This window comes from Maniola hyperantus, chromosome 18 (genome assembly GCF_902806685.2).
Source record: "Maniola hyperantus chromosome 18, iAphHyp1.2, whole genome shotgun sequence".
Lineage (NCBI taxonomy): Eukaryota > Metazoa > Arthropoda > Insecta > Lepidoptera > Nymphalidae > Maniola > Maniola hyperantus.
The window spans coordinates 3,181,590-3,469,947 of NC_048553.1; the positions used below are offsets into that span (position 1 = coordinate 3,181,590).

General features: G+C 38.5%; 15 protein-coding genes and 1 long non-coding RNA gene across 25 annotated transcripts in view; 7 read left to right on the forward strand and 9 right to left on the reverse strand.

Moving 5' to 3' along the window:
* Positions 1-1,626: 1,626 nt before the first annotated feature.
* Positions 1,627-56,206, forward strand: LOC117990810 (uncharacterized). Its single transcript, XM_069504633.1, has 57 exons — positions 1,627-1,720; positions 2,423-2,506; positions 3,245-3,477; positions 4,461-4,684; positions 5,354-5,415; positions 6,498-6,727; positions 8,231-8,447; positions 10,714-10,809; positions 14,467-14,699; positions 15,749-15,962; positions 16,355-16,447; positions 16,796-17,025; positions 18,327-18,537; positions 19,939-20,034; positions 20,855-21,078; positions 21,574-21,790; positions 22,891-22,986; positions 23,099-23,331; positions 24,057-24,276; positions 25,018-25,110; positions 25,250-25,479; positions 26,210-26,423; positions 26,989-27,084; positions 27,577-27,803; positions 28,378-28,594; positions 29,286-29,381; positions 29,494-29,726; positions 30,385-30,604; positions 31,365-31,457; positions 31,658-31,887; positions 32,252-32,465; positions 33,318-33,413; positions 33,582-33,808; positions 34,337-34,553; positions 35,362-35,457; positions 35,570-35,802; positions 36,715-36,934; positions 37,716-37,808; positions 37,994-38,223; positions 38,587-38,800; positions 39,330-39,425; positions 39,838-40,064; positions 40,720-40,936; positions 41,819-41,914; positions 42,625-42,854; positions 44,307-44,520; positions 45,819-45,917; positions 47,119-47,354; positions 47,705-47,918; positions 48,995-49,090; positions 49,634-49,860; positions 50,581-50,785; positions 51,593-51,673; positions 52,043-52,269; positions 52,959-53,181; positions 54,086-54,193; positions 55,471-56,206. Exons 1-57 carry the CDS (start codon positions 1,642-1,644, stop codon positions 55,674-55,676), a joined length of 10,083 nt encoding a protein of 3,360 aa, XP_069360734.1. The 5' UTR covers positions 1,627-1,641; the 3' UTR covers positions 55,677-56,206.
* An 839-nt stretch (positions 56,207-57,045) lies between these two features.
* On the forward strand, positions 57,046-73,354 carry PpD3 (protein phosphatase D3). Its single transcript, XM_034977885.2, has 9 exons — positions 57,046-57,255; positions 57,408-57,649; positions 59,960-60,107; positions 60,891-61,012; positions 62,689-62,959; positions 63,539-63,769; positions 65,172-65,391; positions 66,794-66,875; positions 69,608-73,354. The coding sequence occupies exons 1-9, from the start codon at positions 57,162-57,164 to the stop codon at positions 69,668-69,670; spliced, it is 1,473 nt and encodes a 490-aa protein (XP_034833776.1). The 5' UTR covers positions 57,046-57,161; the 3' UTR covers positions 69,671-73,354.
* Positions 73,355-76,277: 2,923 nt separating this feature from the next.
* Positions 76,278-83,280, reverse strand: LOC117990445 (uncharacterized). The gene is made up of 5 exons (XM_034977886.2): positions 83,084-83,280; positions 82,080-82,215; positions 80,722-80,875; positions 77,710-77,896; positions 76,278-76,818 (listed from the first exon to the last, which is right to left on the reverse strand). The coding sequence occupies exons 1-5, from the start codon at positions 83,152-83,154 to the stop codon at positions 76,659-76,661; spliced, it is 708 nt and encodes a 235-aa protein (XP_034833777.1). The 5' UTR covers positions 83,155-83,280; the 3' UTR covers positions 76,278-76,658.
* Positions 83,281-87,156: 3,876 nt separating this feature from the next.
* Positions 87,157-96,294, forward strand: LOC117990811 (uncharacterized). Its single transcript, XM_034978303.2, has 5 exons — positions 87,157-87,288; positions 87,581-87,667; positions 88,407-88,536; positions 95,322-95,469; positions 96,114-96,294. The coding sequence occupies exons 1-5, from the start codon at positions 87,160-87,162 to the stop codon at positions 96,292-96,294; spliced, it is 675 nt and encodes a 224-aa protein (XP_034834194.1). The 5' UTR covers positions 87,157-87,159.
* LOC117990439 (uncharacterized) lies at positions 88,956-94,715 on the reverse strand. Of its 3 annotated transcripts, none has more exons than XM_034977881.2 (5): positions 94,559-94,715; positions 90,682-90,800; positions 90,490-90,596; positions 89,861-90,085; positions 88,956-89,485 (listed from the first exon to the last, which is right to left on the reverse strand). In XM_034977881.2, exons 2-5 carry the CDS (start codon positions 90,764-90,766, stop codon positions 88,964-88,966), a joined length of 939 nt encoding a protein of 312 aa, XP_034833772.1. In that variant the 5' UTR covers positions 90,767-90,800; positions 94,559-94,715; the 3' UTR covers positions 88,956-88,963. The 3 variants fall into 3 exon arrangements, with proteins under 3 accessions (XP_034833772.1, XP_034833771.1, XP_034833770.1); XM_034977880.2 differs by having other exon boundaries at positions 90,682-90,784; positions 94,559-94,714; XM_034977879.2 differs by lacking the exons at positions 88,956-89,485; positions 89,861-90,085; positions 90,490-90,596; positions 90,682-90,800 and adding an exon at positions 91,225-93,452.
* A 573-nt stretch (positions 96,295-96,867) lies between the features above and the next one.
* LOC117990853 (L-asparaginase 1) lies at positions 96,868-124,586 on the reverse strand. Of its 2 annotated transcripts, XM_034978349.2 has the most exons (13): positions 108,554-108,919; positions 105,485-105,610; positions 104,718-104,830; positions 103,767-103,892; positions 103,194-103,318; positions 100,863-101,092; positions 100,546-100,703; positions 99,908-100,021; positions 99,598-99,654; positions 98,670-98,814; positions 98,293-98,422; positions 97,546-97,771; positions 96,868-97,034 (listed from the first exon to the last, which is right to left on the reverse strand). In XM_034978349.2, exons 1-13 carry the CDS (start codon positions 108,822-108,824, stop codon positions 96,885-96,887), a joined length of 1,971 nt encoding a protein of 656 aa, XP_034834240.1. In that variant the 5' UTR covers positions 108,825-108,919; the 3' UTR covers positions 96,868-96,884. The 2 variants fall into 2 exon arrangements, with proteins under 2 accessions (XP_034834240.1, XP_069360524.1); XM_069504423.1 differs by lacking the exons at positions 96,868-97,034; positions 108,554-108,919 and adding an exon at positions 124,281-124,586 and having other exon boundaries at positions 97,368-97,771.
* LOC117990812 (N-acetylneuraminate lyase-like) lies at positions 111,725-133,523 on the reverse strand. 2 transcript variants are annotated; one of them, XM_069504427.1, is made up of 7 exons: positions 133,434-133,523; positions 118,828-118,957; positions 118,097-118,242; positions 116,585-116,753; positions 114,411-114,556; positions 112,740-112,911; positions 111,725-111,956 (listed from the first exon to the last, which is right to left on the reverse strand). In XM_069504427.1, the coding sequence occupies exons 1-7, from the start codon at positions 133,434-133,436 to the stop codon at positions 111,811-111,813; spliced, it is 912 nt and encodes a 303-aa protein (XP_069360528.1). In that variant the 5' UTR covers positions 133,437-133,523; the 3' UTR covers positions 111,725-111,810. The 2 variants fall into 2 exon arrangements, with proteins under 2 accessions (XP_069360528.1, XP_069360527.1); XM_069504426.1 differs by lacking the exon at positions 133,434-133,523 and adding an exon at positions 119,514-119,643.
* Positions 121,557-122,923, reverse strand: LOC138403544 (uncharacterized). The gene is made up of 2 exons (XR_011237794.1): positions 122,210-122,923; positions 121,557-121,781 (listed from the first exon to the last, which is right to left on the reverse strand). It is a non-coding gene; the product is annotated as an uncharacterized lncRNA (long non-coding RNA).
* On the reverse strand, positions 126,248-135,316 carry LOC117990852 (N-acetylneuraminate lyase-like). Its single transcript, XM_069504425.1, has 7 exons — positions 135,251-135,316; positions 132,775-132,907; positions 131,451-131,596; positions 129,417-129,585; positions 127,879-128,024; positions 127,501-127,672; positions 126,248-126,479 (listed from the first exon to the last, which is right to left on the reverse strand). The coding sequence occupies exons 1-7, from the start codon at positions 135,299-135,301 to the stop codon at positions 126,334-126,336; spliced, it is 963 nt and encodes a 320-aa protein (XP_069360526.1). The 5' UTR covers positions 135,302-135,316; the 3' UTR covers positions 126,248-126,333.
* Positions 135,317-135,346: 30 nt separating this feature from the next.
* LOC117990849 (zinc finger protein 271-like) lies at positions 135,347-143,356 on the forward strand. The gene is made up of 3 exons (XM_069504421.1): positions 135,347-135,573; positions 137,740-141,499; positions 141,860-143,356. The coding sequence occupies exons 1-2, from the start codon at positions 135,500-135,502 to the stop codon at positions 139,934-139,936; spliced, it is 2,271 nt and encodes a 756-aa protein (XP_069360522.1). The 5' UTR covers positions 135,347-135,499; the 3' UTR covers positions 139,937-141,499; positions 141,860-143,356.
* A 2,082-nt stretch (positions 143,357-145,438) lies between these two features.
* Sgf11 (SAGA associated factor 11kDa) lies at positions 145,439-149,433 on the forward strand. 3 transcript variants are annotated; one of them, XM_034978345.2, is made up of 4 exons: positions 145,439-145,853; positions 146,262-146,448; positions 147,046-147,192; positions 147,809-149,433. In XM_034978345.2, exons 1-4 carry the CDS (start codon positions 145,499-145,501, stop codon positions 148,047-148,049), a joined length of 930 nt encoding a protein of 309 aa, XP_034834236.1. In that variant the 5' UTR covers positions 145,439-145,498; the 3' UTR covers positions 148,050-149,433. The 3 variants fall into 3 exon arrangements, with proteins under 3 accessions (XP_034834236.1, XP_034834237.1, XP_034834238.1); XM_034978346.2 differs by having other exon boundaries at positions 147,055-147,192; XM_034978347.2 differs by lacking the exon at positions 147,046-147,192.
* Positions 149,434-152,610: 3,177 nt separating this feature from the next.
* On the reverse strand, positions 152,611-180,514 carry Adss (adenylosuccinate synthetase). The gene is made up of 10 exons (XM_034978344.2): positions 180,228-180,514; positions 173,308-173,410; positions 162,356-162,489; positions 161,596-161,741; positions 160,264-160,469; positions 159,060-159,214; positions 157,873-157,997; positions 156,655-156,781; positions 155,418-155,538; positions 152,611-154,684 (listed from the first exon to the last, which is right to left on the reverse strand). Exons 1-10 carry the CDS (start codon positions 180,414-180,416, stop codon positions 154,632-154,634), a joined length of 1,359 nt encoding a protein of 452 aa, XP_034834235.1. The 5' UTR covers positions 180,417-180,514; the 3' UTR covers positions 152,611-154,631.
* Positions 180,515-180,878: 364 nt separating this feature from the next.
* Positions 180,879-196,009, forward strand: LOC117990387 (post-GPI attachment to proteins factor 6). The gene is made up of 4 exons (XM_034977821.2): positions 180,879-181,372; positions 189,807-190,058; positions 192,328-193,470; positions 193,840-196,009. The coding sequence occupies exons 1-4, from the start codon at positions 181,090-181,092 to the stop codon at positions 194,565-194,567; spliced, it is 2,406 nt and encodes an 801-aa protein (XP_034833712.1). The 5' UTR covers positions 180,879-181,089; the 3' UTR covers positions 194,568-196,009.
* A 16,630-nt stretch (positions 196,010-212,639) lies between these two features.
* On the reverse strand, positions 212,640-214,369 carry Saysd1 (SAYSVFN motif domain containing 1). Its single transcript, XM_034977833.2, has 2 exons — positions 214,205-214,369; positions 212,640-213,339 (listed from the first exon to the last, which is right to left on the reverse strand). Exons 1-2 carry the CDS (start codon positions 214,367-214,369, stop codon positions 212,950-212,952), a joined length of 555 nt encoding a protein of 184 aa, XP_034833724.1. The 3' UTR covers positions 212,640-212,949.
* Positions 214,370-214,833: 464 nt separating this feature from the next.
* On the forward strand, positions 214,834-222,224 carry Bili (FERM domain-containing protein 8 Bili). 3 transcript variants are annotated; one of them, XM_034977980.2, is made up of 11 exons: positions 214,834-215,252; positions 215,616-215,833; positions 216,548-216,673; positions 217,290-217,529; positions 218,026-218,191; positions 218,790-218,951; positions 219,095-219,280; positions 219,630-219,759; positions 220,564-220,704; positions 221,453-221,570; positions 222,012-222,224. In XM_034977980.2, exons 1-11 carry the CDS (start codon positions 215,122-215,124, stop codon positions 222,194-222,196), a joined length of 1,803 nt encoding a protein of 600 aa, XP_034833871.1. In that variant the 5' UTR covers positions 214,834-215,121; the 3' UTR covers positions 222,197-222,224. The 3 variants fall into 3 exon arrangements, with proteins under 3 accessions (XP_034833871.1, XP_034833872.1, XP_069360523.1); XM_034977981.2 differs by having other exon boundaries at positions 215,004-215,252; positions 216,581-216,673; XM_069504422.1 differs by having other exon boundaries at positions 215,005-215,252; positions 221,453-221,540.
* A 1,151-nt stretch (positions 222,225-223,375) lies between these two features.
* The window catches only part of lobo (lost boys), a 219,845-nt gene continuing 154,862 nt past the window's right edge, over positions 223,376-288,358 (reverse strand). The window contains exons 1-13 of one of the 2 annotated variants that reach the window (XM_069504418.1): positions 242,277-242,332; positions 238,826-239,020; positions 238,535-238,696; positions 238,001-238,186; positions 237,147-237,357; positions 236,712-236,859; positions 235,935-236,044; positions 235,198-235,345; positions 227,776-228,052; positions 227,074-227,295; positions 225,009-225,218; positions 224,260-224,351; positions 223,376-223,605 (exon numbers count right to left, since the gene is read on the reverse strand). In XM_069504418.1, coding sequence (XP_069360519.1) covers positions 223,449-223,605; positions 224,260-224,351; positions 225,009-225,218; positions 227,074-227,295; positions 227,776-228,052; positions 235,198-235,345; positions 235,935-236,044; positions 236,712-236,859; positions 237,147-237,357; positions 238,001-238,186; positions 238,535-238,696; positions 238,826-239,008 — 2,106 coding nt within the window. In that variant the 5' untranslated portion in view covers positions 239,009-239,020; positions 242,277-242,332 and the 3' untranslated portion in view covers positions 223,376-223,448. Of the gene's footprint in view, positions 223,606-224,259; positions 224,352-225,008; positions 225,219-227,073; positions 227,296-227,775; positions 228,053-235,197; positions 235,346-235,934; positions 236,045-236,711; positions 236,860-237,146; positions 237,358-238,000; positions 238,187-238,534; positions 238,697-238,825; positions 239,021-242,276; positions 242,333-288,358 lie in introns of those variants that run through there. The other variant, XM_034977977.2, reaches the window with a different exon arrangement.

The window sequence follows — 288,358 nt, forward strand, 5'->3', positions numbered from 1 at the left end:
CAGCAGCTAGTATCATCAGCATCATCTCAATCCACCGCTGGTCCACTACTGAGCATGGGTCTCCTCTTAGAATGAGAATGGATTAGGCCGTAGTCACCATGTAGGTTTCCTCACGATATTTTCCTTAACTGTAAAGGCATGTAGGTAATATTAAAAACCGGCCAAGTGCGAGTCTGGCTCGCGCAATTAGAGTGCCGTACTACAGTCGTATTTTTTTCGACATTTTGCACGATAATTCAAAAACTATGATGCATAAAAATAAATAAAAATCTGTTTTAGAAAGTACAGGTGAAGACCTTTCATATGATACCCCACTTGATATAGTCACTCACTTCGAAAGTTGAAAATACTAATTATTAGTTCATGACCACAATTTAAATTTTTTTGTGTGACCTAACCCTAAATTCACGGTTTTCAGATTTTTCCCCAAATGTCAGCAATAAGATCTACCTACCTGCCAAATTTCATGATTCTAGATCAACGGGAAGTACCCTGTAGGTTTCTTGACAGACAGACAGACAACAAAGTGATCCTATAAGAACCCTAAAAATCAGTAATTCACATGGCCCTGAAAAGATTAGAGGTGCATGCCCGGGATTGAACCTTGGACCACCGAATATTTATAAGTAACAAAAATATAAAACAAGCCTATCGTTTATGATGCCTAAAGTCGGCTTATTTTTTGGTTGTGCAGTATTATCTTATTCATTTTATTAGGTAGGTACCTACACAAGACAATCTTATCACCTACGATAAAGAGTAAGTATTTTGTTGCCGTATTTTCTCTAATTATTTCGTGAGCGTAGGCTTTTAATGAATCAAATTATTATTACTTTATGATATGGTATATTTTAAGAATTATCGTATTATAATATGGAGAGCTCAGCTTATCTGGTTGAATTTGAATCGAATGTTAATGATATTCGCAATGATTTTATTTAATTTTATTTGCCTTGGCTTAGTGATATCTATAGCCTATTCTAGGTATATCTATATCATAACTTAGAATTTAAAAACCGGCCAAGTGCGAGTCAGACTCGCGAACCGAGGGTATTTTTTAGACATTTTGCACGGTAAATCAAAAACTATTATGCATAAAAATAAATAAAAATCTGTTTTAGCATATAAAACCCTTTCAAATGATACTCCACTTGGTATAATTAATTCTTACTTTGAAAATACTAATTATTTGTTCATGAACACATTTTAATTTTTTTTGTGTGATGTAACCACAATTTTCGGATTTATTCCTTTACTTCTGCTATAAGACCTTAGGTACCTACCTCTCAAATTTCATAATTCTAGAATATAGGTCAACAGGAAGTAGGTACCCTATTTGTTTCCTTGACAGACACGACAGACAGACAGGCGGGCAGACAGACAACGAAGTGAAAAAACTATGAACTATGAGCTATGGGTTTGAAAATTAAGCGAAATCCTCGGCCGAAAGCAGCCATCTTTATGTGGACAAACTGAAATGATTATTCAATGATTTTTCTTTTGTATTCGTAGTTTCTCGGAAAATGGCACGTGGTCCGTCGCACAGAGAAGCCGGGTCATCCCACAGAATGTTCACATCTGGAAATCGTGAAGGAAAACGACCAGATACATTTACATGAGAGAGTTATCAACCAGAACTTCATGGAAGAAGTGAAAAGCCCCGCAACTCACCACGCTGGCACAGCAAAGCTCAGTATTAATAGAGCGAACTCTAATGAACGTAAGTAGTGCCTTCTTTAGCGGTCATAAGTAGATGCATGTAAAGAATCTATCTATCTAAGTTCCGCAAATTGCTAATGCGCGTGGTCGCCGTTTTAGTGACGTCAGCACTAGAATGAAGTTTCGAGCTTAGTATATTTTTACTTAAATATACGTTAGATGACGTTTCGATGTTAATGAGACATGGTTCCAGCGCAATAGCAATTTGCGGGACTTAAAGTTCCTTCTTCTTAAAGCTCATTTCACACTACGGGATACAAATTATATCCCGTTAATGTTCGATGTAGGAATTCGATGTCTGTAATGCGATCAGAATTTAACACCCATTTGCGAATTATACTTTGCAAGATATATAAATCGAATACTACTCAATTATTATAGCGGTTTAAGTAATTAATATTAAATCCAGAGATAAGCTGTTCTTATCTAGGTATTGTATTGCACAACATTTTGTATTAATTTTAAAGAATGTTACGCCTGATAAAAAATAGTGTTTCCCTAATCGAATTTCGGCCGACTATTATCCCAGTACCATCAGATAGTATGAAGCTCGCTACGCCGATGCTGCAGTTTACACTGCGTCACGCACTAAGAACTTGCGCAGTGAGTGATTTTTTCGTCAATTTATTTGGTAGTGCGAAGTGAAGACTCTGCGGCTCGTCTGATGTCGGTATATAAAATAACAAAAAACATTTATTTACAGCCACCGACTTTTGGATCCTGTTAACGGATTACGACAATTTCACCCTTGCATACTCATGTGAAGATGATGGTCCAACAAGAAAAGGTATGTACCTATAGTAAGAAAAGAAAGAAAGAAAAGATCTTATAACTAAGAGCTGGTTATTGCGGCGCTTCTTCCACCTGAGCATAAGCCCAACGCGCTTCAAGCAAAAGAAGAGCCGGAACAAACTGTCATGTATGGCACAACCCGATAAAGGGTCCCAGCTCAGCATTATGAGCGAGACCAATAATTAATCTATGGCTGTATGTCTGACGCACAAGAACATATACAGCGCTGATTTTCAGCTAGTACCTACCCTGAACCGGGTGACGCCATAAACTATCAACTACTAACAATAATACTAAGTAGGTACAATACCAATAATTATATTTACATTCGTTGTATATTATATCCTATTTGTCCAATTACTAATTAAGTAAGTACCTCGCGCCATTTTTTATTATTTAGTTTTGGCAGGGTTGTCGTGATTTTAGGATTCCGTACCCCAAAGGGTGCCAACGGGACCCTATTACTAAGCCTCCGCTGTCCATCCGTCCATCTGTCGGTTAGCGGACTGTATCTCGTGAACCGCAATAGGTAGAGAGCTGAAATTTTCACAGAATGTGTATTTCTATTGCCGCTATAACAACAAATAATAATTAATAGATATATCATAATGGCCATCACAAAAATTAAAAAAAAATTAAAAGTGTTATTTCTTGTAGGGAAAGCTTCGTATGCTAGCTAGTCCGATTCGTACTTGACTGGGTTTTTTTTAATTATAGCTTGTTTTGTCTGCAGTAACCATATGGCAGTTGGGAAGAGAAACATCTTTCTCCGCTTCGATGCTGGAAGCCTTGATGAACCGAACATTGTCCACATTGCTTGACATCACCACAGCCGATCTTATTCCTGTGGACCACTCGGAAACAGCTTGCAAAATGCTGCCCGAGATCCCCGCGGGACAAAATGTCATATTACCTGGACAATGTGACCCGAATATGCCTGTGGTACAGAACTTCAACGTTACTGCGGTAAGTCTCTTCCTACATAACTTTAGTTTTAGTTAACGGATAAACCGAAACATGTATCGAATATTTTTACATAAAGAATATATTATATATAAAATTTCAGAAATATTTAATGAAAATTTACGAAATTATAAGCTTGTTGTGTTGAATCATTGTCCCGCAAAAACATGGTCACCCCAAGCAAGCGGCTCTGTGCGAACGGGACGTTACTGGTTCTGAACAAACTATTTTCAGGTTTACCTAGTACTAAAACTAACGTTGTATAAATAGCAAGCAAACGAGCAAGCGGGTAACTTGATGTTGTGATTATCGCTTACTAGATGACGCTCGCGACTACGTCCGCGAGGATTTAGGTTTTTAAAAATCCCGCGGGAACTCTTTGATTTCCCGGGATAAAAAGTAGCCTATGTCCTTCCCCGGGATGCAAGCTATCGCTGTACCAAATTTCGTCAAAATCGGTTGAACGAATGGGCCGTGAAAGGCTAGCAGACAGACAGACAGACGGATAGGCAGACACACTTTCGCATTTATAATATTAGTATGGAAGTATGGATGAACATTTGCAACACAAGAGGAACCGCCAATGCATTGCCGGCTTTTCAGGAATTTGTTGATCTGCTTCTTGAATAACATTATTGATTAGCAGACATTAGGGGAAAAATCTGAAAACCGTGAATTTGCAGTTACATCACACAAAAATTGTGGTCATAAATTAAAAATTAGTAATTTCAATTTTCGAAGTAAGATAACTAAATCAAGTGGGGTATCATAACCTGTGGATTCTAAAACGGATTTTTATTTATTTTTATGCAACATGGTTTTTGAGTTATCGTGCAAAATGTCGAAAAAATACGACTGCAGTACGGAACCCTCAGTGCGCGAGTCTGACTCGCACTTCGCCGGTTTCTTATTAACAAAGTTTTGCCATACACCTTGATCGAAGTGCCGTCGACATTCTAGTGATTCTATGTATTTCTTGCTTGCAGTTCTTGGGAGAATGGATCGGCATATCAAGTTACTTCTCCGCAAACCAACTTGGCTCATGTGGCCGAGCAAAATATACACTCTCTGACAGCGCAGTCGCCGTCGAAAACAGTATGGTATTCAATGAAACCCTGGAAGTTATCCGAGGCAGAGCCGTCGTTAACACCCCCGACGGCAGCGCTAGGCTTCTAGTGACATTGGAGATAAGACCTGGAAGTAAGTACATATAATTCTTAGGGATAATGTTTCTATTAGAACTTGGGTGGACACACTGGCATATTATCTCTATATATTTTTTCATTTGTCTTCTATCTATATATATAAAAGGAAAAGGTGACTGACTGACTGACTGACTGAATGACTGACTGACTGACTGACTGATCTATCAACGCACAGCTCAAACTACTGGACGGATCGGGCTGAAATTTGGCATGCAGATAGCTATTATGACGTAGGCATCCGCTAAGAAAGGATTTTTGAAAATTCAACTCCTAAGGGGGTGAAATAGGGTTTTGAAATTTTGAAGTCCACGCGGACGAAGTCGCGAGCATAAGCTAGTCTTATATATTATGCCAACACTTGCATTATTTATGATAATTATATACTGGTAACGACTTTTATGTCCATTTAAAATAATAATAATTTTATTAGTCAAAACAAAATATAACCTGCCTACAAGCTATAATTTGTACAGATTTGGTCTCTCTGAGTCGTATCTTGGTAGGTACCTAATATGAAAAGGCTTCTCCCGTCAATTTTCACATGCTATCTGTTAAAATATGGTCCATCTCTACTATGAATCCTATATGAAAATAATTATTTAAGCAAGGAGTTTTTATTTTGCCAATTATTGTTTTACAGTTTTTGTCGACTCTCCGTTGTGGGTCCTGGCAACAGACTACACAAATTACGCAGTTTCGTATACTTGCGTGGACCTACCTAACAATCAAAAACAAGGTAGGTTCTGTTATCTGTATTATTTTCTAAATATTTACTTCTTCTCGGCTTCTTCTTGCAGTAGCATTTCCTACCGGAGGTCGGCAATCATTGCCGCTAATACATGTTTTCTTATCGTACATGCTAACTGGATTTTGTTCTCCGCTGCCCTAAACAGTGAACTTGTGCTCATGTTAAACCACTGGCGAAGGTTCTTAAGCCAGGAGGTCCGTCTACGACCAGCCCCCCAATTGTGTAAGAATAACCATTTCATCGCTATGGCAATCGTCAAGAAATTCTGTCCTTTGATTGGTTGATTCGTTGTTTACATTTTTTCAAAGCCAATCAGAGGGCAGAATGTCTTGACGATTGCGATAGCCATTAAATGGTTATTCTTACACAATTGGGGGGCTGGTCTACGTTTGCCTTTTATATTGTCGCGTCGGTTACGCGCTTCTGCGAGAAACGACAAGCTTTTCTTTTAAATCAGTACCTAAGTATACAGGGTGAAACCAGAACGCTAGCAAAACTTAGCGTTATTGTTATGCTATCTATACACAATCTAAACCAATAACCATTTGCCTCATTTGGTAGTTTTAGTGATTTAGTATTTTTCAAACTCGCAATGTATAGCGTGCAAAATTGGGGTCAATGCTCCGCCTACGACGCGGCATTGACTCCTAGTAGCCTACTTATGCAACGTTCGTTTACGTATAGCGTCAGTCAGATGTTTTATTTGCAATGTAATATCGTGAACTTATACAAAATATAGGATATTTTTTTCACGTTTTTTGTGTGGTATGATATCAGTAATCATCAGTTTATTCACCTGTCTTTGTTTTTGCTAGCGTTCCGGTTACACCATCGATATAAATGACAAGATATGTCCAAGCGAACAAAATTTTTCACGGTTTTGGAACCAAATAAATCAGCGCCACCAATTAGATAGTAATGAACTACCCGATTGAAATCCAGACGTCACTGAGGTTGCATTGGTGCTAAATAAACATTTTAGAACCAATGAGTCGATGCCATTTTGCTTGTTCAATGGCCCTGTCCTTACGAAGTCAATGGGTTACACCCAGTATTTATAACATTTTTAGTAAACGCCTGGATCCTGAGCAGAACACGCGAACTGACAATCGACGCTCAAAACGACGTTGACAGAGTGATAAGCAGCGAAGTAGATCTTAACCAGCGTTACTTCATCGAGGATGACCAGAGCGACCAGAGCTGCTTCTACTATCCCGAACCCGTGCCGAAGCAACCAGTGGTCTTCCGTGGACAATGTGACCTCAATATTGCAGCCATGGCTAATTTTGATGCGGTGGCGGTAAGAAAAAACCAGCCAAGTGCGAGTCAGGCTCACGCAACGAGGGTTCCGTACGCAATCGTATTTTTTCGACATTTTGCACGATAATTAAAAAACTATGATGCATAAAAATAAATAAAAATCTGTTTTAGAATGCACAGATGAAGACCTTTCTTATGATACCCCACTTGATATAGTTATCTTACTTCACCATCATCATCGCGTGCCTTCTTCAAAACGAAGTTTGGAGGTCATCATGCGAAAAGCTTCTCTATTTAAAGCCGCCTCTTTCAACTTTGGGTAACTAAGCCCTGTCCACCCTCTTATATCGTCCAACCATTTGCGTCTTTGGCGGCCTGGAGCCCTTTTGCCCTCAATCCTTCCTTCCAAAACTAATCTCGGAAATGAGAATTGGGCTCCTCTTTGTAAATGTCCAAAGAAAGCGAGCTTCTTCGCGAAAGCTATCTTACTTCGAAAATTTAAAATACCAATTATTAATGACCACAATTCAATTTTTTTGTGTAATATTCCAAACAAATTCCTGGTTTTCAGATTTTCTCCCCGAATGTCAGCTATACGACCTACCTACCTGCCAAATTTCATGATTCTAGGTCAACGGGAAGTACCCTGTAGGTTTCTTGACAGACAGACAGACAGACAGACAACAAAGTGATCCTATAAGGGTTTCGTTTTTCCTTTTGAGGTACGGAACCCTAAAAATAACAAGTTCTAAAGCTTTTCATTCATGATCAACCTATCGCTGGCTCAATACAAATCGTGGGTCTCCTCTCAGTATGAGAAGGGTTTTGCCACAGTCCACCACTCTGGCCAAGTGCGGATTGGCAGACTTCACACACCTCTGAGAACAATTAAGGAGGTTTCTTCACGATGTTGTCCTTCGCCGTTAAAGCGAGTGATATTAATTAATTCCTTAAAACGCACATAACTCTAAAAAGTTAGAGGTGCATGCCTGGAATGTAATTATTTTCTTCGATAAACTTTATAATATATCATATCATTCATATTATTTATCATCATTAAATAACAAAACTAATGAGGTATGTAATTAGTTTCAAAGTTAATATTAAACAATATCTAATTTAACCTAATTTTTTTAATCGAAATCATAATAAACAAAATAGTACCTAGTTTTATTGGACTACTTTTCTAAGTATTATTTCATTTTGTTATTGAAATGAAATCTTTTGACCTTTCGTATGATTTTACATACCTAGGCATATTATTTTATCTTCCTTACCTACATCACAGATTCATCTTTTTTTATGTTAGGTAGGTATTATACTTATTATTTACATAATCACTGTCAAAGATCGGACTGAAATTTGGCATGCAAATAGCTATTATGACGTAGGCATCCGATAAGAAAGGATTTTTGAAAATTCAACCCCTAAGGGGGTGTAATAGGGGTTTGAAATTTGTGTAATCCACGCGGACGAAGTATAATATAAGCTAGTGTTAGATATTGGATTAATGGTCAGGTTTAAGATCTTTTTTTTTTTTCAGTATATGGGTTTGTGGCACAACATCGAATCCTACCCTTCGATATCGTCAGCTGGGGCTTGTAACAACGCCCTCTATACCCTTAAGGATGGTTTTGTTGATGTTTTCAACACCCAAGTCATAGACGAAGAACTCCTGAGCATCAACGGTGTTGCCAGAGTGGCCTCAGATGATGGAACCGCGAAGCTCACTGTCAACTTCCCCATAGCTGGCACGGATTGTAAGTAATGTTGTAACTTAATTATTTACCTACTTGATATTTCTGGAAAAAGTAGTTGGTACCTATAGTCGATCTGGACATCACAACTTGATGTCCTGGTTGGGGGTTTTCAGTACTAAGCAATAAAGATTTTTAAATAAATAAATAGGAAACAACAGCTGTGATAGCCTAGTGGTTAGAACGTCCACCTCCTGATCCGAGGTCGGGGGTTCGATCCCGGGCACACACCTCCAACTTTTCGGAGTTACGCGCGTTTTAAGAAATTAAACATCACTTGGTTTAACGGCGAAGGAAAACATCGTGAGGAAACCTGCATGCCTGGGAGTTCTCCATAATGTTCTCAAAGGTGTGTGAAGTCTGCCAATACCCTTCTCACTCTGAGAGGAGACCCGTGATCTGTAGTGAGCCGGCGATGGGTTGATCATGAAATAGGCACCATCCCAATTATGTCATTTTTTTTACAAATTCGCTTAGCAACGTATTCGCACCTAAGAGTAAAAAATTACAAATATTTTGCTGCTATACCATGACCTTCCTAACGATAATATAGAGTGCTAATAAAGATAATAATTTATCCACTAACATAGGTAATACTATCGAAAGAGCTGTTCCTAAGACAGGTTTTATTACTTTGCTGTTATTTAATACGAAAAAAATAGCTTTTGAACTTGCGATTACAATATTTTGATCAGAAAGAAATAGGTACCTGTATTAAGTGCTTAGTAAGAATCCAATTAAGTAAATTTTTCCTACATCATTAATTTGTGTATAAATGATTGTTGACTGACAAACATTGAGCCTAAAATTCAACGCGTCTTACATAATAATTAATAATATTTTAATCTCTTCCCTTATTCCTATCTTATTCTTATTCTTATTTCTTATTTTAATTCTTATTTCTTATTTCTTATCTCTTATCTAAATATATAAAAGAGATATACCACTCACTCACTGACTGACTGACTGACTGACTGACTGACTGACTGACTGACTAATCACGAAATCTCAGAAACTACAAACTTGAAATTTGGAAGGTAGGTTCTTTCTAGGACGTAGGTGTCAGCTAAGAAATGGTTTTGAAAAATTCAAAACCAAAAGGTTGTATGAAAGTCCTATGTTTTTGGAGTTAGAGACGTGAAAATCGACATTTAAGTTATTAGCTTTAAATAATAAAAATCTGTATAATTCAATTTGGGAAATTCCCCCCTTAAGGGTGGTAAAATAGGGGGGCAATGTTTTTATATAAAAGTTTTAACAATTGTTATTTTTACTTGAAATTTGAAATGTAGGCTATTTCTAGGGGGTAGGTATCAGATAAGAAAGGATTTAACTAAATTCCCCCCCCCTAAGGGAGTAAAATGGGGGTGGAAGGGTTATATGAAAATCCTATGTTTTTTAAGTTAGAGATATGAAAATTGGCATTTAGGTATTCTGGTGTTAAGGTGAGACTGAGTGAGTAGGTAAGTGAGGCCTTTTGCAGCGGGAAAATTTCAGATCTCATGAGAAACCAGGACGCGGACGAAGTCGCGGGCATCTGCTAGTCTTTATATAAAAGGAAAAAGTGACTGACTGACTGATCTATCAACGCACAGCTCAAACTGCTAGACGAATTGGGCTGAAATTTGGCATGCAGATAGCTATTATGACGTAGACATTTGCTAAGAAAGGATTTTTGAAAATTCAACCCCTAAGGGGGTGAAATAGGGGTTTGAGATTTTTGTAGTCCACGCGGATGAAGTCAGAGTAGTCAGTCAGATCAGTCAGTCAGTCAGTCAGTCAGTCAGTCTGTCACCTTTTCCTTTTATATATTTAGATTATATTGTCTGTATCGCTGTTGATTACTAATAAACGAATAAAATAAAATAAATTTTCTGACTGACTGACTACCTATAGTTTTCTTTACTATTTAAGTTGTGGTATTCTAATTAAACATAAAAATAATTTAAAAAAATGAGTAGCTAACTGATGATGTAGGTACCTTATGGGCAGATTACACCTACCGAGTACAGTGGCGAGTCAGTGTCCTCGGCCGAGTACTCGGTTGGTAAAAACACTTTAACGAGTGCAATTTCGCCGCAATTTCTCAGCCACAGCACTGTCTCGGCCGAGTGACATTTTACTGTCTCGCTTTACTACCCGGTGGGTGTAATCTGCCCATAGTAATGAGATTTTGCATGCGGTTTTCTCTACAATTTCCTGATAGCTAACGCTAGATAAGAACTATTCGACCGAAAGTTTTTTTTAATGCAGCAATTTTTTTCCCCAGCATTTTCAACAGCCGACTACTGGGTGTTGGATACGGATTACGTTTCGTACGCCTTGGTGTACAGCTGCCTTAATATTAACGACGAACAACAACAAGGTAAGTCTTATAAAATATTTCTAAACACTGGCTAATCAGTAATCACAGACAGACACTAAATTTTTAGGGTTTCGTATCTTATAAGGAAAAAGGAACCCTTATATAATCACTTTGTTGTCTGTCTGTCTGTCTGTCAAGAAACCCATAGGGTACTGCCCGTTGACCTAGAATCATGAAATTAGGCAGGTAGGTAGGCCTTATAGCAGACATTAAGGGAAAAATCTGAAAACCGTCAATTTGTAGTTACATCACACAAAAAAAATTAAATTGTGTTCATGAACAAATATTGCTATTTTCAACTTTCAAAGTAAGATTACTATACCAAGTGAGGTATCTTATGAAAGGACTTTACTTGCACATTCTAAAACAGATTTTTATTTATTTTTAGGCATAATAGTTTTTGATTTATCATGCAAAATGTCGATAAAATACGATTGTAGTACGGAACCCTGTAGTGCGCGAGTCTGACTCGCACTTGGTCGGTTTTTTTTTTGTGGTGACTCCTAAACGATTTATTTTACGGCCTATCACAATTATTTATCTTAGCATTTATGGACTTTGAATATTTTATATTATATTCACCTATAAAATAATATATACAGGTGCTATTATTAATAATATTAATGTAAAGCATAGAAATAGGCTAGATTTAAGAAAAAATTACTCACCGAGTGAATCTGTTTATCACATATCTTTAATTGCTTAGATACAAGCAAAAAATATATTTTTTTCACTAAGAGCCGGATTTATTGATTTAAATAAATAAGAAACGAAGGCCAGGTATAAAAAGATAAGTAATCGTTATTAATATACCGTCGTCTGTTTTTAATCGACTTTTACATCAAACTAGCTGATGCTCGCGACTTCGTCCGTGTGGACTACATAAATTACAAACCCCCATTTAACCCACTTAAGGGTGGAATTTCGAAAAATCCTTTCATATTGGGTACCTACTTTTACAAATAACACACCGTCCAAATTTCATGTATCTAAGACCAGCGGTTTAGGCTATGCGGTGATATATAAGTCAGTCAGTCAGTCAGGATTTTGAATTATATAGAATGAAAAAAAAAGATTATTTGATTCCCAATCCAACCGTATAAGCTTGCTTTATCAGAAAAGCATAACTAAAAAAATTACATCTAAAATCTAGGCAACTATGGATTCAAAAATCTTTTTGATAAGGCAACCTAATACGGTTGGACTGGGAATAAGTTAATCTTTAATTTGACATTAATATACTTAATTCGATTTAACTACTCAATCCAATCCAATCCATCAGCATGTTTGCGTCCACTGCTGGACATAGGCCTTTCCAAGAGTGCGACACCAAACACGGTCCTCCGCCTCATCCATCCGCTCCTCACCACCTTCTTCAGGTCATCGGTCCACTATCACGGTCATTTAACTACTAATCTGTTTATAGCTGGCAACCCCATGGTTGCGCGGTGGGAAAACTAGGCAACCTTTGTATTTTCAACTCCTTGGGGTAGTTACAATCTTTCAACTGATGCTCGACTTTCATAAATTTCTGGTCTGGTCTGGTGGGAGGCTTCGGCCGTGGCTAGTTACCACCCTACCGGCAAAGCCGTGCCGCCAAGCGATTTAGCGTTCCGGTACGATGCCGAGTAGAAACCAAAGGGGCATGGGTTTATTAAAAACTGCCATACCCCTTCCAGGTTAGCCCGTTTCCATCTTAGACTGCATCGTCACTTACCACCAGGTGAGATTGCAGTCAAGGGCTAACTTGTATCTGAATTTAAAAAAAAAATAAAAAAAAACTAATCGCCACCTACTGAGCTATGTCGGTTACCTGTTCCGTGGTTACTGCCCCTTACCACCCTTACAGATTATGATAAAATATTATAATAAGAGGAATAAGTGTAGATAAATAAAATAATCGTTCTTTCGTTATTTGAATAGCGAGGTTACCTACCCACAAATGGTACCTACCCAAAGGCTTATTGGATGCTTGTTGATAGTTTCTCTAGTTTAAGCTCAAAACGCTAACTACTACTACTAGTCTTCATCATCATCATCATCAACCAATAGACGTCCACTGCTGGACATAGGTCTCTTGTAGGGACTTCCACACGCCACGGTCTTGCGTCCCCTGGATCCAGCGGCTCCCTGCGACTCGTTTGATGTCGTCCGTCCACCTAGTGGGGGGTCTTCCAACGCTGCGTCTTCCGCTGCAAGCCTCATAAGAAAGCTTAGAGTCACTCAGCGGGCGATGGAGAGAGAGAGGAGATCCGTAGGAGAACTAGAGTAACCGACATAGCTCAACGGGTTGCGAAGCTGAAGTGGCAATGGGCAGGGCACATCGTACAACCGATAGAAGTCTGGGTCCCAAGGTGCTGGAATGGCGACCTACTACTAGTAATATCTTGTTATTGTATCAAATTGATTAATAATATCTTGTTATTGTATCAAAAGAAATCAGAATTTCTTTTGATACAATAACAAGATATTATTAGTCATCAGTCATCACTTCAAAAAACCTAATAACAGGACGACCTTGACGGCTACTAGGCTAAACTCGAACAACTTTTATGTCATCAACATTATTATAATTTATTTAATGAGGTTAGGTAGGTTAGTACGCGACAGGTCGAGATGGCAATCGGGGTATGAGACGGGGGACGCCCCGCACACCGCACAGGCCCCGCGCTAGCCAAGTACGCGGGTGTGCGGGGCGGTACCCTCGCCTCATACCCCGATTGCCATCACGACCTGTCGCGGACTGTAGTTATCACTAAGGTAATTTTGAACACTAGATCCTAAATACGTAGGTAATGTACTTATTTTCTTTTATTTTATAATGCTTTGCATTGTAGATACTATTTGTGTCTGACATTTTTGTCTTATATTTCACAAGAATAATATGATTAATATTGCTTGTATAATAAATTCATTTATAAAATAACTAGCTTATGCTCGCGACTTCGTCCGTGTGGACTACACAAATTTTAAACCACTATATCCCCCCTCCCCCTCCCCCCACCCTCCTCCCCCCTTTCTTAGCAGATGCCTACGTCATAATAGATAAATTTCAGTCCGATCCGTCCAGTAGTTTGAGCTGTGCGTTGATAGATCAGTCAGTCAGTCGCCTTTTCCTTTTATATATTTAGAAAGATCACGCATGTTAAATTATATGGACAAATTAATATTCAGTAGGAAGTTTGTGTGTTAGAATATTTCCGCTGGATCTAATAATAATATAATATTATGTAGTTGTTGGCCTGGTAGATTTTTTGTAGATTCTTTACAATACAGAAAATACATCTAAAATGCTATCTAAGTTATTCCAGACAGATCTGCAATGCAACTGATTTTAAACTTACTTCCCGAGAAACTAGAGATTTGAAATTTTAAACAGATCAATCAATTTTAGACATCTTATAGAAAGAGAAATAAATAGAAAACAAAACAAAAAGAAAAGTATTTAATCCTGTAAAATCAAATAATTATTAAAGACACTATATGCACCTAATCTCAGAACAGGTAATTTTTTTTGAAAGAATTGAGGACACCAAGGTGGTTGGAAAATAGATACCTATTTTAAACCGAATTTTTAATTTTTGACTTGAACAAGACATCAATATAGTTATAGTTAACTATTAGAAAAGGATTTTAAGATTAAACTTTTGTTTTCAGTTACAAGTTTTAAGCTCAGTAGAACTAAGGATCTAACTGTAAATGGTGACGCAGCAATCAATAGAGCTATAGAAAATGTGCAAGTTTTGGATCAAAGATATTTCGAGAAAAATGACCAGAGTCGGGAAGGCTGCTTCTATTTCCCTAAGCCTCAGCCGGGAAATCGCGTCGTGTTCCCAGGGCATTGCAGTCATACCGTTGTTCAAGCTATGCCGAACTTTAACTTTAATGGGGTAAGTGTGCGGGTTTGAAAAATACGAAATCTCTAAAACTACAATGTATAAGGCAATTTTTTATTGGTATTGGATTGTGTTTAGATAGTCAGGCAGTAATAATTAAGTATTTTTTTTTTAATGGAAAGTACCTATTACTTACAATAAAAAAGCCTTAAAGCTAGCCTTATCTAATTGTCATACAAATCATGCCCGCGTAGAATGGTGTCAAGAATACTGGCTGCATTTCCGCGCTGGACAGCCAGGCTAATCCGTTGCGCAAAAAATGAGCCAGCCCGTCTGTCACCAGATGAGGCTATTGATCGCGTGAAATGTCTCGTAAAAAATTTTTAGCACTAAGTTTTTGCTGTCGTTCTAATTACACCCTGAGTATCATCATAATCAACCCATCGCCGGCTCACTACAGAGCACGGGTCTCCTCTCAGAGTGAGAAGAGTTTTGGCCATAGTCTACCACGCTGGCCATTTGCGGATTGGTAGACACACCCTGGGTATAGTAATATTTTTTTTAAGAAATTTAGCCAATTATGACTAATATTCTCCAACGAAGCGTTAAGCTTGTGCTTGAAGTAGGTACTACAATAGTGCAACGGGTGGGGTTTGAACCGGTGACCTTTCAGATATCAGTCCGCTCCTTCAACCGTTGAGCTATTGAGGCTCTACAGCCTTAATTGGGTATTTGACTCGAATTTTTTTATTACTTTATTATAAACTAGGATAAAAATAATGACGTAAACTGAAAAAAACTATTTAAATTTTAAATCGATCGAATAACAAAAAGTTATAAGCATTTAAATATTTCTGATTAGACAGAGATAGCGATATAGAATTTTGACGTCACGCCCAACTAATGCCATAGTAGCTTCGTGAGGTTTCATACAAATTTTCGTTTTGCGAGAAAAGGATTGAAGACCCTCCCACTCCAAATTTAAAATGCCTGTAACTTTGTAAATCTTTGATAGATTTTAAATTTTTTTTCAGCGTAGGTCATTATTTTTATCCTAGTTTATAATAAAGTTAGAGACTTAGTAAAACTTTAAAATATTTCAGTTCCAAGGAACATGGAATGAAATTCAGGCATATCCTAAAGAGCAGCAACCAGGTCAGTGCGTGTCTCACGCATTTACTGCAACGAACACTGGGTTCAACCTCGTCACCACGGGAGTTATCGATCAGTTCCTCTCCACCTCTAATAACATAGTTACTCGATCACCCAATGACAATAGCGCTCAATTCAATATCACCATCAGGACCAACAATGGAGGTGTGTATCATTTTTTTTGTTCCTTCCTCTTTTACTTCGAAAGCAGCTGATGCATGCGACTTGATCCGGGTGAATTTAGATTTTTTTCAAATCCCGTGGAAACTTTTTGTTTTTCCGGGATAAAAATTAGGATTTTAGTGGTTTTAATATTTTGCGTGGAGCCGATTCTTTTTCAAAAAAAAAAAGCGCGCCGTCTCCACGGACAAGAGAAACGCGGCTATAATCTCGGCGTGCCATAGGGCGATACTATCGCCGACGATATTTGGTCGGAATCGTTGAGATTCCCTCGCCCGTGGAGATGGGCCTAAGTTACTCGTGTATTTTTTTTTACTTATTTGTTTAATTAGTCATAATACGAATATCTAATAGATATCTAAATTATTTTTTTCTAGATATTACTATTCCATACTGGATTTTGGATACAGACTATTCAAACTATGCCTTGGCATATAGTTGTATGGACATCAATTCTGATTTCAGAGCAGGTATGTTGACATAATGTATTAAATTCTTTCTAAGAGCTAACGCGCACCATATTGCGATGAGTTGCGGTGCGTTTTCAAATCCGCAAATTTGAATGAAAGTCCGGTGCGGAATGAATTCCGCAGTGCGCCCACTTCTATGTAGTTCTATATAGTTAACAGATTTTGCGGAAAAAACGTACGGAAATTTTCCGTAGTGTGCGCTAGCCACAGTCTGCATAACCTGCAGCCCGATACCTACCAGTCCAGTCCATCCAGTAGTTTGAGCTGTGCATTGAAAGATCAGTCAGTCAGTCAGTTTTTTCTTCTATATATTTACCTATATCTTTATTAATATAGAATCTGTAACAGTTTACAGCTGGAAACTCAGCAGAGAAAAGCAACTCCCCCCGACATCAGTCACTGCCATCAACAAAACCATCGAACAAATCAATATATTGCAAGACAGATATTTCGAACCAGTCGACCAATCAGATACAGCCTGCTTTTACCTACCAGAACTTCCAGCTGGAGGACCTGTTATATTTCCCGGTCAATGTGATCCAAATATTCAAGTTGTACAGAACTTTAACGCTGCTGCGGTAAATATTGCAATATTATTTAATTTTTTCTTAATTATAAAATTACTATTATTTAATTTACTTTTTGAGATTTAAACTGTTATTACCATCGAATATACAAAGAAAATTTATTTTATATCTAAATTAAAAGTAAAAATAAAAAAACATTAAATTAAAACTAAAGTAAATTAAATAAAATTAATATTATGTATTTCTATCTATAAGTCGTCCGTCGATTGTTCGAGACAAAATTGAGGCGAGTCACCGAGGCGGGCAGCGCGGCTTTGAAGTAAACCGCTTGGCAACGTTCAAATTCTGTGTTTCAAACGTTAAATTTGAATTTAATAAATTATTATAGAAGTCCTGTTGAAAACCAAAATTTAGCAGGTTCTCTGTAGTACTTAAAGACAAATATTTCCATATAAAAATTATTTGCCAAGTCAGAAATTTAAGTATTAAATAATTCGTTTTAGACTTTTATTTCGGCTTATTTCAAGATTTTATTTGATCGAGTGAAGTACTTCCTATTGTGTACCAAAGTAGCACAGTCTTTAGGTATATTGTATATTTATAGCAAGGCCATTATTTAATAGTAAATACCTAAAACATTTGATCTAGCAAACCAGTTTTTTCCGCTTAGCCTCGGTGACTCGCCTTAAGCAGGCCATACACGGCCAAGTTTGCTGTCAAGGTTGGAGTTGACTTGAACGCCACTCACGCTCAAGTTCACCACCTAGCTTGCATGCGTTAGCCATCCTAGGCTTACTGCTCGCAATTAATAAAACAGAAAGAAAAGATCGTTCAGAGTGATGCAAAAACTGGTTACTGAAACGAATAAAACATGCGTCGTCGTCTAGCGATGCTGACGTCTATAGTACGCGGCCCAAAGTAATGTATATTCGCTGATGTACATTACTTTCGGCCGCGTACTATACTTGACCGCTCGGCTCATACACATGTTCCAGTTTCGATTTTCGCCTCAAACAGACTTGTCATGCATACAGATAGCCCTACACCACCAAGTTTACAGGACGCCGCTTCAAGTCCGCTGCAAACTTGACAGGAAATGATACACACACATAACCGTGGAAATTTTTTTCTTTTTTGTTTTTAGAAGAATATTAGCCATGTTAAATGACAAACATTCCCCTTTCCTCTCCAACTAAGCGTCAGGCTTGTGCTAGGAGTAGGTACGACAATAGCGCAACGGGCGGGGTTTGAACCGTCGACCTTTCGGTTTTCGGTCCACTCCTTTACCGGTTGAGCTATTGAGGCTCTAAATTTGTGCATTGTGTGCAATAACGTTACCTTACTGATTTCAGTATCTTGGACGCTGGCGAAGAATATCAAGCTACCCAGAACAATTCCAAACTGGGAAATGTAACCAGGCCACATACTCCCTCAACGCTGACGGTTCAACAGTCGATGTGTACAATACACAAGTAATTAACGGCGAGCTGGATTTCATTAACGGCACCGCTGTTGTGGCTTCCAATGACGGCAGTGCTAAGCTTTGGGTTAATTTCCCTGTCAGTAAGTTCTTCTGGTATTATAAAGCAGATATGCTAATATCCTCGACATTCAGACATCCTTCTACAATCAGATCGATTTCCCTGTCTAAACTTATACATTGGTTGACTATAAATATAATATTTAGCCAAAAAAAGGGGAATATCGTTTATATTATGTTGCTGAGATTTTTTCTATTATCAAAGTCAAAGTCAAGTCAAAGTCAAATGATTTATTCAAAATAGTATAATAATCAAAAAAGTATAATATCCATTAAAATATCACTGGAGAGGATTATCTTACCTAGTTTATTAGATTAAACATGGAATGGGCGCTTTTCATCACAACGTATAAACGGATATCAGGCAGATGTCTTCTTCTACGTCGAAGTTTTTTCAGAGTAAAAAAAGACATCTACATTATTTCAGTAAAACAACGATATAGTGATAAAACTTGTTATACAATCAATAAAGACGGTTATTTTTATGCATCATAGAAAATTTCATGTTAATCGGTCCGTAACTCTCAAAATGGTGATAAGTTTTTACTAAATGTGCTCTCCTGTAAAATTGCGATTTTGTAGATGTCTTCTTCTACTTTGCTGCCATCTATAAGTCGTATAAGTCTATAGTCGTCTCCATTTATAATTTTTAAAACGGCCAAAGGCGCAGGTTCGGATGCTGCAGGTTCCACATTTTTTCATTTGAATTTAAAACTATATTGGTCTCTTTAGAGTTAGACTGGTACAGATGTTCTATTTCACGAAGACCGTTTGGCAATGTTTGTGTGAGTGCACACGTACCTATAGTACGCGACAGGTCGAAATGGCAATCGGGGAGGGAATGCCCTGCACACCTGCACAGCCCCAGCGCTATCTCGGTGCGGCCGAGCGCAGCTGATGTGCGGGTGTGCGGGGCGTCCCCGCGCCTCATACCCCGATTGCCATCTCAACCTGTCGCAGACTAGTGCGTGGCGCTCAGGTTCGACCACGACGTGATTTACATTACGCACACAAATGCGTTAACGGCAAGGCTTATCGGTTCGCTCACTACTACAACCAAGACTGAACGGTCATCGTGAAAAAGAAAATCTATACTATGCTTGTTTATGACGGTTGTTACGAGCGTTTTGGTTGTTTGGTTAGTTATTAACGGTTCCTAAAATAAACTAAGCAAAAATACAAAATATTCATCTTGGCAGCTACCTTGGACAAAGAATTAGTTTGGCCATCCAAAGGGGTACCTAATGCTGCCAGCATCTTGGGTACAATGCCTCGCTGCGGTGGTCTCGATGAGGTTTTAGATTTAATTTAATTTATTTTAGTTTTAATTTAGATTTAAGTTTATTTAATAGAATTGACAATTATTATTATACCTTCCTAATAAAGATTAAATTTTATTCAAAAATATTCAACCATATTTTCAGCCCCGGACCGTGCGCCATATTGGATTTTGGACACAGATTACGAATCATTCGCATTGGTCTACAGCTGCCGAAATTTGCCCAACAATCAACGACGAGGTAATTATCTTTTTATCCACAACTATGTGTGTTTATTTATTTATTTGCCGTTTCTTCAGTTCCCTCGTAGTTTCCAAACTATCGATTAGTTATATAGATATACTAGCTTATGCTCGCGACTCCGCCCGCGTGGACTACACAATTTTCAAACCCCTATTTCACCCCCTTAGGAAATGAATTTTCAAAAATCCTTTCTTAGCGGATGCCTATGTCATAACAGCTATCTGCATATCAAATTTCAGCCCGATCCGTCCAGTAGTTTGAGCTGTGCATTGATAAATCTGTCAGTCGGTCACCTTTTCTTTTTATATTTAGACTAGCTTATGCTCGCGACTTCGTCCGCGTGGACTACAAAATTTCAAACCCCTATTTAACCCCCTTAGGAGTTGAATTTTCAAAAACCCTTTCTTAGCGGATGCCTACGTTATAATAGCTATCTGCATGCCAAATTTCAGCCCGATCCGTCCAGTAGTTTGAGCTGTGCGTTGATAGATCAGTCAGTCAGTCAGTCAGTCACCTTCTTCTTTTATATATATATATATATATAGATTTAGATTATATAGATTACTAGCTGATGCCCGCGACTTCGTCCGCATGGATTGGTTCACATTTTTCAAAATCCCGAGGGAACTCTTTGATATTCCGTTATAAACAGTAGCCTATGTGTTAATCCAGGGTATAATCTGTCTCCATTCCAAATTTCATACAAATCCGTTCAGCCGTTTTTGCGTGATTGAGTAACAAATATCCAAACATCCACACTTTCACATTTATAATTTTAGGATTAGGATGATTAAGATATTGTATTGATTGATTGCAGTCTCAAGTTGGAAGCTCAGCAGAACAACCCAGCTGACACCAAGTGCAATTGAAAGGATCAACCAAGTAGTGAACAGGATCGACGTCTTAAACGAGCGCTACTTCGAGGTGGATGACCAATCTGATGAAGCCTGCTTCTACCTACCACCACCTGGTGGTGACACAATCTTCCGTGGCCAATGCGACGAAACCATAGCTGTTGTGGGGAACTTCAACGCTGCAGCAGTAAGTGTTATTTTTTACTAGCTGATGCCCGCGACTTATGCCGCGTGGAATTAGGTTTTTTAAAAATCCCGTGGGAACTCTTTGATTTTCCGGGATAAAAAGTAGCCTATGTCACTCTCCGGGTCTTTATCTATATCCATGCAAATAATCACGTCAATCCGTTGCACTGTTGCGATGTGATTGAAGGACAAACCAACAAACAAACACACTTCCGCATTTATAATAAGAGTACTGAAATAAGGGTACTGATCTTTGCATATATCGATATATTTTTATGTGTTAATACATAAACTCTGTACTCTTGATCTATTGTTATATAGGTTATGAATTTTATCATATTTTTTAGCTCTGGCATAGAGCTCAATGTATTGAAGAACGACATGATTGCTTTCCAGCGTCGATTATTTAAGAATATCCTTACAGAGAGGTTCACTCTTCAACGCACAGACCACAGTCTGTAGCAGTATTAATGTGGCATCTTCTTTTTATTCGCAGTATTTGGGCCAGTGGTACGACATAGCCTCCTATAACACCGGATTCCAGGATGGCACATGCAACACCGCTTACTATAGCTTAGGCGATGGAGTTGTCGATGTTTTCAACACCCAAGTAGTCGATCAAAGACTAGACACTATGACCGGAATCGCAGTAGTAGTGTCTCAAGATGGCAGTGCCAAATTAGACGTTACCTTCCCCATTGCTGGAACTAATGGTGAGTCAAAAAAATTATGGTTAATACATTACTATCCAGGCCTAAAATAAAACAATTGCCGGCTGAGTAATATTGGAAGCCCTAGCTTGTGCTGCCGACTTCGTGAGCATGGACTACACAAATTTCAAACCCCCATTTTACACCCTTAGAGGTTTAATTTTCAAAAATTCTCTCTTAGCGGATGCCTACGTCATAATAGCTATCTGGATACCAAATTTCAGCCTGATTCGTCCAGTAGTTTGAGCTGTGCGTTGATAGATTAGTCAGTCATCTTTTCCTTTTATATATTTAGATTTTGATTAGATGAGGCAAAGCCGAGGACTTCTCAAGTGAATTTAAAAGGGTGAGGCGCTTTTCGATGAAGTACGTACTTGATAAACAACTTAAAATTATAAAAAACTTGACAAATAATTTGAAAATTGCAATAAAGGTACCTACCTACTTATAAAAACATCAATTTTGTTTTTAATTCGCGTGCCAATTTAACCGCGCATGCTTCTTCTTTTGTTGTAAAACTTTTGAAAAGAGGTTTCATATGGCGTACAGAATTTCAAATAATAAATCGTGTACTTACCAAACAACACCTAAATTATGTTAGCGTGCATCGTACATTTAAGGAACCTCGTTACCAGTATGAAATTTCCAGCAGTTTATATTCTCACTGTCCTGTTGGAAATTGCTGGTGCGGGAGAAAACACCAAATTTATGTTAGCGTACCTACATATTTTAAAGAACCTCGTTGTAAGTCCCGCAAATTGCTGTTGCACTGGAACCATGTCTCATTAACATCGAAATGACGTCATTTTGGCGTCAGCCGAAATAAAAATATACCATCAGCTCGAAACTTCAGTCTAGTGCTGACGTCACTAAACTGGCGGCCACGCGCATTAGCAATTTGTAGGACTTATACCAGTATGAAACTGTCCAGCAGTTTATATTCTTACAGTCCTGTTAGAAATCGCTGGCGCGGGAATTCGTACATAAAAAAACCGATTGCAGTTTTGTTTTTTTTTAATAATCAAGTAATTTCCGTGGAAGTAGGAGAAAATAATATAGGCCCTTTCCTATTGTGTTCTAATAAGTATTGTTTTATTTTACAGATAATATCACAACGCCATATTGGGTTCTCGCTACGGACTATCAATCATTTTCCCTTGTGTACACTTGTGTTAATCTTGACGCAGAGTATCGACAAGGTAATGTATAGATATTATTTTTAATCTCAGGCCATGGGCCGGAATTTTATCAGTTATGATCCGGGTGCCGTCAAAGGCAAAAACATCGCTATATCTAACTTCTTCTCCACAGTCTGGTCTTGGAAGCTTAGCAGGTCAAAGCAGTTAACAAATGCTGCGTTGACAGCTATCAATAACGCCGTTGCACGTATACCAGTACTAGACGAGCGATTCTATGTAACAAGAGACCATAGTAGTCAAGGATGTTTCTATTTCCCGGAACCCGAAAAAGGAAAACCTGTTGTGTTCCCCGGACAGTGTGGACATTCGTCGGTACAAGCTGTGACCAACTTTAACATGACCGCTGTAAGTCAGATTACAAATACAATCTCGGCCTGACTGATTAGTTTACTTGTTCTACTCACACATACTCAGACACATACACACACATATACACACGTACACACACATACACACACCAACACACACACACACAAACTAGTTCTGTAAGTACATAATTATTTTGATAATTTCCGTTTCAAAGCCTATAATCTACCCTTGTAACATATTATTATAAATTCACCTAACTCTCACTTCTGAACTCTTCTGAATAATAAAAATAAATAATAGAACTCCTTATTTAAAAATGTTTATAAAAATTACAGAAACATTCCAAAAATACGGTTTTTGCGAATTACCTAACTTGTGCACTTAAAATCTTCTGCATTATTCTCCCGTTGAGATTGGCTTTTGGCCAAAACTCGATGATGCTCGCCAGACACGATCAAGTTTGCACAATATCATGCGCACTGTTAGCCATAAACCGTCAAGTTTACTCGACGCCGCGATGATTCAAGTCCACTGCCAACTTGACACTAAACTTGATTGTGTATGGCCAGCATGAGAAAAAATTTATTATCATTATTATAAAGTATATCACCCAATTATAATGGTTAAGTTTACATACTCCATATTCAAAACTACCTAATTATCAATCACTCAACCGATGGTATTCCCGCTCGAACACGAGTGTAGCTGCATATATTTTTGGATTTTTTTTATTAAGTAATATTATTCTTCCTCCATTTTAGTTCCAAGGGGTTTGGCATGAAATAGAAGCGTATCCAAAAGATCAACAATCCGGGCAATGTATTAACCATCAGTACACTTTGACAACTGCAAACAGTTTGGATCTTGTATCATCTAACGTTATTGACGAAATCCTTGGAGTCACTGATAGCAGAGTAACATTTGAAGCCGGACAAGGCTCTTCTGGAAGGCTTGTAATAACGCTTACATCTGAAGGATCGAGTGAGTAGAAGCTCACCACTACACCACAACAAAATCCACAATAAATCCATCGGTTTACATAATTTTTAAGGCATTTTTCATTTTTCTACTATAATATCTAGATACCCTCTAACTTCACTTAGAACGTATGCTAGTGTCACAGACCACCACCTATAGACGCTTATTAGCCGGACATTCCTGATCGCCAAGCTTAGGCAGTTGCTTAGTATAAAAGTTGGCCCACACCCGTTCGGTTCCCTCATTCCGCACATTGTCTTCATTACGTGACTTTTGAGTACACCAATCACAACAAAGCATTCTCCCATGTCCTCCGTCAAAATTTAACGATTTTGTTTTCATGACCTTGTATATGCGTACTCTTGAGGTTGAATTCTCTGTAGCTAGTATGTATTAGATACGGCAGTAATAAATCGTGGAAGATTTAACCAATGAGCATTCAGTTTTTCCATTTTCTACGTCCGACTACAAAACCACTGAACGGATCTTGATGAGACTCAACACGAAGATCATAGCAGCACCAAACACAATGCCACACATCTCTGTTGCGGCGTATGCAACCTTTTGTTATGCTTTGTCGATAAAAAAATCCGCAAAAAGCCGTAAATTAACGTTATCACATGTTTTGCTGCAGTGCAGCCTGATTACAACCAGAGTGACAACGCTAACTAAAACACATTTTTGTACCACGATTTAACAAGGAGATTACGAAAATCATTTTTAACAGAAATAATTTTTTTACAGCAATTATTATACCATTTTGGATTTTGAGCATAGATTATTCGGATTACGCTTTAGCCTACAGCTGCGTCGACCTCAACGCAAACCAACGAGCAGGTTGGTAATATTTTACTTTGTTTTAAGGGTCCACTGCTGGACCAACACGTCGTGTCGTTTTGTGTTGTGACAGAAGGCGATTAGTCATACATTTTAAACGGCCAAGTGTCCAAGCATTTAAACCTGGTTCTCTTTTCAGTTTACAGTTGGAAACTAAGCAGATCAAAAGTGCTCTCAACAGCCGGAAATTCAGCGATAAACAACAAAATATCAGAGATCGACGTTTTGCAGAGCAAGTATTATGAAAAGATCGACCAGTCTAACGATGCCTGTTTCTATTTACCCGACTTGCCCCCTGGAGCACAGGTTATATTTGATGGCCAGTGTGATAGGGATATTCCAGTCGTTCAGAACTTCAACGCCGCAAGGGTAAGCTTCTTCTTCTATACTTTCTATTTACATTGTATATCTCATTTCTGAGGGTTGTGACACCTTGCCATGAATCACACAATGATAAGAGTATTCTTGCAATAATAATGAGGTGGGCTTCGAGATCCAGCCAGATACCACCAACTGATATTAATTTAATGTTGATTAACGATACTTTCGCGTAGATTTAGACTTTTCTAATGAACTTCATTGGGATTTTTTGAAATCCTTTTTTACTTCGTATCCTGGTTTTGGTTTAGCTTGTAGACCGCGAAAATAATTGCAATTTTTGTCTTTAATACGAACCGTTTGTAGGTGTACGAGTACATGCAAAATATTCTCATTCTTAAGTTTATAGACCTAATGATTTGAGCTGTACGTTGAAATATCAATTTCTCCTTTAAACAAAGCCTAGCTTATTAATGCCTGGATTTACTTTTATTAAAGATCCTGTCAGAATTTTTTAAATCCTTATTGGTATAAGGGATGCGGATGGTAGGTACTCAAGGAATATAACCTCCTTTCAAATCTTTAGATCCACTTATTTAGGTTGTATCAGTCAGTCCGTCACGACAGTTACAGTTTTATAATATATGTAGGTTAATTTAATGATGTAGTAGAAGATAGATTAAATTCAAAAATTTATATCCTTCTTTCTTCCTTTTCCATTCCATTGGCTTATTATTAACAAACGCATGAACCAACTTTATCTTTTCTTTCGGTTTTTCAGTATTTAGGTCGCTGGCGTACGATTGAAACCTACCCATCCGATTTCCAAAGTCTCCAAAGTAGTTGTCAAGAAGCCAACTACGCGTTGGGTGCTGGTGGCATCGTCGACGTCTTCAACACGCAAGTGATAAACCAGAAGCTTGATACCATGAATGGCACAGCAGTTGTAGCTAGTACCGATGGCAGTGCAAAACTTCTTGTGAACTTCCCTGGTGGTAAGTGACATAGTATTGTTCTCTATTATTTTTTGAACTTACAAGGAGTCCCAACTCTCATTCTCAAGATTAGAATTGGAAAAGTTGCAAGCAAGAAAGTACAGTTCACCAAAAACAATAACAAAAGGGTCTAAGTATTATATTATCCTCTCCGTGCTCTCTCCTATCCAACTAAAGCATAAAGTTTGAGCTAAGTGTAGATACGACACTTTAGTACAAAGGGTGGGGTTTGTGCTAGAAGTAGATAGGAAACTATAATACAAAAGGTGGATTTCGTGTTAGGAGTAGATACGACACTAATACAAAGACTGGGCTACAAGTAGATACAAGACTTTAGTAGTAAGAAGTAGCGTTGGTGCTAGGAATTGATACGAGAATATTTTAGTACTAAAGGGCGGCTTGTGCTAGGATTAGATACGACAATTTAGTACAAAGGATTGGGTTTGAACCGCCGACAAGTCTGATAAACTTTGTCGTTATTTTGTTTTTAATTACATACTTAACAAATATTTCACGATTTATTTTTATGTTTCTTGTGCTAATAAATAACTATTATTTACTTTAGCTCCCGAAGCTTCAGAGTACTGGATTTTAGCCACTGATTACGACTCCTACGCATTGGTATACAGCTGTCGAAACATAAACGACCAACAGCGTAGAGGTAACTTTTATATCCTTCTTTTCTTTTTCTCTTCTTTTCATAGCTCCTTACATATTGTGACTTGTAAAATCCGATTTAGTTAATAAGAAGTAATGGTCAAAAAGCTGCATGTTTTTTTAATATTTCCTGTAGTAAATAATAATCAATCGAGGAAATATTGATTTTTGAATAAAGTAAATACTTTCAAAAACTCTGCCAAGCAATGCATTAAAATCGATACGAAATCTAACTAACTTTGCAATACGCTTGTAAAAAATGGGGTAAATACGAGAAGCTTGGGGAGCAGCTTTTCGTAATTTTGTCACTCCGATTCCGATTAAAGTGTCAGTTCTAATCAGGTTGTGTTTTAAGCATGTTTTGATTTTTTTTAAAGAGTTTTAAACAAAAATGTTTTATTTTTTAATGTTTTCCCCAAACCTTGTTCTGGTTCACGACCCTCAGCAATAAGGAAAACGCATGTAAAGAGAGTTACTAACGAGGTTATTATTTCAGTATGGACTTGGAAGCTCAGTCGAACTAGAGAACTGACATCTACAGCTAAAACTCAAATAGACAGAACTGTCAATTCTATCAACGTCCTCAACGAGCGGTACTATATGAAGATTGAGCACTCCGACAACGCCTGCTTCTATTACCCAATCCCTGATGGTAGACCCGTGGTGTTCAGAGGCCAGTGTGATCAAAACATACCAGTTGTCGCCGGTTTTAATGCTCTATCGGTAAGCTATGATTTATCCATGCTAATATTATAAATGCGAAAGTGTGTCTGTCTGTCTGTCTGCTAGCCTTTCAAGGCCCATCCGTTCAACCGATTTTGACGAAATTTGGCACAGATATAACTTGCATCCCGGGGAAGGACATAGGCTACTTTTTATCCCGGAAAATCAAAGAGCTCCCGAGAGATTTTTAAAAACCTTAATCAACGCGTACAAAGTCGCGTGCATCAGCTAGTTTAAAAATAAAAAAGCAGCTAAGGTTGAGTTAGATTCACCCACCGAGAGATCCGTACCTTAGAAAGAAAAATTATAAATATTAATTTCGCAAATCAATTCTAAATTTCAAACTAAAGATATATTTTTTGAGTATGCCCTGGAACTTTTTGACTTGCCTTTTCCTGCACTTATCACCTTTTTCCTTCACATCGGATCACAAGATATTGTCAAGTTCTGCACCTTTACGTAGTCGACGTTGCACGGACACGCTTAAAGTGATTTACTTCCTCCTTTCTGATTTGGAATGCCTGAGCTTTTGGCTTCTTAATTAATTAATGTAGTATCTTCATTTTATCCGCAGTATTTGGGCCAGTGGTACGACATAGCCTCCTATAACACCGCATTCCAAGATGGCACATGCAACAGCGCTTACTATAGCTTAGGCGATGGAGTTGTCGATGTTTTCAACACCCAAGTAGTCGATCAAAGACTAGACACTATGACCGGAATCGCAGTAGTAGTGTCTCAAGATGGCAGTGCCAAATTAGACGTTACCTTCCCCATTGCTGGAACTAATGGTGAGTCAAAAATAACAATAGTAGGTACATTGCTGTCCAGGCTGAAAATAAAGCTATTTCCAGCTGATTATTATTGTTAGTAATGAGGCGAAGCCGAGGACTTTCAAGAGAATTTAAAGGGCAAGGCGCTAGCCAAGTCATTTTAAATTGAACGAGGTCATTAATTCCTATTTCGATCGAGACTTGTACAGTCAGCAACAAAGCTAGGCTTGCACCCGTCCATAGTCGCTTGTACTGGCGGGAGCAAATCTAGGTTTGTTGCTGACCCCCTCAGTCCCTCTCGCTCAAGCAGATTTTCTTACTTGTGAAATGTCATTCCTTCTACACTTCAAGTTGTTTGTCAAATACTCACGTACAAATACATTTTGACAAACAAAAAAAAGTGGCCACGGTGATAAGGACAAAACATAATCATTTTGTCACGTTCTAACAAGAGCGCATTTAGCTATCTCGCTCTAACAGTAAGTGTCACAATAGGGCTACTTCTAACAGTCCTTATTCTGAGTGTCCAGCAGTTTATATTCTTACTGTCCTGTTGGAAATTGCTGGCGCGGGAATTCGTACATAAAAGTAGATCGCAGTTTAGTTTTTTTTCATAATTAAGTAATTTCCTAGCAAGTGGGGGAGAATAAATTTATAGGTAGGTATGCCCTTTCTTATTGTAATCTACTAAGTATTATTTATTTTACAGATACTATCACAACGCCATATTGGGTTCTCGCTACGGACTATCAATCATTTTCCCTTGTGTACACTTGTGTTAATCTTGACGCAGAGTATCGACAAGGTAATGTATAGATATTATTTTTAATCTCAAAACATGGGCCGGAATTTTATCAGCTATGATCCGGGTGCCGTCAAAGACAAAAACATCGCTTTAACTAACTTCTTCTCCACAGTCTGGTCTTGGAAGCTTAGCAGGTCAAAGCAGTTAACAAATGCTGCGGTGACAGCTATCAATAACGCCGTTGCACGTATACCAGTACTAGACGAGCGATTCTATGTAACAAGAGACCATAGTAGTCAAGGATGTTTCTATTTCCCGGAACCCGAAAAAGGAAAACCTGTTGTGTTCCCCGGACAGTGTGGACATTCGTCGGTACAAGCTGTTACCAACTTTGACATGACCGCTGTAAGTCAGATTCCACAATCTCGGCCTCACTGATTAGTCTAGTTGGTCTAGTCTAGTCAAAGCTAGCAGATAGACAGACAGACAGACACACTTTCGCATTTATAATATTAGAATAGATAATTAATTTTATTTCTCTCATTAATTATTTACAACACTCATTGCAATCATATTCACCTTAGTTAAAAAAATATGTTTACAATAATCAACAAAATTACAGAAACATTCCTCAAATACGGTTTAGCGAGTTACCTAACTTCTGCACTAAAAATCTTCTGCATAGTCTGATAGATAGATAACGGGATAGTAGGTATTATCCCGTTGAGATTGGTCAAAATTCGATGATGCTCACCGGACACGATCAAGTTTGCACAATATCATGCACACTGATAGCCATACACCGTCAAGTCTACTGGACGACGCGCTGCTTCAAGTCCGCTGCAAATTTTACGCTAAACTTGATCATGTATGGCCAGCGTGAGAAAAACATTATTATCATTATTATAAAATACATCACCCAAGTTTACACGCTCCATATTCAAAACTACCTAATTAATAATCAATCACTCAACCGATGGTATTTCCCGCTCGGACACGAGTGTAGCTGCATATATTTTTGGTTTTTTTTTTATTAAGTAATATTATTCTTCCTCCATTTTAGTTCCAAGGGGTTTGGCATGAAATAGAAGCGTATCCAAAAGATCAACAATCCGGGCAATGTATTAACCATCAGTACACTTTGACAACTGCAAACAGTTTGGATCTCGTATCATCTAACGTTATTGACGAAATCCTTGGAGTCACTAATAGCAGAGTAACATTTGAAGCGGGACAAGGCTCTTCTGGAAGGCTTGTAATAACGCTTACATCTGAAGGATCGAGTGAGTAGAAGCTCACCACTACACCACAACAAAATCCACACTAAATCCATCAGTTTACATAATTTTTAAGGCATTTTACATTTTTCTACTATAATATCTAGATACCCTCTAACTTCACTTAGAACGTATGTTAGTGTCACTGACCACCACCTATAGACGCTTATTAGCCAGACATTCCTCATGGCCAAGCTTAGGCAGTTGCTTAGTATAAAAGTTGGCCCACACCCGTTCGGTAACCTCATTGCGCACATTGTCTTCTTTACGTGACTTTTGAGTCCACCAATCACAAAAAACCATTCATCCATGTCCTCCGTCAACATTTTACGATTTTGTTTTCATGGCCTTGTATATGCGTACTCTTGAGGTTGAATTCTCTGTAGCTAGTATGTATTAGATACGGCAGTAATAAATCGTGGAAGATTTAACCAATGAGCATTCAGTTTTTCCATTTTCTACGTCCGACTACAAAACCACTGATCTTGATGAGACTCAACACGAAGATCATAGCAGCACCAAACACAATTTCACACATCTCTGTTGCGGCGTATGCAACCTTTTGTTATGCTTTGTCGATAAAAAATCCGCAAAAAAGCCGTAAATTAGCGTTATTACATGTTTTGCTGCAGTGCAACCTTAAACCTAAGTACAACCAAAGTGACAACGCTATTATAACGCTTTGTGCAACTTAAAACACATTTTTGTACCACGATTTAACAAGGAGATTACGAAAATCATTTTTAACAGAAATCATTTTTTTCAGCAATTATTATACCATTTTGGATTTTGAGCATAGATTATTCGGATTACGCTTTAGCCTACAGCTGCGTCGACCTCAACGCAAACCAACGAGCAGGTTAGTAATATTTTATTTTGTTTTAAGGGTCCACTGCTGGACCACCACGTCGCGTCGTGTCGTTTTGTGTTGTGCCAGAAGGCGATTAGTCATACATTTTAAATCTTAGCAAATTCTAAGATCCGTTGAATTGATCGTGTTGAATAAGTTTTCATAGCATGGCCAAGTGTCCAAGCATTTAAACCTGGTTCTCTTTTTAGTTTACAGTTGGAAACTAAGCAGATCAAAAGTGCTCTCAACAGCCGGAATTACAGCGATAAACAACAAAATATCAGAGATCGACGTTCTGCAGAGCAAGTATTATGAAAGGATCGACCAGTCTAACAATGCCTGTTTCTATTTACCCGACTTGCCCCCTGGAGAACCGGTTATATTTAGTGGCCAGTGTGATAGGGATATTCCAGTTGTTCAGAACTTCAACGCCGCAAGGGTAGGCATTCATCTTCTATACTTTCTATCTGCATTATGTACCTCATTGCTGAGGGTTGTGACACCTTGCCATGAATCACACAATGATAAGCGTATTCTTGGAATAATAATGAGGTGGGCTTCCAGATCCTTCCGGAAACTCAAGGATTATAACCGCCGTTCAAATCTTTAGATTTAGTGGTTAAGGTTGTGCATTGCATCAGACCGTCCGTCATGATAGTAATAATATGTAGGTTAATCTAATAATGTAGTAGGAGATGGATTAAATTCAAAAATTTCTATCCTTCTTTCATCCTCTTCCATTCCATTGGCTTATCATTACCATACGCATGAACCAACTCTATCTTTTCTCTCGGTTTTTTCAGTATTTGGGTCGCTGGCGTACGATTGAAACCTACCCATCCGATTTCCAAAGCCTCCAGAGTAGTTGTCAAGAAGCTAACTACGCGTTGGGTGCTGGTGGCATCGTCGACGTCTTCAACACGCAAGTGATAAACCAGACGCTTAATACCATGAATGGCACAGCAGTTGTAGCTAGTACCGATGGCAGTGGAAAACTTCTTGTGAACTTCCCTAATGGTAAGTAACATATAACGCGTAAAACTTAACTCCTTACGCTACATTTGAACTTTATGTGTCAAATTTCATGTCAGAAGTACGATTTTAGTCCTTATTTTAAAGGTGAACCCTACTTTTGGCTTGACAGTTGCCCACAGAGTTAAAATGGCGCGTGACTTGGAGTGTAATCATGAAGCCGTTGCTTGATAACTTAAAAAATATCACTTCACCATCAGAAATTCCCGAATCCCCACGGCTTAGGAGTTTAGTGCCTTGCAGCATCAAGATTGAGGAGTTGGGATCCGAAGTTCAATGGTGTATTCCATGCTTGATACCTAAAATAATATTGCACCATCCACAGTTCCTGAATCACTATAGTTTAAAGTGCTGTACCCTAAATCAGAGTTGAGGAGTTGGGACTTTGAGTCCAAGCATAAGGTCGTTGCTTGGTACCTACAACGTTAATTCACTATGAACACTTCCTGAATTTTGATAACTTAGGCGGGCAATAACCCTGCAGCATCAGGATTGAGGAGTTGGATCTAGGTCAATTAAAAAAAAAATTGCAAATCGGTCCAGAAACCACGAAAAAGTCGGTGTACATCAGTGATGTGTGGTGTGGTGTACATACATCAAAAAAATTAAACGGGCCGAATTGAGAACCACCTCCTTTTGTGGAGTGGAGTTTGTGCTATGAGTAGATAGGAAAATTTAGTGCTAAATCCTAGGATGAGTTACGATAATTTAGTAAAAAGGATCGGGTTTGAACCGTCGACAAATTCGTTAGATTTCGTCAGATAAATTTATTCTTTATTTTATTCCATTTTAATTTTATGTTTCTAGTGCTAATAAGTAGCTAATTATTTCTTTTAGCTCCCGAAGCTTCAGAATACTGGATTTTAGATACTGATTACGACTCATTCGCATTGGTATACAGCTGTCGAAACATAAACAACCAACAGCGTAGAGGTAAGTTTTATATCCTTCTTTTCTTTTTCTCTATATTTTTATAGCTCCTAAAATGTAGCCTGAAAAATCCGATTTAGTTAGTACGAAGTTCTGGTCAAAAAGTGTACGACCCTCAATAAGGAAAACGCATGTAAGTAAATAGAGTTACTAACGAGATTACTTTTTCAGTATGGACTTGGAAGCTCAGTCGAACTAGAGAACTGACGACTATAGCTAAAGTTCAAATAGACAGAATTGTCAATTCTACCAACGTCCTCAACGAGCGGTACTATATGAAGATTGAACACTCCGACAACGCCTGCTTCTATTACCCAATCCCTGATGGTAGACCCGTGGTGTTCAGAGGCCAGTGTGATCAAAACATACCAGTTGTCACCGGTTTTAATGCTGCAGCGGTAAGCTATAATTTTCTTAAAAATAAAAAAGCAGCAAGGGTGAGTCAGATTTGCCCACCGAGGGATCCGTAGCTTAGAAAGAAAAATTATAAATATTAATTTCGTAGATCAATGCTAAACTTCAGAGTATAGGTACTCGTACCTCTAGTTTGGAGTATGTCCTGGAACTTTTTGAATAGCCTTTTCCTGCATTTATCACCTTTTTCCTTCACATCAGATCACAAGATATCGTCGTTCTGCACCTTTACGTAGTCGACATGACACGGGCACGGTTAAAGTGATTTACTTCCTCCTATCTGATTTGGAATGTCTGACCTTTCGGCTTCCGTTTTTTTCATTTCCTTATAACACAAATACCTTTAAATCAATAGCAAATAACTGTAAGTGTGATCACAGTCAAGCACTGGGCGATTAATAAAAAAAAGAACACAAGTTTCATTTTGACATCTAAATATCCTTAGGGAGATGTTCACTCTTAAACGCACAATTGAGGTATTAATGTACTTAGTTTCTTCTTTTTATCCGCAGTATTTGGGCCAGTGGTACGACATAGCCTCCTATAACACCGCATTCCAGGATGGCACATGCAACAGCGCTTACTATAGCTTAGGCGATGGAGTTGTCGATGTTTTCAACACCCAAGTAATCGATCAAAGACTAGACACTATGACCGGAATCGCAGTAGTAGTGTCTCAAGATGGCAGTGCCAAATTAGACGTTACCTTCCCCATTGCTGGAACTAATGGTGAGTCAAAAATAACAATAGTACATTACTGTCCAGGCCGAAAATAAAGCGATTTCCGGCTGAGTATTATTGTTAGTAATGAGGCGAAGCCGAGGACATTCCAAGAGAATTTAAAGGGCGAGGCGCTAACCAAGTCATTTTAAATTGAATGAGGTCATTAATTCCTATTTCGATCGAGACTTGTACAGTCAGCAACAAAGCTAGGCTTGTACCCGTCCATAGTCGCTTGTACTGGCGGGAGCAAATCTAGGTTTGTTGCTAACTGTACCTACAGTGCTTTTTCTCCCATTTGCGAGGAAACAAACAAAATATGAATTCAAGAAAAAACTTACATTTCAGTTTGCTTGTGCAACGATCCTTTTTAAACACACAACTTCTGAAACAATGAACACTAATCTATACCATGTAAAATGTACATAATAATTGTTTTTTCGATTAACTACTTGATAGGTACCTAGACTCATATGTATCAAACAACTTAAAAATTGCAATAAAAGTACTTAGAAAACGTCCATTTAGTTTTTAATTCGCGCTCCAATTCCACTGCGCATGTTTCTTCTTTTGTTTTTAAACTTTTGAGAAGAGCTTCCATATGGCATACAGAATTTTAAATAATATCAAATCGTGTACCTACTAAATAATGACCTAATTTATGTCAGCGTACATTTAAAGAACCTCGTTACCAGTATGAAACTGTCCAGCAGTTTATATTCCTACTGTCCTGTTGGAATTTGCTGGCGTGGGAATTCGTACATAAAAGCCGATCGCATTTCTTATTGTAATCTACTAAGTATTATTTATTTTACAGATACTATCACAACGCCATATTGGGTTCTCGCTACGGACTATCAATCATTTTCCCTTGTGTACACTTGTGTTAATCTTGACGCAGAGTATCGACAAGGTAATGTATAGATATTATTTTTAATCTCGGAACATGCCCCGGAATTTTATCAGTTATGATCCGGGTGCCGTCAAAGGCAAAAACATCGCTATAGCTAACTTCTTCTCCACAGTCTGGTCTTGGAAGCTTAGCAGGTCAAAGCAGTTAACAAATGCTGCGGTGACAGCTATCAATAACGCAGTTGCACGTATACCGGTACTGGACGAACAATACTATGTAACAAGAGACCATAGCAGTCAAGGATGTTTCTATTTCCCGGAACCCGAAGAAGGAAAACCTGTTGTGTTCCCCGGACAGTGTAGAGATTCGTCGGTACAAGCTGTGACCAACTTTAACATGACCGATGTAAGTCAGATTCCACAATCTCGGCCTGACTGATTAGTCTAGTTGGTCTAGTCTAGTCAAGGCTAGCAGATAGACAGACAGACAGACAGACACAGAGGCATTTATAATATTAGTATAGATAATAAATTTTATTTCCCTCATTAATTTTTTACAATACTCATTGCAATCATACAATCTGAATACAAAATTACAAACATAGTCTCGGTCTGACTGATTAGTCTAGTTGGTCTACTCACACATACTCACACACATACACACGTCACATACTCACACAAACAAACACACACCCACACCATATTTATTTCAGTAATTCTTTTGATAATTTCCGTTTCCAAACCTATAAAATATCTACCTTAGTTACGTATTATAAAGAATAATAAATTATTTCTCTCGTTAATTTACAATATTCATCGCAATCATATCCACCTTACCTGTTTTAAAAATGTTCATAAAAACCAGTAAAATTGCAGAAACATTCCAAAAATACAATTTTATTCGAATTACTTAACTTGTGCACTAAAAATATTCTGCATAGCCTGTTACCTACTGTCCCGGTGAGAATCGCTTTTGGCCAAAATTTAATGATGCTGACAAACACGATCAAGTTTGTACGATATACCACGCCACACTATTAGCCATACACCGTTAAGTTTACTGGACGCCGCGCTGCTTTAAGTCCGCTGCAAACTTGACACTAAACTTGATCGTGTATATCGCCAGCGTGAGAAAAACATTATTATCATTATTATAAAGTATATCACCCAATTACAATGCTTAAGTTTACGCACTCCATATTCAAAACTACCTAATTATCAATCACTTAACCGATGGTATTCCCGCTCGAACACGAGTGTAGCTGCATATATTTTTGGTTTTTTTTTATTAAGTAATATTATTTTTCCTCCTTTTTAGTTCCAAGGGGTTTGGCATGAAATAGAAGCGTATCCAAAAGATCAACAATCCGGGCAATGTATTAACCATCAGTATACTTTGGCAACTGCAAACAGTTTGGATCTTGTATCATCTAACGTTATTGACAAAATCCTTGGAGTCACTAAGAGCAGAGTAACATTTGAATCGGGACAAGATTCTTCTGGAAGGCTTGTAATATCTCTTACATCTGAAGGATCGAGTGAGTAAAAGCTCACCACTACACCACAACAATATCCACACTAAATCCATCTGTTTACATAATTTCATAAGGCATTTTATATTTTTCTACTATAATAATTATCTAGATACCCTCTTACTTCACTTAGAACGAATGCTAGTATCACAGACCGATGTACAGACAGTATAAATGCTTATAGCCAGATGCCCCCAATCACCAAGCTTAGGCAGTTAAACTCAACATAAAAGTCCCACACCCGTTCGGTACCCTTATTCCGCACATTGTCTTGATTACGGAACTTTTGAGTCCACCATTCATAACAAAGCATTCTCCCATGTCCCCGCCAAAATTTTATGATTTTGTATTCATGCAAAAACGTGTATATATTGTATACTCTTGAGGTTGAATTCTCTGTGGCTAGTATGTATTGGATACCACAGTAATAAATCGTGGAAGATTTAACCAATGAGCATTCAGTTTTTCCATTTTCTACGTCCAACTACAAAACCACTGAACGGGTCTTGATGAAACTCAACACGAAGATACCAAAGATAGAACCAAATACAATGCGACACATCTCTGTTACGGCGTTTGTAACCTTTTCTTATGCTTTGTCGATAAAAATTCCGCAAAAAAAAAAAGCTGTGAATTAGCGTTATCACATGTGTTGCTGCAGTGCAGCTTATGTACAACCAGAGTGACAACGCTATTACAACGCTGTGTGATACTAAAAATATGCTTGTACCACGATTTAACACGAAGATTCATCAGATCATTTTTAACAGAAATAATTTTTTTACAGCAATTATTATACCATTTTGGATTTTGAGCATAGATTATTCGGATTACGCTTTAGCCTACAGCTGCGTCGACCTCAACGCAAACCAACGAGCAGGTTAGTAATATTTTACTTTGTTTTAAGGGTCCACTGCTGGACCACCTCGTCGTGTCGTTTTGTGTTGCGACAGAAGGCGATTAGAGTCATACATTTTAAATCTTAGCAAATTCTAAGATCCGTGTTAAATAAGTTTTCAGCGCACGGCCAAGTGTCCAAGCATTTAAACTTGGTTCTCTTTTTAGTTTATAGTTGGAAACTAAGCAGATCAAAAGTGCTCTCAACAGCCGGAATTACAGCGATAAACAACAAAATATCAGAGATCGACGTTTTGCAGAGCAAGTATTATGAAAAGATCGACCAGTCCAGCAATGCCTGTTTCTATTTACCCGACTTGCCCCCTGGAGCACCGGTTATATTTAGTGGCCAGTGTGATAGGAATATTCCAGTTGTTCAGAACTTCAACGCCGCAAGGGTAGGCATTTCATCTTCTATACTTTCTATCTGTATTGTGTACCTCATTGCTGAGGGTTGTGACACCTTGCTATAATCACACAATCATAAGGGTATTCTTGGAAAAATAATGAGGTGGGCTTCCAGATCCTTCCGGAAACTCAAGGATTATAACCGCCGTTCAAATCTTTAGATTTAGTGGTTTAGGTTGTGCATTGCATCAGACCGTCCGTCATGATAGTAATAATATGTAGGTTAATCTAATAATGTAGTAGGAGATGGATTAAATTCAAAAATTTCTATCCTTCTTTCATCCTCTTCCATTCCATTGGCTTATTATTACCATACGCATGAACCAACTCTATCTTTTCTCTCGGTTTTTCAGTATTTGGGTCGCTGGCGTACGATTGAAACCTACCCATCCGATTTCCAAAGCCTCCAGAGTAGTTGTCAAGAAGCCAACTACGCGTTGGGTGCTGGTGGCATCGTCGACGTCTTCAACACGCAAGTGATAAACCAGACGCTTAATACCATGAATGGCACAGCAGTTGTAGCTAGTACCGATGGCAGTGGAAAACTTCTTGTGAACTTCCCTGATGGTAAGTGACATAATATTGTTCTCTATTATTTTTTGAACTTACAAGGAAGCCAAACTCTCATTCCCAAGATTAGAATTTGAAGGAAGGATAGCAGGTCAGAAAGTACAGGTCCAATTAATACAATAATTAATATTTATTATATTATCCAACTAAGCGTAAAGTTTGAGCTAGGAGTAGATACGACTCTTTAATACAAAGGGTGGGATTTGTGCTAGAAGTAGATAGGAAACTATTTAATACAAAAGGTGGGTTTTGTGCTAGGAGTAGTAGATACGACAGTAATACAAAGGGTGGGCTACAAGTAGATACAAGACTTTAGTACAAAAAGTGGGGTTGGTGCTAGGAGTAGATACGAGAATTTAGTACTATAGGCGGGCTTGTGCTAGGATTAGATACGATAATTTAGTACAAAGGATCGGAAAAATCAGTTAAACTTTGACGTTATTTTGTTTTTGATTACGTACCTAACTATTTTTTACGATATAATTTTATGTTTCTTGTGCTAATAAATAACTATTATTTCTTTTAGCTCCCGAAGCTTCAGAGTACTGGATTTTAGATACTGATTACGACTCCTACGCATTGGTATACAGCTGTCGAAACATAAATGACCAACAGCGTAGAGGTAAGTTTTATATCCTGTTTTCTTTTTCTTTATCTTTTTATAGTTTCTCACATGTGGCCTGTAAAATCCGATTTAGTTAATAAGAAGTTTTGGTAAAAAGCTGCTTTTTTAATATTTCTTGTAGTAAATAATAATCAATCGAGGAAAATAATATTGTTTTTTGAATAAATTAAATACTTCCAACAACTAACTTTGCAATACGCATGTAAAAAAAGGGGTACGAGAAGCTTGGTGGGCAGCTTTTCGAGTGTCAGTTCCGATCAGGTTGTGTTTTAAGCATGTTTTTTTAAATAGTTTAAAAAAATGGTTTTTTTGTTTTTCTCCAACCCTTGTTCTGGTTCACGACCCTCAGCAATAAGGAAAACGCATGTAGATTGTAAAGAGAGTTAAGTTAACGAGGTTACTTTTTCAGTATGGACTTGGAAGCTCAGTCGAACTAGAGAACTGACGACTACAGCTAAAGCACAAATAGACAGAATTGTCAATTCTACCAACGTCCTCAACGAGCGGTACTATATGAAGATTGAACACTCCGACAACGCCTGCTTCTATTACCCAATCCCTGATGGTAGACCCGTGGTGTTCAGAGGCCAGTGCGATCAAAATATACCAGTTGTCACCAATTTTGATGCTGTAGCTGTAAGTTATTGTTTTCTTAACAACAGGATATGACGCCCTGCGGGCATCGACTTTCCCCTCCACTTTTATTTAGACCTACTAGTCAAGAGTAGGAAAATAGGCATCATCTAGGCCTAGATGATGCCTATTTGCCTAGATTCTAGGCAAGCGCGCTCCATCTTAGGCTGCATCATCACGCACCAGCAGGTCTGATTGCAGCCAAGCGCTAGTCTATAAATTAAAAAAAAAACTGATCAAATGCGAGAGTACCTATCTGCTACTTATGTTTTTTTTTTAATTGCATGGCCTCTTTTTATCATCAACATCGTCATCATGTCAACCCATCATCGGCCCACTACTAAGCACGGGTCTCTCCTCAGAATCCTCAGAATGAGAAGAGTTTAGGCCATAGTTTGCCACGCTGGCCTAGTGTAGATTGGCAGACTTCACACACCTTTGAGAATATTTGATATAGAGAACTTTTAGGCGTGAAGGTTTCCTCGCGATTTTTTCTCTCACCGTTAAAGCAAATAATATTTAATTGCTTCAAACTCACATACCTTATTCCGAAAAGTTAGACGCGCGTCCCCGGGTTTGAACCCCCGACCTCCTGAATATAAGGCCAACGTCTTACTACTAGACCGTCACCGCTTACACCTAGTTGTCTCTTTTATAGTACATGAAAACTTGGTACGACATCGAAGGTTACCCAGTCCAATTCCAAGATGGCACCTGTCCGACTGCCACGTACACTCTCGGGGAGACAGGAGTGGATGTCTTCAACACGCAAGTCGTTGGTCAAGAGCTTGACACTATTCGAGGGTCTGCTGTAGTGGCCTCTGATGATGGATCAGCTAAATTGACTGTTACTTTCCCTATTGCTGGAACCAATCGTAAGTACTTTTTCATTTTCATTAGGTATAGTATTCATTAGGTAGAGTAACCGACATAGCTTGGGTTGCGAAGCTGAAGTGGCAATGGGCATGGCACATAGTTCGTACAACCGATAAACGTTGGGGTCCCAAGGTGCTGGAATGGTGATCTCGCACCGGAAGACGCAGCGTTGGAAGACCCCCCACTAGGTTCACCGACGACATCAGACGAGTCGCAGTGAGCCGCTGGATTCAGGCGGCGCAAGACTGTGGCGTGTGAAAGTCCCTACAAGAGACCTATGTCCAACAGTGGACGTCTATTGGTTGATGATGATTATGATAGTATTCATTACGATTCTGAACCATACAATAGGCTACTTGACAATTTTTTTAAGTAGGTCTTAAATGGTTAATATTTGTCCTGTTATATCAAAAAAATTAACACTATATTTTTTTGCGCCCTAAAAACCGTAAAACTTTAATTTAAAAAAATATTTTTCTTAGACAGGTGAAAACACTGTCGGCCATGTTTGGCCGATAGATTATCTGTGCTCTGACGTCATGCATTTATAAACAACAGTATAACCACAGGGTTATACTGTTGTTTAACCACAGGGTTATACTGTTGTTTACAAATGCATGACGTCAGAGCACAGATAATCTATCGGCCAAACATGGCCGACAGTGTTTTCACCTGTCTAAGAAAAATATTTTTTTAAATTAAAGTTTTACGGTTTTTAGGGCGCAAAAAAATATAGTGTTAATTTTTTTGATATAACAGGACAAATATTAACCATTTAAGACCAACTTAAAAAAATTGTCAAGTAGCCTATTGTAAAAATATCCCACGCTAAGTAGGTACTGAAAAGTCATGATTCCTATTACTTCACTATTTCATTTCAGGTACGACCGCTACACCTTATTGGGTCTTAGCCACTGATTATATAAACTACTCCTTGGTCTACACGTGCGTCGACGTTGACCCTGAACACCGCAGAGGTAATTTTCGTTTAATTTGATGACATCAAATAATATTTTCCCTTTTTCTCTTAGCATTCAGACAAAAGCCAAGGTGAGTATGCTAAAAGAAATACAGAACAACAATCAAAAACTCCCAAAAAATTTAGCTCCTCAGTTGTCTGAATGTTGATCTTCTTGTTCAGACAATATTATATTGGTATACCTAAAAAACCGGCAAAGTGCGAGTCAGGCCTACTGAGGGTTCCGTAACTACAGTCGTATTTTTTCGACATTTTGCACGATAATTCAAAAAATATGACGCATAAAAATAAATAAAAATCTGTTTTAGAATGCACAAGTAAAGCCCTTTCATATGATATCCCACGTGATATAGTTATCTTACTTCGAAAATTGTAAATACTAATTATTAGTTCATGACCACAGTTTAATTTTTTTTGTGTGATCTAACCCTAAATTCACGGTTTTCAGATTTTTCCCCGAATGTCTGCTATAAGACCTACCTTCCTGCCAAATTTCATGATTCTAGGTCAACGGGAAGTACCTACCCTGTAGGTTTTTGAATTTATAATATTTTTATTGAAATACTAAATATTTAAAATATTCCCAATCCGCACATGGCCAGCGTGGTAGACTATGGCCAAAACCCTTTTCACTGTGAGAGGAGACCCGTGCTCTGTAGTGAGCCGGCGATGGCTTGATCATGATGATGATGACTAAATATTTTACAGTTGCCAGCTGGAAGCTAAGCAGAAATAAGACTCTCTCTGCACAATCGAGAGCAGCTATCGATAGTGTCATAGCAACCATTCCAGTTCTCAAAGAAGACTACTATGTTGTTAGAGGTCACACGGAAGAGGACTGCTTCTATTATCCTGACAACGAAGGAGGGCCAGTTATACAGACTGGACGGTGTGACTTAAGTGAAATAGAAATCGTCGAACAGTTCAATATAACTGCGGTAAGTTGAAATATAAGTAAAGCAGCTGATGCCCGCGACTTCATCCCCGTGGATTTAGGTTTCCGTGGAAACTCTTTGATTTTCCGGGATAAAAAGTAGCACATGTCACTCTCCAGGTCTTTAAATATAACCATGCAAAAAATTACATTTTTTTTAATAAAAATGGCGAGCAAATGAGCAGGCGGGTCACCTGATGTTAAGTAATTACCGCCGCCCATGAACATTTGCAGTACCAGAGGAACCACCAATACGTTGCCGGCCTTTCAGGAATTTGCGTTGCGACGTGATTTAAGGATAAACGAACAAACCAATAAACCAACAAACAAACACACTTTCGCATTTATAATATGGGTATGTACTGATAAAGATCTTAACTACCCCCGAAGACAAAAAAAATCGACCAAATACTAAAAAAATATCTTCCCGGCTGTATTTCCGCCACGACGCGACGGCCCATGTCCACAGAGATTAGTCATCTGCACCGAATATATTATTATACAGTGTGCAAATGTGTGCGCAAACACAGATTCACTCTCATAGTCGCAGAACAGGCTTTACGTGATCTACTAGCAACGAGGCACGCGATGAAATACCACCAACATCCTAATTCTAGGCTAGTGCTGAGAATTTCTTAATAGAAGAGGGTTTTCCACGGTGTTTCAGAGCAATGTTTACCTCAAACCAGCTACTTATACTTACTTAAATAGTTTATGAAGATCATAATCGTACATTACCTATTCGTCGTACCGTCTAAATCCAAAAATTCCAAAGTGCTATAACGCTGGTAGGTTTGCACTTATGGTTATAATGAATTGAACGGCAGTATTAATAATATGGTGGAGATAATAGGAAAATAATAGGAATATTTTTTAATAAGGAATCTTAAACTACTTCTTAATAATTGAGTCTCTACAGAAGTATTTTTTAAATTTATAAACTAGCGCTTGGCTGCAATCAGCCCTGCAGCCAAAAATGGAGCGCGCTTGCCTAGAAGATGTCTATTCACTCTTGACTTGATGGTACCTGTATTAAAAGGGGAGGGGAAAACAGAAAGCTGGAAGGGTGTTCCATATCCTAGCGGTTTGAATTTATAAATGAGGAGGTCAGGAGTGCAGGCCTTGACGATGCGTTGCGGTCAGTGGCGTAGCTAGGTAACCAAGGGCCCTGGGGCAAATCAAAAATGGGGCCCCACTGCTATCTAAACTTAGGTTTTATCAAGTAAAAATATTAAATATACAAATACATTCACAGAAAGAATTTAGGGGAATTCCCTAGTAACTTTTGAATTATCATATTTATTTTGAAAATGGGAGTTTTCAAAAGTTTAGTTCGATCTAGGTCCGAGGCCCCTAGGTAGCTACGCCACCAGTTACGGTATGATAGTAGGAAGGTGAAGGAGGAACTAGTTTGACGATTATTGCACTTCATATTTTAAAAAAATGTTTTTTCCAGTTTTCAGGATCTTGGTATGAAATCTCGCGTTTCCCTTCGGAAATCCAAGAGGGCGAATGTGTGTCCAACGAATTCAGCGTCCAGAATCAAGCTATAAACATGCGTAAAAGCATTGTATCTAATGAGAGAAATAGAACTTTTACTGGGCCCGCCACGTTGAATGCTGATGGAAGGGGAATTATGATGGTCACACTTACCGATCCTGTTGCTGGAGGTAACCTCAAAACTTTTACTCAAAACAGTGGTAAATTAAAACTACCTGACTATTCATAAACACTTGTTAAAAAACATGAATAAAAAAACATTCTATTCTATTCTATTCTACTTTTTAAATTTTTGTTCATTTTCATTTTTAGGGTTTTTGGTAGGTATCCAGAAATCTCTGAACTGCACAAAGTGAACAAGTCAAGATGTCTTAGATACTAATACAGGGTGTAAGGGAAAATATATTATACCTAAAAAACCGGCCAATTGCAAGTCAGGCTTTTTTATGCATCATAGTTTTTGAATTATCGTGCAAAATGTCGAAAAAATACGACTGTAGTACGGAACCCTCGTTGCGCGAGCCTGACTCGCACTTGGCTGGTTTTTTGGATTCTTCAACTAATTAGAGCATGGAGCATAGAATCTCTCACAACTTGTTTTAAATAAAAAAAAATAAAGTGATGATAATTAACACAAAACAGCAATGTAAATAATTGAAACGTCCGAAATCGCGTGATCAGCTGTTTTTAATGATTCCCCTAAGAGCCCACAATTATTATATTGGCGGGCACTGGCTGGGTCATTGAATGCGAAGCGTTGTGATCAAATTGTTCGCCGTACATTGCGTGCTCAAAAACGGCAACATTACAATTACATCAGTAGCCCATCATTTTCGAGGATAGTGGTACTTGTGTTTGTGGAAATCGACACACTCCAGGCTTATTAACATTGAAATCCTTACATCCATCTGGGAGCTAGATTAATTATTGTAATCTTGTCGAGTGTTGCATATTTACTTATATACTTTTTTAACTAGCTGGCCCGCCCCGGCTTCACTCGGGTGGAATTTATAAATCGAGGTGGGGGTTGAATTTCCAAAAATCCTAAAACACGTATTTTTTCATTTGTGACTGAAAACCCAAAAACCAATTTTAATGCAAATAACTTTTCATAAAAATGACGGACTTCCATACAAACTTTCATCCCCTATTTAACCCCCTTGGTAGTAGAATTTTCAAAAATCGTGAAATACGTATTTTTTATTTCTAGTTTACCAATTTTCATCGATGTAACTTCAAAAATGACAGACTTTCATACAAACCTCCATCCCCCATTTAACTCACTTAGGGATGGAGTTTCGAAAAATCCGTTCTTAGTGGATACCTACTCTTTACAAAGAACACACTCTCCAAATTTCATGTCTCTAGTGCGTTGATATATATATGTCAGTCATAATAATATCAGGAACATAATATTTACTTTAGGGAGCTAGTAAGTAAAACTTGTACAAAAACATGATGCTTGCAGGAATCTTCGAAATGGAATTCCATGTATTGGCTGTGGAGTATGACGACTTTGCGCTGTTATACGGTTGTAGAGACGTCGAGGATTCGCAAAGTAAACAAAGTAAGTAGAAAAATGATATTTTTCATATCTTACTCTTATTTTATTGATAGTAAATTGTATGTAATTTTTAATGATTTTTACCTTTTTCTCTTCAAAAACAAACTTTTACGATTCCATCCTCGCATCCATCTCCTTTTGCGTCTATTGTTATGTTAATACTTTTCTCTTTGCTAATAAATTGATGATGCAGTCTAAGATGTGGTTATTTAATTTTTTAATAATTATGTACAATTTATTATTTAAGCCTATACCAATTAAATATTGAAATTACAAATCAAAAATATCATTAAACCACCGCGCACCGTAACGAGGCAGGGTGCCCAGAACGCTGGCTGCGTTACCTCGTTGAATGGCCAGACTAATGTGCTGACCGAGGTAACTCCTAGTCTAAGATAGCATAGGGCTAATTTGTAAGGGGTATTGCAGTTCACTTATTGAAATCAACACGGTATGGTCAGAAAGCTGGTGGGACGGCTTTGCTTGTGGCAACCAGCCACGGTGAAAGCCTGCCACCAGACAATTACATTGAGTATACAACGATTCACACTGCAAAAAACTTACACAGTTTGAGGATAAATATAGTCTACACTCAATGGATGAAGCACTACGTATTCGATAAGGTATATCCTGCAAAAAACGTGTGATAATACCGTGTGAACTGGGTCTCAAAACTCAAAATTACTTATTCAGAATTGGTAAAATTTTACGCTTCCTGATTGTCATAAATTTTTATTTGTAAGGTGATATGATATAGTGGTGATAATTAATACGTACTTAAAACTAAAGCTACGAGGGTTCCAAACGCGCCCAGGTCTGAGAAGAGCCCACAACAAACACAGCCGGATATTCTTTATATTATTATCACCACTTTACAAAATCACTTAGAATGAACACAAAGCTGTTAAGCAAATCATTCCCAAGCTTTCTTATCATTCAAATAATCTTTTACATTGTAATAGGATTTTTCAATAAGTTTACGTTTTATGAAAACTTTGAACTTGTTGAGAGACATCTCCAATATGTCTTCTGGAAGCTTATTATAAAAACGTATAGAATTACGAACAAATGAATTGCTAACTTCATCTTCTTAACGATACCTACTTAATACGTATTCGGTTAGATATACTTATCCTGCAAAAAAACGTGTGATAATGCCGTTTGAAACGGGAACCCATGCTAAAACCCATTTCAATAATTCCAGTCTACAGTTGGAAGCTCAGCCGATCACAGACAGGATTGTCGCAGGCAGCAGTCATGAGAATAAACCAAATCGTGACAGACACTAGACCACTCTTTGCACGATACTTCGAAAACACAGACCAAACTGTCGATGGCTGCTTCCACTACCCTCGGTTCGAGGAGTTGCCCCCAACTATTGAACTCCTAGGACGTTGTGATACAAGGATTCGTGCTAAAGCCGACTTTGACGTGGCAGCTGTAAGTATATATATTTTTCTTGATATTATACATCATCATCATCATCATGATCAACCCATCACCGGCTCACTACAAAGCACGGGTCTCCTCTCAGAGTGGAGGTTCCTCTTTGTTGATTTATTGGTTTGTCCTTCAATCACGTCGCAACGGAGTAACCGATTGACGTTAATTTTTGCATGGGTATAGTTAAAGACCTGGGAGAGTGACATAGGCTACTTTTATCCCGGAAAATCAAAGAGTTCTCACGGGAATTTTAAAAACCTAAATCCACGCGGACGAAGTCGCGTGCATTAGCTATAGTTTCTTAATAAAACAAGTGCTCTTAGGACTGTATGACTTAACCTTTTCAGTATCTCGGCAAATGGTACGAAATGGCCAGCTACCCTCAACCCTTCCAATTCGGACAGTGCGCTCGCGCTCAGTACAACCTCGGTGACAATGTCGTGGATGTGATCAACACCCAAGTTGTCAACAAGACACTCGACGTACAAATGGCGACCGCTGTTGTTGCTTCGACCGATGGCAGTGGACTGTTGGACGTCACCTTTAACTTACCCAATGGAGGTCGGTATTTTTTTTACTTAATCATCATCAGCACATCGTTGGCCATCTATTGAGGTCTCCTCTCAGAACGTGATCTACAGCCAAGTTGTCAACAAGACACTCGACGTACAAATGGCGACCGCTGTTGTTGCTTCGACCGATGGCAGTGGACTGTTGGACGTCACCTTTAACTTACCCAATGGAGGTCGGTATTTTTTCTTACTTAATCATCATCAGCACATCGTTGGCCATCTATTAGGTCTCCTCTCAGAACGTGATCAACACCCAAGTTGTCAACAAGACACTCGACGTACAAATGGCGACCGCTGTTGTTGCTTCGACCGATGGCAGTGGACTGTTGGACGTCACCTTTAACTTACCCAATGGAGGTCGGTATTTTTTCTTACTTAATCATCATCAGCACATCGTTGGCCATCTATTGAGGTCTCCTCTCAGAACGTGATCTACAGCCAAGTTGTCAACAAGACACTCGACGTACAAATGGCGACCGCTGTTGTTGCTTCGACCGATGGCAGTGGACTGTTGGACGTCACCTTTAACTTACCCAATGGAGGTCGGTATTTTTTCTTACTTAATCATCATCAGCACATCGTTGGCCATCTATTGAGGTCTCCTCTCAGAACGTGATCTACAGCCAAGTTGTCAACAAGACACTCGACGTACAAATGGCGACCGCTGTTGTTGCTTCGACCGATGGCAGTGGACTGTTGGACGTCACCTTTAACTTACCCAATGGAGGTCGGTATTTTTTCTTACTTAATCATCATCATCATCAGCAACCAACTATTGAACGAGGCTTAGGTTATAGTCCACCACGCTGGCCAAATACGGCTTAGCAGAAATCACACACCTTTGAGAACATTATGGAGAAATCTTAGGCATGCAAGTTTCCTCCTATTTTCCTTCACCGTAAGTTAATAGAACTGCCAAAGTTTAGTAACTTTAACGGCCCACGGCGGGCCTAGGTATAGTACGCGCCCAGCCTCATACCCCGATTGCCATCTCGACATGTCGCGGACTATGTACCTATGTAAATTTTGATGATTTGGATGTACAAACTTGTCTTTTTATTTCAGTGGTCAACGTTGTTAATTATTACGTGCTCGAAACCGACTACGACAACTTTTCTCTAGTCTACAGCTGCCGTAACACGCCCGATGGTAACAGACAAGGTAAGCTCAATATTTTTATTCTCTCCATTACCGTGTACATAATTACCTAAGTAGGTACTTACTACTTTTTTAAAGTTTCCATCCATCCTTTATATAGTCTATGGAAATTTGTATAATTTTTGGCTATGGAAAATTATTTCATAGCCACAAATCGGTCCAGTGCGATCCGCACCATCGTACAAGCAAACCAGTATAGTAAAAGTTTACAAGTTAGGGTGTTTGTGCACTCATCCGTGCTCGGTTCGTATCCGTGATTTTACGGATGAGTGCATAAACGCTCATAGGATGAACAGCGCTATCTTAGTAAATGAATTATTTGGTCGAGAACACATATCTTTTTATTCATTTCCGGATTTTTCCTTTACATTGTTACCTGCTAAATTTCATGATTCTGCTGAATTGACAGACGCGACAGGCAGACAGACAACAAAGTATAAGGATTCCATTTTTTGCATATCGGTGACGCGATTTTGAAATTTTTACCCATCCCAAAATCGCCCAAAGCGCCTAAAGAAGTTCTCACTTGAAACATAAAACTTACAGTCACCAGCTGGATATTGAGTCGTCGGACAACTCTATCGCAAGACGCAGTGCCTATTATCGACAGAATTGTAAATGAAACCCAGGGTCTCGACGAAGAATACTATCAACCCACCAGCCAGACTGAAGAAGATTGTTTCTATATACCTGAAGTGGACAAGAACGAGGCTCCACGGTTCAGAGGGCAGTGTGGAGCTGTTACTGGCGTACAAGGATTTGATATTCAGAAAGTAAGATACACCTTTTTGCTTTGATTTTCTGTAGCCTTCGCCCTTCACAGGATGTTTTCACGCGCAGTTTCAAACTAACTAAGGTAGGCTAAATCAGTTACCCTCACCTACAACCTACATCCTACCGGCTGCGCCAAGTATTGTCGAATAAAACACTTGTTGTTGAAGTCTTTGGTGTAATTATCGCAAGTCGCACTGACATATCTGTCATCTGTCACTTCAACATTGACATTACTTTGACATTTGGCATAGAGTAACGTTCCGTTCCTCTATGCTACAGCTTCGACTATCTGCGAAAATATGCTTGACTCTTAGAACATAAACACAAAAATTACTGGGAACCATGAATTGGGTTAAACTTTGAAGAATCCATATTATGAACTATATACAAGTAAGGTACATAGCACTGATTTCGTAGGTGGCCGAAGGGTACCTAGTAGCCTAATAAAAAATTTAGAGTGACCATTGACGAATGGTTTGACAAGTACCTACCTTGGTCTGGAAAGGTCAACTATGAACATAAAACACTTAAAACATGCATTTTCATAATTAGTGGGATAATTTTTGACGTACCTATGACAAAAAGGGCAGAAAATATCAGAAAATATAAATAAAATGTTTCAGCATTTGAAGGACAAGAGAATTATTAATCAGTCATTTTAAGTTTAATTTAATACAAAAAAATTACAAAAAAAATAATGTAGCGGATTTAAATTTCAGTACCTCGGCTGGTGGCATGAGATCGAGAGCTACCCCACAGGCAATGACAGAGGAGCGTGTATTAGCTCTGAGTACATACAAATATATAATGAGTACCATGTGGTGGATACCAATGTGTTTAACAATATCGCTCAAGTAAACACCAGTGTCGTCACTGTTACCAATGACGGAAGAATCAGGAAGATTAGCAATGGAGAAATTGTTGGTAAGTGTTCCCTTATTAATAGTCATGTGTGTTCGGGAGAACTCCTCCTCGCACCGGAAGACGCAGCGTTGGAAGACCCCCCACTAGTTGGACGGACGACAACAGACGAGTCGCAGGGAGCGGTGGCGCACGATCGTAGCGTGTGGAAGTCCCTACAAGAGACCTATGTCTAGCAGTAGGCGTCTATCGGTTGATGATGATGATGTTCGGGAGAATATAATATTACCACACAGACAATATGAGCCTTTAATGATGTTGCCCCGTCAGCGTCACTCATAGACTATTATATTAGGGCGTATTATATTATTACATAATTATACTAGGGCGTCACTATTACAAGACTGATGAAGACTTCTATAATTAAAACACTAGGAAAAACGAAGACAGACGATAGTACCTACAGATGCTTACTGATAAAAAAAACATGAAAAAATCTGTATTTTTAAAAGTTCGCAATGTATTGCAAATAAAACATCTGACTGACGCTAGAGGTCAGTGAACGTTGTGTAGATCGTAATCGTTGTGTATGTCAATGCCGCGTTGCAGGCGGGTTTTGGACGTTCTTAGCTTATGTCTACATCATAATTATATCTGCATAGCAAATTTCAACCCGATCCTCAACCCAATAGATCAGTCAGTCAGTCAGCCAGCTTTTTCTTTTATATATATACGGCATTCCGAACCAGTGGTAAATTAAAACTACCTGACTATTCATAAGCACTTTTAAAAAGTTTACATGAATAAAAAAACATTCTATTCTATTCTATTCTATTCTATATAAGCCTTATTTGTATCATTTTGTTTCAGATATTTGGGTAGTGGCAACGGATTATGAAACGTATTCTCTTCTTTACTCTTGTGAAAATATTGACAGTCAATACATGCGCGGTAAGTATTCATTCCTTCACTTTACATTTAGAGACCCAAATAATATCTGAGGCATATGTCCCGCAAATTACTAATGCGCGTGGCCGCCATTTTAGTGACGTCAGCACTATTTCGAGCTGATTTTATATTTTTATTTCGGCTGACGTCAAAATGACGTTAGATGTTAATGAGACATGGTTCCAACGCAATAGCAATTTGCGGGACTTATACTTTACATTTGGAGACCCAAATAAAATCTGATGCAGGTATGGTGTTATGACATATTTTTCTGCCAAAAAAAATTACAAATCGTTAAGTATAAGTAGTTTCATATGGTCAGGTTAAATCAAAGCCATGCAACATGTTACTAACAGACCTTTATTTTTACAGTATGGAGTGCCAAACACAGCAAATCTCGTCAGCTAACGGTGGCTGCCCAAGAAGCGATGGCGAAGTACATCGAATCCACCAAAACTTTAGAAACGCAGTTCTATCATATTGTAGACCAAAGCGACAGTGCCTGCTTCCACTATCCCGAAGAAACTGGAAACCAGATCATAATACCAGGGCAATGCGATTTGACTATACCTGTGGTTCAGAGTTTTGATGTGGCTAAGGTACTATCTATAATACACTATACTTTTCTTCTTTGTGACCCTCTGTCATAAAAATAAGACTTACAACCGCACTCAGAGTCGCTTAATCGTTACTTAAGACATTCCTTATCCATACTAATTAATGCCTTAAGTAACGATTCTGACTGAAAGGACTCTGAGTGCGGCTGTTAATTACATATTTGTCCAAATTAGATCCAGGGGCCTTGTAGTTTGATGACATCAATTTTTATTGTAGATTTTTACTATAAGGTAGTATTAGATGATATCCGCGACTTCGTCCGCATGGATTTAGGTTTTTAAAAATCTCGAGTGAACTCTTTATTTTTCCGGGTTAAAAAGTTGCCTATGTCCGTCCCCGAGATGTAAGCTATCTTTGTACCTTTCATCAAAATTGTTTAAACTGTTGGGCCGTGAAAAGCTTGCAGACTGGCAGACAGACAGACACAGTTCCACATTTATATAATATTTATATTATCAAGTATATTATGGATTAAATCGGAGTCATGGTTTGAACTTCATTAAAAGACTTTTTACGTGAAGTAGCATTTGTAGCATCAAACACTACTCTCAGTTTAGTAGTTTTACTCTTTTTGCGTGTGACCATGTGAATATTTTACTTTAAACTATTTAGCATTTTGTGTTTTATCATAGTATTATATCATATTACATTTTCCTCTTTCATTTTATAGTATGGCGGAACATGGTACCAAATAGAACGCTACCCACAAATACATGAAAATGGAACCTGCACAGGCGCAAGATACACTCTAAACGAGAACACTGGAGTAGTCACTGTCCTCAACTGGCAATTAGTAGGCGATGTATTGGATAGAGTGGAAGGAACTGCCACTTTGAACTCTACTGATGGTAGCGCTAAATTGATGGTCAAGCTGCCCATACGGTTTACAGAGGGTAAGTGAAAAAATAAATACAATGAACCAGAAGCTTAATTTGCTATAATCCGCTGAATCATATCAAATCAAGTGCAGCATTCGATATACACCGCTCGACCTCCCACTGCTAAACATGCAGGAAAAGCCTGCCACCAAGCAAACAATATGCACCACCGCCACGCAGCACCACACAAATTCTCGGACTATAATATGACTCGAGTGGATTATAGCACATTAATCTTCTGGTTCATTGTAGGTAGGTATATCATGGATTTCCGCAAAATAACGCCTGCTTCTATAATTATAACAGTGAAAAAAATTCCTGAGCAGTTTTATCTTTATGCCTCTTTGAAAAGTTTTGGAGCACATGATCAACCCATAGCCGGCTCACTACAGAGCAGGGCTCTCCTCTCAGTATGAGAAGGGATCATCATGATCAAAAGTTTTGGAGCATTTGATCCTAAACTAAGTTTTCCAAAGGGCGGTAATAGAATTACTAGACATAAATTTAAGGGAAAATGGATTTTTGAAACATTCCTGTACTTCAAGAAAGCAAAGGTTTGTACCTACTCTCCAAACAAGTAGTGCAATCTGAACAAGAGGTGTATGGCTGCACAAGAACAGCCCCCCAATTGTGTAAGAATAACCATTTCATGGTTATCGCAATCGTCAAGAAATTCTGCCCTTCGATTGGTTGATTCGCTGTTTCCATTTTTTCACAGCCAATCAAAGGGCAGAATTCTTGACGATTGCGATAGCCATGAAATGGTTATTCTTACACAATTGGGGGGCAGATCATCGGGGTTTATTACGTTTTGGGCTGTACCTGCGCAGGCTACCCAATTTTGTTGGTCATAATAAATATTACGCTTAATCTTCTCAAAAGGTGGTTCTCAATTCAGTGCGTTTTTTTATTCTTTCAGAAGCGGAACCCACTATGGTAGAGATGGAGTTGTACGTTCTCACGACAGATTATCTGTCATACTCACTAGCCTACAGCTGTGTCAACGTTGGCCCATTTAGGCGTGCAAGTACGTACTGACAGTAATTATTAGTATCTTTGTTACCCGACTATGGCAAAGCCAAAAGGAAGGGTTATGATTTTGACAGTCTATGTACCTATGCATTTATGTGTGTAGGTTTATATTTATTTTCTAAGAAATCTAAATGTCTTCGATTCTCCTTGGATAACTATGCATTAGGTACTTAATTATTTATTGGCTATCCGTTCATCAATCAGAATAGAATAGAATAGAATATATTTTTATTCAATTAAACTTTTACAAGTCCTTTTGAATCGTCAACTAGTTTAATTTACCACTGGTTCGGAACGCCGTTCCTACCGAGAAGAACCAGCAAGGAACTCGGCGGTTACTCTTTTCAAGTGATCAATTTACAATATTATTATGTACCATGTACAAGCAATTGCAGCCCCGTGCATTGCTGGAGCGAGTCAAATCCAAGCTTTCTTATCATTTACATAGTCTTCGACTGTATAATATGTTTTTTTAAGGAGCATACTTTTAATAGATTTAAAGAGTGTCTTAACTTCTGTATGAATGCATATTATAATATTATTGTTAATTGAATCTTTGAAATGAGCAACTGCCTAGTTTCTGGCTGGCTCTTCTCGGTAGGAAAATCAATCGGAACCAGTGATAGATGTATTAGACGATTAAAAAATACTTGTGATTTATTTAAATATAAAAATACTAATCTATAAAACAGTCGTTAGACCTGTCACATTGTATGGTTCAGAATGTTGGGCGGTAAAAGGGACGGATGAAAGGCGAGTACATGCGACTGAAATGCGAATGTTGAGATGGATGTGTGGTGTGACAAGGATGGATAAGATAAGAAATGAATATATAAGGGGTAGTTTGAAAGTAGCGCCAGTGGTAGAAAAGATGAGGGGTAATAGGCTGGCATGGTATGGGCATATAATGCGGAGGGAAGAAAGCCATGTCACTAGAAGAATGTTAAGTATGCATGTGGAAGGAAAAAAGAGGAGAGGACGACCAAAGAAAAGGTGGATGGATTGCGTGAAAGAGGATATGCGTGAAAAAGAAGTGGATAATACGTTGACGAATGTCAGGAATGAGTGGAAGAAGAAGACATGTTGTGCCGACCCCACGTAGCGTGGGATAAGGTAAGGAAGAAGAAGAAGAAGAAGAAAAATACTAATTTTATTGCACGCGCGACGAAAGAAGCAAAATTTTGCAATCACAGTGTGTAGTGTGGGTTACCTACTTTAAATATGGGTACCTACATATTTAGGTAGGTAATTAATAGGGTTTATTTTTTTCAGTTGGAGCATGGAAGCTAAGTCGCACCCGCTCATTGACCAACGAATCCAATACCGTCATCAACGCATACATGAGCAACAGAGAAGAACTGCACCAACGCTTATTCATCCAAGTCGAACAAAACGACGACTGTCCTGATTCAGCAATACTAGTTAAAAGCAGTATTATTATCATGTTAATCTGCAGTATTCTACATTATGTATTATAATTTACGGTTAAATAAATAAAGACGGTTATATACTTAAGGTGCGAACTGTGTTGTTGGGTGATGTTGAGTGAAAATTGTGATAGGTACCTCTAAGATAGGTTTATTTACTGACCACAACTAGCAAAAAAAGTGTATAAAATTAACTAGTACCTACCTAAGTATTATCATTATTTCTGACATATTTTATCTCTCTCTTGTAAGTAATTTGGTTTTATCACTAACACTACATACCTACCTACCTATTACAACTCGTCAGAATTTTTATTGATGTGATGGACACGAGTTTAGGTACCTACCTAAGTAGGGGTACGTAAATCCTATCCTAATTCCTATCAATAAATACCTACGAGTACCTACTTAGTACATACAAAATTGCAAAACCTATTAACTACCTACTATTGTCTTTAATTGGCTCATGGCTGTAGTAAACTATTCTTCTGTGATTGAATAACATATTTTTAAGTAGATACCTATGTATTTAAATCCTTACCTAATTTATTAAAGAGAATATTAATTTATTAATAAAACTATTTTAAATACATTATAGTATGACTTGTTTTATTTTTTAAATTAGTTTAAACCATCTTCGATGTTATCATCAATAAGAACCTTTAAAAAATCAATGCAAGGCTACTGGAGTCTAAATTTCTGAAACTCTACTTCAACACTATAAAGTACCTATAAACTCCTAAAACTTTTATGTTTTGAAATGTAAAAAATTTAAAATTTAAAGACTTCCGGTAAAATCTGTGGGTAAAATATTATTTTTGACTAAACTACCGTTTGGATGGTTTTTATATTAAATTACCGCTTGTGGGGTCTAGACATAGACACCTCCTTTTAAGGTTCCCGTCACAGGTGGTGGTCTAGACCACAGTCCTTATTCTGAGTCTAGACCAGTCTAGACACAACACAGACACCTCCTTGTAAGGTTTCCGTCACAGGTGGTGGTCTAGACACAGATACCTTCTTTTAAGGTTTCCGTCACAGAGTACATTGGTTGGTTTCTTGGTTTCCGTACTCGAAGAGTGTTAACGGAACCCCATGCTGTCGGCAGCTGTCCATCCGAATTCTCTGTCTGTCTTTCAGCGAGCTGTACCTATTTCGTGAACTGTAATACGTAGAGAGCATTGTTATGTGGTAAATAATAATTATTTGTACGGTAGAGAGTTAAAATTTTCACAGAATGTTTTAGGTCTATATTATTATTAATTTGGAATCGATTCTCATTTTTCAACAATGAATCGATTAAAGCATAGACAACAATGGTAGAAAATCAAACCTACCATTTATATTAGATAGCAACATTATATGTCATGTCATTCAGAAAATCGTTCATTCATCAATCCATCAATTTGAATGAAATTCATCAATTCACTAATCATTTGCGGATAGCAAGTAAATGGATGTGAGAAAATCACATTTTTGTCTTATGAATAAGCTTTTAATTCAGTTTTAATTTACACTGTCGTAAGTCTCGAAGCCATGGCTGGAAGCGAAGAGGTACCCGGCACGATATCCCAAGAAGATATCGATGAAGCAGAGAAATTAAAAAATGAAGCAAATGAATATTTTAAAAGTGAGTTTTCCCTCTAATTACTACCTAAATCGCCTGTTAATTTCATTTTAAAGAGTTTCGAACAATTCTTCGGTGATATTTCTACATTAAAAGCATAAAGGCTAAGTGTTTTTGAATAATTAATAACTTAATTGGTTAATAACCTATTTCAGAACAAAACTACGATCGTGCAATTGAATTATATACTAAAGCAATAGAGAAGAACCCAAAAAATGCGGTTTACTACGCAAATAGGAGTATATCCAATTTAAGACTGGAGAATTTTGGTTATGCACTAAGTGATGCATCGATGTCGATTGATTTAGATAAATCCTATACAAAGGCGTATTACAGGCGAGCAGCGTCGTATATGTCTTTAGGGAAGTACAAGTTAGCGCTTAAGGATTTTGAATACGTAAGTATTAAAAAAATTACCAGTCATAAACATGGCATAAAGATGTAAACGTACAAAACGGTTGCATTCTATTCTACACGATGCATATGCTATATAAAGCACACTTGAGTCAATTTACAGACCTTTGATACAGTGTAAAAATCACAACCCTTACGTCTGGCTGATACATTATACTTACATCAACCTTTAGAAGGAGGTAGTAGATTTGTGGAGCCCTGTCCCTATCGTTGAGACCGACAAAATGTCATATAGGTATGAGTGACAGAGACAACGCTCTACAAAGCCTATTCTTAGAATGACATTTCGGATGAAAGGCAGATGTACATTAGTTTCTACCACATACTGTACACAGATCTCAGCCAGGCTTGTGTTTACTCCTAAGGAGCAACCTTAACTCTATGCCCTGCACAAACCATCATGCTGCAACTTCAGATTGGACTACTTGTTTTGCTCAAACTTCCTCCGTTAGTTGATGAAAGTACAAGAGTTAGAAACTTCTCTTAAGTAATTTATGAAAGACATTTGACAAGTCAAATGAATCTACCACCAATTCAAAATGGTTTTCCTGCTGAAAATACCTTCCAAACAAGGGTGAATAGGATATTTCAGGCAAGCGTGCTGCAACCGTTGACTTTATCGTTGTTTTTTATTAAGCATTATTGAGCGCAAGCCTATCTCACGAATAAAAAAAACAGCATTAATAATAATATTTGCGTTTAATCTTTAGTAAGAGTGCCAGATAAATTCAGACAAGTAAAAATACTGTTTAACATTCCCTCAAAACCAACTTCATACTAAAAGGTCATATAGAAAGCATTGTAGTTATTATATACTCTTTGGATGATGTTGTTTGTTGCCAATTGTTTTTTTTTTGTTTTTTTTTAATGTGTTTAGGCACGTTAGAAGTGCATAATTAAGTAGATAGCATTGAAACAAATGTGCTTAATAGCATGATCATTCAGGAAATGTTTGAGGATAATAATTGTATATTCCACAAAATTCTTGACTATACATATACATAACATAATGTGAACCTAAAATGTGTAACAAACCTACATATTCTATACTGTATGTTTAATAATTATCTAATCTTAACTTATTTGATCAAAATAGAAGACTGATAAAAGAAATAATTTGTTTCTGGCTTATTTTGTACTAGCTTAATTCTGCAACTTTATACGCGTGGACTTCACAAATTTCAAACCCCTATTTTACACTGTTAGCGGTTGAATTTTCAAAAATCCTTTCTTAACAGATGTCTATCTCCTACAAATAGCTATCTGCCTGCAAAATTTCAGCCTGATCTGTGCAGTAGTTTGAGCTGTGCATTGATAGATCAGTCAGTCAGTCAGTCAGCTTTTCCTTTTATATATTATATTATGTATAGACTAGATGATGCTAGTGACTTTGTGTATGTAGATTAAGGGTTTTTTAAAAGTCCAGTGGGAACTCTTATTTTCCGTGATAAACGTAGCCCCTTGGATGCAAGCTATCTCACTACCTAATTCTGTCAAAATAAGTTAAGTAAATTATACTTAAAAAGGAGAAAGACACTCACTTTCGCCTTTACCATAACAAAAGCTAATTTTTAATCAGTACCCTCATTATAAATGCGAAAGTGTGTTGTGTGAAGTCGCGGGCATCAGCTAATTATTTATGTTTGCTAATGTGCTTACTGCGAATATATACGTAGCTACAATTTACACCCTCTAATTACTATGTCAACGTGGCTAATTCTGTTGTATACTGTCTTTAAACTAAACTTTAATTAACAGGCTCAAATCTAGTGCTGTCCTTTTCCATGGGGAGCATAATGAAAAGGAAAGCAATACTTTTTGCCTGTCATTTTAGTTTAGGGATTGTGTACAACAAAATTAGCCAGTGTGTTTTAGGTACCTAAGTCCTAAATTAATACTTATAATATTATTATTAGGGAATGAAATTAATTAAAGAAACCAAATCTTAACCTATGTGCGATAGTAGGTCGATTTCGTAACACCTGCATCAATCATTATTACAACAACAATTCTTGTGATTGGCTGAATTTGTGCGATTCTTGTTGCCACAATGCATTGTAGCCAATAGTAAGCCAGCGTCAACCAATCAGAGATTATTGCGATCGTGACATTGTAGCTGTCATTCTACCGTAATCGAGCAGCTGATGTCCTTATTTTATCTTTATCTTTTTCTTATACTTGAAAAAGCATTTAAATCCTTCTGCCTAAACAAAACTTTATTCCATTGCATTTAGCAGAAACAGTGCTACGACTATTATTCTTTATTAAGTATCAACAAATTATAAAATTTCAGGTAACCAAAGTTAGGCCAAATGATCAAGATGCGAAAATGAAATACAATGAATGCAACAAGATAGTGAAGAAAATAGCGTTTGAAAAAGCCATCTCCGTAGACAAGAAGGAAGTCAACATTGCTGACACTATTAACCTGGATGCTATGAGTAAGAAAATAACTATGAACACGTCGGTAGCGCCGTCTTTCAGTTGTAAACAGTTAGCTCATTAAACATCACGTCGTCGTCCCCACTGTCGTTATGAGACTATAAAACTTAATTTGATAACCCTTTTTGTTAGTCTGGTAAGTAGAACAAGTTTCAAAAGTTTGATTCGTGAATGTGGGCCTCAAGTCTAGGTCTGAAACTATATCGGAGCTTGCCATCCTCCTTTCAAACCCCTATTTTACCTACTTAGGGGTTGAATATTCAAGAATCTGTCTTAGTGGTGCCACATTTCAGCCCGATCCGTGCAGTAGTTTTAGCTGTGTTTTGATAGATCAGTCAGCTTTTCCTTTTATATACTCAGATGCCCGCAACTTCGTCCCGCAGAGTATCTGCATCTTTTTCTTTTTAATACTGCTAAAGAAGGGCAGAACATTATTGTTTCTACACTGCATTAAAATAAAATAAAATAAAAACCTTTTTATTCAAATAGTAAAAGTTAAAGGTAAAGTAAAAGTTACAAGTACTTTCGAATAGGATGCATCTACAACTGGTTCGGAATGCCTTTCCTACCGAGAAGAACCAGCAAGAAACTCGGCGGTTGCTCCTTTCAAATATTTGATATAGGTACAAGATTATGCCATGTATACAAAAGTATTTTCAGTCTTGTGCGTTGCTGGAACGAGCTGCAGGTCAAATCCACGCTCTTTTATCATTTAGATAATCTTCAATTGTGTAATATGCTTTTTATTAACAGTACTGACTTGCATTTTTGTCCATAAACAGCAATTGAAGACGAATATGAGGGGCCAAGTCTGGAGGATGGGAAAGTAACACTAAAGTTTGTCACAGAACTGATGGAATACTATAAGGAAGAGAAGAGGTTACACAAAAAATATGCATATAAAGTAAGTTATAGACGATAGGTCGAGATGCCAATCGGGGCATGAGGTGGGGGGGCGCCCCGCACACCCGCACATCACCCCACGCTCGCCCGCACTGGGTTAACGCAGGGGGTGTGCGGGGCGTCCCCACCCCGATTGCTATCTCGACCTTTCTTTTTTTTTTCCACTGGTAAAAATGCTATTAGGCATGCCGCACAAGGGCGGGTATATGGGACTCACTCGGTGTTTTTTTTAACCGCCTTCAGCATACCCATTAAAAAACCCAGCGGTACCGTACGCGTCAAGTGTAAGACGTCTCAGGATCCCTGATATCGCGACTGAGACATCCTGGCGTTGGACCGGCACAAGTTTACTCCCAATGCCTAGGGCGGGAGAAGGTGAGCATACTGTCTCCTTCTCCTCCCCTATCTTCTTCTGCGGAGCGGGTGGGCGTCAGCGTCCAGCTCTCGTTCTCGCTCCGCGGCCTCCTTCAGTGATATGATTGCTATCTCGACTTGCCGCGGTACTACCTCCTTTTGACGACCTCCCTGGCGCAGTGGTGAGCGCTGTGGTCTTAATAGTGGGAGGTCCCGGGTTCGATTCCTGGCAGGGGTTTGGAATTTTATAATTTATAAATTTCTGGTCTGGTCTGGTGGGAGGCTTCGGCCGTGGCTAGTTACCACCCTACCGGCAAAGCCGTGCCGCCAAGCGATTTAGCGTTCCGGTACGATGCCGTGTAGAAACCAAAGGGGTATGGGTTTAATAAAAACTGCCATACCCCTTCCAGGTTAGCCCGCTATCATCTTAGACTGCATCATCACTTACCACCAGGTGAGATTGCAGTCAAGGGCTAACTTGTATCTGAATAAAAAAAAATAAAAAAATAAAAAATAAAAAACTATACATAATATTATAACTTTTGTTCACACCAACAAAGTTTTGTAAAGTCATTACCTACTTCTTCAAATATTGTAAAGCTTTTTTTTTAACGATAAAATAAATGATCGCTAGTCGCAACTTTGTCCGCGTGGGTTTAGGTTCGTAGAAATCCCGTGGGAACTATTTAATTTTCCGAGTCTTTATCTACGTAATAGCAAAAAGTCATGTTGGTCTGTTGCACTGTTGCGACGTGATTGAAGGACAAACAAAAAGAAACACCCTCATATTTGTAATAGTGGTAGGTTTTTTATTTATTTTTTACTAGCTGATGCCCGTGACTTCGTCCGCGTGGATTTAGGTTTTAAAAATCCCATGGGAACTCTCTGATTTTCCGGGATAGAAAGTAGCCTATGTCCATCCCCGGGATGCAAGCTATCTCTGTACCAAATTTTGTCAAAATCGGTTGAACGGATGGGCCGTGAAAAGCTAGCAGACAGACAGACACACTTTCGCATTTATAATATTAGTATGGATTCAGACACGAATTAGCCCTTGACTGCACCTGGGGGTAAGTGATGATGCAGTCTAAGATGGAAGCGGACTAATCTGAAAGGGGTATGGCAGTTTTTATTAAACCCATGTCCCTTTGGTTTCTACACTAGCCACGGCCGAAGCCTCCGTCCAGACCAGACCAGAAATTTAGAAATCATAAAATTCCAAACCCCTGCAGCAATCGAACCTGGGACCTCCCACAAGACCACAGTGCTTACCACTATGCCAGGGAGGTTGTCAAAAACTAAAACTAAATTTACATATTTCAGATTCTAATAGACGTAAAAGCGTATCTCCAAAAACAACCATCTCTAGTAGACATCAAAGTGGCAGATATCAAGAAGTTCACAGTATGTGGGGACATACACGGTCAGTTCTATGACCTTATGAACATATTTGAACTGAACGGCTTACCCTCTGAAACGAATCCATATCTGTTCAACGGAGATTTTGTGGATCGAGGGTCTTTCAGTGTGGAATGTATCTTCACACTCTTCAGTTTTAAGTTGCTGTATCCGGATCACTTTTATATGTCACGAGGTAAGTTCTGTTGGTTATCTATATTCTATACTACGTTCAGCCGTTCCGAAGATTAGCCCGTTCAAACAGACAGACAGACAAAAATTTTAAAAACGTCTGATTCAGTTAAGGTAAAGTATATGTATCTGGTTTAATAGCCATTTCTTAGCCCGTTCAAACAGACAGACAGACAAAAATTTTAAAAACGTTTGATTCAGTTAATGTAAAGTATATGTATCTGGTTTAATTAGCCATTTCCAAAAATTGTATGTGGATGAGTATGGCAGTGTTTGAAATCAGGGTAGGCATTATATATGTGCATACCTATTTAAACATTGCCATCGGTTCGTAAAACCGATAGACGTTGGGGTCCCAAGGTGCTGGAATGGCGACCTCGCACCGGAAGACGCAGTGTTGGAAGACCCCCCATTAGGTGGACGAACGACATTCAGGCGGCGCAAGACCGTGGCGTGTGGAAGTCCCTACAAGAGACCTATGTCCAGCAGTGGACGTCTATCGGTTGAGGATGATGGATACCTATTTAATAGCAGGCGGAATGGCTGTATCATCCGCGCGCCACAAAACTGTTTTATCTTGCAGGCAACCACGAAACCCTAGACATGAACCGAATGTACGGCTTCCGAGGCGAAGTAACGTCTAAGTATACATCACAAATGGCTGACCTGTTCACGGAGGTGTACAACTGGCTGCCTCTTGCGCACTGCATCAACGGCCGCGTGCTGGTAATGCACGGCGGCCTCTTCTCCAAGGACGACGTCACCCTGGACGATATACGTATGGTGGACAGAAACAAACAGCCGCCCGAGGATGGTAAGTGATACTATGCTTTATACATATTGGCCCCGATTCTCTAGTCTCTCTCTAAACTAAATTTAGAGTATCTGCATCCTTTTCTTTTTACTAATGCTAAAAAAGGAACGGAACATGACTTTCACATTTAGACTCTAAATTTTAGTGCACAATACAAATTTAAACGGTAGGTTCGCGAGTGCGTGCTAAAATCACGGGTTTTACCATCTAAAAATTAAATTTAGAAATGTCAAACTGCTTCTGTCCTTTTCATATTAGAATAGTAAGAAGAGGGCGCGAATACTCTAAAATTAGGTTGTGCTTAGAATTGGTGCCTGTCTGTCTTGTTAAAACTTGCTCTCTACACCAGCAATACAAGTTTGCGCTAGAGGCGCTTATTACGAATGCCATAATAAGGCACCAGACTGTCATGCCTTAGTAAAATAACGCGCCAGAGGTGCACATAATATTACTGTCATGCCTTGGTAAAATAACGCGCCAGAGCTGCACATATGACTGTCATGCCTTAGTAAAATAACGCGCCAGAGGTGCACATAATATTACTGTCATGCCTTGGTAAAATAACGCGCCAGAGGTGCACATAATATTACTGTCATGCCTTGGTAAAATAACGCGCCAGAGGTGCACATAATATTACTGTCATGCCTTGGTAAAATAACGCGCCAGAGGTGCACATAATATTACTGTCATGCCTTGGTAAAATAACGCGCCAGAGGTGCACATAATATTACTGTCATGCCTTGGTAAAATAACGCGCCAGAGGTGCACATAATATGACTGTCATGCCTTAGTAAAATAACGCGCCAGAGCTGCACATATTATGACTGTCATGCCTTGGTAAAATAACGCGCCAGAGCTGCACATATGACTGTCATGCCTTGGTAAAATAACGCGCCAGAGGTGCACATAATATGACTGTCATGCCTTAGTAAAATAACGCGCCAGAGCTGCACATATGACTGTCATGCCTTAGTAAAATAACGCGCCAGAGCTGCACATATGACTGTCATGCCTTAGTAAAATAACGCGCCAGAGCTGCACATATGACTGTCATGCCTTAGTAAAATAACGCGCCAGAGCTGCACATATGACTGTCATGCCTTAGTAAAATCACGCGACAGAGGTGCACATAATATTAGTACTATTATAAATACTATCTGTCCCGGCTTACTCTCGTGTGTAGTCGACGTTAGCCCGACTAGTTTCGAACCCATCCGGGGTCCTTTTTCAAGGGAGTCCGTCCGCGCACGCGCCGCGGTTGTGTAGTCGGGCTAACGTCGACTACACACGTGAGTAAGCCGGGACAGATAGTATTTACAATGGAAATCACTCACGGTAGTTTAAACGCTAAAATATTAGTACTATTCTAAAACCTTCATAAATAAGTTAAATTTTTTTTCAGGCATCATGTGCGAGCTTCTCTGGTCAGACCCCCAGTTCATGGTGGGTCGGGCGCCGTCGAAGCGCGGCGTCGGGTGTCAGTTCGGCCCCGACGTGACCGCCAACTTCCTGCAGAAGAACGGGCTGGACTATATCATCCGCAGCCACGAAGTCAAGAACGAGGGCTACGAAATCGCGCACGACGGGAAATGTATTACTGTGTTCTCCGCGCCCAATTACTGGTAAGTGACTTTTTTTTTTATTTAGATACAAGTTAGCCCTTGACTGCAATCTCACCTGATGGTAAGTGATGATGCAGTCTAAGATGATAGCGGGCTAACCTGGAAGGGGTATGGCAGTTTTTATTAAACCCATACCCCTTTGGTTTCTACACGGCATCGTACCGGAACGCTATATCGCTTGGCGGCACGGCTTTGCCGGTAGGGTGGTAACTAGCCACGGCCGAAGCCTCCCACCAGACCAGACCAGAAATTTAGAAATTATAAAATTCCAAACCCCTGCCAGGAATCGAACCCGGGACCTCCCACTAATAAGACCACAGCGCTCACCACTGCGCCAGGGAGGTCGTCAAACTGACTAAAAACATATTGGTAAAAGACTTCACAAAAATATTGGCGTTGATTCTGATGTTCTTCTCTAAACTAAATTCAAATTAAATTAAGATGACAGTTCTAAATTAAATTACGTTATCTGTCATTTTTAGGGTTCCGTACCTCAAAAGGAAAAACGGAACCCTTACAGGATCACTTTGTTGTCTGTCTGTCTGTCTGTCTGTTTATCAAGAAACCTACAGGGTACTTCCCGTTGACCTAGAATCATGAACTTTAGCAGGAAGGTGGGTCTTATAGCTGGCATTAGGGGAAAAAACTATCACGTTAATTTGTGGTCACATCACAAAAAATAAATTAAATGTGTTTTGAACGAATAATTAGTATTTTCAACTTTTAAATTAAGATTACTATACAAAGTGGGGTATCTTATGAAAGGGCTTTACCTGTACATTTTAATACAGATTTTTATTTATTCTTATGCATAATAGTTTTTGATTTGTCGTGCAAATTGTCGAAAAAATACGACTGCGGTACGGAACCCTCAGTGCGCGAGTCTGACTCGCACTTGGCCGGGTTTTCTTTTACATATTGGTAAGATTGTTACCAAGGTAAAACCAATGAAAAGGATGTAAATACTCTAAAATTCAGTTGCTATCAGCGATCAGGATCAGTACTATTGTGGCTAACTCTGTAAGACACAAACTCTTAAAGTAAACTAATGGCCAAAATCAATAGTTAAGTAGTAAGATATTAACAAAAGTTAATCAATGGCGCTGATTCTCTAGTCTCTCTCTAAACTAAATTTAAAGTATCTGCATCTTTTTCTTTTTAATATTGCTAAAAAAGGACGGAACATGAAATTTAGATTTAAAGACTCTAAATTTTAGTGCACGCTACAAATTTAAACAATAGGCTCGCGACTGTGCGAATTATTGTGCGACTGTGTAAAAAATTAAATTTAAACTGTCAAACTGTGTCTGTGCTTTTCATATTACATTAGTAAGAAGAGGGTGCGAATACTCTAAAATTTAAGTGTACTCAGAATCAGTACCATTGTATTTTATTCTTACAGTGACACAATGGGCAACCTAGGTGCTTTCATCACAATGAATGGGAAGGATCTTAAACCCAACTTCAAATGTTACGAAGCTGTGGTAAGTATCGTTTTTATAAATTAACTAGCTTATTCCCTCTAGGGTTTGAGCTCCGGAATTCCGGTTTTGGTATAACTCCGGAGCTTTGAAAGATTAGGTTTGTTTGAGGAGCTATCGTGAACATAATCGGAGTTTCGATTTTCATATTTTTAGAAAAAAGTCCACCTCCACCACTCACTAGGATTCAAGCCATCTATCATGGGTAGTAAAAAGCGGTGATAGCCTAGTGGCTAAGACGTCCGCCTTCTTTTCGAGAGGTCGGGGGTTCGATCCTGGGCATGCACCTCTAACTTTTCAGAGTTACGTGCGTTTTTAAGAAATTAAGTATCACTTGCTTTAACGGTGAAGGAAAACATCGTGAGGAACCCTGCATGCCTGAGAGTGCTCTATTTTCTCAAAGGTGTGTGAAGTCTGCCAATCCGCATTGGGCCACCATGGCAAACTAATATGGTCTAAACCCTCACTCTGAGAGGAGACCCGTACTCAGTAATGGGCCGGCAGCGTTGATCATGATGATGATGATGATCATGGCTAGTAAACCATGGCTAGAGCCTCAATAGCTCAACCGGTAAAGGAGTGGACTGAAAACCGAAAGGTCGACGGTTCAAACCCCGCCCGTTGCACTTGTAGCTGAAGGGTTGATGTAATGAAGAACCAGCTACATATAGTGATGTTTATTTTACACTTTACAATTGATATGTTATGTACAATACAGACGGGCTCGCGAGCTTTATATAATACAATGGTAGAAGATGTTGACGTGACGAGCGGATGATAGGGAATGTGGAATCTTGTAACGTGCGTGACCAGGAGGATTCCCCACTGCGTTCCAAATTTGAATATTGTTGTGTGGCAGCTGCGAAGTTTTCCTAATAGCTGCCAGCCAAGTAACGGTAGAGGTTGCACCTCTACATCACCCCCCTACGGAGTGAGAAACAGAAAAAAAAAAGAAATATTAAGTAAGGCAAGAATTATATACATAAGAATGAAGGAAAAGAACCCTAAAAGTAGAACATGTATTGATAAAAATGAGAAGGCAAATAGGATTGAAAGTTGCCTCAATGTTGAGTCTTCTGTAGCAGTATCTGGTAATGGTGTAATACCTCAGGTCATTGTGTACACAATGACTGGGAGGCAGTACTTAAGACCAGAGAAATAAGCAGTGGACCTGTATGCCTAAGTGACACGGAAAAAAATAATTACAATAAATGAAGCGTTCGGAGTGCAAAAAGGTTGATGACGGAAGAGACGCATGATGAGCAAATCTTCTTCACGTCGAACCTTGGCAAACTCGCGTCCACACAGACCTGAAGAGAGGTTCTGAGCGCGATAAACTCAGTGAACCTGGAAAAGTGAAAAGGTCGAAGGACTTACGAACGAGTGACATCGTGTCTTAGGCTGCCCAGTGTACTACAGGAACATGTGTGCGGAGGCTATACAGCACTCCACAAAAGCTGCTTCACTTTGAAATAAAAGATGATCCGCAATGCACGGAGGAAGCTTTGCTGAAAACCTTACGAATTGTGGCATGGTCCGTAGGAGTTTGTTGTGAATGGAACCATGGAACGGAGAGATTAGTCCTCTTCATACGTGTAATACTGTTTCTTTATAAATTGCTGAAATTTAAATTGTTATGACAGGAAAATTTTACAAAATACAATGGCAATTATGACATGACAATATAACTAAATAAAATTGTTCTAAAAAAGTAAAACGTCTATAAAAAATTCCCTTTTTAAAATGAGATGATGAGACGTCACTTATTGTCTATATTGTTCATGGAATGTTAATTTTCTTTTTCACTGAATTTGAAAATTAAAAAAATACGTCACTCAAAAATAATTTTCACAAAACAAAATGCAATGTCACAAATATTATTGTTAGAAATTGTTTTTCAGCACAGAAGAAATAATGTCCTTATAAAACCTGGATCCCTCCTCAGGGCGCCTTGGATATGTACTCACAAGGCATGCACGTATGAACCTCGCGTCGGGTTCAGGAGGTTGTGTTGTGGTCAGCGATGTAGGACAGGGTAGGTTGCGTAGCGTGCCGCGTCGAGTTAACTGGATTGCGTCCACGAGGGACACCATCTGTGGCGTCCATGTCGAGTCGCAGTCGTAACTCGTAGCTTTCGCGTTCAGAGGGTGCAGCTAATGTGGCCGCACGTCGTTGCTTGTTGCGTTGAGTTGCTTGCACGCCGGAGATGTACGGGAGCAGTGTGCAGGCTCGACCGTAGACGCAGGTACCCAATGTGGCTGATGTGTTCCTCAATAATGCGGCTGCGTGTTCTTGAGCTCGGGAGTCACCAATTATGTAGCTGAAGGGTTGATGTAATGAAGAACCAGCTACATATAGTGATGTTTATTTTACACTTTACAATTGATATGTTATATACAATACAGACGGGCTCGCGAGCTTTATATAATACAATGGTAGAAGATGTTGACGTGACGAGCGGATGATAGGGAATGTGGAATCTTGTAACGTGCGTGACCAGGAGGATTCCCCACTGCGTTCCAAATTTGAATATTGTTGTGTGGCAGCTGCGAAGTTTTCCTAATAGCTGCCAGCCAAGTAACGGTAGAGGTTGCACCTCTACACACTATTGTACCTACTCCTAGCACAAGACTGACGCTTAGTTGGAGAGGAAAGGGGAATATTAGTCATTTGACATAGCTTATATTCTTTTTTTTTTAAACCGGTAAATTTTCATTTTAAATATTTCTTTCCAGCCTCACCCGGACGTCAAACCTATGGCCTACGCGAACTCATTCCTGAGCATGCTCTGTCAATGATACGAGCCCAACATGTCGGCCAGCCCCGACTCGGATCTCTTTTACGAGTAAATCCGACCCAACCGCCAATCAGAACACCTATAACTTCCAGAAGTTGAGTTATGACTGAGACTATAGTTTTTTTGTTGTAGCTTGGTGCGGGTGACAGCGGTCTCTGTTACGCAATCCCATACAAATGATAGAGACGAAAACATCAGTGGGCGCTTACCAATCACAAATATGTTTTCAACAAATATCGATTAACGATTCTCATGGTCTGGTATTAGGTATCGATTAACACCCGGGAAAAGAATCGTTTGATTCGGTAGTACCTTTAGAAGGGGATTTCGGCTTCAGGGCTGCAGGGCAGGGTTGTCTCTGTCACTCACACCTATTTGATGTTTTGTCGGCCTCAACGACAGGCAACGCTCTACGAAACTTCTCTTTCTAAAGGTCGATGTACAATTTTTCCTGTCGGGTACTGTAAATTATCATTTGCAAGCTTCGATTTAAATTTTAGATTGCTTGGCACTTTTTATTTCGATTTAATAAGTCAGATGGCGACAATTTATTTTTTAAATTCATTATAGGCAAACGCTTGACCATAATTCCACCTGATGAAAAGTGATGATGTGGCCTAAGATGGGACGCGTTTACCTAGACGATGCCTCTTGTTTTAAAGGTACCCGGGTTATAATTGGTAGGAAACACATATCGTGGCTATTTGTAGACAATATTTAACTGGTCATGCAAGTCAATTAAAATCAGCTTTTGTGTATTTCAATGTAAAATAACTACATAATATATGAAGAGATGTCGAATTAATTAATGATCCTATCTTATGGATCTGTCACCCGCACGAAGCTATAATGAAAGTATAGTACGCGACAGGTCCAGATGGCAATCGGGGTGGGCACAGCCCCCGCGTTAACCGGATGCGGGCGAGCGCAGGTGACGTGCGGGTGTGCGGGGCGACCCCCCGCCTCGTACCACGATTGCCATCTCGATGTGTCGCGTACTGTAGTATAGAGCGACAGCGAAACATGTACGTTATTAATGCATCCCTTTTGTTAAAAAAACGATGTCTTATGGCTGAAATCAATAAATAATCAGTCTCTAAATAATCTATAATCTGTCGAAATATTACTTAGCAACGTTGTTATTGGTCAAAATCATACCATTTCTTACAGATAACAACGTTGTTGATTAATTTACCGCGACTTCGTCGTCGTGGAATTCGGTTTTTGACAATCCCGTGGGAACTCTTTATTTTCCGGGATAAAAGGTAGCCTATGTCTCTCTCCAGGTCTTTGACTATACCCACGCAAAAAATCACATTGATCCGTTGCTCCGTTGCGACGTGATTGAAGGACAAACCAACAAACAAACACACTTTTGTATTTATAATATGGGTAGTGATTAGAGATAGATTGATTGTTAATTCCGGCCATTAGACAGCTCTACTACTGTAGTACTCTATTCCAGATTAAATCATTTCCATAAACGGAAAACTGTTTTCCAAAAAAGTATCGCCTTTGATAGTTACATAATAATTGGTATAAGGTTACCTACTGAATAAATAATAATTGATTAATAAAAATATGCAAGCGATTTAAACTTGTCCAGTTTTAGGCTGCATGTCCACTGGTGCGGAGCTAGGTAGCGGAGCGGAGAGAGAAAGTAATGCGGAGCGGAGTTGCGAACTGTATCTGTCCATAGACGCGAAACTAGGTAGCGGAGTGGAGCGAGAAAGTAATGCGGAGCGGAGTTGCGAACTGTATCTGTCCATAGACGCGGAACTAGGTAGCGTAGTGGAGTGAGAAAGTAATGCGGAACGGAGTTGCGGACTGTGTTTTTCTATACGCGGAGCTAGGTTGCTATGAGTCATGCTTCCTCGCTTCGCTTCCCTGCTCTGCCTCACTGCTATGTTTCTCATCTCGCGTTAAAATGTATGATTTTGTTAACTAGTCCGCAAACCCTTGTCCACTGAAGTAGAACGAGAGTTTTAATGCAATACGGTATTTGACAACTAGTCAAATCAGTAACTTTTATCAAACGTCAAAAAGCGCGCTTAGTATGCGAAATTCTATGAAATACTGAAATGTGACGTCACAATCATTTGACGTGCTTTTTTTAGTTTAATCCATAATTTAAAATGGATATTACACTTAAAACTGACAATGGACGTGGATTTTACGTATTTTGGAAGACCCTCTATTTAATAATCTCTGAGTAATAATTTATTTTTGATGTAGTCAAATACCCAATTATATTGATCAATATTTGCACAGCTCCGCTCCTCTTTTCTCCGCACCAGTGGACAGGTAGTCTTATTTATTGGATTATAGTTTTCATATTTTCCATGTTTACATACCAGTGTGTTTGAAACTTATCTATAGGAATGTGTCTGCAGTTTGGGTCATAAAACGAGTGAGCCCAACGGGGCATATTGCGCGCTCACTCGCACTTATAGGACTTATCACAACGCGTAAGGGCGTTTGTGCACTCATTCGTATTCGGTTCGTAAAAATACGATTCGAAGTGACCGTCATACAGAATGTACAGAATGAGCTTGTGCGCTCATTTGATTCGTGTTTATACGAATCCGTCAAAATGAGTGCAAAAGGGCCATTTAAATTTTATCTGACAAATGTCTCACCAATGGGGATCCACAGGCAAAACTGATCTCAGAGGGCGCCACAAGACATCCAGCCAATGTGAAATCAGTTGTTTTGTTTGTTTGTCAGCTTTGCTAAGAATCGTTAAAATCGATACAGTATCCGATTGTTTCGTGAATTATTTAAAGATTATTCCTGGAAGCTAGTACAATTAAAACTATGGCGTTTGACAGCTCGGTATAGCCGGATCCACAGATGATATGCGACCTTGTCATGAAAGAAGTCCCGCGGTGGTTTTTAGAACTAAATTTGACTGGTCGGCCATGTTGTCGTTATTCGATGTTATCAAGTTTGATTGTTGTGGTAGATTTTTGTGAGTTTTTAACTAGCTTAGTGCATTTTAAAGATTGTTTACAATGCCAACAAAAGTTTTTTACTCATGGCAACATTATGTCACGCGAGTACAGCGCTGCGTCTGGGGGACTTCTTTCATGAAAAGGACCTTACCTCTATTCGCATGCGGTTCGCTTATGCGCCACCTCTCGGGATAAATAGGCAGTGTGGATCTTTATTAGCGGAGTACGCTCATAGGTCACATGACGGTCACTGTTGCCTTCAAGTTGCTTCAAAAACACGTCGGCAATCGCATATCTAGCGAACTATGTAGATAATATTATTGTATATCTATGGTTGCTGGCGAAACACTAGAAAACAATACTCTGTGGTTTTACAAATATTACAGTGCGACAAGGTTATCTTGGTACGTGGCGAAAATCGGAACAAACGTTGCCGTCAAGTGTCCTCTTTGTTCTTGTTTGAATATTCTAAGCCTGTGTTCTCCAACAGCGCCCCCTTGTCAATGTCATTCAAGTGCCAAGAGAGCCTTGTCGCACTGTATGCTGGAAAGATCTAAAATAATGACTGAATGTTAAGTGACGGTTAAAATAGAATAACTTTCTACAGTATATAAATCCTTCTTTTAATCTGTAATTTCATGCATTTTTATTCTGTATTTAGGTTCTAGTGTTGCCATTACTTTACTTAGTCTTATATATTTTTTATGTTGCAATAAACTGTTGAAATTTTATTAATTCTTTTTTTCGTAAGTATATTTGAGAATTCACTTATTTTATGTACTGGAGTTCATATCATTTATTTAATGCATTTTTACTGTGGCGATATTTTATGGTATTTGACGCTGAACAATTTATATCACACTGTTTTTTCTGCTCCTGAGATAAGTAATATTATGCGATCATCACCTTCACAGACATTTAAAACAGTATTTGGCTATGTGCTCTTATTGAAACAACTAGTTTATGCTCGCGACTTCGTCCGCGTGGACTACACTTTCAAACCCCTATTTCACCCTCTTAGGGGTTGAATTTTCAAAAATCCTTCCTTAGTGGATACCTACGTCATAATAGCTATCTGCATGCCAAATTTCAGCCCGATCCGTCCAGTAGTTTGAGCTGTGCGTTGATAGATCAGTCAGTCAGTCACCTTTTCCTTTTATATATTAAATAGAGCCTTATTATTACTAAGGTATTTTAATTTTAGATATTAAAATACCTTAGTAATAATAAGGCTCTAGATAAATTCAAGAACCCCGTATTTTTTATTTATGCCAGACGATTAGCATAATATATTTTTTATTTGGGCACATTTCTTATTACTTAGTTACCATTTCTTTCCAATATAGTTGATACCATACCATATTCTTACCAATATGGTTTATACCATATTTTATGACATAACTTTATCCTTTCACAGAAGTTTTTATTCTCAGATAAGACCAAAGCATTATAAACTTTCAAGGGTCTATTTCAAACTTGCTTGTGAAGTCAAATAATGTAGTATGTCCAGAATCACACTATAAATACCCGCGTAATAAGTCTTTTCACCCTTAGCCTTCTTAACAAAACTGCCTTGGTAGCATAAGCAAGATACGCAGAAGCTGTATAGAATGAACAAAATACAAAGTGACAATCAGTTATGAAATATGCTCGCACGTCAGGGTTGCTTAAATACGGATAATAATTACTTGCCATTTATGTAATTACATTAAAGCCCGAAGAACTTTACGTCTTTGAATACATAAAAAAATGTGCTCAAAATGTTCTGTTGTTGTAATTAAAGAACAATACGCTTGTATTCCGTACTCATTCTAACATAAGTATAAATAGTGAAACGCAATAAGTAATACGAATTTAGAACAATATTCGTGAAATTAGCTGTATAGTTACAATAATACTGTAAGCCCTCATTCGCATGGATCCTTTTCTAATATTATGTGTTGAAAAAGCGTTAGTGAAGGGTTACAACTACAATAGACGTATTTTACACATCTATTTATCTTGTTATCAGTCCCTTTCTAAATTTAACGCAATGTTTCATTTTTCTCGAGGAAAGAGTTGTATCTATTTTGGATTGTTTCATTCAAGTATTTTTAACGCGCGGTAGAAAAGCATCCGTGTGAACAAGGCTTATACTTACGCAATAGTCAGGTATTAAATAAGTCAAGATGGTGAATGCTTAATGGTGCACGATAGATTTTAGTGTTTTTACTTACGTCAATGATTGTTTCAAAAATATACTTTGACAAAAGAAATAAAATACAATTTGCGTCACGTATGTTGAAACTGCACAACAGCTGGGTCAATTTTATTTTTTGTGTTACATAGTTGCCACCTCCTAGTAGGTTCTTAGACAGGTTTTACGTTGATAGGCCACCAAAAGGTCAGAAGGTGCTGCAGTTTTATTTTTTTCCTGACAACTTACGTGAACGTACTGTATATTATATACAGGTGTATCAAGTTAAAGAAAACAATGTCATTTTTGGCAGATAGCTTTCTTTGCTCTATCTACCGCCTTAATATAATACGCATGATTTTCTTTATCTTGATTCACCTATAAATACTTTGTGTAAGAAATATAACAGTCAGCGCTGATATAAAATAAAGATTGCGTTGATTTTATTTCTGAATACTTCTGAATTACAGGCAATCATTGACTGATAACGTATTTAAGGCGGAATTTCTCTATTGTGGCAAATCCAACTGGCGCTTCATATATTAGTTACCTATATAATACGTTCCATTTTCATTTGCATCGTCAGATATCAACTGAAATTGCAGTCGAGTGCTAACTTGTCATAGAAAACTAAAAAAAAAATGAATAATGCCATATAACAATATGCCTGCTTTATCAATTACATAACCAGACATTTAAAAGATATATTATGAAGAAACGAGGGCACAAGACCATAGTAAAATTCCGTTTTAAATTGAGGCTTACTTTCGTTCAATACTCAAACCCCTGTACCTTTATTTTGGTGTTGCAAAATTAGTCTATGTGAAAGTTTCAGATAAATTCAAGTACCAAACCACTACAGTGCAAACGTGTAGATGCACCAAAATAAAGCTGTCAAATATAATGCTCAAGAGCATTAATTATTTATTTACATTTATTAATAAATTAGCTCATTCATTCTAATCACGACAATTAGTATCTGTATTCACCATAATATAACTGTATATCGGGAATTCAATAGTGGAAAACAACATAGATTGGAAATTGGAAACATGAAATAATAAGAGAATATAAAATACGTCGAGTATTGAGTTGCCGAGCATATCAGATGTAGATAGGGTTTGGTGTTGACTTAAAAATAATAAAATTGTTAAATTTGTAAAAATTATTTCATTTATTGCCTTACCTTGGTTATCGTATTATTTTACCTATATTGTTTCCTTCTATATTAAGACTTACTAATAAAAATACAAATACTTCTTATTCATGGCTTAAACACATTAATTAATATTATGACAAATGTCACAAACGTGCTGTTTTTCTTACATTTTTATTAGTAAGGAACTGGGTGTTTTTGTATTAGTTAGGTGGATATTAAAATTATACCAAATCATTTTATTTTTCTTCGATTTTATTACTGTAGAAGGTACAAATCTTCTGAAGACTTTAAAAAACGCTTAAAATATTTTAAAGCCCTTAATTTGTTACTATTTCTAATTCGCTTGTACAAAAACTCTTAGACCTATCCTTCTAAACAACAATTTCTACAAATACGGTAGATGTCATTTTTACTTCTGTCAATTTAGTATATTGCCGAATAAGCTTCAACACTTTTAATATATATGATATTTTATCTATCATTTTTACATTAACTGTCCTTGATTTGATCTAGTACCCAAATTAAATGCTATTATAGCAGGCGTGATTTTGCGCCTCCTGCTAACTTCACTCACAACTTCGTTGCTATCAACATTAATTAATGAATTTGTGAGTAAAGTTAAGAATTTGGGTGTCAAGACATGCCTATTAATTAGCATTTGAATAGCGTAATATTTTTATTTAAATTATATTTTCTTAGATTAGGAGGAAGGTACAAGTTGCGTGATCATTTTGACCACAGTTTTTCTATCCAGCTTGCATTTTGGGTAGATTTGCTGACAGTCTGCGTCCAGAGAGCGCCCAGTCGACATCGCTTCGTATATGGATGTACCATCCAGCATACGCCGGACTAAGGAATTACTGCAAAAAAAATAAGTAAGAGAGACGCATTATTATATTGTCCGTTCATCGTTACTTGACACGTGCATAATTATATTGGCACCATTGCTTTGTTTGCTTTATTGCTAAGAACTTAGGGTGTATTATTGTATGATTTGCAATCGTGCCAACATATTACTCACGCATCAAGTGAACGGACAATAGGTGAGACGATACCTACCAGCATTTCATTTATTTCAAAGGTATTTCGTTCATTCATCATTCATTCACCAGTCGATCATAATATTTACTTATTTATTATAGTCTTTTATTTCAAGATTATTTCATTATGCCTTTAATTTTATTCGAAGCTTTTTAGGGTTCCGTACCTCAAAAGGAAAAACGGAAGCCCTATAGGATCACTTTGTTGTCTGTCTGTCAATAAATCTACAGGTACCTACTTCCCGTTGACCTAGAATCATGAAATTTGGCAGGTAGGTAGGTCTTACAGCAGACATTAGGGGGAAAATCTGAAAACCGTGATTTTGTGGTCACATCACAAAAAAATAATTAAAAAGTGTTTTGAACAAATAATAATTAGTATTTTCAACTTATAAAGTACCTAAGATTCCTATAGCAAGTGGGGTATCATATGAAAGAGCTTTGCCTGAACATTCTAAAACAGATTTTTATTTATTTTTATGCATAATAGTTTTTGATTTATCGTGCAAAATTACGACAAAATACGGCTATAGTACGGAGCCCTCGGTGCCCGAGCTTGATTCGCACTTGGCCGGTTTTTGTATAACATCCACCTTCGTTCATCATTCATTCATACATAACCTTCTCTATGCTAGTATGGTAGGGCAAGCTTTTTGCCCAAGTATATGAAATCCACATTCGCTTCGCTAAAAAACAGTTAAAATCTCGAACCTGGATAGGTTAGTAAGCAACGCATCGAAGTCTGTCGCGTTGCCAGTCAGCATGTTCTCATTGGCTAGTTGCACGTAAGAGCATGCGAGTCGTTGCATGCATGACGACGAATCGACGTTGTACCGAGTCAGTACCTCGTCGAATCGATTTACCATGTCCGATACTGAGCTAAAATCTGTTTCAACGCCTGTGGACAAAAATATTACGAAGATTAAGACGGTGCCTCACGCAGCTTATAACGTCTAGCCAAGGTCTACTATGAATACCAGCTTTCAAGCAAGAGTTTTTTTTTTCACATTTCATCATACGTCGAAGGCTATAAATGTTCGGACCGGAGTCGACTATTCTTTCGAAACTAACGCGTGGCAGTTTAGGTTTAGCTAGGCGAACTTCTAGGATATGGAACGCACTTCTGGCATCAGTTTTTCCCTCCTATTTATTATAGGTACCTTAAAGTCAAGACTTAATGGGCATCTTCTAGACAAGCGCGCTCCATCTTAGGCTGCATCATCACTTGCCAGCAAGTCTGATTGCAGCCAAGCGCTAGGCTATAAATTTTAAATAAAGTTCGACACTCCTACAAAATTATTGTTTGTTGTTTTTTGTTGTTTCTTGATACATAGGTAGGTAATCTACTAGTTAAATATTACAAAGAAGTAACTAGGTATAAGTCCGTACAAAATGACTCTTCACGCGCCATTTTAACTACTCAACTGTCATGTCAAAAGTACGGGTCACCTTTAAAATAAGGACTACACTAGCGGCACGCTATGATGGCCGGTTTGACACATTACAATAGTGATGTGGAATGTCAATTTATTCTCGAACAAAAAACAATTAAGTTTTGTTTTTGTACCTGATTAAATAGGTTTAATAAAACAAAAATGTATATGTTTATTTAATTTATTTGAACGAACTGAATATTTGAACGAAAATGAATATACATACTTTATATGCACACAAGAAACATATGAATACAAAAGATACCGAAAAAGGTGCCACAAAAGGCCATAATTAATCAGATTCGTCCATACTACTATTTTCACTGTCGTCACTGCTATCATCACATACATTAATAATTATATGTTCGTTTTCTATAATATTATCTATTTTCACATCTCTTTCATAATCTTCCCTTATTAATTTAACAGTTCTATTCACAACCTTTTCCCAGTCTCCTTTAGTCACATGTTCACAAGCTTCTTCTAATAATTTTAGCATTTTTTTTGTGGTAAATGGGGGTTCTGTATTGTGTCTTGCAGCATATCCCTTAATTTGAGCCCACACCAACTCAATCGCATTATACTCACAATGGTAAGGCGGTAACCGTATAACTCTGTGCCCATGTTCTAATGCTATTTCGTCAATGACGTATCGGATCTTGGTTGGTTTGTTTTCTTTTAAAAGACGTACTAATTCCGCTTTTAACATATTCATGTTTGCATCTACGCCATTTTTACGAAGCCATGCGACGATATCAGCTTTCTTTTGGGATTGGGCAGGTGGCTTGTCAATTTGCATCGAGTGGTATGGGGCGTTGTCCATAATTATAATAGATGGTTCAGGGAGGCTACACAACATTGAGGTAAACCATTCAGTAAACTTTTCTCCATTCATGTCTTCATGATAGTCTCCAGTGGTTTTTGACGCAAAAGCCATGAGAGAACCTTCGACAAACCCGTTGATGGTTCCGGCGTGACAAATTATAAGTCGCGATCCTTTTCCTACAGGAACTTTGGAAGTAGATGCTGCTGTGTCATCGTTCCAAGAACGGCCTACAGTATGGTTAGCATTAAGCCATGTTTCATCCAAGAACACAACATTTTGCCAATTTTTGATTTCTTTCACTTGCCGTAAAAAAGTATACCTTGCCATCGCTATATCAAATCTTTCCATCAATATTTTGCGTTTGTTACATTTTTTGTATCGAAATCCAATGGTCTTCAAAATCTTCGTTAAAGAACTTTCCCCACCGAAGAATAATCCAGCTTCCTTCAGTGAATGCACCAACTTTTTTCTTGTTGGATACTCCTTCTGTAAATAGTAGCCGTAAACATGTCTTCGGATAGCATCGGCATCAAAGCTATCGATGCCTACGACTGGTTTTGCTCGTTTTCTCTTTTTTGGTGTGTGAAGTTTATTTTCTTCTGTGCCAGTCTCGCCATATTTTTTTTTAGTTATCCGTCTAACAGTTCGTTGTCCAATATTAAGCGCATCAGCTACGCGTTCAACCACTGACGTTATAGGTAAAATTGGCCCTCCATTTTGAGCTTCACGATCGAAATAGTTACGAAGGCGTATTAGGAACTCACGTGTCTGACTATTTAGAACAGTTCTCTGCGTACGTTCGGTCATATCGACGAAATCCACAACAAAGGGCTTGAACAGAGTCCAAATTAACGAGCAAGGGTCAACAGTAATGCAGTATCAATATTTGAAATCCAAAGCCAGGTCAAAACTATATCACAATCGCATTGCACTGACAGTTTATACTTTTCGAAGCAACGTCAATTCGAAACTGCTTTGTTTTGCATTGAGCATTGACGCGAGTTTGCCGGAGGTAGTAGTTGTGCTAGCCAGCGATCCTATGTGACGATCGTATTAGATTCCATTTTTAAAAATTTATTGATATTTTTTTGCGATTTCAGAGGTTTGTCCACATAGTGAAAATTGTTCATATTCACAAGTACATTCACCCCTTAAATGGTGCAAACTGATTTTTCTACACTTGTATACATTTAAGAAATCAATTTAATAAATAAATTTTGAGTCCTAAACCTAAAACTACATTCGATAAAATTTATGAATCTCTGCACATCACTATCGTCAATAAAGTAATACAATTATTTCCTTCAAAGTCGTTATCAATTAATACGGAACTTCATGAGCGGACAAACGTCAAACCGGCCATCATAGCGTGCCGCTAGTTTAAGGCACCTTTTACGTGAAACTTGACACAAAAAGTTAAAATGGCGCGTGCGGAGTTAAATTTTACGCGTTATAGGTACATACTGCGACCATATCCCCCGTAGCCGTAAGAGAGGGCGTGAATGATCTTAGGCAGGATGATGACAGCGCCGAAGCCCAGAATAGAACCCAACAACACTCCGCCGAGATCTATTTTCACTGGACCATAGAGACCGGGAGCAGTGCTGCCGTATGGACCCTGTAGAAAAATAAAATCCAAAAAGATCCGGTCAAGTGCGAGTCGGATTCGCACAAGAAGGGTCCTACATGGCACATACCTACCTATGTACTTTTTAATTATTTCTTTTATATGCATGGCGGCCATTTTGAAATTTGCAATTTGCTATTTTTAGGGTTCCGTACCACAAAAGGAAAAACGGAACCCTTATAAGATCACTTTGTTGTCTGTCTGTCTGTCTGTCAAAAAATCTACAGGGTACTTCCCGTTGACCTAGAATCATGAAATTTGGCAGGTAGGTAGATCTTATAGCTGGCTTTAGGGGAAAAATCTGAAAACTGTGAATTTGTGGTTACATCACACACAAAAAATTAAATTAAGGTCATAAACTAATAATTAGTAATTTCAATTTTCTAAGTAAGATAACTATATCAAGTGGGGTATCATATAAAAGGTCTTCAACTGTACATTCTAAAACAGATTTTTATTTATTCTTATATATCATAGTTTTGAATTATCCTGTAAAATATCGAAAAAATACGACTGTAGTACGGAACCGTCATTGCGCGAGCCTGACTCGCACTTGGCCGGTTTTTATTATCTGTCGTTATAGCGGCAATGGAAATAATACACAATGTGGAGATACGGTTCATAAGATAGAGCATGTATTCTGTGGATACAGACAGACGGACGGATAGACAGCAGAGGGTTTAATGGCACCCTTCGGTTTCGGAACCCTAAAAATCATGACCTGTGCTTATTTTGACCTCCCTCCGCTGCGGGTTAAGTGTCGGGTTCGATTCCCGGTACGGCCTCGCGCATGAAGGACGGAAAATGCACCCTAATCTAAATATATAAAAATTAAAATGAAAAGGTGACTGACTGACTGACTGATCAACGCACAGCTCAAACTACTGGACGGATCGGGCTGAAAATTGGCATGCAGATAGCTATTAAGACGTAGCCATCCGCAAAGAAAGGATTTTTGAAAATTCAATCCCTAAGGGACCCTATCCCAATGCATCAGCCTGTTTGTGTCTACTGCTGGACATAGGCCTTTCCAAGAGCGCGCCACCAAACATGGTTCTCCGCCTTTCTCATCCATCCGCTCCCCATCACCTTCTTCAGGTCATCGGTTCAGGGGGTGAAATAGGGGTTTGAAATTTGTGCAGTCCACGCGGACGAAGTCGAGAGCATAAGGTTGTAGTAATTAAGGATGTCTAACCGTGTTCCCATAGTCCGTAATGCCAAATCTCTGGGTCCTGTCAGGCTGGCTGTCTCTCTCGTCTCTGCTCTTCTCAGCTCTGGCTGAAGGCTGTGCGAGCTGGTCTTCCGTGTGCTGGTACGAGCTTGGCAGGAACCTTGTATGAAGTACAATTAAATGAGGTCGATTAATCACTATTCTATACTATTATATAAAGAGGTAATGTCGTTAAGTTTGTTTGTAAGGGGTAATCTTTGGAACTACTGAACCGATTTTAAAAATTCTTTCACCAGTAGAAAGCTACATTATTCCTGAGTGACATAGGCTATATTATATACATGCGGGCGAAGCCGCGGGGATCAGCTAGTATATTATAAATGCGAAAGTGGGTTTGTTTGTTGGTTTGTCCTTCAATCACGTCACAACGGAGCAAAGGATCGACATGATTTTTTGCATGGGTACCTATCCGTCTTAACGATCTGGAGAGTCACATAGGCTACTTTTTATCCCGAAAAATCAAAGAGTTCCCACGGGATTTTAAAACCTAAATCCAAGCAGGCGAAGTCGCGGACAGCAGCTAGTTTCGATAAATAATAGCTGTACCCACTACCCAGTGAGATGAAAAGTTTTGTTTCGCACGGCTGCAAATTTTTATCGCTTTGAATTATTCCTCGCTACGCTCAGGTTGCTGCTAGCCTTCACTTGGTTGGATTCAATACAAATACTCGTGCAACAACTTTGCAGCCTTGCATATCAAATAACAGACAGTTAACTGGTAAGATAAGTGTGTGTAAACAACAAAATCTAACAACACACTTTTCTGACTAATTTCAGCCAGAGACCTCGTTCAGTTACATTACCTAGACCCAGTCCCTAACACCTTCGACTTGTCTTGGTTCTACCCTCTCATTTAAAAATCATTATAGAGTATAACTATATCTTGTTCGCTTACCACACAGACCACTTACCATAAAAGATTGTTACCTATATTGACACAGCAGATTCTATTGATGTAAATGTCTTACCCATCGTAATTTCCCATGGCGCACCCCGAGCACACGATCACTAGTATTACTGCAGTTATCTTCGGACCCATCTTGACAAGATCACAGACGTCACTGCCCTATTCCGCGTCCGTATGAATACTTTATAGAAATCGTTCCGAAGCCTGGCTCGGAACAATCGTATGGGGAAACACTATTGTCGTATGTTGATTACACAACACCACTTTTACCCGTCACGGTGCGAATGGTCGAGATGGTATCGCAACGGGAAGATTTTTGAGACAGTTTTGAATCTATTTTGAAAAATTACCCTGATACCCGCGACTTCGTTTGCGTGGACAACACAAATTTCAAATCCCTGTTTTACCTCTTTAGGGATTGAATTTTCAAAAATCTTTTCTTAGCGGATGTCTACGTCATAATAGCTATTGCATACCAAATTTCAGCCCGATCTATCCAGTGGTTTGACCTGTACATTGATAGATCAGTCAGTCAGCTTTTTCTTTTATATATATAGATTGGGGATAATCCCAAACTAACCAGCTCAACTAAATCTAGAGAATCGCAGAAAAGTCTAGTCTATCACCTTTATATCCGGGCAATGATGTGAGAAGTTGCTTTTTTCTATTCCATTACAAGTTAGCCCTTGACTGCGTATCTGGTGGTAAGTGATGATGCAGTCTCTGCAGTTTCTACTTTCACGGTTTGTCATGTATCATACGCACAGAAATCTTAATACAAGGTCTGTCCCACGATACTTTGTACAGCCAACCGTTTGACGGAGTTCCCACTAAACTAAGGCCGAGTCAACAAATTCTAGAAAAGCTCTCAACGCATTAACAGTTCCTCTGGTGCTGCAGTTGTTCATGGGCGTAATTACTTAACATCATGACGTGACCCGCTTGCTTACAATTTGTATTAAAAAAAATTGCCAACACAACATACTATAAGTACCTACCTACTTCCAAGCCGGAAATCGTTTGCACTAGGAGATACCTAGATAAATAATATTTAACCAGTGGAAGTGCCCATGTAAGCATAGTTAGTTAGGAATTTATTTACTGGCAGATTATGAAAAATAACCACTGAGTTGTTTCAACTAGGGCAAACAGTTTTTTGACGTGTCTATGAGCTGCACGGCATCACTTCTACGTTTTGTACCTACTTATTAAGATTTCTTTTTGTAACCTGTCATTTGTGTTTCTGTGGTGCAATAAAGTATATACATACATACTTCTTCACTTTATACTATAGCAGATTTATCCAGAGCCAGAGCCTGTCTGTAGTAAGGTACTTGATACAAATAAGGCCTATGCTCGAAAAAGGCCTACTCTCCCGAAAACCCGGTTAAATAAATGTAACATAAAAGATTCTTCACGCACATACATACTACGGCCCTATGATTAGGTACGAACTGCTCAGGCGCCCTGCGCCTATTCCCTGAGCTTGTTGCGACACCTTCTTTGTGGAAGTCGGGTTTTCCGCGGCGCACTATAAAATTTTCGTAATAACAAGGCAAGTTATTAGGTTTTATATTGACATTTTATATAAACTAATAAGTAGTTATAATACCTTAGCCATTATATTAGATAATTATTGCTTTCATTTTCATCATTTTGAATAATGGAACGAATTATGGAACTTTATATTTTATCTGGTACGGTACCGAATAAGGCCCTAGGCCTTAATTGTAACCCTAGGCCTTAATATAAATCCCGCATTTTAATACGCATTTTGATGTCTAGCTCTCAAAGTACTACGAATAACTAAATCTAAAAAGGCTCCTAAACGTGCTACTTGGTCGGAAGAAAGCTTAGCAGCCTGCAGCGGCAGTTTAGTGCCTTGTATACAGCAGTGCAATTTAATAAGGCCTATATTTTTTTTATTTTTTTTTGGTAAATAAGTCGGTTTTTTTACAGAATGTGTGCTTTATTTATTTAATTACGAGTGACAATATTTTTTTAAATAGTTTATTCATATTATTGTTAATATGAGCGCTTAAGTCTGACAAGCCATCTGTGTTTATAAATGTTTAATTACTGTAATAAAAAGCTTAGTTATCAAAAGATAGAAGGTAAATAAAGGCTGTAAAATAGTATTTTTTTAAATAAATAGATTTTTAACAAGATTTTATGAGTTTAAAGTTTACAGGCCTTATTTGGTAGATGTACTTATACTACTTGATGTAGTGTGAACTTATTATGGCCACTAGCTAAGGTTTTTGTATTGTTGATTTTGTCTTCATTTTATTAGATATTGCTAATGTTTTACTCCATTAATTTGATATTAATAAACATCTAATACTAATTTATTGAAGTTTTTTTGATACACACCTATATTTATTTTGTAATCAACTATTTAAATAAGGTAGGCCTTATTTGTATCAGTTACCTTATACCTAAGAGCCAGATTCATCTTACCCTGCTAAACCTACTGCTACTATGATACACTCCTGAAAAAAGGTGACTGACTGATCTATCAACGCACAGCTCAAAGTACTGAACGGATCAGGCTGAAATTTGGCATGCAGATAGCTATTATGACGTAGGCGTCCGATAATAAAGGATTTTTGAAAATTCACCTCTCCTAAGGGGGTGAAATAGGGGTTTGAAATTTCTGTAGTCAACGCGGACGAAGTCGCGAGCATTTAAGCTAGTTTTATTTATTAAAACTTATAATTAGACAGGTAGGTATTTTTATAGAAGAAATAAAATGTTGAATCTGCATAACAATCAAGATAGGTACCGAGGTAATTTCAAAACATAAGACGACATCATCCGTTCATGTACCGTGAAAAATATAACAAATTGACTCTTACTTAGCTGAACGATAGAGTAAAAATGCTACAAGACAAGACAGCTACAAAAATAATTAAATAAAATATAATTTATGTTAATATTCGTCCTAGAGCATATTGCCTGTGTCACAATAATGTTGAAAATACATGCACGGGATCTCTCCAAAGAATGCTCGACACTACGCAGCAATACTTTGGAGTACCTGGTAGGTATACTCATACGAGTAGGTACAACTATTTTATACCTACCTAGTTTCATATGATCTCCCTGATGGTGATGGCGCATAGGGAACGCTGTGGTCCCTATCACAGACTACAGTGTTCGATTCCCAGCAAGGGGTGGGTATTTAGACAGTATAATATTATCTTGGTACGGTCTGGTCTGGTGGGAGACTTGGACCGTGACTTAGTAGTTACCATCCTACAGGCAAAGGCGTTCCATCAAGCGGTTTAGCGTCCCGATATGATGCCGTGGAGATACTGATAAATGGCAGATAAAATCTGCGATGATGGACGCGCTAACTTGGAAGGGAGGTACCCTTCCAAGTTAGTGCGTCCGTCGTAGATAGCATAGTAATTCCACCCAAAAAGTGTAGTTAATAGTAAGTAGGTACCTATAGGTAGTGACCTAGTTACCAGTGGCGTGCAGGTCATAGAGGCATAAATGCACTGCTTACCCCAGTTGTAAAGCCCAATGCATATTTTTCATTATGACCAGCCAGTAAACAGGCTCCTACTTAACTAGTGCCTACCCTGGCTTCAAACCATGTGCACGCTACTGCTAGTTACTTAGGTCACGGGCTAACTCGAACAAAATCAAAAAAGACTATTCCTTTTCTAACTCCTGAGCTTTTTATAACTGAAACCATGCTAAGGAAGATGGATTACTGAAAGTAAGATTAGTTGATTTGGTTGTAAAAATGTAATGTCTATCTTAGCCCTAGGTGCGCATAGTGATTGCTATCTTGTACGTTATAAACCATTATAATTTTTCGCAACAATACGCGGAAATGTTATCCGCATACTTACAATATACGCTTTTTCTGTAAATTCACCGTAAAATGGCGTCAATCCGACTAAAGTTATAGCGGAATAAACATGCCTGATTTTTAGCTGAAATCAATTTCAGACATTCATTCGTACATTCTGCTCATAATAGAATTGTAATTTTTTAATAATTACTTACCTAAAAGTTAATTTAACTGTTTTCCTTTTGAGTTTTTGAATCCTTTCAACAAAAAAAGGAATTTAAAAAGGCATCATCATAAATCGTTTGGTAGAGATTCGAAAATTAAAAGTTATGTTCCTGTGTTCCCTGAAGTTTTTAATAGTGTACAGTTTATTCGATTTTGTATCGAGTGGAGATTTAAGAAATGAATCGAGAAAACCAAGAATATTTACTTTGAACGCGGATGCTGGGGATGTTGAGGTAAGTCATTAAAAAAATACTAACTTAGATAATATACTGCGTATAATAATATACTACCTATTATTCGTCAGATCAAAGGCTAAGAAGGAAAAGATAAGGGCTGACCATATCAGCTGGTAAAAATTGCATTAATCCGCGACAGGTTGAGATATCCGGGTATGAGGCGGGAAGACGCTCCGCCCCGCACGTCAAAGTTGAAAAGAGCACACGCACAGGTCATGATGTGCGGGGCGTTACCTCCCCGATCGCCATCTCGGCCCTTGCAAGCTTAATTTCTTTTGCATGATTTCAGGTCGGGCTTGATTTTTCAATACCATTTTTAAAAATCCCCTTCAGGAAAACAATCGACGCTGTCGCACAGTTTGGTTTTCCGGGCATTGTGAGTATTCAGTAAGAGAATTATTACCTACCTATTTCTAAATATATTGAAAAGATAATCTCAATATATAAGTAGGTATAGAGATTTTCTTTAAATCAAAGCAATGTTCAAATGTAATTGAAAATTAGAAGACAGAAGCTAGTTAAGCGTTTTAAGTCCAAGAATAAACCAGAAGAGAACAGAATTTCACGCGTGTTATTCTGGTGTTTTGCTCCGGGCAAATATGGAGCTCTCCTTACATTTTCATTCCTTAGGTCTATCGAAATCCCGTATTAGAGCCCTCGCCCACGGCGACTTTTTTAGCGATACAGTAGCGATGCTGTCGCGCGTCCGCATCGATACAGTCGCGAAGCGGTCGCTAGCTGTTTACCCTCGCCCACGGTCTCAGATTCAGTCGCGATACTGTCGCGCATCTGTCTCGATGCAAACGAAAAAATATGTTGCACTGATGCCCCGTTACCCCATTCACGCGCCACCCTCCCTCCGTTCTTCCCCCGATGTCGTCCGACACGGTCGCGCGTTTGCATCGATACAGTCGCGATGCAGTAGCGCGTTGCAAATGCGACTAACAGCCGTTAGTAGTGATGCTGGCGTGCGTTTAATAAACGCGCGACAGCATCGCTACAAAAAGTCGCCGTGGGCGAGGGCTCTTAGAGCATAACAATTTCCGCGTGTGATCAGCATAACTTCTGGCTTAGGTATTCTTGTTAAGTTTTGTAAATGTTTTAATGTTTTTCAGAGTGTCCCGGTAATCAATTTCAATCCAGTAGCACTGATGCTTGGGGGCTTATTAATATTATCGACTAGCATATTTGCGCCTCTATTGAATAAAGCTACGGCGTGGGAACATTTGGGCCGCTCTTCAAGAAGTACGTATATTTTGAATCTGTACCTACAAAAAAAAATTATACATATCCTACCTACTCACGTAAAGAAAAAATATAAATACCAACTTTAACCTAAACATCCATAATTTAGATTTACGAACCTGGGACCGAACCCTAGACCTCCAACTAGGAGGCCGAGCGATGTCTTAAATTCTAGTAGGTAATTATTATCATATCACCAAATACCATATTATATACAAAGTGGTTCCTTACTGAGTTGAAAAATTAAAGAACAAAGCACTTTTAAATATTGTTCAATTTCTTAAAAATCAATAGGTTTTCAAACAACTAACAACAAATAGACTTTTAAAATGCTAACAATTATTAGCAAAAATCCTAATAAAATACAAATTTCACAACACAAAAGAATTTGGCGATCCAATAACGTTGGTATCACGCAGGGGCTACATCATTTCTTTTTTGCTTTGCTTTTCGATTTCATGGACGTATTTGATGGCTTCTTAGGCTTAACTTTCGGCGTCTCAACAATTCCCGCATCTGCTGGTATGTACTGAGTTTCCACATGGATGTAGTTCCTGCGTTTCTGCGGGTTTAAATCGAAACAGCCAAATGGGGGAGTGTATTCGATGTCCCAAGTCGCGTTACTCGATAATGAACTCAACGATTCACTCTTGCAAACGCATTCAGGCTCTTTGAACGCCGGGCAGCCGTCTTTGACTTTGTCAATAGCACTCAAATCATTACAGAATACATCCATATAAGCACATTTACATATATCCTCAACAGCTTCTGCCAAAGCTTTGCGGATCTCGGCGTCTCGCTGTTTCTTCAGTTTCACCATTTTCCTCGCTTCCACCTTCGCTTGTTCCTCGGGACTCCGTTTCTTGATGATCTTGAAAACCATCGGATCGCAATCAACGTAAGGATCCTCATTGGGACCGATTTCTGTCAGATCTTTTAAGGGGTTCACCTGAAAGTTATGCAGATTTGAGTTTCTAAACTACATTATGAAGAAATTGATATCTTTCGGATCGTTACAGTGAACGATTTATTGACAACATAAAAGAATCGAAATAAAGTCACGATCTTTACGATTCATCTAGTAGGTAACTTTAATTTTATCGTTTGGCCGTACTTTTGTTTTATTAGTATTGATCTTTCGTTTTTTAAAGAAATAAAATCGAAAATGTTGAATGTTCCGATTGAAATACCTTTATACTTACGTTGAAATCTGCCTATACTTATTTAGATTAACCTAAACCATTCATGTGCTATCCTTCACTCAGTTAAACTGCTCCTAAATGTTCCCTTTCTCTTTCTTTACTTCTTAATTTATTCTACTCACCTCTATTGTAAAAACGTCTCCCTTCCTCTGAACCTTCAAAGTAGGCTTCGGTTCTAAAGGCTCATCTGGTTCGGAATCCCCACCTCCCATATCAGCACCAGCAGTACGACCTCTTTTCTTTTTCTTCTTATTCTTATCCCTGTCCGGACCACTGCGTGGACATTTGAACGTCATCATTTTGGCCACGCTTTTACCTATCACGCCTGGCTGCCAACCACGTCGAAGCTGAAAAGAGCAATATTGAATTTGTCTTAGGAGCTGAATTCTCAATTTGCTTATGTTGGTGGCGTACGTTAGTTTATTTATTTATTCGGTGACAAGTTTTTCAAGTCTCTGATCTTACCTATAAATAATGATGTAGTCCAAGATATTATCTTCTGCTTCTACTTTTTCTTATATAAAAGGAAAAGCTGACTGACTGACTGACTGACTGACTGACTGATCTATCAACGCACAGCTCTGGAAGGATCGGGCTAAAATTTAGTATGCAGATAGCTATTGTGACGTAGATATCCGCTAAGAAAGGATTTTTGAAAATACAACCCCTGAAAGGGTAAAATAGGGGTTTGAAATTTGCGCAGTCCACGCGAAGTCGCGGGAATAAGCTAGTTTAGAAAATATAAATAAACCTTCAATCCGGGAACGTCTGGTGAATTCCACAGCCATCCCATCGACGCGGGAACTGGGTATCCTGGTTGTAGGCACGGATGGCATATTTTGTGGCCAATTGTGTTTCCTAAAAATAATACCGAAAAATTTGGAGCTGTCACTAAACTTAACACCACGACTTCAAAAAGAACTTCATGACTTCGTTCAGTTACCTGGGTGAACGTCGCCAAAACTGTAATTGTATTTGGAAGCACTCTTCTTCTTTTTCTTCCTGTCACCTTCTTCTCCATCAGCCATTTCGAAAAGTTAAGATATCTGCAGAAAATATAGTCTGGAAAAAGCTCTAGTAGGTAGGTACCTGAATATTCAGTTCATCATCATCATCATCAACCGATAGACGTCCAGTGCTGGACGTCGGCTGGGCAACTGAAATTGGATTGGCCTCGTAAACTGGTCATGTATACAGTCTGACATGGTGGCGTTTTCGTATAAGCACTTCAGCGCTTGGGTATACCGGTAGTCGATCTGGCATTTCTGTAAAAACCTCAACACAGCCCAAGTTTTCACCTAATCAAAGGCTTTCTCGTGGTCCACAAACGCCAAGCAAAGCGACCGATTAGTCAAAAATTACAATAATTTAATTTTTTGCTGTATATTCTAATATTATATTTAAGTTTTACAGTTTTGGTTGTCTTTTTAAGAAGCATTTTCAAAATTGGTCTGCAACATAATGCGTAAAAATTTAAACATCAAAATCAGTTGTATAAGTTTAATTAGATCTTAAAATTACACTAGTGGGTTACAAAATAAAATATCAATGCACTTATGAATTCTTCTTATCACCTTGCGTCTTGTATTTCTCCTGTATAGCCATTTTGTGTGACCCGCAGCAGCTTTTACCGGTCAACGATAACAGTCTATCTTCTTTGTCACAGCATCTTCTTTCAGTGTCCACGTTGAATCTGTTTACACATCTGTAATCGTTGTCTTTCTCATGTTTCATATATTCTTTCAATGCTTTCTTTATTCTTTCGTACTCCTTGGAACAGCAAACTTTACCAGCGTCATTGTAACTAGGTGGCAAGGGAGGTAATGCTGCAGTTTTGTACATCCTGGCAAATCCGTCTGGAACTGAACAAGGTCTACCCATTACAGGACAGGGCCCGAGTTTTATGGGTGGCAAGCCGTAAGGTAGAGGTTCAGCCTCATCCTCATCGTCTTCAGCTTTCTTCCCCTCGTCTTCGTGCTGGATCGTCACAGGACACGTGTCTTTGTGCTTGTAAGACGGACAATACGGTCGATGTGTTTTTCTCGTTGCGATGTTAGCAGTTTCTGTAATACATTCGCAGTCGAATTTTTTGCACGGCGGTGTAGGTTTAGGTGGATTACATTTGCAGTCCTTATCATCAGGGATCTCGACACAATTGTAAACGGCAATTTTTCTTTTCGACTCCTTATCGTTAACATCAGCATTGTAAACCCAAGGTTGGTTAACGACATTCCGACCAGGGACTTTGATATCGGGTGGTTGAGAGCATGACGTGTAAGTTTTATTCTCTGAGGGTACATTAGGTATCTTCATTATATTTTCTGTAGGCATTCGTACGCTTGGTGTGCTTATTGCATTTTGAGTAGGTGATTGTATGCTCGGTAGAATTGTTGTATTTTCCAGTTCTTGAGTCCAAGTACATCCTGGACGCCCACATGCGCATCCCCTACTATAAGATGCTAGAGTTTCGTCGATATTGCAATCAAAATGTTCCACGTTTTCCATTATGTTACTCTTACCGTACACAGATTCTTTGAAACCCGGTACTTTGGTTACACTAAAGATATACGCAATTGTATTTTTGTTTTTGTTATCTTCACAAGTTTTACCTGCCGGAGTCATACCACCGCAACCTGAACACTCGACCTTACTCGGTGTGCCTTCTATTCCTATGTTTTCAGGACATTTGTCACGATGCCAACGGTCATCTTTACAATCACAAGAACCGCAAATCTTTCTTGTTACAGTGCCCTTTGATCCAGTTACTTTACCTTCGGCTTCTTTTTTATAGGTTTCTAAGTTCCTAATATATGTTCTAACTTTATGAGCTAATGCACAATTCGTATTACCACATGGCCCTACAATATCACCCATTTTAATCTTATCAATCGGATATTTCTTTTTCGCTTGGGTCGATGTATCTTTAGTATCATGCCTGCAACTGTATTCAATGTCATTTTGTCCGATACCGCAGCTTTGTAACTCCGTGCAAACTTCAATTCTATCTTTAGCTTGGTTAACTATAGATGGATCTTCTAAAGTAGTCGTTTCGTATAAACTACCCACCATACAAAAGTTGGGATCGTCACCTTCAATTCTTTTACATTGAAACATGCTCGGCGCTTTGTTAGTTCTAAAAACGAATGTATCTGGATCTTTCATAAGTTGTTGAAATTCTGTTATGATACTTTCCCCTAAAGCGCTTACTCTGAGAATAAATGATATCTCGCCGACGCGTTTACAGCAACATTCCGCAAACAGTATTGTGTTCTGTTTTATTGTCAATGGGTCGTGGAGTTTATACGCATTAGCAGTTTCTTTTAACATGTGGTAGAACTCAGTTTCCCAATACATCGTACCGATGCCAACAAATATTTCTACCTCGTTTTCATCATCGTTCCATACTTCGATCTCGAGAGGAAACTTACTAAGTGTCATAAGTACAGTATCAGGATATGATGGAAATAAGTATGACTTTCCCACTCTTATTGTTCTTGTCCATTTTCGTTTTCCGTCTTCATCGCATTCTATGATATCATCTTTCTTGTCCTCGTTTAAAGCTAGTTGGCCCTCTTTGATAATGAACTGTACTTTCGGCCCGAATTTTATTTTTACTATGAGATTTTTGTTGGCACCGCTCTTTTCATCTTCCTCAGTTGCATAGATTGTGACTTTGTCTATGAATATCTCAACCAGGTACATTTGCTCCATGACCTGCCAAGTTCAATAGTTTTTATCAGAATTTTCATAGGTAAGTTTTCTTCGCTTCAATTCCTAACACTAGAATTTAGAAATAGTAGCCACTTGCACAGTATTAAACTTCTTTGTAAGCCGAGTACTTATTTTGTTTTTCTTTTAAAATTGAAATGTGTTTATAAACTAAACAATTTGCTACTCGGGTAATTGAGAGATAATGGGTAATTGTACCTACGTAAATCCAAATTCAAATTCATCCATACTAATATTATAAATGCGAAAGTGTGTCTGTCTGTCTGTCTGTCTGTCTGTCTGTCTGTCTGCTAGCTTTTCACGGCCCAACAGTTCAACCGATTTTGATGAAATTTGGTACAGAGTTAACTTACATCCCGGGGAAGGACATATACTTTTCATCCCGAAAAATTAAAGAGTTCCCACGGGATTTTTAAAAACCTAATTCTACGCGGACGAAGTCGCAGGCATCAGCTAGTATTTAATATTGATAATGCAATAATTCATCTGCCTCATCATGATCATCAATCATCATCATGATCAACCCTTTGTCGGTTCACTACTGAGCATGGATTTCCTCTCAGAAGGGTTTGGCCATAGACTACCACGCTGGCCTAGTACGGATTGGTAGACTTCACACACCTTTGAGAGCATTATGGAGAACTCTCAGGCATGCAGGTTTCCTCACGATGTTTTCCTTCACCAGCAAAGCAAGTGATATTTAATTAATTAAAACGCACATAACCCCGAAAAGTTAGAGATGCGTGCCCGGGATCGAACCCCCGACCTCCGATTAGAAGGCGGACGTCCTAACCACTAGGCTATCACAGCTTCACAGTTTATAATATGGGTACTGATGCAAAAGTGAAGTGTTTATCATTGTGTTGGATTAGTAAAATATAAATCTATTCTATTCTAAGTGTGATTGTCCCATCTGCTTGTTACCTTTTAATATGACTAAGCCGGTGGACCAAGCTGTATGAAATTTGGGGCGGAGATACTGAGCTTCTATTAAAAGCCTTAAAACATATCAATAGTCTCACGAAAAAAGATATGGTCCATGTGGATGAAGTAGCGGCCAAAAATTTGTATAGAAATAAGAAAGCGCTTACCGCTATTGTATTTTAACGCCCTGTCCTATTTTATTGCATAACTGGACACTGAAAATTTTATTTTGTAACCCGAAAGTTATGTTTCTGATGTCCTTCCTCTATACAACTGACATTTTGTAGTTGTGCTTATTTATTTGAAATAAGAATGTCAGAACTTTACAGATTTCACATTGTTTTTGGTTGCGTGGTTTATTAATTATTAATTACCAAAGAGGATAATTACATTCTACTTAGGTGAAAGTAGATGGCACATTATTAATTTCATCGTTCATCATCATATATTTTAGTAATGTAAGGCCGAATTTTGTTCTGAAAACGGTTCATCATGTTTAACTAAAAACTGATATTTTTGAAAATCCTCGATCTATGAGTAGAGAGAGATAAGCCATGGCCTACGTCATCCGCCTCCTATTCGGGAGGTCGGGGGTTCGATCCCGGGCACGCACCTCTAACTTTTCAGAGTTATGTGCGTTTTTAAGTAATTAAAATATCACTTGCTTTAACGGTGAAGAAAAACCTCGTGAGGAAACCTGCATGCCTGAGAGTTCTCCATAATGTTCTCAAGTGTGTGTAGTCTGCCAATCCGCACTTGGCCATCGTGGTAGGCTATGGCCAAATCCTTCTCATATTGAGAGGAGACCCATGCTCTGTAGTGAGCTGGCGATGGGTTGATCATGATGATGATGATCAGTCTTCTACTCATGCGGCGCAAGTAATGTGCGTTCAGCACAAGACTGTATTATGTAATATTTTTTTATTTCAGTAGCACTTGAAAACGAGACTGATTCATTTTTGTTCATAACTGAAAAACTATTATCCAAAAGCCGCGGGTGTCCTGAGAGGATAGCCTGTTGGTCCAGCCAGAGAAGTAAAACCCCAGAGGTTATGAAAACTTTGAAACAAATTATGAGGTAATCAATCATTTCGAAGTACTATAGTTACCTACTGAAATTAATTAATTTAGCATATTAAGTAGATATGGATAACGGTTCTTTCATAACTTCCTTTTTTCTTTTTTTTCTAAAGAATATTAGCCGAGTTTCCCCTTTCCCCTCCAACTAAGCGTAAAGCTTGTGCTAGGAGTAGGTACGACGACAGTGCAACGGGTGGGGTTTGAACCGTCGACCTTTCCGATTTCAGTCCGCTCCTTTAACCGTTGAGCTATTGAGGCTTTCTTTCCTTTACTTACTGCCACCTAAAATGTTGGTTTCCCAATATTAGGAGTTAATCATAACACAAACTCAAGGGTCTTAGTATTCGTCACTTCATCGGTATCATTGAGGTCCAAGACGTGAAGCTAATTTTGTTGTGCACAATTTCTAAACTAAACTAGGTTAATTGAAAGGTCTTAGTCTGGTACTTACTATCCTTTTACGCAGGGAGAGCAATAGGTTTATAAAAGGGACAGCAATGGGTTTATTATACCAGTCGTTTTTGTTTAAAAGCAGCCACAATATCCTTACTTTCTTCTTTTAAGATCTTCTAACATCTGCTCTACATATTCAAAGCGGCGAAATTGTGCCTTATTTTCTTTCATTGTTTCCTTAATTTTCAGCAACAGACTTCTATCATCGATGGTCAACACGACAGCTTTGGAAATAGCAACAATAAAAGGGCGTAGTGGGCAAAACTGCGAACTTTACAAGCCATGTCCGATAGATGAAAATAATTTTCCGAAAATATTGAACAGTTTCACGATTTTAACTAATATGAAGGCACGTGGATTGTATGGATAGTTTGTTGTTTGGTTGTGTAAGTTAGTTACAAATTACACGTTGTTACAAAATAAGTTGTCACGTTGTTACAGAATTAAATTAATTCTAAATATTAAAATGTAGTTTTCTTAATACCAATAACAATAATTTAATAATTATCAATTTTGTTTTAATCATAGTATTATTGATCGCAAATCATGATCAAAAAATATTGGAAGGGGAGACTCCTTATTTTAAATACTAAGGCCTCGGATCTATAGAGCGCACTTTGACTTAGCTTAGACTTAAGACAGAGTTAAAAGTGACAGATGTATATCTCTCACATAGATCTGTCTCGTTTTAACTCAATCTTAAGTCTGCGCAAAGTGCGCTCTATAGATCTCAGCCTGTGTCTTTAAGTTTAGGTAGGTAGGTATCTATTTCTGTTTTAAAATAGTCGTACCAAAATTAAATAGCTAAAATTCTATTTTAGTACAACTTTTGGTACCAAAACATTCATGAATCATTTGATAGTGATTAGAAGTTAAGATCCTGCAAAATTCTATGGCTACCTCTAACTTAAGATTAAAGTTCTAAAACAAAAGAATTGAAAAATGACAGTAACAGATTCTTTATTGATTCAGCATATCGATAATATTCTGATAGCCAAGTTTAACAGCACAGTCTAATGGCGTGAAGCCCAGGATATCCAGCGAGTCCTTTTGTACTTCGTCTTGTGCTAGCAGGTATCGTACCACTTCAGAATTATTACACAGCACCGCCTGAAATTAAAGATATAATCTTATTTTTATATGTTAAACAAGTAATGTTTACTAAACATACCTACGTAAGAAACGTAAAATGACATTTTAAATAAAGATGTTACAAATTTTTACTAATGCTTATCTCCAATCAATCTATTTCTTTGGTATCCCCTAGAATTAGATCCATCTTATGTTACATTTAAACCTTTTTTACCTCTTATTCTTTTAATTGTATCTCGCTACTTTAATATTAATAAGCAATGAACATAATATAATATTTAGAAGTACATACCTAGTATCAGCACTTCTAAAATAAATGTCCTGTTCCTAACTACAGCTTTAATCACTTGCCTTATGTAACGGGGTTTGTTTAATTTCATCAGTAGCATTCTGATCAGCACCAGCTACCCGCAGTCTCCATCCTATTCACAATAGCACTTATAACTACCAGCTGCATTTCTTCTACAGCTTTAGTATCAGCACTTCTAAAATAAATGTCGTCTAGAACTCTATAATTTTAACCACTTGCCTTATGAAACGGAGATTGTTTAAGTTCATCAGTAGCATTTAGATCGGCACCGGCTATTCGCAAAGTCTCCATCCTATTCACAGCACCACTTCTAGCAGCCAGTGAGAGCATTTCTGCTACAGATTTAGTATCAGCACTGGTGAGATGGGCACCACATTGTTTGAGTAAATTGATAACGGTGTGATCGTCTTTATGTATCGCTGTTAGAAGAGGTGTTTCTCCACATCTGTTGATATTAATAAGAGTTATGTTTTCTTCTTTACGAGGAATAAATAGTATTGGTATCTATTTCAATTTTGTGAGTTTATAATTATTATGATATTATAAAATAGAAACGTAACATTATGTAAACGTGTGCTATAAAATATATTCAGATTTTCTATCAAACAGTACGAAAGCTTGCTTTGTTTTCATCCTTGACTGAGATTTGATTAAAAAAACAATGTTAATAATTAATGTTATTAGTATAATATGAGCATGATAAGATAAATCAAATTATTATTATAATACAGTTTCTAGAACAAAGTACACTGCCGCAGAAGAATTGAATATGCAATCGCCAAGAAATATTCTTGTAACTACTATTTTACTTTAAATGCAAAATATTTATGACTTGCTCTTAATATATCACAATAAGTAATTATAAAAAGGTTTTTTTTCATTCATGCGCTTTTAAAACTTGAAATCAAATATTGTTCTCAAAAATAAATATTATTTCATTTAACTCATTTAGGAGTTCTATCTTGCCTTGTCTTCAAATGTACGTTGGCGCCATTCTTCAACAAATACTCTATGATTGGAACATTCCCTTTCAGTATCGCTTCGTGAAGTACCGTTTTGCCTTCAGAATTCTCAGCATTTACATCTGCACCCATATCTGAAATTTGTTTTCTCGGTTATTTTATTATCAAACAGTTGAACTAACGTTTCGATTTTCAACTATTTCCATTATCTTCAGGTAATTTAAAGTAACTTTAACCTATGCATCAAGTTTTACATTTTAACTTGATTATGATCATACATAGTTATTTTTGTTTTTCGTACATTGATTTTCGTGATGCTTTTTTTTAGTTTAGCGTTACGCGGGCATTAAAAACTATAGGAAAATAAATCGTCAAACTTACCTAACATCTTCTTAATCGCTCTATCGTCGTCATGTTCTATTGCATATAGTAGTAAAGCACTGAATACTTTATCTGTTACTTCTATCAGTTTCTTTGGTGATTGTATATTGAGACTCGTTGCTAAAGCGTCTACAAGGATGTTATCCTGTAAAATTATATATTTCCTACATTCTGTCGATAAAGTGCATAAGTACAACTTTAGACGATTTTTTAAATTTATAACAATATATTAAAATTCTAGTAATTTTGCATGCCTGATTGTGTAAGGTGAAACATATACTAATACATATATATATATATATATCTATATATATATATATATATATATATATATATATATATATATATATATATATATATATATATATATATATATATATATATATCAATTATATATAAATCCCATCTCATTGTAAAAAATGTTTCTGCAAATAATGTAAATATATAAAAGGAAAAGGTGACTGACTGACTGATCTATCAACGCACAGCTCAAACTACTGGACGGATCGGGCTGAAATTTGGCATGCAGAATGCAGATAGCTTTTATGACGTAGGCATCCGCTAAGAAAGGATTTTTGAAAATTCAACCCTATGGGGGTGAAATACGGGTTTGAAATTTGTGTAGTCCACGCGGACGCGGGCATAAGCTAGTTTGAATATAAATCAATTCAGTAACTGAATGGCAAACGTGATCTAATATACTTTTTGCTACTATGGCTCAGAGAGCATGTTAAGCAGTTATAAGAATTCTTTATTAATTAACCTTGATTACAAACGCTTCCAAGACGCTTCTTGCATGTAAAGACTTAGTAATGACTAATTACGAGTATTATTCTTATCTTCAATATTTGTATGGATTGTTTAAAGTATTGTGGTCTATACTGTATTGTTTTATTGAAACCGAACGAATTTATAACTGTCTGCATACCTCAATAGCTAATGACGACGTGTTTGTCAACTCGCCTCTGATATTCGTCACCATCATCTGAAAATTAATTTAAAAACTGTTTAGACTCTAAAAGCGTGAGATTTAAGTACTTCAAATCTTGTAGATTTCAGAGAAACTTCTTCACTATTGAATAATACGCGTCAAATATTCCTTTTTATAAATAACCTGGGATACTACAAGGTGGTATTTTTGCGCCAGTGTTATAAATATTGGGCAAAATTAAAACCTTGACTACTTATAGAACATTTTAGTCATCCGTAACACGATCTAAAAACCACTAATTAGGTACCTCCACTTTTTGCTGATATGTGAGTTCAGTTTTGGAGAGCACATAGGAGAGTTTAGTGAGAGCGGCCTCCGGTGTCATATCATATCCTGATACTACGCCACACTCGGCGATCAACTGAAAATAACATAATAATTTATCGATATATATTACGAAACACATGATTAATGCATAGGACTCTGAATGTAGATTACAATGAGATAGATCTAAAGGAACAATAACACAAGACGTAACAAAAAAGAAGGTAACCATCAAATGGGTTATAAACAATTTGATTATTATTTGATTATATGATATGATTATATTTTATGATTCATACCAATTCTCTGATAGATGCATGTTGATGATAATAATATAGGTGATGAAGATGATGATGATTTTGATGGCGATGCTGATAATAGTGACGATGGAATATTAGTTAAAACTAACCCTCCCAGTCTTATACAACGGCGTGACGGCTAAAGTTTAGTGGTATGTTTAAATTAATAACGATACGCCTCGGGCTATAGCCGTTGATATCTCCTTGAATACATTGTCTCTGTTAGATGAAAGGTGATGATGATGATATTGATGATGATAGTCATGATGATGACGATGCCGATGATTCTGGTGATAGTGATGGTGATGTAACTAATACTCACCCTCCCAGTCTCATACATCGGCGTGACAACACTACCCGTGGCGCACTGGGTAATGTTTATCACGATGACACCTCTTGCTATAGCAGCCGCTATCTCCTTGAACACATTGTCTTTATTCGAGGGGATGTTACCAGCACCATAGCTTTCTAGCACTACACCTGAAATAATGAAAAAATAATTTTATCAATGTTTGTAGATCTTTAAAATTTTAGACTCGCTTCGCTCGCGCTCTAAAAATAATAATATAAGCTTGTCCTACAAGACGAACAAATAAAATTAAGAAATACATGAAAGGTTTTTTTTATCAAATTAAGTACCTTCTATAGGCGGCTGACAAAATGCCTTGATAACCGAAGAGCTGATACTTGGGAAAATCCTCAAAAGGCCAACGTTCTTGGACATCTTCGCATGGAGGTGACACTTCTCTATCACGTTGGGCTTGAATATGGCCTTCTTATTCACTTCGAAGTCTATCCCCACGTCGACGAGCGGTACACAGTTGGGAGAGTCAAATGCATAGAGATTATTTACGGATACTTTTCTGGTTCTAGAAAAAAGGATAAGTACTTGGTGGGTATGACCACCACCACCGGCGGAGTGATTAGATTACGTATCTCGCGACAGGCCTAAATCTCGCGATCATTGCTGTCAATCGTGACACGTAACAGCAGCTAGGGAGAGACAGCAATAGCCACAGAGCAAAATAAGAAGAAGAAGAAGAGAGACAGCAAATGAACTGTCGCATTGCTACCGCTGTCGCGTTGCTGTCGCTACTGCAACATTTTACGTACCTAATCACCCTGCGGATGAGATGCGTTGGTACCCTAGCTCGAGTTTGCATACCTCGAAATCTTTAATCATTACTGGTTTTAATGAGCTCCATTTCATAATCTAAATAATATATAAAAGGAAACGGACTGACTGACTGATCTATCAACACACAGCTCAAACTACTAGACGGATCGGGCTGAAATTTGGCATGCAGATAGATTATTATGACGTAGGCATCCGCTAAGAAAGGGTTTTTGAAAATTCAATCCCTAAGGGGGTGAAATAGGGGTTTGAAATTTGTGTAGTCCACGCGGACGAAGTCGCGAGCATAAGCTAGTTCTTGATAAATCCGATATTAATTTATCATATTTCATGTTCATAATTATAAGGAAATTCTAGTGTCAGCGTATACCAAGAGGTGTGAAACAGGGAGATGTAATATCCCCGAAACTTTTTACTTGCGCTTTAGAAGACGCGTTAAAGGTATAAATACATATATCTCACACTTGCGATTTGTAAACGACATAGTTATACAGGCTGAATCGCTGCAGGACCTTGAGTGGGTCTTAAGATGAACATAATATGTGGACAAAACAAAAGTCATGTTTTCCGAACACGTTATCTCAACCAGTGGGCGCATACAGGCTGATGAATTGGAAATAAGGAAAACATCGTGAGCAAACCTGCTGAGAGCTCTCTCTAATATTCTCAAAGGTGTGTGAAATCTACCTATCTGCACTTGAAGAGCCTATCCATACTAATATTATAAATGCGAAAGTGTGTCTGTCTGTCTGTCTGTCTGCTAGTTTTTCACGGCCCAGCAGTTTAACCAATTTTGATGAAATTTGGTACAGAGTTAGCTTATATCCCGGGGAAGGACATAGATTACTTCTTATCCCGGAAAAATCAAGAGTTCCCACGGGATTTTCAATAACCTAAATACACGCGGGCATCATCTAGTTTTTAATAATACCCGTCTCATTCAGAGAGGAGACACGTGTTCAGAATAGTGGGCCAAAATCTTTGTTATAATTATAACCAAGCAAGGCTTGAATCTTGATGAATTAAAAGTAAACAAATGACGAAATCATTCATCCAAGATTGTCCAAGATAGACGAGAAGTAGTTTGTTTACTTTCGACGTATTGTTGACACTTATCAGAGCTGTGAATTAATAAGATCAACGTCACGCCATGCAACGTGATAATGATATGAACTCATAATAGTCATAATGGAGACACTAACTCTTAATAATACGCTTATTTTGTTTTGTAAGTAAACCAGAAAGATTAAGTAGGTATTCAAAGAAATGTAAAATTAAATTACATTAAAAATACCTCTATTATCAGTAAAGTGGAAATAACTATACTTAGGCCCGGTTTCCACTTAAGCGGAGCGGAGAGGAAATTCGACCGATGTTTCTCAGATCGCTTTATCTTGTAAAAATCTGATGGGTCGACTAAACACATCTTGGTCCCGGTCCACTTAGGTGGATACTAGCTGCTAAGAAGCCGTACCGTAAATTTTTTAAACTGTATCCAATGTAGCATACCTAATAATATTATGTACGGGCTAGTCAAACTTAATATTATAAATGCGAAAGTGCGTCTGTCTGTCTGTCTGTCCGTCTGTCTGTGTGTCTGCTAGCCTGTCACGGCCCATCCATTCAACCGATTTTGACGAAATTTGCTACAGCGATAGCTTATATCCCGGGAAGGACATACCCTACTTTTCATCCCGGAAAATTAAAGAGTTCCCACGGGCTTTTTAAAAACCTAAATCCACGCAGACGAAGTTGCGGGCATCATCAGCTAGTAAGTCATAATTCATTAGCTCTGTGCTCATTAAACAAAAAATAATGAGTATCTATGAAATTACCTATTCCCTCTGAAAAGTTTGCTTCCAAAGTAAACAGTAACTTCTGGAATGTTGAGTCCACCAGCAATGAGTAATGAAGAAACAAAATTATCCGCTCCATCGCTTCTTGGCTCAAATATAGGAATCTAAAAAAAATTAAAACCTTGTTAGCGCGATTCAGAATTTAGGCGAGACGTTGAAGACCATGTGGCGACATTTACATATGCATGAAAATTATGCGTAGGTACGCTATTTGTTTTTGTGAAGATCGCGATCAAATTTAAAAACTAGATGTTGCCACGTGGTCTTCCAGCTCTCGTCATAGATTCTAAATCGCGCTAACGAAGTTTTTTTTACGGAGCACTACGGATACAAGTTCCAAGACAACAACAGTCGACCCAGCTGGTCTTGGATTTATAATGGTTATGTGGAAACTGGCTACAAGTTTCTACATATCTCATAAGGTAGGGCGTTAGTTAGGTCCTTAGGCCTACCTAAACGGTTCTGGTTGCCTGGAGAGGTCTACTAGTGATAACGCTGCCAATTTTGTTTGTTTCTGAGGTGTACATTTGTACATCAAAAAGATTACCTTACCTGTGAGCCAGTGAAAACGACCGCCTTGCCAATGTTCTCAAACATAAAAGAAATTGCTGATGCAGTATACGAGAGTGTATCCGTACCGTGAAGAACCACAAACCCATCGTAGTGTTCGTAGTATTTCTGAAAATTATAACAGATTTTAGAAAAAGAGCTCTAGCATTCTAGAGTTTTAGGCATTCTTCCTCTTTGTAATGCAATGTTTTGCAAATCCTCAAAGCTCAACCGGTAAAGGAGTGGACTGAAAACCGAAAGGTCGACGCCGACGGTTCAAACCCCGCCCGTTGCACTATTATCGTACCTACTCGTAGCACAAGCTTGACGCTTAGTTGGAGAGGAAAGGGCTAATATTGTTTAAAAAAAATCTTCAAGGAAGGAAGAAAAATTGCCAACTTTGCAGAAAGTCAAGAGGATAGCGATGACGGAACCAGGTTATGGCTGAGCAAAAAAGCTCGGGATGGAGCAACAACCACTAGGTAATATCAATAACCTTAGCCCCACGGGTACACTAGATACAAGACACACACACACACACATACACACACACACAGCACATACAAGACAGAGACGGTACAGAAGACTTACACTGGAATTCATAGTCAAGATAGGTAGGGCAAGGAACATACTACTCTCTAACAACAACATGACGTGTCGTATATTCAACCTTGCCTTGCATAAAGATTGACTATGACACATTTCGTCTCAATAGTCCCCAAAAGAAACCCCTATCTTGACTGTGAATTCCACTGTTAATCACATAGTTGTCCATAAAAGATATTTGCCTTATATCTAGGTACTTCACAACCCCCTGAATACACTCGTTAAGATAAATTGGACACTAACAATGTTTGCTCAAACGTCTCCCTTTATTTTGGTAAAAAGAAGGTTACCTACACTTATAAAATCAATAAGATCCCAGATTAGTTTGTTCGTCAATCTCAAACTCACCATAATATCCTCAGAGATTTTTATCCATTCCACTTCAGTCATATTAGACGAGTCCAAGAGCGTTTCATACTCTACTATCTTATAAAAAATCCTTACATCCAACTCTTTAGCTTCTGCAAATAATATAATATGGAAAATTATCAAGCAATCCGGAAAGTATTTCAGCTATATAGAATCAACTTAGGAAAATTACTTGATTTGTCAAATTGTATGCTGGTACTTGATTAGTACTCTCTCTAAGATACTTGTCTTATAAAGAGCATCGTTACAATGAACAGGCGAGTCACGTGGTATTACGTAATTATCGCGGTCCCCTAAACATCTGTAGTACCATCAAAGGCACCGCCAATAGGTTGCTGGGTTTTAAGAATTTTGATCTGCTTTGAGTTTTCAGGGAATACAACAGATGGAAGCCGGATCCACAATTTGAAAGTAGTTACGTGGCAGTTTGGCAATGACTAAAAAGCTTGAAAAGAGTAACCGCCGAGTTTCTTAATGGTTGTTCTCGGTAGGAGGAGCATTGCAAACCAGTGGTAGATTCACTTTACGATTCTCAAGCACTTTGTAAAAGTTTATTTGAAGTGGAAACTTTTCTATTCCTATTTTCCAGAAGAAAACTGGACCTAAAGCTTTTTATCCTCAGGTATGATATATGGATATTACTTATATTAGGTATATACACTTCCAAATAAAATTGACCTAACCGAAAACAGAGTGTCTTGCTTAAATCATAAGAATCCGGAGAGGCCCCGAAAAACAAGTTTTACCTGGTAATACTAAAAATGATGTGTCGAAACTGGCTTCACTCAATCTCTGTCGCCAAAACATGTTGTCATGTAGCTGCGGGTAGCCTCTAATGAGATTCTCGAAAGCACCTTTTTGTGGTATGAGCACTGAAAACTTTTACTATTTTAATTCATGAGTGGATTTGACTCACTCCACCAATACGCGGGACTGCAACCACTCTACTTAGAATATGACAAGTAATCATCATAATCATCATCATCATCATCATCAACCGATAGACGTCCACTGCTAGACATAGGTCTCCTGTAGGGACTTCAACACACGACGGTCTTGCGCCGCCTGGATCCAGCGGCTCCCTGCGACTCGTCTGTGGGTGGTCTGTCCACCTAGTGGGGGTCTTCCAACACTGCGTCTTCCGGTGCGAGTGACAAGTAATATACAAAATTGAATAAGTATATTTTGAAAAGAGCAACCGCCGAGTTTCTTGCTGGTTCTTTTCAGTAGGAATGCCATTCTCAATTGGCAATTCAATGGCAATCCAATGGTAGATTCTTTTGACGATTCAAAAGCGCTCGTAGAAGTTTATTTAATAAAAAATCTTCCTATTTCTATAGTGATCAATAAATAGATTGCTCATTATAGAAATAGAGAAAAAACTGGCCCTGGTGCAAGCCGGGACAAATGTTAGAAAGAAGAAGAAGTCCTAAAAAATTCTGGATAACCTTATCTTCCCCAAAAGATTTCAGTATTTCTGGGATCCATATACTCGTACTTACTCTTTGTTACTCTCTTCTTAAGTCTCTAATTCTTCTTTACCTGGTCTATAGCATCAGGATCGTCAACCACTTCATAGAAAATTTTAAGATTTATAAGGGAGGAAGAGGGGGGAGGGAGGAGAGAAAACGTTTCATGGATACAATTCTAACTAGGAGAACCTAAGTATAACGAACTTGATAGATCCAGAAATCCTCATTATTGGATTGAAAGCCGTAATAGCTGTACATGTTTTTTAATTCTTTAAGCAGAATACCTCCCTTTTAAATTTAGGTAATGTTGACGGACCGTTACGAAAAAAATCGGTAACAAGTGCAAATTATCATTTAATTACCACCAATGAAAATTAATGATTTAGGCCTTGAAGACTTTCATGATTGAAGTGTTTACGCGACAGGTTGAAATGGTAATCGAGGAGGGAACGCCCCGCACACCCGTGAGGTGATTACGTATCTCGCGACAGGCTTGCGACAGGCGTAAATCTCGCGATCATTGCTGTCAAGCGTCACACGTATCAGCGGCTAGAGAGAGACAGCAATAGCCACAAAGCAAAATACTTAAGAAGAAGAGAGACAGCAAATGAACTGTCGCATTGCTACTGCTGTCGCTATTGCAACGTTTTACGTAATCACCCGGCCGCTCAGTCACCGCGCTAACCCAGTGCGGGAAAGCGCGGGTGACGTGTGGGTGTGCGGGGCGTCCCCCCACCTCATACCCCGATTGCCATCTCAACCTGTCGCGGTCTATTCTAATCCTAATTCTAATATCCTAATCCTAATATCCTAATCCTGATATCCTAATCCTAATATCCTAATCCTAATAATTAATAATAATATCTTAATATATAAAAGGAAAAGGTGACTGATTGACTGACTGATCTATCAACGCACAGCTCAAACTACTAGACGGATCGGGCTGAAATTTGGCATGCAGATAGCTATTATGACGAAGGCATCCGCTAAGAAAGGATTTTTGAAAATTCAACCCCTAAGGGGGTGAAATAGGGGTTTGAAATTTGTGAAGTCCACGCGGACGAAGTCGCGAGCATAAGCTAGTTATATTATAAATGTGAAATGTGGATGTTTATTACTCAATCACGCAAAAACGGCTGAACGGATTTGGATGAAATTTGGAATGGCGATAGATTATACCCTGGATTAACACATAGGCTACTTTTTATCCCGGAAGAGTTCCCGCGGGATTTTGAAAAATGTAAATCTACGCGGACGAAGTCGCGGGCATCAGCTAGTAAATCATCATCATCATCATCAACCAATAGACGTCCACTGCTGGACATAGGTCTCTTGTAGGGACTTCCACACGCCACGGTCTTGCGCCGCCTGGATCCAGCGGCTCCCTGCGGCCTGCGACTCGTTTGATGTCGTCCATCCACCTAGTGGGGGGTCTTCCAACCCCCCACTAGGTGAAAGCTAGTAGATAATATAATGCTATTCTTAGGCAGGTAATATGCGATCAGCTTTATATTCCTTCAAGACAAATACGCAATAAGTAGTTACCGAGACACACCGCACATCAAACAGTTGACCTTGCCCTTAATAAATAACGCAATGCAAATTAAGTATGTCTTATTAATTTAATACATCTTTTTTAGGGTTCCGCACCTCAAAAGGAAAAACGGAACCCTTATAACGTCTGACAAGAAACCTATAGGGTACTTCCCGTTGACCTAGAATCATGAAATTTGGCAGAAAGGTAGGTCTTATAGCAGACGTGAGGTAAAAATCTGAAAACCGTGAATTTGTGGTTACATCATAAGAAAAAAATTAAAATGGGTTCATGAAAAATATTGCTATTTTTAACTTTCAAAGAAAGATTATAAGTATACCAAGTGGGGTATTTTATATGAAAGGGCTTATTACTTGTAAATTCTAAAACATATTTTTATTTAGTTTTATGCATTATAGTTTGTGATTTATCGTGCAAAATGTCAAAAAAATACGACTGCAGTACGAAACCCTCGGTGCGCGAGTCTGACTCGCACTTGGCGGTTTTTTTTAATCGTTAATTACTACTTAGCTGATAGATTTAGGTTTTTAAAAGCCCGTGAGAACTCTTTGATTTCCCGGGGGAAAAATTGCCTATGTCACTCTCCAGGTCTTAAACTATACCAATGCAATAAATCACGTCGATCCGTTGCGATGTGATTGAAGGACAAACCAACAGACAAACGAACTTCCGCATTTATAATAAGGGTAGGTATTGATAAGGGTAATGACCTCTATTATAAGTATATTTTTCCATCTGTAAATATTTTGACGACGATTTGTTATTATTGATTAACTTTACAAACTTACTTCCGTCTTTATTTTTCACCATTCCAATAGTACCCCCTGTGTAAAGAACTAAAACTCTCCTCTCATTTCTTCCCAAGCTTTTCACTGAATTAGCCATATTCAACATAGATAACTCCACATAACTCCTAGCTCTCTTAACTTTCGTCTCAATCTTCGGATTTACGCTTTTACTTTCGCATTCATTTTTAAAAATATTCGAATCGCCATTTTGGATGTCACTTTCCCGCGCTACGTCTTCACTGATGCGTTCAAAAACATTACCGTTTGACATAATTGTATTTTTTTTATTATAAATAAATAAATTAAAATTATGTAACACAGAACACTCTTCGGACAAATATCGAGGCAAACTAGATCAGTGTCAAAGTAAAGACGGTAAGCCACAACCTATTATTATGCAATCTTACCGACCTATTAATAATACGGGACGGACTCAGATTTAGGTGAATTATCCATTGCGTAGTTTAATATAAATTATAAAACGAAATTTTCCAACATTAGCATCAATGAATTGGTAACAATGTGGACTTACCTACTCTTGTACCACTTTTAATTTTCTCGATCGCTTATCGGTCAATTTTTAGGGTCCCGTACCCAAAGAGTAAAACGGGCCCTTTTATATATCTACTCGTGTGCTTTTACTAAGACTCCGCTGTCCGTCCATCTGTCTGTCCCTCTGTCATCAGGCTGTATCTCATGAACTGTGATAGTTAGACAGTTGAAATTTTCACAGATGATGTATTTCTGTTGCCGCCATCATACTAAAAAACAGAATAAAATAAATATTTAAGGGGGCTCCCATACAACAAAGGTGATTTTTTCGCCGTTTTTATAAATAACTAGCTGCCCTGGCGAACTTCGTTCCGCCTAACAGTCGATTCAAATTTTTTAAATTTTTCTCTACGTAAGAACCATCCTCGTACTTCAAGGAATATTATAAAAAAAGAATTAGCGAAATCGGTTTAGCTGTTCTCGAGATTTGCGATGAGCAACACATTTAGTGATTCATTTTATATTATAGATAGTACGGAACCCTTCGTGCGCGAGTCCGACTCGCACTTGATCGGTTTTTTATTTATCTAAACTTCTAAAGCAACGTCTTTCAAATCGTTCTTTAGGTAGGTACATAACCTTTTCACCTTATTTTAAATTGATATCTGTCTAACCTGTACCTAGTCTATATCTACTCGTGTGCTGTAGTCACCAATAGGCTAGTTGACACTTTTTTTAAGTAGGTCTTAAATGGTTAATATTTGTCCTATTAGATCAAAAAAATTAACACTATATTTTTTTGCGCCCTAAAAACCGTAAAACTTTAATTTAAAAATATATTTTTCTTAGACAGGTGAAAACACTGTCGGCCATGTTTGGCCGATAGATTATCTGTGCTCTGACGTCGTGCATTTGTAAACAACAGCATAACCTCCCAAAGTTTAATAAACATGACTTCTATACTAGTTTACATGAAAAATATAGTAATTATCGTTATTGTATCATCCGAGAATGTAAAAACGCATCGATAAAGACCACAGGTAAGTTGTGCATTAGAGTGCCCAGTGAAATAAATATACGTAACACGCGAAGACTTGCTAAAAGGGATCCTATATGACTAACGACTTCAACCCAAATTTATTTTTGCAAAGATCACTTTGTTGTAAGTCTTACTTAATAACTTATTCAATTTATAAAGAGAAAACGATATTTTTTTACGTTTACTATGAGTTTTTAGAAATATATAAAAACTAGCTTATGCTCGTGACTTCGCCCGCGTGGACTTCATAAATTTCAAACCCCCATTTAACCCACTCAGGGGTGGAATTTCAAAAAATCCTTTCCTAGTGGATACCTTCTCTTTACCTACAAAGAACACACCCACCAAATTTCATGTATCTAGGACCAGCTGTTTAGATGTTTAGGCTGTGCGTTGATATATAAGTTAGTCAGGACTTGAAATTTTATATATATGGATACTACGTTAGTCTCCGCGTGACATAGGGATGACATTTCTTTGTTTACATATTTAATGACGTCACATCATGGCTGACAGCGTTTTCTGCGTTTCAAATAAAAATAAAAATTGTATTTTTTTAAATTGGATTTATATATCCATCCTGCGTTTTTAATAATTGTTATTGATATATTTCGTTTTCTTAAGCAAAATACTATAATAAATAATCATTTATTGGACGAAATTAGATATGAGTCAAGTAGCCTATTTTATCTGCTTAGTATGGTAATAAATGTAAATGTATATATGTACAGCCATGTAGGCTCAGCTCAATACACCCACATTTACACTCTAACTGTCATTCACTCACACTACCTAGACATACGAGCTGGTCTACTCTCTAGAAGACTCGACATCTACAAGATGGTAAGTGATATTGCCTATGCACGCCTCTATTTCTTCTCAGGTCGATCAGGCTATTGGTTGTTAGTGCGACTCTGCCCCTAGCCTGTCCGAGCGCGGTCCTGCTCATGGGCCCCAGGACCCGGGCTCCCTTGTGGGGACAGGCAGTGGCCGAAACATTCTGGTGTAATAAATAAAATTATTTTTCACACCACTCGCTTTAGAAAGAGAGCTCTAACTTAGCCGGGTTGTAATGTGGTACTGAACCCATTACAGTTCTTGCAATTCACGAAGGCTACTGACCTTTACTTGTGGTAACGTCGTTTACATGGTCATTGCGTAAGTGTGCGTGCATGTCGGACCAATCAGTCGCGAGCAAGCGCTGTCAGGCTCGCGCAATGAGGGTTCCGTACTACAGTCGTATATTTTCGATATTTTGCAGGATAATTCAAGAACTTATGATACATAAAAATAAATAAAAATCTGTTTTAGAATGCACAGGTACCTTTCATATGATACCCCACTTGATATAGTTATTCACTTAGAAAATTGAAAATACTAATTATTAGTTCATGACCACAATTTAAATTTTTTTGTGTGATGTAAGCCTTTAATTTTTTTATGTGAATTTATTCACGGTTTTCAGATTTTCCCCAAATGTCAGCTAAAAGATCTACCTACCTACCTGCCAAATTTCATGATTCTAGGTCAACGGGAAGTACCCTGTAGGTTTCTTGACAGACAGACAGACAGACAACAAAGTGATCCTATAAGGGTTCCGTTTTTCCCGTACCCTAAAAAGGTAAAATTAAAAGGGTAAAATTCTTTAAAAATTTAATAATTTTAAACATCAAAAATTAACAAAAATATAAAGAACAAGAATATTCATAGAAAAGATCTTTTAGACTCAATTGAGCATTTCCAAAGTTCTCAGTCTTGATTCGATCCTCTTCTTAGCTTCTTCCGAGATCGGCGTTTGAGGCAACGCAGGAGGTCCCATTTTGAGTCCGCTTACAATCTCCATACCAGCCTTCATCACTGGAACCCACCTCCCTGAAATTCATTTCTAGATCAAAACTCTTTTTAAGGTTCTGTACTTCAAAAGGAAAAAAAGGACCCTTATAGGATCACTTCGTTGTGTCTGTCTGTCTGTTGTGTCTGTCAAGTGTCAAGTTTAACAGTGAAAAAAAAAAACATTCTGCATTCGAGAGTAAATTCCGTACCTCGTGTCTGTCAAGATAACCTATAGGGTACTTCCCGTTGACATAGAATAATGAAATTTGGCAGGTAGGTAGGTCTTATAGCAGTTCTAAGGGGAAAAATCTGAAACCCCATGAATTTGTGGTTACATCACCAAAAAAAAATGTATTCATGAACAAATAATTAGTATTTTCAACTGTGGGGTATCATATTATGAAAGGGCTTTACCTGTACATTCTAAAATTGATTTTTATTTATTTTTAGTTTTTATGCTTAATATTTTTTGATTAGTAGTGCAAAATGACGAAAAATTACGACTGTAGTCTGAATCCAGCGGCTCCCTGCAATTCGTTTGCTGTCGTCTATCCACTTAGTGGAAACCTCCCAGGCTCCAACGTTGCGCTTTTCGCTGCTAGGTCACTATTCCAGCACCTTATGGGTAGTAGCGTGCAGGTCATAGAGGCATAAACGCACTGCTTACCCAAGTTGTAAGCTCAATGCATATTTTTCATTATGACCTGCCAGTAAACAGGTTCCTACCTAACTAATGCCTACCCTGACTTCAAACCGCAAACTGTGCACCCCACTGCTTATGGGATGGGTAGGAAAATAATTATTTAAATTTTTTATACTCACCTTCGATGGTAAGAGCCTCTACAATCAGACTCAATTTCTCTTGAAGCACCATAGCTACATCAGGGCTGTTAGTCTCCACAGTTTCCAATATATTTTGAGCAAGACGCGGGAACAAGTTGAACGTTGTCCCGATACTGGATCTTATGTTTAATAGAGCTGCTGGAGCTAGCAACTGTAATGACAAAAAAATCGATTAGCACCTACTGTTAGCTTATTTTGAAAAATTGATTTGTAGTGTCACAAATGATATAACATTATTAATTTATTTATTGAAGGTTTTTTCACATTTTAATTTTTTCGATGTAACTACAAATTCACGGTTTTCAGAATAACACCTGCCAAATTGCATGATTTTGGGTCAACGAGAAGTACCCTGTAAGTTTCTTGACAGACACGGCAGATAGACGAACAGACAACGAAGTGATCCTCTAGTGTTCCTTTTTTCCTTTCGAAGTACGGAACCTAAAAATACGACAAAGGATAGAAGAATATAAAATATAGGTACGAGTATCTGAGACTATGATATGGTATCTGAGAGTATGATATTCTACGAAAACTATGGCGACCATCGTTGGTCTACTAACTCACGAACTTCAGGCGACCAAGATCATAATATTTAAACGTCAAATTAGTTAATTTTAAGACAAATAACCTTAGTGCGCTCTTCAGAGCTTTCCATACAAACATGGTTTGAAAAAAAATGTAGACACGTTCTAGAGAGAAATATATCTGTAGTACAGCCGTAGACCACCACCTATAAACGCCTGCCGGGCACCCTCGATCGCCAAGCTTAGGCAGTTGCTAAGCATAAAAGTCCGCCCACACCCGTTCGGTACCCTCATTCCGCACATTGCCTTGATTACGTCAGTTTTGAATCCACCAATCACAACAAAGCTTTGTTCCCCTGTCCCCTCACCAACATTTAAGGTACGATTTTGTTTTCATGCAAAACCTTTTGTATATGCGTACTCTTGAGGTCGAATTATCTGTGGGTACAGCTCAAACTACTGGACGGTATTAGCCGAAATTATTCATGCAGATAGCTATTATGACGTAGACAATTTGGTATACCTGCAGCATTCAGCACGTAGTACGGCTTATGTACTAGAACGTATGCACGGTCGGCCTCAGAACTCGAGTAGCAATTTCGCAAAACTATTGTATCAAGCTGTGATAGCCTAGTGGTTAGGACGTCCGCCTTCTAATCGGAGGTCGAGGGTTCGATCCCGGGCACGCACCTCTAATTTTTCGGAGTTATGTGCGTTTTAAGTAACTAAAATCTAAATATCACTTGCTTTAACGGTTAAGGAAAACATCGTGAGGAAACCTGCATGCCTGAGAGTTCTCCATAATGCTCTCAAAGGTGTGTAAAGACTGCCAATCCGCACATGGCCGGCGTGGTGGATTATGGCCAAACCCTTCTCACTTTGAGAGGAGACCCGTGCTCTACAGTGAGCCGGCGATGGGTTGATCATGATGATGATTGCAACAAAAACCAGTCGCACTTATGACCTTTTTATATAAACACGCCATACAAACACTCAGATGTGCGCACAACCGTGCCATGCAGTACAAGTGAATTTGAACATTAAGGTGCTAAACGAGTTTAGACCTTTGACTGTACGCCATGTAGTATGAACGTAACATGTCTATGGTATAAGCCCCACTAACTGTGTCACAGCCGAGGAACACCTGCTGGCCCTTCTTCAAGGCTCGCAGCACTTGCGCACACTCGCTCAGATCGTTGCTCGTGAACTTGATGCCCTTGAAGGTCGGTATGCTCTGTGTAGCTTCCAGCACGAAGGACGGCATATGTACTGAAATAAGAAACTGGTCAAGTAAAATATTTTGTGAGCACCCTGTATGAATAACAAAATTGAATTGATATAAATTTTACGCTCACTACGCTCGCCTAGGTTTTTGTGGTAGTTTTTAGGGTTCCGTACCTCAAAAGGAAAAACGAAACCCTTATAAGATCACTTTGTTGTCTGTCTGTCTGTCAAGAAACCTATAGGAAACTTCCCGTTAACCTAGAATCATATAATTTGGAAGGAAGGTAGGTCTTATAGCAGACATGATGGGGAAAATCTGATAACCGTTAATTTGTGGTTACATCACAAGAAAAAATTCAAATGTGTTTATGAACAAATATTGCTATTTTCAACTTTCAAAGTAAGATTGTTATACCAAGTGGGGTACCATTATACCTAAAACAGATTTTTATTTTTTTTGCGGCTGTTAAAGTTAAATTATTTGTATTTAAATTATTTAAATAAACTATTAATAAACTTAAATCTAAAAAAAACAACATTAAATTAAAACTAAAATAAATTAAATTAAATCTAAAACCTCATCGAGACCACCGCAGCGAGGCATTGTACCCAAGATGCTGGCAGCATTACCCCTTTGGATGGCCAAACTAATTCTTTGAATAAGGTAGCTGCCAGCTCTCGGGTCCCCGGTTGACTCGATAATTCTTTTCGCAATTTCTTCAAAAAGAGCTCGAGCCCCCGGGCCCCACGGCCCCAAGGTCTCCACACCAAAAGGCACGAATACGAAGCTCCCATCGAGGTTTTCATATTTGCGCCTCTTGGCCTGTTCGGCGCTGATGGTCGCTGCACCCGCCATAGAGGAGGTCGCCTGAATGTGGGATGCAGCTAAAGTGTCTACACAAGTTGCATCCCAAACAAGCGATTTTTATTTATTTTTAGGTATAATTGTTTTTGATTTATCGTGCAAAATGTCGATAAAATACGATTGTCGTACCGAACCCTCAGTGCGTGAGTCTGACTCGCACTTGGCCGGTTTTTTATTTATAATAATATTTATAATATTTATTTTTTTGAACAACTCAGTACAGTAATCAACTCTCTGGAATCCTGACCCCTAAACTAGGAAATCCCGTGTCTTAGGGGCCAGTGCCTTCCCAAACATAAGATATGAATAGTTAATAATTTACAGCTAGGTATACAACTATTTAAAATAAATAAACAAAACACAAGTTTAAAGCGTGAAACAAACTATGGGACGCGTCCGTAAGCTATGGCTAAGAACCGCGATTGATAGGCGTCCACAGTTGTCTTGCGAGAAATTACGACTCGGACGCATCCGCGACTTTTGTTTCACTCTTTAGAATTTTATGCTAATTATGTTTTACGATTATACAAAAAGAATAGAACATAGGATTAGAATTTAAAGTTTAAAAATATTGCATGCTCAATTTTGTGACTAAATAATTATATTGTGTATGTGTGTGTGTGTGTGTGTGTGTGTGTGTGTGTGTGTGTGCGTGTTAATTATTCAGTTACAAGTTAGCCCTTGACTGCAATCTCACCTGTTGGTAAGTGATGATGCAATCTAAGATGGATGCGGGCTAACCTAAAAGGGGTATGGCAGTTTTATTAAACCTATACCCCTTTGGTTTCTACACGGCATCGTACAGAAACGCTGAATCGCCTGGTGGCACGGATTTGCCGGTAGGGTGGTAACTAGCCACGGCTGAAACCTACCACCAGACAAAAGCTGTCATTCTACCGCAATCGAGCAGCTGTTTAAAGTTGGTGAGGCAAAGTAGGCAGGGTCATCTTTAACCTATTGGAGGCCCTGGGCACATTAGAATAATTTGGCCCGTATGACCATGATAGAGTAGTGGGTCGGGGGTAAACAAGAAGGATCGAATATAAGTCAGTCTTGACTATACTTAACTATTTCTATGGTCCTCTGTTCGAGTGGGCCTTTTTAACCTTTGACTTTATCGAAATAAATATGTTTTCCGGTCGGTTATATCGGTCGGTCGGTTATACATAGTTTGGTGATCTGGCAGGGACTAGTGGGTGGTTAATTACTTTGAACGTTAGTAAAGCTGGGTATGTGATAATACAACACTGGCAGGTTGGGCGCGGCGTCCGCGACTAGCTTCACGTAGTCAACCAGCTCCGCAACCGACTGCGGCTTGAAGTACAACTCGGGAAGAGTCAGTAGAGAGTCTACGCCTATTTCTGAACAGTATCTTGCCTGAAAATAAATAATTTATCATTAATCTATACATATCATTAATCTATACATATGAAGCAGTGATAGCCAAAGTGGTTAGGACGTCCACCCTCTAGGCTACCACAGCTTTTTTATCAGTTTTAACACTTCGGTCACTGACATAGCCCAAACTATTAGCAAGCTGAAGTGGCAGTGGGCAGGTCATGCCTGTCGTAGAGGCGCTGGCCGTTGGAGCCGGAAAGTCCTTGAGTGGAGACCGCGTTTAAGCAAGCGTAGTGTAGGACGCCCTCCAGCACGATGGACCGACGATACAAAGAGGCAGGCGGGAAGTGGCTGGATGAGGAAGGCGACGACCAGGCGCGGTGGCGCTCTTTAGGGAAGGCCTATGTTCAACAGTGGACGTCCACCGGCTGATGATGATGTTGATGATACATATAAAACGAAAAGCTGACTGATTGGTCTATTAACGCACATCTCAAACTACTGGACGTATCGGGCCGAAATTTGGGAATGACGTAGGTAGACATCCGCTAAGAAAGGATGTTTGAAAATACAATCCCTTAGGGCGTTTGTGCACTCATCCGTGATTGTACGGATTCGGGAAAAAAATATGAATCGAATGCACGTATTTGTATGACAGCCACTTCGAAGAATCACGGATACGAACCGAATACGGATGAGTGCAAAACGCCCTTAGAGCTACGGGCGTTTTGTGCACTCATCTGTGAAATTACGGATTCCGTAAAAATACGAATCGAATGAGTACTTACGTATATGTATGACGGCCACTTCGATGATTCACGGATACGGACCGAATACGGATGAGTGCACAACCGCCCTTATACCGCCTTTATTAATATGATAAATAACGAAAATACAAAGTCTTCATTTGACTCAAATTTAAATATAAAAAATATGTAAGTCTTGATTTGAATAAATTCAGTATAAATATTTTTACAAGTCATGATACAAAAATCATAACGTCTATAAATAAGAACTTTTGGCGGTATTAACGACCAGTCTTGCTCTGTCAGTATTGACGCATTTTTTAATATCGGTCCACGACCGTAAATTTACAAACTACCTAATAAAATGAATAATCAATAAGTGCTAAAGAAGTAAACGAAATAAAGTCACGCCAAATAACTAATAGTGCTCGAGAGAAATAAACGTTTTACGAAACGGGCTATGAACCTGGCTGCGATTTTACACTTATAATGTTTTAATGTAACTTATATTATATCTCACAGTCCGTCACAATCCTATGTGTCCTACCTGAATTATAATCAAGTGAAAAACAATCAGCAGTGTTTGATTTGGGCCCTTCACTCACTGGGGCCCACCGCCAAAGTAGTGAGACTCACCAATTCCAAAACGTCAGGGAGTGGAGCACCTCCAACTTGTACCATTATATGGAGCCAGTGGGATTTTCCCGCTTTTACCCATGCGTCTGCTATCTTCTTTCTATCTGCCACGGAGAGCGACATGCTCTCTCCTGTTGTACCTCCCACTGAAACATAGAATTTTTGTATTATTAAATAACTAGCTTCTTCTTCTTCTTCTTCACTCTGGGCTGGTTTCCGCGCTTTAAATATTTCCGTCTGTTGTGCGTGCCACGCCCCTCCCCGCCGAAGTCTTTACTCCAGCCATCCAAGCTCGCTCCAGAAGCCTGCTCTTAATAGCTAGCTTATGCTCGCGACTTCGTCCGCGTGGACTACACCAATTTCAACCCCCTATTTCTCCCCCCTAGGGGTTGAATTTTCAAAAATCCTTTCTTAGCGGATGCCTACGTCATATTAGCTATCTGCATACCAAATTTCAGCCTTATCCGTCCAGTAGTTTGAGCTGTGCGTTGATAGATCAATCAGTCAGTCAGTCTGACAGTAAGTCACCTTTTCCTTTTATATATTTAGATAGTAAGACCTAGAAGAGAGTATTCTAACTTCATTCTAATAACTTAAATAATTAACTTCATTCCCGTAACATTCCCCTCCCCCACTAAGACTATCGCCGCTTTTATTATTAATTTGGCTTACAAAATTGAAATTTTAACTATGCTATTCAATGGGGAGGATGTATTTTTTTTGTCTCTTACCAAGCACGGCTTTAATCTCTTCATCAGCCAAATACTTAGCATATGCTGGAATAATGTCATAGTTGATGCTTTGGTCGTCGTTCAGTGGTGTAAAGACTGGTGGGACCTGATCAGAGACGTTGAAGAAAACCTAAAAATAACATACAACATCTAATTAGCTTAAAAAACAAGTTACCACTAAGGGCGTTTGTGCACTCTCCGTTTTATTTAAAAATACGAATCGAATGAGGACGTATTTGTATGACGGCCACTTTGAAGAATCACGGATACGAACCGAATACGGATGAGTGCAGAAACACCCTAACAACCACAGGATACCTAAGTGTGCAACAGAGATGGCAATAGATCATGGATCATTAGTACGTGAAAGAGATGGAAAAGCAGGAGCAGGGTTGCACTTGGAGCCTGCAGGACCATATTATTTTCACGTTGATGCCATAATTTTTCGATCGTAATTTAAAATCTAACTCTTAAGTCTAGCTTAAAACACCCCAAAGCACTACTTACCTACCTTACTAGCACTACTTACTTACCTAATCTTGCGTACCTAATGCTACTAATAATAATTAGTGTATCAAGCGAACATAAATTATTATAAACTTAGTTGAACCAAATGGTAACCTATGTACGATAAGTGTTTCTCGTGTTAATGATTCGCTGATGAAAAATATTATGGAAGTACCCACCATGACTGGATTATTTTAATTAAAATAAAATTAAGTATGTAATTCACTGCGTGGATAGTAAACTTGTTAACTTATCAAGACTGTTCAGAGTCAATGTTTTATATTTTGTATAGAGGGCTGTTCCATAAATAGTTTTGATTAAAATTATCTCCATCACAAATCGATACTCTTCAATAACATTTGAAAATGATCTTTAAATCATGTACTCTAAAGTTTAATTTATTCTAAAGATCAGGTCTCGGGCTGATAAGTGAATATTTATGATGATAAGCAATAAGCATTTCAATAGACTTACCTACCTATTTCAAATTACTCGTTATACTTGATATTGTGCTAAGTTTTATAATAAGAATATATTTTTGTTCTCATTTGATAAATTCGAATGTCTTTAATTTAATGAGCAAGTTTCAGGGCAACGTTCGATGAAATTTTCATAGATGGCGCTGAATATTACCGCCACTAAAGATGAAAAATAATACCTTTATCTATTATGATCTATGCTTTAATGTTTAGGTCGTGTTAATCAATGACATAGATGAAGAGTAAGAGCTAGGCGTGCTCTGCAATAATTTTCCTTACGTTTCTTCCCCACAAAATCTGTGAACTATAATAGAAGTAAGTAATCAATTAATTTTGCATCCGATTTAAATGTAAAAATTTATATTTATATATTATGTATTATTATTTTTCATTTTCATATTATTATAGGTGTTATTTTTCATCTTTAGTAGTGGTAGTATTTAGCGCCATCTATGAAAATTTTATCGAACGTTGCCCTGAAACTTCCTCATTGTCGATGACAAATTTTTTGCAATCGTTATTAATCTGTGGCCCTACCGCGGTTGTTTGACAGCTATAATGTCACGATCGCAATCATCTCTGATTGGTTAATGCTCGCTCACTATTGGCCACAATGCATTGTTGCTCATTGTTGCAACAAGAATCGCACAAATTCAGCCAATCAGAACAATTGAGATTGTAATAATGATTGATGCAGGTTTTAGACAATCGCCCCGCTGTATGATCAAACATCGTCTACACATTCATCCAAGGTCTACACTATTATATTATATGCCAATCAGATTTGCAAATTGCAAACCAGCTTTAAGATCAAAAATATAAAGGTTCCATGGGTTCTATGAACTGTTCAATCTCTTTTTATAATACTGTGTGATTGAGTTACGAGTTGTAAAATTACGAGAATCTGTATGTTTGTATATTAGATTCAACAATAACCCAGAGCCGTGAAGCCATTTAAAAATATTTAAAAAAATATTAATGTACCAAAGTCCAAACGTAATTTTACGGTATTTAAAAAAACTAAAAAAAACACGACTGCTAATAAAATATAGTAGTAACTGGTAACTGAAAAACAAAAAACAAGCGTTGCATTCTAGTTATAAAATAGAAACTGAGAAGGTCATAACCACGGAACAGAAAGAACAGTGGAAGTGCAATTCACCAAAATTACTATAGGAACCGCCACGGAACAGAAAGAACAGTGGAAGTGCAATTCACCAAAATTACTATAGGAACCGCTGTCGCCAAACTCATACAAATATACCGATAGTCATATATTGCACTACAAAGAAACAAATCATTTGATTTGTCGTTTAAGTTTAGTCAAAACTAGCCTACGTCACAGATTTGGAAACAAACCCTGATGTTCTAGAAATAAGATTTATTTTGCTTTAGCGGAAGAACGTATTTACGAGCTATAGTCACACTCACGTCACACTAGATTCAATTGTCCAATTAATTCCGCTACTTGACCATAGATGGCGGTATTCTAAGTGGTAGCAATTATAAATATAAGTACGTTAAACATATGGTTGACATTTGCGTGATCGGTCGATTTTTTTTCCTCCTCAGCTAAGGCCGCACCGCGTAGCTCAATGAATTACCTATCGATATCGATAGATACTCGTTATTTTGTTCATTCGCAAAAATAAAATTAAAAAGGTAATTATAAAATTGAATAAAAGTGCTGGTATGTATGCATGCCTTTTACAAGTATGCACAATAAATACTGCAACGTATGAAAATAGTTAAATTTTATTTATTGCCCTTGAAATAAAACATATTTGTTAAGAAACTGGCGTTTCAAAAGTCTTATTTTTAATTTTAATAAACGGTGTATGCGAACATTTATGTATATATTTTTCGACTATTGCCTTCATCAAATCGGTAACGTGATTAGACGCAGGAATCTCCGAATCACTTTGTCTTTTTGAAGATCCTGGAGTGACCACATTTATCATTTTGTGGCTGAAACCAAAATTAAATTTTGAGAATAAATCCGTACTAATATTATAAATGCGAAAGTGTGTCTGTCTGTCTGTCTGTCTGCTAGCTTTTCACGGCTCAACCGTTCAACCGTTTTTGATGAAATTTGGTACAGCGATAGCTTGCATCCCGGGAAAGGACACAGGCTACTTTTTATCCCGGAAAGTTGAAAAGTTCCCACAGGATTTTTAAAAACCTAAATCCACGCGGACGAAGTCGCGGGCATCATCTAGTACCTACATAAAAATGAATAGGAGAAAAATTAATTAGTGTGTTTAAGAATTAAATTTGATATTTAGTCAGTCAATCTTCATACAAAAATATAACTAAGAGGTGGTGTTGTTTTGTATTATAATATCAAGTATTTTCAATACTTCCTAAAAGTAATAAAATAAAACAAGGTTACTTACTTGATTAAAAAACTTAACGATTTTCATTGATGGAAGCGCAGTAGGTTTCGTATATCTATATCCTTTATTTGATATTATAAAATCGACTTTTAAAAAAATGTTCAGAGCATATTATCATGCTTGATTTGGTTGGCATCCAATTAACTCTACCCGTTGCATCTATCCATTTCTCTTTGATGCTTGCATCTTTGGGAAACCTAAAAATATTTTAAATGAAGGTTAGAGGAACTACTGATGTCTATTTAGTGATCAATGCAACGTCTCACTCATTAATAAATTATAATTATTGCGTTACTATTTATTTATATCCTTGTATCGATATCAATCGATAAATTCAATATTCTACTTGGCCACATCACTACTTGAGTAGCGAACACGGAGCGAAGTACTTTCGGAATAGAATCAATCCAAAATAAACTTTATCTTAATTGGTTAAGGTTGATTTTGACTAACCGTTCTATTAAATATTAGTAAATTGAAATAAATTAAGATTTTATAGAAAACAATGAAAATCGTACTTACCGATGATACGAAACACCTCCATTTTTAAGATTTTTTCTCCTACTATCATTTTTACACTCCAAAACGGAACAGTAACATTGCTAGGGCAATATGAATTTGTCCCGAGACTACCAACTCCACGCGATGTTAGAACGCGACTGGGATCAGTTTTACGTAACTACGCTTAATTGTGGCACGCGTGCCACGCCTACTTAGCACTTCCACTGTTTTTTCTGTTCCGTGGTCATAACTCATACATTACTATGTAGGTAACTAACTACTTACCTAGTTAGCTAATCCATATGTAAAAAGTACTCTGTGTTAGCTAACATAGAGTAGGACATAGATTATCTATGGAGTAGGATTATATTGGAGCTAACAGCTGCACACAGAGACGTTCATTAAATTAGCTCTAATCTGTATTTAACTAATATTCATATCTCTTAATGAGTGATGCCTCTCGAAATCGAAATTTAATCCTTCATTAGCTAACGACATGCTAAAGACAAGTTTAGGGCGGTGCAAGTGAAATCGCGCTATCGATTTTGTGTCGATATAGGTATCCATGTTTTTCTTGAAAAACTACTGGATCGATTTTAATTCTGGTTTTTGCTTTAATTAGGTATGGCATTACTTTTGGGCAGATTTTCAAATATATTTTACGGCTAGTACCTATAGGCCACAAGGGCGCGCTGCAAAGGTGTTTTTAATTTTTTTAATTTGTTAGGTACCTACCTGAAAAACTATTGGGTCGATTTTGATGCGGTTTTTTGTGTTGCACAGTTATCACCTCAGAGCAGGTTCTTAGATGTGCCCAGATGTGTGATGTGTCATAGCTAGATAGATCTGCTAAATTTAGTTTAGAGAAAGACAATGGAATCGGTGCCATTGTCATCTTTCAAACAAAAATTAAATTAAATTCAGTTCATCCCGTCAGGAACTCAGAATAAATAGGTATTTGTAGAAGTAACCCTATTCAAGCTTATTTGATATTCTGAGATATTACAGAAAAGCTAGGCTCAAAAGAGCTAGAATCCAGAGCCGTAAAACAAGTTAAAAAATTGTTATATTGTACGACGAACTAAAATGTTATTTGCAAAGAATTTCTAAGTACTACTTCGTAGTACAACGTTATTTGTTATCTGTGGTTGTAAATTCTGTCTCTTCTGTCTATAACAATTTGACTGTGACACATAGGAAATAAACGTTTTTACCATAGAGATACATAGAGGTAACCATAACGTGTTGCCGCTCTTGTACATCTATGTGTCAAAGAGGTATTGTTTTCTACGTCTTTTTCAGGGAACCTCCGTTCGTGTCAAAAGCGTGAGAACTCTTTGATTTCCCGGGATAAAAAGTAGCCTATGTCACTCTCCTTAAACTATAGGTACCAATGCAATAAATCACGTCGATCCGTTGCTCCGTTGCGACGTGATTGAACCTGTAGTCAACAAACACATATTCGCATTTATAATAAGGGTATTAATAAGGGTACCAGTGACCTCAATTATTAGTATATTTTTCCATCTGTGAATATTTTGATTATTATTGATTAACTTTACAAACTTACCCCCGTCTTTATTTTTCACCATTCCAATAGTACCCCCTGTGTAAAGAACTAAAACTGTCCTTTCATTTCTTCCCAAGCTTTTCACCGAATTAGCCATGTTCAACATAGATAACTCCAAATAACTCCTAGCTCTCCTTACTTTCGTGTCAATCTTCGGGTTTACGCTTTTACTTTCGCATTCATTTTAAAAAATATTTGAATTGCCATTTTGGATATCACTTTCCCGCGCTACGTCTTCACTGATGCGTTCGAAAACATTACCGTTTGACATTATTGTTTTTTTTTAATTATAAATAAATTAATTAAAATTATGTAACACAGAACACTCTTCGGACAAATATTGAGGCAAATTAAATCAGTGTCAAAGTAGACTGTAGAGACGGTAAGCCACAACCTATTATTATGCAATCTTACTGACCTATTAATAATATGGGACGAACTCAGATTTAGGTGAATTATCCATTGCGTAGTTTAATATTTATTATATAAAACGAAATTTTCCAACATTAGCATCAATGAATTGGTAATAATGTGGACTTACCTACTCTTGTACCACTTTTAATTTTCTCGATTGCTTAAATCGGTCACTTTTTAGGGTTCCGTACCCAAAGGGTAAAACGGGCCCTTTTACAAAGCTGTCCGTCCGTCTGTCTGTCCGTCTGTCTATCCCTCTGTCATCAGGCTGTATCTCATGAACCGTGATAGTTAGGACAGTTGAAATTTTCACAGATGATGTAAGTATTTCTGTTGCTGCTATCACAAAAAATACTAAAAAATATAATAAAATAAATATTTAAAGGGGCTCCCATAAAACAAACGTGTTTTTTTTTTGCCGTTGTTTTTTTTTAATTATAAATAAATTAATTAAAATTATGTAACACAGAACACTCTTCGGACAAATATTGAGGCAAATTAAATCAGTGTCAAAGTAGACTGTAGAGACGGTAAGCCACAACCTATTATTATGCAATCTTACTGACCTATTAATAATATGGGACGAACTCAGATTTAGGTGAATTATCCATTGCGTAGTTTAATATTTATTATATAAAACGAAATTTTCCAACATTAGCATCAATGAATTGGTAATAATGTGGACTTACCTACTCTTGTACCACTTTTAATTTTCTCGATTGCTTAAATCGGTCACTTTTTAGGGTTCCGTACCCAAAGGGTAAAACGGGCCCTTTTACAAAGCTGTCCGTCCGTCTGTCTGTCCGTCTGTCTATCCCTCTGTCATCAGGCTGTATCTCATGAACCGTGATAGTTAGGACAGTTGAAATTTTCACAGATGATGTAAGTATTTCTGTTGCTGCTATCACAAAAAATACTAAAAAATATAATAAAATAAATATTTAAAGGGGCTCCCATAAAACAAACGTGTTTTTTTTTTGCCGTTTTTATAAATAATGGTACGGAACCCTTCGTGCGCGAGTCCGACTCGCACTTGGTCGGTTTTTATTTATGTAAAGCTACCACAAAGCAACGTGTTTCAAAGCGTTCTTTAGGTAGGTAGATAACCTTTTCACCTTATTTTAGATTGATATCTGTCTAGCCTGTAGTCTATATCTACTCGTGTGCTGTAGTAACCAATTTTATCTACTTAGTAGGTAATAAATGTAAATGTATAATAAAATTATTTTTCTTCCACTTACTCGTAATTGACTACTTTACTGAAGAAAGGTTTTCACTACAGAGGCCTGCTATCGGGTTTTTACTGGCCGCACGCCAACAATTTCCAAGAGGACTGTAATGGAAATTGCTGGACAGTTTCATACTGATGACGAGGTTCTTTATGGTGTAGACTAAAATAAATTGAGTTTTTATAGGTCCACGATTTTATTAATATTCTGACTTATATTAATAAAATCGTAAACCCAAATTAATTATAGCCCAATACCAAAGCCATACAGTGAATTTAAAAATCAAATTATTGGTAGGTACCTATATTATGTAAAAGGTAAAAGGGTTCTTAAAACATTTAATAATTTTAAACAACAAAAATTTACAAAAATATAAGGAACAAGATATTCATAGAAAAGATATTTTAGACTCAAATGATCATTTCTAAAGTTCTCAGTCTTGATTCGATCCTCTTCTTAGCTTCTTCCGAGATCGGCGTTTGAGGCAACGCAGGAGGTCCCATTTTGAGTCCGCTTACAATCTCCATACCAGCCTTCATCACTGGAACCCACCTCCCTGAAATTCATTTCTAAATCAAAAGGGTTCTGTACCTCAAAAGAAAAAACCGGCCAAGTGCAAGTTAGGCTTGCGCAACGACGGTTCCGTACTACAGTCGTATTTTTTCGACATTTTGCACGATAATTCAGAAACTATGGTGCGTAAAAATAAATAAAAATCTGTTTTAGAATGCACAGGTGAAGATCATTCATATGATACCCCACCTGATATAGTTATCTTACTTCTAAAATTGAAAATACTAAAATATATTAGTTCATGACCACAATTTAATTTTTTTGTGTGATGTAACCACAAATTCACGGTTTTCAGATTTTTCCCCGAATGTCTGCTTACCTACCTGCCAAATTTCATGATTCTAGGTCAACGGTAAGTACCCTGTAGGTTTCTTGACAGACAGACAACAAAGTGATCCTATAAGGGTTCCGTTTTTCCTTTTGAGGTACGGAACCCTAAAAAGGAACCCTTACAGGATCACTTTGTTGTCTGTATAGAATTCTAAGCCCCTGCCGGCAATCGAACCCGGGACCTCCCACTAATAAGACCACATGTGCTTACCACTGCGCTAGGGAGGTGGTCATATCAACCGATAGACATCCACTGCTGAACATAGGTCTCTTTTAGGGACTTCCCCAACCCACAGTCTTGCGCCGCCTGAATCCAGCGGCTCCCTGCGATTCGTTGGCTGTCGTCTATCCACCTAGTTGGGGTCCCAAGGTGCTGGAATGGCGACCTCGCACCGGAAGACGCAGCGTTGGAAGACCCCCACTAGGTAGACGGACGACATCAGACGAGTCGCAGGGAGTCGCTGGATCCAGGCGGCGCAAGACCGTGGCGTGTGGAAGTCCCCCCAAGAGACCTATGTCCAGCAGTGGACGTCTATTGGTTGATGATGATGATGATGATGATCCACCTAGTGGAAACCTCCAAGGCTCCAACGTTGCGCTTTTCGCTGCTAGGTCATCATTCCAGCACCTATGGGATAGGTAGGAAAATAAGTATCTATTTTTTTTATACTCACCTTCGATGGTAAGAGCCTCTATAGCCAGACTCAATTTCTCTTGAAGCTTCATAACTTTATCAAGAACGGTAGTGTCCACAGTTTCCAATATATTTTGAGCTAGACGCGGGAACAAGTTGAACGTTGTCCCGATACTGGATCTTATGTTTAATAGAGCTGCTGGAGCTATCAACTGTAATGACAAAAAAATCGATAAGTACCTACTTAGTTATCTTATTTTGAAAATTTGATGATGTGCAAACACTCAGATGTGCGCACAACCGTGCCGTGCAGTAGGTACAAGCGAATTTGAACATTAAGGTTCTAAACGAGTTTTGGCCTTTGACTGTACGCCATGTAGTATGAACCTAACGTGTCTATGGTATAAGCCCCACTCACTGTGTCAGAGCCAAGGAACACCTGCTGGCCCTTCTTCAAGGCTCGCAGCACTTGCGCACACTCGCTCAGGTCGTTGCTCGTGAACTTGATGCCCTTGAAGGTCGGTATGCTCTGTGTAGCTTCCAGCACGAAGGACGGCATATGTACTGAAATAAGAAACTAGTCGAGTGAAAATATTTTGTGAGCACCCTGTATGAATAACAAAATTGAATTGATATAAATTTTACGCTCACTACGCTCGCCTAGGTCTTTGGGGTAGTTTTTAGGGTTCCGTACCTCAAAAGGAAAAACGATACTCTTATAAGATCACTTTGCTGTCTGTCTGTCTGTCAAGAAACCTGTAGGAAACTTCCCGTTAACCTAGAATCGTGAAATTTGGGAGGATGGTAGGTCTTATAGCAGACATGAGGGGGAAAATCTGATAACTGTGAATTTATGGTTACATCACAAGAAAAAATTAAAATGTGTTTATGAACAAATTTTCAACTTTCAAAGTAAGATTGGTATACCAAGTGGGGTACCATTATACCTAAAACAGATTTTTATTTATTTTTAGATATAATAGTTTTTGATTTATCGAGCAAAATGTCGCTAAAATACGATTGTAGTACGGAACCCTCAGTGCGTGAGTCTGACTCGCACTTGGCCGGTTTCTTCTACTTTAATTCTATAAAATTAACTTCTTACATAAGGTATTAAAATTAAAATTTAATTTATAGATTTTATACAAAATAACAAGAAAGCGAGTCTAGTAAAACCCTATTAAAATAAGCCACAATTTGGGTTGAGGGCCTTGGCAGTAGGTCGATTTCGTAGAACCTGCATCAATCATTATGCGATTCTTGTTGCAACAATGCATTGTCAACCAATCTGATGGCGATCGTGACATTGTAGCTTTTTTATTTATTAAGATACAAGTTATGAAGGGCCCTTGACTGCACTCTCACCTGTTGGTAAGTGATGATGCAATCTAAGATGGATGCGGGCTAACCTAGAAGGAGTATGGCAGTTTTATTAAACCCATACCCCTTTCGTTTCTACACGGCATCGTACAGGAACGCTAAATCGCCTGGCGGCACGGATTTGCCCGGTAGGGTGGTAACTAGCTACGGCTAAAGCCTCCCACCAGACAAAAGCTGTCATTCTACCGCAATCGAGCAGCTGTTTAAAGTTGGTGAGGCAAAGTAGGCAGGGCCATCTTTAACCTAAGTACCTATTAGACGCCCTGGGCACTTTAGAATAATTGGGCCCCTATGACCATGACAGAGTAGTGGGTCGGGGGTAAACAAGAAGGATCGAATATAAGTCAGTCTTGACTATACTTAACTATTTCTATGGTCCTCTGTTTGAGTGGACCTTTTAACCTTTGATTTTATCGAAATAAATATGATTTTCGGTAATAAAATATCGGTCGGTCGGTTATAGATTGGTGATCTGGCAGGGACTAGTGGGCCCCTATCTATCGTGGGGCCTGGGCACGTGCCTAGTGGGAAAGATGGGCCTGAAAGTAGGTATTATATTTTGGCAATGTTAATTACTTTGAACGTTAGTAAAGCTGGGTATGTGATAATACAACACTGGCAGGTTGGGCGCGGCGTCCGCGACTAGCTTCACGTAGTCAACCAGCTCCGCAACCGACTGCGGCTTGAAGTACAACTCGGGAAGAGTCAGTAGAGAGTCTACGCCTATTTCTGAACAGTATCTTGCCTGAAAATAAATATATTAATTATTAATCTAAACATATAAATCTATACATATCATTAGTCTATATACATATGAGGAGATCCGCAGGAGAACCAAGGTCACTGACATCATCATCATGATCAACCCATCGCCGGCTCACTACAGAGCACGGGTCTCCTCTCAGAGTGAGAAGGGTTTTGGCCATAGTCTACCACGCTGGCCAAGTGCGGATTGGCAGACTTCACATAACTTTTTTTTTTTATTGAATGGTTTACTAGCGATTTTAACATAAAACTTACTAACTATAATAAATACATAGGTTTTTCTATCATGCACAACTATGTTAAATCTTTTAAAAGTAAACACTGCATGCAAATTCCGTACAGATATATCAGAGTTACAAAGGAGATAACAATTTAAGTGAAGATTCCATACAGTTTGTCTATAGGTATGGTATAACTTTGAGAACATTATGGAGAACTCTCAGGCATGCAGGTTTCCTCACGATGTTTTCCTTCACCATTAAAGCAAGTGATATTTAATTAATTAAAACGCACATAACTCCGAAAAGTTAGAGTGATCAAAGTTCGAACCCTGACCTCCCGAATAGGGAGCGGACGTCTTATCCACTAGGCTACCACAGCTTTTTTATCACTTTTAACACTTCGGTCACTGACATAGCCCAAACTATTAGCAAGCTGAAGTGGCAGTGGGCAGGTCATGCGTGTCGTAGAGGCGCTGGCCATTGGAGCCGGAAAGTCCTTGAGTGGAGACCGCGTTTAAGCAAGCGTAGTGTGGGACGCCCTCCAGCACGATGGACTGACGATACAAAGAGGCAGTCGGGAAGTGGCTGGATGAGGAAGGCGAGGACCGGGTGCGGTGGCGCTCTTTAGGGAAGGCCTATGCCCAACAGTGGACGTCCACAGGCTGATGATGATGATGATGATGATACATATACAACGAAAAGCTGACACAGCTCAAAGTACTGAACATATCGGGCCGAAATTTGGGAATGACGTAGGTATCCGCTAAGAAAGAATGTTTGAAAATACAATCCCTTAGGGCGTTTGTGCACTCATCCGTGATTTTACGGATTCGTGAAAAAAAATATGAATCGAATGCACGTATTTGTATGACAGCCACTTCGAAGAATCACGGATACGAACCGAATACGGATGATTGCAAAACGCCCTTAATGCTACGGGCGTTTGTGCACTCATCTGTGAAATTACGGATTCCGTAAAAATACGAATCGAATATGTACTCACTTACGTATTTGTATGACGGCCACTTCGATGATTCACGGAAACGGACCGAATACGGATGAGTGCACAACCGCCCTTATACCGCCTTTATTAATATGATAAATAAAGAAAATACAAAGTCTTCATTTGACTCAAATTTAAATATAAAAAAATATATAAGTCTTGATTTGAATAAATTCAGTATAAATTTTTTTACAAGTCATGATACTAAAATCATAACGTCTATAAATAAGAACTTTTGGCGGTATTAACGACCAGTCTTGCTCTGTCAGTATTGACGCATTTTTAAATATCGCGCCACGACCGTAAATTTACGAACTACCTAATAAAGTGAATAATCAATAAGTGCTAAAGAAGTAAACGAAATAAAGTCACGCCAAATAACTAATAGTGCTCGAGAGAAATAAACAATTTTTGGAAATATTTCTATCATTTCATCGAGGAACCTGGCTGCGATTTTACACTTATAATGTTTTAATGTAACTTATATTATATCTCACAGTCCGTCACAATCCTATGTGTCCTACCTGAATTATAATCAAGTGAAAAACAATCAGCAGTGTTTGATTTGGGCCCTTCACTCACCTGGGGGCTGGGGCCCACCGCCAAAGTAGTGAGACTCACCAATTCCAAAACGTCAGGGAGTGGAGCACCTCCAACTTGTACCATTATATGGAGCCAGTGGGATTTTCCCGCTTTTACCCATGCGTCTGCTATCTTCTTCCTATCTGCCACGGAGAGCGACATGCTCTCTCCTGTTGTACCTCCCACTGAAACAGATTTTTTTTTATTAAATAACTAGCTTCTTCTTCACTCTGGGCTGGTTTCCGCACTTTAAACGTTTCCGTCTGTTGTGCGTGCATCGCCCCTCCCCGCCGAAGTCTTCACTCCAGCCATCCAAGCTCGCTCCAGAAGCCTGCTCTAAATAACAAGCTTATGCTCGCGGCTTCGTCCGCGTGGACTACACCAATTTCAACCCCCTATTTCTCCCCCCTAGGGGTTGAATTTTCAAAAATCCTTTCTTAGCGGATGCCTACGTCATATTAGCTATCTGCATGCCAAATTTCAGCCTGATCCGTCCAGTAGTTTGAGCTGTGCGTTGATAGACCAGACAGTCAGTCAGTCAGTCACCTTTTCCTTTTATATATTTAGATAGTAAGACCTCAATCCCTTTTACGCTGATGTGGTTATGACGCATAATAATACAGCAATAGCATTCATACGTAAGTGGGAAGAATTCCGCTGTACATCGACCTTTAGAAGGAGATAGCAGATTTGTAGAGCGTTGTCTCTGTCGTTGTATATATATATATATATATACATATATATATATGAGTATGAGTGTCTCAACGCTCTACAAAGTCGTCGAAATGTTATTCTACCTTTATTCTTCACGTTAGAACCCCCCCCCAAAATACGAGGCAGACTTCTTAACCACTAAGTCTATCGCCGCTTTTATTATTAATTTGGCTTTTTTATTTATTTATTCAGATACAAGTTAGCCCTTGACTGCAATCTCACCTGGTGGTAAGTGATGATGCAGTCTAAGATGATAGCGGGCTAACCTGGAAGGGGTATGGCAGTTTTTATTAAACCCATACCCCTTTGGTTTCTACACGGCATCGTACCGGAACGCTAAATCGCTTGGCGGCACGGCTTTGCCGGTAGGGTGGTAACCAGCCACGGCCGAAGCCTCCCACCAGACCAGACCAGAAATTTAGTAATTATAAAATTCCAAACCCCTGCCAGGAATCGAACCCGGGACCTCCCACTATTAAGACCACAGCGCTCACCACTGCGCCAGGGAGGTCGTCAAATACTTACGCTCTTACGAAATTACTTTAGGCTTTAGGCTTACGAAATTTAAATTTTAACTACCTATGCCTAATAAAAAATATGCCTATAAAAATATACTTATGACGAGGGTGTATTTTTTTTAGTCTCTTACCAAGCACGGCTTTAATCTCTTCATCAGCCAAATACTTAGCATATGCTGGAATAATGTCATAGTTGATGCTTTGGTCGTCGTTCAGTGGTGTAAAGACTGGTGGCACCTGCAGGTCACAGGCGTTGAAGAAAACCTAAAAATAATATAGAGCATCTAATTAGCTTAAAAACAACTTACCACTAAGGGCGTTTGTGCACTCTCCGTTTTATTTAAAAATACGAATCGAATGAGGACGTATTTGTATGACGGCCACTTTAAAGAATCACGGATACGAACCGAATACGGATGAGTGCAGAAACGCCGTAACAACCACAGGATACCTAAGTGTGCAACAGAGATGGCAATAGATCATGGATCATAAGTACGTGAAAGAAAGGGAAAAGAAGTTGCACTTGCAGCCTGCAGGACCACATTTTCACGTTGATGCCACAATTTTTCGATCGAAATTTAAAATCTAACTCTTAAGTCTAGCTTAAAACACCCCAGAGCACTACTTATACCTAATCTTGCGTACCTAATGCGTACCTAATAATAATTAGTGTATCAAGCGAACATAAATTAATATAAACTTAGTTGAACCAAATGGTAACCTATGCAGGTACGATAAGTGTTTCTCGTGTTAATGATTCGCTGATGAAAAATATTATGGAAGTACCCACCATGACTGGAATATTTTAATTAAAATAAAATTAAGGATGTATTTCACTGCGTGGATAGTAAACTTGTTAACTTATCAAGAGTTCAGAGCACTCAGAGTCAAAGTTTTATATTTTGTATAGACGGCTGTTCCAAAAATAGTTTTGATTAAAATTATCTCCATCACAAATCGATACTCTTTAATTACATTTGAAAATGATCTTTAAATCATGTACACTAAAGTTTAATTTATTCTAAAGATCAACTCTCGGGCTGATAAGTGAATATTTATGATGATAAGCAATAAGAATTTCAATAGACTTACCTACCTATTTCAAATTACTCGTTATACTTGTTACTGTGCTAAGTTTTATAATAAGAATATATTTTTGTTCTCATTTGATAAATTCGATGAATTTAATTTAATGAGGAAGTTTCAGGGCAACGTTCGATGAAATTTTCATAGATGGCGCGGAATATTACCGCCACTAAAGATGAAAAATATTACCTTTTTCTATATTATGATCTACGCTTTAATGTTTAGGTCGTGTTAATCAATGACATAGATGAAGAGTAAGAGCGTGCTCTGCAATTTTCCTTACATTTCTTCCCCACAAAATCTGTGAACTATAATAGAAGTAATTAATTAATTTTGCATCCGATTTAAATTTAAAGCATAGATCATATAGGTATTATTTTTCATCTTTAGTTGTGGTAGTATTTAGCGCCATCTATGTAAATTTTATCGAACGTTGCCCTGAATTTTCCTCATTGTCGATGACAAGTTTTGCAATCGTTATTAAACTGCAAACATTTCTTTGGTTTGTGATTGTGATCAACTATCGTCTACACCATAGAGATAGTATCATCAAGGTCTACACCTACTATTATATGCCAATCAGCCCCCCAATTGTGTAAGAATAACCATTTCATGGCTATCGTAATCGTCAAGAAATTCTGCCCTTTGATTGGTTGATTCGCTGTTTACATTTTTTCACAGCCAATCAAAGGGCAGAATTCTTGACGATTGCGATAGCCATGACATGGTTATTCTTACACAATTGGGGGGCTGATTTGCAAACTTTACATTTAATGACTCTAAATTTTAGTGCACACTACAAATTTAAACAGTAGGCTCGTGACTGTGCGCTAAAATCACGGGTTTTACCATCTAAATATTAAATTTTAAACTGTCAAACTGCGTCTGTCCTTTTACAAATATTGACTACTAAACAATGGTAATAATTGTCGTGTTATTCATCGTTACGTCGTGCTATCGCTATCTCATACGCGGTTACACAGTACTTTAATCTAGCTTTTTTACTCAATCTACGGCTCAGAATCAGTACCACTGACTACTAAACAATGGTAGGTAGTAATAAAATTGTCGTGTTATTCATTGTTACGTCGGGCTATCGCTATCTGGGTCGCAGTTACACAGTAAAGTCCATTTCATCAAGAAGTCCCCCAGACGCAGCGCTGTACTCGCGTGACATAATGGCATTGTAAACAATCTTTAAAATGCACTAAGCTAGTTAAAAACTCACAAAAATCTACCACAACCAACGAACTTGATAACATCGACGAACGACAACAACGTCGACAATCACCGCCATCATAGTCCGCCGACATCATAGTTCCAAAAATCACCGCGGGACTTCTTTCATGAAAAGGACTTTACTTTAGCACCACAGTTTAGCACGGTAATAATATGATAATATTACCGTGACTTTAGTCTAGCTTTTTTACAACGTCTACGTTGGCTATACAATGCCCATTGACAAAGAGTATTAATTATAAACGCGTATATTATATTTATAAAATATAAACACTAACGTACGTCGGCACCATACACAGAGTACATTATGATAGCATGGTCGGCACTCGGCATACTCTATGACGTCGCCCGCAGCCCGTGTCGGCCATTGACTTTACATACATACATTCACAGAGTACTTTGTAATATATGCATACATTTTACAAACCCAAACAACCAATTAATTAACTGTAATGACTTAAACTGCTGCTAATTTTGATTTTTTACTATTTTAATTAAAAATAAATAAGTGCCTAGGTACCAATTTTAATTATGCAGTGTTTCGTGGCTGTTTGTAGTAATACGTCAAGAACACATGGCGAATCTCTTGGAATTACTTTTCACAGGTAGGTGCAACCTTATGATAGGTATGTAGGTAACTAGTAACTTTACACCGTAACTAACCTCGATTGCTATCTCGACCTGCTGTAATTAAATTGTTACTAAGCTTACTTAATTATTTTCTTTTCGCTATGTAATTGTATATAAATAAATAGGTAGGTACTTTGATACCTAGTGTACGCATAAAGCATACACTAAACTTTTACTCTTAACAAATATTTACAAAAACTACATATTTATGAAAACAATGTTAAATTCACTAGTAGAACCATGTCTCATTAACATCGAAATGACGTCATTTGAGTTTGTACATATTAAGGGTATGGTATGGTAACAGGTATACATATTAATCTATGGTTTTGATGTATATTTAAATAAAAATATACCATCAGCTCGAAACTTCAGTCTAGTGCTGACGTCACTAAAATGGCGCCCACGCGCATTAGCAATTTGTGGGACTTATACCGGAATAATTAAGTAAAAGAATAGAATATAAATACATACTGATTGTTTAAGTTACATCAAATAGTCAAATAATTTATTCAAAATAGGTAATAAGTAATTTATTTTTGATGTAATGATATTATTATAGTGGTGATAATTTTTATGCGAACTTAAAACTAAAGCTACGAGGGTTCCAAACATGCAGATGTGAGAAGAGCCCACAACAAACTTGCTTCTTGCATCACTTGCATCTTTGCTTATAGCTCCCTTAGGTATAATTCTTTCTTTATTCTTTGTTTTTGCGTTTCACATGTATCCACTTACAAGAATAACATGTTACATGAGGTACATATGAGACCCTTTAAGGGTATAGCCATCTTCACATAGTCTTTATCCATCATCATCATGATCAACCCATTACCGGCTCACTACAGAGCACGGGTCTCCTCTCCGAGTGAGAGGGGTTTTGTCTTCCACGCTGGCCATGTGCAGATTGGTAGACCTCACACACCTTTGAGAACATTATTAACATACTCTAAGGCATGCGGGTTTCCTCACGATGTTTTCCTTCACCGTTAAAGCAAGTGATATTTAATTAATTAAAACGCATATAACGCCGAAAAGTTAAGAGGTGCGTGCCCGGGATCGAACCCCCGACCTCCGATTAGAAGGCGGACGTTCTAACCATTAGGCTATCACAGCTTTTCTATAGTATTTATACATAGTATAAAATAAAGTCGCTTCCCGCTGTCTGTCTGTTTGTATGTATGTATGAACGCGTAGATCTTTTAAACTCCGCAACAGACTTTAATGCGGTTTTCACCAATAGATAGAGTGATTCAGGAGGAAGGTTTGTAGGTATAGTTTAAGTCTCAAATAATTAGAGATCCCTAGGAAAATTACATTAGTATCTACACTGCACCCATGCGAAGCCGGGGCCGGTCGCTAGTATACATTATAATTAGCTTATTAGGAACAAGTTCGATTTCGGTTAGAAAAAATTGGTACCTAAACTTCTCAATGCAATTCAATACCGGTTTCATTGTCGTTCAGAATGTCCTATAGAGATTTTCAATTTATTATACATATTATGTATTGTACTACATATTTTTTTATGGAATAAGTAAGCCTACCCGTGCGAATCAACTAATGGGCTTTGAGTTATTTGTTGTCGATAGCATTTTTTCAGTAAAATTATTATTTCTTCTAGATATTTCTTCATCACTGCCCATATTATATATGCAAAAGTATGTTTGTTTGTTAGTTTATTAGTTTGTCCTTCAATCACGTCGCAACGGAGCAACGGATTGATGTGATTTTTTGCATGGGTATAGTTAAAGTCCTGGAGAGTGACATAGGCTACTTTTTGTCTCGGAAAAGCAAAGAGTTCCTACAGGATTTTTAAAAACCTAATTTCACGCGAACGGAGTCGCCGCAGGCATCAGCTAGTTTCTTATTTTTTTGCAGTTGCATCATAATTAAATGTGGTGGAATATGAAAATTAATAATGCAGTCCGGACTTCTATTTTATACGCTAATTACTACTAGCTTATGTTCGCGACTTCGTCCGCGTGGACTACATAAAATTCAACCCCCTATTTCACCCCAACAGACGTTGATTTTCCAAAAATCCTTTCTTAGCGGATGCCTACGTCATAATAGCTATCTGCATGTCAGTCAGTCAATCAGTCACCTTTTCCTTTTATATATTTAGATAACTGTTACAGGTTTCCCACCACACCCAGAGTCCGTGCAGCCTGGCTCCAAGCCCTCGGTAAACAAGGATCTCGCTTACCACGTGGCGCCGTAGTATGCTCACAGCATTTCCTGACCGATGACTTCTGTGAAACAAGGAGTGGGTTGAAGAAAATTCGACTCGGCGCTATTCCTTTTGTGATAAATGACATAGAATCGTCTGATGAAAATCAGAAACCTACAGATGAACACATACAGGCAGAAATAGACATTGTACATGGGGCTCCGGACACTGTTAAAATAAAAACTGAACAATCACACAAGTCTATTTTTGCTCTGGATAGTGAGACACTTTTTAAACAGGAACTTTTAGATCAGGAATTTACGGACCAAAATTTTGATAATGTCTACGATGCAAACTTTGATGTGTTTGAGAATGAGGTATATGACAATTATTGTTTAGAAATAAATAACAGTGACAGAAAAAATACTCTATCTGCAAAAAATCCAAGTCCAAGGACAGTGATGCCGGAATCACAAGAAATTGAAATCGACAAAGAAACATATAAAAAAATTGATGATAAGAGTTTGGAAACCCACTCAACTGCACGTAGTGATGAGGCGGGAATGAAAAATGTAACTACATCAAAGGGCTGTAATGAAAACAAAAATCCATCGTTTCAATTTATCAGCAGGAATACTAAGAGAAAACTTTTCGTTTGTGATATTTGTCATAGGACTAGTAAAATTAGAAACAATCTAGTTGAGCATATTATGAGAGCTCACACTGGGGAAAAGCCATACTCCTGTGCGCATTGTCAATACAAATGTGTGGATAAAGGGTCCTTAAGGTCTCATCTGAGGACGCACACTGGTGAAAAATCCTTTACATGTAATATTTGTAATAAAAAGTTTGCATACAAATCAGCTTTGGTCACTCATACGAGAATACACACAGGCGAGAAACCCTATGCATGTGAGCTGTGTGACTTCGAAACTGGATCTAACAGTACAATAATTAGACACATGCGATCTCACCTTGTTGAAAAACGTTACCGATGCGATGTGTGTCAAGCTCAATTAAAAACGAAGTCTACTTTAAATAGGCACAAGAGAATTCACACTGGGGTCAAGCCCTTTTCTTGTGACTATTGTGAATATAAAAGTGTAAAGAAATATAACTTAACTCTACACATAAGGAAACACACTGGAGAAAAACCATACTCATGTAAGATTTGTCAGTATAAATTTTCAAGTAAAGATGGCTTATCTTTACACATGCCAACTCACACTGGGGAGAGAGCTTACGCGTGTCAGCATTGTCATTCTAAATTTTCAAGGAAAAGTGCTCTGAATATACACATGCGTGTTCACACCGGCGAAAAACCTTATCCTTGTAAATATTGTGACTTACGATTTGCACAAAAAAGTTACCTCAACATTCATACAAGGATTCATACTGGCGAAAAACCCTATTGCTGTAAGCATTGTGAATATAAATGCTCAAGCTCAAGTTCTCTACACAGCCATATGCGTGTACATACTAAACACAAACCTTATTCATGTCAGCACTGTCCAGCAAAATTCGCGCAAAAATGCGGCCTAACGACTCACATGAAAATCCACACTGGGGAGAAACCTCATTCTTGCGAAGCATGTGATTATAAATCTTCATCGAAGACCGCTTTAAAGAATCATATTAAGTGTGTACACAACAAGGAGAAACCTTTTTGCTGTAACTATTGTCAGTATAAATCAGCAAACAAACATTATTTACTGTATCACATAAGGACTCACACTGGAGAGAAACCGTATTCGTGTCAGCTGTGTGACTTTAAAAGTTCTAATAAAAAAAGTGTACAAATTCACACCAGGACTCACACTGGCGAGAAACCTTATCGTTGTGATGTTTGTCATCATAAATTTGCTACGCATACCAGTATGAAGAGGCATATGACAACGCACACTGGGGAAAAACCTTACACTTGCGATATGTGTCAAAATAAATTTACAAGGAAAAACGATGTTAGAACACACATTATGATGGCTCACGGTGGCAAGAAACCTTATCATTGCAAGGTTTGTCATCATGAGTTTACGACGAATGTAGTTCTAAAGAAGCATATGCTGACTCACACTAGAACAGAATCTTATTTGTGCGATATTTGTCAAAAAACATTTGCAAAGAAAATCGATATAAGAACACATATGAGGACTCATACATTTTAGTGTTGAGTGTACACGTTATTTGCATCTTTCTGCCTAGTTTGTGACATGCGACAATCGCAATGACTCCATTGATCTTCATGCTCTGTTGAAGAATGCGCAGTGACGGTTTAGAGTTCAAACCATTTGTGGCTACTTTTTTGCAGACTAATACTGTAGCATACAGGCAAATAATACATACAAACTTACATTCATACTAACACATATACTACAGTGGTCAAAGTCTTATGTGTCAAACCTTTTTTTTGCAAATAAAGATATATTTATTTATTTTATTATTTATTCAAGACACTGTCGTCTCGAGTCTCACCCCACGCAATATGCGTGGGAGGGTAATCGTACTGAGGCGGGCAGTCGGGGCTCGGACCGCCGCACAGTGAAGACGTGGATAGTGAGATGGTTGAGCCGATATTTATACACTACAATTAAATACTCATACATGAGTTACTACAAATACAACCTGTAGAGCCTCAATAGCTCAACGGTTAAGGAGCGGACTGAATTCTGAAAGGTTACCGGTTCAATCCCCACCCGTTGCACTATTGACGTACCTAATTCTAGCACAAGCTTTTCGCTTAGTTGGAAGGGAAAGGGGAATATTAGTCATAATTAACATGGCTAATATTCTTTAAAAAAAACCTATTTACTTATATGTGAATGTAACACATTTTAGTCATATTTTAATGCCACTTGCCAAGTGTCCAATAGCAATCACTCGCGCAAGTCACTTGCACTGTGCTGTCACTCGTACCAAGCAAGTTTCTGTTTCCATTATATATGTACGCGACAGGTCGAAATAACAATGGGGGAGGTAACGCCCCGCACACCCCCCGCGCTTCTCCGGTTCGGGCGAGCGCGGGTGACGTGCGGCGCGTCCCCAGCCTCATTTCCCGATTGCCATCTCGACTTGTCGCGGACTTGCCTATTTGGAGAATGACTTATTAAAGTTTTATTGCTTGTGAACATTTTCCAATTTTGTACATAGTTCAGTTGTAAGTTCAATTTTACACAATTATCATCATCACAATCAACCCATCGCTGGCTCACTACAGAGGACGGGTCTCGTCTCACAATGAGAAGGTTGGAACTACGCTGGCCATGTGCGGCGGATTGTTTATTGTCAATTAGCAGAAAAAGCAAGAGAAATCTGTTCGTTTGTAATATTTGTCAGGACTAAAATTATATGTTGTCTTATTTGAGCATATTATGAGAGCTCACACTAGGGAAAAGTCGTACTCCTGTGCGCATTGTCAATACAAATGGGTTATTCCCATTGAGTCACACCCCCGTGAGTAACAGTGTGACTCAACGGGAATTTTGGGTGTGCTGAAACTCAAATGTTTATGCTTAGAATAAACCTCAAAGTATGGTAGGGTCAGGTGGTAAACAGTGGCCCAGTAGTACACAGTGCACCACCACTCATATCTCAAAAACGCGACGTTGCTAAACCGTACTGCAAACGTGAAACAATTTGCCTTCTACCACCTCCCGCACTCCCCAGTCGACGGCGCTCTCCCGCCCGTAACAGTGGCACAGTGTATGGTTTTGTCCTTGGAGCCAAAAAAAGTAAGTACACGTGTTTTCATTTATTTTCTTTCTAGAATCGTTGTATATTGAGTAACATTATATTGCACTGTTTCCATGTGTAAAGTAATTGTTCCTTAATAACTTAGATATATAAATATCCTTTGAATTTGGTATGTTTAATAGTTATGTAACCTTAAAGGTTAGAAAGTGGTGTCTGCACACAGTGGCTCAAAACCGTAGGGTACACAGTGAACCATGGTTCACTGAGTACCAATCACTTTGTCCATTATGTCCGATACAATTTATGCATTAATTTTCAACTGTGATTGTTATGAACAAAAAAAGGCGTTAATAGAAGATCTAATACTTAATATATTAATAGTAATCTTTTTGTTATAGAATGTGTCGAACTACAGTAAAAAATCGAAAAATTGGCGGACATGATGCAAAAGACATGAAAAAAGCTGTAGATCTTGTAAAGAACGGAAACACAAAGCAGCACAAGAATGTAATTTTAAATATTCAACTATGAGAAGATTTATGTGAAAATACTAATAAGTGGAAATATAAAAATCCAAGCTTTAATTTATATAGTCAGTATTCCTAATTAGATTTGTAAGTTAAATTAGTATCTACTAGTTTGTTTTTTGTACTGATTTTATGTGATTATTGCTAAAGAATACAAATATATAAAGAAATGATTGAATATTACTTTACTGTACTTTGTGTACACATTGGTTCACTGTCGACTCACCCCCTGATTCACTTTGTACATATACTGGTACACAGTGAACCATTCGCCATCTTTTAAATAAAACAATATTACCTATAAACTATTACAATTAGTGCTGAAATTGATATGCAAAACACAAGTTTAATAAATTACCTTTCATCTAATGCCAATAGTTCTTAACTACATTCACGTACGGTGGATCTATAAATGTTTGAAATTTTAGTGGTTCACTGTTTACCATGTCACCCTATGCTATTCACCCTGATTAGCATACCATACTTTGAGGTTCAGAACTTTGGTGTAGTACTTGCTGCATAGAAGCTATGATAGCCTAGTGGTTAGGATGTCCGCCACCTAATCGGAAGTCGGGGGTTCGATCCCGGACACGCACCTCTAACTTTTCGGAGTTATGTTCATTAATTAAATATCACTCGCTTTAACGGTGAAGGAAAACATTGTGAGGGAACCATGCAGGCTTCCACACGATGTTATCCTGAGAGTTCTCCACGATGTTCTCAAAGGTGTGTGAAAAGTCTGCTAGTCCGCACTTGGCCAGCGTTGTAGACTATGCCCAAAACTTTTCGCACCTGAGACCTGTGCTCTGTAGTGAGCCGGCGATGGGTTGCTCATGATGTATGTCTGATATTATTGTATTCTTGATGTACATTAATTAATTTTTTAAGAATAGAATAGAATAGAATAATGTTTATTCGAGGTGTATAGGTGGTACATGGTGTAGGCAATATCGTCCTGTACAGCAGTGCAACACCTCGAACAGGTAGGCCACTCAGCTTGTGTTGAGACGTCGGGCCCCTCAGACACAAACCTCTAGAGCAAATATCTGAGGTACCAGATGCCCCAACGCTGATTTTCAGTGACCGCCTTGACATTGTAACACGATTTTTTTCTGTAATTTATTAAGTGTGTAGGTATAACTACTTACAGTACGCGGCCGAAAGTGATGAACATCGGCCTTTAGAATGACATTTCATCTTTGTAGAGCGTTGTCTCTGTCACTCATACCCATATGACGCTTTGTCGGTCCAACGCGACCGAGACAGTGCTCAACAAAACTGCTGTCTCCTTCCAAAGATCGATGTTCATCACTTTTTGGCCGCGTACTGTAATAAAATAATCAAATAAAATGTTGAATTTAATCTTTATCTTTTGACCTTTTATTTTATGAAAATTCGCCATCCTCATCATCAGCTAAAGAAGACAGAAGTCTTCTGTTAGCAACTACCTCATGACGATGTCTCAATTGCTGCTCACGACACATCCGGATAGGTAGAAAAACTCCTTTTTTGAATATTGGTTAATAAAGTAGCCAGTTACTCCCTGGTTAATTCTCTACTTGTCTGTGAAAGTCAAGCCGTTCCGAAGATTTGCCTGTTCAGACAGACAAAATTTTTAAAAACGTTTGATTCAATTATGGTACAGTTCAAATAACCATAATATGAGGTAGTTATTTCGAAATTACAGACAGACACTTCAATTCTATAGATATTCAATTCAATATTGTGGCAGCATATGTCAATCACCCAAGTCAAAAAGACTAGAACCCAGAGCCGTCTAACCAGTTTTTAAAAAAAACACCCAAGTCAGCTGCACAGAGTAGGTACATTAAATATAGGGGTCAGCTCCAGTATGGCTCCAGTATATATAATGCACAGAGTACATTGAATATAGGGTATAGAGTTAACACTCAGATTGATTGCATAGCGCCATCTAGCGATATGTGACATCCCTAAAGCCGAACAAATCGCGCTCCTCAGGATATTTCTTAAATAATATTATTCCCCAAAGTAATTTCCAAAAATCAAATATTAATTGATTTGACTTTTAGAAATTACTTTGGAGACAGTGGAATTTGAATTACTTTAGGCAAATAAAACAACAGTGTAGCGATTAGACAGTTTTTTATAATTTCTTTTATTAAATAGATTAAATGCCAACATTTTAATTATATCACCTTCGTCTTAATCTGAAACTTCAATTCAAAATAAGCATGGCACACTCGTCGGTTTCGATACACATAGTGAGGATCCAAAGATGTGTCTAGTCCAACAGCTCGAGTCCACGCAAGGTACAGATCCATTTCTTTTTCAGGATTGAGAAATGAATATAGAATTGTACCATCTTTGCCTGAAAAAAAATTGTGAGAACTGACCACATACCGTTGCATAAATCAATGAGTATTACTACCAGCTTCTGTTTATGACTTTGTCTGCGAGGACTTTAGAATTGGTGCATACCGCATAATATACCATCTCGGTTGCTAATTAACCTAATCCAAATTGTTTCTTTAATTGTGATGTGGTAACAAACATCCAAAATTACATATTATCTAAATATATAAAAGGGAAAAGTGACTGACTGATCTATCAACGCACAGCTCAAACTACTGGACGGATCGGACTGAAATTTGGCATGCAGGTAGCTATTATGACGTAGGCATCCGCTAAAGGATTTTTGAAAATTCAACCCCTAAAGGGGTGAAAGAGAGGTTTGAAATTTGTGTAGTCCAAGAGGGGTTTGAAATTTGTGTAATCCACGCGGACGAAGTCGCGAGCATAAGCTAGTTTATAATATAAATAATGAAGAGTAACATTTAATGAAGCTTTTATTAGACCAAAGGTCAGATACAGAAGGAGACGTACTCAAGACAGCAAATATAGTGTGGAGCTACCTTACTATGAAGCCCTAACCACCAGTAGCTTAACCGATGGACTCAAGATTTTAATACATCAAACGTTTCATAACACTATTAAAACTCCTCTTTTCGTGAGGAAATCTGCATCAGTTTTTAGCATAGACACGAAGGCGACGAAGACTAATAATTAGTCTTTGCTTTAAATAATAATTTATAAGTTGATTACTTACGAGTTTTACCGTATCTCGGCACACAACAAAATAACCTCTCTCACAAGCAGCTATAGTCCAAATCGTTTGGCAGATCAGTGTCCAGGGGTTTGCGCGTAAGTCCAGTGAGAAAAACGAAGCCGTCGGAGTCCAGGGAGCAAGCAAAATCGTAGAATTTATCATAAAAACACAAACAGAACACATTCACGGATCACAAAAGGAAACAAAATCACAGAACACAGACTAATAACATCTGAAGTTCACCGAAGAAATAATTCTCCGAAGTAGCGCCATCTACTGCAAAGTGACGAACTATTTTTCACGAAGAAAAAAGATTTGTATGGGCTGTTAGGACACTGATATAATGTACTATGTGGGTCAGCTGTTTTGCTTGCACTTTGTAGTTTTTCCAGAATTAATTTTTTATTATTTTATAATCCAAAATGAATACAATAGTAAGTGAATTAAGTATGAACGATTTGAATAGTAAATTTTTCGAGATAATACAGAACGAAAGCAACGCTGAAAACGCGGCTAACTTTATATTTGAAAGTGTTTGTGACGATGTTACTTTGGGCGTGCTTTTCGAGGTCCATCATGGTATAAAAACTGGTCTCACGGAACTTTTGGAAGGCGAGAAGGAGGATGAAGAGCCGTACAAGATAGTGAACTCGCCGGAATGCGATGTTTTTGGTTTTTCGATATTGAAAAAGACGCCTGACTCAAACTGTTCTTGTCCTAACTGCGAGAGGCCTGTGTCGGCGACACGGTTTGCACCTCACCTAGAAAAATGCATGGGTTAGTACACTTACGTATTAAGTACCTAGTCAATAAAATTATTAATACAAATCATATAAAAGGAAAAGGTGACTGACTGACTGACTGACTGATCTATCAACGCACAGCTCAAACTACTGGACGGATCGGGCGGATAGCTATTATGACATAGGCATCCGCTAACAAAGGATTTCTGAAAATTGTGAAATAGGGATGTTAAATTTGTGTAGTCCACGCGGCCTAAGTCGCGAGCATAAGCTAGTATAAAATAGTACTGTGACTACCACTGACACGCACACCCTAAACTCTATAATAGTACCTAACTAGCTAACCTTTCAGTAAAATCTGTATTCCAAACTGGTGGTAGAGGAACAGATGTAGCAGAGACACTAGTCCTACATGCAACAAATTAATTTTATACTCCGCTAGGTATGGGCCGCAACAGCTCCCGCATAGCCTCCCGTCGGATCGCGTCCAACAGTCGAGAACCAACTTCCTACGCAGGACTGCTCAGTGATGATGAGGACGACGCAGACTGGTCCGGCGCGCCGCTGTACAGCGAGCGACGCAAACGACGGATGAAGACCAATAACAAGAGGCCTAGCAAAATGCACAAGTACGTTTCTTTCATATTTTATTTTGAGATTTCACAGAATTTGAAAATGCTGTACTACCTCATATTTTGCTATAAGACGACTCAAGTTCAGCAAACACAAGTACAGTTTTCATTTTGTTTTACCCTTAATTTTTGCAGAGCCTAGTTCTAATCCTATCCAGACCCATACTGTATTCAATAACTGGTCTTGTAAGTGGGAGGTCCTGGGGTCAAATCCTGGCAGGGACAGTTTATAATTTCTAATTGGTCTCTGATCTGGTATAATGGAAGGCATAAACAAGCAATTAAGCATTCGAGAACGAGCATTTCAGGATTTAAAATAAAATGTAAGTCTACTGTTGGATTTGAAAATGAACATCATTTTCGTAATCAGCAATTCAACACAGCAAAAAACCTGGGAAGGAACACAAGGGTGTCACTTCACAGCGAAAAAGATGTATCGTCGCCATCTTTAAAGAAAATGATTATCATTTCCATAATGAGCACAGCTGCCAAGAATACTGCAATCACTAATCAGTCATCAATAAGTAAGGAAACTATCTCACAGCCTTCCAGGGCTATACAATCTACCGCATTGTCCTTCACTGAACTTTCCAGCGGCAATAGGAGTAACAACGGCAACCACAACTCCGACTCCAATGAAGGGGGCGCCACCTACGAGACCATGACCGCCAACGAGAAAAAGAACCTTTTGCTGCAGATATGCGGGGTGGTGTCCGAGCATACTAAGAAACTGTGCACACGGTGAGTTTAACCTTTTAATTTTCAAAGATCCTTTCTTAGTAGATGTCTATGTCAATACATCTACTAAGAAAGGATCTTTGAAAATTCAACCCCTAAGGGGTAAAATAAGGGTGTGAAAATGTAGTCCACGAGGAACGAAGTCGCGGGCATAAGCTAGTTGTGAAATAAAATCTTTGGATTGTTTTGGTGCCCCCAGTGGAAGTTTTTGTATAAAACACTTGTTGCTGGAGATGGTTTAAATAAGTACCTTTCTTTGGTGGTGGTGGATTTGGTGATTGAAGGACATACCAATAAACCAACCAACAAACAAACACACTTTCGCGTTTATAATAAAGGTACTGATTCGAATAAAAAAATTTCGAATGTTATTTTGTGAAGATGAATAAATCGACGATCGATAGTTGCAATTGTTCGATTCATTCCATTTTTTTTTGCGACAATCTCGCATACAAAAGCAACGTAAATTGAACTGTAACGCTATGCAAATATGTCTGTTATTACAATATCGCATACTTGTGGACGACAACGACCTCACGCCTCTCCGAGTTCTGAATTCTGTAAATCCACCCTTTTATAAGGAAAATTTCACCTTCGAATTGCTTTTTATAATTTACAGATCAACCCGTTGCCCCCAACACACGGAAGAGCAACGTCGCACGTTACGGAACAGCGTTCTAGAACCTTCCACGCCCGAGTCACAATCCATGGGGCTCACGGCGGAGGAGGCGGGGTCACCCCCTGACTCCAGCCCTTCGTCGTCTTGTTCGTCGTCGAGTCGGAAACGCGACCGGCATCGCGCCATACCGAAAATGAAGAGTAAACGGGAAAAATTGTCCCCCCTTAATGGAAGGGATTAAATAATATATGTATTTTAAAAAATCTGTTAGTTATAAATGAAGGCATAAGCGTATTAATTCTGTGTTTATGTAATTTCATATTTAATTTGATTCGTCTGCATTTCTTAAAAAAAAAAAACGACTTAAATATAGAGTAGGTACGCGGTAGAAAGTAATGTAAGTAATTGTAAATAGTTGTAGAAAATAATTGTACATTGTCTCTGTCGTTGAGACCGACAAAACGTCACATAGGGATGAGTGACAGAGACAACGCTCTACGAAGCCGAAATGTCATTGTAAAGGTTGATGTACATTATTTTCTGCAGCGTACTGTATGTAAGTAGGACTTGTAAATGTTAGTAAATTACATTTTAGAATAATTGTTAAATAGAAAAGTAGTAGCAATAGGTGATCTCTGTAAACTTCTTGCTATACTATTTTTATATCGCTTTATAATTTCAAAGACAAATTACGATGTTCATTTAGAAGTTCCACGGTTGGAGCCATAACTACGTCAGTAAAACGCTACAACGGAAACACTTGCCACTTTTCTCCGCTCCACTCCGCCCAGGTCCGCGTCAGTAGAAACGCACGCTAATGGGGTTTCCACTGTAGCGGAGTGGAGACGTGTTTTCCATCTATTGTTCTGTTAGACGATGTTAAATTAGAAGTTCCACAGTTGGACCCTCGTAGCGTAGCTTTAGTTTTAAGTTCGCGTAAAAATTATCACCATTATCTATATCATCATCTTACAAATGCAAACCGACTATCAAAAAGCGTAATTTGTTTACCTACTTTGAATAAACGTTTTGACTTTTGACCATAACTACGTCAGTAAAAAGTATTGTACTGTCCATGGTTGGAACTGAACTGCATTTTTATTATATTAGTTTTTAACGCGTTTAGCAGAAAAAGCTGTACTAAGCTGCTTTCAAACGCCATTATATGCGTATACTTCATTACGCCGTTGTATGCATTGTATGTCACACAAATTGCTATTGCGCTGGAACCATGCCTCATTATCATCGAAATGACGTCATTTGACGTATATTTAAGTAAAAATATACCAGCAGCTCGAAGCTTCAGTCTAGTGCTGACGTAACTAAAAAGGCGGCCACGCGCATTAGCAATTTGCTGGATTTAAACCTTTGAAGGCGGCCAAGAAATTGGTGTTTGTATGAAATAACTTGTACCTAGCCACGCTTAAATGCTCATATAATAGAAACCTATCGTAAAACATATTTAAATTGGTGTTCAATGATTATTGATATTGCTATATCACAATAAAACTGTATGTATCATTTCTTTTGAAATTGTGTTTTGGCACATATGTATGTTTTGTGTGCCATTAATGATAGAATGTTAACTGTCGATAAACAAAAAAATATATAAAAACGTGTATAATGATTGTAGTTTTAATAAGTCAACCCAATTTCTAAATCTAGTGCTATCCTTTTCTGCAGGGAGTATCAAGCTCTACTTACAAGTGATCGCAATAGATTTTAGGCCACTTTGTCGTTTATAGGGGTCTGTACCCGAAGTTTGTCAACCGGACCCTATTACCAGCTGCGCGATTGCGGTAGAATGACAGCTACAATGTCACGATCGCAATCACCTCTGATTGGTTGACGCTCGCTCACTATTGGCTACAATGCATTGTTGCAACAAGAATCCCACAAATTCAGCCAATCACAACAATTAAGATTGTAATGATTGATGCATGTTTTGCGAAATCGACCTACTATTGAACAACAAACTTGACAGGTCTAAATCTAGTGCTATCCTTTTCTGCAGGGAGTATCAAGCTCTACAAGTGATAGGGTTCTGTACCCGAAGTTTGCCAACCGGACCCTATTACCAGGCGTCCCCTGTCCATCCGTCTGTCTATCGTATCTCGTGAACCGTAATAGGTAGAGTTGAAATTTTCAAAGAATATGACTCAAGCAAAATCTACTTGCTTGACCGTCTCGGAACCTCTTTACAGAGTACTATTATACATTCTGTGCTAACAGTAACAGAATGGAATAGAGACGGTGTTTACGACCAACCAGGTGATCTAATACAATACGTAGACTGAATAAAAAAGCTAGACTAAAGTACTGTGTAACCGCGACTGAGATAGCGATAGCCCGACGTAACGATGAATAACACTACAATTAAGTACCATTGCTTAATAGTCAATATTTGTATTAACCGATCAACAACGTCTTTTATGTGAAAACAAGTAAATAACTAATGAGAAATACAATGATGCCACGAATTCTCAAAGTTTGTTTTGCAACTAAAGTTGTGTATTCCTTGAAAAAAATCGGTTACACGATAAGGGACAAAAAATAGGTTAGCTGCGTCTCTGTTTATCACATTAGTAACTTTATCTGTGCTCTCTTTTTTTTAAAGTGTGAATGAGAAAGCAATTACTCCGTCTACGATACAATAATAATTAGATTGCATTTGCACCTTGATTGCACCTTAATCGCAGGGTTTTGAGGTGTGCAACCTAAAGGCTAGAGAAAATCATACACATAAAAGAATGAAACATTATTTATTGACATAATAGTAACCGTAAAATATTTACATTAAAAATTACAAATATCACATAAAACACACGCCAAAGAAATTTGGTACAGCAAGTTATTCTCAATAAGTACAATATTAGTTGAATGAAAAAGTATTAATAAAAAAACAAAAAAAGTCTTGAAATAATTAAGTTCGTAAGGTTTAATCCAACTACATCCCGAAGGGTTCTAACAATAGATTCGCCATATTGGATATTTTATGACGTCATAACCAATCACTCAACCTAATTAAAAATATATAAACTCTTCACCCTTCGCTCCGTATTCGGTTAATAAGACTTTACAATAAAATTATAAGGTTAAAAATTAAATTAATTAAATTAAGTCTAAACTATCGTTAAAAAATATTTAAGTATTTAGAAAATAAAATAAGTATTAATTTGTTTACATTAATATATAAAATAAATATATTTCAAATATATATATACTTTGTATAAAACGTTTTATAAAACATACAACGTTATTTCTGAAATACATAATATTTATTATAATCAATTAGCACAAACTTGCTAAGTTTTACGTGTTTGTGCTGTGTACTAAAAACTAATTTGATAAAAAATTTCTCTGATTTTTAAGCTGATATAAATAACCCACCGTCATTACTAGGTGAAGGCGTAAACACATTACTGTGTTGTGCTGTGACGCGGCAAAAGTCAATGGCGGCACACATTTTATAACGAAGCACAAATAATAAAAATAATAAAATATTACATATTATGTACCGTCAAACTAGCCAACTTTGCCACTCAATGATACTTTACCCAAAAAGCAATTTATAAGCAAATTAACTATGTATTTTTTTTAAACAAATTAACACTTAAACCAAAATTTGTTCGATTTTGATGGCGGGCAAAGTAATCCGGACTTTTAGCCAACATTGCCCACATCGATTTTTATAAATTGCTTTTTGGGCAAAATATCATTGAGTGGCAAAGTTGGCTAGTTTGACGGTACGTAATGAAAACTGTGCAATAAAAGCCCAGTTCCAGGCTTGTGCTCCACCACACTCATTGAACCTATAAAAGGGCTATTTCAAAAAAACTCGTGTTCTACTAAGCTGTCAAAATTAGTGACAGCGGACATCAAGTTATTCGCATCCGCATCCGCAAATGCAGAACATTCCCATTAATTCAGACATCCGCATCCGCGGATGTGAACTTCTAACAAATCTGCTGATGTCAAAATATTGGCATCCACAACCCTGCTTCACACTACATCACAGTAATGTGTCTGTAACTTTAAGCTGAACTATAGCCTTATTAATAATTGTATTAAAATAGGAACCATGCCAGCCACTATTACAATATAAATATGTTTCAACATGATAGTATATGTATTGTAGTACATATATGTACAAATAATTTTTTTGTTGGTTTCAATAAAAGTTATCTTAAAGAACACATTGGCCAAATGCGCTCGGCTATTCTACTCGGCAAAAGAATAGCCGAGCTATAAACACCCAATGATATTAAATGTCAGAGTCCAAACCTTTAATTCAAACTGAGTATCACTTTTAAAAAAAATGCGATTCGCAAATAATGTTGCCGTTGGCCGGAATTCACCGAACGTATTGGACCAATGTGTAGGTACAGGAGTCACGACAGCACATTACAATACGTGTGACCTAAGTGGTTCATTATGCAAGGCGTGACTTAGCGCCCGAGCGTAGTGAGGTGCAACGAAGTACACCGTGTGATAGATTTGCTCAAGTGTATCTTATATTATTTTATAGAAAGTGACTTAATATAAAACATTTTAACACTATAAAATCTAGCGTTAAAACTATCTGAGTGATATCCATTATAAACATTAATGTTTAACGGCTAAAACTCATGTTTTGAAACCAGTCGGGCATACACCGAGTTCCGACTAACACGTGAGTTCAGGGCCCTTAGACATAATTACTATAAAATCTGTTAAAATTACTTTGACCGAAAGTAGCAATAAACGCCATATTATATTTATTATTTATTCAGATACAAGTTAGCACTTGAGTCTTGACTGCAATCTCACCTGGCGGTAAGTGATGATCTAAGATGGATGTAGGCTAACCTGGAAGGGGTATGGCAGTTTTTATTAAACTCATACCCCTTTGGTTTCTACACGGCATCGTACCGGAACGCTAAAGTATATAATAAAATTGCAGGTTATATATTTCAGGCTTTAGTGTATAAAATAATACCTACATATCTTAAGTAAAATACTGTTGCTAACATAGTAATATAGCATATTGGCGTTGATATAATATTATATAAGTCGATTAGTTTAAATTTTAAAGGCAGCAACATACTTTTAAACATTTTTTTTCTTTGTGTGACCAGCCTATATCACAAAAGTCATGATTATTATCAAAGGAGAACACCAGTGTGTTGTTTGTAGGTTTGTCCTTCAATCACGCCACACTATGTGATTTTTGCATGGATATAGTTAAAAGCCTGGTGAGTGGCATAGCCTACTTTTTATTCCGGAAAAACAAACAGTTCTTACGGGATTTTTAAAAATCTAAATGCACGCAAATTACGGCGGGAGGTCTGTCGAGCACGGGTGACGTGTGGGTGTGCGAGGCGTCCCCCCGCCTCATACTCCGATTGCCATCTCAACATGCCGCGTACTATACTTTGATTGAAATTATTGTGGGGGACTACTGACACCTAGCGTTTTGGCCATGTTGGCCTTTTTGTATAACCTAGCGCGGTCAGGTAGTTGTTCCCCGACCACCGCGTACACTGGTCCTATCCTGTCTTGTATTTGTGTTTATAACTTAGAGTCAAAGAAATTATTAAAGCAGTAATGAATTGGTGAACTTTTGTGTTATTTACCCCGATAGACTGACAAAGGAACACGACGCTATTGATTGGTAGGCATCTCTAATTTAGAGCACATAGCCACCAACCATCTTATAAAATTATAGCAATTAGATAATCACAACTTTCAAGCTAGCGCCTTTAGGTTTTATGTAAATTCGTGGCGGTTCTCCAACAGAGCGTTTTCGAAGTATGTTTCCGCCTTTAAATTGATCGCATATCGATTATCACGGACTGCATTACTTCCAGCTATTGCAGGTCCATGCGGATAGATGTGCGGTCACCTTTACCGAAGACCCTTTATAACTATCTGCATATCCCGAACTCGGGTAACTGACTATTGTGTACAATATCGTGATTTCAGACTATTTCTAAAGTACACCAACTAGAACTTTAAGCATGAATAGCTCAAGGGCCAATTTGCCAGAAATATTCGGACCAAAGTAGCCGTAGTACTGTTTGTACGAACGCTTTCGCACTGCCTCAAGGTGAGTCTACGCTATACGAACCGAGCACGAGCCGAACACAATTCGTCTAGTGTGGACCGACTTACAAGCCTCGAACGAGCGCGTTGCGAGCATTTCGTTCGTGGTCGGCTGCGTTCCGCCTGTTGTCGGTTTTTTGACGAACACAAAGGGATTTGCTTCGCGCTCGCAGTGATCGTTGTAGGTTCGTTGTACGTCCACACTTGACGCCGCGAACGACGAAGCCGAGAACGGCTCCGCTTGTGCTTTGCTTGTGCTCGGTTCGTCTAGCGTAGACCCACCTTTAGATTCAAATCGGACATGTCGCATATAATATGAATAGCTTCGATTTAGATCAAGAAAGAAAGAAAATACATTTATTTGTTGTTGGTGTCACAGATAAAAACAAAGGTACAAATGTAACATTTTCATCTGTGACACCACCCCAAATGGGTGTTATCAGAGACAGAACTAGTGCGTAAGCAATATCCGAACTCGGTCCGAGTTTTTTAAATCTGTAATTTCACGGATTCGGATCGGATGCAGTGCGTAGCCGCTCTTACACAGAACACGCATATAATGTGTGCGAGAGAGACGGAATGATTAGCGCCGCTTCGATTCGATTTTCCTTTATTGCCGTTGTAGGTTAAAAATAGTCCAACACCGAGTGCACATCAGCCGTCCTTTACATACATTTAGTTTAGTAGACAACTAGAGCATAACATACATTTCACTAGCGACGTCCCGCGTCGCCGCGCGTTAATGCGCGTTGATGATCGATTCTCGTCCTTGACCAACGCCTATGTATTTCACTGGAAAATAGAAAAAATATACATGATATATGAACATTGCGAAGCTACATCTTTCTTGTTTGCAATCTTTCATCTTCTTTGCAAATCGTTACTTGTAAATATGTATCCGCACCCGTAAAAACTCCGCATCAATTGATGCGTATGTCTGAATTGAAGATCGTCGATCATCTTAATGCGAATATCCGATACACCTCTGGTACAAACTTATATGTATTAGAAATATCAAGAAGGGTTCAACTAAGCCGTAAAAAATTAACTACATATTAGACAGATCATCATCATCATCACCATCAACCAATAGACGTCCACTGCTGAACATAGGTCTCTTGTAGGGACTTCCACACGCCACGGTCTTGCGCCGCCTGGATCCAGCGGCTCCCTGCGACTCGTCTGATGTCGTCCGTCCACCTAGTGGGGGGTCTTCCCGGGGGTCCCGGGGGCCTTATCGGTTGTACGAACTATGTGCCCTGCCCATTGCCACTTCAGCTTCGCAACCCGCTGAGCTATGTCGCTTACTCTAGTTCTCCTACGGATCTCCTCATTTCTGATTTGATCATTAGACAGATAGTCAAACTCATTATTAGTAATATACTAGTGTGAAATTTACCTGGCGCTACTGGCAAGAACTCTTTGAGTTTGACGCAGTTGCATGCGGTAACGAGCAAGTAAGCCATGTCACGCACGTGCTCTGTGCTAGCAGAGTACGTGCTCCCGCTCAAATATATATATTTACCTGGCACTTGCAAGAAGTCCTCAATGAGCTTGACGTAGTCGCGTGCGGCGGCGGGTAAGTTGGCCATGTCGCGCACGTCCTCCGTGCTGCAGGCCCAGCCTGGCAGCGTCACGTACTCCACCTGACATGTACATATACTTCATTTAGTAGTTGATCTCAGTTAACTCCTAAGCACAGAAAACAGTTAAGGAAGGTGTCCAATAGAAACGGGTCAGGCCGCAACGGTACGGCGAGCATTTTCAATGTATGTATTATCCGTCCCGCCGCGCTTCAAGTCGACGCAATCTATACTAATATTATAAATGCGAAAGTGTGTCTGTCTGTCTGCTAGCTTTTCACGGCTCAACCATTCAACCGATTTTGACGAAATTTGGTACAGAGATAGTTTGTATCCCGGGGAAGGACATAGGCTACTTTTTATCCCGGAAAATTAAAGAGCCCCCACGGGATTTTCAAAAACCTAAATCCACGCGGACGAAGTCGCGGGTATCATCTAGTTTCATATAAAATGTACAGCAGGCGTATTGTTGCGTTGCAATGCGGCCCGACTCGGTCCGCCTGGTAGATGCTAAGCTTTAAATATAGCCTACTAGTTGATGGCCGCGACCCCGAGGGAACTCTTTATTTTTCCGGGAAGTAGCCTATGTCCTTCCCCGGGATGTAAGCTAACTCTGTACCAAATTTCATCAAATCGGTTGAACTGTTTGGCCGTGAAAAGCCAGACAAACAGACACACTTTTGCATTTATAATATTAGTATGGATAGTACGCGACAGGTCGAGATGGCAATCGAGGTGGGGACGCCCCGCACAGCTCTCGCGCTAACCCGGTACGGGCGAGCGCGGGTGACGTGCGAGTATGCGGAGCGTCCCCCCCCCCCCCCCCCCGCTTCATGGCCCGATTGCCATCGACATGTCGCGTACTATAGATTATTTTTTGTTTGGTTGCTTTCATGTTTTGTTGGGATGTATGTCTATAATAAAAGTTATTATCCCGGGCTCTAACTTTTCGGAGTTATGTGTGTTTTAATTAATTAAATATCACTTGCTTTGACGGTGAAGGAAAACATCGTGAGAAAACCTGCATGCCTGAGAGATTTCCATAATGTTCTCAAAGGTGTGTGAAGTCTACCAATCCGCACATGGCCAGCGTGGTAGACTATGGCCAAAACCCTTCTCACGTGATCGTGATGTGTGATGTTTATAATATAAGGCCTGAGAAATGATTCATTTTCTCACCTCAACATTGCTAAGTTCAGGCATGGAGGATGGGAAGTAGTTGATTTTCTTCCCGTTGGATTTGTACGCAACACCCACTTTGATTTCTTTCAACGTGTCCAAAATGTCTAGCTTTGTTAGACATAACCTGTAACATAGATAATGAGGATAAGTTATTTATTTACATAGTTAGAACTGAACTATGAAGTCAGGAGCTTTTTAAATTTCCTACACTAGATGATGCCCGCGACTTCATCCGCGTGGATCTAGTTTCTTAGGATGATTCTTCTAGGATCTTTGAAGAGCTTTTTGACCTCATTCCACCCTCTTTTTTCTACAACCGCACCGCGCGCCACCGTAAGGAATTTCACCCTCACCACCTGGGTGTCTGGTGCACTTTCCCACATTCCCACTAGATTACAAGATGGGGCTATTCAAGGGGCGGACCAACAAATTCCTAAAAGGCCGGCTGGTGCTGCAAATGTTCATGGGCGGCGGTAATCACTTAACATCAGGTGACCCGCCTGCTCGTTTGCTCGCTATCTCTACTAAAAAAAAAAAAGGTTTTTTTTCAAATCCTGTGGGAACTCTTTGATTTTCCGGGATAAAAAGCTGCCTATATCAATTTCCGGGATCAAGCTACCTCTATATCAAATTTTGTATAAGTCAGTTAAATGGATGGGCCTTTAAGAATCCCGTGGGAACTCTTCAATTTTTCGGGATAAAAAGTAGCCTATGTCCTTCCCCGGTATATAAGCTAACTCTGTACCAAATTTCATCAAAATTGGTTGTACTGATGGGCCGTGAAAAGCTAGTAGACAGAGAGAGAGACAGACAGGCAGACAGACACACTTTCGCATTTATAATATAAGTATGGATTAGGAATTATTAGACGACTTCGTATGCGTGGATCTAGACTTTTAAAAATCCCGTGAGGGATAAAAAGTGGGGGACGAAGTCGCGAGCATAAGCTAGTCTTGTACATATATAAAAGGAAAAGGTAACTGACTGATCTATCAACGCACAGCTCAAATTACTGGACGAATCGGGCTGAAATTTGGCATGCAGATAGCTCTTATGACATAGGCATCCTCTAAGAAAGGATTTTTGAAAATTCAACCCCTAAAGGTGAAACAAGGGGTCGAAATTTGTTTAGTCCACGCGGATATAAGCTAGTTTGTAATATATTTTTTACCCCATTTTACCACTTATTTACAAGTTACAGTACGCAATACTCACGAGGTATAGCCGTTCACCATGGCAGTGTAGCGCACCACCACTAGATCAAGCCAACCACAGCGCCTCACGCGTTTGGTGGTCACCCCCACCTCGTGGCCGCGCTCTTGCAGCAACGTACCAGTTTCCTGCAAATGGCATCGATTAAAGTGGGATTTGTGTGGTGCTGCGTGGTGGTGGAGCATATTGCTTGCCGAGTGGCTGCTTGTCCTGCATGGTTAGCAGTGGGAGGGCGCGCGGTGCATTTCGCATGCTGCATTTTGCATCATTCGGATTCGACCTGTTTCAGCGGAATACAGCAAATTCAGTTTTTGGTTCATTGCATATCATGGACTTCCGCAAAGTATCGCCTGCTTCTATACAACATCGATTTTATTGATCGATCAATCATAATAGACGGCGAAGAGAAATCGTCATGCAATTCTAGCATCGATCGAATCGATTTGATGTCGGAGAATTCGATCGAAGTAAACTGGTTTCATAGTACTATTGATTGAGGGCTTCTTCAGTGATACTTAACCAGTTAAATAGGGGATGAAAGTTTGTAAGAAAGTCCGTAATTTTTCAAGTTAATTGCATGAAAATTGGTATTTGGGTTTTCGGTCACACATGAAGAAATACGTGTTTCAGGATTTTTCGAAATTCAACCCTCACCTCGATTTTCCAAATTCCACCCGAGCGAAGCTGGGGCGGTCAGCTAGAGCTACATAGAAACTGCTGCAGCATGCCACACAATGCTTTACTTGGGACTTGGGACCAGAGAGACGAGACGGGGTGCAACGTCCTCCTAAGGGCGCCTCCTGTGAGGCTCGGACCACGGCTTAGGATGACGTTGGGATGGGTGGAGTAGTTGGACTACTGTTTAGTCCGTACATCCCCGAGGTCGTGGCGTGAGTCCACGTCCGGGTGACGTTAGAAATCGGGGGCCTCGTCTTCGCCGGCGATGATGATGTAAAAAGGTTGACTTGTGTAGCCCTACGAGATCGCATCGTGTGGCCTCAGTGTTATAAGTCCCGCAAATTGCTATTGCGCTGGAACCATGTCTCATTAACATCGAAATGACGTCATTTTGACGTATATTTAAGTAAAAATATACCATCAGCTCGAAACTTCAGTCTAGTGCTGACGTCAATAAAATGGCGGCCACGCGCATTAGCAATTTGCGGGACTTATAGCGGTGATGTACTTACGTCATGTAACTCAGTAGGGAAGGGTCCGTCGCCGACTCTCGTGGTGTATGCCTTAACGACTCCGAGGACTTCTCCAATCAGTTTAGGGGGTAGACCGAGCCCCGTGCACACTCCGCCGATACTGCAGTTTGATGACGTCACGTACGGATAGGTACCTATAAACAAAATAGAGCTTTTATAAATATGAGAAACTAGCTGATCCCACCGCTACTGCAGTTTGATGACGTCACGTACGGATAGGAAAACAAAGTTTTATTCTCCTCACTGGTGTCACGACATACTAGAAATCAAAATACTGTCCACTAGCTCAGCTGCTCGATTGCGGTAGGATGACAGCCATAATGTTACGATTGCAATCACCTCTGATTGGTTGATGCTCGCTCACTATTGGCTACAATACATTGTTTCAACAAGAATCGCACAAATTCAGGCAATCAGAACAATTGAGGTTGTAATAATATTTGATGCAGGTTTTACGAAATCGACTCGCTGGCCGACCTTTTTTTTGTTCTTCTTCTGGCCGACCTGGCCGGAGTGAACATTTGGTTTTAATATTTCCACAGATATGTCCAGATATGCAAATAGCGTGGCCTCCTCAGTCCCTCTCGCTCAAGCAGAGGCATTTACTTGTGAAATGTTATTCCGTCTATTTTACGTTCGCTTCGGCTATTGTAGCCTAGTATAGGTATACTGCAACCCACCATTGCACAATAACTTCAAAAACAACAAAACAACAAAACGAATCAATTATTTATTTACAACTAGCTGATGCCCGCGACTTCGTACGCGTGGATTTAGGTTTTTTAAAAATCCCGTGGGAACTCTTTGATTTTCCGGGATAAAAAGTAGCCTATGTCCTTCCCCGGGATGTAAGCTACCTCTGTACCAAATTTCATCAAAATCAGTTAAACTGTTGGACCGTGAAAAGCTAGCAGACAGACAGACAGACAGACACACTTTCGCATTTATAATATTAGTATGAATACTCGAGTCAACATAACCTCACTTCACGTTATTTGCCAAAATCTCACGTACAAATACATTTTGGCAAACAAAAAAAAGTGGCCACGGTGATAAGAACAAAACATTATCATTTTGTCACGTTCTAATAAGAGCTTAAATGCATTTAGCTATCTCGCTCTCTAACAGTAAGTGTCACAATAGGGCTACTTCTAATAGTCCTTGTTCTGAGATTATTTCTTACCAAAATCAATATCCAACATGGCGGCGTTAGCTCCCTCAACCAGCACTTTCTTCCCATTCTCGATCTCCGAGTGCAGATAGGCCACGGTGTCGCGTACCAAGGGCCGTATCTTCTCCGCATACTCGCGATACCGGACCAGTTCGCTATCGATCTCTAACTCCAGGGCTGGGAACATGCGTTTGTAGTTTTCTGCTAGGGTTCTGAATCTGTGAAGAAATGATAACGAGCCATTTCATACGAGATGTTTAAGCTATATATGAATGGGTTTGAGGTTGAAATATAACGAGCACACTTTGAGTTTAGTCAGATTTAAAACAATGTTAAAACGAGTCAGCGTTATATTATAGCTGGCATAAATCTGTCTCGTTTTAACTGAAACTTATTAAATAAATAAGTAGTAATCGAAGTAAGTAGGAATCGTAATCGAGAAAATGAAACAGTGATATGTGACCTGTGAGCTCAGTCTCATACTTCACCTCTTCTGGTCATAACGCCTGCCTGGGTCACCTCTAGCTAGCCATACATCGACAAATTACCCACTGCGCAGGTACAAGGCCTTTTAATAAGACGCGAATTATGAAGACCGATATATCAGCCACTGCACAAATTTAAGGTGATACTAAGAGCTAGCGCGCTTCACGATGCGGTGAGTTGCGGTGCGTTTTAAAATCCGTAAATTTAAATTTTTCGCAAAATCTGTGAACAACAGAACTACATAAAAGCGCGCACACTGCGGAATTAATTCCGCACTGGATTTTCAAACATATTCAAATTTACGGATTTTAAACGCACTCGTGCGCGCTAGCTCTCAATCTAGCTCTTAATCTATCCAAAGCCGGTGCGGAATTAATTCCGCAAAATATGCTTTTAAACCCAGACGCAAACAGAGGGGTATTTAGAATAGAATAGAATATATTTTTATTCAAGTAAACTTTTACAAGTGCTTTTAAATCGTCAACTAGTTTAATTTGCCACTGGTTCGGAATGCTGTTCCTACCGAGAAAAACCAGCAAGAAACACGGCAGTTTATGATATTGTAAGTTTAGCATGTGTATGTCTGTCTGTAGCATCACAACGCTCAAACGGATGAGCCGATTTGAATGAGGTTTCTTTTATTCGAAAGCCTGTTTAATCATTATAGTTCTTAGTTATGTTTGATGAATATCTTTCAACTAAACGATCTTTTACGTCTTACTCATCATGAGCAACCTATCGCCTCCTCTCAGAACGAGAAGGGTTTAGGCCATAGTCTGCCACGCTAGCCCAGGACGGATTGAGAGATTTAACACCTTTGAGAACTTTGTCGAAAACTCTCAGGCACATTTTACTTACTTTTCCTCAAATATATTGAAGTCGCCCAGTAGATCGCCGATTCTGATGCCATTTCTAGTAGCTTTCGACGAATAGGTCGGTCCAATGCCCTTCTTTGTGGTCCCCAAGGAGTTCTTTCCCTTCTCCGCCTCTTGAAGACCATCAACCTGGAAAATTAAATATTACTGTTAGGATTTGTGAAGTCATAAAATTTTCAAACAAGTTGGCCCTTGACTGTGATTTCACCTGGTGATAAGTGATGATGCAGTTACTAGATGCTAAGAAGGAAGCGAGCTAACCTGGAAGGAGTGTGGCAGTTTGTAATCAACCCTTTGGTTTCTACACAATATCGAACCGGAACGCCAAATCGTTTGGCGGCACGGCTTGGCCGGTAGGGTGTCAACTAGCCACGGCCGAAGCCTCCCACTAGACATGTATGGATATGGATTAGTAAAGATATCGATATATCGACAATAATACCTGCATTGTAGTGTTTAAACTATCGTAAGCGTTTAGGCGTGTAATATATGTATAATTATAGCTTATGCTCGCGATGCTATGCTCTTCGTCCGCGTGGACTACACAAATTTTAAACCCCTATTTCACCCCCTCAGGTGTTGAATTATCAAAAATCCTTTCTTAGCGGATGCCTGCGTATTAATGAGCCATCTGCATGCCAAATTTCAGCCCAATCCGTCCAGTAGTTTGAGCTGTGCGTTGATAGATCAGTCAGTCAGTTAGTCAGTCAGTCACCTTTTCCGTTTATATATTTAGATAATACCTGCTGATGAATGTCGAAGACAAGATGAGCTCGGTCGGAGATGATCAGCCGTTGTTGCCACCCCTCCATTCCCTTGAGCTCGTTTTTTTTCAGCTCCTCGAATAGTCCAGGCAGGTGGATGACCACTCCATTTCCTGATAAATGAAAAAACATACTAATATGTAGCTGATAAGATTGTACCAGTAGCGTCCACCGATCAGAGAAAATGTAGTTTTCAATTATTTTTTAAATGAATAAAGGATGTGAAAACCTACATAATCAATTTCTCGGTGATTTCACTTTATTGGGAAAAGATTTTAGTTGCACAAAAAAGCGTTTTAAACATGTTTTTTATTTAAAAAAATTAATAAAATGTTTTTAGGGTTCCGTACCTCAAAAGGAAAAACGGCACCGTTATAGGATCACTTTGTAGTCTGTCTTGTCTGTCAAGAAACCTACAGGGTACTTCCCGTTGACCTAGAATCATGAAATTTGGCAGGTAGGTAGATCTTATAGCTGACATTTGGGGAAAAATCTGAAAACCGTGAATTTAGGCTTAGATCACACAAAAAAAATTAAATTGTGGTCATGAACTAATATTTAGTATTTTCAACTTTCGAAGTGAGTTACTATATCAAGTGGGGTATCATATGAAAGGTCTTCACCTGGGCATTCTAAAACAGATTTTTATTTATTTTTATGCATCATAGTTTTTGAGTTATCGTGCAAAATGTCGAAAAAATACGACTGTAGTACGGAACCCTCATTGCGCGAACCTGAGTCGCACTTGGCCGGTTTTTATTAAAATAACGATTTTAAATTTGTTTTATAAAAAAATGTGTTTTTTATAGGTTTTTTTTAATAAGTGGGTGAACCTGTGTGAAATGATTGTATTTATTAAAAAAAAGGGTGGTAAAACCTTTACTGGTATGCAGTTTCCAATCTAGGACTTTTCAGCTCTTATCATTGCCAAGGGGCAAATTGATGGGAACATTAAAATTCTTCGCGTTTTTCCAAAGCAACTTCAATCGCAACACGCAAATTCTTTGCGTGTCTTCAAAGACTAACTTTTAAATCATTTCAGACTTTACAATGCCACAATAAAAGTTTCTAAGCTTCAGCTGTGTTTCGCAAATATTATAATGGAAAAATACCACCATAAACAATCGCGTGACATTGAAAACTTAAAAGAGACGATCACAAAAATTGGCATGAATATCTGCGATATGACGGTAATTTTAATATCGCTATGAAAACGAAATGTCGTCAATCAGAATTATTCAGCTCATGTACTTATTACGTAACAAGTGATTGATGACTGTCGCAATCACAGAATCCAAAATAGGCATTAAAATTCACATAGCGATAGGCCGCGGATACACCTGTAAGTTTTACTCACGTAAGTAGGTACAGTACAGTACGCGGCAGGAAATAATATCTCCTTCTCAAGATCGATACCTGGAGAAGGAGATAGCGGATTTGTAGAGCGTTGTCTCAGTCGTTGAGACGGACAAAACGTCATATAGGTATGAGTGACAGGAGAAAACGCTCTACAAAGCCGAAATGTCATTCTAAAGGCCGATGTACATTAACTTCTGTCGCGTACTGGAGCTTACATGATTAACTTACACCACTAATGTAAACACAATTATAAGTACATTTAGTAAATTAATTTATTAATTTAATAAATAGTTATATGTAACGAACAACCCAACCAACAAGCCATTGCGTTCACGCGGCAAGCGCAGTAAAACAATGGAAACGCTGTCGAGGCATTCTCGGTAGCGCGACCACCAAAGCCGCCGCCGAACAATGGCAAAAAGGTGGAAAATAACCGACAGTCCCCAACTCGACTCTGTTAGCATAAGTCTATTTTCTAGTTTGATTATTAAAGTATAGTTTTAAATCTTTCGCCTTTTTAAAAACAAAAACTCGAAGCTCCCAAACTTCACTGGCGCAGCCGGTAGGATTTCGTAGAAAGCTAGCGCTACCGGGTCCCAAAATCGTCCTTGTGCGCGGCCCCGAAATCCGTCGAACCAAACAAATAAGTTGAAGTTTGAAGGCGTTTTCCTGAAAGAAGATCTACCTTTGGCGAGAGCATGAAGACACACAGCTTAAGGTGAGTAGAACTTTTCACTATCCTGTGTGTCCCATCCCTTACTGGTAGCAATCTCTTTTATAGGTAAAAATAATAAAAGGAAAGATTATACATTATATTAGAAGAATTACGATTTTTTTTTGTTGTTTGAAAGATTATACGCTAGGTATATTAAGAAGAATTACGTTTTTATTTTGAAGGAAAATTAATATCGAAATAAAATAAAAAGTAGAAGTAATATTATTATATAAGCGTTAAGTATAGTATAAGTGTACGTGTTGTAATACTGATTGTTATTTTGTTTTGTGAACTTTATCGAGATGGAAAAAATTACGATTGTTCCGCGTGAGATAGCCGAGTTGATTCCAAAATTCGATGGGGAGCCTACCCTACTAAATTTATTTTTAAGAAAATCCGAATATGTAGTTCTCAACTATAGAAATTCCAACACTGCCGCTCAGGATTTATACTTATTTCACGTAGTCACGAGTAGGTTAACTGGTAAAGCAGCGTCCCTGGTTAGCGAAAGGGAAGATATAACCTCCTGGCAGGAGCTTAGTGAAATTTTGATCCAGCACTTCGGCGATCCTCGTTCGGAAGAATGCGTTGCCATAGAACTAGAGTCATTAAAAATTAAAACTGGTGAATCGTACATAGATTTCTGCAAGAGAATTCAAAACATGCGCAGTATACTGATATCTAAAGTAAACAGAATAAACGATGCATCCCTTAAGGATTCTAAGACCATAATTTATAACAACTTATCTCTGAATGTATTCTTATATAACTTACCGGAAGATTTGATTCGAATTGTGCGCCTTAAAAATCCGCAAACTTTAGAGACCGCTTTGGCTTATGTAACTGAAGAAGTTAACTTTCAGTTCCAATATGATGCGAAAAATAAGAATAAACAGAACTTCAAATCTCATCAAAATCAGTCTATCCCAATGCCTAACAATAATAATAATAAATTTATTATGCCGCAAACGGCTTATAAAACGGCACTGAACCCGTTTCAGAATCGATTTAATATGACAAACCCATTTAATCGAGGCCTAAATCCTCAAAATCAAATGAGGCCTAACAATAATTTCAAATTTGGAATCCCTGCGCAATACAATCATTTTAAAGGTATCCCTAATCAACAGCAAAATTTCAAATTTGGTGTACCTAATCAAGGTTACCCGAATCAACAGCATAATTTTAAATTTGGTATACCTAATCAAGGTTACTCGAATCAACAGCATAATTTTAGATTTGGTATACCTCATCAAGGTCAAATGAGGAACCCACAGCAAAATAATATTCCAACAATGACCCCGACTGACGTTTCTATGCGTACAGCTGTTCCCCCACAGATACGACATAACATGACCAAAATTCCTAAAAATACGTTCTATAATAATGACCTCGAAATATGCGAAAATAGTTATGACGATAACTACGACTTTGACTATGACGAACCGAGTCAGATTTTACAAGACCCCTATTATTTAGAAAACTTCGACCCCGAGTCTGAAACTTCTTGTGAAATCCAAGAACTGAATCAGGACGAAAATTTTTGCACAACAGCCTCGAAAGACCCAGATCCGAAATAATACGCCTTAACTGCGATAGTATATTAAAACTACCACATATAGAACTTCCCGAAATTCAGGCTAAGTTTATGATCGACACCGGAAGCACTCGATCTTTTATAAGTCCTGCAAAGGCAAATCAGTACTTTTCTAGGTTTAAATATACAGAACCTTTTGAAGTAATAAGTACTCATGCACGCAGTAAACATAGCGAAGTGATACAGATACCCCTTATGAAAACCTTCAAGAGTTTTTCAACCCATAAATTTTATGTGTACGACGTAGACAAACGTTACGACGGCCTAATAGGATCAGACTTATTAAAACAACTTGATGCTACGGTTGACATGAAAAACCAGATTTTGCACACACGTGATACTGACATACCGATCGTATATAGCCCCCCGTTTGAGTTGACCTTACAACCACGAACTGAAACTCGTGTTAAAATACCAACCACTCTAGATAACGGCGAAGCTATAGTAGATTTTGTAGATTTTGGAGAAGGCACACGTATGCCTAGTGCTTTAGTCAGATGTGTAAACTCATTCGCGACAACAGTAATTCAAAATTCATCCAATAAAATTGTTACCTTAACTTTTCACCGACCACTACGCGTAACGAAATTTGAAAATAATACGTGTAAAGTTAACACAATCCGCGAAAATTATGAAATTGATGCCCTACTAAAAGAAAATTTATCCAAACTTCGTCTAGATCACATGAACTCAGAAGAACGTGATTTAATTTACAACCTTTGTAACGAATACCGCGATATCTTTTACTGTGAAGACATACCACTATCTTTTACAGGTGAAGTAAAACATCGCATACGTACTAAGAACGAAGACCCTATCTATATAAGACCTTATCGACATCCTCCTTCTCAAAATATCGAAATACAACACCAGGTAGATAAATTACTACGAGACAATGTAATTCGCGAATCCCATTCTCCTTGGAGTGCCCCAGTTCACTTAGTATCCAAGAAGATGGATGCTACAGGCCAACCCAAGTACAGAATGGTCATAGATTATAGGCGGTTGAACGAAATCACCACGGACGACAAATACCCGCTGCCAAATATTACAGACCTCTTCGATAAGCTAGGTAAATCCGTTTACTTTAGTACAATCGATCTTGCCAGTGGTTTTCATCAGATCGAGGTAAATGAAGAAGATAGGCACAAAACAGCGTTTACCACCCAATCTGGCCATTATGAGTTTACCCGTATGCCTTTTGGACTGAAAACGGCACCAGCTACCTTCCAAAGGGCAATGGACAATATATTACGTGGTTTACAGGGAATACATTGTCTAGTTTACCTGGACGATATAATAATTTATTCAACCAGTCTTCAAGAGCACATTGTAAAACTAAGAAAGGTATTTGATCGGTTAAGAGAGACTAACTTAAAAGCTACATTGGATAAATGCGAATTCCTAAAAAAGGAAGTCCTTTATCTAGGTCATACAATCACGAAAGATGGCCTTAAGCCAAATGATGACAAAATAAAAGCAGTCTTGAATATACCAATTCCCAAAACACCTACGGAAATTAAAAGTTTCCTAGGACTTATTGGATATTATCGTAAATTTATTAAAGACTTTTCAAAGGTAACTTATCCTTTAACATCTTGTCTCAAGAAAGGTAGAAAAATAGTGCTCACTGAAGAATATATTGCAGCTTTTAATAAATGTAAAGAACTCTTAGTTAATGCTCCATTATTACAATTTCCCGATTTCACGAAACCATTCGTACTAACGACAGACGCCTCCAATTATGCACTTGGTGCTGTCCTTTCACAAGGAACCATTGGTAGCGATTTACCGATTGCCTATGCTAGTCGTACCCTCAATGATGCAGAAACTAGGTACAGTACAATTGAAAAAGAACTACTAGCCATTGTATGGGCTGTAAAAGTTTTCCGACCTTACCTCTATGGTCGAAAATTCTGTATCTATACAGATCATAGACCCTTAGCGTGGTTGAACTCCATAAAAGAGCCTAATAGCAAGCTTACACGTTGGAAATTGAGACTATCAGAATTCGACTACGATATAGTGTATAAAAACGGGTCACAAAATAGTAACGCAGATGCACTCTCACGTATCAAATTGAACGTTTTAGAAGATGATAGTTCCCTTCAGGTAAACATCGATACGATATCCCTAAGCAGTACCGACGAACGAGACGAAAACGACAGTATAATATGCATTTCAGACTCTGATGATTCAAATATGACATACCCTATTCGTCCTCCATCCGAGAGTACGATAAGTTGTAGTTCGCGAACTGAGACTGCTCTTTCTGCCCTAGACATGGACGGTGAAGTCATTCCCATACTTGACGAAGCTATTGACACAAAACCATATCAATTCCTAATATTTACTTGGAATAGAGGTCATACTATAGTTCAAGATTTCTCTCGAGATAAGCAAAAGGTTTTTGAAGCACACATGCCCGAAGGAAATACAGAATTAATTAAAGACTTCCTAAAACAGTATATAAACCCAAAAATTAGACACTTTATCTATTTCGAAAACGATACTCTTCGTAAAGATTTCAAAAAATGTGTGATGGAATTGTTTAAAAAGGATACCGTTAAAATATACGAATGCACTAAAAGAGTAGCCTATGTTTTAGATGAAAACGAACAGAGATATATCGTTACTAAGTATCACCAAGGTCCGTCTTGTCATAGGGGAATCAAAGAAACCCTTATGAAAATAAAACGCACTTATTATTGGAATAATATGGATCAAACCGTCTCATCCGTAATAAATGCCTGCGAGGTATGTAAAAAAATGAAATACGATCGTAAGCCTCTAAAACCCCAACTCCAGCTTACTCAAACTCAAACCAAGCCCTTCGAAGAAGCTTTCATGGATATATTCTCCATAGAAGGAAAATACTTCTTGACCATTATCGATGCCTTTAGTAAAATAGGGCAAGCCTTTGAAATTAGCAACAGGTCCACCCCCGAAGTGGTACGTGCTCTAATTAAGTATTTTTCGTTTTATGGCATACCTTCCAAATTGAATTGCGACCCTGCCACTGAGTTTAATAATATATTACTCAAAGAAACTTTAAGCTTCTATAAAATCGAGCTCCACATAGGTACACCACATAATCCTAACTCAATGGGATTAATAGAACGATTCCACTCAACTATTTTAGAAATATATCGTTTGGCCAAATACGAAAACAAATTAACAGATGCTTCTTCAATTATGACGTACGCGATAATGTCATACAATCAAACAATACATTCAACTACAGGTCTTACACCGTTTGAAGTAGTTTTTGGTCACACAGATTCATCTAATCCTTTTAACGTAGATTTCAATCAGCAGTATACGCAAAAATTAGTCAGAGACCATGTTAAACGAACAGCTTTTCTTTACAGACATTTAACAGATAAAATGATAAAACAAAAAGAAAAGATTAGGGACAAACGCGGTGGTGAAACTTCATTCGACGTGAATGATGGTGATGAAATATTCGTAAAAGGTGTCAATACCCGACGTAGCAAGGATAAACCTCGTTATCAGAAGGCAAAAGTAACTGGGGATATCTCCAGGAACACTGTCCCTGTAACAATACATAATCGTGACACTAAAATACCCATTAAAGATGTTAAACGTCCTCCACAGGTCCGTTCTCCTCGTGCTCATTCAAGCCGTCATGACCCAGGCTAGTATACAGAAAATGGAGAATAACCCAGGTATTCTACCTATAAAGGAAGGCCAAGCATATATTGCTTATGACAGTTGGTCCTATGTTAAGATTTTAGACCTAAGTTCACTACAAGAAGATTTAAGTTATAATATAAGAATGTATCAGCACTTAAATATAAATTTATTTAGATATTTCGATAATAAGACGTACTATAGTGACATAACTAACGTTAAGACGCAAACAGACCATTTTCTTAATATCACTCTTGAAAAATGTAGTCAGCTCTTCCCAATAAATAGGGTTAGACGCGGCATATTAAATCCCTTAGGTTCAGTCATTAAAATTATTACCGGAAATCTAGACAATAACGATGCTTTAAGGTATGACGAGCTAATTACGACCTTACAAACGCGACAGGAAAGGCTATCGAGAAAAATGACTATAATTTCTGAAATGGCAGAATCTTTTGTAAACATTACTGGATTTTCGAAAAATAATTTAATTCGGTTAGACAAAGAGGTTTCTGACATTATAACATGGATAAGTAACACAAAACAGGTAATAAGCAGTACTAGGTTAATCAGTACTTTTCACTTATTTTTACATAACTTTCAAACGATCTATATCAAAATAGACGAAATCGAAACGGCTATAGCTTTTAGTAAGTTAAGAACTTTACATCAGTCAGTAATTGATACAGATGAACTATATAATTTGTTAATTGATATTGAGAAAACTGACCACCTTGTATACCCTGTTAATTTAGAGAATCTAATGCAAATAGAACAATCCATCGAACTAAAAGCTTACTCGAAGAAAAATCAGATAATCTTTATTTTGGATATTCTTCTTGTTAAAAATGATTTGTATAATTACTTTCAAATGCTACCACTTCCTGTTACAAATCCATTTAACCAAACATCCCTTATAATACCTAAATATCCTTACCTATTAGTGAAAGGTTCGAAAACCATACCTCTCGCCAAGCCCTGCAAAGAAATGGATAAATCCGTATTTCTATGCCACGAAATAGAGACGGAATCATTATCGAAAGACAACTGCCTAGAAGCACTTATGCTGTTATCTCAAAACACCAGCGCTTGTAAACCAGTTCTAGTAGAGACATCTGGAACGAAGATCGAATCCATCCTGTATAACCAATGGATTATATATAGCAAACTTGAAACACTCCTCCTGAAAATATGTAATACTGAAGAAACTCGTGAACGCATAAAAGGAACCTATATACTTACCATAGACGACACTTGCAGCTTTAAAATAAAGGGGTTAACACTGAGAAGACACCAAACACTTGGTGGAACTATAAACTACTCAAGGATACCAACCATTCACTTCCCTGAAATACTTACGTCGAGCCCGCTACCTGAAAGGAAGCTTATAAACCTAGATGGCGTTAACCTTCAGCATCTCCAGCAGTTAACATACAGTTTGAAAGAAAGTGACAGTGGAAAAGTGTTTGATCAAAGTGAAAGTGCTATAAACGTGAAAAGTGTTAGCGTCGGAACACTGGTTTTATATGTAATATTAGTATTAAGCGTTTGTATCCTGTTAGTGTATAAGTTCATCCCTTTAAAGCTTTTCCGTCAAACTCAGCAGACCGAAATTCATCCCTCTGCTGACTTTGAACTTAGGGAGGGAAGAGTTATATGTAACGAACAACCCAACCAACAAGCCATTGCGTTCACGCGGCAAGCGCAGTAAAACAATGGAAACGCTGTCGAGGCATTCTCGGTAGCGCGACCACCAAAGCCGCCGCCGAACAATGGCAAAAAGGTGGAAAATAACCGACAGTCCCCAACTCGACTCTGTTAGCATAAGTCTATTTTCTAGTTTGATTATTAAAGTATAGTTTTAAATCTTTCGCCTTTTTAAAAACAAAAACTCGAAGCTCCCAAACTTCACTAAATAAAATGGCTTTAAAGTTTTATTTACGTTGATTTATATACAATAGAGATACTGGTAGGCGTAATTATTACTGTATATTATAAAGTACATAAGTAGCTAAAAAGACTGTCCTGATTTTTAGAACAGCAAATACGATTTCTGTGGACAAAGCCAATTGGCAGTGTGCACGTTTCAGCGCCAAGGTAGGACACAGGGACATATTCATTAAAGACTTTCGTCTTTAGGCTTTCGTGGTATCGACGAATTAAAGACTTCCAAATGCCCAGCTGGGCTGTATCTAACAGCTTCCTTGTCGACAAAAGTAATAAAAGCTATTTTAATGCTGTAATTACGATTATCGCTTTGATCGCAACAATATTATGTAATACCGGTCGGAGGAACCATAGAGCAGAAACAAAGAGGAGATGTTGTATTAAGATTTCCCTATGAAATATCGAGTGACATTTTGCGGGGTGAGGGGTTGTGGAACGCCGCCCACTTCTCAATTTTCCATCTGCGGGTTAGTAGCAAAACTACTCGCTTAGCGACCTAACATCGATATATTGATGTCACTACATAGTTCAGCTATCTCACACTAGATGTCAATAATCTAGAACTATTTTAATAATTACGTATAAAATTATTTACAAAATATGAAATGTGATACCATTCATAGCATCAGAACGTCTGTCTGAATAACTTTGACACGATAAAACACAACACTTCATCCTTTTGTTCTTAAAAACGAGAAAACACACCGATAATACGAGTCTCAATATATGTGAACCTGACGAACGCAGACAGCATACTAACTAAGGCCCCGCCCACAGTGATGACGTCAGGACCTAGTTGAAAATCACAGTGCACAGTTGCTTAGGCCAACTCCTTTTTGTTTCTGCTCTATGGGAGGAACCTTGGTCGTTAATGTAGAAAGCATGATTAGTTTAGACTTTCATTAGGCTATAGCTCGTGCCTTTCGTGCTTTGGTACTGAGCCGTCGGCAGATTTTGTTGGAACATTTCCGGCTTGCTTGCAATAAAAAAAATATTACAGTTAGCAATTCCTTTTTAGGGTTCCGTACCCGGAGGGTGCCAACGGGGACTTATTACTAAGCCTCCGCTGTCCGTCCGTCTGTCTCGTAAACCGTAATAAGTACAGAGTTTAAATTTTCACAGAATGTGTATTTCTATTGCCGCTATAACATCAAATAATAAAAATTACGCAATGACGGCCATGAAAATTAATAACCCTACAGAATGCTATGTGTCCGAGTCCGACTCGCACTTGACCGATTTTTATTTCTTTCACGATTTTTGATGTGGTTCCACGAAAGCCCGGTACGATATTCAAGATCATTCTCGTATCTATCAATAACATGAAGTAGTTTACCTTAGGCAACGCTTTTGCTATTCTGACCCCTAAACCCTTTTAATTCTGAGAGGAGACCCGTAGATAGATTTCATAAAACCTGCATCAATCATCATTACAATATCAATTTTGTTCTGATTTTCTCAATTTTGTTTTGTTCTGAATATCTGCGATTCTTGTTGCAACAATGCATTGTAGCCAATAGTGAGCGAGCGTCAACCAATCAGAGGTGATTGCGATCGTGACATTGTAGCTGTCATTCTACCGCAATTGAGCAGCCTTTCTCAGTGGGCCGCCTATGGACTGAGATGATAATGATAAGGGACAACTATGACAGAACCTACCTATGACAGAAGTGCATTTCGAGTTGATAATGCCACTGGGCAGCAGATGGAAGTCGAATTCTTTGCCGTCGACGACAACCGTGTGTCCAGCGTTGTTGCCGCCCTGCAACAATAAAAATACAATATCAATAATAATATGCGATAAGTAAAAGATAGTTAAGTGCGTTAATTAAGGACTACCAATACCGTCAAGCGGCGTAGGTTTGTTTTGCTTGATCAAGTTGCTTGACGATCGCAACAAGCAGCTTGATCAAGCAAACGGCACTTTTTCAATGTTTACAAGTTCCCTAACTGTTGGTGTGAACTGTGGCCTCTACTATACTCTAGATATTGGTTACATTTGGATCACGTACTCGTATATGCTACGCGCGGAATCGGTGGTGCTGTACGCCGGCGTATGCAAGGTCGTGCTGTGTCGGCGAATTCCTCACGAAGTGCGTAAATATACGTTACGCCTCTGACAGGGCCTGGGTTCTCACGATAATACTTTGAATACGTAACTGAGTCCAAAATACGAGACTGCATTATTAAGATAAGATAATATAATATAAGATAAATTTATTTGGCACAAAAATAAATATAACAAACATAACAAGACAATTATCGACTTAAATCAGTTATGATTACAAAAACATAACTTCTTCAGTTTTCAAGCACTGAGGAATTTTGAACGAGAAGACATCTCGAAGCTTCCTGAACGCTGCCCAACCGAGTTGGATTCTCTGTGTGGAGTTGGATTGTGTGTCCTAGGTATATATACTCGTCTACAATTTCGAAATTGCCTATACTTAGTTTAAAAAAAATACAGACCACGTCTAAGTAGGCAGATATGTACATAATATAACCTCAATAAATAGGTATTTAATACAACATTTTCACATTGTGTCGCAATGCGATTCGCTGGTATAGTATAGTGCGACACTGGCGCAGAGAAATCGTGCAAACAAATCACAGATGTCTAATATCAAGTCAAGGCTGGTTCCGTTCATTTGATATCGTGTTACTTTTTGTTGGCTGCTAAGATTTCTTTCCTCGTAATACTTGGGTATTATAATTAAAGATGGCGAAACGGCCTTATCAAAATTGGAACGATAATAATAATGAGAGCGTTTTTTGTTAAATATAACAGCATAATATAATGCTATTTTTTTAACGTGTTATCAAATATATATGCTAATTTTTTTAACATGGTTAAATGACAACCAGATAAAATAAAAAGAGTACTTCCCGTTGATCTAGAATCATGAAATTAGGCAGGTAGGTAGGGTGAATTTGTGGTTACATAAAAAAAATGTGTTCATGAACAAATAGTTTATATACCTCACTTGGTATATTATCTATACAAAATCGGTAAATAATATACCAAGTGGGGTGAAAGAGCTTTACCATACATTCTAAATCTGATTATTATTTATTTTTATGCATAATAGTTTTTGATTTCATTGTAGTACGGAACCTTTGGTGCGCAAGTCTGACTGGCACTTGGCCGGTTTTTTTTAATTTATAGGTTCGCGCTTGGCTGCAATCAGACTTGCTGGCAAGTCATGATGCAGCCTCAGATAGAGCGCGCTTACCTAGATGCCTGTTAACTCTTGACTTGAAAATACGCATATTAAAATTGGAGGGGAAAACTGATGCCGGAACTGTTGGTCCATATCCAGGCAGTTCGAATTAGAAACAGAGAAGAGATATTAGAGATAATTAGAGAAGGCAAATAATTTGTTTCTTACGTGTCCGTGGAACTTCGAGTACGTACGGTTTTAAATCTTTTCGGTTCTTGGCGATTGAGCCATCGCTCTTAAGACAAGCGTGACCTTTTTGTTGGGGTATAGAAGAGCGACAGGTTTTATCACTCGATTACTTTTCAACGAGAGTGTTTAATCCAATGGCAAGTGGTTCATTTATTTCTAATATTACAACACTAAGCTATCGTTATCAGAGTAGGTGCTTAATAGATCACTTGATAATATTTTCTGTCGCGCTGATAAGTACTTTGGTCAGCTAGTCATCGGCTCAAAACAACGCACTGTTCAGTCCAGCTCAGCCTATTAGCTCAGCGTTGGCATTCGGCTGACTTCGCCGTTACACTCGTTTATAGGGTTCCGTAGTAAACAAGGAACCCTTATAGTTTCACCGTGTCCGTCCGTCTGTCCGTCCGTCCGTCCTCGGTTAATCTCAGAGACTATTAGTGCTAGAAATCTGTAATTTGGCATGAGTACCTATAAATATTAATCACGCCGTGGCAAAATAAAATTGTGATAAATATATTTTTTTAGGGCAGCTCCCCTACATGTAAAGTGGGGATGATTTTTTTTTCTCGTCTACCCCATAGTGTGAGGTATCGTTGAATAGGTCTTTAAAAAATACTGTGGGTGTGGGAACATCATTTTTAGATTTCTAGATCCGTTTGTAAAATGTGTTTTAAAGTGCTAATTTTTATTAGAGTCAAGAGTGTCGTCGCCCCCCCTTATCAGCCATAATTGTAGTATATAGGAACATGAAAAAATTCACAGCAGTATATATAATCAATTTTAAAGGAAAACTATCATGGCTAAGTTGTGACTACGGAACCCTACACTGCGCGAGGCCCGTTTGGCCGGTTTTTTTTAATTATACAGCAGGGGAAAATCCTCATGGACACCCTTGGGTAGAGCCGGACTCTTACCGGCTAAAAACCCCTGCTGTCTGTCAGTTAGGTTACTTACTGCAGGAGCGAGTTATCAAGAGTCTAACAATGACTCATGGTGGCCTACACAACGACAAAGCACAATGTTTTATCAACTAAATATTACCTATGTAAATATTGTATTGGCACAATACTTGATAGTAAATGTTAGCCGGCAGGAAATATTGTACATCGACCTTTAGAGATTTCAGCTTCGGACAGTCATAGTCATCATCATCATTATCAACATCATCATCATCAACCGATAGACGTACACTGCTGGACATAGGTCTCTTGTAGGGACTTCCACTCGCCACAGTCATGCGCCGCCTGAATCCAGCGGCTCCCTGCGAATCGTCTGATGTCGTCCGTCCACCTAGTGGGGGGTCTTCCAACACTGCGTCTTCCGATACGAGGTCGCCATTCCACAGTACAGTACACGGAACTTCAGACCGTACGCGGCAGAAAATATTGTACACTGACCTTTACAAAGAGATAGCGGTTTCGTAGAGCGTTGTCTGTGTCGTTGAGACCGACAAAACGTCACATAAGTATGAGTGACAAAGACAATTAGGCTCTACAAAACCGCTATCTTTTTCTGAAGGTTCTTTCTTTCTTTCTTCACTCTGGGCTGCTTTCCGCACTTAAACGTTTCCGTCTGTTGTGCGAGCCACGCCCCTCCCCGCCGAAGTCTTCACTCCAGCCATCCAAGCTCGCTCTAGAAGCCGAGTAGACCGCCCAGGCCCAGGTGGCGCGCGGTGCGTTTGTAGTAAAAGAGGGTGGAATGAGGTCAAAAAGCTCTTCAGAGCACGTCCCATTATACAGCTAATCATAGAAACGTGGCTGGCTTCTAAGGTGCAACGCTTTGGAAATTAATGCAATTTGATCACTGTGTAATATTTGGCAACTTAATGGATATTGCTAAGCCAATTATGTACAGGAGCCAGCAGGAAATATTGTACATCGACTATTAGAAAGAGGTTTCCGCTCTCAACGACAGAGACAACTACGAAATCTCTTTACTGTGCTGTTTTATTTGATAATATGTACTATGTTCAAAGAGAAATAATTCAATAAGAGCATTACATAGGTAAACAGATACACAAAAATTTAATTTTATACATACTTAATATATTGGTTAAGAAGTTATATGGGACTAGGATACAACATATATTGACAGATTCCCAATACAAGAACAGCTGTCATAATGTCAAAACTTGGTCAAAACTCATTAGATAAAGTGTATGTGGTGGTTGTGAAACAGGCCTTTATATAAACATATTTATTTGCCAGAGCTCCATCTATCTCATTCCATCAAGTCTGTGTATAATATACTAGTTACAACTGTGTATATACTAGTGAGGTCACAGTTCAGGTTTTGTGACTAATCAATGGCAGACTTTAACATAACTTAACACTAGTGCGAGGCAGTTTTATCAGGACACATTATATAACGTTATTATTTATCTAAAGGGTGTTACCGGACCGCTAGCAAAAACTTAGCGTTATTGTTATAGTATAACATAAACCAATACCAATAACCATTTGCCTCATTTGGAAGTTTTAGTGATTTAGTATTTTTCAAACCCGCAATGTAAAGCGTGCAAAACTGGGGTCAATAGCCCACTTTCGATGCGGCATTCACTACGAGTGGCCTACTTACGCAACGTTCGTTGACCTCTAGCGTCAGTCAGATGTTTTGTTTGCAATATATCGTGAACTTTTACAAATTGTAGAATTTTTTTCGCGTTTTTATGGTATCATATAATAATCATCAGTACTGTCACCCGTCTTTGGTTTTGCAAGCGTTATGGTTATAAAGGAAAAAGGTGAGTGAGTGAGTGAGTGAGTGAGTGAGTGAGTGAGTGAGTGAGTGAGTGAGTGAGTGAGTGACTGACTGACTGACTGACCTGACTATCAACGTACAGCTCAAACTACTGGATAGATCAGGCTGAAATTTGGCATGCAGATAGCTATTATGATATAGACATCCGCTAAGAAAAGATTTTTGAAAACATAACCCGCAAAGGGGTGAAATAGGGATTTGAAATTTGTGTAGTCCACGCAGACAAATTCGCGAGTATAAGCTAGTTAATCTATATAACTTTGTATATGTATTGATTAAGATGATGCTTCTGGCACGACGAAAAAGTTGAAGATCGCTTTCGTAATTTGTAGGGAGAACATGAGTTTACCAAAGCTGGAGTCTTGGTCCTCACAGCGTGCATTGCGTGTCGAGCACGCACGGCTTGTAGTCTGCTTGGCGCCGCGTCACGAGAAAGGGATTCATTAAAAAGGATCCTGGACAGGTTCATAACTAGTCAGGTATACTCTGACTAACATGTGAGATCATATTTCAGGTATATAAACATAGATCCATGATGCAGACCATTTAATTAAAACAAGTATATTTAGGAACAAAAGCAGCTGGATTGTAGCATTATTAGGAATATTATGGTAAAATAATATGAATACACTAAAGCAGAGGAAAATTTATCCCAAAAGCTGATCCACGCGTCTGGTGACCCAAGAGCTGGTGCTTATTTCGCTCAACGGTTGAGCCTTGCCGTTCAGCGAGGTAATAGCGCCAGTGTTTTGGGCACAATGCCCATAAATGACCATTTGGACGGCGTATATTTTTTGTAAATATAAATTTTTTAGTGATAAGTTTTTCTGTATGCTTTATAGACTAGAGATAGACTTTATAACATTACCTTTAATAAACTTTTAGTGTACATATCTAAGCAGAGGAGTATGACGATGATTGTCTCAGACCTTGGCAATAATCCACAATTACATTGTCACTATAATATACAACTGTTTGATAATAACATTGAATTCTATGATCAAATTGTACTCTTTTATATAGTTGTCTAGAGGAGGCCTATGTCCAAAGAGGACAACCTGATCTATAAATTAGTGCTAATTTTTTAGAATAATTGATGTAAGATAGAATAATTAAATAATTGGAATAGGAAATTAGTAATACCGTATAGTAATATTTTTATTTTTTTAAATAGTTGTCTATTATATTTTATTTATTTTTAGGGTTCCGTACATCAAAAGGAAAAACGGAACCCTTATAGGATCACTTTGTTGTCTGTCTGTCTGTCTGTCAAGAAACCTACAGGGTACTTCCTGTTGACCTTGAATCATGAAATTTGGCAGGAAGGTGGGACTTATAGCTGGCATTAGGAAAAAAATCTGAAAACCCCGAATTTGTAGTTACATCACACAACAAAAAATCTGGTCATAAACTAATAATTAGTATTTTCAATTTTCGAAGTAAGATAACTATATCAAGTGGGGTATTATATGAAAGGGATTTACCTGTGCATTGTAAAACTGATTTTTATTTATTTTTATGCATCATAGTTTTTGAGTTATTATGCAAAATGTCGAAAAAATACAACTGAATTACGGAACCCTCGTTGCATGAGCCTCACTCGCACTTGGCCGGTTTTTTCCTCGGGAGGCAGGGCCTCATACTAGTTTGTTAATAAAGATTATTAAGTGTAAAGATTATTATCATTGTGAATGCCCTGATATGGCTAATGTGCTCGACCCTTGTTTCTTCTCCACAGGAAGTATTATGAAAGGATAGCAATATAATATTTAGATTGGTCATTTTAGTCTAGTTCAGAGATTGTGATCAACACAATCAGCCACATTATCAAAATATAATACAGAGTGCTACAGACTATGGATAGTTCCATACTCTGTGCACACTTGATCAAAATGTCTCATTGCATTTACTGCAAATGACTGTTGGACCTTACCCGCCTATAAAGGATTCGAACGTAACAATCACAGTCACATGATTTAAAAAATGCACTATGCGCGGGAAATGCGCGTAATCATTACGTAATCGAAGAATAGATACAGTAATATTGTTTCATTACATGCGATCATCGACTACTTAAGTTAGTTAAACACAGCTAAACAATACATCACGTTTAATACAAAAACAGACCAGTGTATTTTGAAACAACTTGGCCCTATGCCAATATTACAGTTTATAAGAATAGTGAACTTGAAATTCAAAGGACGCCTATAATAGTAGTAATCAAGGCGCCTTAATTGTTCAAAAGCATTATTTGAAAACATTAGCGAATCCTTTAACCTCAAATAAACACTATGGACATTCGTATGTTCATCTCATGAAGATGTTTCCAAGTACACTGTAAAGTTTAAGTAAGTAATAATGTGGAAATTAACAAATATTAATATTTAAGTATATTTTTTTAAATCTAACCTGACAGCGGCACACGATGTCGGAGTTTACAGCGAGGAGGTCCACCACTTTTCCTTTGCCTTCATCACCCCACTGAGCACCCAGGACAACAGTCGCTTTATTATTTTCCATTTTGAATTTATTATTTAAATGCGGGCACGGGCAGCCGCCGTTTACTTCAGAGGGCTTCGAAATTGTACTCGAAGCCATTATTCTGCGAAGCGCAAACTTCGAAAATTTATGCGAGAGAACGAGACTTGCGCGCGCAGAATCCAAACGGCAAAAAGGTTTTTTTCAGTGTGTTTTTCATCCGTTCGTTTCATCCATAGTATATGTATACCTGTTTCATCAGCACACCATTTACAGTGATATCATCTGTTTATGAGATTTTCTAATATTTTCCCATAGTATAAATGTAGAAATGGCATTTGATCAACTCAAAATAATTTAAAATATTAATTTAATTACTTTTTATTATTAAATTATTGAAGAATACAGTTGAGATGTACTGTTACGAGTTATGAAAGTTGTCCTTTTATGGTTGGTCTTTTATTTTAATGGCAACTTGCAATCAAGCATGAGCTGTCATCTTTCTGTAGCTAATGTCACTGTCATGTCAAAATGTGACAAATGGACAAAAAAATCATACAAGGAAAAACTGTGACGAAAAAGAACAGAGAACAGAGGTCACTGGTCTACCCGGTGGGTCTACCGAACGATCGATGCAGTACGTTGATTTTATGAAAATAATACATTATTAATAAAAACAATTTAATAATTCATGTTAATGATGAGAGCGTGAGTGTTAGTGTTGATAGGATTTAGGAATTAAAGTTGTTAGTCAATCGCTAACGAAGGTTCCAAGCGTAGATTTTACCGCAAAATGAGATATGTTTATTTGTTATTTCTCTACATTTGTTATGTGGCTTCAAATGGTGATAAAGAGGCTGAAATTGAGGACAGGAAAAGGAGAATAATTGAGCAATTGACCAACACACGTCCTGTAATCCTGCCAGGGTACCAGTTGGTGACGAGGCATGTGGGTATCGATGTTTACATGTACAGGAGCTATCGAACAGTTGCAGTGGTTTTTTATCCAGTTTTGAACGACATAAGTGATGCACGATTCACTTTTCAATGTGAGGAGCTCCATTTAAATAATATAGGTTTGTTATATTTTCCTACTGTACTTAAGTGATTTTATCATTAATCATTATTATCATTATACCTAAATATATCAGTGAGGGGTGGGGAATCTACGATATGGCGCTATTCATAATTCAAGAGTTGGATAAACCAATTGCGGTTTCTCTGATTCACCGACAGCAGTAATCACTTAACATCATTACAAAATTAAGTAAATACCTACTACAAAAACACATTAGTGAGATGATTGTAATGAGGTACATTTTCGATCTGTAATTTTTATGTTCAATTGTTTAGATTCGTTTTATTACAATAAAAAAAATTCATTAGTGAGTAGGTACATTTTCCAAAATAATCTGCTTAAAAAATCCAAATGTAAATAAAGTAATGATAGAATCCTTTACTACTATCACTGCATTTTATATATATACATTTCAGTAATGTTAGGGTACTTATTTAGATACTCAGTTCTAAACTGTAACAATTCAGTAACAGATTCTTATAAGATAATTAGAAAGTTAAATATTGTTATTTAACTTTCTAATTATCTGAATTCAATTACTGAATTTTTACTAATGCTACTTTCATTAGTGTAGGATGTGGGTATTTTTATTTTTTAGTTATTTTAAATTACTAATTTAAAGTCAAAGTCAAATGATTTATTCAAAATAGGTAATAAATTACTCTTATTGATTGTCTGGTATAGTGTTAGATTTGTAAGATATAGTGGTGATAATTATAACGCAAACTCAAAACTAAAGCTACGAGGGTTCCAAACGCGCCCAGGTCTGAGAAGAGCCCACAACAAACTCAGCCGGGTATTCTTTTTATTATCACCACTTTACAAAATTATTGAAACTTATTAGAACCATCACAAAGTCGTTAAGCAACTCATTCCCAAGCTTGCTTATCATTTAAATAATCCTTTACATTGTAATAGGATTTTTCAATTAGTTTACGTTTTGTGAAAACTTTGAACTTGTTGAGAGACATCTCCAATATGTCTTCTGGAAGCTTAAAAAGAAATAAAATATAATTATTTTTTATAAATGAAGGACTTAATTATGTATTAATTATGTATATTAATTTCAATCGTAATGTAAAACATAATTTAACAAGCTGGGCAAATGCAAGTCGCACACGAATACAAAGGGTTCCATACCATCACACAAGATTATGAACTTTTTAATTTTTAGGGTTATGTACCCCAAAAGGGAAAATGGAACCCTTCTTTCTTTCTTTCTTCGCTCTGGGCTGGTTTCCGCACTTAAACGTTTCCGTCTGTTGTGCGTGCATTGCCCCTCCCCGCCGAAGTCTTCACTCCAGCCATCCAAGCTCGCTCCAGAAGCCAAATAGACCGCCCAGGTTGCCGAGGGCTTCATGGAGTGAGGTCGGGGATCCTAAATGGCGCTCGCGTTGATCTGCTACGCCCGTACATTCCAGGAGTACGTGCGTCGGTGTTTCATCGACCTCCATGCAGGCCCTGCACAGAGGACTGTCGGTGACACCTATAACGAAAAGGTGTTTGTTTAGTGGGCTATGCCCTGTTATGAGTCCCACCACCTTCCTAAGTTTACCTCTGTCCAGGCGGAGTAGTATGTTAGTTTGTCGTTTGTCTATGTTGGGGAAAGCCTCTTTTGCTTGCCTGCAGTCTGTTGTGTTAGCCCATAGTTTCGAATGTTCTTTTAGTGTTAGTTCATGCAACCAGGTTTTATACTCACTGAAGGGTATGGGAACGATAGGTTCTGGTCCTGTCACCTTCAGTGTCGTAGCCTTTCGTGCTAGTGCGTCTGCCGCCTCGTTTCCCTGGTCTCCATCATGTCCTTTGACCCACCTTAGGGTGATGTCATTTGACATGGCGAGAGTTTGCAGAGCCTTGTGGCAGTCTTGTATAAGTTGGGAGGTCGTCGAGAATCTAGCCAAGGCTTTGAGAGCAGCTTGGCTATCAGAGTTAATGTTAATCTTAAAGTTTGTTACCTGTCGATTGGTCATGGATATAGCTGCGGTCATAATGCCCACACACTCTGCTTGGAAGACAGAGTTATCCTTACCGAGTGCGTGACTTATCCTCATGTTCAGTTCTTGGCAATAGGCTCCTGCACCTGTGCCAGTTTTGGTTTTGGATCCGTCGGTGTACACTTCTATTGCATCTTGTGTTGACCTCGGATTCATGTTCTTTCCTGTGTTTATCTTATAGTTTTTGTCTAGTATGTGTTGTTTTTTGGTTCTGTCACATTTCCACTCCAGACGTGGCTCTTTGTTTATGCTTTGCAAAAGAATTTTAGTATGCATTGTGTTGTGTTCTTTCCAATGACCCGAGGTTTTCAGTCTCAAGGCTGCGAGTGTTGCTTCTTCTTTAATGTGTAGGTATAGGGGTGGAATCCCCAGTATGATTTCGAGTGCTGCTGTTGGTGTAGTACTCATGCAGCCGGTAATGGCGAGGCATGCTTGTCGTTGGAATTTCTGTAGTTCTTGCTGGGCGGTTGTAAGGAGAGTTCTTGGCCACCATACAAGTGCAGCATAAGTTAGTGAACATCTTACAACCGCTAGGTATAACCATTTCATTATTTTTGGTTTTAGTCCCCATTTTTTCCCCAGCATGCGTTTGCATTGATTTAGTATTGTAAGTGATTTTTTAATTTTATCTTCTGTGTGCCTTTTCCAGCTGAGCTTGCTGTCCAGCGTCACACCGAGGTACTTTACTTCAGTGGACAGTTCAAGGCTTGTGTTGAACAAGGTTGGTGGTTTTGTTAGCTCAATTTTCCTTTTGTTGGTAAACAGTATCATCTCTGTTTTCTTTGGATTTACTGTAAGTTCATTTTCATCGCACCATCTTTCGATTAAGCGCAAAGCTCGTTGCATGATTTCATATAGTGTGTTTTCTAGTTTACCACTGATTAGGATGGTGAGATCATCCGCATAACCAATGGTGTAGAACCCACTTTTGTTTAGTTTAGTTATTAGGTCGTCAACTACCAGGTTCCACAGGATTGGTGATAAAACACCTCCTTGTGGGCAGCCTCTTGCTACTATACCTTTTGTGACTCCGTTGATGTCCAGTTGTATAATTCTCTGTTCCAGCATTACTCTTATCCAGCTGCGTATAGTTTTTGGCACCTTGTATCGTCCCAAGGCTTTGTCAATGCTATCAAAAGTTGTTTTGTCAAAGGCTCCCTCAATATCTATGAAAATGCCTAATGTCGATAGTTTGTTTTCTAAGTCATGCTCGATTTTGGAAACAACAGAGTGCAAAGCGGTTTCTGTTGATTTACCCGTACTGTAGGCATGTTGGTTTGGATGTAGTGGTATATGCTTTAAAGTTCTGTCCCTGAGAGACCGGTCGACCAGTCTTTCGAGCGTCTTTAGTAGAAATGACGTAAGGCTGATTGGTCTGAAGGACTTTGGCAATGTGTAGTCGCTCCTACCAGGTTTTGGTAGGAAGACCACCTTTACTTCTCTCCAGGCCGTTGGGATGTATTTGTATGCTATGCAGGCCTTGTATATTATTTCCAGCCAAGGCGTCAGTTGAAGTTTTCCCCATTGTAGAAGGGCTGGGAAAATGGTATCGGTCCCTCCTGTTTTGAAGGGGTGAAAGGTGTCAATAGCCCAGCTGATTCTGTCTCGCGTGACTATGTTGTTGGCAAGGTCCCAATCCTCTTCTACTGGATGGTGACCAAGGGTGTTCACCCAGTCTGTTGAATCTACTATTCTACAGCCAGGGAAGTGTGTTTCGATGAGCGTTTCGCTTATCTCTTTGTCGTCCTTGGTGTATGTTCCGTCAGCTTTCCTCAGCGAGCCGAGTGTGCGGGTGTTATCATTTGCTAGAATCTTGCGTATGCGCGCAGCAGTATCGTTTGATTCTATGCTCGTGCAAAACTTTTGCCAGGAATTTTTTTCCTTTTCCCTGACGCGTTTATTGTATTGGTATTGGGCCTCCTTATAGTTGTCCCAATCTTGTTCTTGTTTGGTGTTTTTGGCTCTGTTGAAAAGATGTCTAAGTTTTTTCCTCATTCTTTCCAGATCAGGGCCCCACCAGCTGTTTTTCGATGATTGTTTTATGTTGTTTTTCTTTAGGGGGCAAGCTTGTTCATAGCTTGTTCTAATATATTTTGTTAGTTTATTTACGTTTCCTTCGATGTTATCTATATCATCGATGTTTTTTGGTTTATTTACACCTATCTGTTGTGTCAGAAGGTTTTTGTATTTCAATATGTTGGTTTTCCTAGGATTTCTCTTTGGTACATGTTGAGTGATCCTGAGATCCAGCTCATAGCATATCCGCCTGTGGTCAGAGAGAGAGGGCTCGTCACTGACTCTCCAGTTCTTTACATGGTCTGCGGCTCTGGTTGACGCTAGGGTTAGATCTATTATGGTTTGGTACCTACTCGTCACAAAAGTCGGTTCGGTACCCATATTAATAATTGTTAGGTTAGTGGTTAGTAGGAAATTTATTAAACTCTCACCACGTTTGTTGTTGGCTGTGCATCCCCACAGGTTGTGGTGTGCGTTGCTGTCGACAGAGATGATTAAATCCATGTCGTTATCCTCACAGTATGTTACAAGCTCCACCAATTCTTTTGTTGGTATTCCGTCCTCGATGGGCATGTATATTGATGCTAGGACCACCGGTTTTGGCGGTCGCCCCATGCCTTGTTGTATTCCGTTATTTATTTTAACTGCTGTCAGATCTCTGGAACAGTATTGTGTTAGTAGTAACGCTGTAATACAGCGTGGAATGTAGATGCATGTTCTTGGTGGTTCATCACTGCTGTGTGAAAAGATCTTACCATGACAGCTTCCGAAACCACATATGGTTTTTCCCCTGACCCACGGCTCCTGGATCAGGGCGATGGTCTCGTTCTCAACCTCCAGCTGCCTACGTAACGTGGCCGTGGCAAGGTGTTTGTGCTGGAGGTTGGTTTGGATGATTTTTATTTCTCCGTCGCCCTCTGTGCCGGGGGTTGTTCGGCAGGGGCAGTTTCCTCTAAAGCGTCTTGCGTAGCCTTTTTCTCCCGGGGTTGTATAAGGTTCGTCCGGGAGTCCGCTAGCATTTCCTCGATGTTGTTGAGGATTGTGCTAACGGAGGGCTCAGGTGTTGCAGGGAGCTGGCTGGTTAGTTCATCCACATCCATGTCACCACCCACATCAGGCTCCTCTCGGTTTTCAGGCTCTAAGTTATGCCCGGGCGGTACATCACTTAGTCCTTCATCCGTGAAGAACCTGATGTAGATAGTGCCCGTGGAGTAGGCGACCTTCCTGCCGCGCTCCAGGATCGTTGGCAGCTCCTCGTTGGGAATTCCCAGTATCAGGAACACACCAGGAGGGCTGCTGGTTGTTCGCGTGTAGCTGAACAAAACCCACTGTGACACCTTGTACCACGGGTTTTGGTGAGATAGGACTTGATGTAGTTGGCCTATCTCCCCGTCGTAGCCCGGGACGTATAGCCCCGACCTTACCCTAATTGGTATTTCGGTCTGTTGTATCACAGTGAGTTTTGTTCCGCTCTTGGGTGATGTTAAATTTGGTACCACGTTCTTGAGCCAGCTAAGCGCTTGGTCGTCGTGGCACCACATTTTTAGAACACCCTCGCTGAGGAAGGCTTTACCTTCAAACGCCGGGGCGTATCGGGTTTGGCCTGGCGCCAAGGGTTCGATACAGGCCGCGAAAATCGCCTTCTGTATCAGACCCTGTATGGTGTTCGCCTCAGCTTGGGTTAGGTCAGCTCTAGGGGTAGTCGTCACAGCCACACTCAAGTGCGATTGGACGGCTTTCGCGTAGTTGTCCTTCGCGTCTCGGTGTGGTTTGTGATCTGTTCGTGGACGTTTGTATTCCCCTCTGGGTGATATCGTGTCGTCAAGTCTGTTCCTTTTGTTGTTAGGTTGACTTGACGACGACGGTCCGGGGTTGTTCTGTCTGTCTGGTTGTGTCGTTCCCCTGTTCCGCTTCCTAAAGCGGGGGTGAGCCCGCTTGTTAGGTGGGTTGGGGGCTTTATGTATGTTGTCACTGTCTGGTTTGGTTGTTGTTGTTGTTGTTGTTGTCGTTGTTGTTGTTGGGGGTCGAGCGGTGTTGGAACCGTCGGGGCCCGTTGCGCCCCGCGTCCGGATTGGGTTCCCTTTGGGGTCAGTGTGACCGCCATCGTTCCCCCTGTCCATGACCACGGTTTGCCCAGCCCCGCCGGTGGTGGTGCTCGACTCTCCCGTGGCATGTGGGTTGCGGTCAGAGGCCGATACCTGCCCGCTCGCATGTCCACCGGCGAAACAGCCAGGGGTTGCGCGGGTGTCCACGAGGGGGCGTCCTCCACTTAGTGGGGGCCGCCCTTCGCTTCCTCCCTTGCTTCCCCCGGCCAAGTCGCCGGCACCCGCGGTTGGGCAGTCGGGTTCTTTCCGCTTCCCGCCTTCGACCTTCCTAGTGTCAGTCGGTCGGTTGTTTCCTGTGTCCGTCTGTCCGTCCGCGTGTGTATCCATTTGCTGTTTTGTCCGTCGGTCTGTCCTTTTTCCCTTTTTCTTCTTTTTTGGAGCCACGAGCGTCCATGCACTTGCGCTGGCAGGTGCCGGGATCGCTGCGGCTAGGGCGGACATGTCCAATATGGGGTTTGCTGGGGTCGTTGTTTTAAGGTGCGGGTCGTTGCCCCCTCCTGATACGATGGGGCAGCCTGGGCCCTGGGCGCCGTCCATGGACGACGCCTGGGTGCCAGGGTGGGATTTGGGCTCTAGGCCGCTACCCACCAGGAGACTAGTATGTTTATTCGAGTCCGCCATTTTTAGATAAAGTGTGTTGATTGTATAGTGTTTAGGTGTGTCTCTGTGTGTTTAGAGTGAGTGTGGAGTGTGCGGGAGTTTAGGGTTGTTTACTGGAATTTGATGGAAGGTTGTTTGGTTAGGAGGGGGATGGGTGGAACACGGAAAGAGGGTTGCTGGATTCTGCTCCGGTGTTGGGAGTGGTACCGTAGCAGTCCTTCTTGTCCAGGGTCCTGGGGGACACCGGCAATCCGCAACCCCGCCGACCCGCCCGGTTGCATGAAGGATGCCTCGTATAGCCGAGCTGGCGAATGTTCGTGGGCCGTTGAGACCCAGACCATTAGCCAGTTCTGCCACGCCGGGTAAAATGGAACCCTTATAAGATCACTTTGTTATCTGTCTGTTTTTCAAGAAACCTATAGGGTACTTCCCGTTGACTACAATCATGAAATTTGGCAGGTAGGTAGGTCTTATGGCAAACGTAAGGGGGGAAATCCGAAAACCGTGCATTTGTGGTTACATCACAAAAAAAAATTATGTGTTCATGACAAATAATTAGTATTTTCAACTTGCAAAGTAAGATTAATATACCAAGTGGGGTATCATATGAAAGGGCTTTATCTGTACATTCTAAAACAGATGTTTATTTATTTTTACGCATTATAGATTTTGATTTATCGTGCAAAATGTCGATAAAATTCTGTAGTACGGAACCCTTGGTGCGCAAGTCTGACTCGGTTTTTTTAATTTAATGCAAACATTAGTTTAGCCATAATAAAAATTGATAGCATTTAGCAACTCGCAACTTTTTAAATTGGAATCACCTAGGTAAGTGAAACCAGTCCAGTTTGATTAAATAAATGCAGTTGCAAGAGATCCGCAATACGTCCTTGTTTAGATGTTAACACACATTTGTACGTATTTACTGAGTAGGTACAAAATTACAGGAAATACTTGTTATCTTCGTAAACGAAACCACAGCCCAACCCTATCCGCGACTCCATGTGCGTGAATTTCAAAAACCCCTGGGAACTCTTTGACTTTCCGGAATAAAAGTATCCTAGGTTATCCACCTTTATTACCTGGTATCTCCCAAAGCCACCATGGTCCAAACAAACGTTCCTCAGGCAGTGTTGGGAAAGGTTTGGCACGCGCTGGCTCTTAGTCCATTACCTACAAGATTACGGCCATTTATAGGCCACCAGATGGTGTTCCAGGGTTTGCAAAAAAGAGAAGATGGGGTGTCGTCGGATTCTGTTTCGCTCCCTCTTACGAGTAACAATACGCGTAGCCCAGCCAAAAAGGTGCTGGGTTCGTTCGTTTCACTTTTTGTCGTTTACACTGGAATTCATAGTCAAGACAGGGACTTCATTAGAGGACGATTCAGACGACATGTGTCATCTGTCAATCTTGTATTACATTAAGGTCTAATATGGCACATGTCGAAGTTCCAGCGAAAAGAACAAGAAAGAGGGTAGTTCGCTATTGCCCTTGATAGCTTGAACTTCTCTCTCAGCACCGCAATCCACGACCCGTGCAATTGGGTTGAAATATCGACAAATAAAAACGACAAATTAATCGTGGTACGTACATTAAAACTTGGCACATGTCCTTTGAATCGTTTTCTAAAGCCACTATCTTGACTATGAATTCCACTGTTAAATATCAGCTAAAAATATTCCCTTCAAAAATAAATTTTCTATATGTATTGTTCCAGGATCATGTAGTCCCCAAGAAGTAGTCATCCACCTAAAACGAGGCTCGTACGCAGCCGTCAACCCCGATGGGTATGATTTCCCCAAGACCTTTCTAAATCCTGCATTAAGAGAAGAGACAATTCATACATTGGAACTATTGTCCGATGGGACCAACACGACGTATTCAGTGCGTAATCCTAAGCCGGGAATTTGGTACGCATTGGCGTACATAAAGTGGCAGGATCCGAGAGCACAGAAGGTTGAACAGGAAGGTATGTAGTGATTACATATAACCATACTGGATGAGTAACCAACATCGTTCAACGGGTTGCGAAGCTGAAATGGCAATGGGCAGGGCACATAGTTCGTACAACCGATAGACGTTGGGGTCCCAAGGTGCTGGAATGGTGACCTTGCACCGGAAGATGCAGCGTTGGAAGACCCCCCACTACGGACAGACGACATCAGACAAGTCTCAGGGAGCCGCTGGATCCGGGCGGCGCAAGACCGTGGCATCCCTACCTGGAAGTCCCTACAAGAGACCTATGTCCAGCAGTGGACGTCTATTGGTTGATGATGATGATGACGATACTGGATGATGCCCGCGCTGGGTGGATTTAGGTTTCAAAAATCGCGTCTTTAATTTTCTGTGATAAAAAGTAGCCTGTGTCCTTCCCAAAGATGTAAGCTATCTCTGTTCCAAGTTTCGTCAAAATCGGTTGAGCGGATGGGCCGTCATAAGCTAGCAGACAGACAGACACACTTTCGCATTTATAATAATTTTAAGTGTGGATTATATCATGCTTTTTTTTTTAAAGTACAGATACAAGTTAGCCTTTTACTGCGATCTCATCTAGTGGTAATGCAGTGTAAGGTGGATGTGGGCTAACCTGACAAGTATTTGATTAAACTCATACACCTAATTGGTTCCTACGCCGTATGTAGAGGATCGATAAAATGCCTACGTCTATAGGCATAGCCGTGCCGCCGTCTCGTGCCGTGCCGTAAGATGTAGTTGTTTGTACAGCAATTAGAAGGTAGTGAAATATATGTATAGTTCAACTTGCTGCCTCTATAACCTCTTAACTTATGAACTATCAACGCACAGATCAAACTACTGGACGGATCGGGCTGAAATTTGGCATGCAGGTAGCTATTATGACGTAGGCATCCGCTAAGAAAGGATTTTTGGAAGTTGAACCCCTAAAGGGGTGAAATAGGGGTTCGAAATTTATGTAGTCCACGCGGACGAAGTCGCGAGTCGCTAGTCATTATAATAAATCATGATGCATTTATCTTCCGACCGTGACCATGCGACGTTGCACCCACACACCGTTCGCTTGCGCCGTGAAGGAATGTTGTAGATGTTGAATTCCCTAAGCCGCTCTTGCAGACGTGTCGGTCTTAGCATAAACGAGGAGCTCGTCGAAAATATGCGATGTGTGGTGACTGAATGTATGCCTATGTATGTATACCTATGTATGGTTAAATGTTACCATGTGGAACCGTTCAGTGATTGAATAAAATGTACAATGAGCTAACATGTAGAGTGCAAGTGGGTCGGAAACTCCAACAATCATAGCGGCGCGCAACGAGGTCACTTTAGGGCATTATGACTTGTTGGTGCGTGTATCTAATCCACTCTAACTCATTGCTCCGTATATAAACTTGTAGCCTATATCAATTACTAGCTGACGCCCGCGACTTCGTCCGCGTGGAATTAGGTTTTAAAAAATCCCGTGGGAGCTCTTTGATTTTCCGGGATAAAAATAGCCTATGTCACTCTCCAGGTCTTTATCTATACGCATGCAAACAATCACGTCAATCCGTTGCACCGTTGCGACGTGATTGAAGGACAAACCAATAAACCACCCTTTCGCATTTATGATAAAGGCACTGATTCAGTTTAGGTTTTCATCATCATCATCATGATCAACCACCGCCGGCACATGATCAACAACATAGCAAGGGTCTCGGCTCAGAGTGAGAAGGCTTTTGGCCATAGTCTAACACGCTGGCGTCTGTCTGTCTGTCAGTCCGTCCGTCAAGAAAACCTACAGGGTACTTCCTAGACCTAGAATCATGAAAGGCAGATAAGTTGGTTTTACAGCACAAGTAAAGAAAAAATCCGAAAACCGTGAATCATTGAAAAAAAAGATGTGTTCATGAACAAATAATAATTAGTATTTTCAACTGTCAAAGTAAGATAACAATACCAAGTGGGGAATCATATGAAAGGGCTAGCAAAAGTGATTCTTCGTTTTAGTTCTTCTGTAGTACGGAACCCTCGGTGCGCGAGTCTAACTCGCACTTTCCGGTTTTTTGCGATTCAGAATCGCTTGCAAGATACGCGCGGCTGTATGTCATAAACTGTAAAACATAAATTCAAACATAAATTAATGCTTTACATCTCCCATTTGAGAGTCAAGTGATTTGACAATTTTTTTTGAAATTTTCCAGTTTATAACAGAACAAATCAAGCGATGTCCCTAACAGTTCATAAGTAATGAATTTACTAAGATTTCATATTTTCCTTTACAGGTCTAGTAGCGGATTGCCACACAATCTTGTACACCGATCTGCAACTTAAAGAAGCCGCGTTTTATAGATATACGAATTGTTACAAAACTCTAACAGTAGACTATGCTATTTTACCAGCACTATACAGATGTGAAGCCAGCGACGATATAGAACCTATTAGACTAGATTTGAACATAATTAACACAACCATTAACAGTAAAAACGTAACAGTTAGAATACAATCAGAATCGTTACCAACAGACGATGATTACCTTATCTACTGCGCATTCGATCCTACATTAAATAATAAACAGATAATTAAATTCCACACCCACCCGACTGAAGCACATTTTATATACATAGACGTTGTTGAAGGAAACACCTCAAACATTGCGGATTGCGAATCGTATGCGCTCAGAGATTTCGATGACGCCGATAACAAATCCTTAACCGTTCTGATGAGAGACGATAAAGACAGATTCTTTACATTCGCTTATGGCTTACCGACTACTGATTTACAGGACGTCACTAGTATGATAAATTTGACGTCCAATGAAATAAGAACTTTGAGGTTCGAAGTTAACCAATTCATAGATATAGGTGGAAGCTTAGAAATTGAGGCGAGTCTTGTAATGAGCATTAAGTATTACATGGGATACAAAAGAGAGCTAATGAAAGGATCTCTGCTCGGTTTTACGGAGGATAACCAGTTTTTCAAGGTCGTTATTTGCTTAAACGTTGGACATGCGAGCATACCTTTACAATCTGGGCAATGCAAGTATAACGACCGAGTGTCACAAGCGCTCTTCGTACTGAATAGTACAGATTCTGATTCGATATACAACAAGATGGTTATCCCGTATCCTGAGGGAGGGTTGTGGTATGTGTCTATGCGTTTATTCTGTGATAGCGTCGTTTGTCCGTGTCGCACATCGAGCGACGGAAAGAGTTATTACGTTGGGACGACAGAGACAGATGATGTTGACTCGACCACTTTTTCTAATGTGACAAGAGAAGGAGAGACGGAGTGTAACGCGACAGTGTTGTTATCTCTGTCTTCCTCTTCCTGTGTGAGCGGGAAGTGCAGTAACAATGGCAACTGTGGCCTGAACACCTTCAGCGGGCTGGTGATGTCATTTTGTTCGTGTACTGCAGGATATGGAGGTCAGTTATCTTTTTAAATTAGCATTTTTCATCCATGTTATCAGATGTCATTGAAAAATATCAAAACAACGTTCTCTTCCTTGCCGCAACTAAGAAAAGATTTTCACAGATTCCATTGAAGCCCAGGAAGGCAGCTTTCATGAAAGCAATTTTTTTCTATTTAAATAGATTATAGTGAAGTACTTTTGTGTGTTAAGTGATTTGTTTAGAATGTAATTAGCTTTTAATAACTTTGCATGTACACGTTTTGGTTTAGGCTGTAAGTGTATATTGTTTAAAATGAAATAAAAATAAAAAATAAAACGAATTGATTGACGAAGCATAGGTAATATGATTATAGTTTTTAGACATTTTTTTTTTCAATTTCAGGTTGGGACTGCTCCGACGATTCAAGAATGGACAGCCGCGCCTACATGCTAGTATCAATTTTTCTACTAACCCTTAGCAATTTACTCTTCATATTCTCCGTATACGTCGCGACAATAAGACTTTACTACGTCGAAGCTGTTCTCTATGCCTTGACAATGTTATTCTCCACTTTCTACCACGCGTGTGACGCGCCCACTCAAGTCGCGTATTGCATAATGCGAGGGAATATCTTACAGTTTGGGGATTTTTACTGCGGACTTATGTCATTCTGGGTAACCCTTTTAGCCATGAGCATAATCGGGCTAAGATTTCGGTCGTTCCTACAAATGATAGGTGCAATCATAATAGCTTTACTAACCACTTGGAATATGCATTCTATTACAGCCTTTTTATTACCAGTTGCGTTCGGTGCTTTCGTATTATTAGCCAGCTGGTACTGGGATTATAGAAAAACTAGATTTTTTCGATACCCCAAATCTTATTACTCGATATATATGCCGTTGGGATTAATTTTAGTGTCTGTTGGTTTGATTTGTTACGCGTTTTTACAAACGGAGCAGAATTATAAGATAGTACATTCTATATGGCATATGATTATTGCTATAAGTGTTGTGTTTTTGTTGCCCGATATCAGGAGGCGCGGGGAAAACCCGTTTGTGCCGAGTCGGGAATGTTTTAAATCGCCATTTTATAGTTATTTTCGACGTAATCGACCACACAGTCCGTAATGTTAGTGTTCAAATTAGTGTCTATTGTCGATTATTAAAGACGAATTAATTTAGTTACCTAATCTTATTAAAAGTATGTACCAAAAAATTAAATTCTCAGGGACTTTCGCACAGGCAACAAATAAAATGTTGCCAGACACACCCAGATAAATAGATAGATTTTTTTATCAGTGTTGAAAAAAAACATTTCAAGACGACTGGTTTGACTCATTTTGTTCGGAATTCTAGTCTGTATAAAAGTAGCTATTGCGAATATCACACATACCTATTTAGGAAAGTTTACGATTGTGTTAAATAACGGCAATTAGTTTGTGCATTAAACTTAGATTCAACTTTTATTAATACTAAAAACAATAAATTGAATTATTTAAAGTAGTGACCATCTCTTATACAATGTTTCTTTGAAAAAGGATACTATTATGTTTTATACGCGTCTTTATAGTTATGGGTACAAAAATTCGACTCAGTATGTACTATCAATTAATAGGTGATTTTTCTATTTGAATAAGGTGCAACCTTTTATTTATTTTTAGGTGTAAAATTACTCAAACTTTTAATAAATAAAATAGGTTTCGTAGTCAAAAAGTAACTTGAACAAATTATATTTTTACTCTATTTAGGTAAACGATTTTAACGTTGAATATTTATTTGTTTAGACTGAATTTAAAATTTTATCTTGACAATATTAGATATCTAATACTCATATGATGCTCATAGAGACATAAAAGCTTTGCTTTTCCTACTTGAAATAGCTTAATTAATACTCATTTCCGTTATGACCTGCAAGGTAAATCGCTACTTTCCTGACTAATGCTTACCCTGCCTTCAAATCTTTTGCACGCCACTGCATATTACTGCACGCTATTCGCGACTCCTTTTTACACGAGTGCCCAAAATAAGTAGTGGTCTAAGAGCCAGCGTGTTCCAGACCTTCCTTATTTTATACGTCAAAGCATAAAGTCCATTTTTTTATATTTTACTTGTTTAGACTTTCATAATTAAAATACGGTTGGCGTAGCGAAGTTTGCATTAGTGTGCGATCAGCCTTATAAATAAATGTGAATTTTAAAATGCGAACAGTATTCTACTATTTAATACGACTATTTGTTAAGTGCAATCTAATTCCGTGTTCCACAGAGATTATTTATGTAAAAAAATCACAATTTTTCTTCTACAATATAAGCCTATGTATTAGTTATAATATCTAGTAAATTATAATCAGCTGTTGATTTTATAGCTTTAAGTTTTATGCTGCTTTTTGCTTAAAAGTATTTTTTTATGTTTTTAGGGTTCCGTACCTCAAAAGGAAAAACGGAACCCTTATAGGATCACTTTGTTGTCTGTCTGTCAAGAAACCTACAGGGTACTTCCCGTTGACCTAGACTCATGAAATTTGGCAGGTAGGTAGATCTTATAGCTGACATTTGGGGAAAAATCTGAAAACCGTGAATTTAGGGTTAGATCACACAAAAAAAATTAACTTGTGGTCATGAACTAATAATTAGTATTTTCAAATTTCGAAGTAAGTGACTATATCAAGTGTGGTATCATATGAAAGGTCTTCAGCACCTGTACATTCTAAAACATATTTTTATTTATTTTTATGCATCATTGTTTTTGAATTATCGTGCAAAATGTCGAAAAAATACGACTGCAGTACGGAACCCTCATTGCGCGAGCCTGACTCGCACTTGGCCGGTTTTTTTTATTTAACAAACGGTAAATATTCTGAATACCAGGCACGGTTTTATAAATACAAGAAACTTACCTTTGTCGGAGATATTATACATTCCTGTACCTATATTTATATAGTTTTTAAGTTGTTTATCTTGTTAACGCATGTTCCTTTCTCGCTATTATTAACCATATATGACGCTATTAATTTCCTACTATAATAAGCAGATATCATAATATATACCGATTTATATCTTAAGTCGTGTCCACATCAATAAAAAAATTGCGTGAATATTTTCGCCATAAATTCAAATCTTTTTCCACTTAACATCTGCGACTGACGAAGATTTGTAATTCGACACGATGTCCTAAGGTTCGACGGAGTAGAATCGAGTCGAGTCTTTTGATGACAACTTAAACTCAACTTTATCTAAGACTTCGACATACGGTTGACATTAGTATAATGAAAACAGAACATGAATGAGACTAAGCCACTTAGTTGCTCAGTCAGATTCTTAATAGATGAAGTGAAAAAGTTATTATCTCATCTTTAGTACATCTGATTAGTCGAGTGAACACATTTCCTATCCGTTCATCTTAAGTGGAATCCGGGAATTGGTTTCCTAACGCAAATTTATACTGGTGTGACCGCGGCTTTACGTGTTATTTTATATATAAGTCACTGATCTCAATGTATTTGAAAGAATGGCCAATCTATGCCGCCCTAGGCTCAGTGCTAACCAAAGAGGGTCATTGCTTGCTATTTGCTTCAAAGCTGGGTATAGTGCTCGCAAAATAAATAGTCCTATCTGTCTATATCTATCAAAAAAATAATTATGCACAACTCTTAATGTCCAATATTTCTGTTGTTAACACGCTCGGTGCCTTAAATAAGTAGTTCAAGCGTATGTTAATAATAATTATGTTAAAAGAGCGTCGCACGACAATGGAGGGGAAAGGTCATAGATATATAACAATACTATTTACATAGTACGCTAGATATGGGGTGCCATTTTTTTAAATTTATTATATAGGAAATAATAGTAATTTTTTGTGCGGATTCGAAACGCCCCACCGAGCGTTCCTGAAATTAAAATTGACTTGACAAATCCTCCGATGCTCCTCGAGTTGACAGATGTCTCATCACTAACAATTAGTTCCAAATACGCTCACACGACGCTCACTGCTGTTATGAGCACTAAAATGCTAAAAATCATGTTGATTCAAAACAGCCCCCCAAATGTGTAAGAAAAACTTATTAATCGTATCGTAATCGTAATCGTCAACAAATTCTGCCCTTTGATTGGCTGTGAAAAAATGTAACAGCGAATCAACCAATCATAGGGCAGAATTTTTTGACGATTACAATAACGATGAATACGTTTTTCGTACAAAATCGGGGGAGGTCGGCAATCGCATATCCAGAGTATAGTACGATTCAAACTTAAATGCGTCTGCGTGAAGCTTTGCGATCTTGCGCATGCTTCACTCGAGAACTAAATCACTTAACGGGCGTTACGTTAACAATAACTATAACAAAACAAAGTAACTTCTCATTTCAACTGTACAAACAAACAAGACACGTATAGCGAGAGAGAGACGCATCAAAGAACTGGCGGGCGTAGGAGCGAGACGTGCGCTGTGTAACGTTGTACAAGAACGTTGCATGTATTTAATAAAAATTCGGCGCCTAACCGAATATTAGCAGAAATATCGCGCACGAACGACTGCAATCGTGTTACGTCGTGTTTCAACGAATGAGTTCCGCGTGCAGCCGCTAGAAGCGAGAGGGCGACACTGCCGCGCTGCGCCCGCGCATATATTTTACTAAGATCAGTCTAGAATCTTTTCGAAAAGTGACAGGAAGCGAATTGTTCCTCGGAAGTGTTCCTTATGATAGTTTCCGTATTCCTGGAACTATTATTAACAGTTTTAGTGACCTACGTGGATTTGTAACCCGTGTATAAACGGGTTCTGGATCCTGCTTGGATTTTCACGGCACTTCTTCGTGCTTCTTCGTGCTTCTTCGTGCACCTTGGATCCCGCTGCCGCTGCCTACGCCAGGCGCATCACGTGGCACCCTCTTCCGGCGCTACGGAACTCCCTGCACCTGGCCAGCGGTCTGCCTCCGTACACCTCGTCGAGCGCGCATTCCCCTTCCCTGAAGACCATCTCGCCGGACTCCCGCTACCTCTGGGACGTTACCGCACGGCGAAACAGGGAAGTACAGCCTACTGCAAGTTTAGTGATTGTAGTGACGCCAGCACGCTAACTCACGACCCTACTTATCTAAATAAATTCTCGTGTTGACTTGTGGGTTTTATTCCTCGCCACTAAAAAAACCCCCTCGTCACACTGGCGCCTCAACTGGTAAGTAGGGTCATTATAATCCTAAGCTTGTAGTAGTGTTAATTTGGTGTGTGTGCTTGTTTTAATTTAATTGTAAAACGTTTTAATTTTTATTTTTGGTTGACTGCAACTAAGGTGTTCGACGTACATAGATACCTATTGTAAACCTTGTTAAAGGGCATCACTCACTAAAGAGCAATCTTACATAAGCTATTTTTATAAATTTTATTGTTTTCAATTTTTATTAATTGTTGTCGTTCACATTAACTGTATATTATTATTATTATTGACCGTAGCGAGTACCGTTAGAGAAAAAAAAATCTTATAAACGTCTCACACATTAGTTGCAATTTTCGTTTTATTTTTGTTGCTGCTTTGACATGTTGCACTGGTTGATTTAGTCTCATCAATCAATCAATCATTCACCAATCACTCAATCATTTCATGGTATTACTTCACGCTTTAAAGAATAAACAACCAAAACGTTATTTTAGTTAATTTTAATTGTAACAGACGGAGATTTCAGTTATTTTTTGGTGCGATTATTCAGTACTTACCCAGCGTATATTTTTTTAATTGTTGAATTATTTTAAATTTTACCAACAATGGCTTACGAGGTCAAATTTATGTCACTTCAAAAAGTGGAACTTGAGTATGAAGTCGCTATTCGAGGTGAAACTCCAGCTTCCACTGTTCAAGAGCTGAGGAAACAGATAGCTAAATGCGGTCCACTATACCCTTCTGAGGATATTTTAACTAGTCCCTTTGAACCTTCTGTAGATATAGATGGCGTATTTGATGCTCTCGAGAAGGTCGAACAAACAATTTCGTCTGCTTCGGACAGAAGTGCACTATTGCGAACTCAAAACTTACTAAACCATGTATATCATCGACTTCACCGTATTCCGTGCTCTGATAAAATAAAACAGGAATACGATGAATGTGTCTCCTTGTATAAAACACATGCAATGAAACTTAGCACGCTCTTAGACAATGCTACAGATCCCCTAGCCATTGCGAGTAGTAGTTCTGCGAATCCTACAACATCTACAACGCCACTCAATGTCAACCTTACTTGCGAAGGAAACAACTCTAATTTGTTTTCTAAATTAAAATTTGATGGCAAATCTTGCGTAAGGACTTTTATCCAACGTGCTAACGAATTTTGCCAAGCAAAAAATATAGATTCTGGCAAAATTTTAAAAAATGCTACCGAAATATTTACCGGCAATGCTATTCATTGGTACCGAGGTATTAAGGAATCTGTACATACTTGGGAGGAACTTGTTGTCTTACTAAAGAAGGATTTTAGTGAACCGGATTACGATTACAAATTGAAAGAGGAAATTAAATCACGTACGCAAGGTGAAAAGGAAAACATAGTCATCTACCTTTCAATTATGTCTGGGCTTTTCTCACGACTTAATAAAGAACCTTCAGAAGAGGACAAATTGGAAATACTTCTTCATAACATTCGACCTTTTTACGCGAATGCATTGTCCTCTGCTTCGTCCGTTAAATCCATTGATGAGTTGAGAACGCTCTGTCGGAATCATGAAGCTATACATTCCCGATTTTCTCAATTCAAAGAACCTCCAAAACTCACATCTGATACACTAGCACCAGATTTTGCTTATTCTAGTGGTAAAGTTAACCCTAACCCTACGCCAAAATTCAGTAACAATAATTTTAAATTTAACAGAAATAATAATGAAAATAACAAATCTTTTCACAATAAACAGAATTCCCCAAATTTTAGTAATTATGTACACGCTGTTGCAACTAACTCTCAAAAGCGAACTCAGTACTGCGTACGCTGTCGCACTGACTCGCATAGTACTAGACTGTGTACTGCAGATAGATCTAAGATATTTTGCTTTATCTGCGGCCTCAAAGACTTTAAATCAAATAATTGTCCAAATTGCTCTAAAAACAAACAACCTGATCCAAAAAACTAGAATCTGAGAATTGTGCGGATAGTAAATTTAATGAAAAGGATTGGAAAAATTGGCTTAGTATTATAAATTTATATTTTAAAACTTACAAAATCCACACAATTCTCGACAAAAATTACAATCATGATGATAGGCCTCATGCATCGATTCTGGTTAATGGTCTTAATCTTTTAGGTCTCTTAGACTCTGGCTCTAGCGTTACTATACTAGGTAACGTTATTCATCATAAACTAGGCAGTCTAGGCCTGCCTCTAATTAATGACGACTGCATTTCGGTCACTTCAGCCGGTGGTCAATGTTTAAAAAGTATCGGTTACATTAACTTGCCTGTTGAATTTGAAGGTCAATTTCACATCTTGAAAGCATTTGTTATACCAGAAATCAGAACCAATCTTATTCTAGGTGTTGATTTTTGGCGGAAATTCCAACTTTGCCCTAAATATGTCAGCAGTGTTATTACTACCAATAACAATGTGGATAATAACCCTAAGGCTGATGCTTCACATCAACCTTTCATTCAAAGCTATAGTAACTTGTCTGATTCGGAAAAACTGTTAGCTGATAACATTATGAAGCAGTACGAGGATATTTCATCAGAAACCAAAGGTCTGGGTGTTACTAATATCATCACTCATCATATCGATACTGGAGACTCCCCGCCTATCAGACAACGTTACTATAGAATGTCACCAGCTAAGCAGCGTATTCTATGTGAAGAACTGGACGAAATGCTAAAGTTAGGAGTTGTCGAATCTTGCGAGAGTCCATGGTCTTCACCAGTCCTTCTGACCCCTAAAAAAGACGGTAAGCTTAGGTTTTGTCTCGATAGTCGTAAACTAAATTCTGTTACTAGAAAAGATGCTTATAAATTACCCTATGTATCGGAAATATTAGATAATCTCAAAAACGCTAAATATTTGTCCAGCATCGATTTATCAAAAGCATTTTGGCAAATACCTATAGCAACTGAAGATCGAGACAAAACTGCATTTTATGTCCCGGGTCGGGGTACTTTTCGTTTTGTTACCATGCCTTTTGGGTTAACAAACGCCCCTGCCACTCAGCAACGCTTAGTTGATATTTTATTTTACGGTCCCGAGTTTGAAAACTCGGTATTTGTGTTTGTAGATGACATAATAATTGTCTCACCTGATTTTAACACTCATATTTCACTACTTATCAAGGTTTATAAAAAATTACAAATGGCTAACTTAACCATAAATTTATCAAAATCGGTTTTCTTTAGAAGCGAACTTAAATATTTAGGCTATATCGTGAACGCTGAAGGATTACACGTGGACCCTGGGAAAGTTGACGCGATCCTTAATTTTAAAACTCCCACTAATAAAAAGGAAGTTAAAAGATTCCTAGGTACAGCTTCCTGGTACCGAAGATTCGTACCTAACTTCAGTACAATCGCTGGACCACTGAACCAATTGACGTCTACAGGTAAAAAAGCTAAACCTTTTATCTGGTCTAAGGAAGCTGATGAATCTTTTAACAAACTTAAGGAATGCTTAATTTCTGCTCCTATTTTGGCTTGTCCTGACTACAGCCTGCCATTTGAAATCCATACTGATGCTAGCGACTGCGGAATAGGTGCGTTGTTAACTCAAACTATTGACGGCATTGAACATCCTATTGCATATATGAGCAGATCACTGACGGTTCCAGAGCGAAACTATAGTATCACGGAAAGGGAGGCACTTGCAGTCTTAGTGGCTTTGGAACATTGGCGATGCTATATCGACAATGGTCTCAAGTTCACGGTGTACACTGATCACTCCGCACTCAAGTGGTTCCTTAACCTTAACAATCCTACTGGACGTCTAGCTCGCTGGGGCATCCGCTTGTCTTGCTTTAATTTTGAAATTAAACACCGTCGTGGCGCAGACAACATTATTCCCGACGCCCTCTCTCGCGCATGTCCCGTAGCTGCTTTAGACGCGACTTATACGTCATCTAGTAGCTGTAGTAGTTCAGACCAATGGTACTTAAACATTTACCATGGCTGCCAAAATTCACCAACCTCCTTTCCAAATTACATCGTTAAAAATAACAAATTGTACCGCCTTATGCGAAATAAATGCGCCTTATTACAGGAATTTGAATGGAAGGAAGTGATACCTAAAGAAAAACGCGAACTGATTCTTACAGAATGTCATTCAGAGCCTACGGCTGGTCATTTTGGCGTTTTCAAAACTTACAAGCGCTTAACGCTACGCTATTATTGGCCCAATATGCACGCTGATGTAGTGAACTTTATTTCCAACTGTGATACCTGCCTATCCTATAAAACTCCTACTCACGGTACTATGGGACAGATGGGTAGACCGAAGGAAGTCTCGCGACCTTTCCAAATGATCTCTATAGATTTTGTAGGTCCCTTGCCCACTAGTCGAAAGCAGCATAGCTATCTTTTAGTAGTAGTCTGTTGTTTCTCGAAATATACTATGCTGTTTCCACTACGACGCGCTAACACAGAATCTGTTATTCGAGTGCTAGAGGACAACGTGTTTCTAGTCCACGGAATTCCTCAATCTATCGTCCTGGATAACGGAACTTATTTTTGCAGTAAAGACCTGGATACATTCTTTAAAAAGTATAAAATACCGAACGTATATTTCACACCTAAGTACACGCCACAAGTCAACACAGTGGAGCGCTATAATAAAACGGTCATTACGAGTATAGCCTCATTTATAGAGAACGATCACAGATCTTGGGACACTAAACTGCCGAAAATACAGTTCGCTATGAACAGTTCTGTGAACGAGTCTACTGGGTATACTCCAAATTTCCTGGTTCATGGGAGAGAACTCGTTTCTTGTGGTTCTCATTACCTAAACTCCGATATAGGTGATGAATTTATTTTTCTACCTAGGGATATCTACTGCGAAAATCTGGGCCACCTCGCTATTATATTTAACGAAGTTCAAAAATCATTATATCACGCTCATGCAAAAAATATGTCGAACTATAATTTACGTAGGAAGCCTTTCGAATTTGAAGTAGGAGACGTTGTCTTTAAGAAAACTTATGTTTTATCTGATAAAGATAAGTTTTTTAGCAAAAAGTTGGCACCTAAATATATAAAGTGTCGCGTTATAGAAAAACGTTCGCCACTCGTTTATATTTTAGAGGATATGTCAGGAAATAAGTTAGGTACATGGCATATAAAAGACCTTAAACCTGTATCTTCTCACTATAAATTTTAAATTAACCTTAACCTAGAATAACTATTACATTAGATCAATTTAACTTAAATTCATATCATAATATATATAATTACCGTTAATATAATTTTCAACTTACGCTACGAATAATTATACTTATTTAACTCGATCCCTCGTGTTGATTTACCATCTTGTGGCTAAGTTCGTACGAGAGTTATTGGTTTCTGTACAACCATAAACTCATTTTATTAGGATGCGTCAGTAATTTTGAAGAATAATTACTGTTGCTTTTATTGAATGCGTGATGTATGTAAGAGTATGGATGGGATTATGATAGTGTGTAAGTACGAGCGTTTTCAGGCCTTAGCGAATTTTATCTGATAGGGATAAAATTCTTCGCCAGGCGAGGGGGATATGTAACGTTGTACAAGAACGTTGCATGTATTTAATAAAAATTCGGCGCCTAACCGAATATTAGCAGAAATATCGCGCACGAACGACTGCAATCGTGTTACGTCGTGTTTCAACGAATGAGTTCCGCGTGCAGCCGCTAGAAGCGAGAGGGCGACACTGCCGCGCTGCGCCCGCGCATATATTTTACTAAGATCAGTCTAGAATCTTTTCGAAAAGTGACAGGAAGCGAATTGTTCCTCGGAAGTGTTCCTTATGATAGTTTCCGTATTCCTGGAACTATTATTAACAGTTTTAGTGACCTACGTGGATTTGTAACCCGTGTATAAACGGGTTCTGGATCCTGCTTGGATTTTCACGGCACTTCTTCGTGCTTCTTCGTGCTTCTTCGTGCACCTTGGATCCCGCTGCCGCTGCCTACGCCAGGCGCATCACGTGGCACCCTCTTCCGGCGCTACGGAACTCCCTGCACCTGGCCAGCGGTCTGCCTCCGTACACCTCGTCGAGCGCGCATTCCCCTTCCCTGAAGACCATCTCGCCGGACTCCCGCTACCTCTGGGACGTTACCGCACGGCGAAACAGGGAAGTACAGCCTACTGCAAGTTTAGTGATTGTAGTGACGCCAGCACGCTAACTCACGACCCTACTTATCTAAATAAATTCTCGTGTTGACTTGTGGGTTTTATTCCTCGCCACTAAAAAACCCCCACGTCACAGCTGTTACCCTCCCCGCTACCTCGGGCGACCTCGGACACCCAAAATGTGTGTTCTGCGCAACGTCGTGCGCAAACTTCAGGGGCGCATTTACGTTTGAATCGTACTGTACCTACTTGTATTAATAGAAGTCAATTTTGACAAACGAGCCAATGGGGCCGATTCTCTTGTACACAATCTCTAAACTAACCTAAATTAACAAGTCTAAATCTAGTGCCATCCTTTTTGCGCAAGCAACATTATGAAAGGGATAGCAATCGATTTAGACGTGACATTTTAGTTTAGTTTAGAGATTGTGTACAGCGGAATTAGCCACATTCCCGCACTAGCATAGACAGCATAGACTAGACATCTCCGCAGTCGTGCGTCGGTAGTCAGTCATTTTATTGGACATTGCGTATAATATAGTGTGTAGTGTACATGTCCACTGATAATATAATAATATTATTCTGCAAAAGGCCTGCAATATTTAAAATTGAGATATTGAGAAGCGCCTAAAATGTAAACTGTACTAAATGCCTAAATATAGGTATATAATATAATGAATTATGTTCCATTGCCATACCAATTCGTTATTTAAAATTGTGCCATACTTTTTTATTTTAAAAGCCTCTTTTACCTTAACTGAAATTAATAACTTTTATATTACTGTCTCCCTTACAACTTTAACTAAGCATTTATTAAATCTTTTAGATTATTTATTGTTAGGATTTAGATACTACCACTTTCATAAATCGCATCGGTAAAATACGTCTGTGCAGAAAAGCGCAACCTAACAGCGATAACGCACTCATCCGATCCGAATCAGTGAAAATACGGATATAAAAAACATCAACGACATATATCATAAGCTATCATACAAAACAAAAAGGAACATATTTTTATGGACTCGGATCGGATGAGTGCCTAACCGCTGTAACGCCGCGCTGACTAAAACATAATGTACAGCACGCGGCAGAAAATAATGTACATCGGCCTTTAGAATAAATAATAATAAATAATAAAATCATTTATTTCCACCAAATACAATTCATATTTTTGTTAGTATTGAGACCTTAAAACTAGTTATTATAAAATTCTTACCAAAACAATACTGTGCACCTGTATTCCGAACTAGTAGAAACTGTGTCTCGGAAAACAGGGCCTCCAGCTCGGTGAATACAAAGCTAACTACATACTAACTAACATACTAACTAAACTAAAGAGCTAAAGAAAATAATATGTGTGTGGAAGTCCATGTTATCTGTGTTTGTGTGGGCGTGAGTGCGTGTGTGTGGGGGTGAAAGTGAGTGAGCATGACATTTCGGCTTTGTAACGTGTTGTCTCTATCTCTCATACCTATGTGACGTTTTGTCGGTCTCAACGACAGATAATGCTCTATAAAACCGCTATAATCACAATCATAATCATAATTTATTGTTGCAAATACGCTATCTCTTTGTAAAGGTACATACATTATTTTCTGCTGCGTATTGTACACCAATAAAATACAGACCTTTTTATGCTTGACGTTAAAATTTAAACACAAGAAATACAGAGGTCAGAGGTCAGAGGCGTAGGCAACAACCAATAGCGGTTGGACGCGCGCTATTATTGGCAGAGATATTTGTGCGCCATTCAAAAATAAGATTTTTATATCGGACGTAGTATATCGACGTAAATTATAAAAGTGGTATTATTGTAAATGGGACCAGATTCATTTAAATCAGTTTTCTGTTTCTTTTATTTGATTATACCTACCTGTTATATAATATTAGTGATAAATAAATGTTGTTCTTTTTATTTTAAAATATAAGTACCCAAGTGTTGTTCAAACATTATACTTAGCTGAAGAAATAATGGTTTCTATTTACGTAATATTCATTCAATGGCCTCTATTGCGTCCGTTGCGTACCATCTAGTGCGTACTGCGCAGTACGCACTACATGGGTCATTGAGTACAGTACTCGGCAGAAAGTAATGTAATCGGCCTTTAGAATGACTTTTGTAGAAAGTTGTCTCTATCACTCATACCTATATGACGTTTTGTCAATCAACAAGATTGGGTCAGTTGTATCTACTGGTATGTATCCGCCCTTAATGTGCTATAAGTACCGCAAATTTATAATGCGCGTGGCCGCCATTTTAGTGACGTCAGCACTAGACTGAAGTTTCGAGCTGATGGTATATTTTTATTTCGGCTGACGTCATTTCGATGTTAATGAGACATGGTTCCAGCGCAATACCAATTTGCGGGACTCATAAGCATGTTGGTTCTTGATAAGTAGTAGGGAATGTTAAATTATTGTGTTGTATCAATATAAAGAATTTATGGTTAAATTTAATTTTATTCTATAAATGTGACGATAAATAATGACAAATATACACCTATCTATATGAAACTCATTTTATTTTTGCCACTATACACGTAATCGAGAAAAGATCTAATAGAAGTATGTAGGTACAAAAAGCTAGGTAGGTAGTCAAATGACGTTTGCACGTAAAATTGCTGGCCCTACCGCGGTTGTTTGACAGCTACAATGTCATTTGTCGCCCTACTGGCGACAAACGTTATCCTAGGGCGATTGTCTAAAACCTGCATCAATCATTATTACAATCTCAATTGTTCTGATTGGCTGAATTTGTGCGATTCTTGTTGCAACAATGCATTGTGGCCAATAGTGAGCGAGCATTAACCAATCAGAGATGACTGCAATCGTGACATTGTAGCTGTCAAACAACCGCGGTAGAGCCGCAGAGCCATCTTTATCTTTTCAGTCCACTTCTTTACCGGTTGAGCTATTGAGGCTCTAAATTGATTGTCAGACAGTGTTCAAACGTAGTACTTCTTTGGTTCAAATTAATATTGTTCTCTTATAGTTATTTATATACTCTTTGCTTCGGAGTTATAGTGATTATATACTCTTTGTTCGGAGTGATGGTGAAAGTCACAGAGTGAATATAGGGGTAGTCACAGAGTACATTGGGGTAGTAAAAGTGGGCACCAAAGAGTACATCCATACTAATATTATAATCCATACTAATATTATAAATGCGAAAGTACCTATGTCTGTCTGCTAGCCTTTCACAGCTCATCCGTTCAACCGATTTTGACGAAACTTGGTACAGCGATAGCTTGCATCCCGGGGAAGGACATAGGCTACTTTTTATCCCGGAAAATCAAACAGTTCCCACGGGATTTTTAAATACCTAAATCCACGCGGACGAAGTCGCGGGCATCCTCTAGTAATCAATAATAATATCATTACGTTAGAAACCGGACTTTCATACAAATCTAAAAATGTATGCATAGATTGCATGCTTTAATAGCAACATTATAACACTAAAACTGTCAGAAAGACAGTACTGCCAACATAAATAAATAGGGTTCCTTCTTCCCTTGGATGAATGATTACCTAACTTTTTTTGTGAAACTTAATCGTTTAAAACTTTAAAATAAAAGAACAGAAACACAGAAAATTGTTTTTTCCAGAAATCAGATGATATAGACTTAAGTACTCAATATAAACACCTAATACCTCAAGGCGTTCCAAAAATGGTCCTGTCCTGACACGCGAATAAACATCAAAGTGACCCTTTAAGGCTTTAAAGCTTCTGTTTCTTCAATTTTGAGGCTCAGGAGCCTAAAGTGATATACCAGTGTAAAATAAATTACTAGTTACGTAGGTATTTTTACTTTTAGAACGTTTTGTCATAAATATACTTTTCCTAGCACCTGATTTGCTAGATTTATGTCGCTAATTACACATTTCCATTATGGAGTAATTAGTTAATTACAATATATTTATCAAAATTTGTAAAAATATTCTCAGAAATTTCCTATTTTGACTGACTTTTATGACCAGAGTAAACTAATTTTTGCTGTGATTTATGAGTTATCATTCTGTAGTTGCTGGCGTGTCCATTTCAGGCATCCATGCATACAAAAATTTTACTATAACGAAGCTTCGCCTGCCTGGTGTTGTTTTTAAAAACGTCGAGCCTTGTCTCCAACGTAGATAGAGTAATTAAAGGTAGATGCAGGAACGTTTGCTTTCTCATTCGCACTAAAAAGAGAGCACAGATAAAGTTACTAATGTGATAAACAGAGACGCAGCTAACCTATTTTTTGTCCCTTATCGTGTAACTGGTTTTTTTCAAGAATACATACAAGAAGTTGCAAAACAAACTTTGAGAATTCGTGGCGTAATTGTATTTCTCATGAGTTATTTAGGTACTTGTTTTCACATAAAAAACGTTTAATACAAATATTGTTGATCGGTTAATACAAATTTGACTACTAAATAATGGTAATAATTGTCGTGTTATTCATCGTTACGTCGTGCTATCGCTATCTCATACGCGGTTACACAGTGCTTAAATCTACCTATTATTCTATCTATCTACGTTCTCCAATAATGTTCTAAATTCTAATATCCTATATGTCATTGGTCTGTGGTTCTAATTTTATTTTGGTTACAAGTTACAACAAATAACAATACAATTTTACATAATAAATAACTTTTCTTGTTATAAGCCCGCGGACTTTGCTCCAATATGAATAAACAAGGCATTGTTTTGAATGGGAGAGCTCGAGAAATTGTTGGAAATGTAGACGAATACTTTAAGAAGGAGAAAGATTACAATGTCGCATTGATACATGATTTGAAGACAGCAGACATCCTAACAGGTTTAGGACCTTATGGAAATGTAACTTTGTCTCGTGAAATGTTCAATAGCATTTTGGTAACTCTGCAAAGTGCATACCAAGTAACTGAGCGACTCAAACTGGCTACTGGTATAAGCAATTTTACAATAAGCCGTATCCGATTCGAGCGAAAAGATGCAGAAGCTAGCAGCAGCAAAGTATCAACGCCAAAAAGGAAACCTCTACGAAAATTAATAGTTTGTGATAATTTTGAGATTGCTTCTCTTCAAAATATAATTAATTCCATTTATATGGTGAAGAAAGAAATTCCAACATTAAAAAAAATACTTGCTGTCGCAAAGGAGGACCTACAATTTCCAGGAGGCAAAATGACACTAAGAAGAATAATGGTCGATTCTCTCGGCTATAAAAATAATTGTCAGAGCAATGGAGTAGATCTAATAGAAAGATATAATAGCAAAGCATTGCGTTCAAAGTATTTACGACGTATTCATCAAAATGATATTCTGGGGGATGACAAAAAACCTATCGTCTATTTATTCGAGACGTGGATCCATGCCCACTATACTATTAAGAAATGTTGGCAGACTAGCACGGAAACTGGAGCGAAAAAAAATGACAGTGTTGGGTGCCGGTGGGTTATTGCTGGTGGCGAAAATGGTTTTTTAAACGGGGCTCTTCTTATGTTTAAGACAAAATTTAAAACGGGTGATAATCACGATAAAATGTATGCTACAAATTTCATGAAATGGGTTAATCAAAATTTAATACCAAATCTCCCGGAAAAAGCAATCATTGTCATGGACAATGCCGCGTACCGCAGCATGGAAGTATCCATGGCCCCAAATATTAATACAAAAAAAGAAATGCAGTCATGGCTTAGAGAAAAAAATATAGAATTTGAGGAATCTTTCACCAAAGCAGAACTCTATAAGTTGATAAAAAGGCATAAACCGCCAATAAATGATATCATTGACAATCTGTTTCGCTCTCACGGTTTTGAAGTTTTGAGGCTGCCACCCTACAATTGCAATTTAAATCCGATCGAATATATCTGGCATTTGATTAAGTGCAGGGTGGCAAACAGTAATGTTGAACAGCTAGAATCCCAAATTGAACGGTTGACCCTTGAAGCAATCGCCTCAATAACCAGAGATGATTGGCAGAGAGAGATAACTCACGTGAAACTAATCGAGAGGCAATACCGGAAAAGGGAGCAAATTGAAGATGACGATGAGAAGTTCAGTTTGATTATAAAAACTGGTAAGTAACAAAATCTATCTAGTTCTAGTCTATCTATTTTAGTTTTAGAAATAAAGCTAGTTTACACACATTAAGTGGTTACACACACACACATTAAATTTTTAGGGTTCCGTACCTCAAAAGGAAAAACGGAACCCTTATTGGATCACTTTGTTGTCTGTCTGTCAAGAAACCTACAGGGTAATTCCCGTTGACCTAGAATCACGAAATTTGGCAGGTAGGTAAGGTCTTATAGCAGACATTCGGGGAAAAATCTGAAAGCCGTGAATTTAGGGTTGCATCACACAAAAAAAATTAAATTGTGGTCATGAACTAATAATTAGTATATTCAATTTTCGAAGTAAGATAACTATATCAAGTGGGGGTATCATAATATGAAAGGGCTTTACATTCTAAAACAGATTTTTATGCATCATAGTTTTTGAATTATAGTGCAAAATGTCAAAAAAATACGACTGTAGTACGGAACCCTCGTTGCTCGAGCCTGACTCGCACATTTCCGGTTTTTTATGTGACATAATGGGACTGATTCTCTTGTACACAATCTCTAAACAACTAAATTAACAGGTCTAAATATAGTGCTATCCTTTTCCGCAAGCAACATTATGACAGGGATAGTAATAGATTTAGACGTGTCATTTTAGTATACTTTAGAGATTGTGTACAAGAGAACCGGCCCCAATGCATACAAGTGAGTTTAGTAATAAGTTACAAGTTAAAATTTAGTGTGCAAGTAAACAAGTAGTTTTGTCTTTTTTTTTTTTATGAACTTGGGAGCTTTACTAAATTACTTGTCTGGATGTGTGAACACTAAAATTAAGTTAAAATTTAGTTAATTACTTGACAACTTAATACATGAAGGCTTGATAGTCAGTGGCAAGTAAGTTTTAGATGTTATATATAAGTAAATCCATGCTCTATTTTTATAGGGGAAAGCAGCTGTGATGAAGATGAAGACTACTTGGAGAATGATGCAGATATAACTGAAGAGCAACATTCACATTAAAACTTTCAATCCAGACTAGTTCTATTGTAAATACTTATATATTTTTTTGTTAAGTCTACCTAAATTCAGTATGATATACTATCCTATACCTAAATCTATGTTTGTACGCAATAATCGTCAAAACTAAGAAAGGAAAATTGGAATGTATAACCAGGTCATAAAACCTATTTTATCTTCGAGTTAAATATCTGCCCTCTGACTGACTATCTGACTTGGGTATACAGGGTGTAACCAGAATGCTAGTTAAAATGAAGACAGTTGACTGATGATTACAAATACAAAGGAAACACGAAAACATATAAAAAAAATCTGAATTTTGTAAAAGTTTACGATATATTGTAAATAAAACGACGCTAGAGGTCAACGAACGTTGCGTAAGTAGGCCGTTGTAAGTGGGGCATTGACCGGAGTTTTACACGTATTGCGGGTTGACAAATACTCAATCACTAAAACTACAAAATGAGACAAATGATTATTGGAATTAAATTGTGTTTATGTAGTAAAACAATAACACTAAGTTTTTGCTAGCGTTCTGGTTACACCCTGTTGTCTCGGATAAAATGGCTTGTTGTACAATCTACTATTTAGAGTTCTGAACGCCGAATGAAAAAAGTGAAACTATGTACGATCATTCCTGTCTGCCCATCTGCCACAAATCACAGCCAATTTAATTAACGGCAGTCTCTCCATCACATGCTCCATTAAGGATAACTAATATATGTCTTTGTGGTTAGCCAGATTTCTCCCCTAAAGTGTCTGGTTTTAAAGATACATGGGTTTAAAGATTTGAGAAACCCACAGACAGTGATGTTAGCTTCTAGAAGAGTCCTAGAATGTATCTACATTTGTTTGATTGGTTAATATAAAATTAGAAAATTAATAAATAAATTGTTTATTGTCCAAAAAACATAATAGTCTGTGACAGGTTGAGATGGCAATCGGGGTATGAGGTGGGGGTACGCCCCGCTCACCTTCACTCGCCCGCACTGGGTTAGCGCGCGGGCGTCCCCCCCCCCCCCCTTCATACCCGATTGCGATCTCCAACCTGTCGCATTCTATAGGTACTTGAACATCTAGAACCTAGATTCTAGTATCATATTATATAAAAATATAAGATTTAGGTTGATAAGTTACTGGTCTTTTCAATAAAGTAACAATTAAAAATTAATTAGAGATTCAATTAATTTTATCTTACACTAGCAGGACCAAACCTAATCTCTTTTTCAAACTGCTCTGCTTTCAAAGTTCCATCAATACTGACACAGTTTGCATTAAAAACACTATATGCAGACACTTCACCTTTCTTTTTCGGTCTAGTCCTAGTATTTAAACATATACCTATTAGGATGGATACAACAAAAAATACAGCTCCAAATTGTAGTTGTAGAAAGATTGTGTATAATGTAAGCCAAATAATAGCATACATTGACCATTTTAGTATGAAATATCTCCAAGATTCTTGGTTTTCTTCTACAAATGATTCAACTTCACTAGTTTCACAGCCTGGTTCTACCGATTCTTCCATTATTAGGTTTGTATTTGGATCAGTTATGTCGGGTTCCTCTTCATTTTCTAGCTGTAATTTAAAAGTTCAGAATCAAATGCAGTGCTAATTAACTTCAAAAAAGTAAGTACATAATAGTTATTCATCATCATCATGATCAACCCATCATTGGCTCACTACAGAGCATTAGTCTCCTCTCAAAGTGAGAAGGGTTTTGGCTCAGAAAAGTTAGAGGTGCATGCCCAGGATCTAACCCCCAACCTCCCAGATAGGAGGCGGGCGTCTTAGCCACTAAGCAATCACGGCTTAAGTCTCATATGTCTACCCTCTGTCTAATACCTTTACACAGCCATACCACTATAACATCCACAATAAATTATTTGTAATGCAAAAGTGAAGTCATTTAAGTCGTCGTTATTAATATCACCTCTGAGAAGTTAGAGATGCGTGCCCAGGATCGAACCCCCCAACCTTCGATTAGAAGGTGGACGTCCTAACTGTTAGGCTATCACAGCTTAATAATAACGATAGTTATTCACTATTAGAAAATGAGTTTTAATTAAGTTTTGTTTAAAACATGACTTCAAAGCCTATTAACAATAGATCTAGGCTATCTAGACTACTACGAACAAGTAATTAAGAACAGATTATTCAGACAGTCAACTCTTATTGTAGCTGTTCCGTGATAGTTTGTTGATATTGTGCTGCCCAAAAGAATGCAAGTACAAAGTATTTCTAATTATTAGACTAAGGATATTTTAGTATGGGTACATGATAACATAATTGCAAGTTTACGTTAAAGTAAAATTGCGCATTAGTCAAATTATTTACCTAGTTAGATTTCAATTTACTAAGAATATAAGTCGTGCGAGAGACGTGCTTATCATAAATTTTATAAGTACTAATTATTCATGTTTCTATTGCTGTTTCCACTTACCAGTAAAACCTCCTCCTCACTTCTGTCCTTTTCCATGTCTTTAAATACTTTCGGAACCAGAAAATTCAAGAATTTCTCTTTGGACTTCTCAAGTTTTTCCTTAGCGTTATCTATAAGTTCCTTTCTCCTGCGAAGCGCGCGGTACTCTCTTAGTTTTGCCTCCATAAGGAAATCAAAATATCGTTATCAAACTTTGATACTTTGATACTTGAAACTTTGATTGTTTATGATTACAAATATCTGAAAATAATACCAGAGCTACAAAAACGTACAAACTTTTATGTTTTCGGCGTTGTTACTGTTAATTTCTTGATTTTAAAACTCATTGGTGTTTAGATCTTTTAGAAAAGTATTACCTTTTAATTTAAATAATTGATAATTATAGTTTACAATTAAATTAACCGTACAAAATACGATACGATTTCCATATAATTGCATTTTTTACTTTTCACTCTTTTCAGCTATGCCTATGGATGGGTTGTTGACGTTTGATGACATTTGACCACAGATTACAGAACACATTTACTCCACATTTGACAACACCACAGTCCACACCACGTTCTATTGCCGATAGAGGCCGATAGCATAGCGGCTCATGCTCGCACACTCATGGGGCCATGGGCTCATCATGTGCTCATGGGGGCTCATCTATCGGTAGAATAATATTGATGGTATTCACCGACTCCTGTTTTTAACTCAAATTACGAAAGTACCGCCAGTGGTATAATAAAATTGCAAAACTTTTTTCTTATTAGGCAACATTGAAAAGGGCGCGAATTCCGATCGATATTTCGGCGCACGGTTGTTGTAGTGTTATTTAACTATTTCTTTTAAAATGTTATCCTCCCTATTACAACAATTCCAAATCACATGTTTAGGATGTAGATAAATAAAAAATAGTATACATTTAGACATACATGGAACATCAATCGGAGATGGGTGCGTATGGGGAGAACTCCAATGTTCAGAACAGCGGGAATTACATTACAATAATTCCCGTGGAATACTCAAGACGCGGATATCCTATTCAAGCAGAGTATCAATATAAGTAAGTGCTTGTATTAACAACAGTCTTGTGTGATTTTGTAAAGTGAGAAACAGAACAAAAAAGAAATTCTTTCCCCCTCCCTCTATCCTGCAGGCCATGGTGCATCATGTGTGCAAGGGATTATTTTATACTCCGGAGCCCAGACCCCCGAAGTCTTTTACCACTATGCTATCCCAGCTTTTCTAAAGTTCAATAAAAACGATTAATACAGTCGTTATTAATGAACAATCCAATAATTATTGATAATGAATATTTTGCTCGCGTTCTACTTACAAAAAACGAAGACAAGTGAAAGTACTAAATACTGATGTAGGTACTGTATTGATCTAGACTCATATAATATAATCAACCAAAATATTTTAGCGAATACAGATCTCGGGAAGAATACTACAGCGTACAAAGTCAGAAGCTCCAAGCAGAAGTCAACGCACACTTGTACTCCGTGTCGCAACGCTTACCACACTTGTCCTACAGTCCTCTAGGCCGACACAATGAGTGGGATAAGCATGACCCCCATAAACCTCTGCAGCCGGACTCTAAGGAGAGCAACTCCTCGGATTCCCTCGATAAAAGTGTTATGGGTAAGTGAAACAATATTTCTCCATAGATTTCATGGAGCTACATGTTTGTTAAGATAATAAAGGTTTTATTTATTTATTTAAAAAAAAAAAGGCATAAGGCTTCAAAATTAACTAAGTTTCATCTTCATAATAATTTAGTTTTGTAAGATCATCATCATCATCGTCAGCTCGTGGAAGTCCACGGCTGGGTCTTCCCTAATGACTATGAGTGTCACCACATCCGGTCTTCGGCCTTTGTCATCCAGCCACTTTCTGCCAGCCTTATCTTTGCAAAATAGTTTATGTTGAATCCAATTTAAGATCATCATCATTATCGTCAACCCGTGGAAGTCCACTGTTAGGCCTTCCCTGATGAGCGCTACCACACCCGGTTCTCAGCCTTTGTCATCCGCAGCTACTTTTCCGCCAGCCTTATTTTTGCAAGACAATTTGTGTTGAACCTGCTGCTCGATTGCGGTAGAATGACAGCTACAATGTCACATCACAATCACCTCTGATTGGTTGACGCTCGCTCACTTTTGGCTACAATACATTGTTGCAAGAAGAATACCATAACTTCAGCCAATCACAACAATTGCGATTGTAATAATGATTGATGCAGGTTTCCCGCAATCGACTTGCTGATTTTGAATATCCAAGAAAGTTTACGTTTAAGCTTACAATAAAGTCCAAAGATATTGGAACTGCCGTATTTAATGAAGTGAACGTTTCCAGGCTCTAATCTCAGCAGTTGTTCCAATCAAACAGGCTCCAGCAGCATCGCGGCTGGCTCTTTCAGCACAACTGAACCCATAACCAGTGGGGGTAGTTCGTCCAGTGCTATTTCACCACCATTACCAGGTGAGGTTTTTTACTCAAGGGTACAGTTTTTAATTAATTCGTTTTACTTTACACTTAATTAAAAATAATGCATTGATGTAGTAAGAACTGAATTACGATTTAGATACCTAACCAGTTACCTAAGGAGTAAGGACCTTTAAACATGACTTCATACTTTCCTACACCAAAATGTTCTCTAGTGCAGACTAAGAAATTTGTATGTCTCATTTTAAAAAAGCGATGCCTGATGATGTAGCAGCCACACCACAGCGTCTAAACAGTCTCCGGCACATATTAAATACCTAGTTTTATTTGGACGCACAATTTGCCCTCTGGTAGACATATAAGCTGCTAAAATAAGCTGGTTCAGTTGCTGAAAAAAGTGACGTTCCGACAACCCAATACAAAATGGGCGCCTCATTTAACGAGCTATCACATAGATTTTTAGCTTCCTCAATTCATCTAAAAACTTAGGGTGCCGACTGCCGCCCCAATTTTGCCGTGCAGGGGCAGCGCGGCTACAACACTGCGGACACGCTGCTTTGTAAATCTATATAAATAAAAACTTGTAGCACTTTGCGGCAAAGAAGTTGCCCTTAATGATTACATCAGATAATTTTATTATCAAATCTTCCAGGATCATCAGGAAGTACGGCATCTTCCTCTAGCAGTGCATCAAACCCCGTCACCTGCATATACCTGATGTCTCGCACTGCTGTCATGGTGGAAATGAGTTCTGAGGAAGTTCCTTCTTGCGTCACATCCGCTAGGTTCCTCAACGCAGTTATATCTACTGAGGAGTTGGGGCTCAGCACTCCGAGTGCCAGGAGTTTAGCTACTAATGTGTTTGCGCTTTGGATGTGCAGCCCATTGCTAGGTAAGTAATACTACCACTTTCCTTCCACCAAAGGTATTGTTTCAGGAGCCGAACAGCCCATTTACCCATCAAATAGGATTGCTTCTTTCTTATCTTCCCTCTTTCTTATGGATAAGGGCTCTGGTGGATAAGGCTCACTGAGTTAACCTTTAAAAATAAAGTGATTTCATTGCAGGATATCCTCAATACTCCTCGTCACTCTACCATTTCTGGTGGTAAGACAGATTTGGTGACTGGTGGTAAGTTACATTAAATAGGGCTGCTCCCAAATTATAGTTATTCAGCAGATTGATACTATTAGGGTCGTGCTCACTTGGTCAAGTGATTTGAGAAAAATACCTACGGCAGCGCGTCCCTTCGCTGACACTTATCTCTTATGAAATAGAAAGAAGAGTACGCGATAGAGAGTGAGGCGTGCTATTTTAGTGCTAGTTGGCAGTAGATTATTTTAGGAGGTATATTCTTAGCAACTACTTATTTTGAACATCGTCAACAGAAATTCAGCTCAAGCCCCACCATTGCCCATGGCGCATCTGGGCCGGGTGGCAGAAGCTGCTGCAGCGATACGGGCACAGCTCGGAGTCGCGTCGCGCACGCGACCAGCCTATACTGCGCCTACAGAGGAATATCTTCTTCCCCAAGCATCTGGAAGAGGGAATCAAGTAAGATCTACCAATCCAATACACGAAAAATTAGAGGTATTTAGGGTAAGACTCTAAAGAGACGGCTGTGGTGGTATGATCATTTTATGCAAAGATCCAAGAGAATCACATGACCTGTATTAAATGTTAAACCCAGATGATGAAGAAAATTATACTGAACGACTTTAAAACAGTACAAAACACAATGACGACCCAATACAGAACAACTGGTAGATATTTGGTTAGGAGAGCCGACCAATTAACATGGGCAATGAAAAAAGATTGACCAAGGACCTTATCCTACTCTCAAAGGGCCTAAAATTGAGTGAATTGCTTAGAAACTATTAGGTACATTGCAATATTTGGAATTCTTTATTTTCATACCGTCTGACCGTTGTTGGTTGCTCTTGATTCAAATACTTACTATGAAAATTACAAAATGGGGCTATTCAAGGGCCGCGCCGGACCAACAAATTCCTGAAAGGCCGGCATCGCATTGGTGGTCCTGGTCCCTCTGGTACTGAAAATGTTTATGGGAGGCAGTAATCACTTTAACATTAGTTGACCCGCCTGCTCGTTTGCTCGCCATTTTTATTTAAAAAAAATATCGCCATTTCAGGGACTCTCGTATCCAAGAGTTGCTATACGAAGAAGCACGTCACAATGTGGTAACTGGAAGATATCCGCTAGAAAGCGCCCAAGCGGTCATGTTGGGTGGTCTACAGGCGAGGATACAGTTAGGACCTTACGATCCTCACCGCCACACTGCCAAGTTCTTTAGGTGAGAGGTTCTGCTCGGATAGATACGGTTTGACATTTTCTCCCAAGTCTACAAGTTGCTACATAAAATAAAGAAGTTCTTCACAATGGGATGAATGGAAAAAACTAGAAATTGCTCCGTCTAGAAAAATGTGTATTTTCTAGGGAACAGCAGGACAAATACCTTCCAAAGCACGCCAGGTCTGGTCGATGGGCTCGCCTGTTACCAGCGGGAAGGAAGGGCAGTCCTGAAGCAAAGTTGCTGGAGCAGGCGCAACGCCCTCCCGCGGCGCCGCCGCGGAAACTACGTCACAAGTATCTGTCACACACCCGGACTTTGCCCACTTATGGGTACGTATCTTAAACTACACATACAAGGTGTAAACCAGAACGGTAGCAAAAACTTAGCGTTTTTCTTTACTACGTAAACACAATCCAATACCAGTAACTATTTGCCTCATTTTGTAGTTTTACTTATTTAGTATTTTTCAAACCCGCAATGTATAGCGTGCAAAACTCGGGTCAATGCCCTACCTTCTACGATTGACTCCGAGTGGCCTACTTACGCAACGTTCATTGACCTCTAGCGTCAGTCAGGCGTTTTGTTTGCAATTTATTGTAAACTTTTACAAAATTAATATCCTATACGTGAATGAGCTGTAATCACTTAATACTTAATTTTGTGGTATTTTCTTTCCAGTGCCGCCTTCTTCCAAGGTCAGATCGAGCAGCCAGTGAGGAGCCTGACGAGTCTGCTCACACACGAAGATATCCCCGTACTGGTGGCCATCAATTCCAACGGCGTTTACGTCATTGATGATACAGAGAGCGTGAGTGTTTTCTTTTGAAGAAAATGTAATCTTAGATTTAAGGCGAAATGGAATCGCAAAGGCGAATTCGGCTGCCCGAGCGCAAATTTATTGCACGCTTTTTTTATAAATATTTATATTTAAAACTCAATGTGCTCTGGTACCATAAAATAATATCGCACTCCCTTAGTGTACGTAAATACGAAATTTTTTCTCCTAATAGTTGTGTAAAAAATGCGTATTTTGGGAAACTTCACGATTTTTTTGTATCAAGTCCAATTGTGTTTTAGCTCTCGTAATTCACTAAAGAATAACTTTAATTATTATAATATTATAAAAAATAAATAAACAAATTTGTAGTTTTTGATGCCAAAACTTGATTCTTTGAACATTCGAAATGTGTCTCAACACCGCTTTTGGCACGAATTACTATGATCTGGAATTACTGCTGCTCAGGGACCAATTCATAATCTTAGGTTGCATTACTGATTGATACATTTTTGAAAGACAATCTGATTTTGTTTTGTGCTGACGATGTAAGTATCTAAATTGGGGCAAAATATGTCCGAAATTGGTACATTCAAAGTAGGTACTTTAAATTTACCGTCGTCGCCATCATTAATTTTGTAGATCAACCCACGTAATTCACTTAAAAAATATTAAAATAACTCTGCTAGGAACACTAAAAGTTTTTTGGAAGGCTCTGGGAGAAGAAATCCAAATTGTCGCAAGAAAACTTCTTTGTGATTAAAATTAGGGCCCTCATTCATTATTGCGGAATACCTACCACGCCGAAAGAGTCAGAGAAAACATTTTTGATTCCAGACTGTTCTCCTCGGTCTACTCTATGAAGAACTGTCTTGGGATATTGGTCTGCCATCGGACGATAACGAGGATTGTCTCCCGTGTCTCTTCCTACAGTTTATGGTGGTGGAAAATGGACTAAGGGTTTCCAAAATTCTCCAGGTATTTTGTGTACTAACTAGCTTATGTCCGCGACTTCATACACGTGGACCATATAAATTTCAAACCCCTTCTTTATCCACTAAGCGGTTGAATTTTCAAAAAATATTTTCTAAGCGGATGTCTACATCATAATAGCTATCTCCAAGCCGAATTTCAGCCCGATCCGTCCAGTAGTTTGAGCTGTGCGTTAATAGATCAGTCAGTCAGTCAACTTTTCCTTTTTTATACACGGTATAATTTGAACGCTAGTAAACCAATAACTATTTGCTTTATACATGTAGTTTTAATGATTTAGTATTTCACAATGTATAGTGTGCGAAACTCGGGGTCAATGCCGCGTCGTAGGTGGAGCGCAATCTACGCAAGGTTTATTGACCTCTAGCGTCAGTTAGATGTTTTATTTGCAATACATTGCAAACAAATCATCAATATACCTGTCTTTGTTTTTGTTAGCGCTCTAAGTACACCCTTTATTTATTTTAGACTAGATCCTAGATAGAGATATAGGTTTTAGAAAATCCCGTGGGGACTCTTTGATTTTCCGGGATAAAAAGTAGCCTGTGCCCTTCCCCGGGATGCAAGTTAGACAGACAGACGGACACACTTTCGCATTTATAATATTAGTATGGATGATGAATTTTTGGGTAAAATTCTTGTAAATCATTGATGTAAAGGCTGTAACAAAATTGGTCCTCAATTTTTTCATTACCAGACTAATAAAATTTTGATACGAAACTGTAACTTCCAGGTATTCTCAAAGCAAGCGGTGATGATGGACACCCTGGTGGAATACTTCGCGGGAGAGTACCGCAAGAGGCTCGGCCAGGAGACTCCCAGTGAGCATGCCAACTTTGACTATCATTCAGGTACTTAGGATTTTAAAAGTAGGAAGATGCAAATTACCTAGTTTTTTTGTATAGTAGGTTAGTAGTTTTAAGTTAGAAAAAAAATGTAGGTTAGGTAACCTAGATTTTTTTACTAAAAAGAATATTAGGCAATGATGACTAATATTCCCCTTTCCCCTCTAACTAAGCGTTAAGTTTGTCCAAGAAGTAGGTACGACAGTTATAGTGCAACGGGTGGGGTTTGAACCGGCAACCTTTCGGATTTGATTGTGGGTTGAAACATTTTTCGAAAAAATGTATCCAATTTTTAAGTACCTAGTCAAAATAAAAATGACCTGAATCGACATTTTAATTTGCTCTGTAAATAGCTTCGAGTTGTCATTCTTTAATTGATTCTCCCATATAAACGCTGTCACATTAAACCCGTACTACCCTCATATTTTATTAAAACCCCTCTTCCAGATTCAGGCAGCATATCTCTCCCGCCACTGTCGCGTCCAGACTCGCCGCAGCGTCGCTTAGCCAACAAGCTGTCGCGTCTAGCACTCGCGACGCACGACGGTCGCGGCAACCTGCTCGGCGGAGCTGGCGACTGGAGCAGCGGCCTGCACCACCGGCAACCCTCGTGGATACTGCCCAAACACTAGTGTATTGATGAATAAACTATTATAAAGACACCTTTGTTTTATTTCTTGCCTAAAATTCCAATCAAGACTGATGCTTGATGCTAATCACAATTCTACATTTTTCAAGTTCGCAAGTTTTCCTAGGCAGTAGTATCTACAGACAAGATCTCAATACCTGGTACTGGTTTTCTAGATTTATTTGCGATTGTTTGGGTAGTATTACAGTGGAATTTAATTCAGGTAGTGTATCTCAGTGTCACGTCCAGACTCGCCGCAGCGTCGCTTAGCCAACAAGCTGTCGCGTCTAGCACTCGCGACGCACGACGGTCGCGGCAACCTGCTCTGCGGAGCTGACGACTGGAGCAGCGGCCTGCACCATCGACAACCCTCGTGGATACTGCCCAAACACTAGTGTACTGATGAATAAACTATTATAAAGACACCTTTTGTTTTATTTCTTACCTACGACTTACCTTAAGACGGATGATAATCAGATTATTATTCAACATTTCCCAAGATCACAAGTTTTCCTAGGCAGTAGTATTACAGATAAGATCTCAATCCCTGGTACCTACCATTTTTCTAAATTTATGTGCCATCTTTGAGTAGTATTACAGTGGATTTTAATTCAGGTAGTGTATCTCGGTGTCGCGTCCAGGCTCGTCGCCAACAAGCTGTCGCGTTTTACATTCGCGACGCATGACATCCGTGGCATATTTTCTAAGAGGTATCTCCTACAGGTAAATATTTTGAAACTATAGATTTTTTAGGGCACAAGAAATATTTCTAAGCTACCATACCTTCTGAAAGTCGGACGAAGAAAATATTTTAATAGAAGTTATGTTTTAATAGTTTTGCCTATATTCCATTCTATCTGGTCTCCGCATACCTTACCTAATATTATGTTAAAAAGATTCGGGATTTCCTTCCAGGCTAGGACTTCGATTTTAGACTGATCGTTACTTTATTAATTTCCGAAGTAAAGATATCGTTTACTTCGGAAAAAATGTTAAAAAATAAAACACAAAATTTTGACCCATTGCGTTCCCATCTTCAATCGCAGCTAATTAAAAAACTTTAGCCAAGAACAATTGGTTTAATAATGGTAGATTAACATAAATCTTAAGTAAAACAAAACCTATAAATAAGTAGTCACCTAAGTAAGTAGGTAATCTCATTATAATTATGTAAGTAGGTAGGTATAACGAATGATAAAATATTTTAAACAAAAACAGTTTGTAAAAGCTAAAGAATATAAAACTATTTTTGTCCCTCATTTCATGCGATAATAGTGTCGTAAGCGGTTGAATTCTTTCAGCAGCGGATGCTTCGCCAAGTAATCTTCCAGAGCCTTGAACCTGGGCGCGGACAAATCCTTGTGTCTTGTCAAACGAACTTCTAGAGTGTGCACTTGGAATGACAGTTCCGCACTGGAATAAAGTTAATAAATTTTAATTTTATGTAACTAGGTAGATACAGTTCTTGCAATTCACGAAGGCGAGTGGACTTTACTTGTGGTTACGTCGGATACACAGGTATTGCGTAAGTGTGCGTGCATGTCGCACCAAACAGTCGCGAGCAAGCGCTCGTAAACGCACAGATTCAGTGTACGACTTATACCGATACGACTTAAACACAAGCATGAGCCACTCGCCTTCGTGAATTGCAAGAACTGTACCTACTAGGGAGGTACAATAAAATATAAGACCTAAGTAGGTATTTCTTCTTCTAATGAAAGAATTAATAAAATATTATAAAAGGAGCCGATATGGAGTTCTTTTTTTCATTTCTTCTTTCTTTTCATTTGGGCAGTAGGCTACGGGGTACCTAGACCATGACATTTTAAAATTCAAGTTAAGGACTTCATTTTAGATTCTTAAAAACGTTTTTTATTTTTTTGTATCATGAATAATTAATATCCTCTGCCCCTTTCTCCTAAAAATCAACAAACTCATCTTTATGGCATTTTGTGATGTTCCAATTTACTAGTGGGATATTCAAACAACTAACTTGGTAAGTAGAAGAAGAACTTCCTACTTACCAAGTTAGTTTTTTGGATATTTGAGGATATCCATAATATTTACCTTAAAGCAAAATATGCGCTTTCCTTTTCGGGCGTGAGGATAAATTGATTTGCCAAATACCACAGCCTCTTATTCTTGTACTCTGCATTGAGCTGAAAAATAAAAGAGAAGTTGACACCAAAGTCCGAAATATAACACACGCAGTAGGTACACGTCTCATGTGACACAAGCTATCAGTCTCAGGTTCACGGTTTCTAGACCCAACGATTTCAGCTGTAGGGAGGTACTTACGTTGATATGTTATAAAGTTTCTTGATCGTACTATCAACATTTCCATACTAATTGTGTCTGCCTATCTGTCTGTCTGTCGACTAGCTTTTCGCAGCCCATCCTTGCACCGATTTTGACGAATAGGAAGACAGCTTGCATCCAAGAGACGAACATAAGTTACTCCTTGTCCGGAATTCTCACGGTATTTTAAAAAATCCTAAATCCACTGAAATGTACTTACAGTGCGAGAAGGCTATCTTGGCGCGTGGCGAAAATCGGAACTAACGTTGCCGTCAAGTGCCCCCTTTGTTCTTGTTTGAATATTCTACCAAGCCTTTGTTATTCGCAAGCCGTTGTTTGCGCTCCAACAGCGCCCCCCTATCAATGTCATTCAAGTGCCAAGAGAGCCTTGTCGCACTGTAGCTTGCATTTCAAGGACGAACATAGACTACCTACTTTTTGTTCCGGAAAATCAAAGAGGTCTAAAAACCTAAATCCACACTGACGAAGTCGCGGGCATCATCTAATCCTATAGTTACCTTATCATATCTCTCCTGCACAAGATTCTGGCGGGCTAACTGCTTGGCTCTGAAGTCGTTGATGCACTGCTCTCGAACAAGCGTCGCTTCCTTGATGGTGAGTGGAGTTCCAGTGCCGAACCATGAGCCGAACATGCGTGCTAGGTATGGCGCCAGAGGATCTATCTCCGCTTCTATTTCACGTTCGGTCACTGCGGCTTTTTGGATTTCCTGCAAAAGATACCTACAGTAAATACTGCTGTATTTCTTGATTTTCTGTCATGTTTGGTTAAAGCCTGACTAAAGACCAAACTAAAAAGTAATGAAACCCCTTGGTCCCATAGCATTCTTTTGTAGATACATTAATTATTTATAAAAGTTCCCACGTTTTTTGGTGATAACTCATAAACAATTTTTTCAGTTAACGGCGTTTAGGTCAATTATGGCATCTTATCACAATATTATTTCTTATGGGACTGTATACTGTAGAAAATCTTGGTAAGTAGAATATTATTATAAACCTACCACTGATGGAATGTATTTCTAATTTTTGAATGGGCTACTTGACACTTTTTTAAAGTTGGTCTGAACTGGTTAATATTTGTCCTATTATATCAAAAAAATTAACACTATATTTTTTTGCGCCCTAAAAACCATAAAACTTTTATTTAAAAATATATTTTTCTTAGACAGGTGAAAACACTGTCGGCCATGTTTGGCCGATAGATTATCTGTGCTCTGACGTCATGCATTTGTAAACAACAGCATAACCTCCCAAAGTTAATAAACATGACTTCTATTATACTAGTTTACATGAAAAATATAGTAATTACTTATCGTTATTGTATCATCCGAGAATGTAAAAAACGCATCGATAAAGACCACAGGAAAGTTGTGGATTAGAGTGCCCAGTGAAATAAATATACGTAACACGAAGACTTGCTTAAAGGGATCCTATATGACTAACGACTTCAACCCAAATTTATTTTTGCAAAGATCACTTTGTTGTAAGTCTTACTTAATAACTTATTCAATTTATAAAGAGAAAACGATAATTTTTTACGTTTACTATGAGTTTTTAGAAATATATAAAAACTAGCTTATGCTCGTGACTTCGCCCGCGTGGACTTCATAAATTTCAAACCTCCATTTAACCCACTCAGGGGTGGAATTTCAAAAAATCCTTTCCTAGTGGATACCTTCTCTTTACCTACAAATAACACACCCACTAAATTTCATGTATCTAGGACCAGCTGTTTAGATGTTTAGGCTGTGCGTTGATATATAAGTTAGTCAGGACTTGAAATTTTATATATATGGATACTACGTTAGTCAATAGGGATGACATTTCTTTGTTTACATATTTAATGACGTCACATCATGGCTGACAGCGTTTTCTGAGTTTCAAATAAAAATAAAAACTGTATTTTTTAAAATTGGATTTATATATCCATCCTGCGTTTTTAATAATTGTTATTGATATATTTCGTTGTCTTAAGCAAAATACTATAATAAATAATCATTTATTGGACGAAATTAGATATGAGTCAAGTAGCCTATTGACTCAGATCTGATCTGGTGGGAGGCTTTGGCCGTGGCTAATAGTCACTTTACAGCTAAAGCGTGCCGTGTATTGTAAGTATATTGTGTTGAAATTTTAAAATTCCTGTTGTGAAAACAACTATAAACAAACAGATCATAGACAAGGCACTGGGTCTGTGGTCTACTCTAAAGACATTGATAGTGACAGTGATACGACATATAATGTGACAGCCTGGCATTAGGCAGGAAACGGACTAACAAGCTTCAGATTCATTCAACACGTAACGTTAACGGACTTTTACATTACATCGATTTCAACACACAAGTTAATAAAGGAAAACTCAAGATTCCACAAACCCAATTGCGACAGCCAACAAGAACGAAGGTTCGAAACTTACCAGCGCCTAACCAACAGCCCAAGGTACAAACAATTCCTTTCCAAGTTAAAAGCCTAAGCCTCGTGCATCGTCAGTTACAGGTAAGATCACAGTCAAGGGCAAATTGTTTTATAAAGGTATCTTTCCGATAAAATAATTCGCCATACCTGTTCCTTCCATCCCTTCTTCGCAGCCTCATTTCTCTCAGTATCAAACAGAGCAACAGCCAGTATAGGGTCAGTGAGCTCATGTAAGCGTTGTTTTAAGTAGCCATTTACATCCGTCTCTCGGTCGCGGATGTGTTTGCGCGAAAAATTCTCATATTCGATGTTGTCGCAGAGGGCGTAGTAAATGTCTAGTGGACGCGGTGGCTTCGCACATGGATCGGCCTGAAACAGAAGTTAAATGTAGCAGTTAACCAGTTACTTAGTTCCCTTAGCACCGAAGGTGTGATCATCACAATGTTACTGTCCCAATTTCTGTGATTGGCTGAATTATTTATGGAATGGTCTAATACAGGGTGTAACCAGAGTCTATTTTAGAATGTACAAGTAAAGCCCTTCCATAATGTTATGATACCCCACTTGGTATAGTCATCTTACTTTGAAAGTTGAAAATAGCAATATTTGTTCATGAACACATTTTAATTTTTTTCTTGTGATGTAACCACAAGTATAAGGTTTTCAGATTTTTCCCCTAATGTCTGCAATAAGACCGCTACCTGCCAAATTTCATGATTCTAGGTCAACGGGAAGTACCCTGTAGGTTTCTTGACAGACCGACAGACAGATAGACAACAAAGTGATCCTATAAGGGTTCCGTTTTTCCTTTTGAGGTACAGAATCCTAAAAAGACTGTTACAAACTCACAATATACCCGGATGTCTTGTCCGGATAAAACAAAATCTGTCCGCCAGTCTCAGCCAAGTTAGGCTTGATAAACATACGCGTGTCATTCGTAACAAAGTTATACGCATAATGGTACAGCAGTTCTATCGTGTTCTCTTGGACGTGGAAGACCTTCTTCCATATGTCACTCTTCGCCGGCACATCAGGGTTGCGGCTGTATGTCTCCACTATATCTTTGACTTGACGTTTGGGTTCAGCTTTGGTGCCTTCTGTGTAGGTTATGTATCGTGATTCGAGCCTGAAATCACAGTAAGTAAACTGAAAAATTAATTTGACTTTTTCCGTTTTCCGATCGTTGTAAAATGAAAAGGAGACAATAAATGTAGAGAGAGACAACAAAACTTTCGAAATTCCTCAAAAAACGGATCATCGGAGAGAGTAATCTATACTTTGAAAATAGAAAATATCACTATTTGTTCATGAACACATTTTAATTTTTTTCTTGTGATGTAACCACAAATTCACGGTTTTTAGATTTTCCATGTCTGCTATAAGACCTACCTTTCTACCAAATTGAATGATTCTAGGTCAACGGGAAGTACTCTATATGGGTTTCTTGATAGACAACAAAGTGATCCTTTAGGGGTTCCGTTTTTCCTTTTGAGGTAATAATAATAATAATAATATAGCCTTTATTTACTGAAAAACATTACATGCAATTTCATTTGTCATAGTATTCAGTATATACATATTTTAATAGAATCAATACATAATACTTATTTACATTTACATTTATATTTATATATCATTACTATTATTTATGTCACCGCTATTTTTAAATTATTAATTTTTTACTGTATAAATTTTCATTTTTTAATATGTACACAATACTATTCTGTATATCACTACTAATTTTCATATTTTATTAGGTATATAAATTCTTCTTCCACTTTTATTTTTCAGTACGCCCCATTTGGACGAAGGCCTCCTCCAGTCGTTTCCACATTTCTCTATCTTGGGTCATTCGTTGCCATGTTGCTCCCATAATTTTCACAAAATCATCATTCCACCTAACTCTTTGTCTCCCTCTTGATAGGATACCATTCTGTTACTGTTTTTGCCCATCTGTCCTGGTTTTGTCTGCAAACATGTCCGGCCCATTTCCATTTTAGTTTTCTAATTTGTACTTGTATATCTACTATGTTAGTTCTATTTCTTAATGTTTCGTTTGCTATTCTATCTTTTCTTCTTACATGTAGCATACTACGTTCCATTGCACGCTGGCAGATTGCTAATTTTTGTTCTAATTTTTGTGTCAGGGCCCAGGTTTGGCTACCATAGGTTAGTATAGGCAGTACGCAGCTATCAAATACTTGTTGTTTGTTTTTCATCGGCATTTCTTTTGATTTCATTACTTCTTTTAACATCCAATATCTGTTCCACGCATTTGCTGTTCGTCGTTCTACTTTCTTTTTCATCGAATCTTTCATTGAGACAATTTCTCCGAGATAAACGTATTCATCGACATATTCTATTTCTATATGGTTTGCTTTAATGCATTCCTGTATTCCGTTTGTCATCGCCTTTGTCTTTTGTATATTCATGTCAAGGCCAACCTTATTGCTCTCATACAACAATTCATTTAGCATTTTCTCTAATGTGGCAGGGTTCTCAGAGAATAATACTAGGTCATCCGCGAATCTCAAATTATTTAGGTATTTTCCATCTATTTTTATTCCTTGTTCATTCCAGTTTAATTTTCGAAACACGCTCTCTAGTACTGCATTAAATATTTTAGGCGATAGTGGATCTCCCTGTTTTACTCCTTTTGACAGTTTAAACCATTTTCCATTGCTTTCTAGTTTAATTTTTGCTGTACTATTTTCATATATATTTCTAATAATGTTAATATATTTTGTATGTATTCCTTGCTCAAAAAGTGCCTTCCATATTTCATTGTGTTCTAAACTGTCAAAAGCTTTTGAGTAGTCAATAAATATGATGTAAATTGTTTTATTATATTCATTATATTTCTCAATTATTTGGTTTAGTGTATGTATGTGATCAATAGTTGAAAATCCACTTCGAAAGCCTGCTTGCTCTGGAGGCTGATTTTCATCTAAGTTGCTTTCAATTCTTTTGAGAATTATTTTAGAAAATATTTTGTATATATTTGAAGTTAAGCTAATGGGACGATAATTATTAATGTCACTAGGGTCACCTTTTTTATGTAATAGCTTTATCACAGATCGAGTCCATTGCGTGGGTACAATTTCCCTTTGTAATATTGCGTTGAACATTGTACACATGATTTCGGTAATTACAGGTTCAGCTGCTTTAAGAAGCTCATTTGTAAAACCGTCTTCGCCTGGAGATTTATTATTTTTCTGCGTAGACAAAGCCTTAGACACTTCTTCATGCAATATCCATGGTATCGATTCTTCTACTCTATTCAAGTTTTTGTCTTTGGCAGGGCTTTGGTTAGATTTATATAAATTTTCGTAAAATTTAGTCGCTATTGATATAATCCCTTCTCTATTGCCAACTTGTTTCTTTTCTTTATTTTGGATTTTGGGTATCCATTGTATTTTTTTATCTAATTCTCTATATGCTTTTTTAATAGCGCCGGTTGATTCTATATATTTTTGGATAAGTTTTGTTCTCTTTTCTCTTTGATTTTGTCTGAGGTGTCTATTAATTTTCTTACTTATTTCATTAATATCTTTCCTGTTCTTCTTTCTATTTTTTAATAAATTTTTCCGTTGTTTGATCAAGTCCATAATAACTTTTGATATTTCCTTTTCTTTAGTTGGTGTCTGAGTTATATATTTTTGTATTGATTTAAGTTTTTCTTCAAAATTATCATAGATTTCCTTTAACTCTATTTTACTGTCTATTGTTTTATGTAAGCCACTTTCCTTTTTCCATTGTTGTAATTCTCTGTTGATTAGTATACATTCATGTTTTCCATATATTACAGTGTTATTGGAATACTTTCGTCTAGTTTTTCTTTGGTGTTTTAAACTTATGTGAGCCCTTATTAGTCTATGATCAGAATAGAAGTTAAAGCTATTAAGTACTTTGAAGTTTTTCACTAATTTTTTATTACTGCTCAAGAAAAAGTCTATTTCGTTCGTTGTTTTGCCGTCCGGCGAAATCCAAGTCCATTTCTTGTGCAGTTTTCTATTATAAAATGTATTTATTATAGCCAAGTTATTACTTCTTGCAAACTGTATCATTTTTTCTCCATTTTCATTACACACCCCATGACTAAATGGACCTATTATCTCATCATCTTTCTTTAAAACTCCAATTTGGGCATTAAAATCACCCATAACGAAAATATTTTTCTCTGTATTATTGTCTATAGTCTCTTGCAGCTTTGTATAGAAATCTTCCTTTTTCTGTTTGTCTGTATCTTCAGTTGGTGCATGTATTTGGATTATTGTTGTTGCTCCCAACGTCGGAAGGTCTATTTTTATTGCAGCTATTCGTTCTGATATACCTTTAAATTCTTTAATATTTTTCTTGAGATATTTTTTAACCAAGAATCCAATACCATAGTGGCCTTTTGTTTCACCGATATGGAAAAATATGTAATCATCTCTTTCCTCTATCCTTTCCCCCATTCTGCGAACTTCACATAAACCGAAGATATCCCATTTCACTTTTTGCAGTGCTTGTTCCAATTCCAATAATCGTTCATCTCTTCCCAATGTTCTTACATTCATACTCAATATATGGAGCTCTCTATCTTTTTTTGTATTAATTTCATTATTATTATTTTTAACTGAGTTTTTACTCTTTGATGTGTCCGTTCTGCTTATCAAGTTAGTTTTTTTGTCATGTCTTATATTCTTCTTCATATTTGTATTTTCAAATCTAATACCTCTAGTGACTGGAGGGTTTTGGTCTAGTTCTCCCACGGTGACCAACCGGGTTGGGAGACTGTGCTGGAGGGGCCGTGATAGTTGCTATTCTACTAATTTAGGTACTAAAAAATTGTTCATCGAGCTTTGCCCGTTATTCTCTGTATTAATTTTTTGCTTATTTTTCTTCGCCATGTTTCCTTGTATATACGGTTTGCTCATTTGGCTTGGAGGGGTAGACTCTAATTCTCTCTTTCTAGAATTTGGAGTGTTTTTACTTTCCTCGTTTTTCCGAGTTTTATTTGGTTCATGTATTATTAGCTTATCCTGTCGTAGATACGCAATCTTTCCTTCATTTCGTGCTCGTTGCAATTGGTCTTGAAGCTGTTTTCTTTTTTCTAATATTTGTTGTGGATAGTCTTCTTTCAAATAAATCGTTTTGTTTTTAAGTTGCTTTTTATTTTTGAGAATAGAAATCTTTTTGCCATAAGTCGTAAAAGTGGCTACTATAGGTCTTATTTTATTTTCTACTTTTTTCCCCATCCTTTTCGTTATTTCAATTTCATTTCTGTTGCAATCCACTTTTATTTCCGTTTTTACTATATTTATTACTTTATTTTCTAATTCCTCATAGGATTTTTCTCCTTCTTCAACTCCAAAAAATATTATGTTTCTGCATCTGATCTGTTTTTCTATTGCAAGAATCCTCTCATTTTGCTCGATATTGTTCATCTTTAATAATTCAATCTGCGATTGAATGCCTTCAAATTTTTTATCTATATTTTCATTAATACTATTTGTGATTCGCTCTTCTACTATTCTGAGCGACTCCTCCGAATCTTTTTTGATGTCGCATCTAAGCTCGCGTAGCAGTTGCTCGAAGTTTGACATGTTGAACTTGTATGTAGCCACAATAGCGATAGGATAAGAGAATAATTTCTGGTAAGTATTTGCCCTCAATTAGTAGTAGTTCTAATAGTAGTATGTACAATGTGACTTTCTATTTCCAATTAGTAAAATTATTATTTACAAATAGTACTATTATTATTTATAGTATTACAATTAAACTATACATCCAATTGATAGATCCTTCAAGCAAAAATAAAAATTACAGAAATTCATAAATAGTTATTCGCAGTCTGTTCTCTATAATTCATACTATAATGTTATGTAACACGGGTGTCAGTAGGTACATATTGTTTAAACAACTTTTAATTCCTAGTCCTGGTGATAATACTTATGTAATCTATTCATTAAACCATACATCTAATTCATAGGTCCATTCATTTAAAAATTTAATATTCATAAATAGTACAAGTTGTATTTTGTAGGCTCTGAACCTATTCCTCTGTTATGCTAGGAAGGTATCTAAGTCCTTTGAAAACAAATAATGTTCATTAACAAATAATTTCATATAACATGGGTGTTGGTATATATAATGTAACTAAAACATTGATTATTTATTTAAGTAATCTTTAACTCCTAGTCCTAATAATAAAATTATAAAAGTATTCATTATGTACCCAGTCTATTAGATTACACCTTACTTCTTACATTATTTTAGTAGGCTTTTAATTCCTATAGTCACTATTTTTGTCAAAACTAAACCAAGTCCAATTAAAAGATCAATGGATTATAAGCGCCTATATTAAATCTAAGTAAGTAACCTCCAGCAGCTAACAAGGAAAATCATTCAATTCATCAGCATATTTCAATAATCAGCAAAGTTAATTAGGTATACTTTGATAATTTAGGTGTTGACAACATCTGCCTAGGTTATAACAACTAATATCTTATATCTATGTATCCATACAATAGTTCTACTTGCTATCCAATGTGCACCGCCACCATCAAATTGTAAGTTGTGATACAAATAGGCATGAGGAGTCACATTAGGTTTGATTATGTCCTATTAAGTGTTAACAATATCTGCATAGGTTATTATATCTTATATCTATGTACATATACAATAGTTCTATTTGCTATGCAATGTGCACCGCAACAATCAAATTCTAAGTTGTGATATGAATACAAATAGACCCGAAGATTCACATCAGGCTTATTGTCCTGTTAAGTGTTGGCAAAATCTGCATAGGTAATCATCAAATATCTATTTACGTATACAATAGTTCTTTTTGCTATACAATGTGCAGCGCAGCAATCAACTCTAAGTTGTGATACAAATAGACTTGAAGAGTCGCATCAGGCTTACTGTCCTGTTGAGTGTTGACAAAATCAGCATAGGTTATTATCTAATATCTATTTACATATACAATAGTTCTATTTGCTATACAATATGCACCGCAACAATCAAACTCTAAGTTGTGATACAATTAGACTTGAAGAGTCGCATCAGGCTTACTGTCCTGTTGAGTGTTGACAAAATCTGCATAGGTTATTATCCAATATCTATTTACATATACAATAGTTCTATTTGCTAAACAATGTGCACCGCAATAATCAAACTCAAGTTGTGATACAAATAGACTTGAAGAGTCGCATCAGGCTTATTGGCCTGTTAAGTGTTGGCAAAATCTGCATTTATCTTATATCTATTTGCATATACAATAGTTCTATTCGCTATACAATGTGCACCTCAACAATCAAACTCTAGGTTGTGGTACAAATATACATGAGGAATAACATTAGGTTGGCTATATGGCCTGTGAATTTTGGTATGAAACGGTTTGGTATATATTGCTTGCACACTCCCTTATGTACATACAGCCTATCAGCTAGCTAGTTAGTTGTCAGTTGGCACACAAATGTTGATATGAAACACAGTTAGGCAAATATTGCTCGCACACTCACTTATGTACAGACTATGATGACTTATTATATAAAGCAACACTCAGTTGATGTTAGTCCAGATTAATGTCACTTACAATGAGTAGGCCTCTTTTTGTAGTTATAAAGTCTAGTAGGCAGCGTTCAATTAATTGTCTCCTTTCTATGCAGTAAAATTTAATATATTAGTATGTTTGTCTTCTTATTGACCTTCTCAGTGTGGGTTCCAACATCTACCTTCCTATCAGTAGGTACGTGGCAAGAGAATGGTCTGTTTGCTTCCAAAGTTAGCTTACTCCGTGGTATTCGACTTTTATTTCACCATATCACTCGTTTAGGTTATCCACTGTTTAAAGTTTTTTTTTCTTTGAAGGTGTTGTGTCTTGTTACAGTAAGGTATATTTTAGGTAGTTTGATTTAATTCACGTAAAAACGAATATTATAGATCACAATCTTCGAGAAAATTGTCCTCTAAAACGAATCTTCTTTTTATCTTCAAATTCTTTGTTTGGAATTTTGCCCAACCGTCGTCGCCGCTTGTATTTTCAAACTTTTCGATATAGTTGTGAATCTTTCAGCTGGATAACACTCCCGATTGTGAATTGGCCTTTACTGTACACATTTAATTACGTTTTAGTCCATATTTTTAGCTTTTTGTAATTTAAAACTCACAAAATATACGGATGAAAGCTTAACTGTCACACTGACCTTTTGACTTCCTTTGATGATGACTTTCCTTTTGAGGTACGGAACCCTAAAAACAAGCTGATTTGACAGGAATCCTTACCTGTCCACCCGGTCAGTGTAGTGCTCATGAAACGTAAAGGGGGTGCAGACGATCTTAACTAGATGGTCGAGACGCGCGTAGTAGTTGAACTCCAGCGTGCGTTCGGCTTCCACGGACGATGGCAGCGCGTTCATTGCGTATGTATGCTCTGATAAACATACAAAATCATAAAGATATATGGCGTATGGGATTGAAGTTGTACACTGGTGCTGTCTAATGCGGACAACTGACTGGGTACGGGAGCGGTAGTCTGGGCCGCCCGAGTGCTTTGTTGCACGCTTTTTATAAATATATTTTATATTTAAAATTCTATGTGTTTTGTTACCACAAAATAATGTAAGAAATACCTTATACATATAAGGTATTTCTTACATTTTGGTAATCATCATTATCATCATGATCAACCCATAGCCGGCTCGCTTCAGAGCACAGGTAAGACTCTCAGTATGAGAAGGGTTTGGCCATAGTCCACCACGCTGGCCAAGTGCGGCCAGGCGACGCCAGGCCAAGATGAACTTCACACACCTTTGAGAACATTATGGAGAACTCTCAGGCATGCAGGTTTCCTCACGATGCGAGTGTGAGAACTCATGTGGTTAGTAGAGGAGCGTGCCTGGGATCGAACCCCCGACCTCCCGAATAAGAGGTGGATGTCGTTACCACTGGCTATCACAACTTTTTTCATCATAATTATATTATGCTAATCTTACTCCGATCAGTTTCTGAAAATAACTTACTTATAAGATGATCGCTCCTCCCAACCGCGAAGGTTTCCCGAATCTCCTTCTTTGTGTGATCTATTCTTACTGTCTCCATTTTATCAATCCTGTGTTTATACCACTCGTATCTGAAAATTACATAACAACATTATACAACATGGGGTTGTTCAAGGGGCGGACCAACAAATTGAAACTCCTAAAAGGCCGGCAACGCATCAGCGGTTCCTCTGGTGCTACAAATGTTCATGAGCGGCGGTAATCACTTAACATCAGGTGACCCGCCTGCTCGTTTGCTCGCCATTTTTATTTAAAAAAAAACTATTTTACCATCTTCAATCAATCAGTCAGTCAGTCACCTTTCCTTTTATAAGTACCTATGCTTCATAGAGTGCTTAAAATATTGCCTTTGAGAGAAGCCTAAATTAAATTAAGCCTTCTAATAATCGCAAAACAAGTACCTACTTCTGTAGCCTGGAACTCTGGGTTCGTGCGCCACGTGGCCTACTTGTGACGTGGCTCTATATTGGTAACTACCAAAGAAGTCATTGGTACAGTGTACCGAGGACGCGGCAGAAAATAATGTAAGTACATAAACCTTTAGAAGGAGATAGCGGATTTGTAGAGCATTGTCTCTGTCGTCGAGACCGACAAAACGTCATATAGGTATGAGTGACAGAGACAATGCTCTACAAAGCCGAAATGTCGCTAAATGTGCTCTAAAGGCCGATGTACCTACATTATTTGCTGCCGCGTTAACCGGGTATTGAAATATATTTTTATTACTATTAGCCTTACGTAAGAAGTGGGGAGTCCAGTGCGTAGTCCTCAAATATCTTAATTCTCTTAACAACACCATCATTTTCAGAATAAGGTGAGAATTTGTCCAATAACACTTTCTTGTAATGTATCACTTTGTGACTACCTGGATATCTTTGTTCGAATTCTAAAAAAAATCCAATTGAAATATACTGGTAAAGTTAATCTTTTCTTTATAATAATATAATAGCTGATGCCCGCGACTTCGTACGCGTGGATTTAGGTTTTCAAAAATCCCGTGGGAAATTTTTGATTATCCGGGATAATTTTTTTGTAAAATGTGGATTTTACAAATTTTAGAAATCCCTCTATTTGGTAAGTACTTAATAATTACAAAGAAATAAATAATTTTTGACATAGTCACTATCCCCATTAGATAAGGCTAAAAAGATTAAAAAAGAAGGATCTTTTTACCATCGGCTGTTATTTCCAGTTTTTCAACCCAACTTGCAGGTACATCCAAATGTTTCTCAGTATCGAAGGCGGATTTCTTTTCAGCCAAGTCCACACCGACGAGCTGCCGCCGGTGGAACGGCTCTCCGGCTAACAGGTGCTCCCAGCAGCTCAGGTCGCTGAGGTCATAGCTAATGGATCCGAGACCTGCGTCGCAGCTTTGCAGATTTACCTGTGTAGACAAAGAACCATGGGCTAACATAAATATAGCAGTGATATATTGTATATTGATGTCAAAGTGGACAGACGGCGTCAAACGAGTCGCTGGAAGCCGCTGGATTCAGGTGGCACAAGACCGAGGCGTGTGGAAGTCCCTACAAGAGACCTATGTTCTGCAGTGGTCTATCGGTTGTTCATGATGATGGTTGATGTGAAATGAAAGGTATTTGTGTATAAATTATTCTATTTCACTGCCTCATCAGACAGTAGGCCTTGGGAGATAACAGGTAATAAAGCACCCTTAAACTTTTAAACTTTAAGGGCGTCTGACAGAGGGTGCCACGACATGTATCTGGCAATGCATGACGTGATTTCTAATACTATTCCTAAGAAAATATTATAAAACAATTAGATTTTATACTTTGACGTAAGATTTTATATACCTTTATTACCTGTTATCTCCCAAAGCCACCATGATCCAAACTTCATAGTCGTTGATCGTTCCTCCCTGTGTTGGGGACAATACCCAGATAAACTTTCAGCTTTTATAAAATATAACGAAAACGTCTGGCACGCGCTGGCTCTCTCTTAAATAAGTCTATACAGGGCGAACGAGAAATGTTAGGTTCTCTCTCTCATCAATCCAGCAAACTTACGTAATAATTCTCGTGATTATAAATGCTGTCCAAATGTTGGTACTGCGGCGCGTTTAGGGGGTATGCCGTGCCTTCACTCGGTTCTATAAAGAAGGGCTCCTCAATCCCCTTGAACCCTGGTAGGATGAACACCCAGGCGTGAGTGCGCCAACCGTCTACATCGTCCGGCGGTGGTTTCTCAAGTTCCTGAAAAAAAAATTAGATGATGCCCGCGACTTCGTCTGCGTGAATTCAACTTTTTGAAAACCGGGACAAAGAGTAGTATGTCCTCCCTGGAAAGCAAGCTATCTCTGTACCCGTAAAAATTGGTTAAACGGATGGGCCTTGAAAAGTGAAATTATTTCGCAAAAATTGTTCGGCTCGGATATCTACTCATGTGGCTCGGATGTACCTACCTATTTTTCTAACGATTATTTACTATCTACCTATCTCATAAGTCATATCTTTGCAGTCCTATCTGCCTGAATCTAAAACTTTGTTAAATTCATACATATTGGTTTTTATTTATAATAAGTAGTGTGTATACCTACTCACCTCTATTCTCCTAAGCCTCTCATTTTCAATTTTGTCCAGTTCTTTTTGTTTTCTGTCGGCTTCCTTTTGTTCTATTTCTTTGCAATACTTTGAGGTTAGGTCTGGAAGTGGTACGAGGCGGTATCTTGGCTCTTCTGTTGGGGGTGGGGGTGTTTCAATAACCTTAAAAAAAAAAAACACATAAAACTGAAAAATCAAAATAAGTTCATAGGAGTAGGCAAGGATTTTATTGTAATCGTACCAAGTCTGAACAGAAACCAACTGGCAACTCCGTATCACATACATAAATACCTCATTCTCATCAGGTAGGTCAGGGCACACAGTTCTATATCGGATGGTCATGCAGACGTCTCGCTTGGCGCAACCCACGACCACGTAAGCCTCATACCCGGCACCAGCTAACCAGGAGACCAGGACATGTGCCAGCTCGAAGGGATTGCCGCTACGTCGCACGATCGTGGTGTAGGGAGACATTAGTCGTTCCGGCTGAAAGAAAGGAAGGGAAAGGGTAATTTAAAAAATAACAGTAAAACTGCTCTGAGACATGCAAAACTCTATCAATTTCTGTCTATTAGGTACTTTTTAAGGAATATGAACAACCTCTTTTTTGTACACGAATTAATTAATAAATGAATTAATTAATTAATGTGGCTAATTCCGTTGTACACAATCTCTAAACTAAACTAAAATGGCACGTCTAAATCTATTGCTATCCCTTTCATAATGTTACTTGCGGAAAAGGAGAGCACTAGATTTAGACCTATTAATTTAGTTTAGTTTAGAGATTGTGTACTAGAGAATCGGCCCCAATTGACGAATTAATTAATCCATTGAGTAAAGTCTGTTATCTTATATCTATGCTCAAATCTCAAAAGCATAATATATAAATCGTCTCTGATGTCATTGTAGTTAAAAATCGATTTACTATTATTGCATAGTGACCACATAACGACGATATTAATAATAATTATTATTTATTTATGAGTAAGAAAAGAGCGACGTACTTTGTAGGCTCTGTCTACTATGATGAAAATTATTTAGGGTTGTTTTCGAGATGTTGAACGTAAAAATACAACTTCTCCACAATAGATGGCGCTATGTGTTCAGGGTTGTTATTGTTATCTACTAAAAGTTTGTTTTTAGTTTTACCACAGTTTTACGTAGTCCGTAGTAGGTTACAAGTTACAGCTAAGTTTGCTAATCGACTCAAACTCACCTGACGAAGATTTTAAATGAAATTAAATCAAAGAAAAATCTTGCTGATATATTTGGGTTCTTTTATACATATACAACAATTTTACAATTGTTACAATTTTATATCCTGTAATATGTGGTGAGATTCGCTAAATATTTATTAAAAGGAAAGAAACAAGCTGTTTTTTTTTTGTTTACCTTCTTACTTTTCGTTTTAGTATCCGAAAGTATATATTACGGGACCCTATTACTAAGCCTCCGCTGTCCATCCGTCTGTCTGTCAGCGGGCTGTAACTCATGAACCGTAATAGATAGAGAGTTGAAATTTCTACAGCATATGTGATGTGGTCATTATGCCAATTAAAAAAAAAGTAGGATGGTATCGACCACTTCATGTGCGAGTCTGACTTGCACTTGATCGGTTTTTTCTTTAAAAAAATATATCGATTTTTTCAGTTCAGCAACGAACAGAACAAGAATAGAACGAGCGAACAACAGTTTTGTTTTCCGAACGAAAATCATAAACGGTTCATTGTTACGGTAGGGCGGGCGGGGGAAGTTGGGCGGGCGGGTCAGTGCCACCCTTAGCCTACAAATTGAATACCAAGCAAGTTGTGAGAAAACAAAGTCGGTTGCCGCAAACTTTCGCGACTTACGGCTTTCACTTTTCGCTGAAAACTTTTCAACACTTTCGCTGGGCGTTTTCTTTTTTTTTACCTCCCCTCCTTGACTCACCCGCACCTCAGGCCCCTCTTAACCTGATCGCATACTACCAGTTGAGTGAACTTTATAGTTATGGGAATGCGTGCTAAATGCTTATCATTATCATCCGCAGATCTTGGGAGAATACGAATTTCCAATACTTTATGTCAATTGTCTCGACTTAGCCATATAGTGTGTCATAATTTGCATTTCTTAGGTAAGGTGGCATGCGGACTAACCAGAAAAATACGAATGTCAGCGACTCTCATCCTAATGGGGGAAAGGTCACTGATGCCAGGATAACCTAAATAAATAGGTAGCAGATATCGGCTAAGTAGGTGTATTTAGAAAAGTGTTACCTACTTCTGCTTTTTACAAGTGTTGGATCTAATAAAAACTATTTTTATTTTATTTATTAAGCTGATACCCGCAACTTTGTAGGTATACCTGGATTTAGGTTTTCAAAAATCACGTAGGAACTCTTTGATTTTCCGGGATAAAAAGTAGCCTATGTCACTCTCCAGGTCTTAAACTATACCTATGCAAAACACACGTCGATCCGTTGCTCGGTTGCGATGTGATTGAAGGACAAACCAACAAACAAACACTCTTTCGCATTTATAATATGCGTAGTGATTTATGGTTGTAATATGCAATCGACTTTATCCCGTGGCTCTGCAATACCCAATTCCCCCTTGTTCTTAGTTTTTTGTTGTTTCCGAAGTACGATTTGCTGACTATTTGAAAGTTTAAGTGGTGTTTGGTGTTTCTAGTTGTGCGGCCTGATTTTCCCACTCGTAGTTTGAAATATTATTATTGACGTTATTTCATGAATGTTATTATATTTTGGCTCTTATGCACATAATATACTTAGGTACTTGGTGATTTTGAAATGTTGTACCTATCTACAAAAGCAATTTGAGGCTGCAAGAGGCGTACCTACAATACGCGGCAGAAAATAATGTACATCGGCCTTTAGAATGACATATCGGCTTTGTAGAGCGTTGTCTCTGTCACTCATACCTATATAACGTTTTGTCGGTCTCAGCGACAGAGACAATGCCCTACAAATCTGCTATCTCTTTCTAAATGTCGATGTACATAGATCGTACCACTTACCTATAGGAGCCGTAGTACTATAATAATATATTCTGTGCTGAAGGTGAAGGCCTAGTGGTTATAAGACATCGGCATTCGGCCTCCTGTTCGGGTTGTCAGGGGTTTGAACTTCGATCCCGGACAACCTCTGATTTTCCGGAGTTATGTGCCTTTCAAACAATTAAATATCACATTGCATTAAGAGTGACGAGTGGCGAAAACCATCCTGAGGAAATCTGCATGTCTGAGAATTCTGTACCATCTCAAATTGTGTGAAGTCTGCCAACCCGCATTTCGCCATGCAGCGCGGTGGACTATGCCCGAACCCTTTTCATTCTGAGAGGAGACCCATGCTCAGTAGTGAGCCGGTATGGGTTCATTATGATAATATGAGCCCGAAGTCTTAACCACTATGCTATCACCGCTTTTATACGTACCTATAGGTAGCTAGTAGCTACAGTAAAGTAACTAGCGCTACGTTTCTAGTTTCCGCCATGTTTCTATCTACTATAGTAGGTAGGTATAGTTATAGCTCCATACACAAAGCACATAAGATATTCCGTAGCTCAGAATACGGGCGCGGCATTGCAAGCACAAATTAGAGCGGGCCACGTTCCACGCTTTGAGTTGCGCTTGACCAAGCGTTATACGAATTTCCAACAAGACGCTTGCCGCACTAGGGGTGTGCCATCACCATGTCGATACCACTACTCACAAGTATCGATAATTCGGCTCTTCGAACCTATACCGCTCATCTAATTCCCGGCAGTTAATGGAGACCGCGTATCGGCAAGCGCAATGTGGGACGACCTCCAACCCGCTGGAATGACGACCTTAAGAAGGTAGCGGGAAGTGGGTGGATGAGGAAGGCAGAGGATCGGGTCTGGTGGCGCGCTCTTGGGAAGGCCTATGTCCAGCAGTGGACGCAAACAGGCTGATTGATTGATCGATTGAAATAGTCGCATCTCACCTAAGATGCAAGTGCGAGCTCGCGCAGGTATTGTTCCACGGGCTCGTGTACTGTGTACGAATGTAATACACACTGATGCAGATGGCGAACGCGGGGTGCGGCGCAGCGCGCGGGCTGGTATGTTCCGCTCCCTCGAGTCGTGCCCACTGTCGCCTAAAAATGCTATTGCGACGCGTCTTGCGGTTAACTTCAAGAACGACTATTTAATTGGCGCGGATTATATTATCTACGCATTTTCTAACGCAGTTTTCTGCAGTACTATCGCCGTTTTTATATTATACCTACCAACTCATTAAGTAATTATAATTAATAGAATAAAATTTGTTTTTACTGAACCCAAAAATAACAAAAAGGAACACTTTCTAAACAAGCTCCCGCAACTTGGATTTAGGCTTTTTAAATCCCGCAGAAACTTTTTGATTTTCCTAGAAAAAAGTTTATGTCAGATATGCTGTCAATAAGGATCTTGCCGCTCTCTAGTGCCTAATATATACCTACCATCACTTTGCTAGATAGTTATATAAACTTGTACTTATCATAAATTCACATCGAATTTGATTACAATTGCTCACCACACTAGGGTTGTTCCATTATCGATATCGCGAGTAGTATGTACGCAGCCGACGGAGGTCTGAAGGTGGGGTTGTACGCCGCGAGCGACGCTGAAATGCCACTCATGCGAGTCCGTGCTTCGACTCTAATTGAATGCGCTGCTACATTTTGTACTATCGACTATCGATGCATAAATAAATACTATGATTAAAATATACCTGCACTTAAATCAGGCTCGCGCACCGAGGGTTCCGTACTATACAGTTGTAATATATTTTCGACATTTTTTATAAAAATAAATAAAAATCTGTTTTAGAATGCACAGGTAAAAGGTACCCTTTCTAATTATGATACCCCTTTTGGTAAAGTTATCTTACTTTGAAAATTGAGAAAACTAATTATTTGTTTGTTCATTTTATTTTTTTGTGATGTAACCACAAATTCACGGTTTTCGGAATTATCCCTTGCTATAAGACCTACCTACCTACCAAATTTCATGTACCCTATCGGTTTCTTGACAGACAGACAGACAGACAACGAAGTGATCCTATAACGGTTTTTTTTTCCTTTTAGATAGGTACGGAACCCTAAAATATAGATACAAACTAGCTTGTGCTCGCGACTTGGTCTGCGTAGGGTACACAAATTTCGAACCCCTATTTCACCCCCTTAGGGTTGAATTTTCAAAAATCCTTTCTTAGCGGATGCCTACGTCATAATAGCTATCTGCATGCCAAGCAGCCCGATCCGTCCAGTAGTTTGAGCTGCGAGTTGATAGATCAGTGAGTCAGTCAGTCAGTCACGTTTTCTTTTTATGTAGATACAAATACTTAATTCAATATTATGAAACTACGACGGCTAACGTCGAATAAATACGTGAGTATAGAGCTGTTGAGAGATATTTTATATAATATCCAAAATTCCCAGAATGGACGTTTCAAAAATTCAACAATCAGCATAGAATTGTACGGAAATCGATAAAAAGCAAAAAAAAGCGACCGCAGCATAGCTCGGCACACAAGAGGGAGTCCTCTCCAAGAACGGCAGTCGGCAGTCCGCGCGAGTGTTCTGCGCCACCCGTCGACGCCGCGCGGTCGCGACGGGGATTAGTGATGTGCTCTTTTATTTTTTTATCGACATCGATATCATGAATTACTTACTAATAAGTATGAAGCAGTATTTTTTGTATTGTTCAGTTTTATAACTTTTTAATGTACCTACTTACTTAATGAATTAGTTTTTAATTTTTATTGTATTAATATTGTATTAGGTATTTGCAACAAACAAAATACGAACAAAAATCTTACCAATAATCGATTTTTGTTCCAAGATATTACTTAGTAGGTACATATGTACTTCCTTACAGTACGCGGCAGAAAATAATGTACATCGGCCTTTAGAATGATATTTCGGCTTTGTAGAGCGTTGTCTCTGTCACTCATACCTATGTGACGTTTTGACAATGCTCTACAAAACCGGTACCTCTTTCTAAAGGTCGATGTACATTACTTTCTGCTGCGTACCTACTGTAAATGAATTTGGTACACAGTTTGTTTTATTCCACTACAAGTTATAAAGAACTTGAATGCCGTCTCACGCAGTCTAAGGCGCATTACACACTGGCGGAGGTGAGGTGACGCGTTTTTCTTGATATCAACTTAAACTGATCCTAATAAAGACGCATGGCTACTTGCTCCTGCAGTTTGAAAAGTTTTGGGATAAGCCCGCACTGCGAATTTTCATCGCGCGATTTTATCCAAAGAGTTCTGTGACCTATGGAAATTTAATGAAGAACCTGTGTGACCTTCGGAAATATAAAGAACCTGTGTGACCTATGGAAATTTTATGGCTTCCTATAATTTCCTTGTCACAGAATTCTGCGGAAAATTTCACGCGATAAAATTACACAGTGCGGGCTTATCATTTTATATTAAAAATTAAAAATTATGATTTTCTTCGCTTGACTGCAGCAGCAGTCCTTGATGAAACAAAATGGAAACGGACGCGCAGGTGGCGTATGCAGTTTTTTTCCAATGTCTCGAATTTCGTACCAGCGAGTCGCGCGGCTGGCGGCCGGACTTAGAGCGTCGGCCGCGTCTCCAAACAAAGGAGTGTTTTTGTCACGCGGCGCCACCCTCCCGCCGAGCAGTGTCCGTGGCGACGGCCGGCCGCGGGCGTCGGGCCGCGGATCGATATCGCTCGAGATCTCGGCCTACGCCGGCCATTTGCCTACCTCGACGCCTCGGGCGCGTGTGTACATAACCCGCCACCCACCGCCCGGCCGATACACCCCCGCAGATTACCGCCTACAAAGCAAACTTCATTGGGACGTGCATGCAATATGCGCAAGGAGCCCGAATTGCGCCTCGGACCCGCACTCGCCCTCGCCGGCAGATTGCTTTGATACAACCTGCTCCGTACTTAGCACGCGTTCGACTCCACCGCACATCTCCAATCTTAGACTGAGGCTACACGTTCAGTTTGATATCAATCCGATCGCATAGTCCAATCCATTAGTGTTGCTACCAAAAACTGTCATTACCATTATAATTGGATGATTTTGTATACTTATGTGATGCATTTTAGCCTAAGAAACAACGTCAGTCAACCTAAGATGACTGGTGCTAGCAGCTAGATCGGCACCGGCAGATTGGTTTCGTACACCCTGAGCTAGCGCACACCACGTGTTTCCCGCAAAATTTGTGAACTATAGAACTATATAGAAGCGCGTGCACTGCGGAATTAATTTCGCACCGGATTTTAATATAAATTTAAATGCAAATTTACGGATTTTAAATCGCACCGCAACTCGCCGTACCGCAGTGCGCGCCCTGCCTTATCCTACGAGTACAACTCTGTTTCAGTAAACACGATCCTGCAATCACGTTAATTACTCGTTAGGTTCTTGGAAACCGAATAGCTGATATGAACTGATACCGAACCTGGCTCGCCTACCGTCACTCGCAAAACTATAAAGGTGGATTACACACTGGTGTAATTTGCAACCCAACTCTAGACTAGAGTATCTAATCTAATACCTAACTTATTTTCTAATAGCAAACTGTAACTATTGCACCAAAATACTGCAGTCCCCACAATGACTTATATGTATACTATAGTCATTGAGTCATTATCAATTTTGTAAAAAAAAAAAACTGTTAGTCTATTAGTCTTATGTTATGTCATCAGATTATCATGCACTGACTGAAAATTTGTCTTTTAAGTTGCAGAAGCTGTGGTAGCCCAGTGGTTAGGACGTCCGCCTTCCAATCGGAGGTCGGGGGTTCGATCCCGGGCACGCACCTCTAACTTTTCGGAGTTACGTGCGTTTTTAAGTAATTAAAATATCACTTGCTTTAATGGTGAAGGAAAACATCGTGAGGAAACCTGCATGCCTGAGAGTTCTCCATAATGTTCTCAAAGGTGTATGAAGTCTGCCAATCCGCACTTGGCCGGCGTGGTAGACTATGGCCAAAACCCTTCTCACTCTGAGAGGAGACCCGTGCTCTGTAGTGAGCCGGTTGATCATGAAGTACTGCACCGAAATATTACTGTCTCTGAATCATTATCATCTCAACCCATCGTAATCTAAATAATATATGAAACGACTGACTGATCTATCAACACACAGCTCAAACTACTGAACGGATCGGGCCGAAATTTGGCATGCAGATTGCAGATAGCCATTATGGCATAGATATCCGCTAAGAAAGTATTTTTGAAAATTTAACCCCTAAGGGGGTAAAATAGGGGTTCGAAATTTGTGTAGTAATAGGGTATTTTACTATAAAATTTACAAAAAAATATTCTATCGATAAGTGCAATAAAATACATTTAAATGGCCACGCTCATACCCCGACTGCCATTTCAACTTGTCGCGTAGGTACAACAACAACAGGTAGTCACTTCAATTAATTAAATAATATATAATTTCATTTAAAAAATACTTTTTCCATATAAAACGCTTATTTCGTAATAATATGTAAGGACCTTATAATATAACACAGATAAATTAAAAACTTACACAAAATATTCAATTACAATAAGTACCTACTTTTTTTATTTAAGTGGATAAAATTGCGAGATTTCTCCACACGTTGGTCGTAAATCGGCCAAGTGCAGTCCTCTGTCCTCCGAGCGACGTGGAAGAGGGAAAGTCCACATTTGCATATCGGCGTTGGCCTCCGTTGCAGACAACTCAAACAAACTTACAAACTTTACTTGGCGCAGTCGTCCGCAGCCGAGTTGGCCAACTGCGTTGAGTGAACTTTTAATTTACTTTTCATTTTGGCGATATGAATAACTTTGACGACTGTTTTGAATGTTTTATTGGCTCACGGTTATATCGAATGGCCTTTGTCAGGATAAATGATTATGTAATGTTTCTTTCACGGAGTAACAGATAACTTAGCGGTCTAATAAACTTTTTCATTCAGTTTCTTTATCGAAAGTAACTGAATGTAAAAAGATGTAACGTTAAACGTAACGGAAAACGTAACGTTAAACGTAACGAAAGTTAGTTATTATAAGTACTAATTACTAAGGCTAAGCTATTGAAATTTAAAGTGAGTTACAAGAAAATCTTTTTCAGAGGAATGTTTTGCTAAATCAAAAATTATGATAACAATTTTATTTGGGACGATATTTGTTGCATAATTTAAGTTACCTTTTGTTTGAACTTTAAATAAATATCAATAATGCACTTTTTATAATCAGTAGGTAGGTAAGTACCTACTCGCCGTAGCTATAATAGGGAGAGGTAAGTAGGTATTATGTAGATTTTATAGATTGGAATTTGGAGTCTACGAAAAATGCTCGTCACAAAACAAAAAGCGTTTATGAAGCGCAATAAACAGCAGAAAACAAACAATAAAGAACTGAATGAAATGAGTGCGCGAGCTGAATGTGAATGAATGGCTAGGCGCCGCGGTACTCGGGCGACTCGGCAACTTGGCGAGAGCGCCTTCGGGAATATTTTAGCGTATTTCAATAAAGGCGCGACATCTTTAATCTAGGCGGGATCGGGTAGGGGCATAAATCTTGCAGGTCCGGGCAAGTCGGGCGAGTTTTGAATCATTTAGCGCGGTGCGGCTTGAGCCCTGCGCGACTTCCGTCCGACACGTGCACCCTCCCCCCCGTCCCGCCTCGCCGCCCGCCGCCACCCGCGCTTCTACGAGCGCGCGTCTGTCTTGCCGAGACAAAGGGGCGATAGGGATGTGAACATTTTGTGTGTATCGATAGAATTTAATTTTAATTGTATTCGATATTTTTGAATGCATGCCAGGCCATTGGTGTAGCGATACATTGCGCCTCGGTAAAACGGCGGGAGGGTCTAGGGGAATATTTTAGCGGATCTATTTTATTAGAGGCGTCTAGGCATGACCGGGTATTGACAAATCTGGCAGGTCCGGGCGAGTCGGGCGAGTTTTGAATCATTTAGCGTGTTGCGACATAAAATCCCTGAGCGACTTCTGTCCAACACGTGCCAATATGGTTGGAAATAAAAGTGGATAACACTTACTTGAAAACAAAAAAAAAAAAACTGACTTCGATACACATACACTAAAAATTGAAAAATAATTTAATTTATTACCGAATATATTATGTATACAAGAGTTGATATAGTTCCATAATAATATTTTTTGGTGCCGGTGCCAATTAGCTTTAGCTCCGCGAATCGTCTAGACTTCATATTTTTATGAGACTCCACAATGGCACCTCATTGGCACCAACCCCAAAAAATATTATTATGGAACTAAGTATATTAACTCTTGTATACATAATATATTCGGTAATAAATTAAATTATTTTTCAATTTTTAGTGTATGTGTATCGAAGTCGGTTTTTATTTTTTTTGTAAAAAAAATTTATTTCACAATTTTTAGTGGCCCCATGGTATTAAAATATGCTATGCCTGGTTAAAAATCTACTGTTTAATAAGCTATTACACTGATCGCGAGCAATTTACTCTTATCCGTTGAGGAGTTCCATTATCTATCTTCGAAGATGTTCATCAGATCTTCACCAAATTTAAATGGGACCAACTTTAAAGTATACCCTTTCAAACAAAAAAAATAATTTCAAAATCGGTCCAGGCGTCTTCGAGTAATCCGGGAACATACATAAAAAATAAAAATAAAGATTCCGACGAATTGAGAACCTCCTCCTTTTTTTGAAGTCGGTTAACAAAATAGCTAACTAGCTTTTCGCGTAACGGCCACTAAACTTCATGGGGAGCAAGAGAGACTATCATCGTCCTTACTGAGGATGATGATAAAAATAAGCTATTATTAGAAATGCAGCTATCGATAACAGTAAGTTTGTTCAATCCCTAGTGCACGACGTCCGAGCCGCCTCTAATTTGAATTCACGGAGACTCCGCGACGCGTCCGCCGCGTCGGCCGCGCCCGACTTAATGAATCGCGAGGGGGGTGTGGTGGCACCCGCAGGGGGTGCCCGGGAGGCGATCGGACGACCACCGCATCCTCTGCGCGGATAAGTGACGCCCGTGTTGCTCCGTACATAGCTCCTTATGTACCCCACGGTACATAGCCGGCCTGTACCTACGTAACGCTCGCCAAATTTATGTCCCGCACATGTCTAGAGACCGCGGCGTACCTTTAGAGGGATTTTGCGTGTATACGGACAAACAGGGGCCGCCGAAGATATTCGAGATGGAATTTCGTGTGGACCTTTATTGATGAGTTGCCTTCGAGGACAGGTGTATTTTACATCACCGCGTTTATATGACATGAACGAAAATTTTCACAAGCAAAATTATTTTATCTCTAACACAATATTATAAAACATTGTGGAAGATGCTTTTTAAATGACAGATACAATATTTCGAAGATACCCCTTAAACTTCTTATTTCTTTTATTTAAAAACTGTTTTTTTTAGAATTACATAAACAAATAAATTAACTCAAATTTAAACATTCTAATTTTTTCTAATTATCGCTGTATTAAACTAACTGAAATTCTGATTTTTATTAAACCTATTAAAAGGAAGATATGAAAGTGTAAAAAAAGAAATAAGTAACATTTTAACATTTTTAATAACAGAACTTTTTTATATCTACTTCCATTCTCCATACAAAATATTGCAGAATATCTTAGTAAACGGCTTTAAATGTATCCGACTCGATTGTAAACAAAAACTTACTAATGGGCCATTATGTAAATGCGCGATCCCCGCTAACAATCAAAATGCAATAAATTATTCAAGACATTCGAGTTTTATTCGAGGCACCTTAATTTTCTTTATCGAAAACTAATAAGTATTTATAACAATTCACTTATCGAAAACGATATGTTCGAATGTGATTCAAATTAATTACCCAATTAAAAGTTTTAAACAGGTATGTATATTGTAGGTAAGTATGTGGTAAGTATTTATCTGAATATGTTTGCCTCTTATATACATATTTTTATGATCGAAATTGGGTTTGTATTACAAAAACGTTCATAACTTCTCGGGGTTTATCTTCAAAACAATATAGACGTGTATTTCATGTAATGTAGTACACTTAGAATAGTTGTTTGTCTTACTGAGAAAATATATACTTTTTCAAAGGAATGAAAACTATGTCTTTATCGGTTCCTATTCAGCTGAATTCCTGATAATATATCAACGTATAGCTCAAACTACTGTAACTAGAAACTTGAGATTGTGCATGTAGGTTTTTTTATAACAGATTCTTCTAAGAAAGTACCTATTTCTATGAATTCAAGAGTGAATCAAAAACCAAAGTGAAGCCGTGGCGTGTCAACTAGTTGGTTCAAATAAAATATTCTATCGACTTATCTAAGTAAGATAATAAATAAACGTGAAAAAAATACTGCCTCCGAATCAAATTAAATCGATATGCCGCCGCGTCCAAAATAACACATTCGGACCCATTTTTTTCTCAGAACATCTAATCGCGTCCCCCACCTAATGCCAACGTTCAAATTACTCGCCGCGGTCGGGGGCCTCGCGGCCATCCGTGGGAGCTATTCGCCATTATGCTCGATAATCACGCGATATCGATTGACGACGTGCGTGCAGCCCTAATTTGGATTCTCGTGAAATTACCTCGCCCGTAGAGCTCGTGTTTCGTATTTTTTATTTTATTATTATTTGGATGAAATAGTTTTGCGTAGGTGGGTGTGTGGAATTTTAGGTTATTTGATATTAAATTGAATTTTAAAGTAGGAAAAATTTATTGTGGGATATTGAATAAATTAAAATTAAGTAATTATGCGCACATCTTAAATTACAGAATAGACCAGGTACGAGATGATGTCCATGACTTCGTCCGCGTAAGTTTTTTAAAATTCATATAAGTAGTACAGGTTAGCCCTGGCTGCAATCTCTCCTGGTGGTAAGTGATGATGCAGTCTATGGAGGTAGGTAGCGGACTAAGCTGGAAGGGGTTTCAGTTTTTTAAAAATCCCATGGGAGGTGGAGGTGGGAGGGTCCAATTTTCCTGGATATAAAGGATCCTGTATTCTTTCCAAGGTTGCAAGCCAAATTCTGTACCAAATTTCGTAAAAATTGGTTTAACGGATGGGCCGTAATAAACTAGCAGTGACAGACACACTTTTGCATTTATATAATCAGCAGTTTCACGATTTTTGTCTGTAAATAGAAAAAGATCGATAAGTAATCAAAAATATCGACAAAATTAATCGACGTCTAAACCGAACTATTTTGAAAGTTTTTAGTTTTTATTGACAACATTTTTAGAAATCAGAAAAATAAAATGAAAATTGATTTAGAATAAATTTCCAGCGTAACGTTGATCAAAAATAAATCTCAATTTAAGACTAGGTAGGTGTTACCTATTAAATAAATAACTTTTTCGTAGATGTTTTAAATGTAAACTTTTGAACACGATGACTATATAAAAATTAAAATGCAGCTACTAAGTGAAAAAGTAAGCAAGGAGAAACACTTTCCTTTGACAATAAATAATTATGTCATAACATCGTAATAAAATGAAGTTCAAAGTCGAGCGCTCGAAGACGAAAGTCTTCCGGTTAGAATTGCTAAGTTTTCGCTATAAAATATCACGTAATGACGCAACCTGTTGCTGTCTACGAGTTACGGGGTGTTTCGTTATGAGCTACGAAATATGCGGTCGTTCTATTTTAAGTTTTTATTTAAAATGTTCTTCAACAGATACTAATGAGCTAATTTTTGTTTTAATTTATCAGATTGTGAACGGTCTATCATTCGGAGCTTCGGAGTAGGTCTAAGGAGTAGGTACAGTGCGGCAAGGCTCTCTTGGCACTTGAATGACATTGACAGGGGAGCGCTGTTGGAGAACAAAGGCTTAGAATATTCAAACAAGAACAAAGGGGACACATGACCGCAACGTTAGTTCCGAGTTTCGCCACGCGCCAAGATAGCCTTGTCGCACTGTAATAGGTTTACTCAGTCTACGGTAATAGGCCTTTTCCTTGTCAATTATTGTAATCTTAAAAAGAAAGTCTTCTGGCATAATGTAGTGCAAGATGGTAGGTTTTTAATGATTAGAAAACTATTTCTAAACTGTATCTTTTTTTCTCTGAGGTGTACAATAAAATTGAATTCATAGTACAGTCCCTTATTCAGTTCAAAATATTAAAATTTAAAACTAATAAAGTGTAAAATCGCAATGCAATTTCTCTGTCAGATGCGCTCGGCATCGCAATGAGGGCGGGAGGTGTCGCTCTCACGGGAGGCCGCGACGTGCTTCCCAGCTGCGCTCGCGCTGACCGCGTATCCGTTGCCCTTGGGGCTGCTCCGTATCGATAATATATGACTATCGAATATCGATTGAACTGTCTAAAATTTAACTTTCACGTAAAAATATCAAAACATTCAATTTTTAAACTAATAAAATATCTGCAATGCAATATCTCTGTCAGATGCACTCGGCATCGCAATGAGGGCGGGAGGTGTCGCTCTCACGGGAGGCCGCGACTTGCTTACCAGCTGCGCTCGCGCTGACCGCGTATCCGCTGCCGTTAGGGCTGCTCTTTATCGATATTATGACTATCGAATATCGAGTTGAGGAACTATTTTTTTTTTTGTAAACATGAATAGAGTTATTAAGGCTTCCGCTAAGTGCAAGAGCCTGTACCTACTTACTTCTGTTTTGTAGAGCAACCACCCGTGAGCGTAACTCTTGTGGGAATTTCGAAAAATCCAGCCATATTGACCACATTACAAAAGGACACAAGTTCAGCGTTCTAGGTTTAAGGGTTTGGTCAGGAGATTTATTTTTATATTTAGTATTAAATTAAATACAAATCTTTGCACGTTAGCAACCTCTGATTTAAGAATAAATATTTCGTCTTATTCATACTTGCGTCTCATTAAAATTGTAAAAATCAAATGTTACTTTGTTATTAAATATTTTAGTATTTAATTCAAATATCACGAGAAACTATTATCGTTAGACAAGCTCTTAAGTACCTACCTAGTATTATTTTAATATTTTTTTAATGAGTTATTTCAAGAATTTTTAAATTTTTTTAAAAATTATTATTATTATTTATTTATTATTTAATTAGAACGGCCATAAAGCCAATTACACTAATTAAAATACGAGTACAAACTAACATAAACATACTTACAAAAATTAACAACTTAAAATTATAAATTTTAAAAAGCAAAATTATCGATAGCGCGAGCGTGTCAAATATACGACACGTCCCAACACTACGGCCGCGGTTTCTCCCGCGACAATCGCGTGACGTCCCTCAGGCTGCGATACAATCTCGCGACGTGCGTGACCGCATCCTGTTCTCTGAACCCCGTCCCCCGCCCCTCGCGCCCGCGTCCCCTACTTCGCCGCGAACGACTCACGCGCACCGCACTGGCGCTTCCGGTCGCGATCACCGCAAAGGTCCTTTGAGACATAGGTACTCTACCTACCTACCTAAACCACAGCGTCAGAGTAAACTACTTAGAGTAAAGGAACTCTCTGTTTGATCATGAATCGACGATATGATGTCAATAACTAGCCTATCCAATATCCATATTCCATACCATGAACACATCCATGAATCCCTATCGTGTCTTAGATTACCGAGATTCAGTGCATATGATGTCATCTTGGTTGGTTATCGAAATTAGCCAGTAAAAAATTAGGAGTTTGCAATGTTAAACTCCTAATTTTTATTGGCTAACCTTTTATATTTTGAGTAGAAATCAATAGTGTCGCCTGCTGCTGCTGCCTGCAGTCCCAAATAAAAGAACATTTATTTATTTACCCACTAATGATAGTTCATAATACCTGCCTATTAACAATTAATTAGGCACCCCTACCTGCTCCCCGAGATTACAAGCTCGTCCCTACCCACCCGTTCGCCCTGTCGATAATTCGCAGCTGCAGCGAATAATGAGGGGACTTTATCTCGTTTGAACAGAAAAAACCGGGGAACAACCACTACACGGGATGGGAAAATAAACAAACAAACATGGAGTGAGACAAATCCATACATTTTAATTTAAAATAAATTCATACACCCCTGACCCCTGTAGGCTGTATTAGGTACTACGACGGTAAGGCTCCTTCGCAAACATCAAGGGTGTTGACTTACTGTATTCAGGTAGGTAGATATATTAACGCTACGCCAAAAATATAGAAAAGCTGACCCTGCTGTAAGAAGTTTTATCACAGCTATTATCAAACGTGAGTAACTTTACGCCCTTCGGCACAAAAACTCTCAGTTCTCATAAAACACTTCGCTCGTGTATCGAGCTCGTAAAGTCGTAACTCCGTGTTTACGATCGAGTCAAAGCGCCGTAACGTCCGCACGCAGGTGTGCCTGTGCCCTTTTTTAATCCCTGAAAAGTTGGAAACACCCTGAAAATAGTAGGTATCTGTAATCTGAAAACAAAGAAAATTTACTCTAGATGATAGACCTTTAGATCACAGAAACCTTCTCGGAGAAACGCGTAAGTGACGCGATTTGCCCGGTGCTTTAGACCTTCTGGAATTAGGTTTTTCACATGTAATATCCTATTTTCATTGTCAGTTCGTGGTAACAAATTCCTATGGGCCGCACATCAACTAAAAAATTTCAGCAAGATGCCTAAATACCTGAAAATGGTAACTGTAATCTGAAAACGAAGAAAATTGACTCTATAGGTAACGTGATGCTTTAGACCTTCTGACGGAATTAGGTTTTTCACCCTATCTAAGTATCACATTTTAATCGTCAATTCGCAGTAACAAGGTCCTATGGACTGCGTATAGTACCTACGTATTTCAGCGAGAAGCTAAATTCCTGAAAATGGTATCTGAAATCTGAAAACGAAGAAAATTTACTCAAGGTACAACAGAATCTGACTTTATTGTGCCTAACGGCAGAGTACATTTGTGTCGTATCTACTGTCTTGTATAAACACGATAAGTTCAAAAAACGGCCTGATTTAAGAACCTCTTCTTTCCCTTTAGAAGTCGGTTGAAATCAGATTTTTCAGAATGAGATTGAATGATGATCACCGTGATCATTTTAAGATGTGAAAAATTGCTACAGACCAGGATGGATTGATATATTTATCGTGCTACGGTTTTTAGCTTAGAGCAGTTAATTAAAAATTAATTTAATGTTCATAAGATTTCTTTAAAATTTTCAAATGTTCAGTGTAAAATTAGATTTTTGGACCTGTCATGAATTTTGTGTAAAATTCCACACATTTATTACTGCAGAGTGCAGTAGCGCAGCGCTAAATCACGTCTTTTGCCAGGAATCAAACCCGGGACGGGGAACCTCCCATTTATAAAATACCGCCGCGGCCGAAAGTAATGTACATCGGCCTTTAGAATGACATTTCGGCTTTGTAGAGCGTTGTCTCTGTCAATCATACCTTTATATGACGTTTTGTCGGTCTCAAGGACAGGGACAGCGCTCTACAAATCTGCTATCTCCTTCTAAAGGTCGATCAGTCAATCAATAATCACATCAAAGTTTCATAATCAGTCCAGCGAAACGCGGGTCCGTCGAATCCTCACATTTGTATCAAGTGGGCAAATAAAGAAAGCAAGTTAGATGGAGTGAGCCGGACCGGGCTCGCGACTAATTAACCCTCCCGCGCGAGTGGGGTCGCATCGGCCCCCACCGACGACGACGGGGGGGTTTGACCTGGCGTAAAAAATACGACTCCAATGAGGCGACGGGTTTTAAGAATTTCGCATGTGGAGTGCAGACTGTTTTTTTCGAGTTCGGCTCGTTTGTTGGAAATTGGAAATATACGTTAGTTCTATTCATTTCAGAATTTTCGACAAAGTCATAGGTACCTAATTAGTTTCTAGCTGGTTCTATAAAGTGATAATAAAGGTTACAACTCGTGGTGAAATAAATTATGTAGGATGTCCCTGTTTCAGGAAAGTCAATATTTACAAACCCGCTCTTTTTTACAAACAATATACCTACATACAAGCTAATTTTAGAAATGATTTCTTGTAAATTATAATAATCTATATAATTATATAAAAGAGAAAGCTGACTGACTGACTGACTGAATCAAGTTTCAAGGGAAAGTTTCAAGAAAATATTTCACATATCACCTACCTACCTATAATTAGTTTACACAATTTATCCATCCATTTAAATAAATGCCTACTGAGATTTTAAAATCTCATACCTACTAAACACACTGGTGGCTTGTGAGTTGCGAGTTAGTTGCCCCCGTAGCTTGTTCAAGTAGGTACATCGCGGGTCCCCGCGGGGTCAGCGAGACCCGCGCTAATGAACGCGAGACTTCAAAGGGGTCAGAATGTCCCGACAGTGCAGCCCGCGGCGCTCTCCGCTTTTGCATCTTTGAAGGGCTTGTGTCGGGAAAGTTTCAAAATATTTCACATAGACGGTACACACCTACCTACCTATAATTAGTTTACACAATTATCTATCCATTTAAATGTATGTACTTGTAAAGTTTAATTGAATAAATAAATGCGTACTGAGATTTTAAAATCTCATACTTTTCGTCCCGGAAAATCAAAATTTCCCACGGGATTTTTAGAAAACCTAAATCCAATCTGTTTGGTACCGAGATAGACTGTATTCTGGAGATGGACAAGGGCTAATTTTTATCCCGGTAATTCAAAGAGTTTAAAAACCGCGGATGAAGTCCCGTGCATAATCTAAAACATTGTAAGTATTTTGCAGTTGTAATGTTTATAATTTTAATTAAAAAGTGTTGCGATTGCAAAGCTGAAGTGGCAGATATCATATAGTTTGAAAAACCGATAGACGTTGTGGTCCCAAGGTGCTAGACTAAAACCTCGCACCGGAAAACGCAGCGTTGGAAGACCCTGACTAGATTGAAAGTCAAGCAAGTCGCGGCAGGGAGCCGCTGGATTCAGTGGCGCAAGACCGTGGCGTGTAGAAGTCCCTACAAGAGACCTATGTCCAGCAGTTGACGTCTATCGGTTGATATTGATGATGATGTATGCATATAGAGCTTAATATTTTAACGTAAAATGTCCCCCGACTTTAACGATGCCCTACAAATGAAAAGGCTCTTCATATTGTGGGTCAAAATGATCCCACATTCCAGCCCCTGGCGATCCATAATTTTTAAGGGATCAATCAAAAGGTCTTCCAATAATATCATATGACTTGATTGTTTCCACATTTTATCTGATATGGGTATCGAACCCCAATAATTTGAAGTTTTTTTAAATTTAAAATAATAAAATCGTCATCATCATCATCATCGTCATTATCCATTGCCGGCCCACTACAGAGCATCGGTCTTCTTTCGAAAAATAATGAGAAGGATTGAAGGCCATAATCTGCCACGCTGGCCCATAGCGTATAACTCTCCGGCGGGTTTTTCCTCATCACGATGTTTTCCTTCAAGTTGAAAGTACATTTCCGAAAAGCTAAGAGGTGCGTGCCCCCAGACCTCCCGAATGCGTCGTAATCACCAGGCTATCACCGCTGCTGATCTAGAATAAATGAACCTTATTTGAGTTGGTAGCGCAAAAAGCTGCGCCTCTGGTGTGCCGGTTTGCGTTGCGCCGTTTCATAAAGTTTAGTGATAAAATGATTGTTTTATAATTACTATCATGTTTATCTCTGTAACCCACGATACACCTATCAGTACAGAAGTTCGACCGTAATCAAACTGGAAACTTGTACAATTACAGCGAGCGGGCGACGTCCCCGCGGGGTCTGCTGACCCCCCACTAATGAAGGCGAATCTTCAAAGGGGTCCGACAGGCCTGGCTATCCGGCCCGCGGCGCTCTTGAATCTTTAAAGGGGTCGCGCGTCGAGAGAGTTAAGAAAACTATGCTGTTTGACTCGAATAGGTACTCTATGTTAAAACTAGTAGTTTGCCAAAACATACAATAGGTACCTAGGTATAGCTAGGCAGGTACTTACTAGCTTTTGCCTATCCGCAATTCAATATAAATAATGTATAGCCTAAAAGTAGCATCCTCCCGGAGACGAAAGGTTGCTTTTTTCCCGACCTGGTAATCGAATCCAGGACCGATCGCCATCCGCAGTCGAACCTGCTAACCAATAACCATTGTACCAATGAGGCAATTAACAATGATAAAATTTCGTTTTGTTATCCATCTTTTACAAAGTTTTTTATTAGACAAGACATGAGGCGTAACTTAATGAAACTGAGATGTACTAGTACGAAATGACACAAATTAAAAACAATGATTAATTTTCTTTGATTCTAAAGCGCAAGTGCTAATAAATGTAATTTAACGAGCCGTCCGAACTGAGCAACCTGTTGCACGCTATTTACATAATAATAATATGTATTTCTACGTATTACACCCTAGTATTATAATATTATACTCGTAGAACTTCGTATGGAAGTTGTTTTGTATTTCTTTATTGTATAAAACATGTCCGCGACTTCATGAATGTGGATTTGGGTGTTTGAAAATCACGTTGGAACTTATTGATTTCCTGGGATAAAAATGAGCATAAATGTTTAGCCTATAAGTTTTAGTTTCCTATATTATTTATCTATCCAAATGATAATGATTAAAAAATCTGCCATACACTCATAATATACAAAATATCTTTGCACAAACTTACCTACTAGATGTACCTAGCCTACCAGTCGTAAATGTGAAAGTGTTTTTGTTTGTCTCATCACCCAACCACGGTAATGTTATCATAACCCAACGGAGCAACAGATGACGTGATTTTTGTATGGATATACCTATTTAAAAACCTGGAAAGTGGCCCATGTCACTTTCCAGGTTATTCCGGAAAGTCACTGTCCTTTTAATTCCGGAAAATCATATTTACCACGGATTTTTAAAAACCTAAATTAATGTGAGCAACTTTCAGCATCAGCTAGTTGATCAATGATCAAAGAATATAATAAATTGTATAATAAATAAATAAAATAAATAAATAATTGTAAAAAAAAGGGTGCAAGTACATACTTAATTCTTTTTTATTCGATTTTGATTTTATACCTACGCTGAATCACTTAGAACGTACGGTAAATCACCTACATCACTAGACCAGCGATATGAACAAAATTAAAAATTACTATCAATCTCTAAAATAAGGAGATTCTCAGTTGATGTCGGAGGAATCTAGAGATTTTATGGCTCTATGCGATCAATGCTATCAGGCATTATGTAGGTATCGATGCTCTTATATGTACTTGCAGTCCTTTAGCGTGGATTCGCAAACTTGAGGAATGGCCGGAGTTGGGGTGTGGGGGGCAGGGTGGACGCAGCTGACGACGCAAGCCGGCCGTAACATCGTGCCTAACGTACTAGCAAGACCTATGTGCCTATGTATATCTGGTATAAGCTATTAGAGATCGAAGGTACATATGTAGAGATTTCAAAACCCTTTACTTGCGCTACTTCTCTAAAATTTAAAAAATCAGTCTCGCGAATTTTAGTTTTCTAAAGGTTTCACTTCTAACGCGTGTGAGTACATATATTAATTTAAAACTATACGTGGATCTTACTATTTGACTTATTTAATACACCACTTGAATTCTAGTATTATGTAGCTTTAGAATCTGAAGATAATGACGCTGACGCTCGGGTTGCCATAACGAATATCAGAAGTGGGATCAAAAATTCCAAAACGTTATTCAACAAATTGATTTATTAGGATAATAAAAATGCACAAAAAAACAATATTCAAACTCGCGTTCCCCTATTTCCCTATTTCCCCACTCGACCAAAAAAAGAAAAAGGTTCCACTAATATTTTAAATGCAAAAGTCTGTCTGTTTTTTTTACATAGCACATTTGCTTTTATTTTCGGTACGAGAAAACGCCATCACGGGTTTTAATTCTACGACTAATCAAAATAATTTGGGAAAATCATGTAGGTACGCCAAGTAGGTATACCTATACTGAAAAGTATTTCAATACAAAGCTAAGTGACTGTTTTATGACAGTTGAAGTAAATTTATCTACAGAAGAGCTATTTCAAACAAAAATCCTGTTCTATGAAGCTGTTAAAATTAGTATCACACTGGACATATTTTAATATTTTAAAAATGTTTGTTCGGAATCTCCTGTCTTATAGGACAACCTGGAAGACGTTGTATTTTGTAACCGACTTCAAAAAAAGGAGGAGTTCCCCGATTATTCGAAGACGCCTGGACCGATTTTGAAAATTCTTTTTTTTTTGAAAGGGTATACTTCAAAGTTGGTCCCATTTAAATTTGGTGAAGATCTGATGAACATCTTCGAAGATAGATAATGGAACTCTTCAACGGATAAGAGTAAATTGCTCGCGATCAGTGTAATAGCTTAGTAAACAGTAGATTTTTAACCAGGCATAGCATATTTTAATACCACGGGGCCACTAAAAATTGTGAAATATTTTTTTTTTACAAAAAACATAAAAACCGACTTCGATACACAAACACTAAAAATTGAAAAATAATTTAATTTATTACCGAATATATTATGTATACAAGAGTTGATATAGTTCCATAATAATATTTTTTGGGGTCGGTGCCAATGAGGTGCCATTGTGGAGTCTCATAAAAACTCGAAGTCTAGACGATTCGCGCAGCTGAAGCTAATTGGCACCAGCACCAAAAAATATTATTATGGAACTACACTCGGCGTCAAAAAAATCGCACCTTTCAAAAAATCTACTTCAAACAATTTTAAACCTTATTTGACATCAATAATGAGGGTCATGTTGGGTATCATTTGAAAGGGGATGAAATGGAGAGCACAAAAACAATTCAATTAATTATTTTTCTTTTATTGGAACAGCACAAAAAAAGAAGTTTATGAAACAGTAAAAATCCTTAATTAAGCCTTAATTTAAAACAGATTAATTATACAAAAAAGAATACAAAAAATGATCTTAAAAATAATCTAAAATCTAGTGTTACCCCCCCTTGCCCTGATGACGGCTTCCATGCGATCCCTCATGGATCTTATCAATTTTAAAATGTCTTCTTGAGGGATAGTGTTCCATTCCTCAATAACAGTATCTTTGAGTTCCTGGAGAGTCGTAGGAGCGGGATCACGAGACCGAACCTTGCGTTTTAAATGGTCCCATAGGTGCTCAATCGGGTTCAGGTCTGGACTTCTTGCTGGCCAGTGCATGACAGAGATCCCAACCTCTTGAAGGTACTCGCGCACAATAATTGCAGTGTGAGCGCGAGCGTTGTCGTGCATCAACATGAACCCCTCGCCTACAAAACTGGCATAGGGGACCACATGTTCTTCCAGGATCTCTGTGATGTACCGGTGAGCAGTCAGTGACCCTTGCCCGCGAGCACCTCGAGCCCGGGAGACGCAAACAAGGTCGGTTTTGCCGTCGGCAGACATGCCGCCCCAGAACATACAAGAACCGCCTCCATATTCCACCGTCTCCTGGATGCAGGCTTGGGCGAATCGTTCACCCTGTCTTCTGTACACTCTTTTGCGTCTGGCTCTCATTGGCACCGACCCCAAAAAATATTATTATGGAACTATATCAACTCTTGTATACATAATATATTCGGTAATAAATTAAATTATTTTTCAATTTTTAGTGTTTGTGTATCGAAGTCGGTTTTTATTTTTTTGTATTTTATTTTTTATTATTTATTAAATAGTAAGTATTAAAAAATCAGACAATTCTGAAGCTATTGTGTTTGCGTTCGATAGCAATTTCATGCGGACGAAGTCGTAACAGCTAGTAAATTAATAAAAACTTAAAAAATTCGGTCACTACCCGACAATGGGTTGCCTTATACAAAAGTACATAAGACATGGTTTTGATTAAAAATGCTATATTAAAACGGCGGTCAACCGACAGTTCACAAAGCTTGGCTTGCTTTTGTCTTAACAAAGGCCTAGGCGTAGTATTCAGACTACGATGTTAGGCCTTAACCCCACAGCCACCGGTCTCAGCTTAGCTTCTCCAGTGAGTAGGTACGGTTCCACTATCGGGATTCAGCAAATTATTTGAGTTCAGGCAAATTTTGCGATAGTTTGGCATTCGGAAAATCAACCACCACTGATTTTCATGATTCGGTTTTGTATTTACACATTCTATATCAGCGAATAGTGCTCCATATAATGTATTAATTCCCGGAAAAACAAAGAGTTCCAGCTGGATTTAAAAAAACCTACATTAACCACAACCATTCGGATTAGTGCGAGTGTGCTGAACGATACGATTACCGCCCGCCATACAATTCGCGATATCACGAGTCATTTGCCGAATGCTGACTGACAGTGGAGCCGAACCATAAACAGCGTTGCCTCTGTTCTCTTCTGATGATTGAGTGAAGTTCCAGTCTATAATAAGTAAGTAAGTTTCTATAGGTATGTCACTGTCCTTCTATCCACGTTGATAACTAATTTTCGTAACCAGGCGGGGTGATTCTCTAACTTCAGTTTCTAACACTAAATGATAGCCACCGACCTCATTTGAAATTGATTGGTTCTACATTGCTGCTTAATTAAATGATCTTACATATTTTTTTTGTAGAATACATTAAAAATAAATGTCAAATGAGCTCGGTGGCTATCATTCAGTGTTAGAGACTGAGTAGACTATCTGAGTACCTGATGCCAATGTACATTTAATTTAATCAAGCTATCGATTAACTGAGATTCTAGACCGTTGGCTGTGAGGTTGTAGCCTTATATATAGAGCTGGTATATAGCGTGCTGGTCAGGAGTTCGGGACATCGAGGGTCCGGCTCTCCGGCCGCGGAGTCCGCGCTCTAATTAAAACCCCCCCTCCGCCCACTGCCGCCCGATACCACACAGATCATGACCGTAAGCAACAGATGCGACTGTACGTTCTTGATACCTAAAGTCAAAGCAGATTCAAAGCAACTGTACGTAAAAAAACTCTTTATCACATTCAATACATACAAAATCGCCATACAATATAAACATCTTTTTCAAGCATAAACCATAATTTTGGTGCTAATTTTGCATGCCGGATTATGTAAGGTGGAAAATTCTTTTAGGATTTTGTTCACACGGGCCCGCAACAAGCGCAGTATGGAATAGGGGTGTACATTTTTGGCGACTCAAATGCAAAAAGGAATCTATTATAGCATCCAGATCCAGACATCATTGATGTGCTATAGTCTACAATACAGAAACGCGGCACCACGAACCCTGTTTTTTTTTAATATTTATAATACTCGAGCGGCCGTAGAGAATTACAAGATAAAAAATTCAGCTTCAATCGTGCGTTTTCTGCGTCACTTTTGACGCGAATTCGTCCTCAATATGCGATCAGAATGAAGTAGCTGGAATTTTCTACATTCCAAAAAAAAAAACTTAAGTATCTCAAGTAATCTAAATATATAAAACGAAAGGGTGACTGACTGACTACTGATCTATCAACGCACAACTCAAAGCGTCCAGTAGGAACGGATCGAGCTGAAATTTGCATGCATGCAGATAGCTATTATGACGTAGACATCCGCTAAGAATGGATTTTTGAAAATTCAACCACTAGATGGTAAAATAGGGGTCCGAAATTTGTGTTGTTTATTCCTGTATCAAACATAGTCTGGTGGAGTTACAAACATAATTTTATCTAAGTTTGCAATTGAATAAAATGGCGATTCTGCTCTGTTTAACGGAATTACTCTTTGGCAACGCGGCGCCGCTAGAGGCAATGAAAAAAGGACAGCCACGTGCCGCGAGTAAGATTGCTCCATGAAAGCTCCCCATGCCTGTGAACCTACTGCTCCTCGTATACGCGTAATTATATAGCAGGCAGCCCCAGACAAAAGGCGGCCTAATTAAAAGATATGTGCCTTACTTACGTAACGTTTCAGTTGGGGTTCTTTTCCAAACAAACATTATGGAATTTCGTCAAACTACTTCGCGACTTTTGTAAAAAATCTGTTGATGATTCTATTCTCGGACAAACACCTCTGAATTAACTTATTTAAATTATAATGTATGAACTTAATCGATACCTCATCATCATCATCAACCGATAGACGTCCACGGCTGGACATAGGTCTCTTGTGGGGACTTCCACACGCCACGGTCTTGCGCCCCCTACGATACCTACCTATTTATAAATTATTCGTAACATGTTCTGCGTTGCGAGCTTTTTTTATTAATTCAAATACAAGTTAGCCCTAGACTGCAATCTCAACTGGTGGTAAGTGATGATGCAGTCTTAAGATGGAAGCGGGCTAATCGGGCCCTTCCAGGATACCTACTCTTCACAAAGAACACACCCTCACAATTTCATGTCTCTAGGATAACCACACCGTCACCACATTAGTAGTATTAGTACCTATCTACATTGCAGAAGTAAGTAGGTAGATATTTTCAAAGATTTTCAGTGCAAAGATTTTCGCGACTGAAGCGAAATTCCGCTAACGACTTCGAAGGCACACAGCGTGACTACGACCGGCGGCGAACGAAAAATAGTGTTGCACTCAAAGAGTTGGTGTTTACTAGAGCAGCAATGTCCCACTGTGCTTTTTGTTATTCAGTAATTTGACACTTATAATCATCATCGCGTGCCTTCTTCGAAACGAGGTTTGGAGGTCATTATGCGAAAAACTTTTCTTTTTAAAACCGCCTCTTTTAACTTTGGGTAACCTGACCAGTATCCAACCCATTTATATTATATCGTCCAACCATTTGCGTCTTCGGTGACCTGGAGCCCTTTTTTCCATTTTATTTATTGCATTCACATGATGTATGCTCAGCTCATTAACTGGCATCAGTAGTAAAAGTTAAAACTGAACTGATTGTTACAGAGTACACAAATTTGGCACAGGTTTTAAGAGAAGTCTTGGTCTTGTCTTGGGTCTTGTCAGATGTCGTGCCTTGGTCTTGTCTTGTTCGTTTCTTAGTCTTGTCTTCATCATGGTCATGTCTTGGTATTGTCTTGGTTATGCCTTGGTCGTGTCTTGGTTGTACCTTGGTCGTGTCGTGGTCTTGTCGTAGTTATGTAACATTAATAAAAGTAATAATAAATATTATACTTATTAAAAAGGTTTATTTGCCCCAAGCTTGATTATTTTGTGAGACCACTTATTCATGCTTGATGTATGAGATTTGCTGCTCATTGGTCTCACTCAATGGCGGCGAACGAAAAAATAGCGTTGCCGTATTCTGAATGCCCTCTCCAATATCTACCGGGCCCGGAAATTCTATTTCCTTAATAAATACGTATTAAATTTCAATTCAGAAAGATCAAACAGTGTAAACTAAGTATTTAGACCTTTAAATGGCAGGGTAGAATTATTTTCAGTGCCATAATTATGATTTATGACCAAAATATAAATAAAATTGGCTAAAGACCAGCTTTTGAGCGACTCGCGTATGAATTTAAGTTTTTATAATTCCGAAGGAATCTTTTATTTTTCGGGATAAAATATTATGTCCTACGCACAGCAATCAGGATGCTAGTTCTATGATCGGTATAGCGGTTGAGCCTAATAAAGAGAGCGATATTTAAAGAAAGGCAGGCATGGATCAACAGATAAAGACAGACAGAGACAGACTGACAGATAAAGGCAGATAGAGACGATGAGACAGAAAACTACCGAGCAGGGTCTTCTCTTTGAATGATAAGGTCTATCACATTGTGATCACAGTGAGTTGTGAGCCTTTTGCTCGAGTAACACCGGCGCCGCGGCGCAGCGTCAGTGTGCCAGGCGCGCACCCTACCCGTCACCCGTCTGAGTGGCGTCGAGCCCTCATCAGCGGTACTCGACGACCCTCGTATCTACACGACCTTCTTTACGTCACTAACCGCTGTCTTTGCGGAGTTGATATCCGACGCAGACCTGGGACATTGCATTTAGCTACCAAACTCTTTTGTTATAATATGGCTTTTAGGTAGGTAGATATGATAGCCTCAGAAATGTCATATTAATATTATTTTTCTCCCATTTGCTCGGAAATTGGTTCATTATTAAAGTTAGATAATAATCGAATACCCTTCAAATGGGATATCGAAGTCTCAACTACTAGGCTATCACAATATGGATACTGTAGTGAATCGAGTAACCACACAAGTAAAGTGAGCCTTTGGTGCGAGTGACACCGGCGCAGCGTCAGTGTGCTAGCCGCGCACCCTACCCGTCACCCATCTGAGTGGCGTCGAGCCCTCATCAGCGGGACTCGACGACCCTCGTGTCTACTCGACCTTCTTTACGTCACTAACCGCTGTCTTTGCGGAATTGATATCCGGCGCGGACCTGAGACATTGTATTTAGGTAGCTAACCGTAGAGATATAAATTTTAACTCTATGTAGCTAACTCTTTTGTTATAATTTTATGTTTCACTAGCTTATGCTCGCGACTTCGTCCACGTGGACTACATAAATTTTAACCCCGTATTTTGCTCCCTTAGGGGTTTAATTTTCAAAAATCCTTTGCATACGTCATAGTCATAGCCATCTGCATGCCCAGCTCAATCCGTCCAGTACAGCTGTGCTCAATAGATCAATCAGTCACCTTTTCCTTTTAAATATTTAGACAAGTAAACTTCTTATTGATTTCGTTGACACATCGAGGCGTCTGGTAACTCACATATTTTTGATCGATATAACATTAAGTAAGTATGCATAGGTAATGGTATATTTTTTTTTAAAATTCAGATACAAGTTAGCCCTTGACTGCAATCTCACCTGGTGGTAAGTGAGGATGCAGTCTAAGATGATAGCGGGCTAACCTGGAAGGGGTATGGCAGTTTTTATTAAACCCATACCCCTTTGGTTTCTACACGGCATCGTACCGGAACGCTAAATCGCTTGGCGGCACGGCTTTGCCGGTAGGGTGGTAACTAGCCACGGCCGAAGCCTCCCACCAGACCAGACCAGAAATTTAGAAATTATAAAATTCCAAACCCCTGCCAGGAATCGAATCCGGGACCTCCCACTATTAAGATCACAGCGCTCACCACTGCGCCAGGGAGGTCGTCGATGGATGATGTATGGATTTTTATATCAAACAACCACAAATTCCAAGAATTCCAAGATGTGCCATCTTGTCCTCTACCTTTCGTTGCAGCATGTCTACGCGACAATATAACGAAGTCTACTCGTTGTTAGAATTGACTGATGCAGAATCTATCGTCTAATGGGTGCCTATATTGCGTCGGGAAAGGCTTCGGTTTCTGTGCCACACTGAATCCCTCTCACTGTGACTAAAGGATGGCTTTTATTCACCCGATCCCAAGGATGGGTTGGCGAAACGAAAGAATCCTTTTAAAATAAATTACAATGATCATGTAGAAATAATTCTTTATTCAGGCAGTTGTCCGACCGCCGCCGACGCGATGGCGAGAAACGAGTTAAACTAAAAATTAGAAAGAGTTGGCGTGCAACGAGAAGCAAATGTAAAGTTGGGATAGTTTTGTCGCTGGGCTATGAGCGAGTGTACAAATGCGTTGGGCGATTATTTGCTAGTCGCCGATCGATTGTGTATGTGTAGGCGGCTGAGACATAGATATAATAATATGTATTACGCGACAGGTTGAAATGGCAATCGGAGAGGAAACGCCCCGCGCATCCGCACAGCTCCAGCGCTATTCTGGTGCGGACGACGAGCGGGTGTGCGGGGCGTCGCTCCACCTCACACCCCGTTTGCCATCTCAACCTGTCGCGGTCTATATAGGTTTAGGTACATTGAAAATCCTGAACAAACTGCGCGTTTTCTAAATTTCCATCAATCTTAGCTCATAACTACTTTTTTAATTGGCCGCTTTTTAATAAAAGGATGCCAATACTCATGACGTCATTCGAATTGGAGTGAGTATTGCGTCCGGCGGCGCACAGAAATCTTAATAACAAGGCAAATTAAGATTTCTGTGGTCCGACGCTTACTGCGATGAGCTAAATAGAGAATATGATGCCGGAACAAGTCTAGTGGATGGTACGTCGAGTCCCACTGACATGGGCTCAACGGCACTTGACGAGAACGGTTTCGGCTATCGCACTAAACTAAACCCTTTGTCACTGTAAACTAACGGGCGCTTTCGTTCATCCGACCAGGTTTGGGACGGCAACACTGAAGTGTCATGCGATAACCTGCGTAGGAAATTGTTGTGTCATTTACAAGGTATGTTGAACACCATTTTAGTTGTGAATAGCTATTCTATAAATTTAATTCAATAGCATAATTTTATTCGTCAAAATAAATTTGTTGAGACCATAGAGAAAAGATCTATCAAAGGTCTTTTGGGTGAAACAGAAAATATGACGTTAAAACAGCTGCGTAATTGGGGAGAATGACAGCTACCCTGTCACGATCGCAATCACCTCTGATTGGTTAAGGCTCGCTCACTATTGGCTTCAATGCATTGTTGCAACAAGAATCACACAAATTCAGCCAATCAGAACAATTGAGATTGTAATAATGATTGATGCAGGTTTTAGACAATCGCCCTATTGGTCTAGTGGGAACGAAATACGTCAAACCCCACTGACATGGGCTCAACGACACTCGACGATAACGGTTTCGGCTATCGCACTAAACTAAACCCTTTGTCACTGTAACCTAACGGGCGTTTTCGTTCATCCAACCAGGCTTGGGATGGCAACACTGTAAGTAGCATAACCTGCGTAGGAAATTGTTGTGTGTCAATGGGATGACAGAGCTGTATTCTGTATTTGCTTATTCATTTATACATATTATACAAGCTTACATTATGCTCGCGACTTCGATAAATTTCAAACTCCTGTTTTCCCCTATTACCGATTGAATTTTTAAAAATCCTTTCTTAGCAGATGTCTACGTTATATTATAATAGCTATCTGCATAAATTTCAGCCCGATCGGTCCAGTAGCTTGAGCGTTACGTTGATAGATCAGTCAGTCAGTCAGTCAGCTTTCCTTTTATACATAGGTCATCATAGGTCATCATAGGGTTCATCTCTTGTAGGAAAATTCACATAAAAGTATTAAGACAATGGCAATTCTAAAGTGTGCGCAAGAACTTTTTGACCTGGTGCCTCTTTCACCTTTTTAAACATCCAAACGGTAGTCTATAAAAATGGGCTGGACATGTGCAACGTATGGAAGACCATCTGCCATAAAAAAGATCATAAAGTCACAGCCAGATCACAGATATTGGTAGACCAAAACTGCGCTGGATAAATGGAGTTAACCGAGATGGAAAAGCCATCTTATTGGAAAACTGCAGGACAGAGACAGATGGACACAACTGGAGCAGGCTTGGGCCCACAAAGGGCTATAGTGCCGACGATGATGATGAGGAAAATTCATACCCCACGGTCTTGTACCGTCCGTACCGTTGTGTATAGCGGCTCCCTGCGACTCGTGCACCTACCATGCGCTTTCTGGTTTTTTCGAGCACTTTGGGGATTTGGGAGGTGGATTCCCATTTTTGGGTGTTTTCAAACATTAATTTAAAAAAAAAATTAAAAAACCGAGCTACACGTGTGAGATTTTGATAAAAGAGAGAAGTTAATACAGTGGGCTTTAATAGTGATGGCTAATAACATCTAATGATGACTAATAAAAGTTATCATCTATCAATTATTTGAAATGTAGGTAGTTGTAAATTTTGTCAGGTAAGGCTAAGTAATTAAAATTCAAGCAAAGCATCTGCTGTGTTATTTTAAAGTTAGAATCCTAATCATCTAACTGGTTTCTATAATAATTAGTAGCTAATAACCTAGTGTATACTTTTATCTCAATGTATAAAATAAATAGCTAAAGAGGGTAGGTTATAAATACAGAAGTAAAACCAACCAAGTCGAATAATAATTAATCATTTATTGAAAGATCTTTAATACTTTAATCTTTATAGACCTATCTGTATTTTGTTGTATTTCTCAGCATAGGTCTATTTCATATTAAAATGAATCTACCACCCGTTTCCAAAGGTGTTTCGTTGTGTAGAAGAAAGGGCAAACAAACTACACAACACACATCTTTTAAAAGCATTACAACATTACATTATATTTAAAACATATTTGGTACATGGTTATAACAAATAAACATTAAAAGGCAAGTGATTACATACATTACAATTTACAATAAAATATAAGAATACTTAACTTTAGATAAACCGCCGGCCTCGTTTGCTCTGGGCTGGAGAACCTCACCATTCAATTATAATAATTAAACCGTCATTGTTGTTAACACAAGGATTGAACTAACACCGAATCAATTTCACTTGGAGACTGTACGATACTGTGGCTCCTCTGTCGAGGTAGCTACTTTTATATCTTCCCATCGCAAAAACAGGCGGACGTCGACCATCACATGACATTTTTAATAATTATTTATGTTGGTACAATGGGTAGGTACCAATGTACCAACATTGAGATTGTTGACATTATTATTAATTTACCTAAATAATATTATTTGCAACATGTATTGACGGTTTACCTATTATTGTTTTACTACATTAATTAATGACATAATATAATTGATGATTTACATTACAATAAGATACTATTAAATCATAACCTTTTGAGTTGGGTAACATTGACGTTGTATCCTGTCACGGCATAACGATTCTGTTCAAAATATTACTACAAATATTTATTTTAGACTCCAAGTTTATGATTAGATAAATTTTAGTATAATAATCATGGCTATATTTTTAATCGTGATATGACACACGCTTTGATTTCTAGTTTCTTTTATGCTCGCCCGACTTCATACATACATACCTACACGTGTAAATTGATCACTTAAAAAGAGCAACCGCCGAATTTCTTGCTGATTCTTTTTGGTTGGCTTGATTTTTTAACAGCATTCCGAACCAGTGGTAATGTCGACGGTATTTGACGATTCAAAAGCACATGTAAAAGTTTACTTGAATAAAAATATATTCTATTTTATTATTTTGGAATAATTTCATATGCATAACAATTTATGCTAACGTATGTCTCTATACTTACGTAAACTAAAACGTCACGATTAATTTATCATTCTCATCATAGCAAATAAATAATATGTGTGCGAGATTTATGGTTTCTCCACTTGATTTTCCAGCGCGGAATAAACGCTTAAATTCGTCTCTTCTCATAGGTATGATGTGTCTGATGATAAAAGTTGTTCGTACTTTTATATTCTAATATAATCTATACTCATAAAAAGTCGCCGTGGTACCTGGTGGGTGGATGCTTTAGCCTAGTAGTTAAAGCATCCACCCACCTATTCGAGAAGTCGGAGGTCCGATCTCGAGCACGCACCACTAACTTTTCGAAATTATGTATCCACCTAAGATTAAAAATTTGAAATGTCGACAGTAGGTTAATTTTATGCCGTAGGTGCTCACTAAGAAAGGATTTTTGGAAATTTTTGATAAGAGGGTTAAATACGACAATGATACTTTAGGTCCAAAATTGTATGAGAGTTTGTCGTTTTAAAATTAGACTTGGACTTTTGGTTTGGACTTGGGTTTTCAATCAAAAATGAAAAAGTGCGTGTTTCAGGATTTTCGGGAATGTCATCCTCTCACCGATTTCAAAAAATTCTACTCAAGCGAAGCTGGGCGGATCAGCTAGTCCTAAATAGTTACACAATTGACCATTAAAAACTTAACTTTTCACTTGAACCAATATAGAGGGGTATCTAAGAACGATTGGATCCATTATGCCATTCCCAAGGCACAAACTTTGAAATTGATATGATAAGTGCTTTTTGGAGGTTTCGTAGGTATTTATTTAGGACCAAGGAGTGCTTCAGTATAAATATTTAACCTAGGTAGGCACGTAAATGACTTACTACTCGATTGACTTTGAAATCTATTTAACTTTCTTCAAGGCCAAAAGAATCCCGGTCAAATCTTTAAAAGTAATAATTAATTAGGTACCAATAAATATGTAGTCTGGAATTAGATCTTCAGGTGTCTCTTCCAAAATAAAGATCCACTTGCTAAGCTACGTAAAAAATAATCGAAGTCATCTTGTGTTATAACTTGAAAATTACACTGGGGCTTAAGATTTACTATTCAGTGGGCTTAAGCTTAAACTGCCCTCTTACTTCTGTGATAAGATTGGTCAACTATTGGTACCTAGTCCAAACGGCTTTAACATGCAGATAAATAATTATTTTTTGCCATAGGTACTTATACTCTTTTCTGTCTTTCTTTGAGCCTAATTAATAACATCACCGGCCGGCGGCCCACTATTGAAAACGGGCCTCCTCTCAGAATGAGAACGGCTTAGGTCACAGTCTGCCACACTGTCCCAGCGCTTATCAGCTCTTGCCAGCTACCAAACGGCTTTAACATGGTATAAAAAGCACGACACATTAACATTTTTGCACATTTTTCTTTCTTCGAGGCTAATAGAGTCTGTTTGTACGGATTCGTCGCAAGGAGTGGGTACACCGGGCACAGGGTTCAGCGGATTCAGCGATCGATCGCGCGCCGCCCCGAGGGCGCGTCAATTTGCCCTCGCCTCGTCAGCGCTAAATTATCCCGACATCTTTAAATGGAATTCCGCGGCTCGCGTCCGAGTCCCTGCACGTTTCTGTTAGGGCGGCATCACAATGGTAGCGAATGTTTTTTTTTATTTACTCTATGTAGTACTTATTACGCACAAGACGATTCACAAAAATATCCAGTAAATATACAGTTTTTTTTTTAACTTGGACAGTAGGTATGGGTAAATCCGAAAGCATAGGAGGTACATGAAATTAACTGTCGAAATACAAATTGTATGAAAAACATTTACCTTAAATTTGACCAACTTTTGCTGTTCCGATTTTTTTCTTTTGATACAATGAAATGATACTTACATGAAACCGAGTCGATAGGCATTAAAAAAATGTTTGGTCAATTTCATTGATTTTTATGTACAACTCACGCTTGACCAAAAAATTTACTATGCCAAAACTGTTTTCACAAAAAAGAGCACATTGTTCCTAAGACAGTTTTCCTGTACCTCCTATGGTTTCGGAAAAATAATACACTGTATACTTACCAATTATTGTTTGAAATAGCCTTTCTATAGTACTAATTTAGTCAATGTTTTTACTTTTCTTCGTCTCGATATAAGTATCTACATCTACAAGTACTTATACTACTTACTAGCCTCCATTTCACGAAACTTGTGTTTATGTACCTGTGTTGTGACTTGTGACTGGCATTCTCGGCTGTATTTATGGCATTCTCACTGCAACGCTGCATTTTAGCCAATAGCAGAGATAATATATTAACAAGTATATATTATCTCTGCCAATAGTGAGAGGAAGTCGGGCAGCTTCTTTGATATACATTGTTGCGCTAATAACAGATGGCGCTGAACACACATACAAGGAACTTCAGTACACTACAAACGCACAGTTTTGATAAAATTTAGAAAAAATTGATGTCCCTAAGAAATAATTGCGGATAACAGTATAACCGCGTCCCAACGGTTCTTCAACGCGACGGGGGTGGCTTACGGAGTAGGTACGGACAGCTTTCGGTCCCCAGCGGCCGCGCGCTATGTGCCACCTGCCTTATTCTCCTCGAGTTGCCAGTGTGCTCAGCGCATAGCAAAACGAGCTAGCTACAGTCTCTGCATATAATATACTGGTACCTACCTACATAATATGTAATACCTACTCACTAAAATAGTAAGTATATCTAGTTAGTTAATCTTTACATAGGAGCACCATGATCATCATCTACCCATCGTCGGCAAGAAGAATCCTCTTAGAATGGTTTGGGTCCTAATCCATCACGCTGGATTAAGTAGCAGACTTCACCTTTGCGAACATTATGGAGAACAATTATTATGCATGCACGTTTTCAAGGGATTTTTAATTGCATAGCCTCGAAAAGTTAGAGGTGCCCGGGATTAAACCTCGGACTCTCCAACTAGAGGCCGAGGTCTTAAACACTAGACTATCACCGGTTTTTTAGGGTTCCGTACCTCAAAAGGAAAAACGGAACTCTGTCTGTCTGTCTGTCTGTCTATCTGTCTGTCTGTCTGTCCGTCTGTCTGTCAAGAAACCTACAGGGTACTTCCCGTTGACCTAGAATCATGAAATTTGGCAGGTAGGTAGATCTTATAGCTGACATTTGGGGAAAAATCTGAAAACCGTGAATTTAGGGTTAGATCACACAAAAAAAAAAAAATTGTGGTCATGAACTAATAATTAGTATTTTCAACTTTCTAAGTGAGTGACTATATCAAGTAGGGTATCATATGAAAGGTCTTCACCTGTACATTCTAAAACAGATTTTTATTTATTTTTATGCATCATAGTTTTTGAATTATCGTGCAAAATGTCGAAAAAATACGACTGTAGTACGGAACCCTCATTGCGCGAGCCTGACTCGCACTTGGCCGGTTTTTTAATCTTATAGTGTGCAAGTGGCATGCAATCAATCTATCTACTCCTTCAGAGTTCTCACTATAGGTGCGTACTTATCTATCGTACGCGACAGGTCGAGATGGTAATCTGGGTATAGGGCGGGAAGACGCCTCGCACTCCCGCATCGATTGCCATCTCGACCTGTCACGAACTATAATATATTTAAAAAATTATAGGTAAACTGGTCTAATAATAAGTAGGTACGTAGATCGCGAAGAAAACATTTGTATGGTTTACAATGATGTAGACCTCGTCCGTCTCTTGAAGTCGGATCGTAGCATTGCGACTAGCTACGCGATGCTACGATCCGAGTTCAACTTACGAAGCACACTTTCTTACTATAGGAAGATTATATTTATGAACATAAATGATGTTTTAGCTATAAATCTATCGTGATCCATTATAAATATAAATATCTGACGGCTGAACTCGCATGATTAGTCAGAGTATGCCGCCGGGCGTATGCCCGTATGAAAAGTATTTTTCAAAGGCCCTTTGAAAAAGGGGCCTCAGACGGGTTCGAAACTAGTCGAGCATATCCCGACTAATCACGTGTGTTGATAGCTCAGTCAGTCGGTCAGTCAGCTTTTCGTTTTATATATTTAGAGATTAATATATGCCACAAATGTTTCTACTCTTTGTATAATTATTATTTTTTGACGTCTCAATCACTGAACCACTTTTTTGACTTTTGAACAAAGGCACATTTACACTGGAGAAGATAATAGAAACCTTCTCATCTCGGGAAAACAGAGAGTTCCATGTTTTTTTTTAAACCTTAAGATTAAGGTTTCAAAAAAACCTCGTGACATCATCTGCATAGATATGCAGATGATGTGACGATGAAAAACTAATAGGTACTTTAGCCATTTAGTAAAATTTTCTTTTATGATGAAAAATGATTTCCTGAATGATAAAAGAGAGTGGATTTGTTTACCTACTTGTTCCAGCAATGCTGGGGACTGCACTACTTTTTTATAAGTATGACATAATACTGTACATCATTTTTGAAAAGAGCAACCGCCGAGTTTCTTGCTGGTTCTTCTCGGTAGGAAAGGTATTCCGAACTAGTGGTAGATGCATTTGACGGTTCAAAAGTACTTGAAAAAGTTTAATTGAATAAAAAATACTTTCATTTATTTATTATTTATTTATGACATTCGAGATTATAGAGAAATAAGAAAACATAACAAATAGACCGTTATACGTAGAAGATTAAACAATATTCTAATATATTTTATCGTGAAATGGGTACGCTCAACAATAACTAAAATAGCCCCAGGCAACGGATATTGAAATCAGTCCCGAAATTTGATATATTTTAATCGGATCAATCAATAGCTCGCGCTGCCTGGAGGGCCTCATTGTGTTGAAACGCGAGTTCTAAGCGACATTAACGAAGGTTGCGAGCGACCAGTGTAAGAGGACCCACGTAGTTTAACCCTGCTGGCTATGCTAAAGCCACAGACTAAAATTAAGCAGTAACGCCATTATTATTCCAAGTTAAGCCTCAATAGCTCAACCGGTATAGGAGTGGACTGAAAACCGAACGGTCGACGGTTCAAATCCCGCCCGTTGCACTATTGTCGTACCTACTCCTAGCACAAGCCTGGCGCTTAATTGGAGAGAAAAGGGGAATATTAGTCATTTAATATGGCTAATATTCTTTAAAAAAAAAAAAGTTTTCTATTCTCACCTTGGACGATTTAACCTAAGGACGCGCCTCGCATGATTATTCCCCTCTGTCAATAGAAATGGATTTTTAATCCACTGCGTTTATAAACACTGTTTGCGGAATCGATTTTCTCATTGTCAGAATCGTTTTCGATGTGTGACGACGTCTTACACGCTGGGTGAAAAATGCCTGTTTGTGCCGTTAGTGAGTGCAAGAACAAATCAAACACATCAAATTTACAAAAAGATGGAATTTCATTTCATAAGTAAGTATTTTTGGTGTAATAAACGCTTTCTATAAATTAAATTACATAAATTATTATAATAAAATAACAATCGAGAACTTTACCGATTCAGTAATTGAGTACGTAATAATTCGGTAGAAACGAGTCACACTCCTCACGAGACTATATTTTGTTTTTTCTAAACAATTGCAACCCTCGATATATACAAATTAGGTTAAAATTTGAATACGCGTGAACAGCATGAAATTACGTAGTAGTACGATAGTGATTGCGGTTCGATTATCGATATCGATGAAAACATTTTCTTTATTATTAACGACTAAATTACCGTCTTCAAGTCAATTAAGAATAGTTATTATTAATTACCACAATTTTTTCGCTACCTCGAAACCTCGCTACCAGAAATCGACCAGTTTTATTACAAGTATAAAACTGGTCGATTTCTGTGATAATAATATAAGTGTGTGTGTGTGTGTGTTATATAATAATATAAGTCATTAATAAGCACATTTTCACTATCGAAATTTTAAATGAAAATTTCGTTATATAAAAAAAACAAAAGATTAAAAATGATATAAAATAAGTAAAAAAGTATGTGCATATTTTTTAAATAAATATTTTTCTTATTTTTACGTTGCATTATTAGTTTTTGGGATAATTACCTATTAAGTAAGGTGAATGTATGCAAGAATACGCTACGCTGACCAAAAACTGGTTTTAAGTAATTAAATACGAGTAATAAATTCTTACTTCTACTTTTGTTTCTGAAAAACTATCGATATATTTTAAAATATCGATACGGTAGCATCGCAAATCAATTTGACTGTCTTACACTCGTAATGTCTTTGTATGTTGATGTATATAACTTATTAGTGTGCGTAAAATGTAGTAGTGTTGAAGATTTAGATATGTGTGTGTTAATAATGACACAAAACTTTGTTGAGTGAGTGTGTCAAGTTGTCTATGTAGTGTTTCCTCGTCCCGCACCAAAAGTGACAGAAATTTTTATTCGTAATATTAGGCGCGTTACAAGTCCATAGGTTAAATCGTCCAAGATTCTCACATTCTTGGGCCACCAGTATAAGTCCCGCAAATTGCTAATGGACGTGGCCGCCATTTTAGTGACGTCATCACTAGACTGAAGTTTCGAGCTGATGGTATATTCCACCCCTTGAATAACCCCATGTTATAGTCTAGTGGGAACACTTATGTGTGTACAGTACGCGGCAGAAAGTAATGTACATCGACCTTTAGAAGGATATAGTAGATTTTTAGAACATTGTCTCTGTCGTAGAGACAAACAAAACGTCATATAGGTATGAGAGATAGAGACAATGCTCTACAAAGCCAAAATGTCATTCTAAAGGTACCTTTACTTTCTGCCACGTACTATATGTACAGTGGAAGTGGCTTATGTACATTTATGATCGTACCAGCAACTGCTGAGTTTCTTGCCAGATTTTCTCAGTATAGAATCTGAATTTCAAACGGGTAGTAGAATCACAGACATAGCAAATGACACACTATATTTAGTCCAACATGAAAAAAAATTTGATTCGATTTGGAAGAAAGTCGGTATACCTTATTTCCTACTCTGTGGTCAGATACAAGCAGTGAGCGGCGGTTCTCTGGAGGGGTCGCCTGAGGACGGTCTGAGTAGAGCGGACAAGGCGCGTAATTTACGCGTGAGTGCTCGCCGCTAGTGATTACGAGCGCCGGACGGAGCTGATAATTCCGAACGGTATTATAGCGGGTATGACTACGTCGCCTATTCACTGTACGGCTATCTTAAACGTTGGAAATACGAGTATAACTAAACTAGACGAGTCGATAGCCGCTCTGCCTGGATTTAGGATTAAAACTCCTGTGGGAACTCTTCGATTTTCCAGGATTAAAAGTAGCCTATCTCCATCCCCGTGTTACTAGCTATCTCTGTACCAATTTTCGTCAAAATTTATAATAAAAAATTAAAAACTCTGGGCTGGGCTGTGAAAAACTAGCAGGCAGACAAACCTAATTTTTTGTATGACTCAAATCCATATTTTATAAGTTATATTCTTTGTGTTACTTGGAAGTTCAACAACCTATCTAATTATTTGGATTTAGTGAAATTAAAAATCATTCCTATTGGCGCTGCGTTATTGCTCAGATTAATAAGTATTGGTACGAGTAGCTAATAGCCGACTTTTACTAACATCTTCATCTCGGCCTACTACTGAACACGGATTTTTACTAAACTACCGACAAAATGTGCGGAGCATGCATAGCCGGCTTTACGTTCGGGTGATTTGGCCTTCGTCGGACACAGGCGTGGTGGCGACGCGAGTCATTAAGATGGCGTGTGACTCGATATGCCCGGGGGCGCCTGTTAGCTATACCGTATACCCTATACTGTATGCTATACGTATATTAGAAGCTAACTACATACTCGTAACTCAACATATTAGAACCTCTGCTCAATAATATATAATTTAAGTATAAGGTTGGTTTCAGTCTACGATTTTTATTTTCATGGTCGCAAAAATGGACCTCATAATATTAAGAAGACGCAGCCGGCGATTAACAGAGCACGGAGTTTTTGTACGTGATCAAATAAGAAATGAGGAGATGAAAGCCGCTATCCAGAGCATTGAAATCCTATGCAGCAGTACCTACTACCTACCTACCTACACCTGTTTCAATACATGGTACGAATACCTACCCTAACCATGATAGCTAACAAACAGCCTTTCCAAGCGCTAATGACGCACCTGTGAGGCATAATTGAATCCCCCAGCGCCACTGGGCGCCTTTATTAAACATCCAGCACTATTGGCGTCAATTCTGATGTCTTTCTCTGAACTAAATTCAGAGTATCTGCATCTTTTTCTTTTTAATATTGCTAAAAAAGGACGGAAAATGAATGCTACTTGGTGCTACACTATTAATTTATGCTCAAGACTGGCACCTAAAGTCACGAGGTTTTTAAATTAAAATAAGCTTGTCCTTTTCTTACTACATTGCCATTGGTAAGAAAAACACGAAAAATAATACTCTAAAAGGGAAAAAGGCCCAGTCGAGTAAGGCGAAGGTACATCCTTTGACGAACCTTGGCCAGGGCATTTGCCCTGGCCAAGGTTCGTCAAAGGATGTACCTTAAAAAAAAATTGCCACCACTTCGAATTGAATTGAATTTTGAATTAAAGAATTGGTAGACATCATGATTTATATTCCCCTTTTACCTCCAACTAATCGTAAAGCTTGTGCTAGGAGTAGGAACAACAATTTAGTGCAACATGTGGGTTTTGAACCACCGACCTTTCGGATTTCAGTCCACTCCATTAACCGTTAATCTATTGAGGTTCTAGGTTGCCATCAGAATCAGTACCTTTATCTTCCCGACGCCAGCGCACACCGATTCCAATATCCGAACGCAATAACAATCGCGACCGTCTATCGGACTCGCGTAAATTATGCACGTAGCCTAACCCACTTGGGATTTCAACCAAGCAAAAATCTGCCCTAAGTTTCACAAGTTAAGGATGATATTCAAATGAGAGGTAGGTTCTCCCGCGGACGGTCGCCGACGACATCGTCGTGCTAATGGCTAAGGACCTCCCCATGTCCCCCTTGTAAGGGTTTCTCTACACTTGACACTCTACATGCTAAAGATTACTAATCTATGCAGAAAGCAAGACATAACTGACTTGCAAAAAGTAAAGAAAGAAATGAGGAGATCCGTAGGAGAACTAGAGTAATCGACATAGTTGAACGGGTTTGCTAAGCTGCAGTGGCAATGGGCACTGGGCAGAGTACATAGTTCGTAAAAACGATAGACGTTGGTCGTTGGGGTCTCAAGGAATGGTGACCTCGCAGACCGGAAGATGTTGACGATGATGTTGATGATGATGACCTTTTTGTCATAGTCAAATACCGTATTAGGGTTATAAATAAATTAGTGATAATGTCGAACAGCGTACCAATTCCTGTAGCACTTTTAAAAATATAACCGGCGATGGTACCAGAAACTAATAAAAAAGGTGGAGGTATCGGCGCGAGTGACGTAACGTGAGTTTTTCTCCGTTTTTCTTCGCCCGAGGCCGAGCGCCGGTGAATTCTGCACGTCAGCAGGGAATTAGATCCGCCGGAGTGGAGGCCGAACAGCAAAAAAACAAGTTTACGACTATCTCGCTAGCTAGTAGCTAGGCTACTGCTTTTATACTATTGTGAGCAGTGAGACAAAATACTATGTAGATGGCCGATAGTTGAAAAACAACTTAGGTGTCTACCTAAGCATGATACCAGTAGATTGCATTTGCATATTATTATCAGACCAGCTTATGCTCGCGACTTGACAACCCCTGTTTCATCCCCCAATGAGTTTAATTTTATAAAATCCTTTCTTAGCTAGCGGATGTCAAAGTCAAAGTCATATGATTTATTTAAGACTAGCTTATGCCCGCGACTTCGTCCGCGTGGACTAAACAAATATTAAACCCCTTTTTTACACCCTTAGGGTTGATCTTTAACAATGAGATTTTTAACTAATATATGTCATACTGCTTATTGCAAAAATATTAACTACAAAACTTCTTTATAGACACTTCAAAACTGACTTTCATACAAACTTCAAACCCCTATTTTACCCCTTTAGGGGTTGAATTTTGAAAAATCCTTTCTTAGCGGACGCCTACGTTATAATAGCTATCTGCATGCCAAATTTCAGCGTGATCCGTCCAGTAGTTTGAGCTGTGCGTTAATAGATAAGTCAGTCAGTCAGTCACCTTTTCCTTTTATATAAATAGACTAGCTGCCCTGGCAAACTTCGTTCCGCCTAACAGTCGATTAAAATTTTTTAAATTTTTCTCTCCGTAAGAACCATCTTCGTACTTCAAGGAATATTATAAAAAAAAATTAGCGAAATCGGTTCAGCTGTTCTCGAGATTTGCGATGAGCAACACATTTAGTGATTCATTTTTATATTATAGAAGATTAGGGTGTACTTATAGATTGTACACAGTGGTACGTTGGAAACACATAAATCGGTGACAGTTGTTTGAAGGCCCTAAGGTCTAGATTTTCCAAAAGCGCGTTAGCGTAAAACCGAGGTCTAAGTGGACACAATGTGTTGGCGACAAGTATGTCGTCAACGCGCGTATAGCGTGAGAAGATCCGCGACGAATTCGCCTCTTCTGGCCAATGCTATGTACCTACTCGTAAAGTTACATCAGCGCGGTAGGCATAACAAACCTTTGTCCAAACGTCTATTAAACGTTAATAACCAGTATGGCACGCGCTCTCAGTGCAAGGCAGTAAAACAGCACGACGCGGACGATTTGCTTGGCGGCCGCTCAAAACTCATTAGCGTTAGTCGATTTATGCACACATAATTAATATTATCCAGTGAATATGTCCACACTTATTCACTTCAATAATAAATTGTTGTGAGCGTGGTATATACCACATAAGACAGATAAGTAGTTATCTTACTAAGGTCTGTTATGCTCTAGTTTTCTACGTATGTACTTGCAATTTTTTTTTCATAATAATTATAAGTAAAAGCCAATGCTCACCCGAAGAGTGGAGTGAGACACAGGATCTTATTTGATAAAAACCTACACTAAGCTTTATTTATTTTGGCATAAAGGCAAGGCCCCGCGGCGCGACTAGGTATGTCACACGTGTTTTGTTTTCAGTATACCATTTCCACCCTTATGTCAAAGTTCAAGGCTGTGTTGAAATTATTCAAAAAGACTTGGAGCCCGCTTCTACTCTATGTGTGTGCGTCACCTTTAACAAGTAGGATAAGTTTTTAATGTTTTGTCTACTAGGAAAATTCGCTTCTTGTACTGGAATTTTCTATTATTTAAGCATAATGTACCTACCTAATAGGATATAATTTAATCGAAGAACTTTATTTGTTAGATAAGGTAGGCGTTGTAACTATATATACCTAGGTATAGTAACGATACGAAGACCCGGAGAAAGGTTATGCATCGTGTTTTACATTAAGCAACAATAATGCACGAAGAATTCCCAAACCAATGCTGCTTATTACTGGGAAGGCTGAGCGTAAATTCAATTTCACCCAAAATATCTAAAGACCGGCCTGCAACGCATACAATGGATGCCGGCTTTGGTCGTCAGCGGCGCGTCATTATTATTTAATCTGTGGAAGCATTTAGGCGTAGCGAACACCAGCCAGGCATGAGGCTAGGCGACTTGGGCCAGATCTGAAAGGCAGGCCCCTATTTACCTTCCGAGTCCGTACATAGCGGGTATATAGCTGACGGTGAAGTGAACAGAAACGCGGATAGGGTTGTGACACTTTTGAGATGAAGGTATGTCGATATCGATTCCAATTTCGTTTTTACTTATTTTTCTTACTGTTAAAATATTCACAAATATACAGAGAGAGAGAGAGAGAGAGAGAGAATACAATTAAATAATCTGTAGAGGAATTAGGCCAAAGTTTTAAGAGTGATTAGGCGTAGCGAACACCAGCCAGGTATGAGGTCAGAGCTGAAAGGCAGGCTCCTATGTACCAAGTGCTCCTATGTACAAATGGTAAAAACTGGCGTAGGTTCTTAGCTCGCCTGACCAGATTTTTTTTAATCATCGCAATAAACGCATGGAATTTTCGATCGTACCTATTCTAAATCGCTTTCGATTGGATTCTTGGAAAGGCACCTTTAAACTCACATTAAAAGTGACGAGTTAAAATATCGATAGTATTATAACGGTAGTAGGGTCATCACTAGCGGTCTGCATGCGCGTCGATAAATTCCGACCGCGTTGTCAATCGCGCGAGGAGCGTTCAGGAATTAACGGCGCTGCGCTGTCAAGGCGCCCGGTCGGCCCCTTCCGTCGACAGGGCTGTGCTTGTGTCCATAAAATATTAACCTGACGTAGTTTTACACTAAAACTGACTAACACAAGTTTCACTTGGGCGGAATTTCCGAAAATCCCTTGCTCCGTTGCGGCGCGTTTGAAGGATAAAACAACAAACAAACAAACTTATAATACGGGTCTACCCTGCGTAAATTACCAACGTATAATGGTCCCATTAGTTATAAGGAATTATACAAAACATTATGCGAGAAGTAGGTATTCTTTTTATTGAAATATTTTGGTCAACCCTGGTTCCTGAGCAATCTGCACGTGTATTTTACACTAGCCCCGCGAATTATAAGGATTAAGCAAAGGCGTGCAGCTCATAGAGGCATAAAAGCACTGCTTACCTAAGAAATAGTTACCCTAGTTGAAATAGCTTAATGCTCAATGTAAATAGGTACCTTCCTAAATACTGCTTACCCTGGCTTTGAACCCTGTGCACGCCACTGGGATTAAGTATACGGAGCGTCGTGCGAGCTACGTGGGCGACTCACTGCGCCCACTGGGCTGTGGGCTGTTGCCATTATCGATATTATCGGCGCGACATATCGGTTCTTAAAATAACTCTCTTTGTATGTAATATTTTATTTTTTATTGAAATATTTTGATCAGCCCTGAGCAAACTGCACGTGTACAGTAGCCCCTTGAATTATAAGGATTATACGTAATACGGAGCGACATGCGAGCTACGTGGGCGACTCACCGCACCCGCTAGGCTGTTGGCGTTATCGATATATTAGCGAGCGTCTTCACTATCCATACTTACAATAACTTTTTTCTATATATTTTCTCTTTTTGTTTAGTTTTTAATTATGACATTTAGTCAGCCCTAAGCAAACTGCACGTGTATAGTAGCCCCTGAATTATAAGGATTATACGGAGCGTCATGCGAACTATGTCTATGACTCACCGCGCCCACTGCGCTGTTGCCATTATCAATTATCCATTGTTATACCTTACACACTTACATCTTATAAAAGTAAATAACGGTAACAACTGCTTTAGTTAGAAACTGTGTTACAGTTGTTAACGCCCGCCTCCAGATAGAGAAATTAGGTACAAAAGAAATAATAAAAAAGAAAAAGCACAATGTTAAAAAATCAATAAAAATTATGTTAGATTAATATATGTGTGTGTGTGTGTGTGTTTGTGTGTGTGTGTGTGTATTATCTCTTCTTATTTAGTTTTTAATGATAACATTTGGTCAGCCCTGAGCAAACTGCACGTGTACAGTAGCCCCGTGAATTATAAGGATTATACGGAGCGTCATGCGAGCTATGTGGGCGACTCACCGCGCCCGCCGCACTGTTGCTATTATCGAAATTATTAGCAACAGTATCCATTCTTATAATAACTTTCTTTCTTTATATTATCTGTTCTTATTTAGTTTTTAATGATAACATTTGGTCAGCCCTAAGCAAACTGCACGTGTACACTGTACAGTAGCCCCGTGAATTATAAGGATTATACGGAGCGTCACGCGAGCTATCTGGGCGACTCACCGCACCCGCTGGGCTGTTGGCATTATCGATATTATTAGCTCAACAGTATCCATTGTTATACCTAATAACTTTCTTTCTTTAAATTATCTTTTTTGTTTAGTTTTTAATTATGACATTTAGTCAGCCCTGAGCAAACTGCACGTGTACAGTAGCCCCGTGAATTATAAGGATTATACGGAGCGTCACGCGAGCTATCTGGGCGACTCACCGCACCCGCTGGGCTGTTGGCATTATCGATATTATTAGCTCAACAGTATCCATTGTTATACCTAATAACTTTCTTTCTTTAAATTATCTTTTTTGTTTAGTTTTTAATTATGACATTTAGTCAGCCCTAAGCAAACTGCACGTGTGAGTAGCCCCTGAATTATAAGTATTATACGGAGCGTCACGCGAGCTATGTGGGCGACTCACCGCGCCCGCTGCACTGTTGCCATTATCGATATTAGCGGCGCGACAGATCCGTTCTTAAAATAAGTAACTCTCTTCTCGGAAAATATGTACAGTACGCGGCCATCGAACATCGATCTTTAGAAGGAGACAGCAAATTTGTAGAGCACTGTCTCGGTCGTTGAAACCGACAAAGCGTCATTTATGGGTGTGGCGGTTGCTACAATAGAAACTAGATGGCGCTGTTCAATCGATGACATAGTCCCGAACAAATGTACCGCCGACAGTACTCACACTAACAGAGTGTTCTGCAATCTGGACTATATTATATAGAAGTTTCAAGATACAATCGTCGGCCCAGCTGGCGCTACCGAGCACAACCAACCGCTCGGTGGGAGATCTCCCCTTTGGTACGGTCGAGTTGCAACCCGCTCCCGTACATGGGTATGAGTGACAGAGACAACGCTCTACAAAAATGAAATACTTATCATTCTAAAAGCCGATGCTCATCACTTTCGGCCGCGTACTGTACGTATGTGTGACAGATCGAGATGGCAATCGTGGAGGGAACGCCCCGCACACCCGCACAGCCTCCACGCTACCCGGGTGCGGGCGAGTGAGGGTGACGTGCGTCCCCCCGCCTCATACCCCGATTGTCATCTCGCCTTGTCGCGGACTGTACTCATGAGTCATGATAGAAATGCTGGGATGACCCTCTAACTCAAACTGAACCTGTCAAACTAGATGTTGTAAAGTTGTCCATAATGTTTGCACTTTTTGGCTTTCATTTTACAGGCTGTTTACTTTTTAAATCCTTACAAACTTTTAAAAGTATTTATCTATATTTATTTGTGTTTCTACCAACACTTCAAGGATAAATAATTTTAAATACATATCAAAATTTGCGTAACCGGCAGGAATCGAACCTGCATCTTCTGGGTTCGCGCCGGATGCCTTAACCAACTCGGCCATGGTTTCGCTTACCGCCAGTGACGAAATTTGTGATACGTATGTTCTCTCAGTACTGAAGCGACTGTTTAATGCCATCTAGTAGCGACACTTTGCAGTTATCGAACTATGCGGTTACGCAATTTTTGATATGTATTTAAAATTATTTAGTATTTATCTAATTGCATTGGTACTACACATACATACACAATTACACCTGATGGGAAGTGATCTAAGATTAAGCACTTTTGCCTGGAAGAGATGCTTCTTGTTTCATAAAATCTCTTGATCTTAATAAGGAATGTCAAACTCAAAAACTTACTCTTTCGCTCAGTTTATGTTGAGATCTCACTTTTTAAATTTTATTGGTTTAAAAAACAGAACAAGTTAGGGCCATCACAAACAGATAGTATTGAAAAGAGTCAAGTCTTTAACAACTTAAACTCAGTGTAAGTATGTAGTTTGACATAGCCACAGATTAGGGAACTAAAGTGTGGACAGCATTACAATCATATACGGAGCCATGCGGACCGCGATTAGTCACAAGTCAAAGTACCTAAATAAAGCTTAGTTGTTCACCAAGAAGCGCATCATGACTCCCCTCTGCCGGTGTGCGTTCCACCTTACATCATGTAATGTAATGGTCAACAACAAATTAATCAGCCGCACCAAGTTCGTGATTTGGTAACCAAACCGCAAAAGTACCCTATTATTGCTATTAGCAGCTTAAACGTGGGAATCTCGTGGGAAATTATATCGTATGATGAATCTGTTTAAACATCTATTTTCCTAACTAATCCTCCTTCCGTTACTTTTTTACGTCGAAATATAGCATCTAGAAATGACTTTCAGCACTTTATAAAATCGTTTTAATAGTCGGAGTGAGAGTTGCACACTGGAACTCTCTGATGTCATAATGGCCGGGTAGTCAAATTTTCAGTAATGTACTTTTTTTTTTATTTAGTCCACCACAAAACTGACCACAATTATTATATGATAACAAGGTACCTAGTAGATATACAGAAGTATTCGTTTTTAATTGTGTCTACTGGATGTGGACGTGTGAACGATGAAATAGTGATCTATCACTATTTCATCTATTTCACTTATATTAACCTAAAGTTCTAACTTTAGGTTAATATAAAGTTCTAACTTTAGGTTAATATAAGACTACGTCCACACCTGCGCGTCACGAACTCACGAACGCGGGATGCGGGACGCGATGCGGGAGCGCTCACGACGTGCGGCGGCGACGCATGTATCTATACGAAACGGGTATCGTGGTTGCGCGTAGGTATTCCCGTTTCGCAGGCACTTTGGTCGCACTGGTTTGGAATTATCCGTCCTGGTTTTTAAGCATCAGCTTAAAGGCTTTCAATTTGTAATTCAAGTAAATGCCAATCGGCAAATTAACAATCAAAAACTTTGATAAAAACAAACGGGTTTGACGTCGTCATTATCTAAACGTGCAAATTGATATAGGTAGGTACCATGTTATTATAATGGTTCTTATTAAGTTCAGAGGGTTAACCCGCCCACAAGGCCCCATCCAGCATCGATCTATCTCAACGCACGTGGGTAGTTGTTAACGAGAGACCGCGCGGGTTTCGCCTAATGTCTTCATTTGTATTCAGATTTACCTACGCAGATAGAACGTGTGTACAACCCAACACAACCTAATAGTTGCGGCTCAAACTAAATATCTACACGGAATAAGCTACTATATTACTAGTGACTAGAGATGCAAATCGCTTGGTACAGTTTCAGGTGTAGGGGTGTTGTTCAAAGATAGTTGTCCGGGCTTACGGCAGATATAGGACGGACGGTGTTCCAGCAGGGAAGTCGTGGTCACAGTCTAATTACGAATTAATTATTTGATTGGGTTCCAGATATTGGTTGGGTCTCAATTGATACTATTATTGTTTGTTGGATAAATTC

Excerpts from the sequence above, each read along its gene's own strand:
- LOC117990445 (XM_034977886.2), bottom strand. The coding sequence starts at position 83,154 with ATGGGTCCGAAGATAACTGCAGTAATACTAGTGATCGTGTGCTCGGGG. Across the intron at positions 77,897-80,721 it reads CTACGGGGGATATGGTCGCA|GCGTTGAAACAGATTTTAGC; the intron begins GTATGTACCTAT and ends TTTTGTCCACAG. Across the intron at positions 76,819-77,709 it reads TTGCTTACTAACCTATCCAG|TAATTCCTTAGTCCGGCGTA; the intron begins GTTCGAGATTTT and ends TTTTTTTTGCAG.
- LOC117990810 (XM_069504633.1), top strand. The coding sequence starts at position 1,642 with ATGGAAGAAGTGAAAAGCCCCGCAACTCACCACGCTGGCACAGCAAAG. Across the intron at positions 4,685-5,353 it reads AGACCTGGAAGTAAGTACAT|AGACTACACAAATTACGCAG; the intron begins ATAATTCTTAGG and ends GGTCCTGGCAAC. Across the intron at positions 20,035-20,854 it reads GCCCAACAATCAACGACGAG|TCTCAAGTTGGAAGCTCAGC; the intron begins GTAATTATCTTT and ends GATTGATTGCAG.
- Saysd1 (XM_034977833.2), bottom strand. The coding sequence starts at position 214,369 with ATGGAGGCAAAACTAAGAGAGTACCGCGCGCTTCGCAGGAGAAAGGAA. Across the intron at positions 213,340-214,204 it reads GTGAGGAGGAGGTTTTACTG|CTAGAAAATGAAGAGGAACC; the intron begins GTAAGTGGAAAC and ends TTTAAATTACAG.
- LOC117990853 (XM_034978349.2), bottom strand. The coding sequence starts at position 108,824 with ATGTCAAACGGTAATGTTTTTGAACGCATCAGTGAAGACGTAGCGCGG. Across the intron at positions 105,611-108,553 it reads GGTGAAAAATAAAGACGGAA|TGCTCATACCACAAAAAGGT; the intron begins GTAAGTTTGTAA and ends AAAAGTTTTCAG. Across the intron at positions 97,772-98,292 it reads AACGTACATTTGAAGACAAG|ATGTGGAGAAACACCTCTTC; the intron begins GCAAGATAGAAC and ends TAATATCAACAG.
- LOC117990811 (XM_034978303.2), top strand. The coding sequence starts at position 87,160 with ATGTTCCTGTGTTCCCTGAAGTTTTTAATAGTGTACAGTTTATTCGAT. Across the intron at positions 87,668-88,406 it reads AGTTTGGTTTTCCGGGCATT|AGTGTCCCGGTAATCAATTT; the intron begins GTGAGTATTCAG and ends AATGTTTTTCAG. Across the intron at positions 95,470-96,113 it reads ACTTTGAAACAAATTATGAG|CAACAGACTTCTATCATCGA; the intron begins GTAATCAATCAT and ends CTTAATTTTCAG.
- Bili (XM_034977980.2), top strand. The coding sequence starts at position 215,122 with ATGGAACATCAATCGGAGATGGGTGCGTATGGGGAGAACTCCAATGTT. Across the intron at positions 219,760-220,563 it reads TCATTGATGATACAGAGAGC|ACTGTTCTCCTCGGTCTACT; the intron begins GTGAGTGTTTTC and ends TTTTGATTCCAG. Across the intron at positions 220,705-221,452 it reads GGGTTTCCAAAATTCTCCAG|GTATTCTCAAAGCAAGCGGT; the intron begins GTATTTTGTGTA and ends TGTAACTTCCAG.
- LOC117990439 (XM_034977879.2), bottom strand. The coding sequence starts at position 93,449 with ATGGAGCAAATGTACCTGGTTGAGATATTCATAGACAAAGTCACAATC.
- Sgf11 (XM_034978345.2), top strand. The coding sequence starts at position 145,499 with ATGAATACAATAGTAAGTGAATTAAGTATGAACGATTTGAATAGTAAA. Across the intron at positions 146,449-147,045 it reads AGGCCTAGCAAAATGCACAA|CGGCAATAGGAGTAACAACG; the intron begins GTACGTTTCTTT and ends TGAACTTTCCAG. Across the intron at positions 147,193-147,808 it reads ACTAAGAAACTGTGCACACG|ATCAACCCGTTGCCCCCAAC; the intron begins GTGAGTTTAACC and ends TATAATTTACAG.
- LOC117990812 (XM_069504427.1), bottom strand. Across the intron at positions 116,754-118,096 it reads TCCCTGACGTTTTGGAATTG|GCAAGATACTGTTCAGAAAT; the intron begins GTGAGTCTCACT and ends ATTTATTTTCAG. Across the intron at positions 111,957-112,739 it reads AGAGGCTCTTACCATCGAAG|GGAGGTGGGTTCCAGTGATG; the intron begins GTGAGTATAAAA and ends AATGAATTTCAG.
- LOC117990849 (XM_069504421.1), top strand. The coding sequence starts at position 135,500 with ATGCAGTGTTTCGTGGCTGTTTGTAGTAATACGTCAAGAACACATGGC. Across the intron at positions 135,574-137,739 it reads CTTGGAATTACTTTTCACAG|GTTTCCCACCACACCCAGAG; the intron begins GTAGGTGCAACC and ends TAACTGTTACAG.
- LOC117990387 (XM_034977821.2), top strand. The coding sequence starts at position 181,090 with ATGAGATATGTTTATTTGTTATTTCTCTACATTTGTTATGTGGCTTCA. Across the intron at positions 190,059-192,327 it reads ACAGAAGGTTGAACAGGAAG|GTCTAGTAGCGGATTGCCAC; the intron begins GTATGTAGTGAT and ends TTTCCTTTACAG. Across the intron at positions 193,471-193,839 it reads GTGTACTGCAGGATATGGAG|GTTGGGACTGCTCCGACGAT; the intron begins GTCAGTTATCTT and ends TTTCAATTTCAG.
- Adss (XM_034978344.2), bottom strand. The coding sequence starts at position 180,416 with ATGGCTTCGAGTACAATTTCGAAGCCCTCTGAAGTAAACGGCGGCTGC. Across the intron at positions 160,470-161,595 it reads TTCAATATATTTGAGGAAAA|ATTCAGAACCCTAGCAGAAA; the intron begins GTAAGTAAAATG and ends ATTTCTTCACAG. Across the intron at positions 155,539-156,654 it reads CTGAACTTAGCAATGTTGAG|GTGGAGTACGTGACGCTGCC; the intron begins GTGAGAAAATGA and ends TGTACATGTCAG.
- LOC117990852 (XM_069504425.1), bottom strand. The coding sequence starts at position 135,301 with ATGCCGAGTGCCGACCATGCTATCATAATGTACTCTGTGTATGGTGCC. Across the intron at positions 132,908-135,250 it reads ACTCTGTGTATGGTGCCGAC|GTTTTCTTCAACGCCTGTGA; the intron begins GTACGTTAGTGT and ends TATTATTTTTAG. Across the intron at positions 128,025-129,416 it reads CAGCTTTACTAACGTTCAAA|TACATATGCCGTCCTTCGTG; the intron begins GTAATTAACATT and ends TTCTTATTTCAG.
- PpD3 (XM_034977885.2), top strand. The coding sequence starts at position 57,162 with ATGGCTGGAAGCGAAGAGGTACCCGGCACGATATCCCAAGAAGATATC. Across the intron at positions 57,650-59,959 it reads CGCTTAAGGATTTTGAATAC|GTAACCAAAGTTAGGCCAAA; the intron begins GTAAGTATTAAA and ends ATAAAATTTCAG. Across the intron at positions 60,108-60,890 it reads TATTAACCTGGATGCTATGA|CAATTGAAGACGAATATGAG; the intron begins GTAAGAAAATAA and ends GTCCATAAACAG.